The 225,335-nt window shown below is 35.6% G+C and overlaps 11 protein-coding genes and 1 long non-coding RNA gene across 12 annotated transcripts; 5 read left to right on the top strand and 7 right to left on the bottom strand.

The window, feature by feature from the left end:
• Positions 1–733: 733 nt before the first annotated feature.
• Positions 734–4,039, bottom strand: LOC142976751 (uncharacterized). Its single transcript, XM_076120284.1, has 6 exons — positions 3,901–4,039; positions 2,807–3,682; positions 2,092–2,700; positions 1,339–1,884; positions 1,157–1,266; positions 734–960 (listed from the first exon to the last, which is right to left on the bottom strand). Exons 1-6 carry the CDS (start codon positions 3,989–3,991, stop codon positions 754–756), a joined length of 2,439 nt encoding a protein of 812 aa, XP_075976399.1. The 5' UTR covers positions 3,992–4,039; the 3' UTR covers positions 734–753.
• A 440-nt stretch (positions 4,040–4,479) lies between these two features.
• Positions 4,480–6,292, top strand: LOC142976780 (uncharacterized). Its single transcript, XR_012959676.1, has 3 exons — positions 4,480–4,602; positions 5,763–5,867; positions 6,168–6,292. It is a non-coding gene; the product is annotated as an uncharacterized LOC142976780 (long non-coding RNA).
• LOC142976775 (uncharacterized) lies at positions 4,661–8,315 on the bottom strand. Its single transcript, XM_076120332.1, has 6 exons — positions 8,165–8,315; positions 6,709–7,914; positions 5,930–6,511; positions 5,305–5,853; positions 5,114–5,217; positions 4,661–4,879 (listed from the first exon to the last, which is right to left on the bottom strand). The coding sequence occupies exons 1-6, from the start codon at positions 8,217–8,219 to the stop codon at positions 4,673–4,675; spliced, it is 2,703 nt and encodes a 900-aa protein (XP_075976447.1). The 5' UTR covers positions 8,220–8,315; the 3' UTR covers positions 4,661–4,672.
• A 437-nt stretch (positions 8,316–8,752) lies between these two features.
• On the top strand, positions 8,753–10,016 carry mRpS24 (mitochondrial ribosomal protein S24). Its single transcript, XM_076120337.1, has 4 exons — positions 8,753–8,909; positions 9,001–9,199; positions 9,396–9,496; positions 9,719–10,016. Exons 1-4 carry the CDS (start codon positions 8,880–8,882, stop codon positions 9,905–9,907), a joined length of 519 nt encoding a protein of 172 aa, XP_075976452.1. The 5' UTR covers positions 8,753–8,879; the 3' UTR covers positions 9,908–10,016.
• Positions 10,012–143,864, bottom strand: twin (CCR4-NOT transcription complex subunit 6-like twin). The gene is made up of 12 exons (XM_076120333.1): positions 143,737–143,864; positions 141,005–141,120; positions 140,305–140,498; positions 134,657–134,832; positions 30,071–30,139; positions 25,027–25,184; positions 23,964–24,118; positions 21,490–21,641; positions 18,952–19,176; positions 17,641–17,812; positions 17,161–17,300; positions 10,012–16,845 (listed from the first exon to the last, which is right to left on the bottom strand). Exons 2-12 carry the CDS (start codon positions 141,110–141,112, stop codon positions 16,766–16,768), a joined length of 1,629 nt encoding a protein of 542 aa, XP_075976448.1. The 5' UTR covers positions 141,113–141,120; positions 143,737–143,864; the 3' UTR covers positions 10,012–16,765.
• Positions 60,022–61,223, top strand: LOC142976598 (uncharacterized). The gene is made up of 3 exons (XM_076120036.1): positions 60,022–60,361; positions 60,483–60,574; positions 60,651–61,223. Exons 1-3 carry the CDS (start codon positions 60,094–60,096, stop codon positions 61,131–61,133), a joined length of 843 nt encoding a protein of 280 aa, XP_075976151.1. The 5' UTR covers positions 60,022–60,093; the 3' UTR covers positions 61,134–61,223.
• LOC142976777 (uncharacterized) lies at positions 113,729–117,802 on the bottom strand. Its single transcript, XM_076120334.1, has one exon. The coding sequence runs from the start codon at positions 117,591–117,593 to the stop codon at positions 116,181–116,183; it is 1,413 nt and encodes a 470-aa protein (XP_075976449.1). The 5' UTR covers positions 117,594–117,802; the 3' UTR covers positions 113,729–116,180.
• Positions 143,865–147,132: 3,268 nt separating the features above from the next.
• On the top strand, positions 147,133–164,397 carry LOC142976652 (transmembrane protein 135-like). The gene is made up of 9 exons (XM_076120141.1): positions 147,133–147,536; positions 152,329–152,459; positions 152,848–152,974; positions 155,066–155,217; positions 157,342–157,453; positions 157,789–157,941; positions 158,241–158,381; positions 158,821–158,987; positions 159,425–164,397. The coding sequence occupies exons 1-9, from the start codon at positions 147,378–147,380 to the stop codon at positions 159,477–159,479; spliced, it is 1,197 nt and encodes a 398-aa protein (XP_075976256.1). The 5' UTR covers positions 147,133–147,377; the 3' UTR covers positions 159,480–164,397.
• A 231-nt stretch (positions 164,398–164,628) lies between these two features.
• On the bottom strand, positions 164,629–170,467 carry LOC142976727 (heat shock protein 68-like). Its single transcript, XM_076120251.1, has 7 exons — positions 170,282–170,467; positions 167,477–167,660; positions 166,323–167,204; positions 165,973–166,242; positions 165,792–165,893; positions 165,291–165,518; positions 164,629–165,030 (listed from the first exon to the last, which is right to left on the bottom strand). Exons 2-7 carry the CDS (start codon positions 167,642–167,644, stop codon positions 164,788–164,790), a joined length of 1,893 nt encoding a protein of 630 aa, XP_075976366.1. The 5' UTR covers positions 167,645–167,660; positions 170,282–170,467; the 3' UTR covers positions 164,629–164,787.
• Positions 170,468–170,475: 8 nt separating this feature from the next.
• Positions 170,476–171,531, bottom strand: LOC142976729 (small lysine-rich protein 1). Its single transcript, XM_076120252.1, has one exon. It carries the CDS (start codon positions 170,961–170,963, stop codon positions 170,715–170,717), a length of 249 nt encoding a protein of 82 aa, XP_075976367.1. The 5' UTR covers positions 170,964–171,531; the 3' UTR covers positions 170,476–170,714.
• Positions 171,532–171,775: 244 nt separating this feature from the next.
• On the bottom strand, positions 171,776–198,957 carry LOC142976536 (putative 2-oxoadipate dehydrogenase complex component E1 homolog). The gene is made up of 20 exons (XM_076119960.1): positions 198,661–198,957; positions 197,570–197,696; positions 197,001–197,166; positions 194,816–195,032; positions 193,130–193,291; positions 191,871–191,944; positions 191,399–191,512; positions 190,246–190,359; positions 189,674–189,781; positions 187,869–188,026; positions 186,653–186,788; positions 183,950–184,081; positions 179,669–179,771; positions 177,414–177,571; positions 177,001–177,157; positions 175,942–176,144; positions 174,253–174,373; positions 173,623–173,811; positions 173,201–173,286; positions 171,776–172,175 (listed from the first exon to the last, which is right to left on the bottom strand). Exons 1-20 carry the CDS (start codon positions 198,776–198,778, stop codon positions 172,065–172,067), a joined length of 2,754 nt encoding a protein of 917 aa, XP_075976075.1. The 5' UTR covers positions 198,779–198,957; the 3' UTR covers positions 171,776–172,064.
• Positions 198,958–202,730: 3,773 nt separating this feature from the next.
• Positions 202,731–207,859, top strand: LOC142976804 (sodium channel protein Nach-like). The gene is made up of 9 exons (XM_076120371.1): positions 202,731–202,756; positions 203,102–203,296; positions 203,597–203,800; positions 205,549–205,684; positions 206,089–206,196; positions 206,420–206,618; positions 207,152–207,227; positions 207,442–207,569; positions 207,765–207,859. The coding sequence occupies exons 1-9, from the start codon at positions 202,731–202,733 to the stop codon at positions 207,857–207,859; spliced, it is 1,167 nt and encodes a 388-aa protein (XP_075976486.1).
• The last annotated feature ends 17,476 nt before the right edge of the window (positions 207,860–225,335 follow it).

The following is a 225,335-nucleotide window of genomic DNA, read 5'->3' on the forward strand; positions in this document are numbered from 1 at the left end:
TAGCCACGATGTCAAAACTTATAGTAGACCAACGTTCTTACCTTTGTTGGGAGTAAATGATAAAAACTAGCAGTTTTTATAAAATAGTGAAGATCTTATGTGCGGGGGCTCTTGTAACACTGGTTGGATGCGCGCGCAGGTGCACGCGCCACTGTCAGCAGTGAGAGTGGTCCCGGTGCGGAGTACATGATGCTCGCCTGATGTTTTATCCTATACACATGATAAACGGTTACTATATACGTCTCCGACGGTAAAGAATAAATAAACTCAAAAAAAACAAACCTTGTATTTATTTTCTTCCCTACATACTTTAAGTTGGTGTAATCATAATGTCGACGGTTATAAAAACCGTTACGTTTGAATGCCCAATAGTGTACTAGTTTATGATAAACATTTATGCGGTTGTGACTATAAAAGGTAGTTTTATATTGATTGCGTATTTCTCAATTCTACCGATTCATTTTAAAATTTGTTATCAAGACATATAATATTAATAGAAATCCAACTTAGATTGGCTAAGTTACACGTATGTGCATGTAAAATTACACACGTAGCACAATGCCCCGTTGGCTTTCAGTTTCAGCTCGAACAAGAGTATTGAACTCAAAAATTGCCTTTTAACTCTTGTGTTTATTCGAGATCGAGATCTTTAGCTTAGTTCAGTTCAGTTAGTCAGAATGAGTTCTTAAGAAATAATTATTATGTTCTAATGTATAATGATGAAAGAAAATACTTTTTAGTAACAGTTTTAAGTTAATTTCGACAATGTTTAAGTGTTTTCATAACAATATCAGATATGTTTTTAAATTCCTTCAACGCGTGGTCAGGGTTATTTTTCCTTGCACCAGTCAGTGATGAGTATGCCGTCACTAAATCACGAAGGACTCCGCCGATCGTATTTTCTAGAATCTTGTGGTTGGGCCTCTCCTTCCTCTCTGCGATTATCAATGATGCCGTTACCTAGAAATGATTATTATAATAATTTGACTGTCTGAATAATAAAACAAACTATTTAATTAATTTACTGTCCCTCACAATCGAGTTTTAAATCATCTGTGAGTGGATAAAACAGAACATTATTTAGCCGCTCCCATTCTACGAGACGTTTTTAGAAAGGAATTTTGTACGTAATCATCTCTTGAAATAACCGTCTTACCTTCGTCTTCCAATCGTTTATAACTTCCCCTAGATTCGTACCATTTAGAGAAGACCCTACGTTTTGTAGACTGTGTCTCAGCATAACTAAATGATGTCCTCGACACGCCTCTGTGAAAACGTCAAAATCAAGTTAAGAAATACCCAGTAATTTTCTTATCACGTTACTCAATTTTCTCTTACCCTTGCTACAATTTCTTTCGTCATCTCCACCTGGACAATCTAGTTTCCCGTTACAAACGCTTTTTATTTGTATAAACGTTTCATGATCAGCACATGAATATTTAGTAAGCACAGGTTCTACAGAACATGTGGTCACACATTTTGGAGAACACCGCAAAAGCGCGCATGTCCCGTTCTTGCAATAACATCCAGAAGGTGATATAACAATTTCGTTCCCCGTGTGAGAGAGTTTCAAAGCATCTAGCATCTTCTTATTTAGCAAAAGTAAATAGTCGTAAGAATGATCTAATGCTTCCAGATTAGACTTTTCCAGCATATCCTTATACATGTTTACGAGTTTTGTAAAGAACTGGTTTCTAAGTATCTTTACGGCATGTATATCGACTTCTAATTTCGTAGTTAGCTTCTGTAATTGACGCACCAAACTAATCTGCGCTGCGATTTTACTTCGACTATTTTCATAATCAACTGACATAGATTTCAGGGACAGAAGTTGTATTAAATTATCATACTCTTCATTGACGTCAGATTTTGAAATAGAGGAACCTGAAAATCATTTTTCGTTGATAAAGAATGCTTTAAAATTACAACCGGAATATACAATAGTAAAGCCGTGTAGAATTGCGGTTAAGATAATCTTTATGAATGTTGTATTTGAACAACGGAAAAACCAAAGTCATTGAGCTACGATTAGTTAGCTTCTATCTGTGATTCAGTCAAATTAAGTACTTTATGGATACTGGCGTCACTCACCTTTCTTACACGATGTTTCATCAGATTCATCATAACAGTCTATTTTACCATCACATACTAAATCCAAAGAGATACTGCTGTCTCCAGACAAAGATTGACACGTCCAGTGATTCAAACTGTATTTCTGCCAGCACACACGTTTGCAACGAGGGTCGCAGTTGTCAAGTTTACATACGTGACCTTTACAAGTACATGACCTGGGCAACCATCCATGATCATATAGTTCAGACGCGTAATCCATATTCTCATCTCCCTTGAGATGTATACCTCTGCGTGATATGTTAGAAAATTTAGTTTTTTCCTCTTGTGGTAAACATAAGACTCCTTCCATTGAATACGACAAAGTTGTCACCAATTTACCGATGTCTCCAATAATCTTTTTCATCAAAAACGCATCATTGTCTCCATGAGCCTTGAATGGTGCTTTAGCTCTAACCGACTCGTAATTTTCAATCAATTGCATCTGGGAGTCTAACATACCACGTAAAATGAAGTGATGATTTGACAGAGTCCCGAAGTCAGGTTCAACTATTGGTTTTAAACATTTTTTGCTGATAGATTCATCTACATCAGTCATAATTTCAATTGCTTGCTGAAGTTTTCCAGCCGCTGCAAATATAATTTATTTTACTAACTCTAACCAACTTTCTATTTATTCACAACCCTCAAAATATTATGACATTGTCTATCATTCTTGTAAAAATTTAATACAAACCTTGTTTTTGACAGTTAGTTTCATCTGCAAGAGTCCAGCAATCTGATACACCATCGCAAAGTTGCTCTAAAGATATTACTTTTCCATCTCCACAAGGCAAGGTACTCAGTGCCTTAATACGAACACAAATGTCATCTACATTGTCTTCACAGTGCGGATCAATTGAAGTCTCCTTCCAAAGTTCGGAGAAAAACTTTTTGTATTGATCTATCTGATCAATATCGTTTAGTAGTTTATCATCTTCACTTAAGTCACTCTTCATATCATTTCTTCGACCAATAGCACTCATTCGTCGTGCACTTACTTTTAATAACTTCTTCATCGTCACTTCGAGCCCCTGAGTAATAAGATTAGTGTATGCCTTAAGTGCATTGTGCTCTTTGTGGATCTGCAAGTGTTTGCGTTTTGAAGACTCCAGGATCCTTCTTTCGATTTTGTGCAAAATTGATTTCTTTTCTGCTAAAGTTTGAGTTTCTTTCAAATATATCTTAGCCATCGACTCTATTTTATTTGCTATATCACTTATTACTTCTTCTTTTGTTCTGGTGTCCGACATGTTACTGTTAACGACTTCTTTGTTACTTCTCAAACTACTATGATGAGCGGATTTTTCATTAGTATCGAACTGTTTCTTGTAATGTGGTTTCTTCGCGAACGCTTTACGCTTGAATTCGTCCATGATAAACTTAATGTATTTCTGACCGTCTGCCAAACCACTAGCAGAAAGTTTCAATTTGTTTTCGATCTTTTTCAAAACCTTCTCTTTTTTATCATCCGGCACATTCGATAATGAATCTAGCGTTAAATTAGATACTTTTTTCATAATTTCACGAATAATCAAGGCTTTTACGTTGCCGGCAGGACTTGTGACTTCCTCTAAGAAATATAAGATACGTATGTATTTGTACATAGTACGGGTATACTTCTATTGACTGTTGGCGGGATTTATCAATAGCAATAGTTAATAACTGAATACTAAACTACATTTACAAAAGTAGCCCTTAGATTTTCATAATTTTGATGATCTGATATAAAATTAATAAAAAGGTACAGAGGATATACATATAAATACTTATATAAATTTGTATATTTACCAGAACTACAAAATGCTGAAGTGAATACAGCTGTAAGAACTAAGCAAGCTCCCAATAAATGCATTTCTTTGTGTTGTACGAAGAAATGCATTGAATCGAAGCTTCTCGAGGTGACCCCTTAAACTAAATATACGTGTTTATATACTTACTAAAGAGGTAGTAAAAACAACCTATAACATTCAGAATGTAATTATTTTTAATGACTGTTTCGTTGGTTGTATTATATAATAATTATTTTTAATATTTACACACCTCTGCCTAAGCCTTCGGGTTTATCAAGCGTGATGTATGCTATATTTACAGATATTAGTTTTTAAAACATAATAATTGAAACCAATAAATTTTATAGGGAGCAGGTTTACTTTTTTTTTTCAAGTTTTTATTGAATATATGTTCGCTGCTATGCTTATTAAAAGACTAGCATTGCTTTACGCCATTACGGCATTACGCCATTTTGACCAGAGTATTTTAAATTTATACTCAAATAACAAAAAGTACATACATACATACATATTCAGACATGTTGAAAAATAACTTAACAGTAATAAATCTGGGTTATGTCTTTGTCAAAAGATTCCAGTAGGCTTTTTTTGCGTCTTTACAACAATATGACCATACTAATTTGAAAGCGCTTTTATTACTATTAATTTTTGTCATTCATTGCTTATATAGAAAGGGGGCCACTTGGGAGGTTCTATGAAGGTACAAGGATTTCACTTTCTTTATTCTTTGCAAACTTAGTGAAACTCAGTAACAGTCTATTAAATATATTTTATTTTTTGCAAGACTTCAACATTTGCATCACCATGCCAGAGATTAGTTTCAGTTGTTGCAGTGCCTGATTCAAGTTGATCTTTTCATTACCTTTCATTGTTGTGTATGCGGTCACTAGGTCTTGAAGTATACTGCTCGCGATGTTTACTATCATTTTGTGATCAGGCCTTACAGCGGAACCCACAGATTTTAAGAATTCAATTGCCTGTAATCGTCAGTAAAAACTCATTCTATGTTGATTTCTTTACCAAACTAAGTACCAGTTACTTACAGTCATACGGATTAGTGTCGGATAACGTACCAACTCCGTCATAAGATAATCGCTACTTATAAAGAAGTATAAAATTTGGCTATTACCTACTATCGTCATATGAAGTCATCTCATTCTCATCTCATCAATTTTTAATGATAGGGTACCTACATGATAATTTTAACTCACCTTATCCCTCCAACCTATTAGAGTCCCTCCTAATCCAGTGCCCTGAGTTTTTAAAGAACTCAATTTATTACTTAGTACGAGCAAGTGGTGGGTACGACAAATTTCTGGAAAATAATAATATGTTTGAATACAAATAACAACATTTAGTAACACACGTTATTTGACGTTATAAACTTCAGCAGTTAACTTACCCTTACTGCAATCTTTTTCATCTTCTTCATTGGAACAATCAGGTTTGCCGTTACAAACAGCTTGTAAAGGTACATACTCGTCAGTGGTGTTACATGAAAATTGAGCGAGCTCAGGTTCAACGAGACAACGTGCGGTGCATTCTGGCGAACACCATAAGACCGCACAAGTATCATTCCTGCAGTAACATCCAGACGATGAAGTAACGTTCTCGTTCCCTGTGTGCGAACGCTTCAAAGCATCAATCATTTTTTCATTTAACAAAAGCAGGACGTCATGCGTCTTATCCAACTTTTCCATATTCGAAGTTTTTTCCATCGTATCCTCATAAATATCGACTAAAGTTCTGAAATACTTGTTCCGAGTGGATACAATAGCTTTGGTATCTACATTCGGATCCGTCGATAGTTTTTGCAGAGTGTATACAAACTTAATTAAAGTGAAGATTTTTTTTCTACAGTATTCATATGCAGCAGCTGTTGATTTTGAAGATAATTCTTCCATCAAGAGATTGAAGAAGGAGTTCGCTTGATATTTGAAGGCAAATGAAGCTACAACGCAAAAGGTATTGTTAGACTTAGTTACAGAGGCGACAGTTTATTTTATTTAGCTAAATCAAAGACTTACTTGGGGTACACGACTCTTCATCAGTTTTATCAATACAATCCAATTTACCATCACAAACCAAATCCAAAGAGATGCTTGTGTCACCACTAATCGACGCACATCCCCAATGATTCAGGCTATATTTCTGCCAGCATATAAGTTTACAACGAAAATCACAGTTATCTGATTTACAAACATCTCCATTACAAATGCACGAGGTTGGAGACCAATCGCTAAAATCATAACCACTGTTTTTTAGTTCTTCTAATTGAAAGACTTCTGTATTTGGAAACGAGCTGGCTATGTCCCTCATTTGAACAACTTCAATATTTATACAAAGTGTTCCTTCCAATATGGACATTAATGAGCTTATAGCTGTGCCGAGCTGGTAAGTTTGATTCATGACACCGAAAATATTAGCATTCATTTTTGATGGAGATACAAAGTACATGTAGCTTTTGTAGAATTCCCACTGCGCACTTAACATATCTCTCAAGTCTCCCTTGTAAAGTGAGAATAACTGGGACGTGGGTAAACAGTCAATGGTAATTGATTTAGTTATGTCTTCTATCAGCTTGATCACTTCTTTCGTCTTGGCAGACGCTGAAATATAAGACATTTTATATGGAATAAGAGGTACAGTTCCGACATAACGTCGTCATCTTACACAAAAATAAAACATAAAAACCAATTCACGTTGATCAGTAGTTCCTTTCTTGTATAGATTTTATTGCATTGATAATATTATCTCGTTAATTAAAGTATCTCGTGTAAAAAAATTAGAAGAACTGATTAAATACCTTGACTCGTGCAGTTAATTTCATCTGTTCCGTTATAACAGTCAGTTACACCGTCGCATAACTTATCTACAGTTAGATTTATGTTATCTCCGCAGGAAAATGTTTGCAAGGCTTTTATACGACGACATATACCTCCTACGATCTCATCACAAGCAGAAATAACTATAGTCTCCCTAAACTTTTGTTTAGGATGTAAATTACTTTTCTGGAAACGTGTTTCTATATTGTACGTGTACTTAGTGTTATTTGCCACGGTGCCTTCGATGCGACGCGAATTTAATGCAGATTGTTTCTTTACTGACTGTTTAAATCCTTTTATGAGCATCTTTTTGAAATTATCTGAAGAAGATCCCGGAATGTCAATCTTTTTAATTCTATTTTCGATCTTCTGTACATATTCATCTCTCGCTTTTTGAGTTTTAATCCCCTTTGAACGATCCGCCGCTATTTTTGCAAGGGTGTCTAGTTTGTTTTTGATTTTCTTAATAATTTCTTTCTTTGAGTTGTACTTTTTGGGTTTACTGGTTGACTTTTGATTCTTGTTTTCATTCTTTCTTCTAGGCGACAAGGTATTGACTTTGGGTTTTTTAGTAACACTGTTTTTCTTAGGTCGTTTTATTGTAACATCTTTCTTTGTCGATGTTGTCGTACCATTTTTCATGCTATCTTTCTTGTTACTATTTAATGGTATCACACCAGATACCGATTGTGTAACAGATGTCGTACTTGCATCAGAGACCGTACTTGAAGCTGAGATCGTGCTTGCAGCAGATACCGCACTTGCAGAAGAGACCGTGTGTGTGTCAGATACCGTCGCATCAGATAGCTTGCTAGCATCAGGCACCATACTTGCAGATGAGACTGTGCCTGCATCAGTTCCTGTACTGTCTCCAGATATCCGTTTTGAATCAGACACGGAATTTGCATCGGGTACTGTGCTCGCATCAGGTAACGTACTGGCATCAGATGCTGTACTTGCATCAGAGACTGTGCTTGCATCAGATACAGTACTTGCAACGGATACCGTAGCTGCGCTGGATACCGTAACTGCATCTCCTTTGGCAGCGTCAGACATCGTGCTCGCATCAGCTGCAGACTTCGAATCAGTAACCACGGTTGTGGGTACAGAATGAGTTGTTGTATCAGAAATTCTTGTCACGTCGGAGATAGTCGTAGCCTCAGTATTATCAACGTTTGTTTCTTCCGCTTAAATGTTCATAATTGAGTCAATTAATGAGTATATGTTACAAAATATTCCAATTAACGATAGATTTGGTAATAAATTCTATAATAAGGACAGCACAGAATAGCTGCTCGTAAGTCAGGATCATAAGGTAAATCGTACCTGATCCGAAATATTCGAAGCATGTACCAACGATCCCATTTCACGGTCTATTTGCTTAGAAAACTTAAATTTACGACTATAGAAATCAATATTAAATTATATTATATTTACCGGAGCTGTAATATCCTGAAGTTAACAAAACTAGAAGGAAAATAAAATCTTTCATCTTGGTGTAGTATATTTACCGACTCGTTTTGCCAATAATACCCATTTGGAATGAGTGTATGTTGCATAATGTTAATGGCTATGAGATATAAAATTAATCAGTGTTTTATTGGTTTTAGCACAACGATTAAAATGGGCGCATACATGGACTAGAAGTACTTAAATTGATTAACGATTAAAGCTTATATAATGCGTATAGTAATGAAAAACACGTTTAGGATTATTTAATTGGCTCTATTAGGTACCTATGTTTTAAGGATTTCAGCGTTGTGTTAATATGTGACCTTAGTTTTCTAAGTCCTGCTAAAGTTTTAGGTTTTTACTTTTTTACGTAGTGCGTAGGTTTCTTAACAACAGTAGCCCCACAGACTTGAGCTTGTTCTAGCTCTACGTCAAGTATTTATTCAAACGGTCTACTGTGGTCAAAATATCCGTTACATGACAATTATTAAAGTATTTATAACAAGGAGTTAGTTACAATCAAAATGTAAATAAAACATATATCAAGTGGCAACACAGGCAATTACAACTGTCATTGATAATTTTACTTGACAGTTGACATTCAATAACATAACCTCAAAAGTTCACTTCCATCTGATTATATTTTGGTTTCCTAGTTTCTAGTTATCTGTGACTTATTTGTATCATATTAGAAGTAGATATGAATACTTCCATTATTAAACTAGCACAGGTTAGTTGTTTGACTTAAAAATCTAGCAAATTGAATGATTTTTTGGGTATTATTTTAATAACGTTTTTACTCTCGATTTTCATGTTTACAGTCTAGTTTGGGTACGGCAAGTATCATATCACAATGCTCCCCAGTGTTGGCATCACAGCTGCACACTTCAGCTCCCCTCTGCAGGGTAGTGTCGGGAAAATACAGGATCACGAAGAAACGCGACAGACCGCTCACTTATGAAATGGCAAACCCACCGCATTACATCGCTCACCGTAAATCATGGAACTCTTGGAATACATGTAAGTGTTACTGAATTATATAACGCATTTTAAACCATATCTGTCCCACTGCTGGGCAAAGGCCTCGTCCCAAATGGGGAAGGGTTAGGCCTTGAGTTCACTACGCTGGCCAAGATAAATTTTTAGGCTTTACGAACACGAAACTATAGTTGTATTTACTTGATTTTTACAATAAATACCATTCTCTTATTTCTAGCAAACTTGAAGGATGGACTCCGTCGTTCTGAGACAGCTGTAGAAGATGAGTTTATCAGAAGATTCATGACTGGCACTTGGCATGGCCTTGTTTGTAGTGAGGTAAGATTACAACAGCTCATATTCTTCTTCAAAATCCATGTTAGTAAAAATTTTAAAATTGTGATAATATTATTGTCAGTTCAAAACATAATGTCAACTGCTAATCATTTAGTGGCAGAATGGATTTTGACAGTTTTTCTTTATGCTTGTTTCAATTATCATCATATCCTAAATCAAATACATTAGATTCAATTGATAATGTATTTGTCTGTTATATTTCAGGTGATTATTAAGCGTCAGTTCAATCACATTAGAGTGGCGGCAATCATCAGGCGCGCAGTGTCGCCTACTAAAATGTACTTCCTTCTTGGCTACACTGAGGAACTATTGGCCAACTGGTTGCAATGTCCTGTCACACTAGAGCTCCAGACTGTTGACAGCTTCAAAGATGTCGTGTTCAAGTATATTTAATCTGTTAATTCTATTGTAGTGTAATTTAGCTTTATGAAAATCTATGTAAATAGAACTTAGTAATTGATTGATGTTTGGGGTTGTCTTAAATAAAAGGCAAGCAATAAAATTCATCTTATAATTTTTGATTCCTTCAAATATACATAATGTATCAACAAACAGAACAGCGAGACGCGGGCCGCGCGGCCGCACATACACAACAACTGCCACACATCGCACACACACATGCGCACGCGCACATCACCGCTCCAACACTGATCGAGCCGCGACCGAACTTCTGCACATACGCTTTGTACTTTTATAGATCTTTTTACACTTAACGCGAACAAAACACCGATTGATTTTGTGATTATTTCTGTAGTTTTGAAATATAACTCTGCCTGTGTTCAAAACTACCGTCAATAAGGTTCGTTCGTAACAGTGTTCATTCACAAATCCAAGCGGTGTTCGTTTCTAAAACTGAGAGTACATGTAACATTCCATTTTCATAAGACAATTTCTCTAATTTTTCTCATAAATGCCTATGGTGTCTCTCTCAGGTAAATTTGTATTGTCTATCACAGTGTCGTAAAGCATTTGTCCTTACATACTAGTGAGTTAAACATTGCGATCTTATCATTAAATCACCATAAAACACATTTTGTAAACTTGTTAAGGTGCTTCAGAAAATATTTCTTCATTATCATGATATTATTTTTTAAAGTCTCAAACAGTCTTTCATATTGAGCTAATTCGGTGCCTGTGGAATGTCTGTCGAGAATCGAGATACACGTTTGTAATAGTGAAGACGAACAAGGCTAACGGTGACTGTTCCGTGGCTGTCTGTTGGTTCTCAGTGTGCGCAGAAGTCCAAACGGCTGACATTATGCGACGGCTCGCTCGTTGTTTAGCATTAATTGTTATCGAAATTACATATTTACAAATTAAATATACACACAACATGAAGGCTTCTCGTGGTTAATTCGAATCACTATCCAAAACTTTAGCGGCATCGTTGAAGCTTCCCGACCCGGCCACGTTAACAATATTCAATAATATTCATATAAACACGGAAGCCTGAATATTTACATGATGAAACATGAACATATAATACAGATATGTACAAATTATAATGATTCCAAAAGGAATAAACGTTGGTGACAAGGTGAGATATTTAAAACACGATCAAACACGACAAGTACTGGGATGTTTCAACGACGCGAACAAAAAGTGAGTTTCACAATTTTGGATGGCATCAGTTTTAGTAAATTAACAAATTTAATATACCTATAGTGGAATATAACAAATGTAATGTGCGATATAAATTCCTATTTCAACGCTACACACTGCTAAAACTATTAAGTAAAAATGTCCATCAAAATTCTATTAAAAATAAAGAGATCATATATGTTCTACAAATAAGATAAACTTGTTGCAATAAAGCTCTAGATTATTCATAAGCGATACTTACGCATCGTGCTTGTGTTCTGTTGGTTTGTTTGAATACTGTATAACTGTAACTCATGTGACAGAGTGACTCGTGAGTACCGCGCGTAAGTATTACTCACTATTATGAATCATGTAAAGCCAAATCTTAGAAGTTAACGTTTGTGTCTATTGTAATATTACTATTATTCCGAGTTCGACTGATTGCAGCTATGTTATATTATGCTTCATAAGATATTGTATAATTACTGACAACACGGTAAATGCAAAAATACTCACTACATTTTAAACATCTAAACGTGATATTTTTGAGATGGAAAAACATTGGATCGATCCGAATACTTGTGTTAACTTAAATTTAACATTTGAAATCGTAGAGTGACGAAGGCAAATTGGAAAACGGACGTTGAAGTGGCGCCCGGGCTCAGTGTAAATAGTTATTATATTAACTTTAGACTTATTGTAGGAATCTCTGCGTTTGTGCTCGCCGCGCCGGGCCCGCCTCAACGTCCCACTCACAACACTCTTATATATCTACTACAATATAATTTACACCAGTACTAGAACAAGATCACCATGATATGATTTTAAAATCTACTGTACTTAGAAAAATTATACAGCGTCAGTAGTAAAATTTGATTCGTATAAAACTTCATTTTAACTCCATTTATCCTAAAAGTAATAATTCAATATACCCTTTTTATGATTTGGCTTAATTTTCCTTCACAATACATCAGATAGATTACAAGAGAGACGTATCCCTATCACAATCGCATTAGTAACATTAAAAATTAAATACAACAGCACCTGTCGTTTGATATACATAATAATAATATAATATACTGAATAAAAAATATTCAAAATCAATCATTCGATATAAATAATTCCGATGGAGATGACAAAAATAAGCGTAGATACAACTATGCAGTGGTCCAAATAGTTTACCTTTACTATATATATAGGTGATTCGATTTGTTGTAAATATCACTAGGTATTCCGATGAAACAAGTAACGCTTCACAACGAGGCATCTCTGTACATGTCTGCACGATCAGCACAATGCACACGCCACTCACTCCAACATTTGTACTACGCCAGTATGCTATACCCGCTACACACTACATACATGACATGCAGGCCCGCCGTCGGACGCCTCCCGACACCGCCCACAACGAAACTTACTACTACTACCAAATAAAATGCATCTACGGACGTTTCGCGAATTTAACGAACCTCACGCAACAACTTCACCAAATACTGAACGTGTTTTGACAAAATCAAACCGAGCCTTAAAAGCTAAAGAGAAATAATTTGTGAAACAAAGATACTTTATTCAAATGTGGAGGAGGTACTCGATCGTCACATAATATAACCTAATTAAATCTAAGAGGAGGCGTCCGGTGGCGACTGGCCGCGGAAGGAGACCATTCGTAAAAAGAACTCAAGACTTACACTAAGCTAAACAACGCTCCACTTACATACGCAGACAGACGTCTAAAACTCACGGGGGACAGGTAGAAGGAGGGGGAGGGTCACAGAGGGGGAGGCTGAGGGAATACTTCTCGCTGAGTAGTTTGTTGGTACACTCGATGCCAAATTAACCTAACACCGACATTCGCCGGCTTTGTTCAACGCCGACACCGCACGACTGTACCGCGACAACGGAACCGAACGTCATCGAGTCTACTATACTTAGCAAATGCCGTCTAATACCTAAACCACTTAACACTTATCGATCAGTGAGACAGCCTGAGAAGACAAGAAGTTTACGTAACACTGGAGACTTGGGATGTAGCGAACCAATTGAATGAAAACGACTGTGTGTACCATCTCCTTGCGAAGACACGAATGAGCTATAAGAAATCCTATTGAAACAGACGCAGGTGTTCCCGTGGGCTCGGCACCTGCGGACGAAGGCACTCGGCAGACACGCCCGACTCTACGTACATGTCTTTATAATCACCTCTATTAATAAGTATATATTCTTCTGCAGTTTTACATCAAACTTCTTGTTAGACTGTGTATTAGACCCGCAACGACTAACACAAATAAAATAGAACAAACCTAACCATCACAATGTGTACATTGTTCGTGTAGATGACACGCTCACGTGACAGAGGCTCACGTCTGTATTACACAATTAACTAATGATACGACACCCTATCACACGTTATCACTTAAGATATTCATCATTTATTGCACACACGTGATGTCACTTCATAGGCAGTGTTAGATTCAACAATGGTCTCTCTATAAAACTTTATAATAGATAATTAAGTATCAAAAATAATTCTATTACATTATTAAAGATTTATGATAGCTATGTTACAAACCCGGCCGCGTATAGTACCAACTAAATCGCGCTTTGTATACGACGAGTGCACCGGCCTTCTTAACAACTTGCAAGCAATAACATCTTCTATAACTAATGTTGACATTGTCTATATATCTATTTTCTATAAGATCATAAATAAGAACTATATCGATATCATCACTATAAGAGGTCTATGGGGGGGATATTTATAAGGCATTTTGCAAGTTGTGTAGATGACCGGTTGTAAGTTAGCTCGTGCACACCCAACAACACTATTTACAGCGTTGGCACACGACAAGTAAACAAACTAGTTGAGTGCTAAGTATAAAGCGACGTCTAAACACAGAACATACAGTCTCACTGATCCCACAACACGAGTACAACACGCCGAGCACCGGCGACTGATCGCCCGACTGATCGCTCGACCGGTCGGTCAATCGCCGGCACTCGCCACCCACACAATCACGTACATTGCATAATTATCCCAGAATAAAAAATATCATCTAAATAATATACAGTGGAGGAATTTAGATCACTAATTGGTAAATGGACGTTTGTAACACACACATCGATAAGGAAGTACGTGTTAAAATTATATTCTTAATAGACCGAAACAACCCTTAAAAAGAGTAACAATTTTAAATTCCTAGCGATGTCAGAGAGTGCGACATTGAGTTAGATAAAGACAGACAAACCGACATAGACTAATAGAGATGTAAGTACATGACTAGTCAAAGGTAGTTGTAAAATTTAAACAAATTATTATATTTACATTGAACGAGCTGAGACACGTGACACGTCCAAAATCGTAACAACTTGTTATTGGTAAAACATTTCGGAGATTGATAACGCTGCAAAATTTTGGAGTTAAAAAAGGAGAGTAGTAAGTATGAATAAGACTGTGCTATACAATTTAGTAGGTGACTATTTGTTATTCTCGACTATGCTATAAGTGTACTGTTGCCATGCCGCGACTATTATTACTTTCCCCAGACATCGTTTATGTACTTTGCATTGTATTCCTCAACTGTATAATATATTACATCGCAAAACTAAGCGTAAAATGGTTGTCGTAATCGACTGAAAAAATATTTATCTTTATGATTTCTATTACAATTTTATTGACACAATAAGCGTAGGTATCAATTTAGTTCATTCATATTTTATTGAATCGATATTTAAAATTACAACTATATAATTTTAATCAGATTCGTTATAAACAATTGCACTCAATTTCGCCACACACTAAACTAACATACATAATCACTGCCAGAACATTTCTTTTTATTGTAATCAGGTTAAACTTTCATGCATTTAACTAGTATAATACTACACTACGGCCCGTTATCTGTTCACTGAAACATAAACTTTAACTACTGTTTGAACTACGAGTTTAGAATGAAAGTGCGGAACGGTTGTTCGCATGTACCGCTCGATACGTCGCGCACTCCAACATAGAAACGAATCATTTCTATGTTGAAGTAACAAGTTGGCGGTGTTTCTATAGCAGGTTCTGTCAACTTTGTTCCCGTAAGATGGCGCTGTGAGACAATCCACAATCAAATATGTAAACACAACGTATTCACAGCGCGTGTTCGCAACAACGTGCGAGTCTATGTTCGTTCGATGAGCACTTGTGCGGACACGCGCTATACATTTGTTAAGTAACATATTATTATTAGTACTCAGTTTATTCCCTGTACGATAGTCATAGTGCCATTACCCTGATATCTATAGTCAAATTCCAAATAAAAACAAAATTCTTACATGATTCACAAACACCATCTACGTAGACCTTTCCAGACCCGTACAGTACAATTAATTAAAATATATTCCGCGCTCTCATTTAAACAACTAGATCTAATTTGATTTATCTAACTTGTCCAACTGTCGCCTATAACATTGAGCAAAAAAAATTACATTGTCAACAGAAATAAAACATTGTACTAGGTGTACTAACAGTCCAGTGAAGAGAGAACGACGTTCGGTATCAACACGCAACGGTATACAAAATACATTTGAAACTATAACTAAATAGAGTCGACTCGCTGAGACGGATTGTGTCTATGTTACAACAAAAATAAGTTTCAAACACTCTATGAGATGGATATTTTAATAAGTACTTAAGACTAAGTTATTTGTACATAAACGATTCATAAGCTAGTTATTGATATTTGTATATGGTTGGTGTTCTTGGATTATTACGACTACAGAAAATAATAACGGAGTATATTGTAGGTTTATCGCGGTTCTTTGCAATACTTCTATAAGAAATATTGTGGCGTACCGCGACTGTATAACACTGAACCGTACTACGACACAGGACTCGAACAAATTTGTTACGAATAATATTGATTTAAAGGTTGGTCAAGTAAATTTTATTTTACTAGAGATGAAGAGAAATCGAATGCAAGTTGTTGCTAAATATTCCATGAGCCTAATCATAAAATGATAATGTGGCAAATACATGTTATTAATCAGTAACTAGGTCGACTGAAAATCATTAGTAAATCTTCGAGTTAGAGAAAACCGACAAACAATGTGAGCCAAAATATGGTCGATTACTATATTACTATTTTTCCAATAAGTTCGATCCTGTGTCGCAAAACAAACCACTATTGCAACTCGTAAACGACGTAAACGTTGTTAAAATGGGAGGATCAATTATTTGTAACGCGATATTAAATAGGGGATTATAATATAAAAGCATATTATGTGGATATCATATACAGGTAATAACTATTGTAATATATTAAAGCTTATTTTTATCAAAACCTTTATGACTACGTAATGAGAGTAACTAAGTCACAGGATTATTTAGTCATAAAGGATCAATCACTATAGTATGTCGTTCGCTTCGTTTGCAAGCTGTACTAGTAGTAGGTTTTTCAAACTGAGGACTGTGGGGCTGTACTGTCAATTGTCCCTTTATTATTTTTGTCCTCGTTGGAGTAGGCTAGGGTACCGATTGGTGTACAGCCTCGTGGTCCTGAGTCGCAGGTCCAGGTGTGTGTGTGTGTGTGTGTGTGAGACACAATCCGCCGGGCGCTAGTGTTTGTGCGGGTGCGCGAGGGGGGCGGGGGGCGCGGGGTCGCGGGCGCGGCGCGGGCGCGGCTCGTGCTACCTGCGCCCGATCAGACCGTTCGAGTTGCCGCTCGCCGTCGGCGACATCTCCAGCTCCACCAGTAGAGGGAAGTGATCTGGAACACATAATACACCAATTTAGTTACGTCCTTCATTGAATGTTCTATCTGCTATTCAACGTATCAAGGAAAACATTTTACAGGGATAATGATAAACGACGTTAGTCCGTTCCTGTTCTTATCATGGTAACGCGCGCACGTGCTCAAGCTATACTGCATAAATGCAGCCGCAATCTTGAAGCTAGCTTAACTATACCTGAGGAAAATTGTTACACCAAGGTAATGGGATAGAGTAATGGTACCCTAAACATGCTTAGCTTTTATGTACTAAATGTAAAAAAAATACTATAACACTTGGTGAATGAAGAGTACCTGAAGGTATGTGTGGGTGCGGACAGCCGACGACCTTGTGTTCACGGAACCAGTCTTGCGAGAGTGGCCCCAGGAGGCCGAGCGGCGTCATCGACTGCTTGCTGTAGAATATGTAGTCGATTATACCTTTGAAGTCAAACCTGGAAACAAACAAAATACATATTAGTTAAGACCATTTCTAGCATTGTAAATAAACACAAAGATAAAATTCATATTTATAATGACAATATATGAATTTATGACTACGGCGGTTAGTTTCATCGAAGCACAGTGCGAGTGTGTGTACTTACAACAGAGGTACACTCTGTATTCTATTACTCGCCCGGTGTGATGAATATCCGACACACCAGTGAGACACTAAGTTTAGGAGCAACGCCTTTCGTTGATGCTCTCCAAGGTACGGAAGTCTCCGACCGAAACCTACAATCAACTTAAAACTTAACACGCTTTTATAATATTAAGTGTATGAGTGATACTTACGTGTAATTAGTATAGGGCATGATATCTTCGCTGTAGGCGGACGCTAGTTTGAAGTTGTGCGTGAACTCGTGCTCGGAGCCGGGCATGCGGCGCAGCGACGCCGCGTAGCCCAGCTCCTTGAAGTCACGGTGCTCCGACGACACGCGGCCCGCCGATAAGAACTCCACCACACCTAGAATGTTAACAAAATAATTTTAGCTCTACTTTTCAACCAGCACTGCTAGATAAGTTTTCTAAGAAATAGGGATTATTACTTTTAGAGTAGAAGAAAAGAAGTTTACTCCTTCAAAAGCGGGGCTAAATTTACAATTTGGGAATGTCATTGTTCTGTAGACTTTTAATTCTCCACCACTGTTATAAAAAAAGTCGATAATTGCATCATGTTTTGGAAATCCTAGTTTCCTATACCCGAAGAGAGATCCTAATAATCATAACGTGTCTGTTTTTTTAACTTAAAAACTGACTCACTATAGAAAACCATGAACTATTTAAAACCATAAAATCCAAGAAAGCTATCACGACTCGAAAAGGCAATAGACATTGAGCAATCGACAAATTAGTTCAGTATTTCTATAAAAGCAACCGTATATTCTGTACTAAGTATTTTGTAACCGTCGACAAAAGTGTATTAGCAAACATCGTAAACTCCATTTGGGGTACATCATTGTCTTAGAATCGTAAATGACAAAGATTGCAATAAAACAGTTAATTTATAATCCTATGAGAACAGAACGATAAATGCGTCTAGTTGATCGTCCGATTTAGAACATCGACTTGCGTAATAAGTAATGAACCTATTGAAGGAAAGCCGATTGAAGTACTACATTTATAATTCAGTCTATTGATGTTAGGTCTCCGCTATTTGTTTTTTGTTCGACCTTTTTTTTGTTTTCTTCTTTTATCAGGTTTGTACATTTAACGATGTAATGTATTGTCTTGTAACATATAATAAATATACTTACGTGACAAGAATATAATAATGACGTGTCATTTTAGTACCTTTAGCTAAGCTACCTACGTTTAACGTAGACTTAGTAGCTATTTGGATGCGCTACTTCAGTTAGCAACTAAATAACTAAATTATTAACGGTACTTAAAAAAAGATTCAGATTCAGCTATGACTTAGTAACGATTGTTAATAATTACATCCAGACTCGGAATAAATACCCTTATTCACACCTTGCATTTCTCTTGGGTGGGAGCCAAGCCCACGATACGCGGTGGGGGACATGACAACGGAATTATTACTTAATAAATACACAGGTAGACCAAAGGTAAAAATAAAAGAAGAAATAATATAATAATACTGACCGCTATCAGGCAATGAGTTGAAGTCCCCGCAGAGCAGTAGCTGCACGTTGTCCCGTTGTCCGGCGAGCCGCAGCGTGCGCGCCGAGTCGTCGAGGATGGTGCGCAGCTCGTTGCTCAGCATCATCGTCTGGATCAGCTTCACGTCGCAGAACTCGGGGTCCCAGTGGATGTGAGCCGTGCATACTAGGATAGGCTGGCCGAGCATCGATGAATCTGTTGGTAGTCCTGCAATTATTAAATATATTTACTTAGTTTTGATCTAAGTAAAACTTATTACGCAGGTTGTTAAGCAGACGGTTGCCCAAACGATAGGGAGTATGGCACTTTGAGTGCCATAGGAGTGTTAAAATCGAGCTTTTTGTACTGGACTGGGCTAACTTAATAAGTGATTTTTACATATTATTTGCTCAAAGTTCTGTAGTGCATATGGCAAAGAGAAGTTTTTAGGGCAGTTGATGAACGTATAAGTACCCTTAATTTAATGTTCTATCTAGATGTCGGGTGTGTTGCAATTTTTTACATGCGATGATCAGAATATACGTAATGGTTTTTCGTAAAATAATTAATTTTAACGCTTCCTTAAGAAAGTTAAAGGTATATAGTAACGTCTCTCAAGCTTACGAAGCGAATTTGTTTTATAACGGCTTGCTAGACTTATTTATAGTAAGTTATTATAATGCAAAAACCCAGTAATTAGTCGAAGTTGCGTGAATATACAATCTCAGTGGAAATAAGCGTAAGATTGCGTTAAATATGTGTTAAAGAGTCGTCACATTCCCGAGTGATGTTGAACACGTGTGCATCGTGGTGCAACAAGATAATAATGGTATCTCGAATGTTAATGTCTGTTTCACATATTTCGCATTACATGATTTAATTATCAAGTTTATGTATAAACAATGTGTTGATTGTTTAATGATATAATTCTAAGGATTTAATGTAGAAGCAAATATATGTGTTTATTGAGTTGCTACCAAAAGATAGGGAGTACCTAAGTACATCGATAAATTTTGCTAAATAGGGAGATTGCGGACAAACATCCCCAAAATCAAAGTTAAATATACACTTTCTAATAATGAAAATAAATCTCGTCCCGTAATAAGGGACGGGTTAGGCCTTGAGCCCACTACGCTGGTCAAGTACGGGTTTATGACTTGCATACCTTTAAGAACGGTATTAAAGAACTCTCTGAGACATGGAAGGATGCATCACAATGTTTTCCTTCACCATTGGAACAAGTGACAATGTATTTCCAATACAAAGCTAACTTAGAAAAGTCATCGGGATGTTGCCTCGGGTTCGAACCGTTCACCACTTGCATGGGAGGTGCATTCTTAGACCACTCGGCTATCACTGCTCAATAATATGAGTTATTTTTGTCAGAAGTAAAATATATGATAGATTCAAGATTAGGTAGATAGGTAAGTTTCAAAACCATGTACAATTTCCTAAACGATAGTCAGACTCGTAACCGTCAAGTAGTAAAAGAAAACTAGCTTGTAAAACCCACTTTATATAGTAGTCGATGAACACGCGCAAATACAACTTGCAATGAAAATATCCACGCACAGAGAAAGTACGAAGACATCGATTGCAGTTTTTAGGTTAATAGACAGTAGACACCTGATAATTACGAGGCAAGCTGAAAAAAACACGGACACGCTTTTTATTCAATACTTTATAAAGATTCGCTTCGGTCAGTGCTTCTGCAAATATTTTTAAGTATTTTTTTGCTAGTGAAATAGTATGCAAGGTTATTTTTCTATGAACGATGACAGGAAGGTCGTACGGAAATGGAAGTAATGCAATGACGTGTGCATTTTGTCTGTTGCCGAGGTGCCCCACTTCCGACTGAAGCATTGCGCTATTATCAAATGAGAGATGAGTGGCGAAAGAACGCTCATAAATTTACGTCACAAAAATGTTACCGATGACGTTGACAGGTAGGGAATTGAATCAGTACTTACGCGACTTATGAATAGGTGTTGGATAACCTAAATCCCAATATTGATAAATAGTGACAGCAAATGTATGAAAAAAGCTGTCAGTGTTACACTTGTTAAACTACCCAATGCAACCTAAGCAACAGCGGTGAAACTGGCCATAAATCAGCAAATTCAACGCACGTACGTTTACTTACATTAAAAAAATATGTTGTAGCAATGACCTAATTCTCTACATACGTTTTTATTCTATTTCCCCATATACTCAACAATATAATATTATTAATATGTCCGACCAGAACACGAATATGAATTTAGATTTAGATTATTAAAACTGACTATTGCAAAAAACGTAAAAGGATAAATGTGTCAGATATTTTTGATTTGTTTTTTAAACTTAAAGAATGATGATTCATATTAATGTTTATTGCATCCGATACCTATTTTGTTGATATGTTTTATTTCTTTATTATATCTATGATAGTTAAGGCTAATATTTTAAATGCAAACTGCAAATTGGTATAGACCTTTTGCACGGTACAAGTGAGTTTATGACTAAGAAATATAAATGAGGTTGTACAATAAAGGTTCTTACCATTCTCCCAAGCCGCTTCTTTAGTCTTGAGTAGAGCAGCCAACCCGATGTTGTCCTTGGGCATGACACGATTTAACATGTTATCCGATCCCTCACTGTTAGCCATCGCCAGTTGATTGAACTCAATTAGGTGCTCTTTTACTAACGAGAATCTGTAAACATTACATTTATACACGTAAGATAAACGTTAAGAATATTGTAAACATAAGATGGTATTATTTTCTACCAAAGATTTCTACGAAATAAATAAAAACGGAATTTCTCGAAATAAATCTATGGCAATAAGTATACTCCATATTACGCAGAATTTATAATTGATAGTGTTTTGTCTGTTGATGCAAAGAAATGTACCTATATGTAGTAGTACCATTATATATATTATTCTAGGAGACCAAAAAGAACCTCTTAACGCTAAGATTTCGATTAAAGTTTGTTAATAGGAAAATCGCAGGTGTAAGGTTATATCCTTACTAGGTAAATAGAATACTAAACCTCTATGGCAATAATTTAAACACCACCTCTAAAATAGAAGTGTGACTTTGACCAAAATGGCATCGTTTTATCCTAATACCAAATTTGGTACTGGTTACGTTAGCATCGTGATATTTTTATTGCAAAAACATAAAGAAATAATAATATAGGAAACCTTACAACACCTACGCTAACATAAATAAATTACTCCTTATGTAATTTTTTGCCATAAAAAGATTTCGTTCCAGTTCTTCATTTGGCAATATTCCGTACTGTAATATTAACTTTGACCATGAAAAGATTGCATATTTGAAAAAGTCTGCATTCATTATTTTTTTTTTTTTTTTTTTTTTTTTTAATAACCCATATCTGTCCCACTGCAGGGCAAGGGTCTCCTCCCAAACGAGGGGGAGGGGTTAGGCCTTGAGTCCACCACGCTGGCCAAGTGCGGGTTGGGGACTTTGCATGCCCTCAATAAATGTATTAAACAAATTTTAGGTATGCAAGGTTTCTTCACGATGTTTTCCTTCACCGTTGGAGCACGTGATAATTATTTCTAATACACACATAACTTCGAAAAGTCATTGGTGTGTTGCCTCGGATTCGAACCTGCGACCACTTGCGTGGGAGGTGCCAACTTAAACCACTCGGCTATCACTGCTCAATCTATTTTTTTAATACAACATATTTCTCAGCAATAATAATGAGGTAAAATACTAGTAAAACTATTCATAAAATCATGCCTTTTTACCATAGGGGTGGGCCAAGACCAGAGATCGCCAAAAACTTAAAAAGCTATTAGAGGTATTATAATCATCAATTAATAAGTTCTTTTCACTTTACCTACTAATTACAAATGTTTTTCGCAACACACTGTCGAGTGTACAAAAAATGGAAAAAACAAAACAACCAAAAGTTTGTACGAAGATAATGTTTCTTTGCAGTAAACAGGAGCGTCGTTCTATATAGAGGTATCTCGACACCAGCATGTCGTTTCAAATCGACGTACGCAACTAATAAACTTTTATAGCATACTTTGTAAATGTGGAATGAAGTCATAAGCTTATATTTTTTCTCGACACAGTAAAGAGTATATTGACTCTTAACCTATGCGTGTAATAGGCGATACGTTTGCAAGGGGCGTAATAATATCTCTGGTATTTCGTAGATAAATCTTACAGCGGTTAAATGTTTTAAAGCAGTTAAGTTTTAATGACCATTTGAAAGTTTTGCAAATCTACCTGGGTACTGTTGAATCACGATGTAGCCCAAGCTGATTAGGTAACGGTTACTTTAATGTCTTAAAGTAACGGTAAATTTACAAATATTTGTTTAAAGTACTTCATACAACCCTTCTAATGACGGGGAGTAGTGTACGCCTACAGAAAATATAGCTATGATGCACGCAACATATTAAGTAATAAATCAGATAGAATAATGAGGTGCTTTTTTAGACTCCTTTCTTCACGTACGATAAAATGCGAAACAGTTCAATTCACTAGAAATAAGAAGAAAACATCGCGAAACGGCATCATGTGCAAGCTTTACTTAACAATTGTTATACACGCCGTAAAAGGCATTTTTTACACATAAATCGTTTAAAGTCCCTTGCGGGGATTTAAAATTGCTAGTATAAAATAAATCGCACGCCGGCACGATTGCGTCTGGCCGGGGTTCGATGCCGGGACCGAGTGTGACACGTAATTTGAATTTATGATAACAGAGCCTTCTTATAGTTTAGTACAATGTTGCAGTTTATATCGATCTCGAGAGTAAACAAATCTAAACCATAAATAAGCAACATAACATAAGCAAGTTTCTAGTTTTTTTATTGTTATTTATTGATATTATTGTTTTAGGATCGTCACGAGTTTATCTTGCATAGGATCACGGGTGGGAAAACCTGAAAGGCTTTATGTCGAAACACAAACAGTTTACTTTATATTTACTATAAAATCGATGACGAAAATAATATGTGGAATATTTTTGTTAACAATACTTACTTAGCAGATCTAAAGAAAATTGCGCATCCGTCGACGTATTTCCTCTCGGACTCGGACATGGTTTTCGCGCGAGATTTAGGTGAAAAGATGCCATCGTATCCATCACCCTTCAGCTCCGGCAAGAAGAAATTATAAAACTGGTCCGTTTCCACTTCCTGGCGACAAAATAATTACGTATGATTTAGGTAGAATACTTCATTCAGCAACATGCTTTCGAACTGTCGAACCTATGGATATATTGATGCATTAAAATTCCACTTATAATACAAGAACTAACATTATTTCTGATAGTAATCTAAGCAACTATAGGAAATAATTGTAACAAAAATGTATGCACATACTTCCTTCCTGAAATACACAAGATATTTTGCGATACGAGGAAGTTATATATAAAAATATTCATTGGAAATTCCCGGACAAAGTATCCGTGAATTATAAATACTTACCTACACAGAATGACATAGGGAAGTCCCCATGGAATAGGTAGAAAGATTTTTCGATAATGATATTAGATCCTAATTTGTCTGAGGGCACGGGGGCGGATCTATCGTAATTTACTGGAAAGGTTCAGACTTATAAATCAGATTTGTGCGATAAACGTCTTCCATATCTCTTTGAATAGCTTAAGGGCTTGTAATACTCGGTGAAAGAATACGTTTGCTTTATGACTGTAGAGACACATTAATTCAACTGGGATCAAATTGTCTTCGAAAATCACGTGTAATCTCATACATTTTACCTATAAAAAGATATCTTCACAGAAAAAAGGTGTTATAATATGTAAATCAGTAAGTGCTATTTATTCTGCTACTTGTACATTTAAACAAGTTAGCCTCGCGCGAGTGGTACGCACTGACCTTGTCGAAGGACGATATGACCATGCGAGTCCTTCAAAGTCATCGCCTAAAATATTACAAATTGCCGGTTATTAATTTGTTCTTGTTTTATAAGAGTACACACTATATTTAGAGACTAGCTTCTGCGCATGACATCGTCCTCGTAGAAGAGTAGATAGATCTGATACACGTGTGCGAATATACGTGTAAGTAAGACTAAAACTGACCTGTAAACTAATAATGTCTGCAGAATAATGTCTAATTTCGTCCAAGATCCCCTTCTTTCTGTAGTCCCACTCCAGCGCCCAGCTGGGGCAGTAGCCATACATCTGTCTTGTCGCGTACTTGTCACACAGCACGTTGTAGCACATCACTGTGAATATACCTGCAAAGTTGGAAAAAACATTTTTGTCATGTGTTAGTTACTTAGGAAGTTACTTAGGAAGTTTGTAGCAAATTTGTTAAAGATAATGACAATTGACAAAAAACTCTTTGGGCTTTATCGAATACAGTAAAAGCATGATATAAGTGTGATCCCTGACAGAACAATAAAAAAGTATGCACAATAATCTGCGTAGGTACGTCACGTATGTATCATTAACATTTCGGCACCAAACAAAGTTACCTAAATTGAGCAATTTTATATTTGTTCCAAGGTTTTTGGTTGAGACAACCTTTGATTGTCCTCTAAAGTCGCACCAGTGACTTATTGTGGTACATAAACCGACACTGATCTGAATTAAGTATTGAATAAAGTTGTAATTCTGTCAACACGAGTGTCGCCGTTTATCTCACAACACCGTGTTAGGTGAGCATCAGCCGCCAATTAGTTGGTGACGCTTTGTTACCAGCGCAGCGGCCGACAACTCGCGTGACAGATAAAAAATGTTCCAATTAAAATAAGACTCGTATTACGCTCCACATGCGACAGGCACGCGACACAATGCCTTCGCTTTTTCTAATCATACTGCAGAGGGAACACGAAAGGCCTTACTCTCAACACGCTCAACTATGTTAAGTTTCTGAGCGTAAAACCTTTATCAGAGTTCGTACTGTAGACGGGGAAATACAAGAATTTTATTAAGCTATTATAATTATATGGAAACGAGACAAAGAAATGAAGATTGTCTGAATTGAGATCAGTTAGAACGAGGAAATTGTGGATCATAATCGTTGCATGAACGGAGAGCGACGGATTCATTTCAACGTATCCACGTTATTACGTAAACTAACGTGGCACGACTGTGCTCTCTCACGCTCCACACCATTATCTCAGATTTATGCGGACGCGGTGCGCTCGCACCCGTCTCATTACGCGAATCAAAAGGCGCGCTGCGCAGGAGGATGAGGGCCGCTCGTCTAAATGTCAACTTCGTGGAAGACCTTGGCGATGCAATTATCTAGATTTAATCGAGCCGGTCTCAGTCAATCAACGGACAAAGAACCGGGAGTAGAGGTTGTAAGACAAAGCGGCGCTGACGGCCACATGACAGCTGGAAGGACAAGACAATGCGTAGAGATCGGCCGCTGAGCCGTACCCCGGACAAATTGATAACGATCGCGCGGTGCGCTCGCGCTCATGCTAATCGACGCAAAGTCAAAGTCACCTGGCGACACTCGGCGACGATCAATACGGCCGCAGCACGTGCTTCAAATACGTCCATTGTATGCCCGATGCGAGCGGGCGAGACGCGGCGCACATGCCAAATGTCGCGAAACAATACACGCATCGATAATCGCTAGTTGTTTAAGGAACTACGGGCGAAACGAAAGCTCTACACCAACACAATAATAAATGGTAATGTTGTCGAACATGACTGTGGACGCGTGTCTTCATTTCAAATAAATCGACAACGATGATGAAATAGTACGTGTACAAAGCACAAACAATGGGGGAAGGTGACACTAACTGCGTGTGGTTACAATATTTCTGATAGCTACGACCATTGTATCCTGAACGTTATGGTTTTAGCGCCTACGCGTGTGGATATCAAAGAGTAGTCATTATAGCCATATGTTAAATTGTATTTTAAAGGAAACTTAGTGCGTGTGCTAAAATATAAAAGCAAAAAGGAAAAGGTGCGCCAACGGATGTCGGCTGACCAGTGAGGCATGTCACGACGAACCACCTGGTATCCGCACTGCTTATGCTGCACTGTACTTTGACGGTTGCAATGTTTTACCAGCGACATAAAGCCATCCATAGTGCGTGTGAAAGCATAGACACAGGTGCAAATCGCACATTTTCATAGATAATCACAATCTGGGAGTAAAAATTTCACGAAGCTATAGTTACCGTTAACTGTTATAGTCACGCTCGCATTATGCTTTCTTATATCAATACGATTCGTGAGATATCAAGACTCGTCTTTTTTGCGTGGTGAACACAGCTCATTAGAATCGATTTAAGTATGCAAAGATTTCCATTCAGATTGGCGTTGTAAAGAACTCATTAGATCGGGTTCGGTCAGAGCCCGGTGCGATGGACAATATGACGTAAGAAGTCTCAATAGGTGCTAACAAGATGTTGTTAGTGGGAGCTGAGACGTAACATCAGTACTTGTTGCTGGCCAAACTGCTCTTATAGATTTTACCTTCATCTAATGAGGGCGAATCACACTATTTTGCTCAAATATTAATTTAACTTTAGAGTATTCGTAGAACAATCAACAATTTAAATTGCGTTTATCTAGGTAGCACGGTCCAATGTTATTTGGAGAGCAACTTAATAAAAAATTCTGGTGCAATACAATTAATAGAAAATAAACTTGCATTATGAGAAGGTACGTAAGAGGCTACGTGAAATATTCAACACGAAAGTATCGACATTATGGCGTTAGTTGGAGGGATCGTCCGCCAGCTGTCTGTGGTCACATCCAAGAAAGGTAATGCGACCCAACGGCAACATCGAAGGTCTTCGTAATGACGCACTTAACTGCATTTATTAATTTTAAATGAAATCGACACTTGACGTCTGAAAATAATAGCGAATCGAAGAAATGTTTAAATAAATGAATAATTGATTGTGATCAAAACGAATAACGTCAATCATTATCATCACAAGTCACATTTGTTCGTGATCATCAGTCGTAATTACAGTGGACACGGAAAATACAATGGTTAGCTTGATACCGTAGTTAAGAACATGCTACGACTACACATTAGTCAAAATAACAAATTGCTCATGGGTCTTAAAGTTGTGCTACACGCAATGTATCAAATCAAATGTGTTGAGAGTTAGATTTCTCTTAGAAACTTTGACAGGTGTAGAGAGCAAAGATGCATTCGCTAAATCATAAGCATTAATCAACAGGCATGGGTATCGAGCTAACGGGTGTCGCATGCGCGTCGGTGTTCGTAAAACATTGTAATGATTTACAGATAAGACGATGGGGTGTGAACAGATATTACGTCGGAAGATTGTGTCGATCAGAACATCTCACTCGGCAGTGTTTATCTCGCAATAAAAAAAGAAATAAACCAGGAGAGTGGTATCGCATCTCATCTGAATATAATGGGGGGAGGCGCACAGCCGTCTGTTTATTGGCGATGCCATTACGTGGGCATTTTGTATCACGATAGACATGAGAATTATTTATTCAAGTGCTGTGAATGTCTATTGTGTTTGATTAACTTTTACATACATTAACATAGAAAGGTCGCCGTTAGCTGTCTGTCGTTTAAGAAAACAAGCTTGTACTCCACGTCTTTCTCTAATCTACCATTATTGGAACTGCGGTTCATGAAGTTTAAGATACAGTTACTTTTAATACATACGTGCATCGATCTTTGTCGAAGACCCTTGTCAGAGAGGATAACAATCGTTTATTTGAAGTCTTAGTCTTCGTGGGATTGTTATCTCCTAAAATATCAGGCGGCTTGTATTAAAGGATATTTTACAGGATAAGCAGGTTCACGGATGCCTTGAGGTCGCAGCCAATGTTTCTCATTGTGCATTGTTCATCCGCGAATGGCGAGACGAAGGGCATTTCCTCTCCTCTCGTGTAATCTGGCCATGAGGGCGACTAAGCGCGATCGACTGAATCGTTTCTCGGTGTATTGTAGATCACTTCCTATTCACGCTCGATCGATTCTTAAGTAAATATATTGTAGATTATGGTCATGTAACTGCGCCGCATAATGTCGTTGTATAAGTGTCCAGCTCCATGGATGACTGCTCTATACAGCTGGACAATTATACAACGACCTGTTTTACGCAACGGCACTAGCGATGTAGTGGATGTTGCAAGTATTTTAACAAATCAGGAATGTTGAATGTGCAACGATATTAATTATTTGCCAATAGGTGTAAGGTCTTGGCGAGGCTGGCACGCTCGGGCGTCCGCTTTGATTTATGTAAATTGGGTACGCGCTTCGTGCGTCGGGAAGCGGCATGAGTGCCGGCCAGGAACGCGTGGCGGGATCTAAACTACGACTCCGCATATACTTCACGATCACTTAGCCTGCAACTCAATACTTAAATAAATTTCAGCAGAGTTAATGAGGTGCTACGTGAGAAAACATGAGAAAAGTCAAGTGCTTTAACGACATGCCGGCTCGCCGCTGGTAATCTTGATATAATTACATTGCAACTTGAATGATGTTATAAAACAAGTGTCGATACACTTTAATAATATAGTACGCCAGTCTTTTATATTGGATGCTTGTAGTAATATCGAGTTATAAGCGTTATAACAAGATTAATATTTATTTTTGGAGTCAAGATTACTCTCAATTTGTAATCTGTAGCTAAAGTATAACAGGAGTTATCTGCTGCTACTATGACTCGGACCAAATGATAAGAAATACTAATAGTATGCACGCGGCGACCAGGAAGCTCCACCTCTTCAAATTATTCAAATGTCATAGAACGTTAACTATGTAACGGTATCAGATGAAAGGGTATAAGTTAGTGAGTGAACCAGGACCATGTACATGGTATCCCTAAGGTCTCCCACGGGTGGAAACATTACCGTTGCAGTGGTAGGGCGGTCTCTGGTTGATTATTTATGAGACGGGCCGCGTGCGCCGCGCCCATACGTGCCACCATGACACTTTATTAATGACAAACTTGTTGGCGAGCTTTTTGTTATCGCTATTAAACAATCTTGCGCCGTTCTAGGTTATGAATTGTATTACAACGACGAATAAAAACCAATGTTTGAGATGGTATCGTTAAAATTAATGTTTGATATAGAAATGTTTGCGCTTGCATGCTCGTGAACATTAATTGAGACGACAGAAAGTAAATCATAAAATTATTGTACTTACAAGTGGGACGAGTCCTGTTCGGTCTAGTCAAAGGTATCCAAGGCCTCTGTGGTGGTAGAGTGGCAGAAACTGGAACAAAACAATAAAAACTTTCATTATTACAGACATCAATAATAAAATACTTGTAAAGGTAGGCAGAAAAAGTTTCAGTGAAATAAATAATGATGATTCAGTTCTAATCGTCAATCGTGCATGTATACTCGTTATCAATAGCTATCAACAGTTGGACAATGTCTGAACAGTCATATTTGGATGAACAAAAAGTTGCCACTTCATTTGTATAGCTGTTTAACATCTCGCACATAGCTGTACGAACAAAGACGCCTAAAAACCTACTCCATTGTTCTGTTGGGTGTACTCTGTACGCAACGAAACATCAATTCGAGCGAAAAATCAACATCAAATCGACGAGCGTGCGGTAGTCTCTACCGCAACGGTATCAGAACCGCATTTGCAAATACAGCTTCAAGCAAAAACTTAATGACTCGCCTTGGAAAAATCTACAAAAAGAAAAATCGACAGAAATCTATGATATAGAACAAATAACGGAACCACGTAAGATCGTTAATGTTGAAAGCCATGTAGAAAAAAAACTGATGATAAGACATATGTAGTAATCAACTAAGTGCCTGCAACTTAGGCCTTCGCTTTACTTTTTACTCCAGGTAATTTGGCACAATATTTTCTTGTCTACAAATTGTATATAGAATTAAAATTGTCACACAGACCGGTCTGCAGAGTGCAGCCTAGTAATCTAATTACCTTGTCGGTAAAGTAAAAATAAATTGAACATCAGCCGAGAAGACTTGTCATATAACTTGTCCGGATGATCGAAAACTTCATGCATTTCAATAGAGATTAATATAACATAACTCTAAATGTCCATCACTCACCATGTGACGACATTTGTTCACAAAAAAACGCTTGCGATTTACATAACTTAATTCATGGTCTGAGGCAACTCAAGTGTTCTCAGACGACTGATAGTTATCTTATTTTGTTCTTGATTGATTGCTCAATGGAATATTGATGACAATTTGCTTATAACGTGTATGCTAAGGAAGGCTGTGTTTATTTATAAAAAATGTCGTCACAAAGTTAATATTGTAGATTGATAATTTGATATTAATTTGAACGCCAAATCAAATGAAATCGCACTGATGTTTTTGCGAATGTTGCGCCCGCGCCGTAGCAACAGACAGTCCGAATCCACTCGTGCGTAAATCACAATATCAAAGTGTTCGTCTCTGTGTAATTATGTAATGGGTTACCTCTATGACGGTATTCGATTTTTGATGCTCAGATAAGCACCTATTGAAAGTCGTAATGAAAATATTATTAATTCGAACACGGCCTTCGTGATCTTATAAGTTGCTATTTAGATTCGATTGTAGATTAGATTGGGATGTATTTGTTATGGGTACGTGAGGTTTATGCAAGCTTTTATAAAGTGTTTATCAGTATTGCATATTGTAAATTTGTTTAGTTTCGCGAATCGTATATATTTCTTGTTTTATTACTTAGAGATATTGCTTGACAGGTCCTTTATGCCTGCTAGATCTATGTTGGCTTACGAAAGCGTTGGCAAATGATTTTTTTTTAGCGTAGAAGGAATGCAGACAGTGCCGAAGCAAGATAAAATCAGTTTAAATAAGGTTAAGCATCAAACGGTATTGTCTCGTCAACGAGTTATGTTTATGTTATTGTGGGGGCTTAGTTTGCAGCGGGCGGACGCGAGCGCAGGCGTCGGCGTCGTCGCCTCATTACACTTTGTAATTAGGCCCGTCGCCCGTAGGCTGCGTACGCGCCGCGGCACTGCACTAAATCACGACACGCCGCTTTAACATGCGAGACCGACGTCGGCGGCGTCTCCCCAACACCCATAATCCATACCGAAACAATGGACGTTTATGGATGTGTTATTGAATATTAAACGCTAAAAAAGCTGTTCCGTCTGTTCCAGGAGTGAAGTATTTTACATATTTTGAGGTAAACAATGTTGTATCTCAGAGTCGTTCACACTGTATCACGTCGGTTACGAGGGCAAAGTACAGTGATTCGTGCTGAAACAACTTTCACGAGAAGTCATCGATTCTCCTCAGCTCGTCACTATTTCTGACAACACTAACAAGACACAGCGGGCACAAACAAAGTGGTGTTAGAACCGTCGGCAAGTGAAAGTCTACAGCACTACAGCCACTAGATAGGCTGACTGTGATAAGCATCGACACGCTCTTCACATTGTTCGCGCTCCGATACATGAGATAAGGCTTTCTCTGTTCTTCTCTCAAGAGCTACCGTGAGAACACCTCTTGAATCATGCGACTTGACATTTGCAAAACAGAAGCATCCTTTATCTGATTTAATATTAGCATAAAGACTATCATTATATTAGCGGCTCAGAATACGAAATGTAATTGCGTAGGTCAGTGACAGCACTATGTAGCAGGAGAATCACTTAAAGTATAAACATATCAAATGGACATGCAAGATAAACATTTTAACACTAAATGCGTCACAAAAAGTAAACGATACGTATAAACTGAATGTATTTCAAAGTATCTACATAAAACGTTAATAAAAATATAAATAATATCAAAAGCGCCGAGGCCATAGGGTTAATCAATTCCATGCAAAACATTTTCAGTCCATTGACTATCGTATCTTCGCTAGACGCCGGGGAGCCGATCGAGCAAAAACCGGTACAGGGACTGTTGCATCACATTCTATAGTAAATATTATATCGGAGGAGCCTGTTTCTTTCGTTTGGCACAACATTATCTTCGCAATAAAATATTTATATTGGAAAAACAGCGATTTAAAATCATTTTCGATATTTTGCGCACGCTTCGTATAAGGGATCTGCTAAGTTCATACGTGATCGAACCGTTTTCTTATCGGCATTGTCCCTTAGCATTACTTTATAAGCGAAAATACTCAGTCCCCGAGAATATCATGTCCTGCGTGATCTGACTTTACAACTGCGACAAGAGCTGTCAGCGGCGACATTTATATGATGCTGTTGCATTTATCCATTTTCGTAAAGTGACATTAATGAATGGTACGTTTTGTGCATTCAATAGACGCACACGACATAAAATTTTATGCAGGACAAATTCTCCACGCTATCAATCGAGTTATTTGTAATGCTTGGTTACACAATTACAAACTAATGTTATTCGTACACAAAATAAAGAAGAAAGTTTATAATAAGAAAATGCGATCAAGTGCGCGTTAGATTCGCACTATAGGGTTCCGTACTGTTACAGTGGTATAATAATCTTTTGACCTTCGAATCACGCTTAGTCTTAGGCAAAAAGTGTAACGCAAACAATTTTTTCATCTAACAGGGTTAAAAAAAGAAGCGAAGAGAAGAAATGTTTTAAAACTAGAGTGTATTCATTTATTCGAAATATTTAATAATATTTCGTACTTCGCTTTGGAATCCCTCGTGCCCAGCCTTATGTTAGCAAGAACGAATAAATCAATAGAATCCTATAAGATGCTCAGACATTGTTAGGTAAAATAATTACGAACTAGTCACGAAAATCCATCCCGCACGTTAAATTTTCCTGCAAATGTTGAAGTATCATCGTAGAGACTGGTGCGATGACCTCGGACGGTGATTTTATCACAAAGCCGACGACATTGTAAAATACATATTTTCGCGAAAGGAGCATGACATAATGTAACATTAAAATCATTTTAACGTCAGAGTTAGTATAAAGTTTGATGAAGATAAACGTTGTAACGAGTACAGGGGAGACATAAAGTACGTTTATAAGGAAACGTGGGTATTGTACAAATCAACAGGACGGTTCAAAGGGCTCGGTGTGCGTGTAGCAAATTGTTATTTCATTGCACATAATATTGTTAACTACATTTTGCCCGCGGTGCGTCTTTGGTATTATACTTTGTGTGTTAACGCGAAGCCAGATGTAAACCGTGTTAGGTATACGGATACTGGTTGTATTGGATATAACATTTCACGAGCTACCTCAGCCTAAATACGAAATTAACAGATTACTTTATGCGGATTCTTGGCACGTTTCAAATACTGGCAATATTAACTCTATATTTCTACAACATAGCATACATTTAACTGCTTTCGGGTCTTTTAAGCTACGTTGTCTTAAGTTACCGATTTTATGATAACTAGGCGTAGTTAATTCACAGAATAAGAAGTTTGCACTATCAATAACAATAATTTGATATGACAAATTTTCCTACATAGCCTGTTAGGTGATTGGAAGGTAGATTAGTGTTACTTTTATGTACGAATAGTAGCAGGATAATTGCACTACAGGATGAAGAAGCAATTAATAGCAAGTCAGGGCGTAAATGTGTGTTTATGAGCACACCAACGGATGTGCTATCGTGGATTAGGTCGGGCGGCGCGCGCCCGTCGGTACTAACGACCTACCGATTGTGGCAATTGACCCAAATGGACACAGTTTGACCCAACTGTCCAGGCTTTGTTGTATCTGTCAGCACTGTGTTTTAATAGCTTGCGATAGACGTCGTAAATTCTTGTACTTTATAACTACTTGGATGTGTGTAGAAAAGATCCGTATTGTTGACTACAATAGAGAGAAATGTTTGTTTAATACAATATAACAGCGTTTGAATGAAAATAGAGAACTCGGTTGCAAAAGGTAGAATATCGTTTTGGTGTTAAAAAGAACAGCGCCGGTTTAAGGATTCCGAGACTTAACAGATGTAACATAAAATATTATTGTCTCTTAATATTATTTAGTTTTGATACAAAATATAAATATAAAAAATCTTAAAAAGTGAGAAACAAGCAAGTCAACATTCCTTATACAAACGTACCACATGTCGTTGTTTGTTGTAGATGCAATCAATCACAGGCTAACACACAGACAGACACAGCGGGAGTCATAACAACGAAACGATTCTGTAATTATATTATTGTTGTTGATCCCACATATTTTTCTAATGTTGAATTAATTTGAAACCAGTAAGGCACGTAAAAACTAAAAGAACACGAATAAACGTTTTATTATTCTAACTACGTTTAAAGATGTGGTACTTTAATTTAATATTGCTAGTTTTTTGTTCGATGTCAAGTAAAACATTTCGTGGTATGGACACAATACGTTTTTTGCTAGGTTAATTCAAAATTCTGCGGCACGCTCTGTAGCCACCGTATTTGCCCACGCGCAAGTGTGTCCTCCTGCGCGACCGTTCACGGCCAAGGCCAAACAGATAATAAACGCGTAATGATGAACGTTGTGCTACCGAGTAAAAAAACAACGTGCGCGCATGCCCACGTGGGCTCTTTACGAACCTCTCACAACGTTTAATGACTCGGAAAATTACCCTGCACTTAATAAACGTATATTACAAATGAAAACTATTGCGTGATATCACTTTGTGTATCATATAAAAAGCTAACATTTAAATGAAGGTAGTGGTCTTGTTAACCACCTGAGTATTCAAATCTCCATCAGATAAAATGTCGGTCGTAGCTTGCGAGTGGAGAGCCGAGAGCAGCTACTGTTTGAGTGTTTCATTTAGAGATACAAGAAGCCATCAAGGAGGGCGATGCCCGTCGTAAATCACCGCCGCGCTGCTACCTCTGTCTCTAATGGATTCCTGTCAACTAGACAATCGTACAGGCTACGAGCTCCTGGAGGGCTTTATTACATAATTACTAATTCCTGTACGTAAGTGCTTTATCTATATCAGATCGCTATCTCTATTGGCTGTAACAGGTTTGATGTCAAAATCAATTCATCCGGCCAAGTTAGAATTTGCGCTCTTTATTATAGCAGGACCGTCCGCTATGAATACTTTGTAACAAAAGTGATTACACGGCCCTGTTACGAGAAAATTCAATTTGTCCGCACCGTTTCACGAGGGTGTGGCGGGATTCCACGGAGGTTTTTACGTACTGATAATATCTACACTGAACGGATAATCATTGTTGTATTCGTATCACGCGCTCTCATTCCTCCAACCTAGTGCATCGTACTTGGAAATGTGCATAGTAGTGCGTGTGTGGGTCGCCACCGACGCTAAAATAATGCACGCTTAGACCTTGGGAGGCGAGGTGAACGAACCCACTGACTAATAGGTGAACATTATGTTGATTGATTACCAAAAACAACTAATGGTGTTGGTGAAGTGAAAAGTTACTTTGTTCATGTGTAGAGTTCATCTTTCAACTGCGATCTGTCTGTTTTGAACGCTTCATTTGCTATTCCTTTCGTAGAAACAATACAGAATGGAGTCATGACCGAAACGGTGCGTACTTAAGATGTACGCATAGGATAAGTTGAACAAATACACACAGGTTTCTTAAAGGTGGAAATAGACGGTCGTATGTAAACAGAACAATCTACCATCAAAATGTCACAAATGGCGACGTGGATGTATCCACTATCCGTGTCTGTGAGGCCAGCTCGAAAACGGCTCCGTCATATCATGCCAGCTGTGGTGGTGCACCGCCTGTGTATTACCCACCGTACTGAACCTCCGTAGAGCTAAGAATCTGTTTACCTCAGAAATTCTATCTATATTTACAAATTAGTGAAATAACTTTGTTAAATAATAAAAGAACAATCATATACTACTCTATAAAAGCAGATTGTTTCGATTTTAACTAACAGGAATTGCTTTTCAAGAGTATCACGAAACTTCAGTCTTTGTACTTTACCGAAACATTTTAACTGTAAATGATAATAATTATGAAAGTGAGACGACCTTAATTCTAATAAGGCTAACGATGGACACCGGCGGAAAGGGGAAGACGTAAATAGCAATTAACATTGTCAACTTGTACAGGTGGGATTACGGCGATCATCGTAATTTAGTGACATATGGAGCTGTTATCGCGGTATCTGATACGATCCTCGGAAGCGGTCAGGTGTCGGGCATAAAATAAATCGTCAGCAACAAATTGCCGCCTCCAATCCGGCCGGTATCAACAGAAGGCAGTATCGGCGGTGCGTCGCGGCACGACAAACAAGGCAATTGCTCGGTCGCTCAGTCTGATCGCTATCGCACACGCCACGGCGAACAGCCGTCGACCAAACATCGCCTGCGTACCTCGCGTTATCTGGGGGCCAATATGTCCACGTTGAAACCATCCATTCGTTTTGTATACTCTTATTTGCATATCGCTACACATATAAAAGGAAACTATGAGGATTATAAGCTCATTCTGCAGAAACTTTATTACCTATCCTGCGCGAGGCTGAATAATGCTTTGTTCTATAAAAACATCACAATATTTTATTCACTTTATTTGCATCTAGGTAAAGAGCGGACATGTGAACCATAACATTTAAAATGCAATGAAATTGTAATGACAACATAAAAATGCGATAAAACTGTGACCAACATAAGGAATTAAGTTCACCGGTTGAAACTGAAAACTGGTGCAGTAGTACTAAAGCGTGCTTTATAAGTCACATTAACGTCCATACACAAATTGCGTCTCGTAATGCGCAGTTACACTAATGTCTTTGTAAAGTACTACACAAAAACTACGTACTTGTACGATAACCTATAAAATTTGAAAGCAAATATAGAAAACAATCATCTTCTCGTTTTATGCTTGTAACAAGTGGGTGCTATTTATGTTTCGACCTCCAATCACATTTTATGTCGACACTGCATTAGAACATCTCTTTGGAAAGCAACAATGGGGCATTAGTATGCATTTGCAACTTTTACTTCATCAAGTCTCGTTAGCTATTGTTGTAATATTGTATGAATGGCAATAAAATGAGTTGTAAATGACAGCTTGAATAATGATGACGGATAGAAAGCGGTGTGAACACTTGCGTACGCGATACGCGTAATTGTTTTTATACATATTGATTTATAGCATACTTAGTTTCAACGGTAGATATGTATTCTAGGTGGTCTCATTTCTTATCTATACCGATTTGAATTAAATTTTTATTATCACTTCAACGGAAAGCATAAAGCGGCTTAATTACTGACCTCTGCAAATATATTTTTTTCCGTGACTTTAAGCAAACGATGCTTATAGACAATATTATTGAACCTTGCCATAAAATATGTTAGCACTAAGCCCAACTTCTAGCCTATATATACCACTTGCTGTTACTGCACCACAGTTATCATCATAACGAGTGTATCAAAGTAAAAACAAATAAATTGAAATAGAGAAAGCCGGCTCTCTACATAGAAAAGTGCATGACTCGTATTATTGCCGGCCAATTTTGCCACAAATCACAACAGCACTAACCCATGTCGATATGAAAGCTTTCCTACGTGTATACTTACAGAGTAACCGTGTCATCTAAACCTAAGAGAAATCACGGGAAACATAGAAAATTAAAATATAACTAGAAGCTTATATTGCACTGTAACGTTCGGGAAGAGTTTTCAATAGTTCTATCGTTTAAGACTAATAAAATACTTAAGACACGAGTCTCATGCCTCATGGGTTAAATTCTTAAAATAACTATCGTCCTACATATCTATTAATATTTTAGTTAATATGCGTACGAACAATTTAATAGTTATCTACGGCACTTAACCAAGTGTGACATGGCAAAGGCCACGGCACAACGAATGAAATAAAGTGAGAGTAGTGGATTCTAGTAAGTAATGTTATTTACGTAAAGGTCAATTGAAAACTTTCCCGTATCGGCTGAACACCGGTGGCCAGGGTTCCCTGATGATCGTGAACTATGGCCGGTCGTGACCAAGAAAGGCGAAAGTGAATTGGTGAGGCGTATTGTATCTGTGAGCTAATATGATCGTACACCATGTGAAAGTGCCTCGATCGATTTTCTATTCTCGTATAGCTAAACACATTAGCGTTCGTCATTGTTAGATTTATGTTTGTAAATACGATTGATACTAACATTTATTAATCATGAATTTCGAAAGTGTAAATTAGTAAATTCTGATAGTCATGCTTAGTCGGTGGAAGCATTAACTGGACAGTTGTCATACCATAAAAATTGGTAACGTAGAAATGAAACTAAAAAGGTAAAAATAAACAATTTCGAGCACAACGGAAGCTTTGTCAAGCGGGCCGCCAGCGTAGTTTTTACCTCATAAAACATATCAGCTAGTTGTTATCTCATGTAGTGTTGTTGTAAATGTTTTCTACAACTCCTGTTCTTTTTTTCTGCTACCTAGTTAGAGCGATAATGGCAACGGAAGCCCGCTTAGCACATTACCGAGATGTTTATAGACGGTTAACCGCTGTTCCTGTTGTACAAGCTTTTAACTTAATTACGGCTTCGATGATAAACACTCTCAACATGTTGTCCTTGCTCTATAATTTCCGATGTCTGTTATACAAGTTGGCTGTTGATTTAATTTGAGCTATATCGACGAGATATCTTAAAGTAATAAAATATAATTTACTTTTTCCTTTCGAATATTAATTTTCTATTTACCGAATAGCTACCATGATATGAATCATATATAATTGTAGTTAGGCGCTCACCGCCTTTTTAATGACAGTGATGTTAGTGCTTTTTCTTTTAACAAAAAACGGCAACGTCAGCATGAGATTCAACTTTTTACAATATGTTCTTCGTAAAAACTACAAACCACTGTGACCGGCAATTCGCTAATTACCTTGAAATCAGAGATCGAAATACAGTGACACAGGAGGCTAGTTAGCGGGCAATTTCACAGTCGACTAAACACAGGGAAGGTGACAATAACGAGCGTGAACTCTACTGTCACATGTAACCTTTCACTCGGCGGGTGACGCTTAATCAACCGAACATGCCATGCTCGGCTACCGTTACAAATTGATGCATGTAATGTTCAACACACGTAAACATACAACTTATCTACTTCCTAAAACCCACATTTAATCTTTTAGCGTTCCTGTACGTGAAAGTCTGGTGTTGCATAAAGGATGATTCTCGCTACAAAGGGACTGGGGATTAACCTAAACTGGGCTTATGTAATTAGAGTTATAACGTAGCCGCATGTGTTTTTGAATAATCAAGAATATACTTAATGTAGGTAATATTCCTCAACGATACCTGGGTCCGTGTTAACCTTGGTTTAATAACCATCCCTAAATAGTAGATTTTATTAGTGACTATTCTTTTACTTGTTGTTCTGTGTGTATTATACGTGTCATTAAAGAGTTGGTCAATAACATATGCATTTAAAATATTTTCATACTTTTGGACGAAGATTAGAAAAAATGCAATACAAGCTTTTGATACAGCTTATTGAATTTATTTCTAGACTATGTCAATTTGTATTACGACAAGGATTTTTTTACTTATGTATCCAATTTGGAATTTACTAAATGTTTTTTATCACAATTCATGAGTTAGTAACAAGATTTAAACTTTTTTGTCGAAATACTTAACGTCTGCAATTGAACAAATTGTCTAAACCTTGAAGATTTATCTGTAATGGGGCATAGTAGTATTCAGTTAGCTCCATTGCAAAAGCACGTTTAACCTTAGCCTTAATCTTCAACTGTATTATAAAATGCAATATTTTCAACATCAGGGTCCTAATAATGTACCCTGGTCTTTTAAGAATATTTAATGTATTTTTTTCGACTGTATTACGGCGAATAATGTCTTAAATAGCAGTCACTAAAGTTAACACTTCAAAAAAACGTTGTTGAAATGCAAAATGTCACAACTTTGGTACATGGTGCCAATAATACTCTACATTTGAATAATGTCGACATTTCACAATTTCCATTCAAATGAACATGGTAGGAACATTACTAGCCGAGGCAATTACTAGGCATAGATAACGCCAGTGCGTTGAACTCTCGCGTGAAAGGTTCACAGTGTATTCCGCAGTGCAATAGTTCACCACCCCAGAGTACAGAGGTTACGAGAAAGTGCTCGAACACATGACTGTTACACGTCTGCTTATGTAACGTGATTTATAATAGTCTTGAACAATTACTGTATTGGTGTTAATGTGCGTTACAACATGTATTATAATATAATAATTGTTCATTATTGAGGACTTTAGCATAAAGGAAGTCGTTTTCACACGTATTTATGGTTTATCGGGTTTTTGTGTAATCAAACGTATAAGTGTCATACATCTTACGAAGACAGTATCCAAAAAACGAAATATTAATTATCTTGTTTTGTTTAGCCAGTTATAAAATCTTTTACAAAAAAAATATAGGATAAGAGCCCTATTTGTTCAACAAATATATAAATTAAATGGTATCCTATAGATTTCAAGGAATGGAAAGGCAGAGTACCTAATCTATTTTGGAACAAAGTAGACTTTGTTAAACAATTGTTAACTGCTAAACAACTCACTGACCATTTAAGTATTCAAAATATCAAAAACCAATTATCTATCAGTTCTACATAATAATATTTAAATTTTCACCCGGCACGAGTTAAACCAAAATGCTCAATAATATTCACTTCTTCACATGCCTTCAGCAGTCAATGTAACTTCAACAGTCCTATTACGAAACAAATGCCGTAATTCAAGCAATAAATCTAAAATATTACACACTTATTACATGTCTGCAAAGTTACATCCTAAGTTAATTCGCTTTGATATGTTAATTTAAAATATGATAGCCATCTGACTATCTAATGACGCTGCAAACTGCTCAGACTAAGGCCGAAATCAAATTCATAACAACGTTCTACGTGTCGGGGCTTCATAAGTCTTGTCTGATGGTTAGAGCACGTCCCCAATGAGCGATTAGTCTAGGGCTTACAGTTTGCCAGTCAGTCTAACAAATATTTTGCTGTTGGTAAGTCAGATATAAATGGACATTAAGCTCACTTTACTGTGCGAAATGATAGCAGTTATGGGACTGCGAAAATAGAACGTCTGTGTAAAGAGCTCATGTTTGTAATCTAAAAAATCTGATAGTTGGATTAACGCTGATTCATAGATAAACAAAACAAAAGCTTTTAAATAGCAAGCTATTTGTAAATCAGGCCCATTGAGTGACAGGACATCATTAAAAGTGTTTGCCTAATGAATACGTGGCCCGTCTCATGTATACCACTTGGTAATTGCTTTGTCTACATAATGGCGTAAAGTAATTAAAACGCCGAATATAGAAGCCGTATCTATTGTGTACGGGCAACCCACGCTCGATTCAATTATTATTTTAACAAGATAAAGCGGATAATCGGTTGTAAACAATGTTGGGGCAATAACCTTTTAATAATACTGCAATAGATGCTCTCGTTATTTAGCTGTACGATATATACAGAGGAAAGTTACTGCTGATTTAACGTTGCTTGCCAAGATCAAAATAATACAATACAAAAGAAAGAGACAGAACTTCAATTTCAAAGAAAGAAATACTGTTATATTGTAGTCTTAGAATTGACTTTTCATAGACAACTGAGAAATGGGCAATTTAATAAGATATAATTCAATGTTGCAAAGATACAACATTAGATAAAATGTACATAACAATCATTAAAGTGGTTCTACATAATTTAATCCAGTTGTCCTAGATGAATTAAACATGTATAATGTATGTAAGTATATGTTTTAGCAAATACATTAGATAGCAGATATAACAAAGAATAAAATACAGTCCCTTGATATAGAGTGAGTGCGTACGCAATGTATTTTTTAAGCGTGACAGTCGAGATTGATAGTTCTCTAGTGAAAGTGAAGTTCGTGCGGCGACTGCAAATACACGATAGGCTTTTCAACAAATCCGGGGTCGGAAAGTCGGAGCTAAGCCCAGACATTTTGTTAGAATACTTTATTTTTTCGTCGAGGCTATGTCAGTTTGGAAGCCTGAATTTGTTATTCAAACGACTGCCCATATTCTTTTTCGTGTCGTATTCAAAAATATGTTTATTTGCTCGCCTTTCTATTCAGAAAGATCATTGACCGTGTTTTATTGAATTATGGAGACTTCGTTCAGTCATATTTTACAGAGAGATTTTACGCTTCCAAAAACGCCGGTGTCAACAGGATAATACGAGATGATTATTTATATTTCTAAATATGAACAGATAAATTTATCTCAATCGGTGTGAGGAACATTGCTTCTTAAGTTTCAGTAGAAAAATATTATGTTTAGTATGTCTTCTTAGATTGTGAAAGTTTTGTAATTGATGTTGAACCCTGCGTGCAGTGCCTGATAGTAAATAACCCAATCATTAATTACTCGGCCGCCACAGCAGACGTGAAATATTTAGAAAACGTCCTCCTACGTCCAATTTGCGTGAGAAAGTTGCTAAAGAGCGACGCTAAATTAACTTCTGCAATTAATGTGGATATTCGAGATTACTCTCTACATTGTATAATTTGTGACGTAGGCGTGTAGCATGAATCTACCTTAATTAAATTCTTAACAGCTTAGAAAATCCAAGATGGACCTTTAAGTACGTCCGCTAATGGCCTTCGACATTTTATATTGCGCACAGGAGTAACCTTTCACACATTTGTAAAGCTGAATATCTTGTTCTGCCACACCACTCCTCGTGTACGTACCAATCATCATTTATTGTAACTGTCATAATAATGTGATGTTTTATTTTTATAGCAAGATTTTTAACTTGCGCAGATGTGGTACGATTTTTACCAGTCTATTTTGATCGTCCGGCTGAATTTTGATTAAGCTGTTCCTACAGCCAAGTTTTTTGGAAGGCGTTACCAGCCATTATTGTTTCTATAACTTTATTTTTACTAACTAAATCAAAGTACCTAGAAAGCACAATTACAACAAAGTCGTCTGTCAGTATCGGTGATATCTGAACCACATCATGTCGTAGCAATAAATCTACTACTTTGAATATTTAAATGATGTAGAGGGAGTTTTGCCAACAAATGTGGTCGTGTTTCCTTAACTGTTGATCGTGCATCAACATTTTGAACTCGTAAATACATCGGAACGTTTACAAAGCAATAGTTTGCGAACTGTACGTGTACTTTGTACTTTTGGCTTTCAAATTAGGCGCAGCGCTGAACACACACATTGTATTTTGTCATGCGATGCTCCAACTAGTACAATGAGCCTCGTAGAAGGTGAATAACCTAAAGTTCTCGTTATCTCCACAAGTAGACACACTACATTAGACATGTGACATCATTATTGTGACAGCGCGGTAAACATTTGTCCTGTTAGTTGTGTACCTTGTTTATCAGTTTGGACACGACATAATCTTGTCATTGCCCTTTAGGTAATAATGTACTTTAAGACATTTATTATGGCTGCCAAAAACATTATGGCTGCAATCGATTGCCCAAATTTTGACATTTACAAATTGGCAGTAAATTTTATAAAGTACTTAAACAAAATGTTTTGAAAGAATTCTTAAAACAACGTCCAAATCCAATTTGTAAAACAACTTGAAATGTGGCTTACTCTCAATATGAATAAACAAGATGGTGCAGAGAAGTCAATAGACCTATCAACATAAAACGTTGATCTCGTTAAGAAACGTGGTGTAATAAACAAAATGTCGCGTTTACCGCCCATCACGAAACAATTGTGTGGCCAAGTTGCTAGAGGAATTTACTAATCGTAATGAAGCTTTGGAGGGTTTCGGCAAACGGTACTCAGTACTGGCAGTAAAGACGTCGGTATTACCGAGATGTGACGAGGGTTCATTCCGTTCATTGTCGTACGATAGCCACCTCTCTAAGAAATACCACAGTACGTTGACTTGACGCTCAGCTCGTGTCGTATGGTTAATGAGACATACATACGTTACAACGAGAATAGAGTTCGTTGGTTAGATTTGAACTTCTGATCTTGAAAAAACTTTAGGTGATGACGTCGGGACATTCACATTCGCAATACACTTGGTATTTCTAAAATAGAAAAACATTTGTTAAAAACAGACTATTTGAAAAATAGAATGACTGTCAAACAACAACAAATCAAAATAAATCAAAGCTGAAAAAATCCTCGTACAGCATCCACAAGCAAATTGCTTTTGGGCTACCTACAATAAAGTTTCAATTACTGGTAAATAAAAATGCGATCTATGGTTCCCGAACCGCATTCCGATAACTTTTTGCTAGTTTCTTTAATTCGAAATGCATGTATTCGGAAATCGACCGAAAGGACTTTTGTCGGCAAAAAAATTATCTATTGAGGAAGCTGAGCCGACGTTTTTGCGGCTCGCTATTAATCGTGAAGCATTGATTGCGGGCGACGACGCGTCGACTGGCGAGGAATGACTATCGGCGCAGGTGTAGCCAGGAAATAACACCATTTATGGTTAAGTCAGTCGCTCTTTAAAAAAACACGCCAGTACGCATCGACTGAACTCGTGATGGAAGAAAAATTGATAGTAATAGTTCAGTGGAAAAAAAAGAACATTAAACATGCAAATCGCTGGCAATTCAGATTGAAAGGCGAGTTGAAAGCTTGTGATTAAATAAAATTTTGACTGAGCACCGTGAACGGTATGATATATTTTAAGATATAACAAAAAACGTGACGACCACAATCTATAAACTTAAGCATCGTACTAAAAAACTTGCGAGGAGTTTGTATATTGATTTGCTCATGGGTTCTGATGGTTTTAATTATTGTGAACGGTATTTTTCTGGTGATATCACAATATTTTGACCGGTTGATACTTGCTTAGCAACAGTTTGTTACTCTGATGTTTTTTATGAGCAAATAATCAAGGGACTATACACATGTTTCCGAGGTCGTACGAGCAAAAAGCTGACGTTAATGGAAATTATAGTCTAGTATTATCTATATAGTAGTAGTATCGATAGATTATAACTGTTACTTCATTTAGATTTGATTTTCACACCAAAAAAATAATATATTACTGCACTGCAGAATTCTAAATCACTAGATATTGTCGAGCTCAACTCAAATATATTTAAATCGTGTACGTACCCACTTATCATTGCACGTGTAAGCTCTTAATTTTGGCAACCGCACACATTCAAATGACTGTAATCACCGCGAGAGTCGTCTCGTAAATCTTCAGTCAAATTACAGGTTACCATTTCACGTCACGAGCGAGTCTTCGTTACCGATGACTCACCTTCTAAGCCTGTTACGAGATACCTATACGAATTAATTCACCTAAAACACTTCTCGAAAATTAACTACAATAATAAATTCACGAACTGTAATTAGTACAAAAAAAGTTTACTACTCGGCCGTCCGTGTTACTTAAAAGTTTACTAAACTGCTTAACATTACGGGTTACATAGCGTTTTTTTTTTTCATGTTTTTTATGTATACATACATAAGTGCTGTTTTTTTGTAAAAATGAAGCGAGTTTTTGAACCAGCAGCGAATAACTGTGATTCTTCTATCACCAAGCAAAAATGTAGAGTTTGGAGATATATCGATGGGAATGTATAATATGATATTCTGTACAGTTGACGGTTATTGTGGCACAGATTATGATGAAGACTTGTAATGCGCAGATGCAAGTAGCGAACTATGCTTTCATGTCTACATAATAGACTCATCAAGGTAGAAATGTAATTTTACAGTGAACAGCGGTATTGTGCCAAATACCAGATAATAAACGTACCTTTCCAGCCGCTTTGCCATCTAGGCCTTAAGTAACGGGCGAGGCGTTTAATTCACTAATATTGTAATAAAACGACGCCTAAAGCACTTATCATAGCGAATATGCAGTCGGCAGGAATATCAATGACCGTAATCGTACGTTTAAAAACAGCTAAGAGTGGGTCCCACTTATTTAATAAATGCGAAAATTTGTAACGACGCAACGTATGCATTATTGGTCTTTCTCTTTGCGAAAACTACTGATTGGGTGTTGATAACAGCTTACAGTAATGTTACCTAGTTGGTTATACATTAAAGCAGTACTAGGGCCTCAGTTTATTAAGTGGGAAACTGCAAACTAGTTAGGTAGCTATTAAAGTTTCAGTTTTTCACTAAAAGTATTTCTATAAGCATCGTAATAATATATAGTTTTGTAAATAAATATATATCGTTATTGACAATGCACGGTGTTTAGCGTGAATATTTTTTTCTCTTTCTGTTCGTAATTAATTTGTGGTGCATATTTGTATTAAATAAAAAGTTTTACTCATTTCTACCAATTCAATGTTGTATAGTAGGCCGCCCATGGAGTTATATTAATCAATTAAACTTTATAGGCATGAGTGTCATAAAACAACTTTTTACATGGTTTGACCTAGTTTCCAAGAAAAAGCAAGTAGTTAAAACTTAATTTTATAAACGTAAGTTAATTAGTGAGTGTGTCAAACTTGATGGCGGCGGATTCGTCGCGGACGTGAACACCGAGTGAACAAACGAGGCTGAACCGACCTTACGGCGAATTTACAATTAGGTTGTCTTCAGGTCACGATTGTAATGCTACGCCAAATGCAAATTAGGATTCACAAAGTAATTTAAATGTACACTAGCTACTTTTACTACGCGGCTAAAAGTTTGGGCCTAACGGGCTTGCATTATAATTTTATTTTCCTGTGAATAGGGACTGAAACCAAAGCGGTAGCTCATTCGTGATTGGATTATTTAATAGGACATCTATTTCAGAAGCGGCGACATAAACAAAACAACGCGATGAGCGATTCCACAGATAGGTCGTCGACCTACAACATGTGTGCATCGAAAATACCATCCGAGAATAGTTGACGTGCATCAGGCACCACACACTCGTTGCCTACTTTCAAGACAGCAGTTACGGGCCAGACGTGCCGTCAAGCAGCCAGCCAGGCGATGGAACATAATTAACAACGAAATTGTCCGGAGACAGCTAGACGCCTTACTTCTGTGGCCCGCGTTGCATTACGCTCCGCAATAATAACATACCACACAGCCGACACAAGGCAATTAAAAAAGTTGGAACGCCCATTTCCCACACATTACTGGGTGAACGTTGCGAATGTATTGCAATATGAACTCTTAATGGTATAGGGTACACCAGGACCCGGCGAATTCAGAGGCGGGGGAAATTGTTCGAATCGAGGTGAAAGCGGTCGACGTGGATCCGACGATTACCAGATAGTAATGACTATAATGACAACAATAATGCAGCGGCAGAGTGCAGCCGTCTGCGAAACGAGGCGCTGATTAGGCAGTTTTCAAACAATTTTATAGGCAATGTAGGCGCTGACTGACTGTGTGGCTCACGCTCTGATTTGCATATCGCAAACGAAAGTGTAGCATTGAGTTAGATCGACCCACATACTGACACAGAATCACGCACCGGTAGTAAATCTCAGTTGATGTACAAATTACACATTTCAGTATACGTCGGTGATTTAGAAAAGTGTATTTCATTTCAAGGTTAGATTATAAATTAAACTAGAAAACTAGTACTACATGCAGAACGGCGGCAGTCCAAGCAACAGGTATTAGATGATCTAAAACCGGTCCATTTGTATATTAGCCGCTCCAGTTGGCTCGTCGCGCTCCCGATTGTCGTGCGAAAAGATCGCATGAATTCCCGTCGCGAATCAGCAGCTCTCTAATGGACCCTCGAGACAGCGTGAAAATCAACTTTTATGGGTAAACGCGTTGCTAATCGGTAGCAAACAAATTATAGATTGGTAAATTCAACAGCGCGCAGCGGGGTAAAGTGGGACGGTGAAAAAGTGAAGTTTCGTCAAATGCACCACTTACCTAATTCACGAGAGCGGAACCGAAGCCGTCGGAAGCATTGTGTCGGAGCGCTCAGAGCGCTGATCTATTGTGGGAAGTGTATTAGATAACGCGTTCTCGAGAGCGCGCACGAGACAATGACAACGATTTCGCGTTCGAAATTGAAGAGTGAGAGCGATTTTTCGCTACAAAAACATTACTAAAATTAAAACAACCAGTCACGGATCAGATCGTATACAACAGTCGGCTTATTATTATCATGATATTCTCCATTAGACACGTCAAGATCAATGATTAGACGAGGTCGAAACGCGCAGGCGGATTATATCAGGAGCGCGTGAGACCGATTCATCGCTGGTAGTCTACCCAGTGTATCTCGCTGTTCACACGCTCTAGCGTTCGTGTTCTGTCACACACCTACGCAAGTTTTGATGACGACTCTGAGTGGTGAATCACCACCCGGAATGCCTTGAAAATGGCATGTTTTTAAACACATTAGTGGTCATAACACTGCAGCGCGAGCAAAATAGTTTAGAGAAAACAATCGGTGTAGTTCAAGGTAATCGTTTGATGTTACAACACGTACGTAATCCTGTCAGTGCTCCATTAGGTCCGCACAGGGCTCGGCGTGGGTGCCACAATGCCACTAACGAGAGCCCGATATCATCTGACAGACAGGGGACATTAGTTAATGCTCGAGAACCAACACAAAGCGGGATAGATAAGAAAAACCCTACAAAAAGTTCAACTGTGGTCTACAATGAAAGAATGATGAGTTCTGCCGTGGCATATACAAAAGATTGTGAAACGTCATGCAGAGCACAATAGAGAGAGCGACACGAAGAGCGAGCATCATGCATTACTAATCATGGTAGCATGCGTCTCATAACAATCTGAAATAGCTTTAATGCACCGAACACAATCATAAGCGCCATAGAATAATAAGAAACGGCCACTCCTTGTGTCGTTAACATGATTTATTTATTGTACCGGTGTTAACAACAAATTAATTAAAGTTAAACATGTAAGAAACGCTCACATTAATAACTGTTACAACATACGTTGAAGCAATCCAATCTATTGCACTCAATGAGTTTCATTCATTAGCATAGTTATGTAGAGCAGGAATTTGGTTTATGTAGAACAAAATCCAGTCATGTATCTGTGTTTATACTGCCTTGAGCATGATTAAACCCTAATTGGAATCGTAGGCGAAGAAAAATATGGAATTCGGAATTCTGTCGATTCATCTATCTGCCTTTCAGATACTTATATTTACTACAGTGAACATATTTAGTAAAGATTTAAATACGCAATGAGTCAACCGAGATACTCTGTTGAAAGTATTGTTAGTATATTCACTATGTTATATTGTCTCCCGAAAAAGGCCAAGCAGATTACGAAAAACAAAAAACACTTTTCTATTTCGCAACTGACAGTGCGAATGGAAACGCTTGTGAAACGGTCGTGATTAAAGCCATATATTTGGCCGTGCGACGATTAGAGATGCTAAAATATTATCTCTTTCGCCATGGCTCATTGCGATGGATGGTTTACTGCTATGGAGGTCGCAACGCAATGTATCGATTCGAAGCACAATTACACCCGACGACGGTACGATAATTTACTATCATTATTCTCATGTCTTTATATTTATGTCACATACATTCTAAAAGATACTAATCAACACGACTGAAACAAATCTGTTACTGGTATATAAAATAACGCAATAACAATTAATAGCTGTCAGTGATCGTATATTAATGCGCATAGAAAAATAAGACAAATGTAATAGCCAAATATCAGTAAAGTAGAATAATATCGGAACTATAAAGCTAATGATCTACTCTATATTTTACTATGAACCGTTTTAAAGCATTATTCGTATTTATCTAAGCATAAAACAATTTAGTCATCTCGTTAAGAGTTGCAGAGATAATAAATACAGGATTTATAAAGCAGCCAATTAATGAGAAAAAAATCCGCTGTAGAGCGCATTCAACGCACGTCAAATTCATTTTATATGTATGGAGCGCAGGTAATGTTGGAAGCGCTGACGTACGGAAACAACTATCGGGCTGCGGCCCACCACCACGCTCTAGTTACAACATTTGCAAAACCTACTGTTTGCGTATTCCGCTTTACCCTCAATGCTTTTTATACAGCTACATAATTTTACAGCTTAAAACATTAAATTGTTACATTTGCAACACCCTGTACCATAACTAATGATAGCATTGACTTTCAGTACTAACCGCAAATGACACGCATAATAATTGTCATGGCGGACACTGAGTTAATCCGCAATAGATGAATGATGATAATTCATTAGAAAGCGATTTAAATTGTGAATAGTAAAAGTCAATTACTCTTTAAAAATAAAGTTAAGTTTAATAACTAGGCAATAAATCTAAAAGCGCAATATATGGATAGTTTTATAGACAGTGTTCCTAGTTGCGGTTCGCAAGCGCATTCGCCTCACTTTCACACTTTCACTGGGGCGACGCCCTCGCCGGCGCACGCGCACGCCTCACCAACAATGCGACTGAACGTTGCAAAACTGATTATTTAACACAACCGCTAACAAATATCAATAAACTAGTGCACATTAGCAATCGTATGTGTAGGACTTAAATTCTCTTTATTACTTTCCCATGTGTAATATTTAATTTATCTGTAAAATCGATGTGCTGGCTCTCCTTTTTTACGTGTTACGATGATCCAACTGAGATAATTGCAAGTAGAATTTAGGGAGATTCTTTGAATGCGCGTGCTAAAAATAAATGCTCCGATTGGATTGTCGACTTGTTACTATTTGATATAACAGTACATGCTCGTGATGGCCGAGATAGGCATCATTTTGGATTACACAAAAACAAAGACACCGGCAAAAGGTAGACAAGCTGGGAGCAGACAATAAGGTTTACAATGAATGGGACCATTGAGCAATCAACGGTAAAAATAAGCGAGTAACGCAACGAAGAACAGATTGAACGGTAACAACAGCGCAGGCAAATAAAAAAATGATAATCCTTTGTCTTGAGCACCTCGAGCGTGCGCATCATGCGTATGTTGGCAATTACGTTGTAAAACGAACCATATTATAATGTAATTAAATACTGCATTTACACAGTAACGAAATCACATGTACGCATTGCACAAACAAAAACGCACATGGCGTTCGTATTGCAGATAATCGCGATGCATTCGAGTGAATGTCGAATCACTCCGCGTCTGAATCATACCCTCTATCCATATGTAACCTTGTTTAGTTCGAAGGCTTTTTGTGTACCTATTTATTTTTACTGCATGTCGGCTGCGGTCGGCCGGAGCGGCGTTGCTTCAAGGCCCACTTGTCCCTTCAGTTCTGAATACGGACCCGGTTTGCCTCCAAACATACAAGTTTTTCAATGCACTGCAGTAGCTCTTTGAGCTTCATTATGAAAAAAAAACAATGTTATGAGGAAGGGCGCGCAATAAGCAGTTCTCCGAGCAGTAATTGCATTTTGAGTTCAGGAAAGCTTTTCAAGTGGTTCGATTTTTATAACATCATTTATAATTAAACGGTTCTTTTTATTTTTTCAAACAATACCCATTTCGAAATTTACGGTCTTGTTATTCATATACTAACGTGGATAATTATATATAAGATAAAGTATTTAATAATACAAGTAAACGTATAAACTTTTAATAATAAATTGACACAAATCGTGAAATTTCAGCAGAAACAAGAAACTTAGAAAGTCTTACGACTATTATATTATCTAAACTCGTGTTACGCGCAGTAAACGCTTTCGTTGCACCTGAATTGAAATCGACTTTCAATTACTACGTAAATTGCTGTTGCCTTTTAGACTTTCCACTGCTTGTTAATTTAACATAAATATAATTGTATTTATTCTGGATTTTCTCTTGCTCCCAATGTCACGGTGTCATTCAAAGCAAATAGATAAATAGCATTTGAATCAGAATTTCAAAATGACAAAAAACCATTTAATGCTTTGTTAGTTACGTAAAGAATCTTTATTTAATTCATAATCATGTGAGTCACTCTAGCATTCTGTTCTAGTTATCGATCGTTCTAGCTGGAAATGACTAACACATGCCATTTTCCCGCACTAAGCTCCTTGCATTGAAATACATAATTTGCAGTCCGTATGTTGGAAAATACACGGTACATTTCGATCTTAATTAGATGGTGCAAGATAAGAACATTATGCAAACGGGTCTTTTGTATACAGCCGTGGCACAAGGACAATAGTGCTATGAATTGGTTAAATACAGATCATTGTACTGGCACTGGCATCAAAAGGATCTCTTTGTATACGGAAAACAATAACACACGTCTGTTTTGGACCATATGAATGGTAAACAGATGACTTTAATATATAATCTTAATAGTTCATCGTGCAACAGAATATCTAGTGTATATTATCGGTTCTATCAGTTCCCATTTCGGTTTCTATTATAAGTAAGTATCAACATCCCGTTCGACATTGACTACAAAAACTCGTTTGTTTTGCAATAGTTTCGATTCTTGTGGGAAATAGCCTTTGTCAATAGTCTCTGGGCATGCAATGGTGTGGATTGGGGCCGATTTGACATGGCGTTATTTGTTTTTTGTTTTCTTGATGTTACATAACATAAGTTTGTAAAAGAAGATGGCATGAAGAAGGACGTGAAAAGAAATATTGTTCGCGTTTAAAAAATTGGATACGCCTGTTTTCTAAATGGTCGAGCCGGACGATGCTAATTGCGTAAGAGGCGTACGTAACGAGGTCTTAATTGGAATGCGCCCCAATTAATGTGGACTACGTTCGTTCGGTGCGAGTCCATTTGGGAAATTGGAACGTGTGTTTACGCGCTGGTTCCCGGGTGAACGGCCGCCCGGTGAAAGTCGGGACGCGGATATGGGTCAGGTGGTCATTTACCCTCAGGTAACAGGCGATGTCGCGTCTCTTTTATAAATACCCCACTCAGATCGTGGAATGGTGTCAAATTAAAACAACCCTTTCGTTTGAGGCGAAACGCTGCTTCAATATTTAATTTCATGCCTATACGAAATGTCTGCAAGACATTTTTGTTACCTGCTCTCAGTGCTCTCGATATTCGTACTAGTGATATTGAAAAAGAAGGTCACGGGCTGCTGCTACTTGATATGCAGTTTTAACGATGTTATTATTTACTTTACCCATACAAGGATAGAAAGCACAATCTTTCTAAACCGGGCTTTGATACTGGTATAACCAGATGTACAATTAAACACAATATGTGTTGTTTACTTACATTAAGCCTGACTTTACGGACCGTGTCTTTAGCTCGCACGGGAAAGCTTGATACATAACAGTATACAAAGAGTGTAACGGTAGATTTTAGCAATTATTTGATTTTAAGAAATCGACAGGCTAATAAATTACGCCAAGTCCTGTCTATATTAAGTGCGGCGCTATTATTATGTCACCTAACACCGGAACCAACCATTTTACTGTACTTTCTTAATTAGATAACGTTGTAGACCACAGGTGACAGCTGCGTATAATGAATTTATTGGGTCATTTAAATTTAAACCAGTTGGGAAATTACTATCAGACGCCGTTCTCTCAAATTTCGAGTGCAGCTTCGAACGTTCCGGCCCCATGCAGCGTCGGCGTCGTAAAAAGAATTGATTAACATAATAGTGATGGTAATTATTCTTTCTGACCGTTTTTGGATCCGTCGACCATGAAGGTGTATGGCGAGGCCTTGGTGCAAGCCATACGCTTAAAGCAACTAATCTTACTTAGTATTCAGTGGAGGCTTTCTATTATGAAGCTTAATTGACGCTTTAAAACATCTAAAAAAGATCTATTCATTCGATTAACACTGTGGGAAAAAACACCGTAAAGACTCTTTGTCGCAGCAAGTTTGTTACTTACATAAGGGACTTCAAGGACAAGTCGGCCGACTTTCACCTCCCACGGTGCTACAAGAGAAAGCCCACTTTTTCGAGTGAAGTTTTTTCTTCCCCTGACCCCTTTCACAACACGAGCTGCGTACGAACGGGCGCGTCAAGGACGCTTACAAAAGAGATATCCAACAACAACGCACAACTGACAAAATTGAGTTATCGCAGTAGGGACGTTATATTAAACAGAGACGTTAAATAAAGCAAATGGAAGTATGCCTTTGAATAGCGCGTGATCAAAGAATAGATAAAAAGCGGATTCCGCGTGAAGGATCGAAAGGATTGAAACCATTCGTGCGTGCGATCGCTGTACATCTCGATAAGGATATATTCAATACTTTGAAAGATTTTTATCTCGAGACGAAGCGTTCTAATGAGCGACGATGACTGATAGTAAAAAAATCTGGTCTCGACGGTAATGTACACCGAATAGTTAGTTTTTAACAAAATAATTTGTACGTAGATATTGAATGTCTCCAAGGTTGTGGGCAAAAGGAATCGCATTAAATATGAACGCTTCATTTGAACAGTTTACTTAAGTGCAGATTGCTACCATTTTAGGAAGTCGTAACACCTTCCTTATTGCGGTCACGTATCACGATGACTACTTAAACATAGGGTCACAGTCTTTGTGTTTGGTTTCCTGTAATACTTTTGCAAACAAATACCAATTTTTACACAAAAACGTTTCCTTAAAGCAGAACATTACCAATAAAATGGCATAATCACCGGGTACTTGTTTTTGTATGTACTTTTAGTCAGATAAACACTGTACGTTAGCAGTTAAATAGCTTAAAAATATAAAACAGCTTTTCGCTTGGCACACAAACAGAAAATTCGCGAGAACAGATAAATATCATGTTAGTAAAAATAACACAGGAAAACGCGGACCTCATATCAACAACGATCTAAAAACAGAAATGCAAAGTACCTACAAAGGCAAAATTAAGTTATCTAGGAAAACCTCAACGCAAGTTGGAAAATCGATTCAAGACTCAGTTGAAACGAACAAACGGCACAATTTGTTGGAAAGTTAATAGTAAATAATCGACTGTTTGGCGCCAACACTTAGAAAGCGTGCTCTAAACCGCAAACGTTGGGAAATAATTCCTTGGGAATTTATCAACACCATATTGTATCGAATTAAGTAATAAAGAAAATGTTGCTGACTGACAGAAGTTGAATGAGAAACACGCCAGGCATGATGCACGTACTTCTATATGAGCACATAAAAATTAACGAGAAATACGACTTTAAACATACTAAAAATACTACTGTATTACGCATATTTGTACTAGAATGTTTTCATGAAATCTAAAAACCTGTTCGAAATTCTAAGAATCGTAAAGGTGCAGTCTCACAAGTATATAAACACGTAATTTTTAAATATAAATCTTCCCCGAATGTCCAAGTCCGGTATAATGGCATCCCAAAAAAAGAACGAGCTATAATCATGTATAATGTGGCGCCACTCTTTGTAGAAAATGATAGCTTTGTATAAATACGGGCTTACCGAAATCGACAAAAGCTCGCATCGCTTACCTGCAACAAAGGTAAAAAGGGATTATGTAATAAAAATGTTAAATGGGTGTAATCGGCTTGGACCTGTGAATGGACACAAACAGAAAACGATCGATAGATAAGAATTACATGAGATGATTGATACAGTAGAAGTTTTGTTGAATAAACAAAACTAGCGTGGGAATCTTAGTAATGAACTGTAATATTAAAATCAGGAAAGTTTATGACAATAGCTTACTGTTACCGTATATTTACTCATATTAATTCAATAAATATATGTACATTAAATAAAATCGTAGAAATGCAATGAACGATAGAATAAAAATATTAATTATTAATGATATGCTAATTCATAAATATTTAGGTTTGTAGGTCACTAAGTTGTAGTCATTTCTTTGAACTTATCAAATGTTAATAACGAAAATTTTATTTCCAGATTGCATTTACTCCTGCAACATATGAACGAAAACGATTCATTTAGTTCGTCCTTTATCAATACATTTAAAAAAATAATTTATATTTGAACTAAAAGAAAACAAGCGTGGATAATATTCTATTATTATTTTTTATTTTAAGTAACTTATATGCACTTATAATGGATGAGTCGTCAACGCGCTAGAATGATTTATACGTGTTATAAAACTCAGGCGCTTGGTCAGTAAGTCAAGCTACAACGAGGTGACCACTACTATAGTAATATATTACAACAATATATTCGTGTTTATTCATATAATGCACGTTAAAAAATAAAATGCATTTATGTATAGAACTGACCGCACTATCATATGGGATTCATAGCATGAAAGAGAGAGATTTATGTATGTAACATGTGTATATAAATGGATGTTTTAAATATATTTCTCATTCTTAAAAGCCACTATAATTTAAACAATTAGCAAAATATGTAGCTTCGACATTCTAATCGAATTATATATGCAAAATTAAGACAGGACCGTTAGAACTGGATCTGTTTATTTCAATGTATTAACATTTAACGTTATAATCGGTAGACAAGGTGCTAACAATATAATTCATAGTAGCAGGTGGGTCGCAAGCGCATAATAATAACTTGACCAACAACTCAACATGTACGACGTTCGCGTCCGGAAGACTTTTGCTTAAATCAACGTCACAACGACCACAGACAAGAATAATGGCGGCCATTAACTTTCATCACTTCACACACGCAGATATTTCAATAAAACCGGATTCACTGACAATGCTTTAACATATACGAGCTTTGGCAATTTGTAGAGAGTTTTTGAAAATCAATTTTGAGTTTAATCGAGGTTACTCAAAGTGATGCTCATAACAAATTAATTTGAGACAAGACAGTATGCATCTATACCTATGGCATTATGAAAATTTGGCCGAAGTATATGGATCACTGAAGTTATACATTTAATTTGTATAGCCAGTATTTTCTTTAAGGACAGACATCAGATCAAAGCATAGATCAATGATCAAATCGTCAAATAAAAAAGTAATGCGCAGATTTAACTGATTTTAAAATGCATATTTCCACGTTTGCTACAAAGCTTTAGAGCAGTTATAACATATATTTCATATGAACCATGTTATTTAATTATTAAATAGGAACCTATTCTTCGTTCAACATCCATGTTAATGTCTTATACTTGTAGATACAGAATTATAAATGCACATAACGTATTTGTAATAAAGTACGCACAATAATTTATAGGACAGACCTACAAGGTAGTGAATTTATAATGACGATACTTCTAAGAATGAGGACATGGATGTTCACACAATAATTATATAGTAAATTACTTGTTATCTTTTATCAAAACATTACTTATTTACAAGGTTTATTTTTCGCCTATATTTAATCCACGATGGAATGTAAGATTTATTTAAAGAAAATTACAGAAATACTCGCGATATAAGTATCTTAGTTACGTTCTATATGCACTAACTGTTCCACGTTTCACAATTGCACAGAGTCAACAAATAAAACAAGTTAATTGCTAAGTACAAACTGTAGAAAATTGTTCGAGTGACCGTGGTAATTTAAAAAAATAACGCCATAGCTAGTTGTATGAATATTCATGAAACGGAACCATTTGCATGAGTAATTGATAGAAGTAAAACATTACTGTGACAGGTTAATCGTACTAATTGAACAGGGCGACATTATCTTAGTTGAGAAAATGTTGAATGCGTGCATAGCGCCAAATGGAATTGTATTAACGGTATTATAATGTTTCACTTATCTCGGAATGGAGGCTTGACATTTTTTTATTTTAATTGATGTCCAAGTGGAAGCTATATATTAAACAAGAACGCACTGGTTATTTCATTAGTTGATGACGTTTGGAAGTTGTCGGCATTAATGTTTACGTTTTATGGGGGAAGTCAACCTTTGGTAGAGTCAATCAAGGTTTGGCTTTGACATTTCGAATCTTAAAATAACTGTTTTATAATAACTAATATTAAGCGGTGCATCTTTAGCAACTGCTAGATTATAAATTGCATTTCGAATACATGATCCACTGATTTGAATACTCCCGGAGGGTTTTGCGAATTAGTAACATACAAATCTTAACCACAACTACCGCCAACAATAGAATAGATTGAATATATGTCATATAATGTTAACAAGCTGTCTGTACATACACTAGTGGTTATCATTCGTACATCTGCGTTCGACGCGTGTGAACGACAACATAGGAGTGCATCGCATGACTAATCTGCCCTCTTAGCATTCACACAGCGAGCTGAACTTTACCGATAACATGAATCGTATGCATCGCGGTACAAATGACAGGCCAGCGGTTGCACTGTATAAGAGGAAACTCGCATATTCCTGTCTATCTTAAATACTATCTAGTATATTATGCCAAGTACTTGACAGACTGACATCTAGGTAAATGACTGATGGTAAAGATATTTGGACTGTTGAGAACATTGTGATAATTTCGGGATCTAGAACAACTATCAACTCTCATAATAAATACACCTATTTTAGTCTCAACAATGCTCAAGTTAATATGCACACAAATATTAAGGATGGTACCAAACCAATGTTAGTCAGCTTTCTATTATGCTCAACATCTGGTTTCCTCGAAAACCGCATCAAGATATGACCTAGGCCGAACATTGAAAGTGACATTTTTATGAGCTGTAAAGCGCTGACCTCGCACGAACTACACTGCCCGCCTACGCAAATAAACATCGCTGAATTAGAACAGCACTGAACATGCACCGCTCTTAAGCTATGACTTCCTTATGGGACCTGGATTTTATAATTTATATTAAAAGCGGTTTTAACCAACTTAGTCTCGTTATAATGCTTCCAGATACGAAGATTGCAATTGACTGGGTTCAGATTAAGCTGGTTAACATTGAACATGTCCTGCAAATGACAATAATTATTCAGTGGTCTAGTGCCTATCCAAGAAGAGGAGTTAGTTATAGCAGGTATGTTACGTAAACAAGCATCCGTCATGTGTCAATAATGCGCGTCACGCAAATAGCGAACTGTTTCGCTGTTCACTGAGCGACAACACAGGCCTCGTCAAATTAAACACATGTACATTCGCACGCACACCGATAAACATTCGCTACAGTAACAGTACGTTGACCGATTCAATAAAATAATAATCATCAACGCAACGACACTCAATATGTCCGATTCACTCGCACCTATTGATGAATACGGTACGTGTGTTACGTTCGTACGTAATGTTACACGCTCTGTCTTACGAAGCTATTTCAAAATTAGGTGAGATTTGCTATAATATAATTTCTTTATTCGTTACTTGAATAATCAGTTGTTATATATAAAAAAATAAGATAATACTAGTAGACTATCATCGTCCTTCAGCTGTGAGTCTATAATTCGTGCGAAAGAGATACCATGTGTTCACTCGATCACTGTTACTGCAACGTTCCAAAGCGACGCGGCGCAGCGCTAGCTCGGCCGCGTGTTTGGTCGCCATTTTGAACCAGTGTAGCGTTCGCTCGAACTTGAAACGACGCGTGTGGTGTTACATGTTTGGAAATATGGCTACAGCTTCAACAGACGAGTGGACTGAAGAGAAATGCATACAATTGATACGAGAATACAGGGCAAGACCTATATTGTGGGATCAAAAGGATCCGTTTTTCTACAAAAATACTATGAAACCGGTAGCTTGGCAAGAAATAGGAGATGCAGTAAGCCTTACCGCGGATCAGTGCAAGCACAAAATGATTATATTGATGTCATCGTTTAGGAGAGAAAAGGCAAAAATCATGCATAGTATCAAGAATCTATCAGGCAAGTAGATAATATTTTATACTTATATTGTTCACATTACAATATAATTACAATATTTTTTTTTGCAATATCATTTACTAAATCAATAAATATTATTTATTTCCTTTTCTTTTCCTTTCAGATCCTTCACAAGCATACAAAAGCACATGGTTCGCGTTTAAGGAAATGGCATTTTTACTAGACAAGGCATCAGAAAGAAAACGTCAATTAAACGTAAGACAAACATGTTTATGTAACCTAATTATGGAATATTGCTTGAATTGTTCATAATATTTTATTTTTATTTTAGGACTCAGATGACATGGACGAAGAAGAAGACAGTAATGCTGCTAATATTAAATTAACATTACTCAGTCACCACTTGGACGCACCTGTTCAATCACCAAAGAGAGTTAAATCTTCTAAATCGGTTACAAAAGAAACTTGTGCGGTGACGAAAAAAAGGATGACCGCCCCAAAGCGTGAAATACCTTCAACGCCTCCATTGGAACCGCGGCCTGGTCCAAGTCAAACGCTATCGGAAATAGACGAAGAAATAAAATCTTTCACATCATTCATAGGAAACAAAATGAAGAGATACACCGACACGACAAAGAACGCCGTACAACAAGCCATATGTGATATTATATTTAAAGCAGATCAGAACTATTTCGAGAACAATTCCTATGAAAAGTTCACGATAATCGACGTTGCACCAGATCCACTGAGCAAGGAAATATATGATGAAGATAGAACTCTTATAAAAATACAAAACGAATCGGACAGTGATTAGTTGTTGATAAAGAAGTTTTATAATTCCTAGTCAGTAATAGGTTGTATCAAAAGAACTGAAATAAAGTACATTATTTTTTTAACTGATTAACGGCTTTTTTATTCCAGTACTAATAGTGGTTAGTATTTAATCTTAATGTCAAACGAGGTGGGTTTTTAATTAATAAATTAAACATAATTGATGCAAAATTATTTGATGCATATCAGAACAGTAGACATTTGTATCGTACTAGTTAGTAAATAGAAGCCCATGTTATGACATCTACGATGAAATATTATTTGAAAATCGGCTTGTCCGATTACGTACAAAAATCATTTAATTATAAACAGAGACCTTGATCACCTAAATATATGTATATTGGGATTTCAGATCAGAAACAGTTAATTAATATTTATGAGCAAAGATAATTATATAGGTTAGGTAAGCAATATATGCACAATAGATGTATCATATTCAAGTAATTTAATATTCAATGTAACGGATGGTCCCATGAATAAATAATAGGTATATTAATGACAGATTATCTTGCAATCATCAATAGCAGTATAAATCACAAATGATACGCAATACAAATTATAATATACGTGCAGGTATTTCATGGAACTGTTAGAATAATAATATAAGTAATGGTAAACGTATCCTTATCTTATAATAGCTTTGTAATACGATATAGTAACAAAAGTCAAGCTTCTGTGCGTGGCGGGTTACGTGACAATTCAATAGTTACCTTCTATAAATCGCTCCGAGATTTATACTAAATGTACGGTTGAATAAATAACCGTCTCGTCTGTGTAATGCATAGAAGGGGTTCCCTGAAGGGTTTGGCGGAAGTGTTATAAACGTATAAAGCACCCACAGTTTGCCGAATACCGTTATTAGCCCTTGATGTGATAGGGGCGAGGCTTTGTTATTTACCGGACATACGACCCTAAGCTTTGAAAATTAACTTTTGGAAACGTATTTTAAAGCTGAATCTCGACAAAGTCAACCATTTGCCAGCGTTAAGATACTTGTTTTGAAAATAAAGAATATCCATACGCTCGCTCTATAAATCTGTCGAAGTAAGACCTCGAAATAAAATGGGACTTCGCTTCCGAGTACGTTGTTTAAAGATTCTGTAGGTGTATTTACATATTATATTATACGATTTTGTGCCAGCAAAACACTTTATGGTTTTACAAGCCTTGTGTTTTAAAGGTCTTCATATAATAATATAATAAGTTGTAATTTTACTCAAGTTATTTTACAAACGTTTGAGAGCCGCAAGCTATGTTGGGCAGGAGGTGCGTACGTAATCGTGGACCACATACTTAAAAAGACCAGGATAAACTTATTCAAAACATTTTGCTATTTCCTAGTCACGAGACAGTTTACCCGACATCAGTACTTCCTTGTTCTTGCACCCCTCTACGAGTGTTTGTTGGTAATAATAGTAAGGGGAGCTGAGCTTCTCGATATTGGCTTTACGTACAATAGATTCAACGACGAATAAGTAAAATTTACGTGAAGATTACAAAAAATACAGCAGGTATTCGAACGCTGTAGGTATGTAGGTCTGTACAACACAATATTGTATGTACACCTATTGTTATCTCGCTACGCTATAATTTCAATACCTAGATACGATATCGATGAGATGGAAACATGTTTAAAGCGATTACCGGTGACTATGTAATTTGATTAAGTACATATTACGCATATCATATCATTGTGTTATATTGAACCGTGTAACGATATGGCTAGAGTTGAAATTAGCGCATTTACGGCGGTAATTCTTTGAGCAAACGTTCAGTTTGTGTCATCATGAATTAAATGGACAATAAAAGGTTAGTCGGTAATTTAATAATTTGTTCCACTGAGGTGATGTTTTATGCGATTATTGGCATGATTGCCATGAAGCGACTACAGTCAGTATATACATATACAGTCGGGTTTATTTTTTTCTTTGACTTCTTAACTACCGGTTTTCTTAAGCCTGATGCAAACTATCAGGCTTAAGAAAACCATAAAAATTAATCAAAGTGTACACCGAACTAAAGATAATATAAAGTCTTAGGCGCAAAAAGTCTAATTCGTAAAATGTCCCCAGGGCGCTCAATATTAAAATTACAGTAGGTAGGACGAGAATGAACGAGTAATTTAAACACATTTCTTGTACGAAATAATGATTATACCATTGGGATTCAAAATTAAGTTTTTTTTTATCAATATTAAAATTTATATTTATAGCTTTAATGGTGTTTCTTTATATGGAAGGAAAGTAAGGTGCAGCACTTAAATATTGAATTAATTCATATCAGACTTGTTTCACCAGTAGCACTTAGAAGTCAGATAATCGAAATATGAATTAAACAGATTATAAACATTCCAAACATTCATGAGCAGTGATAGCCAAGTGGCATAAGTCGACACCTCCCACGCAAGTGGTCGCAGGTTCGAACCCGAGGCAACACACCAATGACTTTTCGAAGTTATGTGTGTATTAGAAATAATTATCACATGCTCCAACGGTGAAGGAAAACATCGTGAGAAAACCTTGCATGCCTAAAATTTGTTTAATACATTTATTGAGGGCATGCAAAGTCCCCAACCCGCACTAGGCCAGCGTGGTGGACTCAAGGCCTAATCCCTCCCTCATTACGGGAGGAGACCCTTGCCCAGCAGTGGGACATTAATGGGTTAAATTTATTATTTATTTTTATTATAAACATTCCTTTCATAATATAAAATTGATCAACTTTCAACGACCCAGTGAAGTAAATTTGAAAAAAGTTTTACAGAACTTACTCATTTTATGTTTATAGGTTTTAAATTCCCACAGACGCCAAAACAATCTCTTAAATAAACATAGCAATCTATTTAATGAGGCATAATGTAAAATTGTAGTGAGAAAAATAAATTGCACAAAACATAGTCGTTTCACATAGTTTTCCTTGTATCACGAAATCCATGTGAGCAATGATTGCAAACCGTATAAAAATTACGATACGCGGTAGACACCATTGTAGAGAGCGATCATTTCATCATACAAGTTGGCTCTTCCTGAATTGACTACGTTCATCTACCGACTGAACTATGGACGGAATAACGAACAATTAGTAGTACAAATGTCTGTGCCGTGCTCTACTCGACCTACGCCACCAAAGGAAATGATAATGGCATAGCGACCACCGCCGCTATTAGGCAGTACGGGTAAATTAAAAAACCATTGAATATTCCGAGCAAAAGTCGAAAGAACAAAGATTCAGAATATGATAATAAATACCCGTATATTTACCGCTTCTGTGACGCTTTTGTTGGTAGTTACGGAAGTAGAACATCGAATCGAAAGTCCTGTAGCGAGCTAGTTGGGAGCGTTTCACCTCCCCCTTCATTACTTAGTCCCGCATTCAAGTTACGCGGGTCATTAAACAATTTCAATAGGACTTTGAAACGCGGTTTCCCACAGATCTTATGTTTCTGGATGGGACATGCCTCTACATCCACCTAGACAGGCGCGTTGTTTATTTTGGTAGGAACAATAATTCGAATGATTGCTCGTAATGTTGACCAACCATCAAACACCCGGCTTTACTTTCCCTCTTGATAAATTACATATTTAGAATGTATTATGACCATATTTAGCCCCTAGTATCCAGGTGTATTTAATAAGTTCTATCCGTCTGACTCCAATTTAAATATACCATTACGGTTTCTAGTATTTAAGGTACTTACATCGGATTTAGAGCATAACCGAAATCTGACTTTATATCAGAAAATGATGTGTTCTTCTAGTAAAATATGTCGTCTATATGCAGAGCGACATTTTCTCTTATTGAACTCGATGAAAAGGCAGTGTTAGGATAAAAGGAAACGCTCCAGTAACTGAGATGTACTTGGAAATCCAGCATATAAATGTGACGTTATAACCGATTTTTATATGAAAGAATTTGCTCTCGTTAATATTTTGTAAAGGGCACCTAAATGTCAAGGTTTTGTATTGATTTCGATACGTATTTAAATACAGCATCATATGGTTTCTACAACTTGTCAAAGGCTATATTTATAAGTGCATATTGTACATGTATAAACAATAATATATTCTGAGATGAGAGAGGATGCCCTTCACATGTGCCATACCCATAAGCATAACATATGGAGAGTTGTCGTGAGCCTGTGCGAGAAACGAGGTTAAATTTATTTTTGGTTCATGACTTTAAACAGAAACTCAACCTACGATTTGTGAATCAATTACGAGATTCAAATTAATTCCATGAATAAAGATACCTACAGCAAATGATTAATAGTTTTTGGCTTCTGTAGATTACATTTTATAATGACTTAATAACAATAACAACGTCCGCTAATAAGCTCTCCTTTTTATTAGACAAGCCAATTTACTATCATTATTCTGATAACTACAAATAATATCTGACCGTAATAGGTCATTACTTTAGCGAAATAAGACCAATTACACGTAAACAATAATGAGTACCTTAACAGAAAATTCCTTTCTTAAAATGTCAAAACGGTCAGGTCGCGCGTAATATTTCCGCAGGGAGTCCAATCTCGTCAAAAAATCTACAACAATCCAGTTACCGTCAGGACACGCCCAGTCTCGAATACGAACAGGCGACGTGCACGATCTTCATTACACGCACAAATGACCCTTGCTCGTAAAGGTCACGAAGTGAACGAGTAATGAAAATAGTCTTGAGATCTAACAAATGTAGCTTATCGTGACATCGCCCACGTATCATAGCATCACACCGACAACAATGGGCTCAAGGAATTGGGACTTCGGGACACGTATTCTACTCACAAGCAATTTGTTTATGCGTTATAAAAAAAATCTATTCTACGAAGAGATTTCCAAAATTCAGTACGTAACAATGTTTCAATACAAGAAAACTGCTTTAAAAGTCTAGGATCACAAAGATAACTCAAATTCATCCACTTTTGTACTGTCTTCAAATGTAAATGTGATTGATGGAAGTGTTAAACTGGATAAGCTAGGCACTCGCGATCGAATAAATCAACGCCATTTCGCCATTATGTCATGTTCTGATAATATGCCAACATTAGTGCTAGACGTCAAGTTTAATAATGGTATAATTTGTCGTTATTATTTTACGACGCGGAATCAAGGGCGGACTGGGCGGAGCATAGTCGGTCATCTATCATAATTTATGACTCAGCAAAACAATGCACGAACTGTTTATATAATGTTAGACAGCAGGCCATAACTATTGTCTTATTGGTCATAAGCTACTAGATGGGCAGTCTTGACGACGCATTTATTGCATGTCTTTATTGTACACGAATCAATAAGTCATACTTGATGATTCAGAGAACGATATCGATTAGGTGACTAATAGGGTCTATGTGAACTAAAGTTTGCTCTGCTGTACCATATTAAAATTAGAAAGATTGTTAGAAACTCGGTTTATCCGGCGCTGAATTGAGGTCCAAGTGGGATTACGTTAACGAGCTCATAATAGGATTACGTACGTCGATGTGTCCCAGTTTCGACGGCGCACCGTTACCAGTCAACCCACACCCGTCGGCAGTCTGTGACAATATAATGATTGTGTATTTATCGGTACACCATATGTTTAGTGCAACGCAGCCTATTGGCACTCGACAGATTGTCTGTAGAACCACTTAGTTAATTCTGTTAAGCCTTCTGAGTTCTGATGTGTATTTTGTTCTATGCAAATAGAACTCGGCTTTATCGAGTCGTCTCGATTAGTCTATTCATGAATCAATCGAGATCACAAGATTAGAACCACCAATACACTTACACGCCATCAACTAGCTTCATAAATTTCTCTATCCCACTCCACAACATAACTTGATGATGTGATGATGGGAGAATTGACATAAGTCGTGACTATCTCGATCGTGTTCGAAACATTGTTATGGCGTAGACTGTCAATATTTTGATAGAAGGTGAAAGCTCGTGGATCAGTTAGGAGCCGACGACAAATTTGACTCTCAGTATAATAATTTTCAATTCACATCACGCAGCGTAATTGAATGAACTGGCGGCGCGATCATGGCCCGCGTGCCATTTCACTCGGCCGTGACTCACGAATTAGAGCTAAGTCGAGATCGTAATTATGCTAGAGTTATTTCGTGCACACCCACTCACCCAGACATGGCTAGATAACAAACGCATCACAAAACTCGGTAATTTAATCAGACCTTAAATTAAGGTCAATAATGAAGAATTCATTGTTACAAAGTCGAAAGTCCACAATGTTGCTGCGCACGCAACTGATGCAGCAAAATGTAATTATTATTTATGTGTTGTATGACATTTGCGTACATCAACTGCACATCTGCAAACGAGCGCACACAAAGTTCTTGAGATAAAATCTTAGCATCGTTACTTATTTAAAATTGATATAAAGTATGAGACAAGATGAAACTCGGATTTGCACAGTAGTCGTTGGCGAGTCGGGAGATAAACTTAAATGTAAATATGAGTCTGCCAATCAGAAAGTACTTAGAGCATTCATACAATATGACACGGCTTAAGCGTTAGAGGCTTTAAAGCTCGGTCCCTACGTCATTAAAACTAGATATGAAGTAGAGATTAGTTTAGAAAGTGTCGTGTCTCTAACAATGGGCAGAAGTGGAGCAGACAGCGACAGTGTTGCTCTCCAATTAACAAGATAAAGCGAATTGAGAGAAACAGCAGCCGAGCACAAAGATCAAAGTAATAATGAGGTGTTAGAAAGCCAACAATCGCTCGATGCCATCTGTGATATGTGACGCGTAGGATGATCAGGCAAGTCCTTAAATACCGTGAGGTGCGCCTCCGGAGCGCTATAATGTCAGATAATACATAGATCCATAGGTTTTAAAGATATCGTGTGGGTGGCGCGATTTATCTATGAGAGAACATCGACATTTGGAAGAATACAATTCTGTTTTATGTTTATTTCTATAACATTTGTTTTAATAATGTCAGGAAGTTTAGTTTTACAAATATGGAAGCAAAACAATTATGTTCGAATAATACAATTTATTTATTGCCAACATCGAACGAAATGTGAAATCTTTGACTTCTCACATGCAAAGAAATTGTTTTTAAAATAAGCTAATTTCGGTATAAAATATTAGCATAATATTTTGCATCTTTACAAAATATAGTAACGGCCAAGTTTGCCGGAACATAATTTTGTTAAGAATTAACATACAATCAAATTAATGTTTAAAACGGCCTATTAATGGTATGTTAATGATAGTGTAATTATTATTATCGGATACTGCACTCTGGTAACAACATATTGTTATACAGTTGGTTGACCGTTGTAGCGTTGTTCGGTTAGAGGTGCGCCCGCGTCGACGCGCGGAGCGTCATGCGCCTGCGCCTCGATGCACCGCCCTAATTATTTTCGGCGCATGACTGCCTGACTTTGTACGTCCCACCCTGCATTGTGTCTGCCCGGATACTTGTATTAACGTTTACGTTTGTTACTTAGCAATACGATATGCTTTTACAGGGTACTCGACCGCTTTATTAAGTCTTCAAGCTTTGTGAATATTTATGTATGACTTAAAAGCATACCCATATGATTTTTATGTAGGTATTTCGTTCAAATAACACTGCACACAAAAATACAAAATGTGCTCAACCTAAGATTTATTTTATTGTCACTATAAAAAGATTTTTTAAACTCCTATATTTCTTGGTACATGCGATTCTGATTTAGTTTAAGTAGATATAAAAAGTTAACATACCTTCTGGCCGGAAATCATATAAAATTCAAGAATACAAAACAAAAGAGAGACGAACTTTTTTTTAACGTTACCTCATTTAAATAGGTTACTGAACTAGTTTGACGGGATATTTTAAGAGTCGATTCAAAATCTGGCGTCCCACGCGTATATTTTTCTGTAGAATCATTTTGTTGAAGTCGAAGAAAAGAGTTATCCTAATTCGAATCAGTAATTATATTATTTGGAGTCTTGACGTTTCTGGCAGCATGCCCGATTTTAAAAGCGCCATCATTTATAAGTTTTACGCAAATAAATACCTAAACGATCATCTGTCAGATAAAAGTTATGATAGTGGTTTGCGTATTTAGAATGTTTGGACTTGTTTAATTTTTAAATGCCTTCATATGAAATGATTATTTTAAACTTTTCTTAAACTGACAGTATGGTTCCTTTATGGGCTCTCATGTAGACTATAGATGTTTAAATTGTTTATTGCGGAGTTAAATTGATGGGCCTGGCATGAGGCAGAAACTAATTAACTTCTTAGAAATACGTGTAACTTTTTATACTAATGCGAACATAACTACATTACTAATGAAGATCCACAAAATGAGCATGATGTCAAGCGCAATTTATAGCGACCTTCCATTGTGGTCACGCCCTTCTAAAAACCTTCGCGTAGCGGACACTATTAGAGTATAATATCGATGTTATGCTCTTAATCAATTTCAAAACTCATTCATTCGTTGCGAAAAAACATCATTTTTCATCATAAAGTCAAAACTAGTACGAGAGCAAATTCGTTCGCAGCCGGAGAGTAAACGGAAATTAATCAATCTGCTTTCGGTGCAAATGCGGATGCCAGCATTCGCCCAGACGTTAGGCGAAAATTTATTAGTTATGGAGCTACGGCGACGAGTAACGATAAGTAAAATGCTATTACCAATTATGGAAAGTAGCTGCACCCTAAATCGTATGGGTGCGTATTTGTCTCTAGATAACGCAGTTAGAGCGTGCAAATAACGTGAATGCATTTAAGTTATGTGGACGGGCATGTCACAGGATATGCGCTCCGGTGCGCCTGCCTCATCAGATGTCCCCTTTGAAAGTCCAAACAAACGAATACCAATTTCACCGCTGCCAACTGGCGCGTACTATGAAATACTACGAATACGTTTCAAAGGATGAATCGTTTGATAAAACGTGACGTGAGTTGATGACTCCTCGCACGACACACCGCGCTCGAATGTTTCATAAGCGACGAACACTTTCACTATGCGGCTTCATAAATCCAGCAGGCCGAGGCGGCTAGGCAAAAACCTTATGGCGCATCGAGAGGCTTAGGAAATCGAGCGCGACTGAAACTGGTTGGGTAATCGTGCCCCTGTGAACAGGCACACGGCCCGGCTCAGCACATCGGGTTGCACAATGTGAACGATGATACAGAGACAGAAGCTTTGTCACGATTCGTGACACAAACACTGTGAAATATAATACAAGTGGGTTATTTAGAACGTGACCGCACCGCGATACATTACCCGCCATGCTGCGTGGCTATGCACCCATTTTAGGATAGAAATGGACATACAAATACATGAGCATTAAAAATCTCGGCTCTCCCACTCTGATATTTATACGAGGGAACTGCTTCGTAATAAAATCAGTTTATTTTGAATAATTCGATTTAGTTCTGAATAATATAGTTTGTGTAACTTCAAGAATCAAATTCGAAATCCATTTGAGAGGGCACGTTAAAGTGGACTTCTTACAAGTGCGTAATGGTATTTCGGTGTTTCTAGATTTACGATGCAAGCCATATTACGTGGAAATATAAACAGTAGACTAGTTGATTGCTTTCAGATAAACGCGCAATTTATTGTGTTAGTATTAAAGATTTGAATAATAGTTTAAGTGCGACGTTAACATCGCTCTCACCTTGACTGTTCAATGAATAAAAAATACATTCAATAAAACATTTTCATTCACAACTTATACACTACCAATTTCTAAAGCTGTCATTGATATTCAACGTGCTGAAATGATGAAAAGAAGATTCGAGAGACGATTAGAGAAAAACATGCTACAAGCATGAATTACCTACATTTAAAAGTTTTAGCAACAATAACATCTGTCGAACTACATGGAACTTAGTCTTCCAAAACCCGATAATTGTTATATTAATTCTAATACAGGTAATATTCGCATTCAAAGCCCACGAAAACCAGTGGAATGTTACTCAACGTCCCTTCTCCAGCGATATCCTTGGCCGGATCGACCCGGCCCATGCCCTACAGAAGTATTAGCATATACCCACAAATGCGCCACACTGGCATGCATTACTTAATGCCTCTTATTATGCAATACAACCTTATAGTAAAATATTCATGCTGTGACAAAAAGTTTAAATGTTAGTTTAGAAACAGGATTACAAATGTAAACAGTTCAGTTTTGTTAAAGGATTTAGTTTTAGCTTGTTTATCATTTTATTGCAACAAGACGAGACGTATAATTTTAATAATAAATTGTTCGCAGCTGAAAATCTATAATAAAGTACGTATGTAAATTCATTATATTACAATGTTATTTTTATCATGAATTGTATAGAATATGTTTATATGCAGACTGAGCAATCTAATCTCCAATCAAACTCAAAACTATTGTTGACAACTGATTCTGTAAACAGCAATTTGCAACGGTGATATGATATTAGTTCAGTCGCTGGTAACTGTTATGAACGTGTCAAGGTAAAATAACAATTAGTTTTCATTTGTTGATACGAGACGATAATTAACACGTCTAAACAAGTGAACTGATTGAGTCTAATCAGGTGTAACGCGCAAACAATTTCAAATAACTTTAAAAAATCGATTGTATTATCGACACATACGTTTTAACGTTTCTTTTTTTAAGGAAAAATTATCCACACGAACAAGTTACTATCTGTTGATTAAAGATACAAAAACTACCTCATGTTTCTATGTTTTCTTTAACACTACCTGTAGGGCAGAATATCCAATATTCAAATGTAAGTTAACCGGACCACATAACTTGCCTAGTTAGAAATGTGAATACACTGACAGATTATAATAAATTATTTATACTTATTTTGCATTTCGTTTATAAGCGAAAAGTTCCTGCCATAAAAGTCACCCCCTGCAAAGCTTACATACTTTAATGCCACGTAACCGTGACTTCGAATCTCTGCCCCCCCCCCTTACGTTCAAAGAGGGTTCCCGGGATTGCTTAATGACTGGAAAACTGAAAGCATTTTTGGAACGCAGGTGTCTTATCAACATAGTAAATATGAACAAAAAGCGCGAGAACTAGGAATTGGTACTGATATTTTATCAATTATATCAATTATAGTAAAATATGCGTTCAAGTATCTCATGGTAAGTATATCTTGGCACTTTACTGCCACATTCTTTCGTAATGGGAGCTCGATACCAAGACAGAAATGAGGATGTTGACACATCGTGCTACTTCAGCCTAATGTCAGCATTACTTTGGTTTAGACATAAACTTTAATGGTAAAATAAATTAAATCGGACCGAGTGGAATCTACCTTTTTTATTTTATGTCTCCCATATAAACGGGCGTATTCTGTGAAGAGGCGTCATTACGTATGCAAGAGCATCTACAGATCTAATACAATTAAAGTTGACTATGCGAGTAATTCCCGTATTAAATGAGTTTGCCGCATTTATATCGCTGGATCGAGCATCTTATCGTTCTCCTCATATTGGTAATTACCCTGATTGTCACCACTAGCAGGTGCGTCGATCTTGTTTATTTGTAGTTTATCTTGAATATTATCTGTTATCTCGCATTCTTAGCGTCTGTCTATACACAGTTGTGTTTACACCTGAATGTACTTTTATCAAACAAGCCAGCATGTTTTCACATCATGTTTGCCTTGATGTGAGATTGGCTACTGTTTTCTACCTTCCTGCTATGCTTTTAATTGTCACGTCTAGGTCTCAACAAGGTCACAATTACAATATTGTAGAAACATAATAAAGCACCCTTTTATTTAAGTATCATGTATCTGAAGTAGATACTTTAAGTGTTTCAACGGTAGGACCACCGTGACACGATTAAGTGCACAATATATTTCCTTAGAAAATAAACTCTAAATATATTCAGTAAGTACCTTTTATGGGCATTTAGGATAATGCACTCGTTTACGTTGCAATGTTTTGTTACAGTATAACGGTAAAGTCTTGCAAGCGGCAAAGCGTGGGTTCCACAGAACGGAATTCGTGAATTTAAATATATCACGAGTATAGGTATTTAGTTCTAGAATGATGTTCCTAGCTTGTGTGGAATATCCATCCGCTGTAATATAATCTGTGTATTTAGATGCAAGCATTCCGAAACAAAATATATCGTCCCCACAGTATTGAATCAAATCGATTCTCCATTACATGAACGTGTTCCAGGTATTGCACAGGATTCCACAGTTCCAAGTAATAGGAACTAGAGTAATAAAATAAAACCAATGGATTACTATTATATGGTGACCAGGAACAGATCGATTTAATGCTTGTTTAGGCAGACTGTAAAACAGAGTTTAGTAGTTTCCTTGCAAAATTTCCATCAATCCCTAGGGTTTTACGAGTCATATCCGTCTGCTGGGGTAACGAGAAAATTTCGATTATAATAATATAACAGCTATATATTTATTTATCAATTTCATACAATACTTAAACCATAGCACTGAATAAAGTGTAAGTACATAGAAGTACCTTGACAGCGAGTCAATTTGTTTAAAGCGGTGGAACTAAATAATAAGTTACAGTATCACAGTGTAGCTCATAGGAACAATAACAGCTTGTTAATGTCTTGCCAGTGAGTAATGAGCTTCCTCGTTATAGCAGGCTGGCTAGCAATTGGCTTAATCGCAACGCCTAACAGAGTGCCTATTTATGAAACGAAATTAAACACACGCTACGCTTGCTTAAATTAACAGATATGATTAAACGAATAGATATAAATTCTAGGCACTACATCTGTATAATACAGCGTTGGAATATAAAGCGAGGCTGTAAATTTTAAACATGAGAAATGCGATAATGTGAATAAGTCTTAGGAATAAACTAATACCAAAATTTAATTATGCAGCATTTTTTCTTTTATGAATACTGAAACAAGAACAACAACAATGCGTTTTATTGAATCTCATCGCAGGTCGCTAACAGAGCCGGCATTATTGAGAAATGAGGCCATACGAAGGGCCATGCACACAAGCGAGTACGAAAGTGAATTACACGGCCCAAGGCTGACCGGTCTCACCTCAAACCAAGTGACCTTTACCAGTCGAATGATATCCTTGTTCCCCGTGCCGCCAATATTGAAACACCAAATTATATTGACAACTTCTGAAGTTCTCTTATTGTGTCCCAGTCTCTGTGTAGACTGGAGTTAAAGATTTGCACAAGTGCAAAACTAAGTTTGTCTTTAAAAATATACAGGCATTTTTATAGTTCGGCTAAATATAAATTTAATAGATAGAGATCGTCCGATAAAACTGAACAAAAGAAAAGGTATGTCTGTGTTAGAAATGCCATTAAAAAAGCGACTATCAGAAAAATAAATCTACCTTAGAAGCTTTATTGCCAAACATTCTAGTCAATTAACAGGAGAACATAAGACCGTATTATATATCCCAGCAAAAAATGACAGCTATGAAAATATTAATTATAGTTACCAAGAAACTTGGCCGTCACAGTTTGTCAGTCAAAATGTGTAACTCAATAATGATCATACGCAAAAACTGAATGAACTCGAACAAAAACTTTTGGTTGGTGCTATCAAAATAAAACGACTTTTTTATGATAGAATGATTATCTGAAAAATCCATAAGTAATTCGATTGATTGTTATCACAAAAACGAGAAGCATCGACAATTTTTTCATACAAGTAAACATATTTTGTACGTTCAAGTGTGATCGACTCAGTATGAGAGAAGTTTTACATCTCAGCGGGCAGATAAAGCACAACCGTACTTTTGTACAGTTCATTTTCTTTATATTAACCGGAAATGTTACTTAACAACATAACATACAACAGTCCTGCATGTTTTAAAAGTCTCTTCCTAGAACGCAACGAGTAAAGCTTGCGAAAAGAGATCGTCGGTTTTTCTTCGGTAGTTACAAAATAGGAGCGAGCGCTGGGGATTCCTATGCATTACTAATAAAATGGTAGTGCCTACACGCGAGCAGTCACCAAGCTAACTGAGTACTTTCACGAAACCCCATGCGGTTTTCCGCGCAAATACAAAGCCTCTCGGAATGATTCCAACCAAATAAATGAGAATTCTCCTTTCTTCTGCAATTATGCATGAAATTAATACATTGATTGACTCACTGACTTCATTCGAAATGAAATTGTAATAAACAGTTTCATTTCAAACCAGCGAATTTAAAAATATGTCAGTTTTCTTAATTTTGTATAAAACGCGTGTAATTAGCAACGATCGGTAAAGGTAATGTAATTGAGTGTCAACGCCCGCTAACATTAAATGACTACGAATAAATATCTACGTCTCTCGACTCTATATTTAGTAGACTATTCCATTCTGATCGTCATGAAACTATTTAATGTCATTAATTTTAAATGATAAAAATAAGAATGTCTGCTTAAAACTAATTTCATTTGCCAGTGAATTTTCGGCCCTTTTGCGTCCAAAAAAAAAATATTTCATATGATATTTGTATAGAAAGGAAGGCAATATAAAACCGATATTCCCTTACAAACACAAGGCACATGTTCAGAGATGGTAACGATGTGCTTTCGGGTAATAGAAATTTTATATATTCATTGGAAACAGTGGTCGCGACGCATCGGTTAACTCAAATCTGCCTTTCAACACAAGTACCGTTTTGTTTTCGAATTTTAACGATCTGAATCGAATTTTAAATGAAGTTATTATGAATAAATCATATCAAGTGTTATTGAGAAAATATGTATGAAGTACACAACACATTTCTTCTTAGTGTGTTCAAAGTATAAGGAAAAAGGATGTGAGATCGAGCACTGTAGAATAACAAACAGCGGATACAACGAGCTGAGAAATCAGGATTTTGGGGACTGATTGACCTAAAAAACCTTTGTAATGTAAAGATGGTCTTTACAGAACGGAACGAAAATTTGTATTTCTTTTTTAGTAAACGTCGGTCGAAATTCGCCAAACAACAAAATAGCCAGAAGACTTCAATAGCGGTAATGTTATTTATGACCCTGCCGGACTGACGTATTGGCAATCACAGTACAGTTCACAGAAGTCTATTCCTAATATAAACTCCTGGTGGTAGAACTACCGACACGCGTGTAGAGCGTTTTCACATTAGCAAATACTTTACTAGAGCGAGTGACGTGACAACGAAGACAACGATATTGGTGACAGTACAATTTCTGTACTGGAAATACATTATTTTATTGATAGAGCATTTTTTACTAACAGTAGCAGAAGTATCAGTTAAAAGGATGAAATTATTCGGTTGAATGCATAAGTGTAGTCAGAATGTCAAACTAACGTGTTTGTTACAGTTGTAGTGTCGTTATCGGTCGGTGAAAAACGCCCAAAGAAAAGCAATTACCTTAGTTCACAACCGAAACCGATTCGCAAGCAATGTGTAACTTTAAAATTACACGTGTATTGTAAAATAATTAAAACTTAGTACTAGACCTTACATTTTACACATCTAATATCCATAAAACCGTACTTTTAACACGGTAGTTTTTATACCTATGTTACTTTGACATACGGCTTGGGTGTCAAATATTTATGTAAATAAAGCCAATAAATTTTGTGCGTGCTGTCAATATAAAATCTCTTACCAACAAAATTGATAATATATTGGCGTCGTATCTTTAATAATATAATTAGTAAGGCGGCGTGGCGGCATTTATAATCTCGATATCACTTAAACAAACGCAGAACCCGTTCAGTTGGAAACCGGCACGAATTTCTGTAACGGGGTGGCCTAAATACGTTTTATAGGAAAAATATCATTTTTAATATTGTTGTAGAGCAAATAATCTTTCTAGTGTTTCGCTTTATTGTCGAGAACATTATTTTCATCAACCCTAAGTCAGCTATAATACTTAAATACAAAACGCTAGTGTTAATTAAGCCATCAATGATTTAACCGCAAAAGGCTATTATAGTAATCTATGTTTAATTTAATAACCGATAATATTTTCTGCTGGTTAGAATGACGTTTAATTTTAACGTTTATTTTGAACAGATTTAGAAGTAGTGATAACCTATTTGTGAGATCATTGACCTGTCAAGTTGGAGGTTTTTGATTAAAAACGCAAACACGCACTTTGACTTTAAGAAATGATGCCAGAAATTAATTATCACATGTCATAGTAAAACGTTGAGTGCGTGTAAATAAACACGATAATTTAACGTACGAATAATTATTTTTTTATTAAATACAAGTACTACAGTTTATAAAAGTTGTTATTACCCACAAAGATGCAAGATAATAGAATGATTCAGGTTGATGATAGATTTATTGTAGTCGTAAACTATGTAATTATAAGTAAATATCATTTAACGCATCAGGCGACTAGTCCTCTCCATCATGTAGTAGGACACATGCATAGATTACCCACCTTATAAATAAACGTAAGTCGTTATTTTAATTGCCAACCTGCCTATAACATCAGTCATCTATTTTCTTACCCAGTGGCACAATCCACTTGCTATATTAATATGATCACATAATATAACGTATATGAATCAATTTCGCGGAGTAACGAGGTCGTTTCAATAACGTTTGCTACGTGTATATCTTGATTAGAGCGAGTTGAGGAAACTGCCATGGTTTACATGCGTGTTTTCCTTCCTAGAAAAAACTTCTATGATGTAGATATAAAAAACCTTCTAACTCCCACGTCCTACATAATATTGACATCTTATTATTCACTAAACACATGTCACCCTTATTCATGTATCAAAATTTCTAAACTTTTTCGTTCATAAATAAGTAGTGGCTTAATGCCACCTAATTAGTTCATAATGGATGGAATGTTCAAAAATGCGTATTTATGAGTGTGTTATATACATTTTTATTACTACATAAAAATAACTCGTACTCCTTATTTACTTTTCCAAACTAGTTTTAAAGGAAATAAGATATCGAGGCAGCATTTAATGAAGACATTAAAGCAATAATTCGGCGAACTTTCGATGATAAAGCGCATGATAAGAAAACTGGAGTATAATGCAGTACTTCTACTCTGGTTTTTTATTATTTCCGTTCTACAGTCAACTAAAAAGAATTCCCCGTGATATCTATTCCTAGAATACAAAAGCTTGTATATAATATTCAATGAGGCTAAAACAAAGTTTACTTTTTTATAACATTCGTATAGATTGTAGTTGTCACGTTGCGTGTTTTCGTCTTTATTTGCGCACGCTAGAAAACGTACGTCGAGGGGCAACTGACTATGTATTATTAAATGTTGCATTGAAGTAAGGGTGAATGTTAAACACGTAGCCCTATTTTCACAGCGCATTTTTCAGCACGTATAAAGGTGCGTGGCTCAGCATGTCACACGATATCGGTACTGTTAAACCCACAGGGATAAGGGATCAGGGGGTACAGCCACGAGTCACTGGAGTTATGTTAGTAGAAATGTCGCATTTACATAAGTAAATGTTGCGTTTCCATGTAATAAAGATTGAAAGGAACCAAGTTTGAAAGGTGCTAAAGAATATTATGTTTTATTTTTATACAGAGGATTTCAAAAAGATCTCGTTATAAATCAAAAGGCAATAAAACCTTGTATGGTAAGTAGATCTCAACAGATAAAAATTATAGGTCTGATGCTTATGCAGTGTTTGAGGATAAAATTACATTTTCTTAGTCAACAAACGCTATGGTTAAGAACGGGAATACTCTTCAAAAAAAGTCTCATCTATACTAATATTATAAAGCTGAAGAGTTTGTTTGTTTGTTTGTTTGAACGCGCTAATCTCGGGAACTGCTGGTCCGATTTGAAAAATTCTTTCAGTGTTAGATAGCCCATTTACCGAGGAAGGCTATAGGCTATATATCATCACGCTACGACCAATAGGAGCAGAGTAACAGTGAAGAATGTTACAAAAACGTGGAAAATTATGATTATCTTAAGTGACGCAAGCGAAGTTGCGGGGGTCAGCTAGTCATCAAATAAAAGCAAAAAGCTTTGGCACTTGAGTGTTGAATTTTTGCTTTCTTGTAGTAAAAATGTACAAACAACCTGTTTCAAGTAAATCTTATCCGATATCGTGCCACCTAACAACTGCCATTATGTAAGTTTTCTTCAGGTTAGGCTGCGAGTTGGGGTTTTTTGCTATAAAATCGTGCGAAATAAACGTGAACTCATTATTATGCAAGCGAGGCGTGTCTCAGACGGTGAAAATAGTTACGTCATACGCAGTCACGAGCACATGCGAGTGAGTGACGAGGTATAAAGAAATTTAACATACTTTTTACCGTCTCAAAATCCGGTTCTTGCAAATGTTTACAAGCTATACTTAATTCTCTAAGGTTGGTTCTTATATAGTAAGAACATACACTGCATAATCAGTATCTTCAAATTTTAATTTAATGAGATAGAGTTCCTTTGATCAGAATTTGCGTACACCAGACTGTAGACCACCCACCTTCCAGGACACTGATAACCTAACAAGGTTATTTATTTAGATGCCCTTCATAATTTCACCTCTAAACTTAAAATAACTTGTAAATATTGTTTAAGATTTAAAATACTAAACTAGAACTTGTTTCAAAGCGAATTCTCGCCTCAGAGAACCGGGAGTCCGACTTACATAAAGAAAATAAAACTTCTGAATAGAAATTAAAATTCTAAATTGGAATATAACACGAGCTCCGAACTTTAATTTCAACATCAAAAGTCTCGTCTCAAAACTGGAACTACACAGCCTCGAGACTAAATTTTGCAAACTTTAACTATACCTTACGTCCCAATTTCGAAGTTTTATCAAAATGAAGACACATTTTGTTGGAAAATTATTCAACATTTTCAATAAGACCGAGTTAGTAGTTAGTTATTGTGAACCAGTCTTCAGCTCGTCCAATATTTTATTTATAAGCCAACAAGTTGGCTGTAAGTGTTCGAAGATTACGGCAGTATAATTTTTAAAACTGACATTTTAATTACTCGTGAATCCTTTAAACGCTACCATGTTTTATTGAAATTGAATATCAATGCGTTAAGACTTAAGACCAAGCATTGAAATATGGCGACGGTAATTAAACACGTCTGGCGTATATCTCTCACAGTTTCAGCTTGAAATCGAGCCCGTATGTCGAACTGCTGTAGGCGCCAGCTAATAAATAGCTAGCCTGTAATCGTGCGATAAATATAATGTGCACTGCATTTGTAACATATGGGTAAGCTGTCCAATAGGACTGACTAATAGAATGCTGCAATTTGTCAATGCAAGTTACAAAGAAAACTATCACTTACATAAAAATAATTTTATACTTAATGATTTATAAGTTTATCCTCTGTATGAATAATAAATGTGTAGCATCCAAGTTTACCGCTCCGTCGCTTTTTAATCTGATTGTTTGAGACAGAGCTTACAGGTACAGCAATAAAAGGAGAGCTACGTGCCTGTGCAGATAATAGTTTTATAAATTCTAATGGCAAAATAAAATTGAAAATAGATTTAAACAAATAAAAAAATATATCCGTATTACGTGACATTGACGCCAATGCTGTTCTAAACTAAATTATATAATTTTAGTCTTGTTACTTCTTATTAGAATAACGACTGTGGGAAAAGGACAGAAGATTTTTGACATGTCAAATTAGGTTAGTTGCTTAGTCTCAACATTATACATTCAGCGGCCTCGGCGTAGAATTAAATGGAAATCTGTTTTACCTTACTAACTTTATGTCGACGATGAAGGGACTCACAAAACGTTAAAACTGACGATTTTATTCGTTTCATGCAGACCAGAAAATGAAGACGTAATTTAATTTGTATTCGTTTCTGTTTAAAAGGCTAAGTGTTTATTAAATGCAATTAAATAAAAGAAGTCATATTATGTGATAAACTACAATGTTTATTTATTTATTGTAAGACTGTGAGAGCCTGGCATTGTCGAGCTACAGAACGCTACTTTTATAATGTCGAGTTTCATGAAGTAAAATTTAAGTACCACATAAGCACAGAATTTGCAATTTAGATCATAGTAATCTTGACTTCTACACATAGGTCTTGTCAAATCTGACATAATCATTAGCCTAAACCTCTAAGGAAATACGAAGGTGAAACGGTACTTCAAAAGCTATTCGATTTGTGAAGGCACGACGTCTAATAAACAGATTAATAACCTTTATACCGAGGCCTGATTTGATATATTCAGTGTGTTGACAAGTGTAGGGCGTGCTCAAGGGCATTGCGTGACATCCTGACATTGGTCGATGTTCTTGTACGAGTAATATTTACTTCGCACAACATCCCAAGGCTACACATACAATATACATTACATTGTTACTATCGTACATGCGATATTAACATTAACACCTAAAGCTCTATTATATTTTAGTGCGTAAGTTGCAATTGAGTATGTTGCAGGCGAATTCAAAATGGTATTAAAAGTTGGCAATGAAACCATGTTTTATTTAATATCTTGGTACGGTATTATATCAAGCCTATTCCTTTGGAAGCATTTCTAAAGTAATTATCTTTCTCTTTTATTATTAGAGCAGAAGAGGTGTTACGGAGTGAACACAATTTACTCCTATGTCCTTTAACCCATCTATCTAATCCGTTTTAACGGCTTTAAAATACATATAACATAACGTTTTCCATTCATTATTTAAATAATCAGTTAGTTCTAAGCTCATAAATAATGTAACAGTTATAGATAAACTTACGTCACATACATAATAGGATCCGTATAAATGGAATACGGAAATCGCGGTATGGGAATAAAGCGACACATAAATTAATCAATTCATAACAATTATGTTTGATCGTACATAAACATATAAGCGCCAACGATCAATCAACATGTCTAAATGAATACATATATTCATGTACATGTATATATATCACAGTTTTTTTCTTATTGTGAATGTCAAAGGATAATACTGTTTAACGATGCAGCGGATATTGTACATACAGGTAAATGGCAAAACCAATAAAGATATAACGCGCCTACAGTATTGATAATAAACACATTACATATATTATATTATTATAACATCTTCAAGTAAATTGAATGTTTATATTTGCAAAGCTATTTGCATTCATGATTTAAAATCCACTTGTATATTTTATAATTCAATCAAAACACAAAGTTTTATAAGTTGATTAAATGTTTGTCTCAATTCGTCGAGGAATTTGTTTGAGTATAAATTGTATTTCAGGATTCTTACTTAGCGACTTTCAGTTCGCGTAATCCACTAGGGTGGCACTTAGTAAGCTCAATTTATGAAAGTCGCTATAGAAACCTGATATATTTTAAATCAGCAACAGTCTCAAGTCTAACTTTGGCAATTTATAGCAGTTTGTAAAGAGACGCATACGTAGTCTACTCGTCAAATATGGGCTGACAACCTGTCAGTCAAAACAACGTCGGCCGACATAAATGCATTGCTGATAAAGTAATATCGCGTGATACTATTTACTTTGTTATCTCGATTCACGCCGTCCCAGTGTTTGTGATTCGAGGTTTAGACGTACGCAAGCCGTAGGATACGGGTAGGTGCGTTCAATGACTTACTTAAGACAAGCGTAAAGGCAGTGTTCTTGGTAAACAATTGGCAATTATCCGGGCGTATATTCCCAGGCGTTAGCTTTTTGCAAGCGCTCATACAACATGTCATTGGGCAACAAACAGACAAATGAAGGCGTAAACAATAAACAATGTCAACCGCACTCCACAAACGTCCTTGGTACGAGTTGTGACACCAACGATGGCGGATTGGTAATTGACCCTTCTGTGGACACGGTTACCAACTTCATAGTACATTATATTTATTTCACTGCTACTAAGTTCTGTAAAAGAACTGGGTTACATAATATCGCTATTCTGTTTGATTATATTATTTGATAGCAAACAGAGTCACCCAAATCTTAGATAAGATTTTAAATTGCTTTTTTTTTCAAGATAAGCAGTTAGGTATGTACTTTATTAAAATAATAATAATATACTTACACGAATAAAGAAACACTCCTATAAAATATTTAAAAAAATATTTGTCCGATAGCAATATTAAGGAACCTTCACTAATACTTTGTTTATGGACATGACCTCTAAGCCCTATTTACCTTCGTTTAATAGTGTTATTTGTAATTCAATGATGTCTCTAAAAATAACAATCAACATTAAGAGTTAATGATGAGATCATCACGAACTTAATATTGCCAAAACGAATTAAACCAACATAATGTTTGTTGTCAAACCTTAATCAAACACCAAAGGTTTACACATATCGACATGAAGACCGATCACTGATCAGAGGAATCATTACAGGTTTGCAATCAGAATACAGTCCATTGACTTTCATCCCAGCAACGACCGTCATTATTAAAACGGTTAGTGTACATACCCGGCTCCAATTAACTGTACGCACTTGTGCGATGGTACGTACCTGAAATGAAAAAGAACCTGTTTACTTATCGATTCTCAGTACAATTAGAACGCTTCGATTACAAGTCAATTACAGAACACAGAAAAAATCGATAACAATGTAATAACGCATCGGCAAATTAAATGTCGGCCCCGAAGATTATTGTGTTAAGGCCATCGAGATTTTCATACTTAAGAAAGTCGAAAGCTGACATTTTGAATTCTTGAAAACGATACGTGTCGACGCTTCGATTGTGCAATCTTGTGATCATAATATTTCGTTGCAAAATCGTAAGCGAATGAGAGGATACTGTTCGCTGTTGCGGCACAGAATCGCGCCCGACTTCGTGAGAGGTTAGATTGGTTCGAACTTGCTACTCGGCAGATTCAATTATATTTAATCGTCTCGAGATGACAAAACTCATATTACTCGTGCATTTGCCCTACAATATTTTATCGATATCGATGACATTTTCTATTATCGTTTATCTGTCAGCAAACGCAATTCGACTAGGAAATAATAAATACAACAGCTTAAACACGACGTTTCACATTAAACTGAAAAAATATTAATCATGTAAATCTACATAAGTATGTTTAAGCAGGTTGTAAAGATTCAAGTATTTGATACACGCGTTTAAATTGGCTACTAAACGGAAATTTCGTGGCATCCGACAACTTTAATGCCGCATGCAGAGATGTAGAAATCGACAGGTGCGTAGGGACGTCACTACCGGTCGGCGTCTGATAAGCGAATGTATGCCGGCCGTTCACCTGCGCCCACTGACACAGTGTTTCATCTCTCTCGCTCTTGTCTGCCGTTCAACGAGTTAAACAGAGACGCGTATACATGAATATGTTACAGTAACAAACAAAGAAGTGCATGAAACAATCCAAATACAATACGTCATGGTACATTTTCAATTTGTGCAGAAAATGCTTGCATTGTGATAATTAATGTGACGGTATCCCACGGTGTAACAATGTACTCATTGACATAGTACAAGTTTATTTCGGTATTGTACTCGGTGGAATCTCATTTGCTGTGTCAAATGTCATGCATTAAAATAATCAGAATATAAGGTAAGCGTGCCGCACATATTGAGTATCAATTGTATTGTCAAAGGCGCCTAATTAGAAACTATTGTTTTGTCAACGTAGAATACCGTTACTTATTTTGCAGACAATACGCTATTATTGTTATGAGGCTTTGCATTTAATTAAAAGAAACGAGTAATATAAAGTACATTCAATCCAATGCGGTGAAAAGCTCTCGTTCGATAATACCAAAGTTAATAGCCGCTCGCTTGTTACGCAAAATTGCGACTCTCGCTCCTAGTGTAATTAAGAGACGAGCTTGTAAGAGATAAACACACGCATTACATAAATATCGTAGCATTACGCGAGGCGATGAAATCCAATACTAGACGAAAGTAAAAAATACAAAAGTAAAGATACTCATGTGCGCGAACGGCGCCGTAAGGCGTAAGCCGCTTACGTAAGGCCTGCCTGGCACCCACCTAGACACGAGGTGGTATTTATATCTGAGCCGAAATAGGAAGTGAAATAGAAAAACTAGTTTAATTATCAACGTTTATAGATATAATGATCGCTGTTAAGCATTGTAAATGGATTTATAACGTGTATAGAAGACATGATTACTTCAATAATCATGACAGCTAAATAATTAGGCAATAAGATATCAATCAAAACTGTACGTATAGACGATGGCCCTCGGTACAAACGAATCGTTTTATTCCGTAACTGCATGTAATAAATATCTTATCAATTAATTATTGTGATTCGTTATTAACGATAACAATAATTAGTTGATGATGTATTCACGATCATGTTTTTAACATCAGCTATTTTATCTATACTCTTGTCAATCAAACAAGGGAACTTCTATGTTTGACGTATGAATGATGCGGCATCAATAACCATATGAATTGGAATTCATTAATCGAAAAAGCTGTTATGTCTAGTTATTCACTTGGGATTAACAATTTATTAATTGACTAATATGTACAGTATGCTATATTGTGTGCAAATAAATGACCATTGTGCCTCCAATTGAGATGAAGTTCGATTAATGCAAATTTAAAAAAAAATGCGTAGGTTCGTTAGTTTAACAGCATTGAGATTGCTATGACAATAAATGTAGCGTGATTAATTAACGTGAGCTTTTAGCTTGGTTTCATTGTGCTTTATAACGTGCATGAATGTGACAAAATAGATTTTGACCATAAATGTATGTAAGCACTAGCAGTCTTCGCTTGTCTATACTTGCAACTTTTAATTTTATTTGTTTTTCAAGGTTCATATAATAAACTGGTTCCTAAGATAATATGTATAATGGCATATTAAAAGTAAATTAAATACAAACGCATCAGAGTCATGAATAGATACACCTGATTGGCTTTTAATATCTGGTATTTAAATAACATATATTATCTTTATTGATACCAATCGAAATCATATTACTAGAACATAAACAATGTGTTCTTTCAAGTAAGATGGAGCATTAATAGATATATTGGATATGTCCCCATCCCGCAATTGGCCAGCGTGATGGTCTCAAGGCTTTATCCCTCCCAAATTCCGGGAACTTATTCAGGAGCGGGACAGTTTTGGGTTCAATTTAAAAAGAAGTCTTAGAGACGAGTCTCTACCAGGTACAGGTACCAGGTAAATTGGGCTTGAACGCAGATTGTAATTCAGTGCTTAGTCAAAAAGCCACGTTATTTTAAATACAAATTTATTGTCATATTAGGCATTCTGACAGCACTAGATTCTGACCCACTACTTCACTTGTGAGGTCCGGTTTAGAGAACTTAATCGCTCATCAATGCAAATTTATATTTAAAACCAATTTACGTTCATTTTATTACCTCCAATAAAATTATGATGATATCCTACAGTATTTCGCATAATATTAATAGTTGACGTTCAAATCATTTACACAAAATTAATTGACATCCTTTAAGTTTAAAAGCTATTGCAATCAGTACTAATTATATCTATTATATTGTTTTGAATAAAAAATAATACGCTAACTTGCCTGCAACAAAACCAAAAAGTTAATTCATTTACATGTAAAATTTATAAACGTTTATCCTTATGATTTTGACAAGGACATTCAACACAACTATATTTAGTTACACAAACGTAACATTTGAGAGCTCTACCAAAAGTGAAGACACAAATAGATAACAAAAATGTATTCTTTTCAAGTTCAGTGTAAACGAGTGTGAAAATGGATCATTCACTATTCATAGTGAGTTTAACCGTTTAAGATTTCACTTTTACAATGGTCCGAAACAGTTTTAAATTAACGACAATCGAGGGACAGTGAAAAGCGTTTACGGAGGTCGCATTCACTCGTTGTGTTGTTTGTCACCTATTTGTGCAAACAATGGTTGAAATGGGCAACGGAAGCGTTTACGGGGCGAGCTCGCGTTATTTGCTTTAACAATTCTGTGTGTGGAGCCAAATAAAGCTTCTGACTATGATCCGTGTAGCGTTATGGAGCGAAACAGAAAGGTATCGTGACTTTCATCTTTTATACAAGAGACCATTTGTGAAAAATATATAAGTGCTTTTGTTCACAATTCTTACTTTCCCTTACTGTTCAACAAAACGTGAAGTTGCTAGTATTATTTTATCAACAACGGTTGAGATAGTGCTCTCTAGATGGAAAACTTAAATTACATGAATTTAAGATTCAATGTTAAACGAAATCAGATTAAATTCAATTTTATGATGCATATTTAATCACGATCCCAATTATAACAGGATCTTTTATTTCTAACGAGCGACTTAACGGGTTCAGATGATTCGCTGTAAGTTAATCAGCATCCAGTTGCTGAACGCTGACCCGCATGTCGTCAGCCGCAGAACAAGTTTTTTGGTCTAGGTAACCTAATTGTAGCAATATATTTAAAATATAATGTTTGCTAAATTCCTTCAATATTATCTTGTAACTGTACTCGTCTGCCAGCGAAGCATTAACGAGCACTCGCAACCGTTTTCGAAACTTCAGTCGGTCGGCGCGTCGACGTCGCCGCCGCTGCGCCCGCGCCGGTGGGTTTGCGCAACTGAACCACGCCGCGGGCGCTCGCTGATTCCCACGCGGATTTCGTATAAACAGGTGGTGTTCGAATGCAATCATTATACTCAACAAATGTTGCCAATTACAGATTCCTTTGTGATCTACAGTTGGCTAGCGAATAACAAACTGTTTAGAGTACAATTACGTTGATTGTTAACATCTACAATGACTACAATATGAACAGTTAAGTGCATTAGGTGAACAGTAAGCAGGTACAAAGTTATTACTGCGTTGTGAAGGTCAACTAAGAGAATGCGGTTATTTAAATTACCCAAGGAACCTATACACTAATGGTCTGCACATAAATACTGTATCAAGTTTATACAACTTCAGAGATACGTAACATAATTCGGTTTAACCACAATAGTAGATAAATAAGAGCAGGTTGTAAATTCCAGTGGGAAACAAGGAAACGCAGTGTCTCACGAATGGAAGATGATTTAGAGCATGTGTGTTTGCACAAACTTACAATAGGACACAGTAGAGTACTGGATGTAATAAATATGCAAGCTCACGAACTAAACACCTAAGAGGTCACCTGCTGCGCCTACAGATATATTTACGCGTCCGAAGTACTTATTGCCACGCCTTTGCCCTTTCAGATTTACATTACTTCTAAATAACTTCGTGAATAACGATGTAAGGTTACTTTTTGTATAGACTCGATTATCGCGCAAAATGCGAGAAACATATCGCTTAATAGGCCGCGTCGCGAAACATGACACACACACAACTTGAGTTAAAACAAGATGACTTATTTGAACGAGAAAAATAACAAGACCGTTACCATTAGTGTATCAAAGCGGGGCAAATACACGTAAAAGGTTAATCGAATAAGTAAAGCATGTAGATTAATGTAGCTAGTGTATTCGACTCTAGTCTAATTATGTCTCACAGTAAGATAGTTAAGGGCTGGAATGCAGTGGCGGCGTAAATTGCACGTCCGCAGCGGTAGGTAAGGTGTGTCGATCGACAACCTTCCATTCTCTAGCGAGCCTGACACCAATGCCGATGGGGCTATTAAATATTAACAAGTAACAATCGCTACCTAGTTTACGCTACATCTTAGACAGGCTATCATTACCATGGAGATAGTTAATATATCGTTACAACTTCGGTCGATAAAGCTATTTAAATATTTCGTCATCAACTTAACCAACGCATAAATTAGTACTCGCTTACTAAGCTTCATCTTTAATTTATTTAAGGTCCAGATCGAGCCGTTCATAAAACTAAAAGCTCGCTTTACGAGGTGGAATTATATATTTTGATGATAAATATTTATACGCAGTTAATCGACTGACACTTTGCGATAATAATATGTGATGAAAAGATGCAGCATTTCTCTTTTAAGATCTAAAAAGGGATATCGCACGCTTGGTTTTATGGCAACATAAAACGGTCTCCAAAATCAACAAGCGAAGCAGTCGCGGAGCGTGAGTATTTAGACGTATTGAGTGAAATCGTAAACCTCGTGACCTCAATGAAGACGCTACGGAGACAGTCTTTAGAAAGATTTTGGGCACATTTCGAAGGGACGGAAGCTAGTCCGGTGGGGAGCTGGTTTCGAACGCAGTGAGTGCTCCCTATCATAAAAGTATCTACGCAGTTGGTGTAGTGGGAAGACCGCGACCTTGCTCGAGGAGTACCAGCGACAACGGTCGCACGTCAATCACGTTCTATTAGTTCAAAGCCACATCTATAAAGTTCATTACCTCAATAAAAGGAATGATTTGCGTTCGTTCAACGCGACCTTTTAATTCAACACTTGGTGCAAGTTGAAAATTTAAAAACAATAGATGCGTACGGGAACTGTTGAAACGCTGACAATGAAAATTTCCCAGACTTTATATTTAGAAATTAGTTTATGAATGTCTGTTACAATGGCAACAGCAAATATGAAAGTTCTTAAGGTTCTACCTTGACACATATTACAACATGGTTAAAACGAGATTATTGGCGATGATAGACGTTGGCTCTCGTCCAAGACAATGTTTCAACTAACGCCATTTCAATGATTAGCAATGATGCTGAAATAATGCAATCTGAAGTTTCTATACTGTTTGCGACTGCATTCGTTTCTAAATGCCCGTACACCTGCTTTCTTATCGTTCGAACCTAAACCAGTACCTATGTATCGATTGACCATCACATCAAACGCATTCGTTGACATCGAGTAGCTCTGCTCTCGACAGCAATATTGCGTAACAATTTATTGATACAACTTTCAAATGTTAGGTAGATATCTACATAATGATGACAGTTTATAAGTTTTATATTTATTTCAATTTTAAATGAGCTTAGTTGGTGAGAAATTATTTAAATTCAACTCCATGTCATATTGATATTTAGAATGACCACATCACCGAAGACAATGCAATCAATTATAATTTCTTTGCGTCAAATTAAATGTATATTCATATAAAATATAAAGTAATTGGAGTTACGCAAGTGGCCTAAGGCGGTTACTGTTTAACAAACAGTGGAGTAGTTGTACAAAACGCCCACGCTTCCCTCTCGTAACTTGTTCGAGCCGCAGTCCACAATCACCTCGCCCTCGTCTCGACTGATAGAAAAACTAGTTCAATCTTGGACAAGGCTGGTAACAACCCCGCCGATGGAGTCATGGCATCGCCTATTATGCCTGACCTACATTGACATCGCTATGGCTAACTGGACGACCTGATACATAATGTGCTCTCGCATAACAAATCATCTATGATTTATGTACACATTTCGCAAAAGAAATTGACGAGAGGAGGAGCGAACATTGCTTTCTTATTAAAACTTAAGTAATAACTGTAAAAGTGATTTATTTTCTGGTTAACGGTTGTCTAATTTTGGCATAAGTTTGCAACTTCTAAAATATAATCACTACTTTACGGTAGCAATAAAGCTAGTAACATTAAAAGAATGAACATTTTAATAGACATATTTTCTAAATTATACGGTTCAGTCAACAAACCTTGAAAAAGTTTTACACACAACATGAAATTCCTAAGTCACATGGAAAAGGTTTTCAGACTAAAGTTTCAATAACATAATACTTGTTCGTGCTTACCAATCAACCTTGCGATTGAATTGACAATAATGACCATAAACGCAAGGGCCATCGTTCAATGGTTCCATTGTGATACTAATTATCGTAATGGATTGACAATAAAGTGAATTAGCATAAAAAATAAACCGTTTACATCGACTGACCTCATAACGGAGTTACGACATACGAAAGATACATTACAAAACCGCAGAAGGTTAGAATATCTTAACATGTGTTGGGACTAATTACGAAGGTCAATATCCTAAAGCTCTTCCAACCAACTTTGGGATATCGGAGATCTAGATTACATAGTAACACATTAAAGACTCTATGTGAAACTGGAAATGTAGCAATAACATACAATCAATAAAGAGTTTCGTCATATACAACTCGTAAACGAGCGCATCGCGTGACCGAGAGGTGACATTTGCATTTCGGTGTAACTAATTACGATGGAACATCATAGTAACGGTTGTCAGGTCGGACAGTGATAAATAAAACTATGTAATGTTGATTCTACACCTACTACGCAACAATAAAATTTTGTAAGTTCATGGCTACAAATCAATACTTAATACTATTAAGGACGGGTGAGCAATAAAAATAAACAATAAGCATTATAGAAACTTGAGAATTCTTAATGCGAGCCGTTACGTAATATAAAGTAACAGATTAAACACGGTAGTACTTTATGTTACTTTTCAAGTGCATAATAGCATTAGTTACGTTAAGGTACTGAGCGTATTGTATAGTTGCGAAAAGATGACGCCAAACGTGTGCAAGTAAGTAATCGAAGTTATGCATCGTTTCGAAGCTTGGAAACCGCACAAGATCGTAGAGTAATGCCACGTAGGTTATGTTAATAAAATTTATGCGGTAGGCGTTCAAAAGACAGATCAATTTTATAATGAAGTAGTTCGCGGTCCGTGTTAATTATATTTTCAATTTCACAACGCGCCCGCTTCGCCTCGGGCCACACGTAACTCGAACCAATTTTGTAAGAGAATATTTGCAGTAGCATTTAATTGTATTGCTTCTACATCGCTTCGTGTCCGTTAAATAAAATAACAAATCTGAATGATTTATTACAATCCATATAACTTTATTAATTGCAATGTACAATCAGACTACACTGAGATTTTGCCATTAATTGTTGTTGTGCAAGCGAAGGGCACAACTAACAAATAATACGTAAGACAGTAAGCTTATAAAAATCGTATAATATTACATAGGTATCACGTATTTAGAATACAACTATACAGGCGAAGCTATAGAAATGAAATCGACTTTCAGTATAACCGTAGGTAGTGAGAGTCGTAAAGTTCCGAATTAATCTTTCATTTTGCAAAGAACCGAGCTCGCCTGACACATTTCGGTCCCCGACCTCGGAATTATGGGTGTTTATTGCTAAACAAATGTCAGTGACTTTATTACAAGCACCGCACATCACGGACAGACGTGACGTGACGATAGCGGCGAGTAATAAGAGGGCACCTTAACCAAACTGATCCTTAACTACTTGTTAGCTATAAGTTTGGTCGTCAACCTGTCTTACAAAAAAGGATAAATTGCATTAAAATTGGTAGCGCTGTTAAAATAATAGCTGTCAACTCATAACAATGTTATTTTATTATTATCTGTGAAGTCTGCGCTCACAAGAACTTGAACAAAACATAATGGAATAAAAAAGAAATGTTCAGACGTTAGGATGAGCATGAAATTATCGAAGAACAAAAAACCTAAGCAGAAATAACCTAAGACCGGTGCACGGTGCTGACGCGATGCATCGCTAAGGCTTATTTTTCTCTTAATTGGAAGAGAAGCACGGCCTGTTTATCAGGTTAAAAGTGGGATTCGTTAATTGTAATGATAAAATCAGCAATATATTCGCATATGCAGAGAAACTATTTGATGGGATTAAGATTCCACCGTGTAATCGTGTTGATATCAATGAAATAAAAGTTAGTGTGACGTAACATAGAGTTTATTCATCCTTGTTCTGGAAATATTTTCAGTGCATCATTAAGGTCGAATAGAGGTGAAAATAATAATTTAACAACCGCTGTTTGCCACTCCAAGGTGGTGCTCGAAAATTTCCCGACAGATTTAGCAGTTATAATCTTTAACGACCCGGAAACACAACAATAATGTAGTATTATTTAAAAGGACTAACTACCTGCGATGACGTTCAAGATTTATGAAGTCAGGAAGGATTGCACTGATCATTACTAACAATGCCCGAAGCTGCTCTAGTGAGACATCAATAATGTATGATGTTTTAACTTAGTGTCTTTTAAATAAGTTGTTTTGTATGACCATAAATGATCTGGCGAACAGATACCCTTAAAATCAAACAAGGGGAACCGCAACGTGGTATATATCGGGTAAATGTTTACAGTTAAACCACTTTCCATCGTTTCGGTGTTCACGTACCGAGCAGAGATTTAATGGTTGTAGCAGCGCCAGAGGATCGTAACGTTTAAAACAAAACCACAGATCACGAGGCGCACAGCGTGGTTACTTTACCCCGTTTCGACAATTCACGTTGGAAGCCAGCTGTTGGGACACGTGACCGGATGACGCATTAGGAAGCTGAAGCCACGTTTTCAGGTACAACGGGATCAATAACTAGGCAAGTAGTAAAAGGCTTTATAGGCAACTGTATCGCAGTAAAGCATCGAGCTAATCGTGTACCGATCTTAACAATATATGCAGCGAATGCTTTTAATGATGTCATTTCATTTTACTACATGTTCTTATGTCAATTCCCAGTAGGTAATAATCAGATGTATTGTACAAAGAATAGTATATCTTGGCATTGTTGCATAGGGTGCGCTAAAGCAGTGGTTGATACATTTTATTAGCCCTTTCTTATGAACAAAAGCAATTTATTTAACCGCAACCATTATGATATTAGCATATTTCCTACTGAACTTACGTAAAATGAGACACATAATCAAAAATATACATACTAAAACTTAACACAAATTGTTTCGAGTGCAACGGATACATAAAAATTAATTCATCCGTTAGTATTAAAGCTATGAGCTAAGCAAATAAATCGTCAACGTTCAGTTACACAACAGTTGCATAAAACATGAATTAAGAAAAGATCAGACACAATCGTTACAAGGTTCCATGTGATCAGTGATTCAGTTGACACTCTCGTCTAAGGCTCTTAAGTAAGTGCTGATATCATTAGATCAAGTTAGAATACAGGTAATCGATTGCTTAGTAGCTATATTCAACGTATTAACTTTGTTAAAAAGAAGTGTATTGAGAGAAACAGTCGTCAAGATGTAAAAAGAAAGATTAAGAATTATCATTTGGAGTTTTTATAATAAAATATTTATTTGTCTTTTCAGTTCTTCTGCCTAACTGACAGCATAATTGTAGCTATTTTTTTGTCTAAATAAACAGCGGTGTCATTATTGTACTACTCATCTTAAATCCTATTCAAAGTTACTCAATATATACGTCAATTCAGGTTGCAAGTTGTGCGCATAATGTTAGGATTAGCTGCACTTCCAGTTTCAATGCGATTACTTTATAGTGGCAATCAGGCTAGCACGCGAGCCTTACTGATCTAAATATTCGATATTTATTTGCTAAGCAATCACGAGATCGGGATTTAGATATAGTCTGTGCATAATTCAGGCTGCGTTTAATAAATCTAGTAAGATTAATGATGAGAAATAATGTATTTAAGAGTCTTTAAGATTTTATTTATTTTTATAATAGAGAAAATGTGTTTATATTGATGGTTTGTAGTAGCATTAATTAATCTGGCGTCTGATAATGGAATTGCCGTCGCCAAGTTCTGGACTCTGGTTAACGATTATATAAATATTCTGAGTTTTTGAGACCAAAGAAAAATAAGTGCATTAATATAAATATACATTGCTTTTGACGTTTCGTGACACGTTATGATTTTCTAAACAGCTAATAATTTCTAACACATAAATTTCACTTTGTTCGAACCTATTAAATCTGTTAAAATACGTCTAAACGTACTTAGACGAAACACGATGTAAAATTACACTGTAGTAGATTTCTGACAACTTGTACGGGAAACTCGTAGCGTGTTATACTAATCTTATACATTAAAACTTAACAGACAAGCATAATGTAAGTACAACAATTCAGAACAGAGCTCAACCTTAACATGTTAACATACTAAACAGGGTGTAATTCGACTATTACATGTTTCGCATTATACCCGACGAGGTGGTGCAATTGGTACATTCTGACTAACACTAGCGGATCCTGGTTTAGCATTAAATCCTATTAAAGTAACCTGATGCGTGAGAAACAAAGCGTTGAGTTACAAACAAGCCCCGGGATGCCCTGTGCTCGTAACGTTTCGCCACGAAGCCGTACACTCGTTACCGGACACACTAACGGTGTAAACCAAACACGTGATCGAAACACGACACAACCAGGTCCTTATGCAATCACTCAGAATGATTAAAACGCTTGACCCAATAACGGATCAGAAAAAAACAAACAACTTCATGGAACGACCCGCTGACGTTTGATTTAGGAGTTTGTAGAGGATCTGAATCGCGTGACACACAAGTGACAACAGCAATTTGTAAGTTAAAATAACTTGAGAACGGGTTTTCGTTTCAAATGTATTTTTAAATCACGTGGCAATCAGGTACTGTAAAGAATAAACCAGGGAGCAAAACGAGTCCTCACACAATGTATCATCTGTTGAGCAGGTCATTTGTGGTAAGAACCGTGAAAATCTTCATATTACTGCAATCAAATTCGCGTATATGAACGCTAAACGTTATTTCCGAGGGACACCATAATGTGGGTCAGAGAAGAGTTGTAAAAGTGTATATCATTTATTATAAAGCAAAGTTAAATAAACTATTGTAACAAAAGAATCGCACAATCGTTTATAAATTATGCAAGGGCAAACATTTATCACGGACTCGATCGAAGGATAACACTGTTTATTGGAGGTCAAATGCTTTACAAATGATCGTCTCCGCGTTAACCTTTAGAATCTCAGCTGTGTACAACTTACTGTTACTTAGTTATCTTTTGTACTATCACGTCTAATTTTTCGTTTTGTTCTATATCCAATGCTGGTAAAACAATCCAAAAAGTATTCAACCACGAAAACTCTACATCAATGGAAATGAGACATTCGGGAAGCAAAGCCTTGACGAGATAGCGTTTGCCGATTGAAGAAGCTGATTTATTATCTCACGTTAGACTTGTCTCATTTATCACGAACAGTTTTAGCGGCTAAGTTACACAAAGGATAGTATTGCCGATTTATTACAATCATTTATCGATACGACATTGAAGTTTTCGGAGATTAATAATATAGAGAATAACTACGAAAAAACAAACATTGCATATTGGAGAAAACTTATACAAAGTCAGTAAAGAGCAGATCAATGAATGTTTCCCCCGCGTCGATAAAAAAGAAAACAGTAATTTCATGGAGGATTACAATTTATACGTCTAGCAGTATCCCTAGTAAAAAACTTTTTATAGCTTTCGTTTCGGTAGCAATCACTTTGTCCCCAAAAATAGGGTGGTACAATTATTAAAACTTTAAGAGGAATAAACAGTAAATAAACTTTTTACCGTATCAGTCGAACTGATATTTTGTGGCGGTGATAAATTCAATGGAGGACTTAATGACCATGTTCGTTATTCCGTTGGCGACGTACTAAGACGTTTTTTTAGACCAACAATTTGCAAGGTGTGGCAATCAGGACTACACAAGCTTTAAACCTCCAGTAAATTTCGTAGAATTGTGACGCAATCGAATAACACAGTTTGTTAAAAATAAGAATACCGGTTGGTGTTTATTTTATCTCGCTGGGTTTATCTTTGTCCTTACAAATACTTATGTAAATGAAGAATTAACGATATAACAAACAAAAACAACTAAACGAATACCATTTATTGCATTCCTCTGTGTTAACATTATTTATACATATTTTTATGTTAATGAAGTAGACTAGACTTCCGCATCGACCACTTTCCAATGTTGCTATAATATCTTTACCAAAAGCGGAATCGATTCGCAGAAAGGTATTTGATTAATACCAATAAAAGTGGAATAAGATTACTCGTTTTGGGTTTTTATTGCTTCTAAGCTCAATAAATTAAGGTAAGAGTCGGACGTTACATTGATGTAACTTTTGTGCTTTCAAAGGGCCATCTGTATAGGTTCGGGAAGTCGGAGCGGAGTGATATGAACGCAATGATTTGCTGCGGCGATAAATCCACTCGGTAGACGGGGACAGACCCGCCCGCGGCCGCCACGATAAGTGTATCCAATTACTAAGATACCCTACACCGATGTTATACCATCGTGATGTATTATACCATAAAATGTATCGTTAAAAATGCTATTAAAAATATACAATAAACAGTGCTTATTGAAATAAATAAATCTAGTGATTATAATGAGAATGCATAGCTTTTTTTGTTAATTCATAGCATGTTATCGTACTATTTATAAATACAGTAATCGATTGGATGTGCTAAGTTCGCAAAGAAAACTGTTTAATTGCTGCAAAATCAGTTGATAATTTAATATTCTGCACATAGCTAAATTTTAATTTAAATTCTATCTATACTCACTCAGAGTCACAACGCGATAAAAAAGTTAAAACTTTCGAATTGTACTTGTTGGAAATTTCACCGTGTTTCTTCAATGTATGCATATGCAGTTAACCTTTTTCCCATGGTGAGTCTCGTCTCGTTTTACACAAGAAACCGTTGAGCACTTCTGCCCGTCGATAATTAATTCTGTCCTGGGCTACTTATATTACCGATCGTGTAGAAACCGCAGCGCCCCGTAGTGGTCAAAGAACATGTTCCATCGTACTCGTATCAGTCATTTAACTTTGCTCCAATTTCACCAGACTGTATTTTCTAATACGGCCGCAGAACATCTCGCCAAGATGAAAATTAATGCGTTAATGACAGGGAACGGGCTGGATTTGCTCGGTGAGTAAGTACAGGCCACGAACAGTGTATTTTTCATTGATAGCGGCTACGTATCTAGTGCCTAGTCATCAATCTTACAACTGAATACTGGCTACAATAATGCCACATAATCATATCGTAAAACTACTCATGGCTCTTTGTATGGAACTATGAATTACTGCATAAATGTGCCACCCTGCCCTGACAACTACATCCATTACTGGGGCTCTTTAGGCGACATGAGATTAAGTTAATGCGTGTACCTTACATAGAATACATGGCTTAAGTGGAAACCATACGAAGGCAAAAAAGTATTGAAAGGTACAAAACAACCGCAACCCTTCCTTGTACGTTGATACTATTAGGTAGAGATTTACTGGTGGTTTTAAAAGGGCCCATCGAGATCCGTGCGGTTACCGTCAACGGACACCGCGGAAGGGCTCCGGTATCGAGCAGTCATAAATCAAGCAGCACATCGCCCCCGGCACTCTGCCCTGACCCTGCTGCCTTTGTTTACCCACTACGTTACTTTACTGATCACCTTCAGATAATAGATGTTTAAGACTATACAATTTAAACGATATCCTGCTGAATATTTTATGCCTGGCTGTATCCACTTCGTCTATCGACAAAAAACGAAATACCCTTTTAACACATGAATGGATTTAGACTTTTTTGTCAGAACTGACCTCGGCGTGTTTTCGATAATCGACGTCACAATCGGTACAATCGCCACGTAAAAGGCCATAATGGGAGCGCGGCGATGCAGCGTCGCGATCGTAATCGACCGAGGCCGGTCGGCCAGTGTGGTGCTCAGCGTCGCTGGCAGTGTTGTGCGTTTTCAACTTGGTCAGATTGTACTGTTCGCTGAATCGGCCGCGTGCTGATTCAGATCGAGGTCTGTCGGGTCGCTGGGCATCGCAACTCGCTAGTTTGCGATGCTCGCGGATCGATTATCGCGCGTCACGAATTGCTGGCGAATCAGAGTATGCACCACACGCAACGTGCCCCGTCGCTAGCGCAATTAATTAAAAAAAAGTCCACAGTTCCATAGTCCGTGAAGAAATGTAAATAAATTATATCTCTCTACTTAATTCTCTGGCTCACCGTTAAATAGCGATCCTCAGGGCAATATAATAACATTAACTACTCTGACTTTTCATTAGCAGTAACTTAACTGTTGAGAATACAATAATTATTGCCAACCAGAAACGGAGTCAAAGATGTTTTCGCTTGAACGAACCTCTATTAACTCGCAAATGCGAAAGCTTCAACTTAGTAGAGAGAACTCATACGGTCGTATCAATCAAGACGGGGCGCATGCCTCTCTATGGACGAGCATTATCTACCCAATGAAGGCGATCACGTAACAATATCCATTAACAATCAATCAGGTCCACGAGCCAGCAATTACAGCCTACGGCAAATACATCTTTATATTTGTGTACACGTCTTGCGCTAGATTATATGGCAAGAGAATGGAAATATAGTGCAATCATAGACTGATGTCATTTCCAATTGCTTAGCCTGCGGAGGTGAATATCGGTGGTTATTACAGGGTCTCGATCAGTCCCGTGTGTGTCCAGCGTCATTGATACGTTGATTCCCCGAGGGCCAACATATCCGTTTATTGTTGTTTGCAAATAAACGGTTTAACCCATCCATGATATGCAAAAGTATGGAAGTAATGTTAGACGTCATGTACGGTGTCAGTTTGGACGACTCGCCCGGGGGGTTGCGTAACAGCGTAACAATAGTCATTAGCAATCAATCAGGCCGACTCCAGTGGGTGGCTCGGAAGGCTCGGCTTCTAAAATTGGCCCTTGCGGTAATGTTGAGAAACGTTGTTTACTATACAACAATGTGATGTGGAAACACGTTTTGTTATATAGTCGTGATCGATATGGTGCTTTCAATTTTGGTGAGCGTAAAGCTGTTGGAACGCCAACCACACACCTCAACGAGACGACGCGATGAACACGGGGTTTTATCGAAATTGTGGCCAAAGAGATACGTCGATTGCTGTGGTCGACGGCACGCGTTCGGAACACGTACGGGCAATTGAAAGGAGCCCTGGTTATTGCTGGAAATTCAGGGGAATCGAGTTGCAATTGATGCTGCCGGGCAAGCCACACAATGTGTTGCCGTGAGATAACGACGCTGCTGTCCTGGCCGAGCTCCTCGCGTCACGCCTTTGCACCGCCCGTGGTGTATTAGATAGGATGTTTCGATAACCTGAATAACACTTTTGTTTCGAGAACACGACAGTTTCTTGGAAATCATAGATAACGAAAACTAACTTCAAACTCAAAGTATTTCGGTTGAGACTGCGACAACACGCCACTAATTAAGGAGGACGCGGTGATATAATGACAAGTTTATTGTGTTAGGCATCTCCCGGGCTTTATACACTCTGTCGGTTATTAACCTTACGTTCATTATTAACGTCCGGTGGTCACGCATTGCGTATTGAGGTATATGGGATATTGTGACATAAAACTGTACATGTACGATATGTTCATTTACTGTAAAATATCCAGTCGAAGCACACGAAAATATGTCAAACTCCCAAAAACGGACGACGCGACGTGGAATTTTAATCGATGTCACGCTTTCAATGTGGTCGAAGACAAAAAGTTATCGTCCCTTGGCGCATAGCGTACAACGTTATCACGCATCAACGAATTCAAAGGATTACCTGTCGAATTTTGATGGTCAAATTATGTAGCTGATTTATTAAATGAACCGTGTATTGTAAGACTTCTTTATTTGGCTCAAAGGCAACGGAGAAGCGTTACGACATCAGTTCTCAAGACTGATTGATTATGTTCAATTAATTTACGTCTTTTGGCGGTTCAACTTTTTATATTGAGTAAATTCTTCGATTTTCCTTAACGTCATTAACGTTGTGCTATTGTTGAAGACATCCATTTCGAGAGCCAGTTATTTTGTAAGAGTCGCTTTAATAAAATCATGAATGATGTATGGCATGACATGGTTATCGTTGCAATAGATCCATCCTATTACTATTGTTTTGTTAGCGAAGTTTCTTTCGATATAATATCTTGTAGAAACAATAGGGCGGTACACGCAGTCCGTCGCCCGTGGGAAGATGTGAGATAACGCCACAATCGTACTTTCATCCGATCACGCATGATTTAAGTGCGAACTGTACGACAATGGTAGCAAACAGTCACGTACATATGTCACTGCGGACATATTTGTATCTTTGAAAAAATATATTCAATAGTCGCGTTGGCCTTAATGACACATTGTTTCGATAAGTACACATAGAAACTTGTCCATTGATCAGTCGCAGAAACAGGTTTTTGTGCTTACATATAAGTTTCAGAAACCTTGACTTGTATCTGTTTTTTGTGAAGTCACGGTAATGTTTCAGGGCCAAGCCCGAAAAGTTCCCCTCCAGTTATAAAACTCGTACGAAGTAGACAAATTCGGTAGGAACACCTACATGACACGGCAGGCGTGTGTCGACGGAGATATCTCCGAAGCCACCGGGAACCCCTCGGCAACAACTCCAAATTGTGACGAGTCACGCCACCGCATACTATTTGTCTTTGTAAAATGCTTGCATAGCTCTAAGGATACTAGTTGTCTTAATAATGCAACAATTAGCACATTTTCGCAGTTCGAAATAAAGCAAAATCAATAATTTGTAATGGGATACATTTAAATATTAAGATTTCGAAAAGTTTTAAGGAACTGATACGTAAAGGATGATGATGAAGTAAAGGCCATAATTTTAAAGCAGAGACTACTTCATATCTGGAATTATTGTAAAAGAAAAAAATGCTGATGTACTTATAACGATTAAACATCATAATAATATAAATCTCTTGTCTAATTTTTCTGTGACATCCAGACGTCGGCGTCGTTTAAAGTATGTTGTAACACAAGAGATAAAACTGGAATAAAATTGTGAAAGCAAGAAAACGTGAGAAACTAACACGGAATCTCCGGTTAATTTGGAAAGAATTTCTGTATTCGTATGAATTATAAAAGTAATCAGCGGCTAAGTTGCTCGCTTAATTAACATGTTAGGTCAATCAATGCACATCCTTCTTTAACGTCAATGAATCAATAGATTTCTTTTTCCCACTGAGTTCTTTTCAGCCACATATTTATCTACCACTATTTTTTTCTTTGTGTACCTAATACAAGGTAATGTGGGATTATCTTACATGTGTACGTAACGTTACACGTACATACATTGCAAGATAATGAGTGTGCTAGAATAGTTATCTATTAAATAACATTCTTAAATTTCCTTTTTATACAAATAGTACATTTTTTTCTGTTGTAAAGACATCAACATTATCCCTACGTTGTTTAAAAACGTTTTACTTACGCAATACGTTCTAGACGTTAGTAGTTTTAATTCATACAATAGTATAAGCATAAAGAAACAACGAATAAATTATAACTTTCAAAAGTGATGTATAAATAAAAGAACTAAGATGATTATTTAAATCAATGAGATAAATTAATTGTACCACGGACTATCTTGACTCCGGGGGCATCTGAATGAGCAATTGTCTTTATTTATATTACCGTACCATTATTACAATATTTATAGCCAGTGTATGGAATAGGGTCGTAAGAAATATGTCTTCGATGTTGATGGTTTAACTTGGCCAGTCATAAACAAGCTCAGGCAACCCATTTAATACGTTATTAATTATTTCAATAGTAATTGAAAACGTATCTCATATTATGTTTATATTTTTTCAACGAATAGTTAAATTAATTAGAACTATATGTCAGGAGTCGTGACGTTTGTTTTCCGTCAAATTTTATTTAGAACGCAATAACCAAAATTACTTTTATCAATGTACAAACACGTATCAAGTAGACTAAATACAAAATATATGTAACTGGTGCGATTGACTACAATTTGGCACAGTCGGCGTCCTAAAAAGCATAAAGATAAGAAGATGGAGAGAAAAAACTCGAATAACAAATATCTGAACGAGTAATGGAAACTACTATCAGCACCTACTTTTTTCTTTGGCTCTTTCGCTACAGACTTCTGCCATTAGTGTCTTTTTGTTCGTGTCCTCTTTTCACGTAATGATTCCTTTTATTTTCTTCACTTCAATTGTTGAATTTTTGCTCATTCCATGTTGCATTTCGTTGGGAAAATTCCTAAGTCAAATAAAAATATAAGATGCAATTTCTCTTCCAGAACACCGATCAACATCACACGTGTGCGGAAAACTTGAACGTTGTGCACAAAGATATACAACGTTATTTCTCTATAGACTTCTTTGTATAGAATGGAGGAGCTGTATTATTTAGCTGGCGGGCGTTCACAACAAACATTTTAGTTGTATGCGGCGGGTAACGAGCTATAAATCTAGTTTTAGTGCGAGGTCGATCAGTACCAAATCGCTACCGGCTCCAGTTCAGCTAAAACAACGCAGTAGTAACTTGTCTAACCGCAAGCCTGTCTGATCATGGTCCATGAAATAAAAAAACAATACTGGGACTTTTATCGGCAGTTTTATTAATTGTCTCATCTCGGAAGCATAGACGCAATTTTTTCTATCTGTTTTTTAAAAAATCTGTACGAAAAGACACAAAGCATTTTTAACATTCTATAGACTGACTTCCGTTTGTAATACCTAATAAGGTTCACTGACAAATACGAGTATGCCATACGTACATCAGTATTTATTAAAAGTTCTTACCTAAACGTCTCAATTTTGGCACAGCCAATAAAACCTGACCACGTACTGCGTCGTAAAACAAGCTATAGTGCTGTTTCGGGAACGAGGTTGTCGTAACAAAAATCCCAATAAAGTTTTGTGACTATCGAACACTCATATTTATAAATAACCGTGGTCCAGATTTGACAGCAACCCAAGTCATTACTTAGGTGAATTGTGAGAACAAACAAACCTAGGAACACTGGCACAGTGGTCCGACATGGAGTTCTCATATCATTAGATAAATCACCGCCCCAGACGTTTACGACTCTGTTTTGCTTTTCATAAAAAAGTTTCACATCTCTAAAAACAAATGAGCCGCCATGTTCATATTATCTATTGGAAAACAGAAAATACAGTAACTCATTGACATAACACCGATAAGATTGTGTGTACATTTTATTGGTATTACGAAAAGCTTTCATTACACGCACTGTTCAATATACCAGTGAAATCACCGTGAGCCGGTGCGACCGAAACTCGTCCCAAAATTCATTGTATTTAAGGTTTGAATTTCCGTTATCTAACTGTAGACATTGAACTGTTACGTAACGCATATGATATCACGTTGCGGGGTAAACGATCCGACCTTCCACACGCATCGTTGGACTTTCCCGTAACATAAGTACTTATATGTTTATAACAAATGCTCACTATCTACAATATCATAGATAGCTTTTACTCGAAGCCACAAGTATTTCGCTTTAGTACTGTACGTTCACAATTTTATTATTTTGTGCAGCTTGTAAGTCAATAATGGACTATACTCGATTCTGCTGATAAAATTGAAATTTATGCAAAAATGTGTTACTAAAATTGTTATTATTACGGAATAAGATATTTCTTTGATTGCTTTAATATTGATAAAACTAGAATGTTCTGAGACGAAGTGTTGTCATTAAAAGTCAACACAAATACAGCAACTTTACTTTCTCTGCATAAAAACAACACGTAGATGCATAATTTTAAACATAACAAGCAATATTAAATGTCAGTATAAAGTATACGCGTAAATTATTATAATTGCGATGATTCCCGGCGATGCGAAATTAAATAAACATGGGAGCGAATTGGATTATTGTACGTAATGTACGTCAAGTCATGCGTTTGTAGGACACGCATGCCCGAAGCGATTTAATTAAACATCTCATTCACACTTGTCATAGTCTTAGAAAGTCGTCAACGCGATTTGGTGATGGGGCAATTTAACATACATACATAACGGAATTCAAAAACAACTACTGTTATTTTTAAACACTGCATTAAGTATTGCTTGAGGCTTGTTTCGCAATTATCAAGTTATGGTACTCGTATGATATAATTTTGTGCGATCTATTAATTTTAATAGGATCTATAAATAACAACTAAGTTAGTTATAGAGTAGTAGTTAGGTAGTGATTTTGCGAGTTTAATTATAATAATACTTCTAACTCTATTTCTTTCTTCAGAATTCTTTCAATATAAAACTGAGCGAACAATTTGTAATCCTTAAAACTAAGTACAAAGCGGGGCATTGAAACTTTCTACAAAGCGTACCTAAATAAGTATCACGTGTTGAACGGGCCCCCACGTGCCGGGTATCTCTCCTGCAAAGTCACGTGCGCCCGATTAGGAGCCAGGAGCCAAACCGCAGCTATTTCTGTACGGAACTCATCTTTCTCAATTTGTTACTCTCGACCTGTTGTCGAATAAATACGTCCTTTTGACGGAACATTGTCAAATAATATCTGAAGATGAAAGACGTTGATAAAAATAAGCGTACGCTTGTCGTTCCCTTCTAACTTCATCCGTCTGGAAATGTTTTGTTCAGTCCCCTCAAGAACTGTTGAGTGTATTCGTAATTTGAAACTTTAACGTTTACCGGTAAATGCCTCTCGGAATATTTTATAGGAACCTCATTCAAAGAGTCAAGCTTTAACTGTAGGGTTGCGCTAAATGTGACAGTTACACGACTCCTTGTTTTTATAGGGACCAGACTATTCATTGGAGTCTTATTATAGAACTATATTCGAGACTTTAATCTAAATAAAACCTATGTTAAAACATCGAAATTTAAAACGACACCGGTTCTTAAAGAGATTTTGAGGATATTTGAAGATGTTGACCGACATCACTACAATCACTACGATCATGTTTCTGTTATCTTTGTAATACTACCCGCAATAGAAACCGGCTATAATAGTATAGTAACGAACAAACCGCAGATTATTCTCTAGTCTACAGATACAGAGATAAAGTACACACATCCATTACTTGTAATCCAATTAAGCCTGTCTGTACAACTCAAACAATTCTTGCTTAGAAACGTCACGAAAGTTTTGATTCATGTTCAGTATTATTTAACCCTATTTAGATTATCACATTAGAGCAAACAGTTGTGGGATTAATTCGGGAGATGTGTAGAATTTATATCATCACTGAGAAATTTATGACTTTTGTTTTACCACGATTTAACTAACTTTAAGTTACCGTAACTGATATATTTACCTACTAGTATAAATATCAATAAGCAGAACCAATCCATTTAGCATCGTATAGCAATTTATGCCATACAACCGCATTAAAAAAAAAAACAAATCTCATGCCGACGTTTCGTTAAACTACTGAGAAAAGTCATAAAATTACATCATCTAAATGAGCAGTGATTGGCAATTGTGAGTCGAATCATTATGATAAATAACTCTCTTGGTTCGCAAAATATCTCAGTTGAACGTAAACGAAGTACTAAACAAGTCATTAATAAATAGAACGAGCGAATTTAAACTGTTTTATAGCGCACTTACATCCTGGTAATGTATGAAAGCCGCGCCCGAATCAAATAAGGAAGAAGATAACGGTGACCTCCCAGCTTCTTTTATCGCGTGTTGTGTCTTACGATGATACCGACGTAATCTCGAAACGGTTTCATAAAGCTCCAACGCTATCTGTCCCGCGGCCTTCCGACTGTTTGATATTCGTTTTAGTGAAGGCTTGATAAAACGCTTTTTAATAACACCGACGCACAAACACTGAACCCGCAGAGTTACATTTGTTATCTGTTTACTTTAAGAATTAATGTGGATATTCCTTAAGATGTTCTCCCACGAATGAAAGTCAAATATTTTACTAGATAGCAGATGACAGCTAGAAAAAACATCTGTCATTTATATTGATGGCCCTAGAAACTGGTTTTAGTTTTATCTTTTTGGCTTTTGTCCTAATTACTTTGGTTAAAGAGAATGGTTTAAGACTAGAGAATTAGAGTGCCCTGTCAGATTTTGTAGGTTTGATTTGATAATAACATTATTAAATGGTAACAAATTGAATGACTAATTAGCGGTATGAAAGCTCATGATAAAAACACACGTATCAACGTACGCATCCCGAAGGCAGTGGTAGTCGGCAGCAGCACGCGAGACAGAATCAATTGCGTCGAGAGAGCAGCTGAGCAACTTTCTCACCGCTCTCGTATCGACGGGACCGGTGCGGTGCGCCCCGGTGCCTGCGTGCGCGCAGCCTACGACTCACGCTTCAAACTAACAGCGTTTTGAATCACCTACGCGCTTCTTTCAATTACACCCAAAATGACGTCAACGAACTTTTTTGAAACACAAAAAACTAAATTGCTTAGACCGACTAAAAAATACTTAATGTAGTGAACTAGTGACAGTCATTTGTGTACATTATAGTTATTAACTCCGTTATTTTAAATGGGCGTATTCTTTATATTGTGCCTAGATGACCAGCTATTAAAATCATGATACCGGTACACACGAAATATCACAATGGAGTATTTGTAATAATACTAAGTGTTTAATATCACCGATTTGTAATCTATTGAAATTTTCTTTGACAAAAAAACACTGTTTAATAACTTTACCAATAAACTTGATTTCAGTCAAATACATATGTTTCCTGCTAATATCCCTTAACGTCAAACATTCATTAACTGTTCAGAATAAATCAATACGCCTTTGATCATAAAGGAATTTGACTACAATATAAGACTGTGAAGTCATTATAGTGCTAATTAATTAATGAACGATTCGCTCATCGCTTGGCACACGCCGGCTAAGTGCAAGAACATCGGGAAACGCAACACTATATCGGCTTTCTCTTGCGACTCGAACAGCTTTATCGGCTCGCGCCCATAGAAAACTGCCAGGAGAAAATTATGAAATCACACCACTGAGCCGCACCGCGCCCGCGCCCGTCGCACACTTACACAAATGAGACTTTATTTGCAACGCCCGCTTTATATTGTAACGGTTTACTTTTATATATTTATAGCGATATTATCCGTGCCTTCCCAGCGTGGGCTTGTACACAGATAAACTCTCATAAGGATGCAAATACACAGCGGATTCGAAGAATTGATCACACCGAAACAAACAAAGCTGTTTTTAATTTCTTAGAAGTGGAAGTTCGGAGGTTGAATGGGGAAAAAGAACAATTGTTTAGAAAAAGTTACAAAGTTTATAACAACTGTAACTGTGTTTTATTATATAAATAGAAATGAGTCGAAATAAACGATAATGTAAGTAAGCCAAATTGTTGTATATAATTGATAACAAGAAATACTGAACCATTTTAATTAGAGTTATCTTTAGTAAACAAAAGAAAACGTAAAAATCTTAACGAGACGAACGAATCAGAAATAACTATAATTCTGTATCGTTTCAAAATAAAACTAACCACGATGGTATGCTAATGGAAATCAGCGTGTAATTCTCTATAATCCGTATACAATGGTTAAGATGATTTGTTATTAAAACCGGACCGCTGTGAATGCGTCGAGTCCACATGACGTTTGAGCCCTGAATACTTCATTAGATGACTGTACAGAAACGTTAATAATTGACGGAGAGGTGCAATAATCAGGTACAATACATTTGCATATCATACAAGGATCTTTATTTGAGTAAAAGATTTCTCGCAATTTATGACTGCATCAGATGAGTACCAAAGTAGTATTTTTCGACCCCGCAAGGTTGATAATCATGGAAGAGATCAAAGGGGCAATTGGATAGTTGACTGGGTTATCGAAAAATTATTAAACTTATATTTGTAAAATATATGGATCATCGAAAATGCTCAGGCTTCGTAATTCTTATAGACATACATTTTATTGGGTACTCATTCGATACCAACGAAAATACGATATACTTAAATATGTTTCTGATATTTCACAAAGAGTACCTGATTTGACTGGTGAAATTAAAACAAGCCTAGAATATAGCCGCTAGTCGCAAATGTGTAATCTCACTCTATCTTAAAGCTGACCTCGTGCCGACACTGAGTCTAGTTAAAAGTAAGAAACATGGCAAGTTGTTCACGAGCCAAAACCGTTGCGGAGTTTCTACTTTATTAAGAGCAGTTTAATCTCAACTAATGTGCAAGATACTTTTATAAGCCATGTTTATAAGAATATACGTCTATTATATTTCTGATTTATTTCAATTGCTAATTGTAAAGCGTTGTTCCTCAAAATACTTAATGATAAAACTCGATAAGACTAAGAAGGAAATAGTAGAAGCACTGCAAGGCAAATACTATTTAAAGTGAAACGTTAATTCAATTACCCACACCACACACCCACACTTTCAAACAAGAAAGCCTTCCGAAATCATGCGTTACGTGGAAGCAAAATGGATTTTAATTTTCTCCGTAACGTAAATCATTGAACATTTAACATTAATCGCGTGAAGACATGCGATTTAACACTGCGCCCGATACAAATCGTACGTACGACCATAAGAAAAAGTAGCTTTTTTATTTCTCATAACGATGATTTGCACGACCGTCGACAGAACGATAGGCCGTCGACCCAGCTGCAGCATCCACCACCTTTTAAATTAAAATGTCCCACTGATAGTCATTTGTCTTAAGATTATGTCTCTGCGTGTGAACAAATGAGTGTCAAGCATTGTCTCTTTTTTGTATCAAAAAGGTTCATTAGCACTGCCAAATACAAAACAAAAAGCATTTAAATCAACTTTAACATTATTATTTTATTTTTGATGCACTGGAGAATCGGAGACTTAGGAGTCTACTCACATGCTAAGAATCTCACACATGAGTGAGTTAACTACGGACCTTTATTTTCAATGGAAGTTTCACTCGGTAAATGTGTGAGTTTACTACTCATACATTTTAGAGGTGGTTGAATCACCTGATTAATAATAATTAACTTGAACATAACGTTTTATTTCTTATTATCATCAAATATCATTGCGACATATAAAAACATAATTTAACATAATAACAATAAAATAAATTGCACAGTCGGCTGCAAATTTGCTAATTATTTAAGTTTAATTTAATCAAGTACTTAATCAAAATATTGTTAAAAATAAAAGTCACATTATTATTTATTTACTTAGTAGATAACATGGAAACATCAAGTATACATATAGAAAGTATATACCAAAATTAAATAAGTATAAAAAATAATAACGACATGTTCCTGTAATAAATTACAGTATAGTGGGTAATCCGAGAAATCTTTTTATATTTTGAATGTAGGTGAATCATAAAACTTTAGCACCTATTCACTTATTATTTGCGGTTATGTTTGCGGAAGTGTGTAAATAATTATAAATTATAGTGTCTTATTATAGTGTGTAATCATATTTACTGTTTGTTTATGTGACATACAAACGAGGTAAGAATCAATTTAAAATCAATAAATTTGGTTTGTGTTGTATTTAATAATGTAAGTTCATTTTTAACTTGTGTAACGGCTGGTTTTTGTTTCAGTCATCATGGATATTATGTTAAATTATGTTTTTATATGTCGCAATGATATTTGATGATAATAAGAAATAAAACGTTATGTTCAAGTTAATTATTATTAATCAGGTGATTCAACCACCTCTAAAATGTATGAGTAGTAAACTCACACATTCACCGAGTGAAACTTCCATTGAAAATAAAGGTCCGTAGTTAACTCACTCATGTGTGAGATTCTTAGCATGTGAGTAGACTCCTAAGTCGAATCGGAGGGGCATATCCGATCCTCAAAACAAATTTGTTTGATATATTATTTCCTTTAGGGTTAAGACGTTTAATTTGAGCTTTTGTTAATAAAATTAATGATACCGCACCACTCTACAAAGGAACAGGAGATTACAAATCTTATTTTTTTTGTTTTGATCTGGTTACCAGCACAAACAAATTGCCGTACATAAATCTTTCACTATCGCCACTTACATAAAAGCGCCAATCTCCGTCCCACGAGAACAACATTTTCTAAGGCAAGGAAGTCAGTTTTCTACATAGAGCGCAGATCAAATCAGCTCAAGCATATAATATTTATCCGGTGCGGTGCGGTAAGGCGTCATATCTCGTCGGGTGGCGAGTGAAAGCCGCGTGAAACTTCCGTCGGAAGCGAGTCGGCTTTCTACCCCTCCCGTCGCCAACGAAGAAAACTAACCCTGTGCAACTAGGTAGCGTGTAGATAGGGCGTTGACAGCTATGCGGTTTACGATCCCATTTAAGTGTTAGATGTAATAGAATACTGACTTTCCGAAGGTACAAAGTTGCAAAAATATTGGATCTTGTTCTGAGTGAAAATTTAAGACGTAGTAAATAAAGACTCGTTCTAATGTAACTAGATACGTTTAAATTGAAATTCATATTGATATTTTGCTCTTTGCCTATGGCCAGCTGCACGTCATGTTTCAATCAATTTCTCACAGATGACGGGCTACTCCTTTATATTGATACCTAATATTTGCACTGGCACAAATAATTCATTCAATTGCAATTGATTAGAAAAAAGTTGAATAATACAAGTGTTGAAATGATCTTGAGAGACGAGCTAAATGTACTGCACTAATGTAGAGTCGTGACATCATATGAAAGTATTTAGTATACCGCATGTTACATAAGTATCGCGATAAAATTATACTTACGTAATGTACATGTTATTTAGCGTACAAAATCGATATTGTACAAATAGAAAAATAAAATAAATTTAATTTTCTCCAATTCCCGTAACGAGAGTGGAACGAAAATCGTACCGGAATCTCTGATGCATATTTAATAGTTGAGAAGCATTTATTTCAAATTGGATGGTTGCCGAGCTAGTGAAGTATCTACAATGCGAAGCAAAGGAGTTCAATTATTACTTAGCTTGTAAATTGATGAGTTTTTACTTCTATTAACTATGCAACGAACAAAATAGCTGAGTTGTAAGTACGAAACTATTTGAAAGCAAGCGGCACTAAAGTTGTGGCCTAATAAAACGTAGTAATATCCTAAATGACAAGGAAACGGCGTAAAACAAGTTTACACCGTACATATTCCACGGTTATTACATGTAACATTGTCTACATGGTGTTATGTTTACCTTACATTGTCGGAGACGTATAATATACAAGTGCGGCGATTTCTATAGGCGAGCGCGGCAAGGTCATTCGCCACGTGCGCCTCGATGCCCATTGTATTATGTGTGAACGGAATTGCTTGATTTAAATTATTCTACACTTTTCTACGTTTGATGTCGACATAATTTTTATTTACAATTGGCCTTCTAATATCATTATTTTGGACGAGATGTAAGGCAAACTATCAATTCATTTACGATAGGATAGACCACGTCGTAAAAAATAGATTTTCTTCACCTTTGTGTAATCGTGTTACTTTAAATTTTATGTGGTTTTTATTCTTTAAATTATGAATATCCAACGACATCTTTGGTAATGTGAGACAAAACTTTAACCTATGTACAGTATGTACAACGTTCTACGGTAAACGATCGCACGGCGGAACATAAGTTGACAATAAATATTACTATATCCGCAGTAATCTCACATAATATAAGTGTCAACAAAGCAGTGTCCGTGTACCAAGTGCGGCAATAAAAATGTAATATTGTCCGCACAAACTGTAATACGCGGTAATAACACGCGATATGCCAAGTTGTGTTGACAAATAACTAAATGTTACACATCTTAAGATTGCCGGCCGCTATGTGTGCTAGAGATCAAAACAATTTCGATATTTTAGACAACATGTCTGACAAACATCAACATTAAATAGAACGCGGAGGATAATATGATGTTAGTTTTTACTCTTTCAGCGACCATTCTTTGTAGTCATCGGTCAACTAAGTTAACATTTACAAAATGATAAAAGAAACGATAAAGCCATTTAAAAACACATCGGTAAACGTTGATCACGATGTCGATCACGATTTTCTAGGAACTAGAAGTGGTATAACTCGAAACCAAATAACAAATAAAACCTAACAATTCGTGTTCACACTTAATAAGTTGCAATTTAATACTAGCAAAAAATGTAACTTTAGCATTTTCATAACAAGCGTTAAAGACTATGATTGACAGTGTCTCGAGGATACGTAGAGGTTAAGTTTAAAATAACTGACAAATAATCCATAGAGAGTCGTCTTGTGACATCTGATTTATAGTCCGCATAGTGTTCCAGCGAAGCTGTAGCAGAAGGAGCGTTGTGTTAATTATATCTACGAGTTGCGTTAGATGTGCTTGCCAAAATGATTGGCCAACAACGAACTCGCGATGGTAGCATTTCTCAGAATAATGTCACAATAAATCTAAAGACAACAGGTAACAACCGCACTGCAACAGATGTGACGAATGTAATTTGCGCAGTTTCATGAAACTGCAATAAGCATATAAAATTTTAACCAAACGTTCGTGACATTGACTAAAGCGACGACCTTGTCAACGTTTTTCTTTTCAACCAGCATGTTACTACATATTTTATGCACATGCAAGTGAATAATGTGCGGCGGTATATCCTCAAGTATCGCAACATATTTATATGTGCAAAAGTCAGACCACTGACTAAACGAGGCATAACCAAGATATTAATTTAAGTAAGGATTTACAACATGTTAAATTAAGACAAGTTTAATTTGTTACTGTTTTGAGATTCAGTTTTAAACAAGTGTTTTTTCCGAGACTGCTAATTTGTATACAGTCGTTACGTTGGTACCTAAGTATCGTAACATTAGCACTAGACGTTTACGTTGCAAACAAGAGCACAATGGTACATGCGTAACCGAGTGCCAGCTGTTTGGACCACAATAGAAAGTCGCTTAGAGGAGTTACGCAAACACCTCTACTTTGTTTACAAAATATGTTTTGTATTTTCGAACGTCAGCCTCTAACACCATCAATAGTTTCCTTATTGTTGTAGCCAATTATGATTCATGTCAATCTCGCCTTTATGGACGCGATGTAGCTTTTCTCAGACAGTGTAAAATAACATGTAGGTAGGTACTGAACACACGATAAGTTTTAAAATGATTGTTTATAACCATCGATAAAAACTGAATCACATTATGATAAAAATCAAATCGAGAATAATAAAATACGTTAGTAAATATTGACCAACTGCTCGTGTAGAACTAAAAAGTGTGTCGAAACATATAACAAATTGAAATAAAACAACCACACTTACATCAGGACATGGTAATTTATTGTACAAAAATAGTGTGCGAGCGTGAACTCATGCCTCACAACATACACAAACAAATATTAAACCTAAGTTTTATGTATAAAATGCATTCACTCAGTATGTTAGACATAGCCTATTTTTGTTTATAATATAGTGAGGTGTATCGTTGAGTTTTACAACCACGTCTGCCGCACCCCATATAAATCCCAACACAACAACAAACTCAGACGTGTCTGTTTATTAGATAAGAGCACAGATAGACGAGGAGTGTCGACACAGTTTAATCTTAGACGTAATAACAACTTAGCTATCTATTCCGATTACGCATCGTTAACAGTCAACGCGAAGCCAGCCAGACTTATCGTCACGTAATAAAGAAGCTATTGCCCCCTTCCTTTTCGATAAAAGTATACATTGAATGAAGGAGGCCCAACTTCGAGGCGATCGGTTACTGCGAGAATAAAGACATCGATAAATAAGCCGATCGTGGGATTTGCACAAACGTGCATTAAAAACTGAATTTTAAGAAGTAACGATGTAATAACTCCTCGTCTTCGTCCGAGTCTGTCGTAGAGACAAAAAAAAGTAAAGCAAAAACCAATTTATCATGTCGTCCCACGCACGCGCCGAGCAATATAAGCAAACACACATAAAAATAAAAAACGTAAAACATAGAAACAGTCCGTAGAGTGTAAAACCCAACGATAGAGACTGCGAACAACTGTACAGTCCATGAATAACTTAGTTATATTCACATTATCTACATTATGGAACTTTATCTGGCATCACTACTCCATTGGACCCTCGCATAAACAAAAAGACAGACATACAGTGAAGGTACATTTTAATTCGCCGTTTATCAATGAATATTACGATACTTTTTACAACTTACATGTATGATAATATCACGTTGTTAATTTATTTTATGATGCACCATAAAATTTTCTGTTACTTTGAAACGGACCTTGACAACTCGTGCCATACATAAAAATAACCATTATTGAATGAATCACTCTCGTAAAAACGGATCCTTTTCTATTTATCTGACAACCGAAGCCAAAATATGTTTTTATAGAGGAAAAGAGCTGACAAAATCTTGCAGTTTTTCGACTAAAATAATACATATCTGGTATAAGCATCTTTGAGCGTTTTACCTAAATAGCCCCTTCTGTGCACACGTTTTATGAAATAAAGATAACCAACGAGAACAAAGTTCTAACATAATATCACGGCATTCAATCTACGGCGCACCTGTTATGTAACTAAGAGAATGAGAAACGTAGAAACGCGGGATTAACACACTTAGTAAGCTAAGTCACGTAACAGTCAGGAAATAATAGTAATTTCAGACGCTAACAAAGATTTGCGATCGCTGCGATGAAACGTGATGTAAAGTGCAAATAATGATAAAGATGATGACCACTTTGACGATAATCATTACGATGAGGATGATAATGATACTTTCGTGGATTTTTATGTCGGACGTGATGTGAAACGATGTGCAATCGACAAACGTGCTCATCATTTGCTACATAAACTATTAAAACCCTTACTCTATAAAAGTTTGATAGCTGGAACGTGACGAATGTGTATGTTTTAGGATTCGATTAAACATGCCGATAACGTAAGTACAATATTGAGATTGAAAATTTTCCGATATGTATAAAAATGAAATTGTAGTTCCAGCTTGAAATGTTATTAAATATGAACATAATATGCATGTAGGACGTAATGGTCGGAGAGAGCCAAGACTTAGTTGGGATGAAAAAAGTCATTAATGGTATAAACCGGTGCGCGCGCACGAGGCGCCACCCGGAACGGCGCGCGCGGTGAAAACCGCGGGAAACCGCAATAGTGAGTGCGCCGCCGCAGCCGCGAGAACCGTGTCAGTAGTGTGAAACGCTAATTGCACACGGCGAGTTATGGCGGCCCGACACATCGTACCAGCCGTACGTTTTACTAAATTGCAATTGATTTATACCGAGCCTATCACATATTCCGATCGAGGCAGCGCACATTTAAGACTAACGTCAGAAATGCTATTAAATCTTATCCGCTAATAACTGTATGCGAACGAACCTATCATAGATCATTCGTTAGTTTAAAGTCAGCTTGTAAATAGCAACTTTTCAATGCGATACTATACCTAAACACCAGCATAAATACTTTTTTACTAGCAACTATGACAAACGGCGAAAAGTATACCTTAGTGCGTGTTCCAGATAAAGTTCCCCGTCAGTTTCCTAAGCTATTGTTATCAATAAATTAATTATAGAATCTACAGGAAACCGATTCGGAGATCTCAATTTTAGTGGGCCGCAATGAGACGCTCCGTGCATGCCTCGCTGAGACAATTTGAGTCCAGCTCAAATGGCGAGCGAAGAGCCACCTGGACTGCTCGACAACACTAAAGTTCCACTTAACATAGCGCGCTACTCGAACACGAGTATCTCAGGCAGTAACTAAGGCTAAATCACAAATGTTGCGCGAGGCTTCGCCGGCCTTCACCGCCGACGAACACCCAGCATCGGACAAATCCTCACTGTTTTTGACATCAGGTTTGACACTAGATTCAACTCTATTGTTATTCACCGCACTGTTCACTTTGAGATTGTTGCTCGCGATACATCTGTTCACAGCACTTTCACTTTTATCAGCGAAGAAGGAGCGTCGGTCGGAGTTCGTAGCCGGGGGCGAGGTCGAAAACAACTTGATTTCCAGGTCACGGTGGCCGTTCATCGAGGTGACAATTTCCGAGGATATGTCTAAAGCAAGAGGAGAACGAGGTTCCGGTGAACTCGCCCTTCTCGTTGGTGGGAACAATGAGTACAGATTAGGGGCGGAAAACGCCTCGCCATTATTTACTTCTCGTCGTTCCGGAACCCGCGATGAAGGGTCGCTCCAGCTGCGGCGTAAAGTTGTGTCCGCACCTCTTTTGCCTAGAGGGCCGACTACTTTCATAGATTCCTCTAATTTTGTAGGTGCAAAGTCAACACTAGAATTCTCGTCGAGCAAATCCGCAATCGAATCGGCATCCCAGATTTGTCCGACCGGGTCACAGAGACGACACTGACACGAACTAACCGCAGACTCCACAGGCGAAGCCGCCTCGGCTATACCAAATCGCGTCGCTTCCAGCGCTTCTCCCAACGCTGAAACTCGATATGTCTCCGGTGCTGGATCCGGGTACTCTAACACTTTTACGTCTAAGCGATAAGGCAAAGACATTTCCCGACAATAAGTATCCTCATATAAGCCGTGCGACGATGATAAGCCTGAAACCGCACAATGATCGACATCGCCTAGATCCAAAGTAGTCGCTGTTAAATCGTGTGGTACGATGTTGTTAGGTTTTCTATCCTTTTTACGTCGTTTTCGCGGTTTGATTATCCTTGGCAACATAGTTTCGGAGTTGGTAGAGCCGGAACTTTCATCGCTAGCGACACTGACCGCATCCGTGTTGTTGTTACGTCCGCCTCGCGTGGAACGCGCTTGCTGCTGTTGGTTACGCGGCCTGTTTCCCTCGGGTGCTTCACACCTGTCTCTTGTGACATGCTCCGTATGCCCGAGCGGCCGATGGTTGCGCTGCTCCGGTGCGGTGGTGTACTTTCGTCGGTCGTGCCTATTTTGTATGATGAGGGGTGCTCCTTGTGCGTGCATAGCTAATTTGGATACAGGTGTATTTCGGGATTGCGGTGGTGCACGTCCCGCCATCGATATGAGTGGGGCGCCGAGCCATGCATTCGGGTGCGGCACGCCATAGGGCGGTGGATAGTAGGGCGGCGGGAAACCCGGTGCGGTGGTAGCATACTGAGGGCGAGCGGGTTCGCGGCGCCCGAGGGCGGCGCGCTCGCCCGGACTCATCACGCCGTGAGGGGCGTTTAACCCATATTCGCAACAATACGATTCACTGTCACGGTAAAAGTCCGAGATGCAACGCGATGTCGTAATCGTACACTAACATCTGAGGCGTGTAGCGAGGTGCGCGCGTGCTGTCGCCGCGACAGTCGACAGAGGACTAAAGTGAATGAGTGCGGTGCGAGCCGGCGGCGGCCGCGAGTGTTGAGTGGGAGTGCCTCCGCCGTGCCACGCGACTGTCGTTCTGGCATCGATGCACCGGAAAACTTTACAACCCTAATCGCTTTACAATTAAACCGCTCGACATTGTTTACTTTCCTTGCGGTGTTGAAAAAAGAAAACTGTTGTAATTGTTAATTTAGCGTTAACGAAGCAGATAAAGTCTTTGTTTTATGAAGTGAACGTATCAATTAATTTGTTTTTTAAAATAACTTTTGCTATCAAGTTTCATTTAAAATTATAATTGTTTTATGAACCGATATAATTATTGAACTCTTTCGTGTGGGGGTATAAAAAATTATGTAGTAAAATGAGTTTAGTGTAGAGTAAAAACTTTTATGTAAGCACTTACCGCTTTCTCTGGTCGCTCTAGGAAGCAGTATAACCTTAGTAACCTTACCTATAACAATAAAATAAAGAATATTAATGTCAAATAAGGTAAGCACATAAGGAACCTAAAAGCGTCTTAAAAGTGGCATTAGAACTTTAACGTTCTACTAACAAACAGCGATAATAAAGTACATTTATTGAGCAGTAAATTGTTTTCAAAACTATGCAAGCACCTGAATGGGAGGTTAATGGTACAATACAGAGCAGGGGTGGCGACGTATTGTACTGAATTCGACAAGCTTATAAAAATCTGACGCAACCAAGATTACTTACGCAATTGTTTACTACTAGTTCAATTTTAAGTGCGGCTACTTTAAAAAAAAATGGTTTAGGATATTTACTTTAGTTTTTGAACATCATTATTTCATGTTTATTTGCCATAAATAACAAAACCAATGCTTATTTTCTCAATTACCAAATTTTAAAACATAACTTATTTTGAGAATTTTTAAGAAATCAAATTTTACAACATGTAGAGTCGAATTCGATTTCTCCAGAATATTAACAAAAACGATAAAATAGGTAATCGTTTTACACACATTTCATAGTCATTTGAGCCACGCCTTTTGTTACTTAAAAATGAATACAAATGAATTGTGTAAATTAAATTTAAATAATCTTTATATAGAATAAATTATCTCAGCGGATAATTTCAACAAAATCTCTACACGTCTACCGTTACGTAACAAATTAACAATGCAGTGAAATCTAACTTTCAAAATTTTTTTATTGGCGAGATTTTTACTTATTTATAATTTTGATAAATATCCGTCGTGTCCTATACATTTTACGATTCCTGTAATGTGGCTTGTGACGTATGTGACCTTTAGTACAATGTTGTTGAAACGGTGAAAGTAAACTCCATGAGTCAGACCTCTCTCGATAAACGTCAGCTTTGTGTACATTACTGTGTGCGTACGTCTTCATATTGATACCTAGTTGTTCGTGTATTATTGGAAACAAAAACCATAAAATATATATTATATCAGTCTTCTGCTAATCCTGAAAGGGTAGACTTTTCTGATAATCAGGTTATAAAAGTTATTTACATAAGAGATGAAACAATAATTTATTTAACTTTTATTACGAAAGCGAGAAACCCGATTTACGTTTAACAGAATAAGCAATCAATCAACATCATTAAAACTTTTTATAATGGGTAATTGAAACGTATTCAAAAGTCAACAGAACGCAACATTGTTACAGAAACAACACAATACGCGAAAGTAAGATAAGTATGTACGTTCATTTAGCATATTCATATTATAACAAGGAGAACTTTCATCGCGAACGAAAGTTACCTCGGGCGGATTTGGCGGTTACAACGATACAACCATGTAATTATTATCTTCAACAATTGTTCATATTTGTATATTACATACTACCGCGGTTTTCCAAATGTACTGCATAGAGAAAAAGTGAATCGGAAATACGTAACGATAATTGAAAGGTATTTAGGCTATAGATTTGCGACAACGTAATAAATAGAAATAACAGCCAGACAGCAACTTAAAATAATTCACACGACTTGTAACACGTTTTACTAAACTTAAATATGCAGATTTGATCACGAGGTTATCCTTGACCGAATCTCAATTAAAATGCAATAAATATACTACGAGACTATAGCTTTAATCTCTATATTTCATTCTAAAATGTTTGACGGCACATCAAAACAACATTTGATTTTAATTGTTGAGAGCTTACTCGTTGAAAGCGCTAGGAGGTTACATACAATAACATAATGTTGCACTTGATACGAGGCATGAATAAAAACTTCTTTTATTTCACTCACTAGCTGGGCGCAGCTGGCACAGAAACTAATTTGTATACATACGTCTAGCCATTATATCACTACGGGGCACCTTCTTTATAAACGTAATTAACAGACGAGTTTAATATTTTGATGTTCTTACATAATACTCACTAACATAAACCTAGTGTAGCCGTTGAATAGACGAACTCATCTCATAAAAGAGACTCGTAATCTCACATAAATGAGTAGTAAAGAAGGGATTGTCTGGAATATGGGCAAGGCAACGACATCCACCGGTTTGCTAATGACGTAACATCAAGCGGTAATTATGGCAATATCCCCTCAGGATCGCACATTGTGCCCGTCTAAGTGGGGGGCCGTTTAGTAGTGGACGTTTAGCTGCTATTTATGATAGTGACTCACGTAACAGCGCTACCACATCCCTCACAAATGAAACATTACCCATCTAGTCTCTCTATAAAGAAAATTACAATTCTAAAGCCAAGAGTACAATAGGTGAACGTAACTATTTGTTGGCGATCTGACTCATCTGACCCCATTTGCTAAGGCCCAGTGAGCCGGACAAAGAGGGCAGATGATCGCTAAAAGAGTAGCATATCATTTTTGTGCGTGTCACTGGTATAGTAGGTTTGTTAAAAAGTTTGGTATTACGTGTCCACCCCACACGAGGGTTGAAATGAAATAAAAAGTGTGGCTTTTGTTTATTTTTGTATGCATTAGAAGGGTCGAGTCGACTGTCTGTGTAATCCACATGAGTCATACCAATATTTTTTAAGTGGTAAGTTTGACTTTGTTTGGGATATACAAAACGGGTTGATGCCATTGAATACATCCCTCATCCAGATTGGATCGTATGGTAATGGATGGACTATTGAGATCTGCCATCTGCTCGACATATGACAGATTGACCATTCAGTGTTCCCGACACATGCAATGGTGAAGTCTGATGTTATCGGTTAGAAGACGGGAGTCGCTGTCGATTCACCTGACTATCACTTGCATTTTAGATACATCACTGAAATCGTTGGCTTGCCTTTGCCACACTAAACAACACGTGAAAAATAAAAAAATGTAGAGTTCGCTCTCCAAAGAGAATCTTTAAAATGTATTAAGAAAATATATCATAATAATATTCCTTTCAAACGTTTTGTATCTCTATACACTTATCTTCCATCCGCAATGTTATTGCTAAACTTTTTACTCGCTTTTCATAAATGACTTTATCGCTTGGCTCATCTATCGCAAACAAATGTATGCAACTTTAGTTCATATTACATGTGTTGAGAGACAATAATAGCTTGCAGTTTGTGACACGTAACATCTAAGTGCATCGTTGAGATCGTTCACGGCGGATCAGAGAAAGTGTTCAGATTCATTGACCCTTGCCGTCGCGTGCTTAGACAAAATCAATTTACCATCCACTCTCGCTCTCGAATAGATGCGTTAACCGACTAACACTGTGGTTATTACGTGTTACGCTTGTTACGAGACCATCGTTGATTATATCTCTAAGGGAAAGTTATTAGCTGCGTGTATGTACCAAACTGGTCGGTGCTCTACCCCGTAGGCGCCATCATATTTTGATTGAACACATCGTCTGCGCTTTCTCCTCAACTACCGGATAAGCAAAGTATCAAGTTCCATCAGCAACAAAGGCGATTGTATCGCGTGCTATATTATGAGGTACTTAATAATATTATTCGTTTCATTGCGATTCAAAGGGAAAATATGTTACGTGTATAAACAAAAACCTCCTTAGCCGATTGACGTGAGACTTTCACTATTGGTTGACTTTCGTTTGTTTGTCATTCGACCGAAAGCCTCGTGGGAATACCAATAAATTTTATAATCCTGACTGTTAGCGTATTTTCATAACAAGTAATAAATATTCAGATTGCAAAATTAGTACATCACGAGTGCACGTTCTTATAATTTTATACATTCAGTAAATTGTTTTGATTTCAGTTGATTTGGAACCGTGTGGATTAACAAAAATGACTGGACCGTGCAAGTCACTTCAAGTGATTGTGGTTACTCAACTAGATCAGTGAGAACAAAACAAAGACTCTGAGAGCTGAATGCTTTCTCCACTATATAGTTTTTCAAAACATATATACCTGAACAAACACAAAGTATTTGTTTTGAACACAATACGATGACTTCTTGAAGTGTTAAATAATTCTTCAACATTCCGCCATTTAGCACCCGCAAAAATAAAAACATTATCGACCATTACATTCGAAAGTCACCAAATGTTTTATTTGCAGGTTAATTATCGCCATTACCGGACACACTTTCCATTTCCATTCCTTTCAATTTTTATCAACAGAAGTTATGAGTGTAGTTATTTCCTTAAACGAATTGTTATCGGTTCGTAATCCGAGTTCATGCTTTGTTAATCATTTACGTGTTCAATGCCTAGGTTAAGGTTGAGTTAGCACTACGGATTATTATTGGTGTATTACTCATACGAAGTTTTATCGTAAAGGCGTGACTAACACGTGTATTTATACATCGTTTATCCAAAATTGATTAAAATATAACAAAGATAATAAGAATGATACCTATATGTGATGACCTACGTTACACTTTCGCAAGCATGTCAAAATAACATGAGCACTAATTCAAGGTCATTTTATACAGCACATAAACTGATGGATGAATCGCTTTATCGCGTTGACATGTCTAGACAAACAGAGCGAAACTTATCTGTCACATAAAAACGTCGTATCTAATTATGAGGACGAAAACTAGAGCATTTTTTCTACGATAAACATGTAGGAAGCCGTCGGTAGTGATGTGGAAAAGATATTCACGTATGTATACTTAGCGGTATTTCTTTATAGAGAAGGGAGTTTGTCACTGTCAACGAAACTTCCTCGACGAGAAACTAGTGTACCTTTTTGTATTGTAAAAATTTAAATGTACAAACCGGCCGCATTTGCATTTAGCGCTTTTTACAAGTCATTTGCGCGTACGCCGTCTTCCGGTGAATGTTCGCGTAATTGCGTTTCCGTCGGTTGCAGTGCAGGAGGCGCCGGCGCAAGTGTCGGCCCGTTTACTCGATAACTACCTATTGTTTACCCTAATCATCGATGTGTTAATTGCCATTTAAAGTAGTCGCTCTACATTATGCGTCATATGATAGTATTGCATCAATCTGTTTCGTAAGTGCAATGAAATCGTAAAGAACTTTGATCCCGCTTGCTAGCTAAAATGCAAGACTGACCAGAAAATATGAATGGTTACTAAACTAAATTCATAACATTTCAAGTTTTTACAGTGACTATAACGATGTTTAGAAAAAAAAAAGATAACCTAACTAAAAGCATTCTTAACGACACCTACTTCGTACTTAACATAGCAATGACACACATCTTATTTATATCAAGTGCTTAGAGTGCTTACACCAAACACATAAAGCCATTAAGTACCTATTATATTTTCTTTAAAAAAACCTAACAAAAATGCACCAACAAAAATAAAACATAACAGATGCGCTTGCGCCGTATCGAGGGTTAATGCGGTTTTGATTGGCGCCGCTCAAAGCCTGCACTTTCACTAACGCGTGAAGCGTTTACGTTATGGTTCCTTTAGTCAGCAACTGTTACATTCACTAAACCTCGTGTTTTGCGTTTACAACCATTAGTCGATAACACTTCTCGATTGAAAATCACGACGTGAAACGCATATATCTGAAACTAGCGCGGATAGAATCGATTACACACTTTCTCCTTTACTTTTTATGTTTAACCGTCTGAGAATCGAAATATCCTTCTATCGAAACTTTGTATTCTATTCGTTGAGTGTTTGTGAAATTGTCGAACGTCTTTTTTTATTAGTTCTAGGGTGAATCTGCCTCTTTCTTATAAAGCACAATACATTCTGGAATCTTTCGTAGTCGTAACTTCATCATAAGTGACGTAATGGAACTCTACTATTAGGTAATATGTGACTCTACATACAAAAAGTAATTAGTTTAACAGGTTTCCATTTATATTCAGCATCAAGGATTTATTATGAAACTAGTGTCTAGGCGCACACTACATAAATGGATGATATCGCCAAAGAAATTGTAACTTAATACAAAGTTATGCGTTTTCGCGGCACGAGCTTACTTTATGATGCTATAAAGCATGACGTGTCGGCCCTGTATGACTGAGCAATATCCAACCTTAGGCAGCAGACGTTCGTTAAAGCGACGAACATTTATAGAATAAAGACATTTTCAAACGTTTTTGGACTGATCCGGGAGTAAATACTTTTCATCCATATAGTGTCATTTGTTTTTCACATTTGATCTGGTTTCATTTTCCATGAATTACTTAATTATTTCTTTGACACCAGATAAATTATTATCCTAATGATAGATGACCAAAAACCATAGCGAAACACCAAGGTTCTGGAAGTCTTTAGCATAGTCAAAGGTCTTTATAACTTTTCCCAGCAGTGGGATATTGAAGCTGTACAAATTAATCATTAAATAAATAAATAACGCTTTTATTTTTGCAAAATAATAAAGAACAAATAAAATACAATGAAAAGGCGTATATTCTTCATATATTCTACAGGCAACTAGGTTTAAGAGCTACGTCCAGGCTCATCTGTATTCCACTCAACCATAAATCGGCAGATTGTTGTACGCAAGTATCTGTACAGGCGTCATTATTAACAGATCTATGGGGTTTAACTGTCACTGGAGTGAAATTCAATGGTAAATTTGAGTTATCAGTACCTATGTGCGACAATGTATGGACTTAAATACGGATTGGTATTGTGAGGGCATCGTAGTGATAAATGAATCGCATCGTTGCTGTAAATAAAGGAATTTTGGCGGGATTTTTGTATTGAGTCACATTTTTAAGACAACCTTTTGAAGACACATAGCTTCTTTTTGCAAAATAGAAAGTTGCTTGTGTTTGTTACAATTATTTACAGAAGAAGAACAATGAAGTTTAAAAAACAGTTAATTATAGAGCATTATTTTAGCTGAATTGAAGATTTGAACTGCTAAGTATATACCGTAAGTCATAATTTATTAACGTACGCACAACACTTGTCTATTCAAATGTATGCAAATATGATTTCTAATAGAAATTATTCTTCACAAAAGTTACTAAACATCGCATTTTAAGGTTAGCGGGACAAAGTTAATGGACATCAGCAAATACAGCCAACATTTGTCATTGTAAACCTTAAGCAGCAACAACTCATAACCGACTCTATTCAATCTACGAAACAGTAAAATATTATCTAAGCAATAACAAAACCTCGTAAACTTTACTTCACTGCCCTTAATAGTTCTGTAGGTTTCCGAGTAAGTATCTACTTATGCCTTTAGGGAAATAAGTAACCGATGTAGAATACATGAGCAGATACGTGACTGCTTAAATGAGAGAGATAACGACATATTCACAAGTTCCCGCCAAGTGCACTTTATATTATGGTTTAAATAGTACGTACGCTATGTATCATTTGGCAAGCGACCAGAAATGTACGATAGTCGAGCGACGTTCAGTGCAAAACACATTTTGTTCTTGCCATTCGCAGATAACGGGTTAGCATTGAAAAGAAAAAAAGTGGCAGGGGAACCAAATGTAACGTAGAAGGGACGACATAGGTACATGCCGACCTTCAGACTCGACCGAGGACAGCAGCGTCGCCCTTGCACTTCACCGAGCGTCCGCCCTTTGTAAACTTACGAGTTACCCGCCCTACAATGTGAGCCTGTGAGATTTAATCAGGAGAGACTTATAGATTTGTAGAAATAACGAAGTTATCATAGTTCGTGGTAGGAAAGTTAGTGTTAGGGACGAAGTAAGGGTACATCCGCGACCTCTAGACTGCGCCCGGCGGGACAAGGGCGCCTCAGTGCCCTTGCATTGCGCCCAACGTCCGCCCTTTGCTCACACCCTAGTGTTGTGCGCTTAGCTTACACTCAGCCGCCTATTTAACGAGCCATCCCCTAATAACTGTCCGGCGCCACATCGACGCGCTCTATCGGTTTCAATTTTAAAGTGGTTAACTTTATTTGATTGTACGGGGCGTTTATTTATTGCTTTCCTGTTTGCAAACTTCTTTTTTAACATTTACGACACGTGTGGGTCAATGAATTGTTAATTGTATTTTTTTCTTTGTATTTACCACGGTAATGTACAATGAAATGGTGTTATTTTCCTGGTTTATTTTCCTGCACAGAATACTGTAAATTGTTGTTAGCAAAAGCTTCCACATCTTCATTTCAACGAAGATACATTCATCATGTGCCTTGTCAATTCGCTCAGAAAATCCTTACGAATCATCGTATAAATAACGGCTCAGATTATAATTTACAATTTGTCTTAGTCGCGCCCCTTATACAGCCTAATATCGAAATTTATTATCTCTAATATCCATTTTAACAGGCTTTTCGTTAAAGTTAAAAACCAGACACATTAAAATTCAGACCCTCGTTTTAATTCAAAAAGTTATCCATTTTTCTCTCAAATATATTTCATAAAGGGAAAGGGCGTAGTCTATTATACATTTTAATCCATCCTTAAACTGAGCACCTGACTCCTTTCATATTCAATTACGTATTTGACCTCGATGGGATGGCTGACTCGTAAAATCCTTAGTACCTATCTCGTTTGTTTTTAATGAAATATTAAGTTTTCGGAGAGTAGGAAGGAAACTGAAGTTTATTTTATTATCAAGTAATAAAAGTAATAAATTTTGTTTTTGTACGGTTGGGTCTTGCAGACCACAGATGAGCATTACAGCAAACGGCAAACACACTAGTCAATCATATAGTTAGTTATTTTATTTTCAAAACGCAGGGAAGTAATCTTAGATACTTTTTTTACGATGGCAAAAACTTTTTTTAAAACCGAAACATCAATAATGATCAGTCAACCCGAGAATATTGTAACCTTATATGATTACACAAGTAACAAAATAATTCAATATTTGGCGACAAAAACCACCTTCAAGAAGAAAGGGAGTTCAGAGAAAAAGATGGTAAAATAATATTGAATAAATATAGTCTGACCAATATTTGAAGGTCAAATAAAGGGAAACATCGTTCCATATACGGTTTTTCCTGAATGACATCATGCTGTTCGAGTAGGCGACAGACTACCGTTATGCAGCTATGTATGTAGCTAGACGAGGCTTTGTCGCCCCTTCCCCTTGTGGCGAGGGTAAAGAGAACAATTAATTGTTTATCGATACAAGGAACTTTTACTATAGTCCAGTTTCTTGTGATACATAAGGGAAAGATTTGCATGTTTTATAACCATATGAATCGTGATAACGCCAACCAATATCTTTATATTTTGACAAAAGCGTATACGCAAACTATTGTTGGACAACCTTAATAGCAAACTAGGGTTATGCAAAACCCATTTCAAAACCCACAACCACTGTTGTATGGAGAACCCTAAACGCAACACTAGTAAGTCCCCTCGGCCAGACCCCTCACGTCGAGAGAAAGGGTATTAAGTACATATCGATACAACCAACTTGCCTAGACACAGACAAACACAATGTGCGGCTATTTAGAAAAGTTTCTTTCTCACAGAACAATATCATATAAAAAAAGATATAAAACTCCGCAATACGTTGCTATATTAATCTCCAAATGTGGTTCAAGTTTTGCCGAAGTTTTAATTAAAACGAATTTATATAACTGGCTGGTGTCGGCCTGAGGTACGTGCTGGGCGTACTAATGTGGATGTCTGATTACAGCCGATCGTCAAAAAGTAATAAAGTTCCGCCAAAAGTCGTTGTAGCGATGCTCTACGTTCATAAGTGTGAGGCTAACGAGCAGTGGTCGTGACTCGTGATGGACATATAGATTTGATAAATTAAAGATGAGGATATACTATGAAAAGAGGATATTAATTAAAGCGTAAAAAAAAATACTTCCTTTGCACACCGCGAGCGTGAATTTCGTACGGGAAGAGGAGTGAATAATTGTTTCTGCATACAATGCTTCGTATGCAAAATAGGTGCAATTTTTAACATTCAAATTTTTGTGTATAATTTAAATTGTTTTGAACAAAGATAAAATAGAATAGATTCCAAATTGTAGATGACTTTGTTTTCTCTATTTAGTACTCGTACTATTGAAAACCGAACTATCTAGGTAACAAGTCAAGCAAAGAAAATGGACAAACAATGTAATGACACATTTGTGGAAAAAATTAACTATCTATTAATAATGTAAAAGAGCGATTAGATAGTACTCCTAAATCGTCATTAACATCAAAATCAATACTCCGCGTGACTGATACCGTGTACATTTTATCTAAACACTGGCTCTTGTTGCCAGGCTAGCGGATGCGGGTCGCAGGTTAAATATAGGCGCTGTAGGGTAACCACTCACTCGACACAAGTGCGACCTTATTCACAAACAAACATAAACCCACATACGTCAACAACAAAATGAAATGTCATGAAAATACATATCTCTCTATTCAATGTCGTATTGTAAACCTAACTCCCACGAGACTTAGATACAATAACTACTTGAGTCTAAGCATTCAGAAAGACAAATAAATGTACAACTGAACCAAGACATTTAGACAAAAAAGGAAAGTTTATTTTCATTTTTATACTCGTATTGTTGAGATGAGAACTCACTGCTTATTAATGTTTCTGTTTAATAAATAGAAGCAGTCAGCAATACCATTCAGTATTCAAGACTTTAGTATCATTCGACGACTCATAAAATTCCTAGCTGAATACATAAAACTGCACAACGAATCAATGCTCGAACAAAAGACAGTCATTTACATAGTCCAACAAATCACAAGTGGCCATAAAAGTTATTTAAGACTCATTACTAGAGCTCTAAAGGCAAGAATAGAATAAATAGTATTACACAAACGACGTAATTTACTTAACAAAGTAACAACACAAAAACAGCATCACCGAACGTATCCTCAACAATACAGAAGAGGTAACGTTTCGCAACCTCTCAACATAGGCGGGTGCTCTTGCGCAAATCGCTGTGACGTCACCGCCTTTGGTTCCGGCTTCACTTTCGCGAAACACTTTCACCGGTCGGACGAGTGGCATGGCGCCGGCCGACGCCGACGTGTGCCGGCTACACTCGACCCATTGTCATTCTACTCGTGACCATCGATGACCAGTTCAAAATCCAAATTGATTTGATCAAACTAGAGCCATGGGCACATGTGTTACCTCCATAACAACAGGATAAAATATTTTTGGCACTATCGTATTTTGGCAATTTTTGCAACCGCATCATGAGATAGCAACAAGGAAAGTAAATCGAATTATTCGTAAATCCATATCGCCCGTAGTTTGCAAAAACTAAACACCACATAACAACACGCGACAAATGAGCAGTGATTGTAAATTAACTATTCGCAAACATCAAAACATAAAGCGATTTAATAAAAAAAAAACACTAAACAGTATGTTTTCATTGCGCTATCTAATTTGTTTAGGTATTCATGGTCACCGCCGTCAGAACTGACACAATATTCGGCTCTCTAATTCGAAGCCCGCGAAAGGCGAATTTCACCTCACTCACGTATGCGTGATCGCGATGAAATAAAAAATCGTTACGTAACAGAGAAGTCGAGTTTGTTTTGTTATTTCGATCACGTAAACTATTATCTGCAATCAGATTTTTTTTACATATATAATGTTAATGAAATAATTTCTTAACAACCAGTCGTGAACAGGTTTCTAGCGTGAGTTAAAATCTTTTCTAATCAGAAAGCTGCGAAGATCAAAGAAATTACATAAGTGTTTCGCGATTACGAATTTATTTCTGCTTCGTAAAATAATATTTTATGGGCTGAGAGAAACGTTTGGAATATGTAAAAGGCTACAAAAAAGTAAAAACGTGAAGATTGCTGAGAATGAAGCAATTTCTCTTTACGAAAATCGACACTTTCAATGTCGTTTCAATATGACCTGGACAGACGAAATAAATTCGTGACAAAGCAATCAGCCGCTCCACCGATTTGTCCAATAGACGCCCACTTTCATAAACATCGTTCTATTCTGATCCGAGCGTACTATTACTGAGCGCTAGTAGAAAATGTGCTAAATGTAGGCTTTTTGGTTAAATTGGCGTTAAAATATAAAAATTGCTGATGTCATGCAAGTAAGTAAGTGATCTCACAGTTTAAGTAATATGCCTTCAGCGCAGGACTGCTGATGTTAATCAACGATGCTTCAGAATTAAACGACCCTTCAGAATGCAAATTTGAATAGGTTTGATTAGACTAGAATAATACTCGACTGGCAACGAAGTAATCCTTTATCTCAGTGTAATAAATTCAAAGAAAAAAGGTCAAGAAAATGCCTAAGTCACAGTGACCTATATAAATGTATTTTTCGAGTTAAGGAAAGTTTTAATTTATTTTCTGTAATTACAATGGAGATAGTAAAAGAAATGTTGATTTAGACTTCACCGTAAGTTGCTTTATAGACTACACTGAATAAATTTTAAGAGTAAATTATAACTATTCAACTGTAAAATCTTTCACAAGCAATTAGAAAAGTATTGTAATAGCTGAAGCAAAGACAAAGAGGGTCGTAACAAATCAGACAATGTAGATACAATATAATTACTGGAAATTGATGTCAGTATGGCACAAAAGCTATCTCATATCAACTATGCTACGGCATACGACTTGCGTACAACATAAACACATCTTTTTAGTGCATCTTTCTAGTACGCGGACATATAGTAATACGGCCGCTTCACCCCGATAGTACTAAGTGTCGAGACCAGTAAAACAATTAATATCATCACAGTACGTACATTCTCACACTTTCTAACTCCATTGTACCGCACACAAACAATCGCATCTCCTCTATTAACTGTCGTAAAGACAGATGAAATCACGACTCCATTATTTCTTATAGAAATGTGTAATCTAGATATTACACTTTCTATGAATACTGCGTGTTTCATTTGAATACTGTATGTATGAATTTCGTTTTAAACGTTTCTTTATGAAAGACTTCTTTAGCATTTTTTGTTATATTTGTAAGCGTGAATTTCTAAAAGGATAGAAATGTAGGTTGGAGGTTAAAGGTGAGCGGGTGCGTATGAATACAGTTCTATAAGTCATAAATTTACCTGTTTGCATGGCGACAGACTTATTTATTATATTGCGTGTGAAGCTGAACATAATAGAAAAGTTGTCGTCAACTGTGTTTACTCAAAAGCTTGCCTAGATAGTGGTTTTATATTCCTAGTAATGTAAAAGTTAGCTTGGTTGATAGAACATGGAGATCAACAAATCGAGCTGCAGCTGTATTATAAAAATACATTTGAAACGTGGAAGATGCAGATTTAACAAGATATACATTTGCCTTCTTCCCATAGGTATAGGCAGAGACCAAAGAGTAAACAGAAATAATTATTAAATTTGAAGAGATAATTACCGTATAAATAGTCGCCAGTGGAAGAAAGAGAACATCAAAGTTCATGAGAGATCATGATTCCTAGTTACATTTTAGATGCGGTGCTACGTCTCAGACAGGTTTGTTGCCACTACAATTATCACCGATTAACACTTAAGTTGAATGTATCGAAGTTCGATCATAACTTGCAATGTTTATCACTATTTAAACTTGATAATGACACGTGGAAAATACTCAGAGGTCATTTGCACTGAAGTAGATTAACACGTTCGGACAAATAGGCACGATGTTGGATTTTTATTTCTGTAAAGTCTTACAAACGAAAAGGCCCGGGATACCCGGCCCCTGCATAGGGGCTGTATTGGATTAAATATCCTCATTGGGTTTAAGGGAATAGAACTCAATCTTTCCATTTCCTTGAAAGATCTGCTTAGCAGTGGGACAGTAAGGAATTCAATAGAATTGAGACTTATTTCGAAATCTGAATATGAGATCATACGTTATGTCATCTGTAACTATAACAAACTAAGCAATTATGAAATATTTGATATTTCGTAAATATCAAAATCTACAGGTTGAAGAAGTTAATAGATCAATTAGTAATAAGGAAACCAAACGGATCTAACGCACGGTGAATCAAGCTGAAAAAATATTGCAAACCATGACTCAATTTAACACACAAAGACTTCATAAAATAATTAAATGCAAACCTGATATTTATTTTTTATTTAAAACAAATAAAAACTATAGTCAAATTAAAGTCTGTGATATCTTTTTTTATAAATACCAAATATTGCCATAACGAAACAGACTAGGCGACGCGGAAATTACTGATCTGAAATGACGACGTCTCCAATATAGATGTGGATAATTATTTTTTGTCCGTCTGGTAAATTATTAAAATGTATAAAACTGTAGTAAGTTGATTTTGTTGAACAGTCACATAACGTCACAGCAGTCAGCACACATTTTTAAATACAAGGTAGGTAAGGATTAAATAGCCCACATTGATAACTTTAACGTTTTAAAACGAAGTCACTTCTAAATTATTTGAAAAATAAATAAAATTATTGTCTAATATATTCCTTGTCTTTTATTTATATTGAAATTTTGCTTAAATATGTGAAAAGCACGATAATATTTAAAGAATCTCGTGCATTCATAATGAGAGGTAACCTATAACTATCAAGTACCGGTATCTCCTAGTCCTCACAGAACAAAAACATGATATATTTTATACATTTTGTTTCTAACCTAGTAGAAAACTAGAACGTATTTTCTAATTTATTCTAGAGCATAGATCATAGTGTTAAAATCTTGTGTCAATAATTAATAGGTACATTAGCTACGCATAATGGATGTGTTATGTTCTTACAAATGAAAACAATTTTTAAGATGTTCTACATTTTTTTCTTATATGAATTCTAGTATTTTAATATATTGAATAGGGAATAGCGCGGTATAACTTGCCTAAATAGAGTGTAGCATATTTGTCCGTTTCTTTTTAGCTAAATAAGGGGAAAATGGGTCAGAAAGTGCAATTTATCACACAAGAAAAGTAGTGAAAGAGATATCGCGAAGATAAAGCATTTAAATAAACATTATAATAAAACATATTTAATCTAATTTTATATCTGAGAAATTGGAGGAATCACAATCGAACCGACAACCCCACTGTAATCATAGTGATATAGTGTCGTTAGTGCAAATAAATTTAATATCATTCTATAACAGCAGAAGTCCAGCATCAAGATCTGTCAGCGTGCAATGGAACGTAGCATGCTTCATATTCGGCGTAACGATCGCGTTAGTAACACCACCTTGCGCTCTATTACTCAAGTGACGGATGTAGGACGAAAAACCGCTAAATTGAAGTGGGAGTGGGCTGGCCATGTTTCGCGCATGCATCCGGAGAGATGGGCGAGGCTGGTGACAGAGTGGACACCACACGATGGACATCGCTGTCGAGGCCGACCACGACGAAGGTGGCATGATGATTTAACGGCATTTGCGGGTCCATCGTGGCGGAGCTTGGCACAGGACAGACGGATTTGGAAGGAAAGAGGGGAGGCCTTTGCCCAGCAGTGGGACACATAAGGGGCTAATAAAAAAAAAAAAAAAATAACAGAATAACCAGTGTTATATCAAAACATGGTTTAGTCTTAAAACATAAAAAGCTTAATTCAGCAATCATATTTACGACTGACCAAACAATTACCTACTACTTTATTTTATTGGTGCCATAAATCATAACAACGTACCTACATGGATAAAAAGCTCAACACATTTTATTATCCTTTGAACTACTATTCATACTTGGAAAATGAATCACCCGTTTCCAAAAACTTTTTGTATATCAACTAATGATGAATTTTAATGTAGGAACAAATTCGTAAGGCGCCTAAAACATAATTACAAATTAGAGCGATGTAGACAGTCAGCCGGTTTTGACTCTATGAATAAATTAACAAGTCATTATTAGAAAACATTGCGTAACCGCATTAACATCAAACTTTCTTCAGATGTCCAAAATGTTCAAAGAGAAACTTTTCTAACAAAATGATTGTTCCTTACATGTAGCAATGCAACAATACCTTTATAAATCTGGAGTGGAAAAAATAGAAAGTGCTATAAAATTTCAATTATTCCTTCCGCGTGACTGTTTTATAAAAAGATTCATTGTTCGAAATAACAAAGAGTAAGTAAATAAAAAGCGCGATGTCACGGCGACCTTTCCACTGAAATTAACCTAACCCAGTTAATATTTATTGCGACTTAGTCTCGGGAGGATAAAATCAAGTTTTTAATTTACTGGGTAATTAGAGCGGTCTAAGGTTAATAGCTTCGAGCGGTACGACTAGTGACATCTAGTGGGCGTTATCAGAATGTTACTTGCATAGTTTTGTTCTACGCGTGTAGATGGCGCTGGTTGTATCGGGCGGAAAAAATATTTTATTTGAACAATATTATCTTATCGTAGATAATGACTATAATCGACATAAACATAATATTATTATGATTTTTGTTTGTCACTATCGTGTAATATTTTCCTGTGAAATCATAAACATTATTCATTCCAAAACAATGTCTTTTGGCTAAGCCAAATCAGTACCGATTTCTGTGCTGCGTTTAATACGAATGTGTTTCATTACCACTTTGCAGGAAAAAATGTTTTTAACGTTTACATTATTCAATCGTGCTATGTCAAAAACTACTCTTGTTAAAAAATGTGTAATACCTGCGCGTATAATTTCTCCTGAATTAAAATCATTGAACAGTGACTTACCTTGCAAATTGTCGAGCATATACGTCAACAGCTTCGCAGTGCCGTTGCTGTCGTTGTATATTGAGAGCATCTCCTTAGACAGCGGGTTTCCTTGCAGCCCCAGCAGTTGTAAGTGAAACAGCTTGCCCAACTCGTAAGGCAGAACTCGCAAGTAATTGTTGTGTAAATGTAGTTCTCTGCAAACAAAATGTATGTTTTAGACAAGAAGAATTGTAGGCCGTAATCGTAGGATCAAAAATGTTTCTAGATAATTATAATTATTTTCAAAGACTCCTCTCATTTTTCTGTCTTTTCGGAATGAAGACTCTTTCTCTAATTTTAAGAAAGCGATTAAATAGGGTTAAAAGTAATTTATCTAATGTTATATTTAGCCTGGTTGGTTCAAACTGCTATATGTAAGCAAAATTTCTTCCAAATGATTTCAGCAATTTTTGAGTCATACGAAAGTTTTTTTTACTGCAAAAGAAAAACTGCAATTCCTAAAGCATATAAACCTAAAATATTATGAAAAGTGATATAACAAAGAGTTAATAACAATAGTGATTAGATGTGCGAGGTCAGAGAGCAACGGCAACTGATCCACGAGTCGATTGTTCTTTCAATTGGAGCAGCAATGCCGTAGGTACTGCAAGTAGGACGCTGACTCCACACAAACGTAACACCATTGTTATTGTACTAATCAGCTGGATTACCATCAGATTATGTTTGATATGATCTTTTAAATATAATACTGTTAACGTTTAAGGATAAATATTTTATTGAAATAACTGGATTTTAAGCTTGGGAATTCTCTTTTCTTTTTTTTGATGAATGATTAAGGTCAACTGGAAATGTTCGTTTCACATTGTTTAATTAAGAGGTTTGTGGTACTTATTATGGTTAGGAGTAGCCAGTGATTTATATTTCAGTAGAAATGACAGATAAACATGCTTCTTTTCAAACAAGGAAAAACAAGGACTTTTTAAATAAAATCCCTGATCAATCCAAACATAGTTATCAGCTCAGAATCGCTACATTTGGCAACAAACCGTGTGCCGAGGTCCAAATGTGGCAATCAAATTCTAATAAAATAGTATTATAAGCGTTGTAAACGGTCACTGTTTACAAATATGAGTCGAGCCACACATCAGAGTTCAAAGACCTTGAATCTATACCTACACTATACACTACGTATACAAAACAATATTCTATATGCAAATGTAACTTGTTTTTATACACAAACATTATTATCGTAAGATAAAAGTAAATAATGTAAATAATCTCTAGAAATAAGTGTATTGTTATTACGTAGAGTCACATTGGCGATATCAATTTGAACTCTTACATTTTGATAACGGATAGAAAGTTTTCCTTTATTATGAAATTTTAAACATAATTTTCGTCATGTTTTATCATTGATTACGGTTGTTAGTTGCACTTGCAACAATTAGAGACATGCAGGCCAAAGTACAAATAAACTTTTGGCGAAAATGACCTTTCCTTCCTCTATTGCGAAACGAAAAGAAACGTTGTTTAATTGCTTGCTTATAAGTAAATAAACAGTAGAGAAACTAGAAAATGATTCCTATTTCTTCCTTCCTTCTAGCTACAAGCTTAATCTTGCCATCTATTGATATATTTGTCATACAAACAAAAACATAATGACTGGCTGAAAAATCGAAAATTATAAAAAAATTTCATTGTCAAGAAACTAAATTGTTAAGGTATTTTATATAAAAAAATACTCTCAACCACATAAATTATATCAGGAATGAAAAGCCAAAGGTAGGCAATCTATCAGCAATTAAAACAGTTATAGGTATAACATTCCAATCATTAACTCTCACAGGACAAAGTTCTATGATTACACAACATCATAATGATACAAAACCCTACAAAACTCCAAGCTTTTGTAAAAAGTTACGTCATCGAACCAACTCGAAAGCGTTGATACTGAGTAAATAAATACAAATTAATGCGATTGGTTACACAATCTCGAGCGAGATGGCCGTGACACGAGAGAAATTTACATTGTAGAATACGGTATAAGTAAGCTTATTCTGTCCGTGTTGGGTTTGGACTGTTTAAAGTGACTGATGATGTCAATAGTTGAAGTTTTCTAAGCAATTTAGACTTATGTGAACTGAAATTATTATTATTATTATTTATTTATTACCAGCCCATATATTATTGTCCCACTGGAGGGCAAAGGCCTCCCTTCCCCCTTTCCATCTATCTCTGTCTAAAGCTATTTGATGAATAGAATGCTTGCTAAATATGTAAAGGGCTGAAAAAACATACTTCACAATTACGTACGTTCTAGAACTTTGATAGCTAGTTTCACAGCAGATGTTAATAGTATTGGAGACTCCAATATGAGCCTTGGTTGATATTTACCAATGTAAATATCATTTTGGAAAACAATTTTGGATTAGTAGGACGATTAGATTAATTGAGTAATTTTTCGATAAAACCAAAATCATTCAACATCTACTCTAATTTGATATACCTTTAGATAAAATAAAAACAATTTACTATGAGTCTGCGATTTAAGCTTCCAATGTTAAACTTAAAATCAGAGCCATGGGGTCAATGCCATCAAACATAGATATAAACTAACTAAAACCTATAAATAAACATTAAACCACTATGATGGTACATCTAACAGCTATAACCAATTAATTCTGCACCGAATTAGCATGGAAGGTCGACAGTTTGCAAGTTAATGAGCACATACGTTTAGTTATCAAACGGGGTCAATACTAGCGCTCTGTAAATACGACGAACGAGTTGCTAATCCCATAACATTATGTGTACAATCATAGTGCTGGATTAAAACATCTAGGGTTCGGTGGGATTGTTTACAGGATTTTTCTATTAGTGATAGACGTGTGAATAAGTAAGCAAATTAGTGACTTGACAAGCATGTTCCTTATAAAATCAATAAGGGTAAATAATCAAATATCTATCCGCCCTATGGATCTCCATAGATGTTTCTCTCGTAACAGAGACACGAATAGCGTATTCGGATCGGACAATACTTATAAGATCTATTTTTTTAGAAATATTGTTTGGCGAACATAAAGCAGCCGAGAACTGTTGGCATACTTAAAAGAACGAATTGATTTTTTAAGATGATATGCGCACACGCACCTCGTTCGCGCGATATTTTAAATCTTTGCAGCTACGTGCTGAACGTGACACACATATAGTTACATTCAATGATTACTTGGAAAGCGACCTTATTATACTTATTGCTCTTAATCATTGTTCAAAACTACAATATTACGCTTTAATTAGAATTGTATGCACATTAATATCTTCTCACGACCTTTCCTAGAAATAATTGAACGATAAAGCACGTATCAAATGTGGTTAACAAAGCAGTGTTTGTTACAAAAAGTACCGTGCCCTGTACAATGTTCATGCGAATTAAGCTAAGGCTTTTATATGAGGGAAATTTACACTAATTTCTTAACAAAAGAAATAACTCAATAGTAATCGGACTATTTCAATATACTGTCAAAGCTTACAGATAGATTACTATCTTAGATTATTATGTTAAAATTATCTATTATTAACTGATTTCGGTAGCAATTGCTATCCAAGATTCTGTTAGAGGAAGCGATGTAACGATAAATCGATAGATAATGATTGTCTTTAGTTAATAAGCAGTGGATAGATAGGGCGCTGAAAACTGCCGTAAGTATAGAAACATACATAATATTACTATACCTAAGGCAGAAGTGAGGATGGTAGGACGAGCCTATTGGCACTAACTGGGCACGTTAACAAACTCTTGTCTACTATTGAGCAAAATACTAAAATTAATTAGAAAAGACCAATAGCAGTTTGTCCGGCCCGGGTATCGAACCCGAGACCTTATGATTTGCAGTCAGATACACTATCGTCTGCGCCACAGAGGCAGTAAATACACCTACTTACCTACTCTATAAATAAACCTTCAAAATACGTGAAAAAAAAACTCCAAACATACTCAAGCCGTATTAACTTTATTTCCGTGTGAGATAAGCCATTTATTAACGCACCCAAACAAAATAATGTCTAATTACATCCTCGCGACGATTAAACGTTTATATACAGATAACACTTGTTTACAAGCGATACCTATTTATATAACTGTAGTATAGGAATATAGCAATAACAAAGTTATATAGAACACTATTATTTAATTAAAAATGACGATTATCGTGAAAATAGTATAACAATGATACTGTTTTAATAACAATTATTTTGGAACATACCCAATAGCAAGAGATATTTTGTTCAAAGATTATTTGATGATTTTCTCAATATATTTTGAGAACCAGTGCACACTGCACACGTATTGCTATCTTGTAAAGGAGACTGAAGACTTACCGTTAATTAATGAGATCATTACTAATATCGTCTTTTTACTATGGTTTATGGCTAGACTAGTGTCAAAACAGCCTTAAAACCTTAGATACGCTTATTCAACTGTTATCTGTCATATTTTGCCACAAGTCGTTACGACTTTTAACCTGTCCTCATAAGGAGACGCTCATCTGAAATACCACTTTACGATGACCAAACTTTTGAATGTACGCGCCGTAAGTAGCTTAACTTACCAATCATTTACAGATCGATCCACGCAACTGGATTTCTATCTATCTGGGCTATCTAGGTGTCTTACGGACGAACGTAGAAACGCCCAAAACTTTAGGAATCATGCTCTCTTTATCAGTTTGACGTAAATCGTAGAGACAGAAATACTTTTGAGTATCACATAAAATTTAATTCTGTGACTGTGTTCGGCCGTTAAACTATTACTGTAGTGTTTATGACACCTACAAATATCTAGATCTCTGTCGGGCCTTTACAAGCGTGCGAACTACACTCTCACACATTGTCATTTCCTACGGTTCGTTCGACGATGACGTAGTTCGCACGTTTGTAATGGCACGGGTATAGATTTAGATATTTGTAGGTGACATTAACACTACGTAATAGTAATGTGGTACATTATAAATAGGTTCACACGATCTCTACTCATTATCATTTAAATACCATTGACCTCTGCCAACATAGGTTTTAAATATATTTTTACAGTAAATACATAGTATAATGTTCTACTAGAGGTCAAAAAACATCTGAATAAATAAATTAATATGCATAAAGCCAAAACCAATAATTATTTTATTCTTTAATCAATTCATGATTCACTCATTTTATGACTAATGAATACTGAATTATCTGCCAAAAGTATTTGTCTCGCAAATTGTGCAATTCCCAAATAATTCGTGACACAAAATTAAATCTGATAAATACCAATATTTATAGTGTAGTAATTATGTTATCTGGAAATAAGATATAGTACCAGTACCTAGTATACAATAAAAAACTCCTCGTTTTTAATTCAGTCTGTCACACTTTCACACCTAAACTGCTGAACTCGTTAGGATGAAATTTGACCCAACTGACAATTTAGGTATATTCTCAGAGAAAGATAGACTACCTTTTGGGTTTAAATAGTTGGTCTTTCGTATTGGTGGTCTATTAGAGTTTGATTGATGTTACCATGGCGAAACATCGCTAACGTAAAGTTTATTGGCCCGAAATGTGTAAAATCTAGTATGTTATAGTAAAATATTCTAATTAGTCTTCATAAATAAGCGTGCAATATTCACCTTAGTTGTATAAGGTCCCCGAGTTCAGCGGGCAGCGACCTCAGCTTGTTATTGGATATGTCAAGCGTGTGCAAGTTGACAAGCTGGCTGATGTCGGGAGGGATGCGCTGTAGCGAGTTGTCGTTGAGGTACAGCGCGGTCAGGTGCGTCAGTTGGAACAGTTGAGGCGCTAATGCGCGCACACCTCCTGTTACCTGAAATATTTAGAAGGATTTTATAAGTACTCTTTATTGAAGAGACTTACGACCTTATGGACTTGCAGCTTACAGGGTAGTTTAGTTAATGGAGAGATTTTAAGTCTTAATTTGATCTTTCCGCATGCTTATAAAGATCGAATGTATACCTAATGGGTAAGAATTGGTTCTCCACAATGATATATGAGTACCTAAACTCTATACCTATTTTGAAGACCAGATAAAAGTACAGTTTCTGATCTAATTGCAAAAGCAACAGGTGACATGTACCAGTTATAGTACAACATTTTAGATTTTTATGCCACACTTGGTCAGGAAAGTGCCATTAACTTTGGAAAGACTTACATATGGAAAGAGACACATTACTAGGTACTGTGGCCCGCAGTCAGATACCAAACTCTAACTTCCTATGTGACCTCTAGTCAGCTCTAATGGAGCTTAAAACTTAGTACAAATAGTCTTTTCTTATTAGTTAGATCATGTTAATTTGATGGTGGTATAGTCACCTCAAGCGTGGTCCAGCCGCCGCGACGGCCGGACGCCCGCTCGGCCTCCGACATGATGTGGTACGTGCGCCCGCTTGCGCCCTCATGCTTGTCTTTGTTGCGAGACATTCTGTCACCTGAAATTATAATACAATTAGAGCAAACATTCTGGTATACATGGATAAAGAATACAAAAAAATATAGGGATATGTAATGAAATTATAATGTCTACTCTGTGAGTTCTCATTGCTAAGTCTTAAGCTCATCATCAGATACAAATGTGAGTTTACAGGATTTTACACGGCATAGTGATTATAAAATTTAATTATCACAATAAATTAAATGAAAAATATATTTTGTGTGATTGTACATTATTGAAATCCTATCAATAAGTTTGTTTTAACAAGTACCCATTTCAAAAAATTTGTTCAAGGGTTTAATACCACCTATAGCAATTCAAATATTTGGTTAGAAAGTGGAAATGCCAATATAGGGTGTAATGAGTAAAATGTAAATGCTCATGACATACATCTAAATTTAAACATATATTTATAGAAAAGTACTGACAAAGAATGACCTATAACAACAGAGGTGGCTTTGTAATTTTCCTCAATTATCTTTATGCAGTATCAAGTGTAAGTAACTAGTGTAATGTGTTGAATCAACACTTTACTAACAATTTCTTACATGTTTGTTGAATACCAAGAATTCAATGTTATGCAAAATTCACATTGCCAAAACTAGAGCAAATTGAAGAGAATATGAAAGTTTACAGTTACAGTGAAACAATAGTGTGATTATTATTGGGATATTTACTGCACTTTCTGGTCGAATAAAATTCTTAAATAATTCCTAGAATTGTAGAAATGTTGAAATGTATTCCTGAACAGAAAAAACAAAAGCACATCTTCAACAATGATTGTTTACAATGCAAGTAGGTCAATTTCTAATCCATTCAAGTCAGATTTAAAATTACAGTTTTGAATGGCTGTTTGGCCATTTTTCTTTTTATCTATGTTTGATGTTTGACTAGCAGTTTAAAAAATAAATTGAGTGAAATTGCTAGGCAGTTCTCTAGTCAATCTGTTACGCAAATTATAGAAAGTGATTTGTCAAAGTGATGTTGGTTTTTATAGTATAAAATGCTAACATTTTCTTTTTCAACTGTGTTGGGACATCATTTCTCATTTGTTCTGTTGTTGAGTTCATTTCTGTAAAATGTTTATATGATTTAGTTATGAAAACCAAATTATATTTATTATAGGGAAGAAATATAAAGTACATATTAGAACTAATGGGTAAGGGAAAAATAATAAACCTACATTTCAAAAATTTGGAGCAAAACTGATTAGTATGGCATAGAATAAGATTGGGCACTTCGAGAAGTAAATATTTTGTATGGGATACTTGTTCACCTAGTGATACAAAAATGTATCCCACATATCGCACCCCTGGTGCAACACTGTCACTTTTGTAAAAGATGAGTTACTTATGTACTTACATATGTAGTAATGGTTTTAAATCACCTCTATCATTATTTATGCAAAAGTAAAGTGAAAAATTGACATTATAATATGAGCTATTCATTTATCTATAGATATCTAATAAAGTCATTGCTGTGTGAGGTTCATCAATGTATTAAATGCTTCTCCTGAAAAACTACATTTTTGCATAAGTGACAGTATTGCACCGGGGGTGCGATATAATAATTAATTTATAACACAAATGGGAGCTAACTACTTGTATTGAATTTGTTTCATCTTTAAATGTTGCATACACATTTAATATGAACATATAAAAAGGAAAAACTCTTCAAAATCTCAATTTGTTCATTACTGGGTGTTGCTTTTCATATAATAAAGACAACTTAAGTATTATAGCAGCAATTGTAATAGTATACTGATAAATCTTGTAATATATAGTAAGGACACATACTCTTAGTTACAAATTTCACAGAAAATATCAATAATAAAACAGAGTCAGACTTATTTCCACCAAGATGTAACTACTGCATGATACATTGACAACTATCTGTACATTACAGTGACTATGTTTACAACAGAACTCTATGTTCAATAATACAAGTTTACAATACTGACCTATTTATATGACACATTTTATAGTTAATACAACTGTGGTTTAGACAACAATGATAATTGTATTACAATGCCAAAATTTTGCTATCCTCAGTAACTGAATTACAGCAAATATTACCAAACAATGTGAGAAAAGTGTAACTGCAATGGTTTTTGTGAAACGTTGACCAATACTTCTGTTACAACAACCCATATTTCATACTTATCTACGTAAACACTGATATGATTGTTTTCATACATATGGACTCGAATCTATACACTAAAGGGGTAAATAGCGATATAAATGTACCTTAATAACACCGCGAGGGGTCATTAGGTGTGATAAAAGGACATTTTCCGATAAATTATCTTCATTTGAAAAATAAGGACAACACAAGTCCATAACCTCCGTAGTACGGTGGATAAACCTAGAGAATATGGATAAATTACATTTTCATTAACCTTCTAACTACGAATCATTACCCATTCCCTCGAAAAATTGCTGATTTAATTCATTATTTCTACGATTACTGGGTAAATGCGTAGCATCTTTGTATACAGCTGACATGAAAGAGATGAATCGACTCGCTCCACAGTTGACTCCTCAAGCGCCAATTCAATACACACACTCAGAGCAAAGAATTCAATGAAATAACTGTGCAACCATCTTATACACACCTTCATCTACTCCTTAAAACCTTATACTTCAATTAGGATTATAGTAATGGAAAATAAATCACTGTAAACAGACAATAGGACACTCTTGACAAACAACCACATCAAACGTCCATTTACCGACTGCAGCGACAATGGACATAAGCGGCAAATTCTGGAACTTTACTTTGTGTTGTGGCGACCATAGACAAGAGACAAATATTGCCCGATGGCGCCAAATTTAATTAAAGTGTAGAATATTAAATCAGTAAACTTTTGAGGACAATTTTATTTCATAATGTAATAATATAAACACGGTTAAATATTATTGTCAAATATTTAAAACTATGAGCTAGTCTAAAATTAAATACGCAAAAGTAAAATAAATAATAGAGCACAAAGCGGGTAGGTATTACTTTTTTGTAATTTCAATTTCAACTATAATGCAGCACAAAAAAATAGTGCTAACCAATCATATTATATTATATCGGTTATAACAGTTTGCGCTTGTAGGTATTAACTATTTTATTTACCCTTGATTATATAAAATTGCATGTGACAATATAAATGAAACATAGGTACAGTATTTACAAACATGATTGTAATTCGAAAGATTATGTTTCGAATATTATCGCTTTAACAATTTTCAGCTCCTTCTAACTTACAAATATTTCAATAACAACATCACAGTAATTGAAATACTGTGTAAAAATCTGAATTCTTTAGCATTGTTAACGACATTTTGAATGACACATACCCTAACTAGCCGCCTTAGCCAGTACCTACTATTCAGTGAACGTCTTTATAATAAAGGATTTTTAGACTTAATGAAACTAGAATAAGTTTATTTTATTCGGTCCCCAAAATGTTACTCTATAAATGGATCAAATAATTATTCCATTGTGTTTTTGTGCTGTAGAGACAACTCCTGCAGAAATTGACTAAGCAAATTTAGTTCTATCGTCATTGGTTTATATACGTATAGGTAACCCTCATATAAAACAGTAGAAGAGAATTAAGTATACGACGGTAATACCTTATAGTATAAAGATAATAAAAAAGTTTTCTTAAAAAACGCCTTCACACAAAAGACAAACAAACTTTTCTTACGAAATTAATAATATTGAACTTAAGGGCAATTTCAACCTTCTATTGTGCCCTGTGTTTATTGACTACAAAACTATACATAACCATAGTGCTTAATTATTTTTATTCCATTGTTTTTTAAGGATTACTAATCACCGTTTACCTCATTTACCTACTTAATTACATTAATGCTTAATGTTTCTTAAACAAAAGGTACAATCGTTAACACTAATCGTATGGAAGTAACCACAGAACAGTAAATATTTAGAAAAGAGACAATTTCCGTTCGTATTAAGAATTTTAGGTTCCTTTGTAGCATACGTAAAATTCATAAATCGGAAAAATCTGCTTAAATAACCCTTACTTCGATATTTTGTCTTGATAACCTGCAAATTTTATGCGCTGCATAATCCTATGCAGTTATCCTCGTATTTCTAATGCAGTTAGAGTAAATGTTCGAGGTTTGTACTCTTTTGCTTCATAAACGGAGTAAAAAAAAGAAATTCTGGTTTGCTCCCAATCAAATTATTGAAGTAAGTGGTATTAAAATTATCTGGCACAATTATTGCTTGCGCAACCATTTGGATTTCAGCAATAAGAATCTATTTTCGCAAAATTCCTAATGATTTACACCTGGGGTAAATATGTGTGATAAACAATAAACTTTCTGTATGATAATTATCTTTCCTCTTTATGCCACTCATTGTTTAATATATTACCACATTTTAATTTAAAATACGTTTTGAACTTTGCTCGTTTGACAGAGAATAACGAAGCGGCAATGTTCATTTGTTATGTCGGTTGATTTGAAGTGGCATATTAGAACCTAACGAGCCTCTTAGATATATTTTGAGTGTACGTTTAATTTTTGTGATCATGGTTGAATTAAGTAAGTTCATGGTGGACAGTAGAGACGATATAACATCGTTATCATGCCAGGAGCTGCTCCATCCGTATACAAGCAACTGCAGACATGCATTTTATACCATGTTATGGTTGTGCACTAAAGGAAGTATAGCCTACTTTACACCTTATCAGGCTATTTTCTTTGTAAGTACATAATTTTTATTCTTATTTTCACTGATCGTTCGTCAACCGTGGTAACTGCCGTAGGCCTAGCCTATTTAGCATGTCATCTGGCATTTAAGTTTTAACCGCAGAAACGAACAGCTTCGAAAGATCAATCTGCATAGATACTACTTATGCACTGCAGACTAAGCTATTGCAGAGCATCTATGTTGGTCTTACTCCATCTGGCCCTAGCCTAAGCTAGGCTGCTTGCTAAGCTGATTCTGTGTAATGCTGGTACTCTTCTCGTACGTACTCTTCGGTATTGCTAATTAAAAGCCTGTTTGGTAGTATCACTCAATAAAAATAACACGAATCTCTGTTTGGTAGATAAGCGGGAAGAACTGAGGTACTGCATACCGCTTAGGATCTAATTTATTTCTACCTACTTAATTATACGGTACCTAGGCATATTTAAGCGATATTACCTAGTTCAATGACAATCAAAAGTCGCGCGTTCACCGACGCCCATTTTCACTTAAACATTTACAAGATTCAAAATAAACGCATTAAAATTTGTATCGATTTATAAATGACAAAATTGGTAATATTGTGCTGAATAAAGTATATTGCCAATTAAAAGCAGCCTCAGGTACTCGAATTATTAAGTAATGGAATAAACTATATGCGGAAACGCAATCATAGTGATTATTATATTTTACCGATTATTACCTTGATTTGCTGACTGTTTTATCAAAAATTTTGCAAAGAAATCTGTTAATAAAAAGGTTGCAGCTGCAAGTTTATATCAGCCTATGTTTCAGGTAATATTACTTGGATCAATGAGTCAAGAGGATTTTTTAAATAAAAAATATAGCGATCATTACAACGTAAAAATGCGAGTTTCGATGGATCAACATCGACCAACATCGCACAATCTCCAATGTTTGACCATAGACAAGAAGAATTATGCATTTTTAATATTCATTGAACTTACTTATTTTATAATACATATTCAATGCGATTTGGTTTAGATAATCTTATAATTTACTACTACAAGAAATAGGAGATGCATAAATAAAATAAATCATTTTTTATATTGAGTGTGTATCTCGCTTAAACAAACAGATGACAACAGCTTGTATTAGCCTGTTCTTGGCTTTATGTCACAAGATGATGTTCCGTTACTTTATTATTTATCAAGTCGGATTTAAAGCATAAATAAAAATTGGTTGGACTTGAACAATCCGAATATCCACGGGAGTAAAAAAGACAAAAGTACTTCATCTTGAAGTTATGCTTGAAATAGTTATTTTCTTTGACATTTGACGTTGATTACTTATCCACAAGACAGGGTGAAGGTGCTCATTCTGCATTCAGTTTCAATCAGTCTGATATGGTCTGATTATCTGCAATCAGTCTTAATCTTTATCGTTTCTTTAAACGTGAAATTTAACATTTTGGTTTCTGCGTACGACCTATCGCTCAGGAGTCCTGGACTCTGAGTGAAGTGGTATACAAGTGTCTTCCAAGTAAAGTTAATTAATAAAAAGTGTTAAGAGTAATCAAAAATGGTTGAGGCAAGTAAACTTTGGTTTGACCGAGCGTGCCGGGACTGTAGATGCCATGAGTTGATCCATCCGTGGACGTACAGGTGCTCAGATGCTACTGTGACCATGTTGGCCAGCTGTATTCAAGGCAGTTACAAGTTTTATTCCATGGTTTACCTCGTGAGTATTTTTGGTCTTAGCACCTACAAGATTTGTGTAAATATTTACACTGACTCAGGTACTATATGTCAGATGTATCATAATTTTCTGTGTACTTTGATCCCTTTTTTTAGTAACAGGCTAATATAAAAATTTTAATACTTTATTGCGTAGTTCTTTTTAAGTTTATGTAGAATGTGGTATTCTCTCTTGCTATGGAACATGGTTTTCTTATAAATAAAGTAGAGTTTAAATTGTGAATGAGTTTTGGTTTTCTTTTTTCTTGGGCACAGAAAAGTCAAATGGTAGTAGCAAATGGATCTACCTAAATTCATAATCCTTTTGCCACAGTACCCTGTGCAAGCATTAAATTTTGATCTCGCTTAAAACTGTTAGAGTTTCCCCACCCTTACTTTGAATAAGTTACTATGTGCTTACATATTATTATGTAGATAAATATCTGCCCGAGATATGCTAATTACCAATCAATTAGAATTCACAAACAAATCTTATCTAAGTAGTAAAGAGATTACCTGGATGTTTCTTTATGTTTTGTTTTTAACTTTCTATAGGAGCTAATTAAAATAAGCTTTTTATATAAAGGTTTGAGATTTACTGTCTGTAAACAATGTTAAACAGTACTAATTACCTCCCTACCTAGATATTTGAAGTACCTACTCTTAAAAATAGATGACTCCATCATAGTTATAAGAAAGGCTAGGCTGTCAATGAGTTCTAAAAATACTAATTTGAATCTTGCTTGGCTAACAAGTAGGTATTAAAATTATTACAAAATATGTAATATTAAATTTTCTCTTTAATTATGTTAAATGCGTACCTACCTTAATGATTTTCAGCAGAGACAATGTATTAATCACTTTGATTGCATCCTAAAAAACAAGTTTGTATTATTATATACCAGTCGGCTGTCCAAAACCAAAACCTAGCAAGTGCATCTGACCTAATTATACAGGAGAAGACCTGAAAGATTTTCTATTGCCATTTGGATTAGAATTACTTTTTTATACCTGTCTTGTTTCCTAATGAATAATTATAAATTGTTTTACTTTGTGGAATAGTAAAATTTAACATAAGTGCATTTAGACAATTTTTATGTGCCTTACTAATGACTATTTTAGATACTTCAAAATATGTATGATGTTAAACCAATAGCAAAAACCTAGTAACATCTCTACCTAGGTTTTTCAATTGGTTTCTATAAACGTCCGCTTGGAACCATTACCGTGTAAATCCCGATCCCTGGAAAACTCCAGGATAAAAAGTAGCTTATATGTTATTCTGGGTCTTCAGCTACCTACATACCAAATTTCATCGTAATCGGATCAGTAGTATTTGTGTGAAAGAGTAACAAATATACATACATACAAACATACTCACAAACTTTCGCATTTATATTTATTAGTCGGAAATGTCCGTTATACCTGGTTTCGCTGTAGCATTAACCATTGAGGCTGCACACGCGACAGAAACTTAAAAAATCAAGTAACTTCTCCCGTTTTGTCAACATTTCCTTTCACTGCTCTACTCCTACTGATTATAGCGCGATGAATAGTATATTTTGACCTGCCCAGGAGTATGAAGTATAACTGTAGCAAATTTCGTTTAAATCCGTCGAGTAGTTTTTGTTTCTATCTATACTATAATACTATCTATACTAATATTATAAAGCTGAAGAGTTTGTTGTCTGTATGTTTGAACATGCTAATCTCAGGAACTACTGGTCCGATTTGACAAATTCTTTTAGTGTTAGATAGCCCATATATCCAGAAAGGTTATAGGCTATATATCATTACGCTACGACCAATAGGAGCAGAGTACCAGTCACCAAATGTTACAAAAACGGGGAAAATCATGACCCATTCTCTCTTATGTGACGCAAGCGAAGTTGCACGGGTCAGCTATAAAAAATATGCAGACAGATAGACCGACAGACAGACAGACAGACAAACAAATATTTTGTATTGTATTTAAGAATAAAATAAACAACATTATTTACATTCGCACCGGTCCGCATGGTGACTTACTATTTTTTTGCTTTTACTATTGCTATATACCTCAGTAGTTTTTTAAACAAAGTACGGGACGTTTCCAAGATTAAAAACCTAGTAAAATACCAATTCCAAATTCAAAAGCCTAGTAAGTTCAATTCGCAAATTCAAAAACCTAGCATGTATAGTACTTGATAGGATTTTGAACTTGGAAATGTTACTTACTAGGTTTTAGATTTTGTAACCTCCGAGTACGAATGGCACTTGCTAGGTTTAAGCATGTTCATAACTTTGATTCAATATAAGATAGAAATACAGGTGTTTTTGGAAAAGACGCAGCAAAAAAATTTAGAAATATTGGTTAAAGAAAAGGTGTTTGAGTAAAAATGTCCCTTGCTAGGTTTTGGTTTTGGACAGCCGCAGTATTTCCAAACAAAAAGCATGTATGATGTTTCATAAAACGTTATTGATTTGGACTTTGAACTGTCTACCTCATATGAAAAGTATTCAAACTTTGCTTTTGAAGTTTGGAACTACTAATTACTGAATTGTGTTAAAATGTACCTAATAGGCTTAAAGTTTTATCAGCTAATGCCAAAGTACAGTCATAGACACATAGACATTGCTTGGTGAAAAAGAAAAATAAGCAATAGGTCTGTTAGGAAATGTTTCTTTGGAATATAATATATCAGCTTCATCACCCAGCCTAAATTTATTTAAATTGTCTCTGCTAGTTCATGAAATAAGTTAGAACAAACAAACTCATTTTCGAAATAAAATGATTACTAAGTAGGATTATTATAATTACTTTTAAAATTAACTAAAAACAAGATATATTTATAAAACTGGTTCCAAATCATGTCAGTTAATCTTAACACGGTTTATACCTGGGTGTTAATGTACTCCATATACAGGTAATTGACTGAAAGCTTCAACCTTGAAATGTCAGGTCAGGGCTCTCATTTAAGCAAGAAAAATTTACTTGTATAATCTTTGAGCTTGATCCATATATTATGATGGTTATCACTCTAATATCATGACAAAATATTATTATCTGTGACACATTCACAAAAGTGGGGTTTGATTCCCCATTCAGGCATAGTGCTTGTCTGTTCTAATTTCTATTGCAATATATTTTTCAAATAGTAGCCCAGACCTTGGTAATGGTAAATGGCAATACACATGCCCTTTTACATGGCAGTAACATTTTAGTATACAATTGCCTACAATTTTACAATTTTTTTGCCTAGGTATAATAGATGGAAATTTCGTATTTATGTATGTATGTATGTTATTGCGTATATTGTCAAATATTTAAAAACAATTCTTTCACTCAATGTCAGTCAGTAAGGTACCCGGAACTTTTTTGTATATTTGTTTATTTACAATTCATATTAAACTTTAATATATTCTTTTACAATGTGCTGTAATCAATAAATTTGCTTCTTTAATTTAGTATTTGGTTCATTGTTGTAAAGACATGAAGTGGATCAAAAAGTTAACCAATAAAAAATAAAAAATTGCGAACCACCTTTTAAAGTGTGTTAAAATAATTGTTATTGATTGATTTGAAAAGTTCTTGCAGTGATTTGTTTTAATTGACCTATATTTTAATTCTATTGCGTTGGAGAGGCTTATATAAGTATTGGAAAGCTTCTCTGTTTTCATAATGGCTGAAGTTAGTAAGTTTATGTTCAATAGTTGTAGTGATGTGACTTCCATATCATGCCAGGAGTTTGTACATCCACACACAAGCAGCTGTTTATCTGCCACTTGCAATATTCTGTGGCTCTGTACCAAAGGATACACGAGCTTGTATTGTAACTACTATCTTAAAATATTATTTGTAAGTATTTTATTTATTTAATAGAAACTATGATTGAGTAAAAAAAATAATTGTCCAGCACTCTAATAATAAAAAAAGGCCATGTATGTTCCTCTCGTTACGTTATTTTTCATATAAGTAAAAGTCGTTATTGTAGTGGGGGCTGAGGGTAGGGATTAAAGTTGTTAAGTCGTAGGTATATTAAATTGATATATAAAATATTATACGCGTTCCTCGTCTACGTCAACTTCTCTCCAATCCTCGTAGGAAAGAATCTCTTGCATCGTTCTTCTATGTTCAGATATTTGGCGCTTAATATTAATTAAAACATCGCTAAAATAGGTACAATATAAGAACATTTGTTATAAGTAGGTAGGTATGTTAAATACAGGAAGATTAGTAGTTCAATCGCTTATCATATTTCCGTAAGGGAATTTTCCTCGTATTACTTAACGTTTTATCCTGAAACATACGATAAGAATTCCTTGTCCTGTTAATATTACGCAAGCTACATAATAAAAAAAAGAGGTTCTGTACAGAAAGGCATTTGGTTGCTTAATGAATGTTAAGACGTATTAGGTATTTTATTTATAAGGAAGTTAACTAAAGAAACGCATTAAAGCAGCAAGACATACAAATACTTTGCAAGGGTCTCCTCCCGTTCGAGGGAGGGGTTAGGCCTTGAGTCCACCACCCTGGCATGAGATCTCTTCCCTGCAGTTCGGTAGGAGACGCTTGTCTAGTAGTGGAACAGTAACGGGCTTAAAAAAAGGCTAATCGACCAGGGCTTGAATTTTTTTACGGGATCTGAAATTATATACTCTATACCTTGTGATTATTAAGACACTTTATGACAAGATACATAAATGTGAATGAAACAATTCATTAGTCCCTTCTTAAACACTTTTCCGCCATTGAGAAAACAATGTTATCTTTTTGAAAGAAAATAATGATATCATATATGCATTGTTTGTTTCAGATACAAATATTAATGAAAGGAAAGAAATTAAGTAAAAAGGATATGATAGAACAGTTCAAATTGTTCCTGAAGTCTGGTATATTTGGTCTCACGGTCGGCAGTTCTTTCGTCACATTGAACTGCATATTTAGGTAAGAAATTGCTATATTATTCACCTCACTATCCGTTTTTCAATGTTTAAAATCATTATCTTACTCTATAATAACATTTAATTTAATTTCGGTAATCGTTCGTAGAAGCACAGTGGGTGCGGTTTCTTCAGGTTTTCTCCATGTTATATTTCTCAGAATCCGACCGACATAGTCTGGGAGTAGCCAGGCTCAAAAATAGTCGACGTTATTAACTCTAGAGTATAAGCGCAATTTCTATACTCCGGTAAATCACTTTGACGGAAACTCTGTAGCAATTTTCGAAACCTCTGGATAACAGCACAACTCCAAGGTTAGGGGTCAAAAATCGCATTATGATGTTCTATAAGAAAAAGAACATTTGAAGGAACTAAATGTATGTTTGTCACAGGAGATTATTCTTCAGTGAGTTCACATACTACACAACAGTGCTACTGCCATGCACTGTCAGTGGTCTAGCTGTGTACTTCGAGCCGCCGTACCGGAGAGTGATGGTGCTCAACTTGTTTGTCAATTTGGTGAGTATTTTGTATTTTATTTAATTCTATTATAAGTGGTATATTCCAGCTCTCGTCCATGCTATGCATCATATATAAATAGGGACGTCAGCCCTACTTATCTTTCTTCTCCATTTCGCTCTATCTTCGACATCGTCTTCGGAAAGTTCACTCGCTTATGTCTTTTTATTGGGCCGTTCCGGGATCTTCGACCGGGGAGTCACGCTAATTTGTAACGCGATTTATATTTTTTAAATAAAGCAGGAAGAAATTACCTAGGCTAGGGGATGTGGTTTCTTTTTTAAGAAGTATAAAGTTTTCAAACGAAATAATTACCATTCTCCAATTACTATTATTTTTTGCATATAACACGTGTAAGCTATAGAAAATAGAAACTGCTTATAACCTATGTATATATAGAAGAAAATGCGTAAATCTCCGAAAAACTATGATATTTAAATTGCGTGAAGTACTTCCTACCACTTACCGTGCCATGTGAAGTATCATAACATAGCTTTGTGCATTTATCAAGTACAACTGATAATACAGCTGATAAATAATTTTATTTACCTTTGAACACACCTGCCAGCATTAGGACTTATCATTGGACTATGACTTTTTGATCCTTGTGCTCTAATAATGAGTAATTCTTCTGGTATGGAGATTTTCTTAAAGAGCTAGCTATGACCGCGACTTCGCATTTTCAAATTAAGTCAAAGATGAGAGGTCAAACATAGGCGTATATTCCATGTTTAACTTCTCTTTGATCTCCCTGCCCAACTCTATCAAACTCTCTGTCTCTGTATCAGAAAAACATTCGCATTTATAACATAAGTAATAAGTATGGCTGAAATTATAGATCTTTTACTGAAAAATATTTATCCGCAGATGAAAAGAACTGGTTCCTATCTATTCACATGTACTGATAAATAAGAGTATTATAAAAATAAGTATTTCTTATTATTGCAAGTCACGAACCTGAAATCCACTATCGACTAATTAAACTCAATCCTTGATCATTACGATAAACTAAATTATTGATTACTTGTTTTGTACATATCAATTGATTAAAATAGAACAAGAATATTATGAGTTTTCGTACATAATACAATATTAGGGTCGCTTTAACGTTATGTTAATCAGATTTCGGATATTATCATAAATGTCTTTACTACAGTACGTACGTAGTAAAGACAAGAGACGTAGTAATGTATCCTTGTGGATCTGAATATAGCAACAAGCCGCTGCGAAGAAGGCAGAAAATCAAGGCAAGGTGTGCGTGTGACGGAACGACAGGACGTCGTCGTTGTTACGTCTCCGTGTGCAATATTCAGACAGACAAAGTTAACGTAGCCTAATTTAATGTATAATTTGGTTGAAAATGAAACTGATGTGCTATTCTATGGAATTATGGGGTATCTCAGTAGTCTGGGCCTAGGCGCAAAAACTAAATTATGACCCTCCACACCTAAACACAAACAAAAATGGTATCAGTATCCGGAGGCGCCCTCAGTTTGGGGGGCCCGGCCGCACTGCATAGCCATACCGTAGGCATAGCTATGCCACCGTTTGAAAGAAACTACTATGAAAGCTAAGTTTCAAGCAAGAAACGGTACTTGACTTAAAACTCACGCTAAGCTAATTCTAATTGATGGATTTGATAAGAAGTTATATTAAAACACACGTGTTGGTCTCGTGTAATCGTATCGCAAACAAAGCAATCGCTACTATCTTTACCTAATTGAATAATCATACGATTATGTCAGTAGCCTTGTGGGGCACAAACCAATATACTTACTTACTTTCGATTATATTGGATTCGAAAATCTTTACATTAAATAGTAACAATTAATCAGTATCGCCATTCTCTACCACCATTGACTAGCAATATTAGGCTGGCTGTCGAAATCAATGTTTGAAAATCTGATCAGTGCCTCTAGCGGGCGCCGTAGAAACTATTTTTGAAGTGCGTTTGAATTTTCCAAATGCCAATAATAATTATAATCGGTAGTCCCGATTGTAGAGAATCGCGCTAGGACTTACATAAATAGTTGTTAAGTTATTCAGCCAATTAAAATATTTAAAATTAAACTATGTTTAAATTATTTCCAGGTATTCGAATACTGGTTAAGAACATTAGAAATGAAAGGATGGCTGCGGCGGTCTCCAGGCAAAGAAACACTAATCTTTATGTTAGGTAGTGCCGTCTTCTTCTATCTCATGCGATTGGACAGGGACAACAACAAGAGGACACCTTTATTCTGGTACGTATCATTCACAACTTAACTTGTCAAAACAACAGTAACTGTTATTTTCTTCAGTCGGTTCACAAGAAAAGCGCGAACTACGTCATAATCAAAATAATCATAGGAGTGTGAAAATATGTAAGGGCGAGTGAGGGAGTCCGGTATAATGATATGACGTGGTTGGTGGCCCGAGTATAGCTGTATTCCGCAATTTAACTCGCGTTTCTGGTGTTTACTTCAACGATGTAGATCATAGAGAGGTGTAAGACAGCACATAGTCTTCCTCATTAATATAGCTGTTATACCAAAATAGAAAACTTTTAATCTGGCTGGAAATTCCAGAGTTCCTTCAAACAAGCAAAAAGATTATCAGTTTTGTTTTATTTTTATAACACCGGCTTCGTTCGAGAAAAGACGATGAGAAAACGTTCATAATGATTTAGTTTTATCAGTGACTTTTTTGTTTACGCTTTTTATTTCTTCTAGTCTATGGTAGATATTTGTTATGAAGTCTGGTTTTGAACTTGAACCCTCCACTGTCAATAAAGGTCAACTATTCAAACACAAACGTTCATTAAACCAGTTTGCAAAGATTCTAGGTACTACATACTCGGCTGTATACATAGCGTACAGAGTAGTGAAATCGTTCGTAATAATGCACTTGGCCCTGTCTGGCCTTAACTTAAGTGATGTAATTATATCTATACGTATAAGTTACTTTGACTGTATATCTGTTTTCTCGATAAATCGCTACACTAGTTTATTAATAAGACAATATTTTTGAGAGAATTACAAGGTACAGGTAAGAAAGGACTTAATTCAAGGACCACAGTCCATTAAAAATAACATATGAGGGATTTTCTGATAAGGATCACCATCTCCTTATAGAGATGCGCAGGAGCATCTTCTGCTCGGTTTGTATTTTGGTTCATAATTTAGCTAATACCACACTATAGATTAGTTCAGTATTAGCTAACTAAGCTTAGTATTAACTTAATGTCATGAATATCATAAAAACAGCAAGGGCTTAGTAGTAGTAGTTGAAAAGTCTTAGATTTAGGAATTATATAGCCTATACTGTCCCATTGATGGGCAAGAAAATAATTTGTGTTACTTACTTTATTGTTAATTTTGTATAAAATCGCGAGAAAAACAAGTACTTTACGTATTGTCTCTTATTTAACGCTCGTGTTGTTAATCGACTTGCAAATAATATGTTAAGGTCAACGGGTAAATTATTTAACTTTACGTAATACGTACTATGTACTTGTTAACGTAAGCGTATGTTTCTCAATCATTTATTCAACGTATTTTCGTCGATATAATGTAGGGCATTCATAAAAATAGGTATGGGTAATATTCTAGTTTCTCGTGAAAGACAGAGTTTTGATTATTTATTTTTTATAATTAGTCTCAAGTGAAAGGCTAGGCTAGATTTGTCAGGCAGTCACATTACTATATCGTAAACTTAAATTGAGTACGGAGTGAGTTTTCTATTTAGAAATAACGATAAATATTTTTCTTTATAAAATGACGTGGATGTTGTTTATTTGTTTTCTATAAGAATTTACACTTTTTATACCTGTTTTGACGTCACTTTATGACAATAGCTCAAGTGAAAAAGTATGTAGATTTTTCCATTTTTAGATTTTTAGCGTCATATATCATCAATATCATTAACAAGATATTTTGAAGACATTGGCCTGTGTCTATGTATTGAAGATAATTCAGGTATACGTGTACATTAAAAAGGCCTTTGCGAAAGAGACAATTGCAATCGTGATTTTTTAATGATTAAGCATGATTTTGCTTAATTGTTTAAAGCAGAGGTAGTTATTGTAAACTAGCTGACCCGCGCAACTTCGCTTGCGTCACATGAGCCAAGAGAGCCATGATTTTTCCCGTTTTTGTAACATGTTTCACTGGTACTCTGCTCCTATTGGTCGTAGCGTGATGATATATAGCCTATAGCCTTCCTCGATAAATGGGCTATCTAACGCTGAAAGAATTTTTCAAATCGGACCAGTAGTTCCTGAGATTAGCGCGTTCAAACAAACAAACAAACAATCAAACAAACAAACTAACAAACAAACAAACTCTTCAGCTTTATAATATTAGTATAGATGTTTGTGTTGTTTCCAGGTTCTTCACGCCACCTCGCGTGTCGAATGAAGTGGGCGAGCCAGTGAAAGGCATTGATGGAAGGAGTCCGGCCTGCCCACATAAAGGACCCTGTATGAACTATGTACTAAAGGTAACTTCAACAGTAATATTTTGTAATTTCGAATTATACTAACAGGTGAAAGTGGTTACCTAGCTCGTGGTAGATTCAGTTATCATAATATTTGACCTAAATAAAGAAATTCATACTATTTTAATGAGGTCAACTTTTACACAAAAACAAAGAATCAAACTTTTGGGCTACGATTGTATACAAAGACTTACATATGAATCTTCAGAAATACACTACATTTGCGTCAGGAGCTTGTACAAGACGGGATAATCGGGACAGGAATCGGGACGGGAACGGGACGGAATCTTTTACAATTTATAAGGGTGATGTTACTTATGACGTAATCAAAATTTCAGGGTACAGCGCAATTGTTTGGTGTTGGCTGTGCGATGACAATGTTAAGGACGATCATCCCGAAGATCCTGACTCCGGCCAAAGCGTTCAAGTCATTGAAACTGTCGCATCTCAAGCTTGGACTGTTCTTCGGCGGATATATTGGTATTTATAGGGTGAGTCTATTGTTGCATATGTAATACAAGGTTTGAAAAATGTCCGATGGAGAGAATATACTTTTAAAATTGAGGATATCTGTTTGTTATTGAAGAATTCCTATGTAAAATAAAACTGTATTGAAAGATTATAGTTTGCTTGAATTACAAACACAGGTTTAATTAGCACATATTCGTGTACGCGACAGACGCGATGAATTGATTACCTGGACAAACTTTCGATTGTTATAATAACTATGAATATTGGAATTTAGTCAAACATTTTATATTATATTTATATGTGTATACTTATATTGCAGCTCGTAGTGTGCCTGCTGTGCCGCACGCAGGGTCGCGACAGTGCGCTGTACGCGCTGCCGGCGGGCTTCCTGTCGGGGCTGGCCTTCCGCGCCGCGCCCTCCACGCCCATTGCGCTCGCGCCACTCACCTCCTCGCTGCAGGTACCTACACTCAAACACACTGAACATATAACACACGCACACTAAACATTTAGAACTAACGTTATGGGTGCCAATCTGGGTTTCAACTTGATTCTAACTATAGGATTACTGTAGGTATCACAGCAATACTATAGTCGACTGCTAATCGTTTAGTGCGGTTCGTTTTAGTGCAGCTTATTCTATTGGTGGAAATTTGTCTCGAGCCTCTAATTTCTTTAACCCAAAAGCAGTCTTATACACGCCGAACATCTCCTGAACCACTAAACCTAGTTAAACAATATTTGAATTTTAGACTGACGTAGACTAAGTATTATGTAAAGAGGTCTGAATTAGTGACAACTTTCCCAGGCGAAGTTGGAGTAGGTAATTTCACCCTATCGTCGCATTTTTTTTATAAACTAGAATAAATAACTAATATAAATTTTGTTCCTCTCCTCAGATCCTAGGTTCATGGGCTTACCAGAAGGGTATGATCCCGGCGAACCTGCCGCTCGTGGAGATCCTGTACTGCTTATGTCAAGGTCTACTGTTCCACGCGAGAGTTATGCACGAAGATGTCTGTCCTAAGTACATCATTAATCTGATGCACACTGTCACAAGTGCCAAGTGAGTTAACGTCTTTATTATATTTGTATTATCGTGAAAGTAGTGAGATAAGAGAGAGAGAGTTGAAAATGAAAACATCATGTACAGTTTGCTTAAAAAGTAACATTAAGGGTCTATGCTTAAATTCAACTTTATGGTGTCGCCACCTTTGTTCTCCGGCCCCTTTTCCAATATGGCGGCCAGGGAAAAAGCCTAAAAGAAATTAAATTTCAATGGACTAATTTGGCAGCTAATTGTGAAAGATTAAGTCAAAGTCATATAATACTGTATTTTTATTAGTATCTCTATACTGTTATAAAAATACACTGTAGTAATAGCGAACATTGGTTGTCTGATAAATGGATAGTGATCGTATACAGATACCTAACAGCTTTCTAAGAATCCTTATATTAGGCGAAATAATTGCGTTTTTAAATAATGTTTTTGTTTGTTTTCAGGGCTGACGAAGTTCAAGCAGCATTTATACAGAAATTATTGAGTAAGAGCGGTTGAGTTTAGTGCAATTTGAGTAATTTAGTTATACCGTACTGTATTTATGGAACGAATGTGTTCGACGCGAGTGACTTGGTGGACAATGTTGATGGTGCAGTTCTTTAGCCGAATGCAGGCCGCGGGAATATGGACCGGACCTGTTTACGATACGAAGAAATTTCAAGTGTCTTTCTTGATTGCTGCGTAGGAAATAAGTAAGAAAAGTGAGCCGCTTATTTTGTCTATACGACTATAGAAAGTCTAAGCAGACTAATGCGAGCTTCTATCGCTTGGATATCGAGTGGCAATCGAGAATTTTCGGAATAATTCAGTGGTCAACGCCTCTGTATGTTCCGAAGAAACTTTTCGAGATAATTTTGATTGACAAAATCTTGATTGAATGCAGTGTATCAAAAGTGTCTTGCTAACATAATTCCTGCTGACTACAGTTGGCTAAGAATTGCACCTTTAGTTATATTTTGGTGCTTATTTGTTTTAAAAACTTGGGCTATGTTATACAAATGTGTATGTTTTCATTCTACTTATAAGTTTATACTTTCCGATCAAAATATGTTGTGAATTATTGTTATAAATAATTTTACATCACATTTTTGTGTTTTGTAAGAGATCAATAAGGCCCGATCAATATGTTATCATTCGTGTAATCATATCTCATCCGTCAGTAATTATGGCTTTCTGCCAACGTATGATATATTCGGCATTAAATTTTATTTAAAATAAAATTGAACAAAAGTTTTGACAGTCCTAAGGCTTGATTTCTTCCCAAGCTTACGTCAGTCACGCTTACCGTAGTCATATACACAATGTTCGGGACACTGCACAGTGTACAGTTTCCATGACGTGCGCGGTCGTTGTTTCCGTGTAATAACCGAAGGACGAGTCGCTTGGGAAGCCTTAGGAAGAAATCAAAGTTTAGTACTTTGTGTCAATGAATTTGTCGAACTTGCAGTGAATATTTTGCGTTTTATACTCTCTCCGACTTATTAATAAACGTGATGTAAGAACGAATTAGTCTATGTTTTGTCACTTTCTATCAAGTTGAAATCATAAATGAGTGAAGAAGACAAAACATTGCTAACTAATACAAGCTTACCTCACGTTAATTAGTAAGCCGATATAAATATGTATACAAATAGCCAAGTTATTTAAGTCCAAGTCTGTGATTTAAGTTATACAGTTTTGTGGTACAGGGTTTATTTAATGGGTATATCATTTAGAGGTTTGGTGTTCAATATTCCAGTACTTTCAATACTTATATTTATTTTTAGGTAAAATAGCTAAATAACTTTAAACTTGCGGCAAAGCTCGGTTTTATTTATGTATTTTATGTTCCGCTATAAAATGTGTTTGTTGATGAACCTTAGTCATTGCTCTTTGGCTTATAGCAAGAGTTTATTTAGTCTAACAACTTTGTAAAGAGCCTTCAATGCGAAGTTCGCGACTGTCGGAAGAATACTCTCTACTAAGTTGTGGATTAACAGTTTCTGCTCTTTTAGAACATAAGTGCAGATGATCAATAAATGAAACTGTTTCAGAATTTCGTAAGATGTATAACTTCTGATATTTCAGACGTTAAAACGAACATATAAAAATAGTTTCAATGCAACTACAAAATGTATTATAATAAATATTATTTGCACGTTAGATATTTGACGATATTATACATCACATTCTTTTAGTGCATCTCTTTAAAAAATGACAAATATAGTATCGTTGGATTTGATAGTATAGTGAGAATACTGATTATTTACTTGTATTTGCGTATTTACGTTGTCATATAGACTTAAATGTTAAAAATTAAAAAAGCCAGTGCTTGCCTGCTTCTTGTATTTATGAATTTAGGCTCACACAGGTTGTGTTCAGCGGTAAACGATCTGTGGGTTGAGCAACCGTTGACGCGGTCTTTTGTAATAGTATGACCACTTAGTCATATTTGAAATGGGCGTCTTTATGCTTTGGAGAGGACGAATCAAATCGGTTCCGGTTGTTGTCCATAAAGATAACAGTCGGTAGCCATGACAAAGTCTTTCGGGCGGCTTAAACAACTTTCACACTAGGTTGACCACTAACCATACGATAAAATAAAATAAGACAATTTGTACAGCTTTGTATAATACTTGACAAATAAAAAGCCAAGTCTTTTCTCACGATGGCAAATACGCAAATACAAATGTTAATTAAAGACTCACTATTAGGTAATATTAGTGACAATATCGGTAGGAGTTACTAGTCGTACGTAGAGATCAATACGTATGAAATATATAATAGTTTGTTATTATTGACACTGAACACAATATAATATAATATATTAATATAGATATTTATTATATCTGATTCTGTAATTAAGTATCACTTAGATATTTGATTAAAAATTTATGAGATATAACTTTTAAAGTCGGTTTACATCACCCTGAATAACTAAAAGTTAAATCTCTTCAAACTTGCTGTAATTTTGTCTGAACAATCGTTTTACACATAATTGGTAAAACTGGCATTCAAATATGTTTTTCTTACTTCACAACATGACTCTCAATTTGTAAGAAAACGTGTACCGAGCGAAACAATCTTATAATTAAGATAAGTTTTAGTAATAATTATATTATTTTGACACACATGTGCTTCCAGTGTCAAAAGGTTATCCAAAGAAATGTTATGAAATCCCTTCTAAATTCAATTTAATATTCCTATCATACTCACATTATGTATAATTATTCCTTTTTAAAATAAGTAGTTTTGACTCGACCACTACAATTTGTTACTAAATAACAGCCTTATTTATACAAATGAGTTAATTTATGAGAACTTATAACGTGAACTTATAATAACGAAACAGAACCAATTTGCAATATTTGCACTAAAACAAGTATTTCGTGAGTGAATAAGTTTTTAACTTAAGCAAATTAATCAATATGCAATTTAAAAAATGTATATGTCACATGGCAAAGACAAGACTTATCCCCTTTTCTAAATTGCATAAAATATGTAAACACCTTAATTCTGCAATTCCGTTTGTGTGACTTTGCTCAGCAACCTTAATGCTGAAAATCTAACTATCTCAATGTAACTTAAAGTAATGGTATTGATGGCCAATATTTTCATACAAATGATGGTTTTTATTCCAAGTAATGAATTGTCGTTGTCAAGTGTAAGTAATCGGACAGTGCTTATAACACAGTGCCTGAGTGATTAAATAATGTAATCACTTTATGCAAACGTTAAATAAATTATCATCGAATATTAGGGATTAGAGTGTTTGAATTGTTTCTTTATACTTGTGAATGGGGTGTTAAGACAATCAATAGCCTACATCTATAGATCAGTGAAAGCCGATAGTTGTACGCTTTCGGCTTTCATGCTAGTGGCCGAAGGTTCACACTTAAAGCACCATAAGAATGACTCTTGAAAGTCATGTTAAAGAACAAATGGCGATGAAATCTTGTTTGCTTGGGAGCTTTTTATAGCATTTTAAATTCATCTTATGACTGCTACACACACAAGCCGTGCAGAGCTGTCAATACTCAACATTACCGCTCGAATGCTAGAAACAAATGATGTCGACATCGTGTGCAGGAACCCTTAAAGGGACGCCAAATCCCACACTACGCCAGTGCAGTTTACTACTAACTCCTCTATGACATTCCAAGTGGAGACACGTGCCTAGCAGTTGGAATATAATGGGTTAATTTATTTACGAGAATAGATACGTGTTACTATCAATAATTCTGAACCGCATTCACAAGTATAAAGATTATGTAATATTATGAATTAGGCACAAATTATCATAGTTACCTCTAGAATTAAAACCTATCAACAAAATCTAGTTGCACTTAGATAACCTATTTATTTTTTTATCCTCTATGTTATTAGGTTTATATTTTAAGTGGGATTTTTGTATTCGATTCGTTGTAATAGTTCAAAGAAAAGATTTATATTTTAAGTAATATAGTAGCTAAATATGGTACTCATATCGATGAGGCAACATCTGTTGTCCAAATGTCTAAATTATTGTTAGACGCGGGCTCAGATGGCTTAAATTCTTTTTAACAAAAACAACACGTAAAGGAAAAAAGGTAAGATTTACATTCAAATAATTAGTATTGTATCTGTCTTTCAATCTTATTGGCTTTTCGTAAATATCTTAAAACGGCCGGAGTTCTCTTTTCATTGTACTCATTGTATGATATTTGTAAGTTCCTAAGCAACAATATTATGAACAAAATATTGAATTTTTTGGCTCTCTTTCCTTTACCTGTGGTTTTTGTAAGAAAGAGCTGTAATTTATGATAAGACATTGCAATTCGGTGGTGGCGCCATCTATGATTTAACTTATTCAACTATTCTATGCTGTATGTGATTGGTTGGTTTTATGTGTGGGACAGTTTCAAGTTTTGTGTGATATTCCTTCTTGAACAAATAGCCAAAACTATTATGATTAGATATTATGAATTCTGTGTAAAATAAAAAGATGAAGGTAATAATATTGTTATACAATATTATCCAATTATCTGCGATTGGAGTTTGAGTCGATCCAAGCTATCAGCGAAGTGGTGCGCAGAAGAAACGTTCCCACACTAAGCGTTATTATGAGAACAAAGTTATCCAAACTGGTGAAGTTGTTTTTTGCGCGTCACTTTGCATTTTTCATGTTTACGTTGAAATACGTTCACTCTATTATTATCGGCGTATTAGCTATCGCCCTCGTGGGTCTTTTAAAGCGTAGGTTCTTAGACCTGACTCGATTTATCCCCATAATAATGTAACAAAAATGTTTCTTGAACCCTCTAAAAAATAGTACAATAAGTCGCTTGATGACAGAAATATTGCATTTTTAGATTAATTTATTGCACACATTCACCAAATTAATGTTATATAATGCTCGACATTATTGTTATATTTTTGTAATAAATGATTTTGTATTATAAAAATCGTATTATTTATATAACTACACGCCTATTGATATCTCATTAAGACCCAATTTAATTTTAAACTGTTGGTCCTTATTGCCATCATTCATGTAGATCAATGTCTCATCTTTGGCCTCACACCAAATACCTCAATTGCCTAAACCAAAACCTTGAATCTGTTTATGAGTGAACTACTAACCTAGCAGAGAAAACTGGGTAAAACCAACAAAGTACCAAATCCTGGAGGTATAATTTAATGATGACAAGTGCTTCACAAACGCTTCATATTTACACGGTACCAAATAGCAAATAAAGAAAAAGAATAACAAAAATAAAAGCTTGTAAAAAGTATGAGTGACAATCGTCAATTTGTTTTACAAAAGCACGAATTTGGTACTGTGATGTTAATCGAGTTCTTCTACGCGAGGGCCGCCGGGGCTGTCTGGCCGAGCACTGGGCCCTCCAGCCATGCCATGTAGCTTCATCATCGAAGGTTGGCACACTGCCTGGGCGTCTTTCAAGCGTTTCTCCAACTCTGCCTTATTTGCATTAGGGTTTGCTTCTAGCCAACGTAGCTGATTGGAACATTCGTTCATTACACTGGATTTTTCGTTCTCCGTTAGACTGTTGCCCGCGATTTCTACGGCCTGTAGAAAAAAAACACGATTTAGAATTAAAGTAAGAGCATACGTAAATACTGGGTAAGTGTGCATCCTTCTGTAAAATAAAAATAAGACTATTTTGACACATTGTTTAACCGTTCACATTCCGCTATTTGCTGCTGCAATACTAGTTACCTGATGTTTAAGTAATCGCTCAGCTATAACTATATTTTTATTTCGAAAAGGACAAATCTCATATTACAAAGTACTATAATATACTAAATAGTCTACTAATTAGTACTTACCGCTTTACATCCGAAAAGGTAGCTTTCCAACTGATTTCTAGTTTCAACAGTTTTTCTAACAGCTTCATCTTCTACTTTGAATTTCTCAGCGTCCTGCAACATTTTCTCTATGTCTTTCTTACTAAGGCGGCCCTTGTCGTTTGAAATAGTGATCCCTTCAGACCTTCCAGTACTTCTGTCTTGGGCACTCACGTTCAGAATACCGTTTGCGTCAACGTCGAAAGTAACCTGCAATTAGATTAAGAAATAGAAAAAGACCAATAAGAACTCATTTGTGTAACATCCTGAGTACTTCATTAAACAAACAACCCATAGACCCCAAACCAGTTATTTGTTGATGAGACAAATACTTATTAGTTTCATGTGAAAACCGAACCCCCGTACGAAATGACAGCAGCAGGGTGACTACCTTAACCACTGCACAACGGACATCGTTAAATTGCCATTCTGTAACAGAAGTTGCCTTGTATAATTAATATTATTTAATTTTATCTTACTTACTTCTATTTGAGGCACTCCTCTAGGCGCTGGAGGTATACCAGACAAATTGAAGGTGCCCAGTAGATTATTGTCACGGGTCATTGCCCTTTCGCCTTCGTAAATCTGTAACGCAACTTTAGCATGAACAAGTGACACTTCACATATACAAAAAGTGGCTGAAAATGAGTAAGTGTTTGCATACCTGTATTGTGACGGCAGGCTGACTGTCCGAATAAGTTGTGAAAATTTGCTTCTGAGCCGTCGGTATTCGAGAGTTCCTTTCAACTATCTTCGTCATTACACCTCCAGCGGTCTCAATGCCTAAGGATAGTGGAGTCACGTCTACTAACAGCACATCTTGAATACGACTGTCTTTAGAACCGCTCAGTATAGCTGCTTGGACTGCTGCACCGTATGCTACAGCTTCGTCAGGATTGATAGAAAGATTGAGATTTTTACCTCCGAAAAACTCCTAGGAAACGAAAAAAGGAATGAGAGTAAGATAGTAATTATGCTTAATTATTCTTCAAAATATGTTTTATGGGTACTTACAGTAAGTAGTCTCTGAACCTTGGGTATTCTAGTAGAGCCACCGACCATTACAACGTCATGAATCTCTCTCGTGTTTAAATTGGCATCTTTTAAAGCTTTCTCTACTGGACCTAGTGTTTGTCGGAAAAGATCTGAACATAATTCTTCGAAACGTGCTCTGCTAAGCTTTGAATAGAAATCTATACCCTCGTGTAAAGCATCTATTTCTATATTGGCTTCTGTACTTGAAGATAAAGTCCTTTTAGCTCTTTCACAAGCCGTTCTCAACCTCCTAACTGCTTTAATATTGTCTCTAAGATTCTTCTTATACTTTCGCTCGAACTCCACACTAAAATGCTCCACCATCCGGCTGTCAAAGTCTTCGCCACCTAAATGAGTGTCACCAGATGTAGCTCTTACTTCAAAAAGCGAACCTTCAGCTATTTGCAGTACAGAAACATCGAAAGTACCACCACCTAGATCAAAAATTAGCACGTTCTTTTCACCCGTTAGATTTTTGTCCAAGCCATACGCAAGTGCTGCGGCAGTTGGCTCGTTGATAATCCTAAGTACATTAAGGGCAGCTATAACACCGGCGTCTTTCGTCGCCTGCCTCTGAGAGTCATTGAAATAAGCTGGTACAGTTATAACAGCATCTTTAACAGTTCCTCCCAGGTATGTCTCTGCGGTTTGCTTCATTTTAGTGAGCACCATTGACGAGATTTCCTCTGGCGAGAATTTCTTCTTTTCTTTTTTGTACTCAACTACAATTTTCGGTTTCCCTCCCTCGGAAATAACTTGAAATGGCCAGTGTTTGAGGTCCTGTTGAACTTTTGGATCGTCGAATTTCCTTCCTATTAGACGTTTAGCGTCAAAAACAGTGTTTTTTGGATTCATTGCAACCTGTAACGTAACATTCATTCAGAAATTGCGTTCGTTTATTGTATTACCAATTAGGTACAATAGGCGACCCTCGAACTATTCGGTTCTCAATAAGTATAACATAATAGAGCTTTCATGCTTCAGTAAATAGCTACATACCTACAATCTACATATCAATTGAATTCATAAAATGTGTTCAATTATCAATGGAAACCCAAAATAGGCCTAGGATAGTCCTAAACAATAGGTCACTGGAATTTCCGTATAAAATACACTCGTAGTAATTTCATTACCTGGTTCTTGGCAGCGTCTCCAATAAGCCTCTCCGTGTCATTGAAGGCGACATAAGAGGGGGTTGTTCTATTACCCTGGTCGTTTGCAATGATCTCCACCTTGCCATGCTGGAATACTCCCACGCAGGAGTAAGTGGTACCAAGGTCTATGCCCACTGCTGGTGCCATAGTAGATTATTAAACGCTATAATAAAAGAAAACATTTGGAATACCGATAAGTTTAACTACACATTTATTTTCTTGTAAATGGTAACGTCCTATATTTTTGGGGCTTCGTAACCCAAGGGTAAAACGGGAACCCTACTACTAAGCCTTTACTCAATTTGTCTGTCCCCTGGCTGTATCTCAGGAACCGTGAAAGCTAAACAGTAAAAAATTGTTTTGCTGCTTGAACAATAAATGCTTAAAACTAGAATAATGTAAACAATCCCATACAAAAAACATGATTTATAAAAGGGAACCCTTCGTAACAGAGTTCACAAGTTAATATCTATAAAATAGGAGCCCACGTATAATATACTGTTTATTAGGGAGACATATTATTTATTCTGAAATGTTGTCTCAAACAAGTCTGTTAACTAACTTTACTTACTTTAACTAGGAAATTTGACGACCTACTTATTCCTTTTCCACTGTTAACTAAACAGAGCTATGTAAACAAAACTAGGACTGACAAAGGATTGTCGTGACCTATTTCCAAACAGCTTCCCTTCTGAAGGAAGTTGTTATGTAGATTTAGTACTAAAACATCTTAGTCGTGTCCTTGTGCTTTATCCATTAGCTATTTAGAACAACACTATAAAGGGACTTTGTTATACATTGAACTAGTTTACGGCTCGTCGAATGGTTAAAGGGCTAGGACTAAGTTAAATTAACAGTGGATTATGTATATTGTTCGTACTGTATGTATGGTTCTCATTCAGTTTATGGCTAAGCTGTAAGTTGGCAAGTTGTTATACAGGATTACTGATTGAGGGATCTCGTTTCCACTATAACAGTTTCTTTTTTAGGAGGTCAGAAAAATATAATGTACCACCGACAATATTCTTTGGATCGGAATTTACTTACATATCTGCTGAACGATGAAGATAACAAGGATTCTTTTTTACAATTTCTATCCAAACTTTTGTAAAAAAAATAGAAACAATTTAAGTGAATTACTTTAATTAATTTTAAATATAATTTTTAGGTTAGGTTACGAGTTTAAATTAAATTTTATAAAATTGCGACTTAGTCAGTGTGGTATTGAATTAAGTAAACCTACCTGGCCAGCACTGAGTGAACCGTTCCACCTCACTTTACCAAAGAGACTGGTCCGCATTATGCCAGACTATCACGACAACACAATAAGCAGTTATGTATACAGCACAGACATGGTACAGCTTAGTACCTAGCGATGCCACTAACACTTTGTTATCGATTCTATAATAGTTTAATAGGAGAAAATATTACAGTCTAGTGCTATAAAGGAGAGCTATAATAGTTTGTTTAGTCTTAATGTGAAAACGGGGGATAGGGAACGCTAATATAATATCTATACCAACTTCTAAAACAGACATAATTAAAAATTTCTTAGCTATACTGTTGAACTGATTTAGATAAAATTTGACAGTGTGATTACACACCGAAAAAAGAACAAAACTTTATTATTCCCTGTAAAAATGTACACTAGAGCCACTATAATGAAAACAGGTATGACATTTCATCGCCGTCAGGCTTAAAAAAAGCCGTCAGGAACAAAAAGGCCAAAAAATAAATTCGGCACAAATTTAATAACGAAAACAATATTATTGAACACAACAACAGCACACCAGACAAATTGTTGACATCGTTACAAAAAGAAGCTACGTACAATAAAATAAAAGCTACATTTTGTCGAAGATCGGTTCGGATCCTACAATGTCTCGGCTCATCAACGAAGTCAGTTCAATTTGTGAAACATAAACGTTTCCAATACATTTTCTCTGAGCCGAACGTTTACGATTTAAATTCTACGTTTTCATTCGATTGGGATAGAATTGGAAGATGGGATTTTGATTTGGGTATTTTTTTGCAAACTTTGTATTATTTTTTAATTGGTTTCCTCATTCCATTATGTTTGTTGTATGTAGATTTATATACAGCAATCAATTGCAAATAATGTATCCCAAATGATTAAAATAAAATCGATCTAATCCCATAAATTCCGAAAACAAAACGACACCGAATTATCAAAGTCAGATCAGAATATTACCCATAAAAAGTCTTCATACAAATAGCTTTCTTTGAGTTCTGTTTTAATATGATTTTAATCACCCAAATCATAATTCTGCGAAGTGAGAGATATTTAATTACCGTACATTTCATTAAACGGAAAAGCTTAACATAATTATGGTTTTCCAATATTTACGTTTAAGATACTTTAATGCCTACTGAACGGTAGGCCTGCGAGGTCGTGATACGCCTGATTGAACACAACTCGTGATGTTTTATACACTCGTAAATTGTAAATGAACTGTAATGTATTTATTTTGATTTCACCTGTTTTATTGAGGGGAACCACCACTTTGAAGATAATAGGTATAGTGGCAGTCATTTACACAGCACCTTTGGAAAACTAGTTTAAAATCACAGCAAAGCCATTAGGTCGTTACCGTGATTTTCAACAAGGTACCCGAATTCATATTTTACCTCTCGCTGAAGAGGTCTTAAGGTCACGGTCTTAAGTAGTATCATATATTGCTAGCCTTACACTAGTTGTACACAAAACATATAGATTAGGATTTGCTTACATTCTCTCAAAAAATGTTTATGTAAACTACTCACTCAAAAAATTTCATGGTTTCCTGATTCATTTGTATCTGTTTCCAAAATACTCTTTCTTCAATACTATTTTTTCTTTACATTCGTTTTCATTGCACTTATAAATTTTAAGTTAATTTCTAACACATAGTAATTTTTTTTGTAATTATTTGGTGCAATTGCATTGACGATGACCACTTTATATTATGACATTACTATGAAACTTCAAATGTCAATTTAATGATTATTTTTCTCAAAAACCAGCAACTTGAATAATTGATAAAATGAGAATTTACTGTCAAATGTATAGACTTGCGTTTCATAGAAATAATCACACACATTCACAATAAAATCATTTATTATAACCAACCAATAAACAATTATAAACACGTCACGATTACATCAAAACAACTATCACAATACAGAAGTACACTAGTACTTATTTTATCACAAAATCTTAACGTTTTCCTTTCTTCTTTTTCTTAGCGAAGTCAGGTGGATGGAAGCCTCTTGCCTGAAGTAATTCCTGCACATTATGACACGCGTAATACACATTGTCCATCGCAGCATCAGTCAACATGTCAACATTACACTTTCCTTTAGACTTGCCTTTCTTCTTCCCTCCCCCCTTTTTCCCCTTTTTTTCTTCATCGTCCCCTTCTTCTTCTTCTTCTTTTTTATCCTTTTTCTTGCCTTTGCCAGCCATTTCAGCTGAATTTCATGTTTGTTCGTTTCCTTGGTGATGTTGTGAAGATGTTATCGATTTAACAGCGCTACTGATAGTGTTTTAGTTATGGAAATTGAAAATAGGGATTGAGTTATTGAATTTTATGAATTACGAATATACCTAATGCATAATGTATTGGGTTTTAAGAGGGTGATGCGCTGATTCGCTTGATTTTGACACGTGATAATAAATTATTGTAGTGGTACTTTAAGTTATCTGAATAATATTTTATATGATCAGCTTTTTTTCCTTGTGTTGTCTTTAAGTTGAAATTATGACCGAAATTCACAGATATCTTTTTCACCTATGAAATTGCGATTTGCACTGATTTATAAAACGTTTTTGTGAATAATTTTACGTGGTAGGAAGGAGTGTTCTCGTATACTAGATAATATAAGTTTGGCTCATTTTCAAAGGACATTAATGTTCACCTCTATAGATCTTATAGAGTACGTGTCCTTGATAGATAAGAGGTTTCAGTGTTTTTGTCTAACGATGATATAGCAACCTTTTAGCTGAGGTTTGCAAAAACAAGGTTACATATTTATCTATTATATTGAGAATGTCACCGAACCGTTACCGTTAGTCTGTATACTTTTTGCGCCTCTATGCGCTATAAATAATAATATCAGATTACAGCAAGTAGGTACTTGAATTAAATGTTATAAATAAGTTTTGTATACAAAAAAATAAACCTTTTTACATGGTTGCGACCAAATAATAATATGTCATTTGTTGAAAGTCCTCTAAAGTTGATGAAATAAATAGGCTCTTAAAGAAAATACATAGTCAAATCAACAATGCCAAAGGTTTAATACATTTTATAATAAAATAAATACGAATATTTACAATACCATACCGGTAATAAATGCAGATTTATTCAATATTCTGGCAGTAATAACAAAACGAAATATTAACATAATATTATAATGCAATGGGTCTTAAAAGGGGCAACCCGTTACCACGGTTGATGTTATTCGATGGAAACAAATAAGGTATTATAACATAAAAAATTTGAATCGTCATTAAGACCCGTTGTATTATAAAATGAAGTTTGTTTGTAATTGTATACAAATTATATTATTTAAGGTTATATAATGGTTCTTTTAATATGTGTTCGACTTCAGCGCGGTGTAGTACTGTTGCACCGACGGCCGGCGTCGCCGCTTCTGCTCTACCCGCGTACAATAACTGAAACATAATCTCCTTTGAACAAAACTACTCCTCGAAGTGATAGTTTCATTAATGGGATCATTATAAAGCCACGTGCCTTTTGATGGGCCCTAAAAATAAATTACTATTGATACTGTTCAAGGGCTTAGATGTTGTTGTTGTTGTTGTCGTCCTGGCCGATTTCGGCTACGGTGTGAAAACAGCCAACTGTGCAGGACTTTGTTTATAGTGGCCAAGTGTGTGCACAATACACAGGTACACCCTCTGTTCCTTTACTCTCATAGTCTAGTGGGACGGCTAAACCGACACGACCAGAGAGAGGTGGCTTTACGTGCTCTCTGAGGCACGGAGGTCTAAGACCTCAACTTCCTAACTCCGGGCAATCTCTGAGAATTTTTAAACAGAAAATCTCAGAAAAGAGTTTTTGGCCCGACCCAGGATTCGAACCTGAGACCTACCGCGCCACAGAGGCAGTTAACCGCCATCCGGCGGCCAGTTTCATTTTAAAACCGGGCTACGGCGCGCGATTTTGTTTAAAGTGTCCTAGAGTACTTTCTATTCCTTCACTATTATAGCCAGCCGGAATGGATTAGCGACACGACAGATTTTTTTTTATTTAACTTGATAACATAACATTGTTTTGTTATTGCAATCAAACTATACCTATCACTATTTGATGGTATGTTAATGGGACTGGCTAATAACGTCTCGCCGGTTTCACTATTCATATTAGATAAGCCTATAGAGGTAAATATAATAACTAACAGAAAATGTAAGAAAAATATCTGTAAAGCTCTATTTTTCTCACCTCGCTAAGTAACAACATATAAGGTACATTTTTCCGTATGGAGATTTCTCTCCAGTTCTAAATAATGCATCATTTAATATCCCTCAAGGTATACGCTTTGAGTTCGCGCCAATTCTCTCCAAAATAAACTGTTTACCGGATGAGGGGGAAAAGGGCAAAATGTTGGCGAAATCATTTCCATACGCGACACCAAATAACTCCGTATATATGGAATTCTTTATAAAAATATCTTTACCTTTCTTCCGAGAAGGTTCTCGAATCTCGGTTTGACGAAGCTCCATGCACCCATGTTTCTGTGTTCCTCTTGACTCCAAATGAATTCTGTAAAGATTATTTTCAGATTATTTTCATGATGGGGTCTCTAGTATTGGGACTACGATGCTTGTATGGTTTTTTCACATATTATTATCACAAAGTATTGACGCCTATGTGGTATTTGTTCAACAATAACGACCAATTCTACATTCAGCAAAGAACGCCTGTATAGTGTATAAGAAATTAGTTCATGATACCTAACTCTTTATCATCACTTAAGGCAATTACAAGAATAATGTAAAAAGAAGCACTTTTATACCACAGGAAGGGAAAATTCAGCAGTCATTATAAATCACAAAATCTGAATTAAACATTTTATAAATCGTTATTATAAGCACTTACTCCTAGCATTAGGATATTTGTCCAGTTCTCTCTGCAGGTCGTGTAGCGGGAAGGGCGCGAGGGCCTCCACCCTCACGATGGCGACGTCATCCAACTTAGCCTTCACTCGCTCTTTGTTCAGCTCGTAGTAATGTTTGCCGCACACTAGGATTACTCGCTTTACTTTTAGTGGATCGGCTAAGTGGTCACCTGAGAATATTTTATTAAGTTAGTCTTTATAAATCGAAGAAAGTGGAAGCATACTGATACCGCTCTTGTTTTCTTGATAATAAAGTATTGCTAAAGAAATAGTGTGGGTCAAATGCTTTTGACTGGAGATCACAGTAATACATAATTATGCCTTGTTGCCGTAGAAGATAATAACTGATATTGAATTTGTATTCATCATCATCATCCTCCGTTAAATAATACGATTGTGTGTGATGGTTATACGATGATTGGATTTCAAAAACACTTCAGAACAACACATGGGACGACAAGATGGTGTATCGCATAACAATGTCTTTGATTGCTTGACGAGGCAATTAGATTACTTCTTCTGTAGTCATTACTCTAAGATATAGCTTTTTGTAACAGATAGTTATATTCCTGGCTTTTCTTTAACTGGAAAAATAAACATGTTTTTCTTACCGATAACATTCTTGAAATATGTGTTAGGCGTGAAGTCTGAGATAGGTGATGCGGCATCAGCGAGTCGCAGCAGTATTTTAGGTGCGACCACTACTAAAGGCTTGCGGTAGTTCCTTACAACCTAACAACAAAAATAATTTTAAAATTAGGTTCCGTTGAGAACATAACTTTAAAAAAGTAATATTATTGAGTGATTTTTGCATTATTTATGCAAATTTTAGTTTCGATTTCGTATTGGTTCCATAAACACTAGTTAAATCTGTAATGTGAATAAAACCTTGTGCATAGCAAATGCAGCATGTTCAAAGTCGTGTTTTCTTATTAAGTAGTAACTTAATGCGTAATCTTACGCGTATACAGAGTATATATTTTCTTATTTCTGTATAGAAATCTGCGTAAATTCTTTGCAGCATTATCATAAAATCTCATAAGAGCCTAGTTTGTCTTAATGTAAACGAAGAAAATTTCCGTTAAAGAAGGTAGAGCGAGTTCGTAGCGTTGTTCTTATAGTTTGTTTGGTTCATATTAATACTGTTTCATATGTATAAATAGCAAAACTTATTTGAGAATAATATAATGTAAGATTAGGTTTAACTTTGAAAGAAAACATCGAAGATAAACTTTGTAAGCTTGAGAGTTCTTTAAAAACATTAATGAAGTTAATTTAAATTCTCCATCCTGAACTTTAAATTGTTCTAAACTAAAAATCTCTGAAATTTCAAGTATTTTCATTATTTACGCAAAAAAATTACGTACCATGAGCAGGCAGGTGAATCTTTTACGGGTACAAGTTTAATATTTCTCGTTACTCAGTCAACTACCCTATTACGAAAAGAGACCAGTGCTAAAGATCTCTTTTAAATGAATATAGTATTTTTCTCTGTTCGCTTATCCATCACTATCAACTTTGGTAATAATGGTAGACCGCGGACGGACGCAGTAGCGACAAGGCAACTAATTTGGTAACCACTTTATTTTAACCCAAAATGCTTCTGCATACGGCTGTAATTAGTTAAATGGAAGCAATTTCCGAGCTCTTTTAAAATCGTAGCTCTAATTTAGACCCGTTTTTTGGCTATCCCTGATTTGAATCCATCTGATTTATTTAAATGTATTTTATTATTGTGTTTGATATAAAATCACAATGATAAAGTACGTATGTACCCAGAGAGGAATACATCTATACTAATATTATAAAGCTGAAGAGTTTGTTTGAACGGGCTAATCTCAGGAACTACTGGTCCGATTTGAAATATTCTTTCAGTGTTAGTTAGCCCATTTATCGAGGAAGGCTATAAGCTATATAACATCACGCTACGGCCATTAGGAGCGGAGTAGTAACGAAAAATGTTACAAAATCGGGGAAAATTTTGATCCAGTCTCTCTTAAGTGGCGCAAGCGAAGTTGCGCGGGTCAGCTAGTTTACAATAAAGACATTCATACACATTATCTGTGCTATAGTCTGTCCCAAACTTGAATTTTATTGTATCATCCACTCGCGTTTCGCCATTAACAATGTTAATTCTATGTAATAGGGGGCGAGCCTATTGCTATTTACCGGGCACGTTAACGCACTCCGAGGTATTAACAAATAAAGTAATATAAATTGGAAGACACCAAGAGTATTTTGTTCGAACCCGAGACCTCATAGCTAGCTGCCGGTTCTCCGTTTGTAATATAAGGTCATACCTGTCTCCTTAATAGATGGAAGTACTGGCTAGGCGTGGTGGGGTTGGCGACATGCATGCACACGTTCTCCGAGTCAGGTTTGGTCTCTGAACTGTCGGTCAGTTGCAAGAACCGCTCCATTCTGCAAGAAGAGTGTTCCGATGCTGCTCCGTCGTAGCCGTGAGGGAGGAGCATCACTAGACCGTTGCTACGGACCCATTTTGCTGTGGAAAAAAATAATTAATTAATAGTGTATTCTGAAAATGATTACTAGAGTAGCTTCTGCCCGCGACTCCGTCCGTGTGAAAAGATTTGTGATTCCGTGACTTTCATTTACACGATTCATTCATATACTCTTTATAAAGAGTAGTTTATCGTTCTAGAGTAAAATTCCATCCAAACCAGACGTTACTTTTAGTTTACTCTAAACTAATACAAAAAATAATACTTACTTAATTTTGAAATTATATTATAAACTATTTTTTTTAAATCGTCTTAATCTTTAATGCGAGTTAAGACGATTTCTAGAATCAAAATGCTAGTAGAAAGGCATTATTCCTTAAATTACTTTAAAGCGTTCTTTCTAAAATTTATTCGTTTCATGATTTTATCGTATTACTAGCAGACGACGGAGAGACGTAGAAAAAGTTCAGTTACATCCCCTAATACCTCCAGAGTTATGGACTTTGTTGTCAAATGAGTTTCTTCAACTTTTACAACTTATTACATTGTTTGATAATTTCTTATGGAAACGATCCCTTAAAGACAGTTTTAGAAGGTATTTTTCGGAAGATCGCTTTATTTGCTCACAGAAATTTCTGAATCTTTCATAAAGCAATTTCGGGGATGTTTGTTTTTCAACATTTTACGTTACTTTCTGCTACAATCGGAGAGTATAATATTTTTCGTTCTTATAAACCTTGTAGGACCAGATTCAAGGCTTTTGAAAATTACGGATAACCTGTCTAATAAATGTATATAGTTATGCAAATATATGAAAAAAAGAGCTGTCAAATCGGCACATACTTCAAACTCAAACTTCAATTCGAAAATTACAAGTTATTATCGAAGAATACTTACTTTCTCCCGAAGCGATGAAAGTATCCACAATAATTTGAGCGCCGTTGTAGAAATCTCCAAACTGCGCCTCCCAAATACACAGATTATCGGGACAATCAAACGCCATGCCGTATTCAAAGGCCAACACAGCTTCCTCGGATAAAATGGAATTTGCCACCTGAAAACATTCGTATAAAGAATGAGAGATGTTCTCAAAAGCTGATTGTGATATTTGCGTTCTTTATAAATATATAATTTTGACTGAGAGATAAGTAAACCTTTTGACTTTGTCATAGCTTGATTGTAAAATCAGTTATTTACGTTTCGTACTTTAGTTTCAAAAGTATTTAATACCATGTGTATTTACTGCTTTAATATGAAACCTATCCTGAATGAATGTGCTGGAACTTTAACTGGTTATGAAGAGTGCTTACTTCTAAAAATCCTTTCTGGTCTTCATGAATATGATTGAGCGGTATCGTGATGGCTTCAGTCTTCTGGTCTACTAACATGACGTGGCGATGGGAGAAGGTGCCTCTGCCCACGTCTTCTCCGCTCAGACGAACATTACGACCTTCCATTAAAAGGGAACCTGGGAATAATTCGTAGAGATTGAGTTAAAATAATAGTGAAAATTAAATAACACTGGCTATTCCGTGGGCTAAATACATAATATACCAAGCCCGATCCAAATTCCTGATCAACCATCTCCCACTTGGTAATTTCCACCCCTGAAATGGATATAATGTGCTACCTGGAGTATTTTACGGCTTGTAACAGATAATGCTCTTGATTCATTAATTATGGCATACAATTTCTGGTATCTTTAAGTACAAAAAACCAAAAAGATTCATGAACGACTAAACGTTCCTTGATTTACTATTTAAAAGGAACAGAGTAATATTACAACACAATTACATATTATAGTAGTTTATTTCTCTATATTACGAAGTTCCTTCCTTAAACATAAATGTAGCGAGTTTATAACTTAATTAAACACGAACTACAACAGTATAATCACATTGTATCTCAGTTTTAATCAACTCCAACTACGCGTTTTATTCAGTTTCAAATGAATGAAAAGTGAATAAGATCTTCCCGCGTAAGTTTAGTCTCATTTAAAAGTAGATTACAAGTGTAAGGAGTTCTGAACAGTTTCCAGTTGCAGTTTCAATCAATACTTGTACCAATCTCTTTTAATCTGGATGTAATTAGTGCGACCTACTTTTCTCTTCGCTCTTACGACTCTAACACTGTCTTAGAACAAAAGTTTTCTGATTGACTGTACCTACTGATTTATGACGATAAAAGTTTATCAGTACATAGATGTTGATTATATCTCTCCATGCGGAATACTAAATCATCTGACCTTATTTTACGTGAATGAAATGATGATAGAACTACTTAATCAAAATATTTTCTTAAGTCGTAAGTCAAAATAACTGGTGATAGTCATTCTGAGAAACTACAAATAGCTAGAGCTTCACATATGGCAGCTAAAACTACATTTTAGACAGCCTAAAGCTGTATTAATAATTCACCTCTTGTCAAGTGTGATCTCTGCTATAGTAAGAAAGTTTTGTCTGAAGCGATTAAAAATAAATCTCCCGACTGAAACCGACCTTAACTGCATTGGAGGAAAGCTATTAAGAGATGGTTTAGAGTAGGGTTAACTAACAGATGATTACTTTCAAAATAATAGTATCTGATAAAGATGAATAAGGCAATTGTTTATATTTGCAGACAATACATGCGTAGGGTATAGGGTATAGCGTAGCGTAGCGTGACTTGTCTGCAAATATTTTTGTTTGATGACGAAAGTCGAAAAAATATTTTATTATTTGTGGAAGAGGCTGACAGCTAAATATTTAAATAAAAGCAGGTACTTCTTATTTAATACTAAACATAATTTTAACCACAAGAGTAAATAGAAACTCAATAATTATACAGATAAAGTATTCTACAATACAAATAGTCAAAGGAAAATCGCCACATTGATTAATTTAACCGCTATCGATATTGTAATAGCGCACTGATTGATGGAAGTCATGACAGTTAGTGGTACATTGTACATATCACCTATCAATTCGTTAGTAATCAAATCTCGCTCCACGATCCAATTCTCTCGTTACTCGATCACTGTAGCCGTACACGATGCAATTCCGATGCAATACAATTCCGAGGAAAACGACCAGGTGGATTTACTTTGAGAATGTTATGTGGGGAGATGACCACTACCTAATCTATGTAGGTATGTATTATCTATTAGCTTTTGCATATAATATAAGTAACTAAAGTTGCTGAAATATGAGACACGAGAGCTTCATGCAACGTAAGACCTTACTCTTCCAATTAAAAGGGTGAAAATATAATGTAAACAGAAAACTTAGATATACATATCTCGTAGTATCAAAAAATATCATAAGAAGTGCAATACTTTGTATCCTTAACTCCTGTGATATGCTTCAACAAACAACATCTTACGCAAACATTACCTCGTATTCTTAATTCCTGTAATATGCTTCAACAAACACACACACATTACTACCGCTAACACCAAAACAACTTCCTCATCTTAACCTTAATCCGATCTTCGCTCTAACCATGAACATTAAATCCAAAGGGAGATATAAATAGAAATAGTTACAAATCTCCTAACTAATCCTTATTTAATGGCTACCGTACTTACCGAAAGCTAGCGCCTCTGCGGTCGCCCAATCGATTTCCGCACCACTTGACAGTTTGTTCAGACGGTTTTTCACATGTATTTTAGCGAGATGAGGGTGAACATTCTGTAAATAAGGGAATGTATTAACCCTTGTTTCTTGACAGTTACACACACGGGCCACATTTCTGATGATTAATGGTTGATATGTTGCGTGATTACAAACATTCGGTGTCGTTTTAGGGGTTCATATTGAGTTGTACAGCAGTGTACAGTTGAGTGGAACAAGGTAGAGTAGAACTCATCATCGGTACTCGTAACGTTTGTTTCAACAGGCTTTAATTATGGAAAACATTTTGAATTCCACCATAATATGAAGTGATCTCATCGTATATCTCTATAGATAGTTGCTCGATTCTGGTTGCATTTCACTAACTTTCTGTACTTTGGGTGTAAAATTATCCGCGAGATTTCCGTGTCTTTTAAAGATAAAAGTTTGTCTCTGTAACCACACTTGAGTTCGAACTATCCACCTAAAAATTGCTGGTGTGTTCAGTATTTAATATTCCAATGTACCACGTAATTACGTCGAAGGTAGTCAACACATTCACAGCTTCCTATTTCAAGTAATATTGTTTCTAGTTGATTGACACTTGAGTTGCGAAACTTAATTAATATCAAATGTAGACCCCTCAGCCATGTGTCACGGGAAATCAGCATGTTAGACCACATACTAGTAATTGTGTTCCTTGATTGGCAAAGCATAACTATTGAACCATTTTAGCTAGGGAGATATGGTTGCTGAATTTAAGGTATGTTAGCTAAGCACGTAATTAAAGTATCAAACGAACGTAAGTCAGTTTTAATAATAGTAATTTGATGACTTATTAAAATACTTTGGAATAATGTATTGTTTGGTCCTGTTAGGTAGTCCAGCAGGCTCATTCTATGATTTAATGTATGTCAGATTTGCTAAAAGAGTTTCGATACACTATTATTCTTCAAAAACAATATAATAATGTCTAAAAAATTATAAAGACTGCCCATAAATCGGGTTAGTGCGGAATCCTCAGTGTAAATTGGTGTGGCAGAGGTGAACAAATAACAAAAGCCTGTGCAGTAACACATTATTGCCGCTAGCATATTGACGTTTGTCACGCGATGCATGTGCAATGTTAGGTAATCCCACGGCAATATTGCACGTATCGTAAATAAAGGCCGGCCTAGTGCTGCATTCGATGGTTTTCTGTAACGTTGTAATCATCTAAATAGTGTTCACATAGTAAACACAACACGCTAACCGATTATGATAGGTATGGAAAAACGGCCTCCGTAGCGCAGTGGTTAACTTGGTCGCCACGTGTGATCCACAAATTATTTTTTCGGGTCTGGTTGTACTTTGTGACAGTTGTTAGTATGTTTGTAAAAGTTCTCGCGACATAAGAGATGTCTTTTAAAAACAAAAATTTAGACGGAGATCCATCTTAGGCTAGTAATTATTTAAAAGAATACGGTCATAGGGTGTGCAGGAATCGCTCACAACTACAGCTCAGTCGGTAGGCCCTGCAATAAACGAAGGTAGGTCGACCGACATGTATCGAGTTATATTACAAAGTTCTGCTTTGAAGTAGCCATCGGAATCCTACTTTACGATGTTTGTTACTCTTTCACGTAAATACTACTCATCCGATTACCATGAAATTTGGTATGTTGGTGGCTAAAGGCTTAAAATAACACATAGTCTACTTTTTATCCCGTAGTTAGTTTTCAAAGGAATTTTTTGTCTCCTAGCCAGACCTGGGACAATATACCGCAGTAGCACTTGGATAACTTCATACAAATTATGAAAAATCGCTGCTGGACTGTTACAAATGTCATGGATGGCTTCCTAGACTACTGATTTTTCACATTACTGCTAAAAACAACATTTTTTCCTTATTTTTCACATTTTACACGGGAAGCGTTTCCACGCGGACGAAGTCGCGGGCGGCCTCTAGTAAACCATACTTTCTTCTTTTACTAAGAAAACAAAAAGTTTTTTCCGGCAATGGTATTATCGAACTATTGTTTACTCAGAAACCGTTGTTCAAGTACCAGAACGAATCCTCACCAAGGATTTACTATAAATGTAAACAAGAAAAGGATTCGCATATCCCGAACAATAACAACCGAAGCGTGTAAGACGTAGGATTTAATATAGCAAGGGTTTTTGTTCGATTTGTTTTTGATGTTTTATATAGATTTATCATGTATACCGTATTGGCTACTTGTAATTTGCACATTTGAGAATTCGTAGATCAGTATGTATTCGTAGTCACGACTAAATGGGTTTATAACTCCATACTTTAGAATGATCACACACGGGTAATTCACAAGTCGACAAAAAAATTTTTTTTTTTGAGTCTGTGTTTTAGTGATTATTTTCTGATTATATAAATCAAAAAGAAAACAGGAATAACATTAATAATAAAATAAGTTTGCTTTTGTACTATATAGAACAAAAACTAAATATATGGGGTTTTGGTAGATTTTTGAAGAGCCGTTACTTTTATGACGCAAAACCTGGGGTGAGGGGGCTGGGGGTGTGAAGTGGGCGGTAGCAGAGTGTCATGGCAGTATGCGCGTGCGCGTTCTAAAGGAATAAAATATTTTTTTGCGTCACAAGGTCTAAAAATGGCATCGAAAAAGTGTAAAAACGACGTGGACTCTTTTTGCTACATTTGTGATGAATTTATTAAAGTGAGAGCCAATACAATTTGTTTATCATCAAATAAGACACTTTGTGAAGCCTATTAAGCGTATTTTAACATGTCAGTACGAAGTCAGGATAAAATATGGGCACCTCACTTCTTGTGTAATAACTGCAAAAACACTTTAGAAGGTAAGAAAATACACCTTATATTAAATGAACATTTATATACAATATATAACATAATGTATATTTTTTTAAATATACATTAAATGTGTACATCGTTAATAAATGTTTTTTATATTTTTTTAGCCTGGTACTGAGGAGAGAAAAAAAAAGTTTACAGTACTACGAATATGGAGAGATCCTACTGATCACACCAAGTTCCTATTTTCACACACAAAAAAAAACAAAAGTATTCATTTCTATAAAAAAAATTGTATCCTTTTTGTATTTTGTGTTTCTTTATGCCTTATTCTATCATTTAAATGAATAAAAATATATAAATCATACCTTTTTTACTCTTATAATTTATAATTGAAAGTGAAAAATGAGCTTTTCCATTAAAATTTAAAATTCGTTCTAAAAGCTACAAAAGCAAACTTTATCAGATAAAAATATTATTTTTTTCTTTAGTTAGGCATATATAATCAAAATCAAAGGTACAGAACTCAGACTCAAAATTCGTGTTGACCAATGTTATGTAGTTGAAATGCAGACCTTCGTTTTAAAGCTTTTCCCTAATAGGAGCATTCGTTTTCGATGTTACCAAATAGACGATCTATAAAGTTTTATGCTTTAATAATCAATTTGAGCTATGATCAAACAAAGATATTGTCATAACTTATTTAAAATATTTTTTTAAAGTGGGATGTTTGTCATGTGTAAACACGTCACGAACAATATTTTTCTCTTTATTTTGACCTCATAGTAGCTTACACACATATTCGCAAAAAGCAGTACATTACCAGTTGTGGATTGCTAGTGTTCAGTCGATATAATCCCTAATATCGATGTAAGGGTACAGTCGGTAAACATCGAATCAATTGGAGCATAACGTTCGGGATTCGTGTCCCCGATGTTTACTTATGAGGTCAATCGGCCAATTGTTTTAGTACATAAGTGCAATGTTTGTGACGTGGTGAAAACATACAGAATGGAACTAATGTTCTTTGTCGGATGTTTTTCTAGTTTTTATAGTTAAAGTTTGTAGAGGTGAAAGGTTGATTATTCTATTGATAATATCGACTTGGTTTGTGGTTCTCGCTCTACTATACGCATTGATAAGGAACGTAACGCTTATTTTGTCTACATCCTAAGGCTTTTAAAATTTATTCCATATATCGCCGCATAAGTATACCTATAAAACTTAACAAGCAATAAATTAGTAGTAAGGAGCTCATCCAATATAATTGGTTAGGAGCATACTTATACTATTGGTTTTAAAAAGACAACTTGACAAATAGGATAAGCAAACCTAAGATCTATTCGTGAATCACACAACTGTTTTCTTCCGGACGGTAATCGAACCTGTCTGTCGTAACCCTTCAACGTGACGCGCTTTAAAGAAGCTCAGTAGTATAATTAGTAGTCTTATTTCAATAAGGTATACTTACAAAGTCTTCAGGTACAGTAACAGAGGCTTGTCCGATGAGTTTCAACATGTTAGCGTCTACTCCCGTGTCGTAGATCTCGATCGCGTTGGGGGCTGGCTTCATTCCCGACCACTGCTCTTGATAGTATGATACCTAAAATTAAATATAATTATGTATACTATTGTTTACCAACAATAAATATTTTTGTAAGTCTTTTGTAATCCAGTGCAGTTCTTTCAGTAATTTTTAAAGTATCATTGTAAAAGTGATTTCTTTAAAAATTTCGGGTTGCGTCTCTAATTCTATATAATAACTCTTATAAACAATATTACACACTAAAAAACAATGGAATGTAAACCAATCTCAGCGGGACATGTAAAACACTGCAAAACATCCTCACTATAAAGAATTTCGTAGAGCTTAGTTTATACCTCATAATATCTTTGTAAGAATTCATAACATGTTAGAGTAAAGAAATTAAATAGCAACAACAAACATGGTACTAAAATTCAATTACTTTTGTACAGTAGAGGAAACGCATTTAGAATTTTATCAAAGAATTTAATCTGTAGACAACGTAACAATGGCTGCAGCGTCGGGATTCCTTTCTGAGCAGAGAATAGAGTTAATAAAAATCCTTCTATTGAAAGAGGAGCTCCGCAACAGATCATGACTGTGACCGAATAGCTTCCTATCAGTACATTGTAGCGGCACGTTGTATAATGGTTTGGTCCAACTAAATTATACTGATTTTATCAGCATTTCTCTCACAAAAACAAACAAGAAAGACAGAAAAGACACCACCACACAAGTAGTGATTGTAAGTAGTATTAGAATTACGCCGTACAATTAGCCGGTAAGTACTGTCTTTTACGTTTACGTTTTGAGGACGTGTATATTATTATTGCATTTGAATTTAGGGATTTATCTTGGATATATGAATGTTTAGTTACCACAGTGGTTTAAGTTTACAGCTTCAATTTTAAGCTTCAAAGATTGATATAGAACTTCAAGATGCAAAATGTGAGCTCATCTGAGTTCAGCGTGAAAGCATGAAACTGCAATGCGACGTGTTTGCAACGCAAGTCGCTGGGATGCGAAGCGTCTCCTTTTATCTTACGCTAAATGCAACCTATGTAACATTGTCTAATATGATGTAAATCTTGAACTTTTAACAATACGTAGTTTTATTAACGTGTACACTATACTCGTAGTGTTGCTATATTTAATAAGACAAGGCTTATATTTCGTGCTTAAAAGAATTGAATCTACTGCTATATTCTCTGTGTTCCCACTTTACATAGTCTCAGAGCTTAAAGTATACTTAGAATATAAGTATTCATTTTCAGTTGATGATGTTACATCCCTAAGGCTACACTTAACATGTACTAAGAGCCTTCTTCAAATATAAAGTGGTGGATTTACATAATTCATGAGTTTAATTTTGCGACGCGAACGAGTATATTTTATCCTGACTGAGTACCGTTTTTGTTTAAAATATAATGTAGGTATATTATTAAAATATACATCATTTTGTTATGTTAGTGCAAACATTGCAAGAAACATTTATATATTTTTTAATATTTGAGACTGATAGATATCTTCTATTTAAATAACTTTACGCCTGTTAAACTTAAAAGTGTTAGGAAATGCATCAACTTTTTATGTTAGGTAGCGGTACTATACGGAACACGTTACCGTTTTCCAACGTATTAATCGAACTCGAAAAGTTTGCAAACGAAACTTAATCATTAGCAATCACAACAGTTAGAATAAAGTACACTGATAACAAGATAGAATTATGCATTAAAGATAGAACTGTATGTAGAGATATATTCATTATACCGTGAATAAGCATCTATGTAAAGCAATGAAGCCTTAGACTGCCTCAAAGGGTAATATTAGCACTGCGACTCAAAACATTTTTATTAGAAACTATATAGCACTTTGCTATTCCTGAGAGTTGATCAAATATTTAGTGCTCTACCACAGGACTTACTTTGATGACAAATTACTGGGATAATATTTACCTTTGTGTCTAGCTAGTTTTAAAATAAAAATGTTATGCATTTATGTAGCTTTAAGAATTCTCTTGTTTTCCTTAAATTTCTTTAAAATAAAAAACAATGTAGGCTAGATATTTTTTGTAGATCCCTGTTGTATTCGTGGAGGAGGAGAAAATCCTGGCTGCGAAACATTTGAGAATGGACGGGCATAGGGAGTGTTGCTGAACTCTCTCGTCTGGCAAAAGTTAAGACGAAATATGCAGAGCTGATTGCCAACCTTCACTAGTTGAAGAGGCGCTTTAAGAAGAAGAAGTTGTATTCGTAATTACACAAAATTATGTTTATGCTTTCGTATATAAAAAAGTAATATCGACCGGTATGATGTAACATATTAATTAATGATATGTATTACTTTCTACAGTTTTTCCCTTAATAAATAATAAATTTAACCCATTAATGTCCCACTGCTGGGCAAGGGTCTCCTCCCGTAATGAGGGAGGGGTTAGGCCTTGAGTCCACCACGCTGGCCAAGTGCGGGTTGGGGACTTTGCATGCCCTCAATAAATGTATTAAACAAATTTTAGGCATGCAAGGTTTCCTCACGATGTTTTCCTTGACCGTTGGAGCATGTGATAATTATTTCTAATACACACATAACTTCGAAAAGTCATTGGTGTGTTGCCTCGGGTTCGAACCTGCGACCACTTGCGTCCCTTACCTCAGGTTTATAAGTTGGTATCATCTCATACTGTGAATGCAAGAAGCTCGTGTATGCTGCTGAAATATCCTTAACGTCTTCAGTTGTTAGTACTCCTTCGGACACTAATTTGTCCACATACATGTCTGGGATCGATCTATACAAAAAATAAATATACTTAGGTTATTTATTTCCTTTCATTTTTTAAATAGTTTCACTTAATTTTAAAGAAATTGTTTTAGCTAAAAGGTGTCACGATTGCCTTTTCTTTAATTACTCTTTAATTATTCCCGACAACGAACGAAAGTGCACTAATTCTACCTGACGCCACCTTAATCATCTGCAATAAATTTATTCAGGCAATGACTGATTCCCGACAAAGTAACCCATTGTAGGGAATAATTCAGTATTAAGTTTGTCCACTAGCTCATTTAAAGCAAGGCGTTTAACAAAATATTGCAAGCAGAGGCAAATTAGAAGAGCAAAGTAAGTAAATACTTTATAGTTCGTGAAGGTATGCTAAGTCTATTTCTATTTGTCTATTTTATTATAAACTAATATAAAAAACAAGGCGACTTAGGCAAGAAAACCCGTATCCATTAACCTTTGAGTTTGAGGTTTAAACATGAGTTGCGTTGCCGACTTTCAATCCAGTCGCGGGACTGGATTTGTATGCCGTTGTCGCTTCAAAACTACAATCTTTGATTGTCGGGGATTTACGTAGCCTTGCGTAATACAGGCCTATAGTTAGTTTACAAGAATAGTAAAAGTAATAGCAAATACTTAAATAAATATAAATATTATTGGACAACTCGCACACGGTCATTTGATTCTAAACTAAGCAGAGCTTGTACTATGGTAACCAAATAACTGATAAACGTACTTATATACTTGTTTAAATATATACTTATATAGATAAATTGACAACCAGGCTCAGAACTACAATAAGTAATAATATCTATACTTAATATAATAAAGCTGAAGAGTTTGTTTGTTTGTTTGTTTGTTTGTTTGTTTGAACGCGCTAATCTCAGGAACTACTGGTCCGATTTGAGAAATTCTTTCAATGTTAGATAGCCCATTTATCGAGGAAGGCTATAGGCTATATATTATCACGCTACGACTAATAGGAGCAGAATACCAGTAAAAAATGTTACAAAAACGGGGAAAATTTTGATTCTCTTATGTGACACAAGCGAAGTTGCGCGGGTCAGCTAGTAATAAATAATATACTTACTTTCTACTGTGTATAAGTTGGTAAAGCAGTGGGTTGGTGAAGGTAGGATCATCAAGTTCGTTGTGTCCTAATCGTCTATAGCAGTTGTAGTCTATGAATACGTCTTTACGGAACTTCCTCTGGTATTCGAAGGCGATGTTTGTTGCTTTTGCTACCAACTGTGAAGAGAAAATATCACTGTAGTGTAACCATTTATTTGGTAAAATATTTTGCATAAAAGATAAATAATTTTGTCTGGAAAGACTTATTTTTAATGGAGACAGTTCTTTGTGGTTAAAATATTATTGTAATACGAATCATCCAAAATGTCTGCTGTCTATACAATGTCTCATTCGGCAGGCCTGCCCTTATGTGTTTTTAATACCTTAGTTTCCAATTATTAAAATTAAAGCCATATATAGGGAGGAAAACATGTTAAGACACTATGATTATTATTTCACATGCTGATAAATAACAATAAGATATAATTAGCCTGAAATGTGATTGTTAGTAATAAGAAATAGTCAAATAATATGACATTTCTTCTATAAAGACAATTTCTGAAGAGCAGAGTTAATTTTAAATAAGAAATATCGAGCAGGTAAACCAATTAGTCTCTGTACACTGCAAGTTGTTACGTCTGTAGCTAATATTGAAACAAAATTAACGTCGTCTTGTATTTAATTTGTCCTTTATAAACACTTAAACAGTTTGATAATACTACATTAATTACGAGTGCAAACTTTGTTATTTTAAACTAAGATTTATGTACATGTCGTTGCTAATAATACAACGGGTTATATTAAGTAAAAAATGCCGTTTTATAACATAAATCTTAGTCTAAGAAATTCTAATCAATGAAAACTAGATTTATACAGAATATAGAGTGTTACTATGTTCATATTATAATCAACTTTTACAATATTAGCATACACTAAGCTGTAATGTAAAGTATGTAAGATAAAAATCCATATGAGTAAAAAAAAAGGAAAAAGAAGAGAAAAAAAAGAGAGGTTCTGTATTTCTATGATAAAAACATTTTTTAGTTAATCTATTACACCTAAGAAGTGGAAAAACTTCAGACAAAATCGAGTATATTTTTTATAAAAAGTTGAGAGCATAACAAATTATTCAGCTTAGGTATATAAAGACGTACGAGGTAAAGGTGACGAATAAATCCCACTTGTTACATAATTTATAATGTTTACGTGTTCACATAACACATCAAAGTGTCTAACGATTATAAATACCGGGAACCTTTTTCAAGCTTTAAGTGGTAAGAGTAAATTTATGAGAACTGAGAGAATGTTCAGATTTGAGTTTGAGTTTTGTATTCTCTTGAGGCCGCTTGGCTAAGATTATTGAGGTATTACGAGTGGTTGTCGGTTTAGATGATCTTAGTTATATCTTGACCAAGTATTAGTAAGATATTATGTTTGTTTAACGCAATTGCTGTGGATACTGTTGAAAAAGTGGGTCTGATTCCAAATAATAGAAAAATACTTAGGTGCTGGAACACACGATTTTTGGATTAACCTTTCGTGCCTATGATTATCCTTTGAGACAAAACTTCAGCTCTCTATAAAAAAGTTGAGCAAACCTGTGCTCTTGGTGGATCGTTTAACGGGTATGCTCTAAACGAAAATATACTTTCGTCAAAAACAATTTTGATATAAAGCATGATGCAGGGTTATTTGTACAACACCAGAAACCTCGCAAGACTAGACAACTAACATCATAGGCAACAACTATATTTTTGGTTGTTTTATAAAGCAACTAGATTTTTGAAGTTTTGAAATAATCCTGTATAAACAATAGTAACTTACTTCAGGATGATCACCGTTGACATGTATGACGGGCGAGGAGATAATTTTCGCGAGATCAGTGACGTACCGACACGAGCGTCCACGCAGAGCTGGCAGAGTGAACCCTACCTGAAAATTATTTACTTATTAATCACTCATTTATAATAATATTATTTGTTCCCTACAATTATATACCCATACTTATTTACAAGCATCGTAATTTTGCGCGTTCCACACAAGTGGTCGGCAGATGGAAATATTTCTTAAATGTGTGCAAAATTCTTAACTCCAACTTAGCCAGCATAGTAGACTCAAGACCTCCCTCAATTGGGAAGGAGACCCTTGACCAGCATGGAACAGTATTGGTTTATAAAATAAACTTTTCAAATGTAATTGCAAAGCCTTCACAGACTTGGTTTAATATGAAAATATGCTGCTCTCATAAAACAATGGGTCAGTCAGCAGTTACTTTACTCGTGAGATCAAATTAAATCCGTACTTCAAGTTTTTATAGAGTTAATAATTTCAGTGACAAATTTCGGGGTTCATCGATGATTTGAATCCGAGAGTAGCTGAGGTATCGAGTTACTTACTTGGTTGTTAACAACAATATGTAGTGAGCCACCGATGTTGAAGTGCGGCGTCTGAGACAACATGAGCATTTCTTGATTCACTCCCTGACCGGTGAACGCTGCGTCTCCGTGTACCTGCAAAATATTTTTAGCTGTGTGTTTGTTGTTTGTCGTATGGTTAGTGGTCAACCTAGTGTCAAAGTTGTTCAAGCCGCCCGGAAGGGCTTTGACATGGCTTAACGACTGTTATCGTAATAGATAACAACCGGGACCGACTTTTAACGTGCCCTCCGAAGCACGGAGACGCCCTGTTCAAATACCACTATGCGGTCACCCATCTATGGAATGACCGCGCCAAGGGTTGCTTAACCCACAGATCGTTTACCGAGCGGTGAGCGCACCTGGCTATGGGCGCCTCTTTAACATTTTAATATAATAAATTTTAATATGAAGGATCACAAATGAATCCTCAACTTGATTAATTTCGTATGAAACTATGAAAAATATAATTACTATTACTAATACTACTATTAATAAAAATATACTGAACAGTCGGCTGATTTTATCGCGGTATCAGCGCGAAACGTGAATTCAGCAATAAGTTTAAAACTTAAAGAAAAGTAGTATTCAAAAAACAAAGTTTTTTAAACCGTACGTGTAAATAATTTAAGTATAGCAATGTATGTTACAATGAGAGTTTGTCTAAATTACACCTTCAAAATACTTAGTCATAAAATATACATATTATATTTTGTGTTTTGTAAGTACGACATCAGAAACAGAAATATAGATCGTTTCTCTCTGAACTTTAGCTTACGGAACAATAGTCTAAAAATACAATGTAATTTTATCATCCATACCTTCATTAGGAGAGGAAAAATGTTAAATAAATTTAATTTTCTTTTAAAATAAAATTCACTTCCCCAAATTGAAGCGAGGTTATGAAGTTAAAAATATTCTTTATTATGCTTCTCGCGTCTTTCTGCGTGAATAGATTTTCCGGGGTTAAAATGTCTATTTAATATAGGCTATAAACTACCTGTGTACCGAATTTCATGAAAACGCGTTCAGTAGTCGCTGCGTCAAAGAGTAACAAACACGCATAGACCTATACATCTATCCATTCTCACAAAATTTCGCATTTATAATATTAGTAGTATAAATGTTTCGTTACCTGTACATTGAGTACTTTGTCGCCCATTCTTGAACTCCCGTCTAGTGAGTAATCGCCCTCCTTGAGACGCAATTGTTTCGACCTAGCTTTACCCATTGATACTGGGTTTGCTGCCTAGAACAAAAAGGTAGTTTTAATTACTATAAAGTCAGCCTAGAACAAAAATACATTTTAATTATTATAAAGTGGAATGCTCTAAAAACTTTTCTCTTGTGTTGGTTATACTATAATACAGTTCGTACCCGTTAGTTATAACTTTGATCGAAATATTATTTTGGAGAATTATAACTTATTGAATTGTTGAATATTCTTAAATACGGAAATTCATAGATTTTCTTAAGATTCTGTCAAAAACTTAATAGTTATGTAATGTAACAAATTGAAATAAAGTAACTAACCAAATACGTTATTTTGTTAAACTTATAAAATTTTCGGTTATTTGGACGGAAATTAAGCCATAAATGATACTTACCTCTAAATGTGATGGATTGTTTATCATAGAAATTCTAACTGTTTTATTGTTTACATTAATGTCGACTGAAGCACCTGAAATAGAAACAAACAATATTTTGTATAGTAGTATGTATGTAGGTATAGCGCAATTTGCAGTTCAAATGCCAATCTGAAACTATTTATTACATCCGTGATTTAAATATTAGACTGAATTATCAAATCGTGTAGTCTGATTAACTATATAAAAACAAACACGATAATACGTTATTGATGAATTGAAATTTATATTTGATATATTATCCAAAATTACTAAAGTAGTTTGTACAGCTACGTTTTTTCAATAAGTAAAAAATAAAATAAAGTACTACATCATTTAAAGCCAGGCTTTAAAACTCTAATAAAAGAATGAGTGACATATTATTCGTTTCCGCGGTATCAAAGCTGAAAGCACTAAAAGGCTTGTCAGGGCACATACAAAGCGCTAAAATTCCTTACACGCCACCAACAAAAATGGTCGTGAAATATTTCATCTCTACGAGCTTCAATAACATTGCTGTGGTTTATTGGTCTTTTCATATCGACAAGCGAATAAGCTGCTATGGATTTTTATACTACAAAATATTTCTGGAATTTTCGTATACAAATAAATCAATGCCACAAAATAATAGTATTTGTTTGGTTCTTTTAACGTATAGTCTTGATGGTACCAAATGTATTTATCATCAAGTAGATATGTTCTAAAACCCATATGATGGAAGACCATTACCAACTTTTTACAAGTACCTTGGATCAGAATCCGTTTACCTTTTATTGTAAGATAATTCTAAGGCCCAGTTTAATAAGCCATTAAAAAGTTGCTAAGTAGATATTTAGATACCGGATCAAAACCTCGCAAATAAATTGTATTGTTTCGAAAATCTAATAGGGCGCGTTCCCATTATGTCGTAACGATTAATTTATCGTTAGACGACTGTTCTCTCTAGCTGTTCCCATTATAACGATTGTTTGTCGTCAAAAAAAAATATCGTTTAGTGACTATCGTATCTAGCTGTTCCCATTGGATCGCGAAGCATTTTATCGTCGTCGCCGCTAGCCGACCCCACTGGAATGATAATCTGTCGTCACTGTAAAAAATGTCGTAGACGACAGTAAATCGTGTCGTTCTGTATGTGAACACCTCCATTTAAATATAATATGCCACAACACTTAAGACTACACGATTATCTGTCGTCACGAAAAAGTGGGAACACGCCCTTAGTTGTTTAAAAATGCACTTACTAAGATGTGTAGCTATATCGCAGGCCGCGTTCGCTTCTTCAGGGAACTCTGGTTTCCCGCTGAACTTTTGGAAGATCTTGACCGGAGGGCACTGGAGTAAACCGCTTAAAACATTCAACTTTGCGCGATGAGCCATCGATAGGGTTAATTGCTCTACACCCTCTGAAAACACACAAATGTATGTAAGTTTATTCGATGTGGTGAAGAATTTGTAATGTAAAAATACTTTATTTAAATAAGATAAGATACTTTTCTCAAACATTGTCTATTATCCGTAAAATATTAAAATTTATTATACATCTTTTTAGTATCGATATTTTTGCGTTAAAATCACATAGGGACTTTATTTGGAAATAATTTTAATCTAAAAAAAATAATGATATATACTAAAGGCACCCCACCAAAGTCTTAAAACTCATACAAGTGTTGCAGCAGAAAGAAATTTGTAAATGCACTTGATAATTTGGAAAAAGGCTATTGCCTCTTATACTCAAAATAATATGTTCAGCAGGCTTAAACATAGCGCTAGTTTTAGGCAGCAACGTAGATCAATTAACTCATCCATTACTATTAACGATACCACAATACGGAGGCCTACAGAATTTGGGTAAATCTATATTATCGAGATTTGTTGACTATAAATCCCAATTAGTTTGTAGATTCCATTAGTAAGGCACGTGTACATTTCCAGCTTACGATAGTAGTAGAGGAAATATCTACTGAAAAGACGCTATTATTGAAAACAGGGAGTATTACTTAATATTATACAACAGGACTGCTTCCAGGCTAATAAAACAAATATTATATTTATGCGTTTAAAAGGAGATGACTTAGTTCCAAGCAAAGTTACAAAGTGGGAGTTAACGACCTCGTATCTAGAAAAAGTATGAAGGTTTTGTGTGGTTTTGTAACCCAAAGTCCCGTATTTTATGATTGTATAAATAGAAAAAATAAAATGCTTGTATAATTTTTACGAGACAAATACGGTTTTTAAATAAAAATGAGGTAATATCCACAATTTCAAACGTAGACTAATAAAATAAACGTTAACGAAACATCATGGAACTTTATTTTAAACGAGAGACAAGTAAAGTTCGGTGATAAAAGGTTCAAATTGTCGTTCGTAAGCTGCTTACGGTCAAATCATTATGGGTGGTGAATGTACTAATAAATTGTTCTAATAAAGCTTGTTACGGCTTCCATTTTACAATATTAATTTGGCTATGAGTTCGTAATGGTGTCACCCTCTATAGCTAATTGGGGGTTTATTACTCCAATATGTATAGGTAAAAAGTTTCATGTTACCAAAATATACGTATTTAAGACTAATTTGACTGTAGATAATTTTTGGAATGAGATTTATTGAAAATATCGATACCTACGTTATTTAGAGTATTGTAAAACTATACTCAAAAATCGATTTTCAGGATAAGTATATGACGAGGTTTTTGAAACATAATTAAAATCTGATGCTTTTATTTAGCTACTTTTTTAAAAGGTGTTTCATGTAAACTTCTTTTACACCACTAATTAACACAGACACAGAAACCACTTTGTGATTGTTCAAACATCAATTACTTGAGGGAAGCGAACCCTTGACTGTGTAACGTGTCGTTTATCTTAATGGCTACAGGTGTAAATTTTCTTTACAAATATATAGCTAAAATGAAAGTTCAAATCTTTTACCAGAAGTAGTCAGCCTGAACAACGTCGAGAAGAATGTTAAAAGAGATTCGGCGCCCTCTGCACAATACCGCTTCACAGCAGGATACTTGATACTAAGGAACTTGTCCCACGCTTGGGATTGAAGCATTTCCTTCGCGATTTCCATCTGACGCTCTTTGTCTACTAAGTCCACGCCGCTTTCTATGCGTTGGGCAAACCATTCTCTTTCTGCTTCTGTCTGGAATACAAAAAGTTATTTTTTAAAGCTTATGGGTAAGCATTAAATTTACTACATGAGGGTAAGTTTCAGACAACTACCGGATAGTGAATCTTATAGATAATGTAATATTTGTACGAAAGAACATCAGTGTTCAGTTAATTAAAAATATACAAGGTGGTGTTTTCAGTTGCACTTCAGACCGTTACATTATAATATTATGTATTAAAATCCGTCGGAATAATGAAATCTAATTTAAACCTTTTCAGTATTTTAGGATATGAAACTAGTCTTTAATGTACCTCTACATTTTAATAGGACTTACAAATCAAAAGGATGAAATGTGAAGAAAAACTAGGATAAGTTTCCTTAACGGTCTCATAGGAACAGAATTCTTGAGTGATTTTTCGTGTGAAAATCTCCCTTGTCATGTTGTTATGACAAACCGGAATGTTTTATCTTATCTCACACTTATATCTACATAACTATTTGACTTATTTTAGTGTACTGTCACTGTGTCTTCGACAATTATGATATCAAAATGATTTATGAAGGTAATTGGTTATTTATAAATCTGTTTGATGATTCGGCAATTGTGGAGTTACGTAAAACCTTTTTATACTTACAATTAGGGAAATTATGAATAAAATTACCTTAGAAGACACGTTATTAGAACATTCTACTGAAAATTCAATTAAAGATGTAAAGTTAATTAAAAGAACTGTCAAACTTTTGTATCCGGCGATACGAAGACGATGCCATGAATTTCCTTCAACACCATCTGTTAAATGTTTAAATCATGCGAATGTTGAACTGAAAAATTTCTTGCGAAATGCCAAGACAGGTTTGTAGAAAATTCTATGAATGATGTCACAACGATCTTTATACGCAGTAAACATTACGACAGAATCTTACATAAATAATAATAATTCTATTAATAGACTCTACAGTTAAACACAACAGTTCATAAAATATTTACTAAATAATTTAATAGTTATGTTTATCTAACAAAAACAAAACATCCCTCTCATTCAGTGTAATTGCTCTCTAGACATTCATAAACCAGAAGCTTGCAGACTTTTTCAGACGTTTAAATAATATACTAACTATCAATTTACATACGAAGTGTATTTGTTATGTGAAAACGTTTCAGTTGATATAATATAGTTTTATAGCTGACACCTCCTACGCAAGACCAGTGGTCGCAGGTTCGAATCCGAGGCAACACACCAATGACTTTTCAAAGTTGTGTGTATTAGAAATAATTATCACATGCTCCAACGGTGAAGGAAAACTTCGTGAGGAAACCTTGCATGCCTAAAATTTGTCTAATACATTTATTGAGGGCATGCAAAGTCCCCAACCCGCACTTGGCCAGCGTGGTGGACTCAAGGCCTAACCCCTCCCTCATTACGGGAGGAGACCCTTGCCCAGCAGTGGGACAGTAATGGGTTAAATTTATTTATTTATTTTATTTATTATAATATGTACTTATATATAACTTTATGTACTTATATGGTAAGTAAAAGCTTTTCCGACTGCTAACCACGAAGTCCCGGTTTCGATTCCTAGAAGGGACAAATTGCTATTATTCTTTTTCTTCAATTAGATTGTACTCAATAGCAGTCCGATTCCTTGGTAGGACTAATAATTCCTATTGGATTTTTTCTAATTTATATTTGATTATTCTTAATAGTTGTTAGGAGTTTGATAACGTACAACAAAATGTACTAAATATTGAGGCTGCGAGACTCTTGCCATATTTTCATTTCTTGCAAATATGGCAAGAGTATTAACATGGGACTGACATCGTTAATGGCGAAACGTGGGTTTATTTCATACACTTCCGGCTACACTGCACCTTCGGGTATAACAGGCATTATGTTATGTATGTATGTTCATTAGGTTGTTTGCTTTTTTTTACTATGTGTAGTTGATAATACCTATTTTGTACGAGATTGTATATACTTAATATTATCTGTAACTTACCTCTAAGTGAGAAAATTCATACGATATAGGTCCGCAGTATATTCTTTCAAGTTCATCCACTAATGCTTGCACGGATTGTTTGCCATCATAACCGTACAATAATCCCAAATCAACGGGATCTTCAGAACGGAGGCCATATCTTCCAATGTTCAGCTCTTTCACAGTTCTACAATTACGTAAAGTACAGTTGAAAAGTTTGTGAATAAAATCTTATGAGAATCGATTGAATGTGATGGTTATTGAGGTGATATAAAGTTAGGGTAATAGAAAACCATTTGCAACTCGAGATTTCATAAAATTGTTCTTGAAAGTTTGGAGTCGGCTTCCAGTCAGATGCAGCTGAACACCCATATTTTACATGGAGTTAAAAAAAATAATGATAGACAATTAAAAAATAGCCGTACAATTTAAGAGTATCACAGTAGTTTTCTACATTCGGATGTTTTTCAGTTAGCTTATTAAGCACAAATATTGTTAAAATAGCAGAAGACTGCAATTAAAGTATAAGAAAAATATTTATTTCAAGTATTTGTACGACTTTAAATTAACACAAAACATTATACTGTTACCTGTCTTCATTCCTGTAATCTACATTGTCGATAGTTGCCCTGAGGTGGCCATGAGTACGGTAGGCTTCGACCAGTCGTTGCGCCCGACAGTTCTCAGACCTCCTACTCAATATTTCTTCTGGAGTTTCTAAATATCAAATACATTATTTATCATTTTGCTATTTAACTTAATATCAAAGTAACATAAAGTAATAGAATTTTCCAATTCAACTGATAAAAGTTACCAAAAATTGTTTGCGCAACAATTATTTTTTTCATCTGTCAAATATCCCGCCTAAAGTAATTTGTTTTTTTTTTGACGGCCAGTAATTATCTTTTCTCTTTTTGTTGTTTTTATGTAACCTCTTTTAAATGTAGCTCAGTTTTTAATTTCGGATTGCCACGTTTTTGACTAATAAGAGTTAAAATTAAATAATAATATTATAGGTGTTTCAAGTTTCCTTTCTGAAGTTTAGCAACAACGTATTGTAGTCTTTGGGTAGCCTGTATAATATCTTCAGATTTTTGGAAATGACTACTTATTACATTTCATTTCATAAATATAATCTACGTAAATCGACGAAAAAGCTATAGCATTGCCAATATTCGCATACTATTATTAAAGACATCGTTTATTTTACTACTATAAAAGCATTTTCAAATTAATGTTAGATTTTTACCATGTTTCATATGAATAACCTCCAAATAAAGATAAGTAATGTGTAGTTTATCAAGAACCCCACCGAATATTGATTAGCATTTTATCTATAAAAGCCGACCTTACATACTTGCCGACTGGTTTTGCAGATATAGAAGATAATATTGTCTCTTTTTTTATTTTTGAAGTTCTTAAGTGACATATTGAGTTAAAGTAAAAGGTACTAACCAGCTGATTGAGTTTTGAATTAAATATTAACAAACTTCTCTTGTCTATTAGTTTGTGTTATTGATCTTATGAAATGATTAGAGAATTTTAATTACAACAGCTATGAAAGTATTGGAAGATACGTCTTATATTTTTGAAACTAGTATCTAATAACATCCTATGCTTCTCTCGACACATTCTATCTAACATGAATAAAGCTACGCATATAAAACAACGCTGTAATTACCAGTCTCATTCACTTTCATCGGTCGATGTCCGAACACTCCCACTCCCGAATGGTACATCATTCGATCGCACACCTTCCATCTCATCAGCTGTCTCGCTCCCACTTTGAACCCCAACATTTTAACACTGGCACCCTGCACCTTTATAATAACACTTAAAAAAAACAAAAAACCGAATTTGCTAGAATGACGTTCGGAATTTCAATACTTGACCCGATTCAAGGCCGGGTCGTTCTATATTTTGACATGGTGCGCACGAGTGGATGACAACGCGTTCCTACGCTCACTGAGTTAAGAATTATCGGTGTTCATTGTTTACTTGTTATTTAATATTTGACGTAATAATTGTGTGATCTTGATATGTAGCTGATAACGATAGAGTAAATGAAATATGTTTAATTATTACCTTGCTTCTTGTAATACAATTTGATAAAAATGTTCAATGATAATGGCAATATGTCTCTACTTTGCATGTGTAAAGTAGAGACATATTGCCATTATTATGTCTTACGTCACATTATGTGGATTTAGAATTTACTCGTGTAATATATTTTTTTTTACTCATGACTGCCCCACTGCTGAGCAAGCGTCTTCTCCCGAATAGATTTAGGTCTGATTATATTATGGCAAAACAGTACCCATTTTCTTAAAATGGAACATAATTATATTAATATACGCAAGGGTTTGCAACAAAAGTCATTGTAACTAGAAATGGATCTGGTAATATAAAGCAAGAAGAAAATGTATAGCTACTCCAATTCTAAGAGTTGCACAATATACAATCAATACGCCTGTGAGTGTCTCAAGTGAGATACAGACACTTGATCGGACGCTGACTGCTTTTAATATATGTTCATAGCTATGTAGAGTGTCTCGTTTGTAGGGAGACGACTACTCGCTTGGCCATTCGTAAATAACAGTTATTGGGAAGCCAAGCTTTAGCAATATTTCCTAAAAGGAATTTTACTTTCTCCGACTTCTTAAATATCTCATTCCACGGCTGGGCAAAGGAGTGTATAATCATAGTGTTGATTTTTTGTCATCCTAAATAATCAAATAACAGAGACTCAATTGAAAGCAAACTGTTCTTAGAAAATGTAGAATGGACGATGATATAACAATTTGATAGTGTATTCAAAACTTGGTCAATACAGCTCGAATATTTTCGTACGTCCAAAACAAATAAGTGATAAAGTTTAATAATACGCTATTATGATAACAATATCTTATCAGAGACAACATGGCAACGAGAGATATTATTCCAGATGTTATTTTTATATAAGAATGTTTCGATAATGATTCCATATGGTTTCTTTCTACGTAATTTAAACGTTAAAAGGAGCTCTTACAGAGTTTCTAGTCTCTATTCAAACGTGAAGTGCGCTTCTGGCTTCAACGATTTGTTCTCTAAACGATGCAATCAAATACAAACGGTATGCTTTTAGACGTATGAACAGTACGTGTTGAGTTAGAACCATAGGGCCAGTAGTTGTCACGTATTCTAGATAAGTATTGGATATCTCATAGATAAAATCACAGCAAATTGATGACAAAAATAAACCAGATACTTTTCCTCAAGTCATGTTTTTCTGTCTTAGTCAGTAGTTATGTAACCGACCACAATTCCGTTTTTTGCTCACTTTTTCTCATAAACTTTTTTGTAAAGAAATTTTAACATGGATTAAAAGTGGACTATTTATGTTGAATAGAAGTCACATAAATGGCGTTTTCATTACATAATGCCGTAAAGCTTAGTACGAAGTGGGTTAAAGCTACTGTGACGGCGGCAGTGTCGACCTACTTACCCACTGACTCGACACGCCGGGTTCATACAAGTAATTCATGTACTTTTCTCGTAATACGGTAGTATTTCCACTTGTTTTTCTTTTAAAAGTACAAATCCTACTTATGTTATTTAAATGCGAAAGTTTGTGAGAATGTATGTATGTATGTATGGATGTTTGTTACTCCTTCACGCGAATACTTCTGAACCGATTACGATGAAATTTGGTATATAGGTAACTGAAGATCCAGAATAACACCTAGGCTACTTTTTATCGTGGAGTTCCCAAGGGGTGGGGATTTACACGGGAAGGGTTTCCATGCGGACGAAGTCGCGAGCGGCCTATAGTCCTCTTTAAAGAAATTTATTGAATATATTATATTTATTTTCGCTGAATAAGTTCTTCGGTTTCAGTATAAACCGTCATTGCCAGTATAGCTTCAAGGGGTATTGTCAAAAATCGTGTAGTTGTTACGTTTGGTTATTTCTAAATAATTTATTCATTAAAACATTCTCTAACAGTATTCCAGTATTCCTTATTTCCAGTAGTCTGAAGCTTGAAAATCTGACAACTAGTTTTACCTAGTATGATCGTGTTTGATGAGGAGGTAATGACATTGCACGAAGTTGAAGATAAGCATATCGATTCAGTCTACAAATATAACACCTGTCTTTTATCAAAAAATAAACGATAACTTAAAGGGGACTTTTTTGCTATCAGTTCGGTATGTTTTAATGTCGTGGTGTAACCTTGGCTTCGGTATCTTGACAAAGATTAAAGATGTCTTCGCGAATACACGCGTGGTGGTCTCTTAAACAATAAATATACCTAACTTGTAAACAATCATAATAAATAGTAATTTTATTTATTTTCTCTTCACAAAGGTAAGCTTATGATCTAACTAAAGACTAAATGATTTTACAAAATAATACATTTGTAAAGCAAGCTCATTCGGAAGAGACTGGAGTCCATACTAGGGAATCCCTGTGTAACGGATCTCCAGGCTCCCACTCTAGGATTCACAATAGAGTGTCAAAAATGAAACATAAATTAGCCTATCAAAAGCAAGGCAAGAAAATAATCGATAACAGGAATAGAATGGAATTATCAAGAGAAATAAATAAAAGGGGTGAAGATATTATGAACATATGTTATTGCTGTCCCACAGCTGGGCAAGGGGCAGTAACTAGTTACTGCTGGAATAAAGCAAGGGCTTAGGTCTTTACTCCACCACGCTGGACAAACGCAGATGGGTTTTGCATACCCAAAAACTTTTTAAAGAGTTTAGGAATGTGAGATTACATAACGATGTTCTGCTTTGCCGTTAGTACAAGTGATATTATTTTAAGTCATTTTTTATTAAGTAACCTTTATTTTTTCTTATATTTAATATAGGTACTTTCATATCGGTTTTACACAATCAAAGCAAAGCATAATAACTGTAACATAAAGATGCATAATTATGATACCGTGAGTTAACACCACGCTTGCGTGTGTTATTGTTAATTGACATTCGCTGTACCAAGTTTAATCAGTTGTAATTACATACACGGCACACAGAAACTCATCCAACAGTAATAGAGTCCCATTTTACATGGATTTGTACAACTTTGTTTGGTCCACATTATTTCAATTCATAAAGAACTTAATTAGCAAAATGTATTCGGAAAGTCGGAGTACTTCATTTCTAATTAAGTGGAAGAATAAGATCCAATATTTGAGTGATAATTGTAGTTTACATGTAGTTGGCTATGTGATTACCCCGTCGCGAGCACCTTTTATTCAAAGGTATAGAGTAAAAAATGCATTAAGGCATAGGGAATAACTGGAAAGACCTTTGCCCAATCGTGAAACAAACGTTTACTAGTAGGAAAAACTAGACGTATAGTCTGTCTCTTAATTAAACTCAAAAAAACATAGATACAATTCTGGTCTGTAGTCATTTTCTTTTTCAGCCTAATTTATTGCCCATTGCTGAATATATTATAAGCCTTGCACAAAAAATAATTTAGAACGTGTACCAAGTTATTGTTATCAAATATTAATTATGAAATATTGGCTTATTATTTAAGCTCAACCTTAATTAACGAATATGTATGAATTTCCGAGAGCAATTTCATCGCATGAATAAAGTAATTAACATTTCTGCTGTACTTGCATATATGGAACGACTACGACCGCTGGACGACGACTCGTATCTCATGAATAAAAGACTCTTCCTTTAGATAGAAATGAGTCGGGCTAATTCAAAATTCAACTTTTCTAAAGTTATATAATAGCTTATGATTATGCCAGCGGGTTTACCAGTGCGACAGTATGTTATTTTCTAAAGAGTACTCCTGTTTTGAAACGAGTCCTCCGCTTGCTCTGTGCCAAATGTCACAATCTTCATGATTGATAATTTCATGATATCTCCTTGCCAAATCGGTTCATCCATTTACCCCCGGTTTCTGAGTACATTTAGCGGTATATAGTTTATCTATTCAATAGCGTTTTTTTTGTATGAGTTTTGATGCTATTGAATAGATAAACTACCGTTAAATGTACCTCAGAAACCGGTGGTTAGTGTGCCAGACAAGACTACCGTTTATAATATTGGTATAGATGGCATAGGCATACTTATACACAATTAAATTGATTATAAATATAATATTTCCAGAATCTTCTGGCTGGTAACCATCGTAGCGTGTTGTGTATGTTCTGCTAGAGTATTGGCTGGTGCCCTATCACTTTACACTTCCGAAGCAGTATCTTACTCAGTGGAGACTGACTACTTGGAGTTCGACACGCCGTTCCCTTCTATCACGATTTGTGAGAAATTCGATGAGAAACGTCTTAATAAGTATCTTCTGGAGTAAGTAGATGAGAGCACATTCTTCTTCGTTTCAATGTATGGCCATTTTTACGCGTCTTAGTGTAAAGGAGCATATTATAATGATATCAGAATACCAAATGCCTATTAGCCTTATGTAACTTAAACAATTTCACAACACCCGTCCGTAGTTCACCCAATGCAGGTTTGAGCCTTATAAAGTCGTCTTTATGACGTAGCCAGTATCTAAAATATTGTTTCCCCAAGCAATGAGAAGCTACAAACATCAATAACTTACCCATATTGTAAATGACTAAAACATATTCTTGCTCTTCATTGTAGAAAGAACTACACATCAGCAATGTCCCAATTCGCCAAAGATGTAAGTTTCTGGAACGCAAAGTTCTGCAGATCATGCCTCGCGTGCAAGATGGGACACTCGTGTGTTGCTGACTTCGAAGACTTGGTCAATGGGATCAGAAGGAAATGTACTGAGCTGTTGACCAGATGTTCTTGGGGAGGACACAGTTTCCCTTGTTGTGAAAGGTAGGTGTCCAATGCTTTTGGTGTCTTAACTTTTGGAATATAATCACGTTTAATAAGGCTCTAGTAAGTAACTCACTTAGTTCGTCATACGCTGTATGAGTTGGTACCATTTCGATGTAAAATAGTTATGAGAGCTAGAAGTATAGTAGCCACACACAAGGCTTAATTTACAAATTTACTACAATTTCGCATGTAATATTTACGAATACATCATCGATATGCATCATTATTATTTTCTTTTTCCATTTTCTAAAAAGTCTACCACATAATAAAATTTAGCCCAAAATAATTTTAATTGAATAAAATTGTATAAATGATTCATGATAATACAATTAATATTATATTATTACTTATAAGATCTTACTAACTCATGGAATGTATAATTGCCAACTAACGACAGAATTTCTATACATAACTCATTTTAATTAACATCATAAAGTTATAACTCCTTAATGAAACTAACAAGTTGCATTTCTGGTCGTGAATATGAACGACAATATTCAGTTTTAACTCTCCGCACTAAAATGAAATTCCCTGCTGAAACAGAAATTGTGTGCCACGGTAATAAACTGATTTTAATTAAAAGCTATCTCGTGGAGCACGTTATATTTCAGGTAGGTATATGAACTACTTTGGTGTTCGTTTAGCTCCTAGATTGAGCAAGATTTAATGAAAGAAAGTTCTCTAGCTGTGAGCTTCATTTAGCCGTGTACCTAATTTTGATGGCAATGTACTCGTTCCTTTCGCTATCTTTTTTTGGAACACTACTACTAGCTTCATGTTCATTCCTTTCCTTACCGATTAATCATCAGACTCTTATCAAACCACTAACTTGAGGTAAGGTTTCAAAACGTGATTGTTTTACGTGTTTTAAGTACTTAAACTTATTGTAATGATATCCATCATTACTTACTCTCTAGGTTTGTTTTCAGATATTATCGATTTGTAGATCTATAGTGCGACCTCCGCCCAGCTATTGAGAATTTGTATGAAAATTTGGCCAGCGCCTCGAGCGGACGCCATTGGAACTAATTAGCAGTAAATTTTAAGTGTCTATCTCATTATACTCGATAGTGTAAAAACTCGCGCTACTTTTGCCTCTTTAATCAAAACCAGCCATTTATAACTCAATATAAAATTACCTAATTGAAGTTTGGTGGTTTAATATAGTTTCTGAAACGTTAATAACAAGAGATATACAAAGGAAATGATACAGAAGGTCCGCAGAGACTAATTAGATGTTGAATTATTCAACGTTGGGACAGATCCCAGCGGATGAAATGGACAGATACATTATTATACTGAATTGTATTCTACCGTATCTGATTTAATTTGAAGCTATATAGAAAGAGTATATAGTTTATGTGTTAACATTAAAGGGCTACAAGTCTCTTAGATTCAGTAACCATCAGTTTATTAATTAGCACAATGAGATAGTTAGACTTGCATATGATGGGTGAAATTGCCTGTCCTAGTTTTTGCGTTGACGTTATTGAAATTGAACAACTATAATTAAACGTTTGTCGAGTACTCTCAATACGATATGCAAAATACGCGTTGAAGATTCGTTTAACTTCATAGATGCAAGACCGTATAGCCGTATTTATTTAAAATAGTAGAAAAAACTAGCTATGTCTATGGCTCTTGAATATTTTTCATTTAAAAGAATATTCAGGACATATTACTCTCTCTTTGAGATAAAGAGATAACTGCTAGTATTTTTTCTTAGTCTTTCTTCTTCTTTTAAGGTTTCGTCCAATGCTGACAGAATACGGCACTTGCTTCGTGTTCAACTCTCGCTTGACAGACAACGAGACGATATACACTGTTAACAGAAAAGTCGGTTTACCCAGCTTGAAGTTTGAAGCGATCGCGGAAGTTTCGGTAAGAACTTTAAAGCGAAATTTCTATTTAAAGTGGGTACTATTTGTATATTTTCTTTGAATGATAAAATTCCTGTTGAAGATGTCTTAGCAAAATAGTATTAGTCTCCTAGTTTAGACAGATATTTAATCGTGATGTAACTTGATGTGACTAAAGTTGCAGGCGTTTTATTTATTCGTTTATTACAATCGACCGCTTGAAATATGTACATTGATATTACATTGACTAAACATGTCATAATTAATACTCGATTTCCTACACTGAATAGTAATACAGTCGTGACGTCTTGGTATCGAGTAAAATTATGCAAATATTATATTTTGTTAAAATCACAGTTGAAATGTCCTATTCGTTTAAGCGTCCTGACTTAATGTTTATTATATTTCTTCTTGCTTCATTTTCAGATAAGAATACAGTCTTCGGATGATATCCTTAGTGTTGCCTCAGAAAATGTGCTGTACAGATTTTGTGGCGATCTGCCACTCATTACTGACTTTGAACTCGTATTGTCGGTACGTATAAGAAGAAGAATACTAAAGAAATACAAACTTTTAAATACTTATTTTAATCACTTCAATCTTTAATCTCATATCTTTATTTAAAAATACTCACGTAGCAACTTTTCTTTAATTTTTTGCATTGGTTTTCCATGTATGGAAATAAAAAGATCTTAAATGACCTTACGTCTAACAAAGTTAATACCTTTTCATTCTAAAGTCGCCATTTATTTTTTAGGCTGAACAAACAGTAAGCGCTCTTTCAGTACAGCGACTAGCTCCATCGAACCGCGATTGTCTGTTCAAAGACGAGCGTCCTGCGTTTGCGGAACTTTGGCCCTTCACGCAGTATTCGTACAGCACATGTTTACTGTATTGCCGAGCTATTGTGCAAGCCGAGGTTTGCAACTGCACTCATCACTTCCTGCCTAATTTAAGTAAGTAATGTGAAAGACATAATTTTTCCACTACTTTTTTTTTCATTAGCCTAGTTGAGTGTTCTACTGCAGGGCCTGGAAATCCCTTCTTTTCCATTCAAATCAGACGATTGGCGACAAGATTCGACCAGCCCTTCTCAAATACAAAAGATAAAAAATTAAAATCGTTCGCTTCTGTCTGTGTGCGATAGATTTAAAATGTACTAAAAAGATCTCCATATGTACGATTACTACGATTTATATCAATAGATAGAGCGATTCCATAAGAAGGTTGAAGTGTACAATTTTAAAAGGTTTCGTATAAAAATTTAACTTAGTTTAAGAATTTTATTCTTATTTTTTAGATGGTATACCGAAATGTAACATCGATGGTCTTATCTGTCTGCATAAAAGAACTAAAGGTGAATAAAAAAACGATAGCAACGTTTATTTAAATAATTTTTCATATTTGCTTTACGCAACAGAAATTTGATGTAGCTAATGCTTCGATCATTCTTAAGGTTTACTAATTATATTAGTGACCTTTTTTTCAGATTTGGGTATTGACAAGTACAACTGCCCTATGTCCTGCGATGAAATGATGTATAAAGTTGTTTATGTAACTTGTCCGTAAGTACCTATTTACCAATTTGTTTTTTACATATCAAAAGACACAAACCTAGTACGAGTAAAGCAAGAACAGCATTCAGTAGAATCAAATGCGTATATGTTAAGTCTGGGACTTTGCCCTATTGAATGATATGGTTTTACCATTTAAAAAAAAGCTATTTTACACCTCTAGACTTAAGCTATATTAGTGCTAATTTTACCTGAATATTTGCAGACGTCACCATGGCAAAGTTGGTGAAGGAGGGACCCATAGTCACGGTTCTGTAGGCGTAGTACGTCTAGCGCAACTACCTTCGCTGAGGATACGAAGACACGCTATAAGGGAACTACTGGGACTTGTTGGTAAATAGTACTACTAATTAATATAAAGTGCAAAAAATACCTGAGTGGTCTCTATGCTTGCACCTCCAACGAAAGTGGTCGACTGACATTTCTCAGTCATATGAGTAATCAAAATAATTATCACGAGGTCTAACGCTGAAGAAAAATATTGTGATGCAGCCCAACCCCCAAAATGTTTATTGTTTTATGTTACAGTAGACATTGGAGGTGTCATCGGAGTATTTTTTGGCGCATCACTCCTGAGCTTCATAGAAATTTTTTATTTGCTTTTCATTAGAAAATATCGTTAGGTAAGTGAAATATAGAAGAATGACAAGGCATCAAAACTCTTTTACAAGAATTTCTATAATCTTTAAAAAGTTTATGGTTATACGTCTTCTTTTTGTCACCTGTATTTTTTGTTTTTGGGTAGCTTTTCGAAGAATTTTTAGCGTGCTGTGATTTTTATATAATTTTGTAAAAGAATGAACCCCAAATTGTTAGTCTGTTTAAATTTACTGTGCCTTCTAGCCCTCGTCATAGGAGACAGTATCGATAATGATGAATTTGCTCAACGTCGACTAGGTTCGTGAAGACTTTCTTGTATTTATACTATTGCTTTAACAGCTTGGTTACACGATGCATTAACCCTGCGGTGTGGCGCCGGAGCCAGGGCGGCAACGTTCTCTTATAGTTCCAACAATTTGGTAGAGACTTTTCGCATGTTTCGCGGCTGAAAGAGGTATACAATTTTTTGAATTTATAACATTTGTATCCAAAGGCTTATCCAGCTGACGGTGGCCTATATTATTATGTTACAGCTACTTATTTGTTGTCATCTAGATAAGTCGTGCATGCCAATGCTCTCTACTTGGTTCTTGCTCTATGCATGTATGTACATTGCTATAGCATGTCACACACAACGCGTGGGGCTGCCGAACGGCGTCACACCGCAAGCACAAATAAATTGTGGTGAAATGGCGTTACTGTCAGGCGGCAGGAGGCCCAGTGCAATTATTGTGGCTAATATAACCCCGAAGAATTCATGTGCCTATGTTTATAATATGATGGTGTACTATTATACGGTGATATGGTTGAAATGTAGAATCAGAGACATGCATAATATTACATACACATATAATACATGTCACAAATGTGCATAATATAAATAAACTCAATGTCTTGAACGGGAACTTGTTTGGTATATTCTTACAATCATTTTTGTAAATGTTATCACTCTCAGCAATTAAACTAATTCAAGCTGTTTGTTCCATATTTCAGCTGCACAAGACGCGTCCAACGACCAAGGTATGTTGTATTTGTTTCTAACACTACTCATTATGATCTAAGAGGGCAAACCGTACAACGACGTAAACCTTGATGATATCACGCTAAATCTTTAACATTTTTGCAGACTTCAACATGGAGCATTATAAGAGACGTGCGGCAGGTATGTCCATTTTTTTTCCTTAGTCTGTTTGTGTGTCCCATTGCTGGGCAAAGGACTCCCCCCTTCTCTTCCAAGTCCCTCTATCGGCGGAAAGATCCGACCAGTCCTTTTCAAATACGTCCAGGTTATCCCACCATCTCCTGTAGGTCGATATTCCATTAATCATAAATAATTAAATATTGAACTTATCAAGTCATAAGGGAGATTTTTTACATTTACTATTCAACTATGGAGATACAAATATCATAATGTTGTAGTCCCTGAAAGTAGAGCTTGTCAACTGGCTCTGTAGTTATCCTATGTTGAAGCATACAAATATTAATGCAAAAGTCTATCTGTCTGATATGCTTTAACGGTAAAACTACTGCACCGAATCTCAAATTTAATGATACTACTACTAGTACTTTTAACTGCTATTTTTTCTAATATCAGCTATGTAGTTATTAGACGTTGAAAGACATTTAAAGCTACGAGAATCAGCTTGCTGTAAACACGGAAAACATAACCAATAATCCCCTTTTTTCAACAGAATACATGTATCCCACACACCTTTGCAACAAGACGGTATGTTCGCTCCCTTGCCCGGGCGCGGCCGCCCCCCCTCGCTGTCCGTCCAAGTTGCCAAGTTGTCACAGTGGCTGTGCCTGTACTCATTTCTGCGAAGCCAGCCTTACACAGTGTTATATGATCAAGCTTTGTGCAGACACTCAACGTAGACGGTTCTTCACCAGACGCAGGATTTCCACTACGCCTTTTAGCGAACCTTAGATAGAATCTTCTTGCTTGAAAAGTACAATTGTATGCAGTCAATGTGTTTGAAATTATAAAGTAGTATTGTCATATTGGAGTCTATTTTTTTAAATTATGGAGTCATATATTATGATGCAAGATTATATTAGTATTTTGCAGTACTGTGGGACGGGTGTAGTGTGATTTTGATTGTATAAAAAGAAAATGTTTTTTTTAACACGAAAGATTAATTTGTATTTGCCATTATCTATAAATAACTTGTAACAATATACTGATCAGCATAGTTAATGAATGAATATGTTTACACAGTCACGGGTATACTACTCTTTTATGGATGAGAACAAATAAATAACCGTTATTGTAAATGTATTATGATCACATAGTGATTGTTAAATTTGTTAGCAAACAGTATCGTTGTTCCTTAACGTATGTTTTAAGCTGTAACTTTGTATACATATTTATGCTTGGGATTGTATTGTACAAAACTGTATAGACAGATGGAAATATTCGCAGTCCATGCTCATATAATTAATTTGAGTGAAGTGAAATGTGTACGCAAATTTTGAATTAAATAAAATGTGAATTCGTAAGTTGTAAATTTTCAAATTGTTTCTAAGATTATTTCTCGGCAATAAATATCTTTAGTTTATCTGAGACTGCTTTTTCTTTTACTTTTTATTAGATACATGTCATCACATATTTTAGGTAACTAAAACAATACAATAATTTCGCAAAAACATGGAAAAGTCTTTTGTATTTGTTCTAATATTATGAAGTCCCAGGTACAGATATATTGATTCGGACCGAAATAAACCTTTATGACTACATGCTTCTACTTCCATTTTATAACAGATTTGATCTGCACGGGTGATATTAGCTGGGTTTAACTCTTAAAGAAGATCGGCAGATTTCGTACAGCTTAAAGTTGGTGTTGTTTCGTTACAGAATTTGTACCACTTATTAAGGGGGCTAAGTCACTTATTTTTATTTGGGAGTATTATTTTTAGAAGTCCGGACTAATTAATTGTTGACAACTAAAGAAGAAGAAAATCTCATGAGACGTCACTGTTAGTCTGACGTCTACGCATCCGCTAATGTGCTGTTGTTTTGGATTGTGGTTTGACTGCATCTGAGCAATTTAGCGAACTATCGGGGCTTCTTAAAATGGACATAACTTTTACCTCCCAACTTTAAAAATATAATTTTAATAATTTTATAAGCTGTACGAATTCTTCATACAAACCTGCCGTTCGCCTTTGATGTTCTTTCTATAAAATTTTACATCCCACGCTAAGAATTATTTAAACATATTTTTATTTCACACCACAGTAAACTATTACATACATTTTCTTTAAAAACATGCGATCTAATTCTAGACTTCTCACACATTTTATTACCACTGGTGTTATCATTGGACAGTATCGATGTTTTCATATCAATATTATAGCGTTATTCGTAGGCGTCTAGATATAACATTAAAAATAGTTTGCAAACGTCATACTATCTTGTTTTTTCAAAAGCATTAGATTAAAAAATGTTTAACAACTATAATCGGGACGTTACAAACGTGCGAATTACGTCATAATCAAAATAATGAAATAAATGTGACAAAGTGTAACATCTTATAAATAATCCTCATTTTTTTTTCTGGAGGCATAGATAATAGCATAATAAGAATATCATCATCTTCTTCATCCTCCAATAGCTGCTGAATAACTTTTTTCCTAGCTGCGGAATAATTGTCCGACATATCGTACTGCACTAGAACACAACGGTCACCCGTTAAAACTGCGGGAAGAGTGACGATGTCGCCGTCGCTGAAATCCGAAAGCTAGGGTCGCCTCGCGACAGGCGACCATGGTCGCGGGTCGCGGTCGCGCGTCGCGGTCGCTAAGAACCGAATGTTACCTTAAGTGCGAGACTTAGTTCGCACGTTTGAAATGACCCGAGTATAATAATTTATGTTATGTATTATGTGTATTTGATGAAATACCCGTATTTATCAAACAGCTAGATAGTTCCTTCGTAAAAATATCATATTATACTAATTTATACATGTACATGTAACAATTACGAGAAGATCCTGAGTAAGTAGGTATAAACCTGGAACTCTCTACAAACAAACATTACAAAGAGGTGTCTGAAAGGCAATGTGTTGCACAAAGGAAGAGATAAATGACCTCTAGGGACCGGCGACACTCAAATTAAACGTCAACGAAAAAAGAAAACGCTTATCTGAAAATATTCTTTTACTTTTCTTCAACAAAAAATTTTGTGGGAGGTATCTTTATAATGGCATTTTCTTTCAAAATGAATTAAATAGATAAGTTTCATTTCAGTTAGTCAGACTAGTTCCTGCTGCTGCACATCGTATCAGCTGTTTATAAGACAAATAGGTACTTACGTTCAATTTCACAAACTTTTGACAAGTATTTGATATGGTCATATTAATTTAAATCTACCACCGTTTTATAAAAGCTCTTGCTCGTGAGATGAAACTGCATGAAACACACGTCTTGCTCTTTTTAATAGTCTTGCAACGCGAAACTATGTAACATTAATTATGAAATTAGCAATTCAAAAAAAAATATTTGTTGTAAAACGTAGGCTTTTATACGTCACGGACTTCATTGCAGATTATATAAGCGTAAATTGGTGAAAATTACAGCATACAAAAAGCTGGTGTGATAATTGCTACTTTCATATTCATAACCTATACGTGCTTCCTTGTGAAACGCCTTCAACTTGGAAATCTCATTACTTTTAAATAAATAATATAACAACCATGCAAATCTTTTTTCAACCATGGGTAAGGTGTCTACTAAAAAAAACAGGAAGATTCTTGAAATACTAGAACAGAGTTTTGAGCACTTTAGCTGTCAGTTTATATCTTAATTAAGTTTTTCGACTTGTAACCGTTAGTCATAAAATCTTAGGGCAGTTTCACGGCTTATGGATAAGTGTTAAATAGCTTTTCCGAGGAATATACGAGTAGTGACAGCAAATGTATGAAAACGATAGTCAAAATTCCGCAGAATTTGTGAAATTGGGGCTAAATTTACAAAAATAGTAGTACTAACATTTGTATTGCTAGCTTTAGGACAATTACTTTTTTATTAGTGGCTGGACATGCCATTAGAAGTACATGAGCCCTCCCTATTCTCATTTCGTTTCTTATTTAGGCCCATTTCTCATGAGGACGGAAGTTTGAGCCAAATGGGTTTAGTACTGTTGTTACTATAGTATTCCTTGTCACACACGCAGTTGTTTTTAAGAACATATTTTTGCTTTTCAACACTAGACTTGTCATTTGTTGGAATATTGTGCCGCGTTACCAGGAAAAGGATTTTGTAACTACCATTTCTTTTTTTTAGAATGTGCTTTCGACGGTTAAAAATCTGATGCAATCTCCGGGCACAAGATAAATTTGTAAATTTTGTATGAAAAAGTTTGATCAGCGCCTCTAGCGGGAACTGTAGGAGTTATTTTTGCAGTACATTTGATAATGTCAAACTCTCGATACTTGAGAGTACCATCTATAGAGAATCGCGCCCTTAAACATCAAGTACCTCAAGATTTTCTCATATTGTTTGTGCAAGACTAACTTTTAAAGGAAATTGTCTGGTATACAGGGGCTATTATCTAAGTCTCTTTGCAAACTTAGAAGTTCCTCTGACAAACTAGGACGTAAATAGTTCAACTGCGGAACTTGTTAAGTTCTCGAATTCTTGAGGAAAGTTTGTCTTTGGCTTCAGATACAAGAACTACTATGAAATAAAATTGATTTTGTTTGGTATTTGGTGATGAAAAAGTCTTGAAAATCTTGAAAACTAAACAGTAGCGCGATTTCCTACACTTTAACTACTAGTAGTAAAATCTTTATTATTCTATATCTATAAATCATGAACTTAATCTAACCCTTTATACAGTTTGCCTGTGAGATCGAGTACCTATAGTATATGTATGTAATGTAGGTATAGCCCGCGCCAAATAACTTTGTGTGTATCGGGTGATAGAAAAGTAAGATCGATAACGCCCATCCGTTCCGTTACCTACACTTATCCTTAGGTTTCACCACTTCTCTCTTCAGAGTTATGATGGGTTTGCTTATAGGCTGCAATAATAAAAGTTGTTCTTATACGTTTACTATCACTTCTGTCGGATAGTCTATCTAACACTTATCCGGACATCCATGGGCCATGAAACTGGCCTTAAAGTGCCGGCAATATGTTTTGATTACTTATAATTAATTTCAGCATGCAATACAATAAACATAAATAATTTAAATCGGACATTCACATAATTATATTTCCAATTACACCAATTTCCTAAATTCAATTTGTTCTGAATAAACAAAACGTAATTAACGACCAGCGACCCGTTTCAAATTATATTCGCAAACCGCAGCTAACATGGCGTTTCAAATACCATAACTATACTAACTTATTTCTATACAATAATATAAATGTAAAAGTTTGTATTGATGTTTGTTGGTAACTTACGCTAAAACTACTAAACGATTTTTATCAACCTTGACAGTCTTGTAGCTCATGAACTAAAGTAACACATAGGCTACGTAAACACTAGTTTTTGTCCGTGATGTAATATAAGTAATGTAACTATAACCGACGAGAGCCAGAGTAGACTCCTAGTTATCTAAAAACGAAAAACAATTACGCTTGCATCGCTTTATAAATTATCATATACTAAAGTATGGCCTACTGTTTCAAATAAAATCAATTCCTAACCTAATGGGATAAGGTATACAACTTTGTAAAAGAGCAAAGCCGCACGGGTCAGCTAGTAATATAAATAAATGTATTGAAATTTATCCCAAGCTTTGGATTTATTATTCAGTTTCCATTTCCTCCGTGTAATGGTGTACAGTTTCTGTTTCACATTATTTATGATCGTTTTCGTCCGATCTCGGTTGCTTGTTAAATCTGCTCTTAGCTTTCTACTTCCTTGTAGCCATTTAAGTCATTTTAAGGGGTATTAAACACCGAGGAAGTACAAGAAGAATTTCGTTCTGTTATTTGTCGGATATTTTAATTGTACTGCTTCTCGATCAGCATATGTACGGTCGGCTGGTTTAAGTTTGAGCGATAGTTTTTCAAAGTAGCTTAACGGCTTAGTAGTGTTGGAATAGTATCTCCTTTGCTTAGGGGCTAGTTAAAAGCCGATCCATTATTCCAAGTTTTAGATAAATCAATTAGTCAATTATTCAGTCAGTTAGTCGCTAGGTCAGTCGATCACTTACCCCCGGTTTCTGAGGTACATTAAACGGTAGTTTATCTATTCAATAGTGTCAAAACTCATTGAAAAAAAACGCTATCGAATAGATAAACTACCGTTAAATGTACTCAGAAACCGGGGGTTAGTAAGTCAATCAATCGGTTAATCAGTCAGTCAGTCAGACACTGACACTACGTTACATTGTTAAGGTGATTATTCCCATGTACAATATACCTACCTGTAATTATTATCATTCGTAGCCAACGCATATTCCATAAATCTACCCAATGTCCGATATGGAACGTAGGTTGTAGTCGTAAATTTCCATTTTGATTAACTGCACCAGCAACAGTTGCATTCAATGGCTTCTTGGAACCACAACAGAACCAATCCTCGTATATGTATTTGGTATTTACAGCTATATCAACAACATTGTATTAAAGTGAATGGTCACGTAACTGAGGGCGGAAAAAGTGCTAGCGATCGGCGTTTTTAAAATGAGTGAAAGAAGTGTCTTGCGTCCGGGATCGACTATGGCTGGGGTCTATAATTTTTTTTCGGAAAACGGGAGTTTAGTATGCAACATGTTTCTCTTGTTATATTTCATCAAAATCAGTTCAGTGATTTAGCCACAAAAGTGTGCAGACAAAAACTTACGCAATTATACTATTAGTATGGTTTTAATATTTATTTTTGGTAGCATTATTGATTTGTGATCAAAAAGTTGACATCCTACCTTGTAGTTCGAACTTCTCTTTTATTGTTTAAGTTACCACCAACTATTTCTGTTCGTATTTCTGAACTATGTTTGTAGTTTGTTAGACCGTGCTAGTGAGGTGCTCTCCAATTGAACGAGTATGGATCCGGAATATAAAGGCACATTCATTGAATATTTCGAAAGTGCTGAAAACTGGATAGACCTTGCTCTATGTATATTCATAAATGTATGTATGTATGTACATAAGCACTTTCATTGATATTGATGAGTTATGGAAGCGGAAATAGCTAGTTGCAATTTGTGGTCAGCATAAGCTCATAGTTAAGTAAAAAGTTTTGTTAAGTAAATTTTATCGCGGATATTTTATGAATGGATGACCGCTTAGCGGTGCTTGACTTGAATGTGTTCATGCTTCGAAAATCATGTTAAAATCTTTGCCAGTTTTAAATAAATACTCAATTTTAAAGTCCTTCGGTCATCTTAAACCGTACAGATATAAATAGGTACTCACCCACGAAATCTTAAGAGCAAATTAAAAAAAAGACTTCTATCTACATCAATATAAGGTTTTTTTAAGTTTTCATTCTTTATCTTCATATTTTCATCAGTCATCTTTTATTTTCTCAATAAACTGAGTAGTAGCTAACTTAGTGCCACTTAAACAAGATTAATAGCAAAGTTTCCGAACTTCTGATGAAACATCTTTGCGATAACCTTTAAACTAGAGCTTACGAGACTAATTTATATGCTATAATCTGAGCATCGTACGAATATACTTGAAAACTTCAGCTAAATATTATCGAAAATAAAGTTAACCCATTAATGTCCCACTGCTGGGCAAGGGTCTCCTCCCGTAATGAGGCAGGGGTTAGGCCTTGAGTCCACCACGCTGGCCAAGTGCGGGTTGGGGACTTTGCATGCCCTCAATAAATGTATAATGTAAATATTATCAAAAATGTCAAGTAAAATTAAAAGTTTGAAATAAACAGTTTTGGATGTGAAGTTAGTAAATGATTCTGAAGAAAACTATCGTTAGATGAAGTGTTCGTTAGTTTAGGGAAAAGTTTATCGGAATTCTAATAAGCTGTATGATATCAGAGAGCATGATAATATTTTCTTTTCAACTTCATAAAAATTGTTATTTACTTTACAAAATAAACATTATTACCACGGTAACTAAAACAGTAAAAGCATAAGTAGAATATAATGAATACATAATGTATTAAGAATAAAGATACCCCACGTATTAACGAAGACTACATTACATTCTAAATCACAACTTTTAAACTCTCGCGTTGCATGTTTATTGTATAATAGAATACGGGAATTACGTACTTGACCTTAAAAACATTTTAAGGTAAAATGCGTGTTCGCGTTAATTCCCGTATTCTATTATACATTCTAAATCATACTTCCTTGAGCTACGTACAGTTTTATTCAGTAATCACACTTCTGGACAAAATTGTCTAACTTCATTTCCGCACTGAACCACAAATGGTACCCGTGTGGATACTGATACTATCAGCAAATTCTAATCACTTCGTTGGCATAAAGAAGGCAAGTTTTGGCATAAAAGTTGATCATATAACTAGACTCGTAAGAGGAAGATTTTATTCAACGTCTAATATAGGGGGTAATATGATGATTTATGTGCGAGTAGAACAGACATAATGGTACCTGTAGGGTGTGTGAGAGAGAGAGAGAGCATAATATGAAGTCTACCTACCGGGTTTTCTTCACAAATACGGGATAAATTCTACCCAAAAATTACAACGAATTATTTGAGTTTCAAATTGTCCATTGAACATAAAAATGATTTACGTACTTTTAGTATTTGAATATTTACGCAGTTAAGTGGCAAAATAATAACTATAAATCTAGAAAGACTTAGTTTAATTTGTTACAAATAGGCAAATAATGTACGAGATATATTAAAAAATAAAATAAAAGAATAAAATAATAATCACAGAGATTATTATTTCATTCTTTTATTTTATTTATAGCGTGTTTCTTCAATAGATAACAGAAAAGATAAAGTCTTTAATAATTATGAATGGGTGCCCCAAAACACTGCTTTTGTATCTTAACGACTTAATTACGTGTACAGTCTTAAGAAATTATGAATAATTTACGCAAAATGTTCAATGAAAAGACTTTTTGAGAAAGTTATTTAATTTTGTTTAATTTATATTATGAATAAAACCGCACCGTCTTAAAGCATGTTTAAATTAAGTTAAATCTTTTACTTATATACCTATGAACAAAAATATTCCTTCTTATGTATATAATATTACACCTTTTTTCTACGGCGGCAGAAACTAGAAAACGCTATTATTTTTCCAAATATTTCCTATAAACATAGAAAATAAATACATATTATACACATACAATTGATTAACGGTATAACACCAGAATATATTTTAACTCAGTAATGTGGTTATCCGTTTTTAATTCTACGTTTATAATTCCGTAGTCTGTGCGATTTATATTCGATTAAATCTGAATTGAACCAAATCTGTATTAATGAATTCGAAGAATCCGACTCGTTATGGTCGGAATTCGAACTTTTCAGAATATAAGCGCTTCTAGAAAAGTTATCGTCAAAGATTTCTATATGGTATGTGAAGGTGAATGGTATGTGGCCATATTTGACCTTACCTTACCATAAACGCCAATGAGAAAACATACCTATAATAAGACTTCTGAACAAATATATTAGTTTTTTTATACACCAGTCCGGCTATTCCTATTCTCAACCAAAGAAAGAAAGTATAGCTAAAAAGTAGTGTGTTTTTTCCTTTCGTAGACTATACATAAAAAGAACTGTCCGGATTCTCATATCACCGGTTGAACGCATTTTATTTTAAACAGGTCGTAAAAATGCAATAAAAATGTACTGCCGGGTAGTAGGGGGTCGTAAAATGGCTGACCAAGCGGAATACAATCTGCAATATAAATCCTTATTACGGCTTTTTTGCTGTGATCATTGATGTAAAGTATCTGTTATAAACAGCTGTTTTTGTTTCTGAAATATTATTTGCTAAAGGCTTTTCTTAAATTCAATTGAAAGTCCATTCAATCCAAGGACAACCAGTCTCAAATCAAATTATTATCATAGCAAAGATAAATAATTTATTACTGTAAATATAATTCATTGTCTAAGGTAAACCTTATAATACTCGACCTATTACCACTTAAGGGATAATCAAACTCTACCATTTACTATTACTTTTTTATAGAAAGAATATATATTCTAGGCCGTCATTAAATAATTTATTAAAGTAAGTTATCTATCTATAAGTATATACCAATTCACAATTTCAACACAATGCAGTAGTCTTTACCAAATAAAATTTGCAGTAAGAAGACAATTGTATAAAACTAACACCCACATAACACACTCCGTACAAAATTGCTGAAACAAACTGAAAATATTCTGTCAGTATGTGTTTGTGAAACATTCAGACATAAGCAGCGGAGTGGAAATGCAATCTACTCGTAGGGCGTTATGTGTTCCTGGTACCTGCAAGATGTATTCATAGAAATTTTGAAGGAAACAAAATTATGGGAAACGGGAAACGCGAATCCATGGCCCAATGTGATTATTTGGTTTAGGATATTCTATGAATCGCTCTAGAAACCGTTAATTAATAATTCGAAGTTATTTGTGAGGAACTGAAAGTATGTGTTTGTGAAACATTCAGACATAAGCAGCGGAGTGGAAATGCAATCTACTCGTTTGTTTTACGTTGAGAGTAGAACATGCATGAAGCTACCGGGGCGTTATGTGTTCCTGGTACCTGCAAGATGTATTCATAGACATTTTGAAGGAAACAAAATTATGGGAAACGGGGAACGCAAATCCATAGCCCAATGTGATTATTTGGTTTAGGATATTCTATGAATCGCTCAAGAAACGGTTAATTAATAATTCGAAGTTATTTGTGAGGAACTGAAAGTATGTGTTTGTGAAACATTCAGACATAAGCAGCGGAGTGGAAATGCAATCTACTCGTTTGTTTACGTGGAGAGTAGAACATGCCTGAAGCTACCGGGGCGTTATGTGTTCCTGGTACCTGCAAGATGTATTCATAGAAATTTTGAAGGAAACAAAATTATGGGAAACGGGAAACGCGAATCCATGGCCCAATGTGATTATTTGGTTTAGGATATTCTATGAATCGCTCAAGAAACCGTTAATTATAATTCGAAGTTATTTAATTTTGTGAGGAACTGCAAGTATGTGTTTCTGAAACATTTAGACATAAGCAGCGGAGTGAAAATGCAATCTACTCGTTTGTTTACGTTAAGAGTAGAACATGCATGAAGCTACCAGGGCGTTATGTGTTCCTGGTACCTGAAATGTATTCTTGAGAAATTTTGAAGGGAACAAAATTATGGGAAACGCACATTTCCATGTAAACCAACCACAATGTAATTATTTGTTTTGGGTTATTCTATGAATCGCTCGAGGAACTGGTAATTACTATTCGAAATTATTTGTCCGGAAAAATGCATTAAATTAATAATAAAAAAAAAATATCATGTCTTTAAAGGCCTAGCAAAAACTAAGTAGTAATTAACACAGTCAGGCATGGTTTGTTTGATGCTTTCAAGCTTGTGTAAGGAGCTTTTAAACTACAAACTTTTAAAATCACTAATGGAATATGTATTCAAATAATCGACCAACTAAAATATCAATTGTCTTCCTGATTTTTTACCATTATTTCTAGGTATAGGAAACAGATTTATTTTAAAGTTTTAATACTTACTAGAAAAATAGACGTAATAGACGTTAAACAAACGCGGCGGGGCAAAGGTAAATTGACATGTCATTTGCAAACGTGAACCGCCTTTACCATTGTGAAACAGACTTGTATTTCAATTTATATGTATGATACCGACCGATGCCCTAGTTTTGAGGGATTATTTTTTATAATATGACGTATGACACAATATTTTATGCATTATTTATAGACAATAGAATGATGGTAATCTAGGTTTGAAGGCAAAGTCTGCCAATTACGATTACAATTACAATTAAAAAAACAAAAAAAATATATATTTGAGTCGCGTTCATTTGAGTGTTAAGCCACCAACCAGCCAAGAAACAAGATGCTCTTCTTTAAAAAAAAAAAACATTAAGATGTCATTTGCCATTAAGCCTAAAAAATTAAAAAATGTTTCAAGTCGTGACCTAGTTTTGGAGACAGTTCATTCATAAACTTACCTATAACCTTACCATTACCATTGTATTACAAATATTTGTTACATTTTCCCTTCGTAGTTCCTTCAAATAAATAGAAAATGTCCTATTTATTGAATAACTAGCAGAGTTACAGAAATAAGGAAAGATTTACTTGAATTACTCGCGACTCAAAAGGTTTTCGCTGTCCACTTTGCTTTTATTCCCATAAAGGACGATAAAAGAAGTTTATATCGCTACATTTGTTATGTTCTCGAGAACTTGTGCTAGCGAAATGTTGAAATAGTTGCCCTCTTACTTGTGGGCAAACTTAAATGTTACAAAAATGTATAAACATATTAAGTATAACATTTTTGTAATATATATCGTAGATAATATCAAACTCCATGGCAGATGGGCAAGATTTTAAACTACTAGGCTACTCCAGCAGTTATAAATAGTTTTATTTGCAAAAGAAAAATCTGCGCCGTAATTATATTAATAATGTTGTTTTAGTAATTTCAAATATTTTCAATATGAATAGTAAGTATGTTTTATATAGCACGTTTTATAAACTTCGTACAGCACATTTTTGTAGTAACTTTTAACGATTTCTCTTGTCAGCAAATAAATTATGCCTTTAAAAACAAAGATTTTACTCTTCACAGACATTGAATTCAGTTACATTTTCTTTTCCAAATCGGAGAACATAAAAACATAATAATTTATTTGGAGGTCTCTCAGGGTAGGCTTGAGGTGCGCTACCGGACATTATCGCTGCCTTAACGACCCTCTAGTGGCCTCGTAATTTTATTTAAGTATGCTGCTTTTTCTCAACGTAGAAAGAGCGCCGATTCTGCCTTCATATTAAAAAAAATCTTAAAATTTTGTTTAACTTTTTTAGGCTGACGTGTCTTCTCTAACTAATTTATTGAACTCTTATGTTTATATTAAAGACAACGTATTTAAACCGAAAATAATTATGTCATAAAAGTAACTTATATTTGAAATGGAATGGTATAACAAATTCACAGTGAGACTTTTTTCGGATTTTATATATCATTACTTATTGGAAATATTTAGCAAATTTAACAGTCGACCGGCAAAAAATTAAAAAAAAAAATAGCGCTCCGCCGGAAACTGAACCTGAGTTCTCGTAATCCGCTGTCACACACATTGTTGTTTGAACTACAGAGGTAATTCAATCAATTATTCCCGTTAAAAAGCAAAACTTACAAATAAGTAGGCTGTATTTCACCCAACTTTTCAAAATTATGAACAAACTTTTGCTAGCTGTAAATATTTATTTTGTTTGTTCCGGAATCTATGAGCCGTGGTTTAATTATAAGTTATTTAACTTGTATTCGGTTGGCTTTTACTTTTTTTGGTAAATTAATATGTATTTTCTTTTTACAATACAAACAAAGCAGTTGTTAGTGGAGTTCGACGATATTTTTAATGTTATTCGAAAGTGGTAGAAAATCCCCTCTAAAGAGCAAGGCTCTTGTCCTACCTATGGAAGTAATATCGGTGTGTAAGGTGTGAGTATTCAATTAAACATGCTTTCTAGCATACATTCAGTTCAAACGCCGCGCTTTGAGGCAAACGACACGTTTCGATAGCGAGTTCCCCGATTTTGTTTTTTTTTAAAGCCATAGTTCACAACGCTCACAGAAAAAAACCGTCGGCTGGAGTTAGAAAGCGGGACTATACTATTTTACTCGTAAATTTGTACTGTGCAAGCAAGTTGATGTATACTTTAAATGGAGGAGGGACTAGGCATTGGATCCACGCTGATCATGTGCGGGTTGAACACTTTACATTTCTTCTAGAATTGGGTTCAAGGAAATTAGGTAATTATACAATTCAAGCGTGAGAACTACTTAAAGTTTCCTTCTCCTTTCTAATAAGTGATTATTTATTCTAATACACACATCACTTCGAAAAGGCATCGATGTACTCTCACGGCTTCGAAGCATCTTCCACATGGTTTGACCACTCGACTATCACACTTTAAAAGCACCACGAAAATCCAAATACGTATTTTACTCAAACGTGCAGTACAATTTTATAGAGTGATAACGGAGAAGAGTCTTCAATGCAATACTCCCCGCCCATCATATCTCACCCGCACTAATTGATCGTTGTTCGCAGAAGCCAGCGCCTCGCTTCACATAAACAGTGACAGTCCGTGACTTACGACCTTCTCGAGTGGAGCTGTTGAAAGACGATGCTGAACGATTGTAGTTAAGAGATACCATACAATTTATTATGACAAAGACTTGTAGTGGTACGGAAAGTAAATATCTAAGTTACTTAATGGAAAGTTAGTAGGTATAAGGGGTTCAACTTATGTACCGCCGGAACAGTAGCACTTTTATCAATAATTATTAGAACCTTCGAGCGTCGACAGTTTGACATTTAAAATGAACTGTCAATCTAGTTTCTACGACGCCCGTTAGAGGCGCTAAACCGATTGTCATACAACATTTTACGATAGCTAGCCGGTTGTCGGTAGTCGATAGTGATAGAGAACCGCGGCAAGGTGATTCTGATTTGCACATGTCTTTTTCTTTTTAATGAAGTAAGCTAGCGTTTTATAGCTCTTTGTACTTGTTCTTTACATTGAAGACTCGTGAAAAAAAGAAAAATCAGCCAGCTTCTTTGTGTTAATGACCCGATACTGCTTTTAATGTGCACGCTTGGTGCGAGGCGTCTTTTAGCAAATATACTGGACATTAGCAATGACAAGTGTAGCTAGGTGATATAAGCATTCGTCTGCCATACTAATGGCTTTTCTAACCCTACAACTAATGATTTTTCGAAGTCAGATATGTGTCAATAACAATAAATTTCCTTTAAATGCGTACATAAACACCGCGTGAAAAACTTGTGTGCTGAAACTTCATAGGGGGTAGACTATCCCATTTCTTATTTCCTTGCCTTGCAGAAAGACATAATAAGTATTAAACTTTTGAATATAAATTGTTTAACTAAACACTTACCGCTTGTTTACCAAATAGTCTATCCACTGTTAAATGTATACAAAGAGCTTGTCAAAGACATATCACATACAGAGCTCTGAGTCTAAGAATAGCATAGTAGGTTACCTACGTATTCGATATGGATTGTGGATACAACCAACCTTCCTGCAAGCGAGCAAATAGCATTTCCAGTGTTTCGCTTTTATTCCTTTATTCCTGACTGATCAAATAATATGGACCGGTTCTACCAATTCGTTGGAAAAACAAATATTAAATTTTGCTTCGGAAGAGAGTGTTGTAATATTGAAAAGGTTTTTAAACATCCAGTTTTATGTTAAAAGCGTTATCGGCAATGGATGTGATAAAATCACTAAAATATTATATTGAATTTTATTTGTTTCATCAATGGTTATACTTGAGCAATAATAATTTTTAATATGTTAATATTTTCACGTATGTTCTCGGACATTTAAATATTAACATATTCTTACCTTTGAACATAATAATACTTTATCGAAATAATCAATATTAGCAGAAAAAAGATCGGTATTCATAATGGCACAATCGAAATCTAGAAAAAAACGTTACTCATGCGATAGTTTACAGCCTGTATATTTTCTGCGAATTGCTGACACGCCTCAATCAACTCTATGTAAGAAAATATATTGATTCGTATCTCGAGCCCAATAAATAACTGAGAGTATTGTGGATAAGTATTCATTTACTCAATAGACCCAATCATAAGGGTATTATTTCGGGGATATTCCTATCATTATCGTAACGGTGTCAAGGACCTTTGAGCAATCAATATGCGAAATTGGGACGATTTAAGTATATACTTTAACCTAAAATTATTTATCTTACGTCCCGTTAGAATGAAGCAATGACTCCTACTAAACTGCGGGTGGTTTTAGCCTTCAGAGTTCTAGCGGTACCTAAGCCCACCTTTCGATGATCATTAACATTTTACAACAGGGAGTAAAATACAATATAATATATGATAGTCAATGATACAGAGAGTGTATTTACCGCCAGTTCGGAAGGTAGGGCCAATGAGAAGAGCTGACAAGAAACTCCTGGCCACTATTTTTAATCGCCAAATGGTTTTAACAATTTTCTATTAGGTATAAATCATTGATGATGTAAGGAGGATGGACGTTAAGGAAACTTATTGCAGATCGGGGGCAGCCCTAGACTCACAATACAAAAGCGATCACACAACAGCGGTGTACGGAAACGCACGTTTATCAGGAACTTGACCGCAGAGAGCAAACCAAGCTGAATGTGCTCGGCGCCTGAAAAGGCAGTGGTTTAACGATACCATCAACTTTTGAGTAATACACCCTGTCACTGATTTCCTGGAAGTTTTCAATGGAGTTTTCCTTTGACTTGAAAGTAAAAACGTCGACTTTAATTCACGTAAAAGAAACCCGTTTGACAAAATGCCAGGAATTCATTTAGCAAA

This window comes from Anticarsia gemmatalis, chromosome 11 (genome assembly GCF_050436995.1).
Source record: "Anticarsia gemmatalis isolate Benzon Research Colony breed Stoneville strain chromosome 11, ilAntGemm2 primary, whole genome shotgun sequence".
NCBI lineage: Eukaryota > Metazoa > Arthropoda > Insecta > Lepidoptera > Erebidae > Anticarsia > Anticarsia gemmatalis.

Coding starts and splice junctions, on each gene's coding strand:
- LOC142976751 (XM_076120284.1), bottom strand. CDS start 3,991: ATGCATTTCTTCGTACAACACAAAGAAATGCATTTATTGGGAGCTTGC. Junction 1,885..2,091: donor TGAAACATCGTGTAAGAAAG/GTGAGTGACGCC, acceptor AATGATTTTCAG/GTTCCTCTATTTCAAAATCT. Junction 961..1,156: donor TAAACGATTGGAAGACGAAG/GTAAGACGGTTA, acceptor AATCATTTCTAG/GTAACGGCATCATTGATAAT.
- LOC142976775 (XM_076120332.1), bottom strand. CDS start 8,219: ATGAAAGATTTTATTTTCCTTCTAGTTTTGTTAACTTCAGGATATTAC. Junction 5,854..5,929: donor TGAAGAGTCGTGTACCCCAA/GTAAGTCTTTGA, acceptor TTTGCGTTGTAG/CTTCATTTGCCTTCAAATAT. Junction 4,880..5,113: donor TAATAGGTTGGAGGGATAAG/GTGAGTTAAAAT, acceptor TGACGATTACAG/GCAATTGAATTCTTAAAATC.
- mRpS24 (XM_076120337.1), top strand. CDS start 8,880: ATGAATACTTCCATTATTAAACTAGCACAG. Junction 8,910..9,000: donor CCATTATTAAACTAGCACAG/GTTAGTTGTTTG, acceptor TCATGTTTACAG/TCTAGTTTGGGTACGGCAAG. Junction 9,497..9,718: donor ATGGCCTTGTTTGTAGTGAG/GTAAGATTACAA, acceptor GTTATATTTCAG/GTGATTATTAAGCGTCAGTT.
- LOC142976598 (XM_076120036.1), top strand. CDS start 60,094: ATGTTTGGAAATATGGCTACAGCTTCAACAGACGAGTGGACTGAAGAG. Junction 60,362..60,482: donor TAGTATCAAGAATCTATCAG/GCAAGTAGATAA, acceptor TTTTCCTTTCAG/ATCCTTCACAAGCATACAAA. Junction 60,575..60,650: donor AAAGAAAACGTCAATTAAAC/GTAAGACAAACA, acceptor TTTTTATTTTAG/GACTCAGATGACATGGACGA.
- LOC142976777 (XM_076120334.1), bottom strand. CDS start 117,593: ATGAGTCCGGGCGAGCGCGCCGCCCTCGGGCGCCGCGAACCCGCTCGC.
- twin (XM_076120333.1), bottom strand. CDS start 141,112: ATGTCTCGCAACAAAGACAAGCATGAGGGCGCAAGCGGGCGCACGTAC. Junction 140,499..141,004: donor GCGGCTGGACCACGCTTGAG/GTGACTATACCA, acceptor TAAATATTTCAG/GTAACAGGAGGTGTGCGCGC. Junction 24,119..25,026: donor CAGACATTATTAGTTTACAG/GTCAGTTTTAGT, acceptor TTTTGTCGCCAG/GAAGTGGAAACGGACCAGTT.
- LOC142976652 (XM_076120141.1), top strand. CDS start 147,378: ATGGTTGAGGCAAGTAAACTTTGGTTTGACCGAGCGTGCCGGGACTGT. Junction 147,537..152,328: donor TTTATTCCATGGTTTACCTC/GTGAGTATTTTT, acceptor TGTTTGTTTCAG/ATACAAATATTAATGAAAGG. Junction 157,942..158,240: donor GATATATTGGTATTTATAGG/GTGAGTCTATTG, acceptor CTTATATTGCAG/CTCGTAGTGTGCCTGCTGTG.
- LOC142976727 (XM_076120251.1), bottom strand. CDS start 167,644: ATGGCACCAGCAGTGGGCATAGACCTTGGTACCACTTACTCCTGCGTG. Junction 167,205..167,476: donor GAGACGCTGCCAAGAACCAG/GTAATGAAATTA, acceptor GTTACGTTACAG/GTTGCAATGAATCCAAAAAA. Junction 166,243..166,322: donor AGGTTCAGAGACTACTTACT/GTAAGTACCCAT, acceptor TTCGTTTCCTAG/GAGTTTTTCGGAGGTAAAAA.
- LOC142976729 (XM_076120252.1), bottom strand. CDS start 170,963: ATGGCTGGCAAAGGCAAGAAAAAGGATAAAAAAGAAGAAGAAGAAGAA.
- LOC142976536 (XM_076119960.1), bottom strand. CDS start 198,778: ATGTTGGGGTTCAAAGTGGGAGCGAGACAGCTGATGAGATGGAAGGTG. Junction 193,292..194,815: donor GTTCAGGCTGACTACTTCTG/GTAAAAGATTTG, acceptor GTGTGTTTTCAG/AGGGTGTAGAGCAATTAACC. Junction 177,572..179,668: donor CGCAGAGGCGCTAGCTTTCG/GTAAGTACGGTA, acceptor AATTATTCCCAG/GTTCCCTTTTAATGGAAGGT.
- LOC142976804 (XM_076120371.1), top strand. CDS start 202,731: ATGCCAGCGGGTTTACCAGTGCGACA. Junction 206,197..206,419: donor ACTTTGAACTCGTATTGTCG/GTACGTATAAGA, acceptor TTTATTTTTTAG/GCTGAACAAACAGTAAGCGC. Junction 206,619..207,151: donor TCACTTCCTGCCTAATTTAA/GTAAGTAATGTG, acceptor CCTTTTTTTCAG/ATTTGGGTATTGACAAGTAC.